General features: G+C 42.7%; 1 protein-coding gene across 2 annotated transcripts; it reads right to left on the bottom strand.

The window, feature by feature from the left end:
- Window positions 1–180117: 180117 nt before the first annotated feature.
- HIBADH (3-hydroxyisobutyrate dehydrogenase) lies at window positions 180118–287966 on the bottom strand. Of its 2 annotated transcripts, none has more exons than XM_066354111.1 (8): window positions 287771–287966; window positions 280543–280703; window positions 272423–272532; window positions 269853–269974; window positions 197053–197186; window positions 194929–195005; window positions 185910–186066; window positions 180118–181062 (listed from the first exon to the last, which is right to left on the bottom strand). In XM_066354111.1, the coding sequence occupies exons 1-8, from the start codon at window positions 287859–287861 to the stop codon at window positions 180904–180906; spliced, it is 1011 nt and encodes a 336-aa protein (XP_066210208.1). In that variant the 5' UTR covers window positions 287862–287966; the 3' UTR covers window positions 180118–180903. The 2 variants fall into 2 exon arrangements, with proteins under 2 accessions (XP_066210208.1, XP_066210209.1); XM_066354112.1 differs by lacking the exon at window positions 287771–287966 and adding an exon at window positions 287566–287741.
- Between the last annotated feature and the right edge of the window lie 392 nt (window positions 287967–288358).

Genomic DNA, 288358 nt, shown 5'->3' with positions numbered 1-288358 from the left:
TGTATATGCATATTGATATATATATATATATACATAATGGTATTTTTTAAATGGATTTCTATCCTCAGTGATCAATTATGGATCCCCTCATTTTTCTGCTCATCTGGGAAGTTAAGTCCCAGTGACATACTTGGTTTCGCCCTTTTCCTACAATGTAATTTTTGGACATTGTGCCTAAGAACTTGCTGTGACGCACATAGTGTGTGTTTAAATGCTTCATTGATGGACACTCTCGTTGGCTAAAGGAAGTTGCTTTGGTTATTGGCTAATATACAGGCTTTATAACAAGTTCTGTGATTTATTCCTTCCTCTCTTCAAAGTCAATCATTCCAATTTCAGAACAAAGCAACACATTCTTGGGAGAAGGGGTATGGGAAATAGCCTCATTCCTGGCTTGCTGTAGGCACTCTGCCTTTAATCCCATTTTCAGGCCCTGCCTCATTGCCCCTCCACTGAACCATGTGATACACAGTGTATGGCACAGGGACCTACCAACGCTCTACGGATGGGGTGAGGATAATTGATTTCCAAAACTGTGTTTGTTGATTACTTGGTATAGAACAGAAGGTCAGCGTATATGCTGATTTTGTGGAGGTGAAATATTAAGCTTCTTCAGTCTGGTTTATTTCAGAGATAAATGTTTACCTTAAAAGCTAAAAATGAGCCAAGATAAAATGAATATTCATGGTTTTTAAAGAATTAAATCTTAAAGAAATATCCTCTCATTGCGAAGATTTTATAAGCACTAGTTATAAATATATGAGGGGTTGCTATAAATTAATTTTATGAACTTGGTGGGGGCATGATAAAACTTTATGAAAAAGAATTGGGTGTTTTGAATCATACTCTGCTAATGATTTCTGTTACAATTTTGGAAAAATGTTTTATAGAAACAATTTTGATCTTAAACGTTGGAAATCCAGCTTTAGACTCCCAATGTTCATGTTAAGAGATATTCTCTATGTTCAGTTTCTGTGCATTTAATTCTCCTATCGTCTCTTCAAAGAAGATGGTCAAAGGACCAATCAGTTTATGTTTTCAATTCCCACTGGAAACTGCACTCACCAACGATCCCTATTCACTGTAAATCCAGTAGAAGCTGCAACACTGGCTTTTGCTGTTGCTTCAGAGAGTAATTTGAACTCTTCAGCTGGGAAAGCCGCATAAACACTTTGTCAAACAGCTCACATGAAAGTCGATTTAGATTCATAAGAAACGTAGTTGCTTACTCAATAACAAAAGAGGCAACCTGATGTAATGAAAAAGGCGCAGGCTTGCCTTTGAGGAAGAAAACCTACCTAGCTCCTATGTAAAGAGGAATGTAAAACTGATAGCAATTTCACAGACTTCCTGCCTCCCCTCAAAGATGCAGTAATTAGTGACACACCTCCTTCTCCCAATTCCGGTACCTGAAGATAAGGTAGGGAGCTTTGAAGTGCAGACCGTGTCTGACTGTGTCCCCAGGACTGGTCTTCCCTGGGGGTGGTGTATACTGAAGATCTTCTTGCAGTGAGGATTGCAAACAGTATCACTAAATAGGTAAGTTTAAAATCCTGTTTGGGCCATTTTGAATTTTGGAAATAGCAAGGCATGTGAGGCACAATGGCTGTGCAAAGACTTGAGAAGCCGTGGATGGTTCTGCATGGAGAGTTGTTTGGCAAAACAATATACAGAAAAGCCAACCCACTGGCAGTGGCCTTTTCTCAGAGATCCTGAGAGCTTTCAGGGAGTCGGTCTGGGGGTTTGGGCTGTGGAACAACTCCAGTCGCCCTCTGTTCCCTACCCTCTCCCAGGCTGATATCTAGTCCAAAGAGATCTTTCTTCCTCTCCCCTTCCCTCCCCACCCAACTAGGTCAGTGCTTTTCAAGTTCTTGAATGCTTCTCCCAATAAAAAAAGACATCTTATATCACAACCTAGTACACACACACACCCAGCTCCTGAAACAAAAGTTTGCTCAAGCAGTATTTATGAACTCTGATGGTTTCTTTCTTTTCCTTACCACATGCTGATGGTAACCCACTCAATTTCTTGACTCATTGAGGGTCTTGACCCACAGTTTGAAAAGCACTAGCCCGAGCTGCCCTGTCCTCAGTGGCACTGGCATGTTAGAGAAGTCTCAAGCCCTGGAGAGCAGCCCTGGGTTCGCTCTCCCTACCCTGCTGCCCCGCCCTAAGCCACATCTTGACCACAAAGACGGCCCTTGATTAGGCAGTTGAGGGCCACTCATATGCTTTCGACAGTTTTGGACAGACTGGATGTACAGCTCCATTCTAGGGTGCAGCTGGCATGGGTCATAAAGGGATGGACATATGGCTGGAAGGAACTTTCTTGAAGCCTGAATTTTTATAGAGGAGGAAACTGAGGCCAGACAGGGTAAGTTAAGTCAGAGGAGAGGAAAGAAAGCGTTGGCCATGTTCATATTAAAGTTCAGTGCTGGTTTTCCTATCCCTGCCTTAAGGCTTCCTAGCGAATCCTAACACTTACCTGTCTGGGCTGTCTCGGCTCCTTCAGGCGGTTAAATAACTGGCCTGGCTCAGGCTAGAAGGCCAGGCCTGCAGGTAGTATATTTTCTATTTGTTGATATATGTAATTTCATGTTTTGAAGCTTTCCTTTAATTTTTATTTCTTATTCTTCATCTTTAGTATTTTGTCCCTGGACTTATTGCTAGATTTTAAATACTCAACATATAGATTTTTTTTTTCTTAAATAACTATTATAGAACAGTGACTAGAATATGGATATCCTTAATAAATATTTGATGAATAGATGATAAAATGAACATAATAATTATAAAAATAATGATCTCATTTATTTTTTAAATGAGATATAAAAAAAAAAACACCTTTTCACTAGCAGGAAAAAAGCGAGATCTGGAGTCAAGAATTAGAAGGTAGAACTTCTTTCCACATTCTTCCGTTTACTTTTGCCCAAGTCCCGAGACTCAGCTTTTCTTCTTCTCTTTTGGGGATAAGCAGACCAGGGATAGTTGCCGCCACCTCCTAGCCTCCTGCTCTGAACTTCCGCCTGTTAGAGAATTTCCTTGCATTAGAGACATACCACACGTGGACAGAAACATTCTCCTTTTAAAACACAAATACGTCATGGTAGGGCCAACTCCACCTTTTAATCAAGAGAAATACCTTCCTACTCAGACTTGAACCAGATCTAATGCTGTGGGTTTCTGGAGACAGGTAGAGGGGTCTCTTTATCGGGCTGTGCTGTATTGACAGGTTAGGAGAGAGTAGAGATTCAGGCAGAGACCGCTGGGCAGAGCTGACTACACAAGCGTCTGCAGATAGCAACAGAACGGAGCTGTGGGGGGCGTGCTCAGGCCCTGTCAGGAGGAAGAGCAGGTCACCTACTGGTGGCGGCAATCTGGCCTTTAGAGGAGAAGGAAATCAGGGGTTCTTCTTGGCAAAAGAAAGGCTGAGGGGAGAAAGATCCCAGAAGAAAAAAGTTCAAGGAAGTAGTTTTCTTTGAAAATCCAACAGATGCCTGTGTGTGGTCTTATAGAGGATTCCCACCTGCCCCCCTTCACATAGTGAAAGGTGGGAGAGGGCAGAGATGACAAAGAATTTAGTGGCTTGCTGACATACTTGGAAATACGTTCCAGAGCAGAGCTTCTCAAATTTAAATGTGCTTGCAAACCTCTTGGGGAACTTGTTAAAATGCAGATTCTCAAGCTGACCACCAAATATTCTCATCAGGTGGAGCCTAGACATCTGATTTAAAACATTTTTTAACTGTGATTTAAAAAGTCTAATATAAAGCATACCCTCTTAACCATTTATGAGTGTACAGTTCAGTAGCGTTAACTATCTTTACATTGTTGTGTGACATGTCTAGAACATCTTGCAACACTGAAACTCTGTACCCCTGGAACAACTTCCCGTTTCTCCCTCCTCTCATGATTTTGACTGCTTTAGATATCTCATATACGTGGAATCACACAGTATTTGCCTTTTTGTATCAATTGATATGATCTTGCAGTTTTTCTTCTTTAGATAATATGCTTGATATTAGAAAATTTATCAGCCTTATGTTACTGGAACAAAATCCATTTAGTAATGTCATATTATTCTTTTTATTGATTTTATGGGGGAAGGAGAGCAAGAAGTATGAAGTCATAGTTGCTTTATTTTAGTTCATTGATTGCTTTTCATATGTTCCTTGACCAGGCAAGCCCAGGGTTTCGAACAAACAACCTCAGCATTCCAGGTCGACGCTTTATCCATTGTGCCACCACGGGTCAGTCAAGGGTCTTTGAGTACCAATAAAGAACCAGCTTTTGAATCAATTGGTTTTACCTACTTTTCTGATCTGAATTTTATTGTTCTTTGCTCTTACTTTTATTATTTTCTTTATTCAGCTTGCATTGGGTTTATTTTACTCTTCTTTCCCTATTGTCTTTATGTAGAATAGTTGATTGAAGACCTTCATTTTCTAATGTCAGCATTTAATGCTGTAATTTTTTTAAAGCACATTTTAGCTGAATTCCACAAATTTTGATTTGTTATATTTTCATTTAAAAATATTTCTTAATTTCTGCTGGGACTTCATTGACTCATAAACTATTTAGAAGTTTTGTGTTTTTTTAAAAATTTCTAAATGTTTTTTAGTTATTTTTATATTACTGATTTCTAGATTAATTCCATTTTGGTCAAGGAACATGCATTGTATGGTTTTAGTTCTTCTAAATTTGTTAAGATTTGTTTTTAAGACCCAAGATGTGGGTCTTAAGACTGTTCCATATTTGAAAAGGAGGTGTATTCTGCTGTTGTTGGGTGGAGTATTCCATAAATGTCAACTGTGTTTGATTGATTGATGATGTAGTTCATGTCTTCTCTATCTTTACAATTTTCTGTCTACTTATTCAATTGATTATTGAGAAAAGCGTGTTGAAGCTTCAACTATAATCGTGAATGTGCCTGTTTCTCTGTCAGTCTGTTTATTTTAGTTTCATATATTTTGAAGCTTTGTTAAGTGTATACACATTTAAAATTGTTAGGTTTTCTAGATGAATTGGCCCTTTTGTCATTGTATAATGTCCCCTTTTATCACTGGTGATTTTCTTTGCTCTGAAGTCTACTTTTTCTGATATAAATATTGCCACTCCTGCTGCATTTTGACTTGTGTTTGAATGTTTTTTATTTGTTTCTTTGTACTTTCAATTTACCTATATCTTTATTTTTAAAATGAGTTTCTTCTATATCGTGCATAGTTTGGTAATATTTTTTAAAAAACTACTTTGACACTCTTTTTAAATTGGTATGTTTAAGCCATTTACATTTAATATCATTATGGATATAATTGGATTTATGTCTATCATTTTAAGTACTTGTATATATATATTTTTTCCTCTTCACTCCTTGATTTCCCCTTTCATTCTTTTTGGTTATTTGGACATTTTTTAGTATTTAAGCTATTTCCCTCCTTTGCCACATGTAATCATGGAAATAATGCTGCCAATTTGGAATAAGATGTATGGCTAAATACTAAATAGCTGTATGGCTCTCATTGGTAAAACAGAGAAAATAGAACACCTGATTCTTTACTTCTCAAGTAAGAAGTGTTTGAACAGTTTATTTTGTTAGAAAAGCTAGAACTAATAATTTTGAATAAACAAATAGGTATGCTATTGGCTAGACTATGAAATTTACCTGATTTTAAAAGGAACCCATAAGAACACAAAAACTGCAAAGAAGTTTCATGGCATTGGTAGGCTATTTTGAACTATATCCTCAGATCTTCATGATCAAAGTGCAGCCTCCGCTGGGGACAGTAGTGAGGACCAAATGATCAATGAGATACTTTAAATATAATCGAAGACAGTATAGTTTTATAAAAGTCTGGACAAACAGGACTTCCCTTCATTTCAGTGTTTGCTTACTCATACTTTCTATGCCCATCCTTCACCCCAGCAGCTGATTTATAGACTGCCTTTTACCTGGACCAATCCTCACTCACATTGGCACTGTCATAGAGTGATGAATATTGTGGGTAAATTAGTGTTTTCATTTGCTTTGTTCTCAAAGACTGACCTGACCTTCTCCTTGTCTTTCTGACTGGTTATGACTCATAGCCTAGCTGAACCCCAAGCCCTTGGGATCCCAGAGAGGGTGTAGTTCTGTGTTCTTTCTCTGACCACACAGACTTGCCCAGTATTGACTGGTCAGAGCTGGCGTTGGGAGTGGGAGGACCAGACTCTGTTGCTATGGTTACCCTCTTCAAAGATACTGATTATCAGGGACCCTCCTTCTTCAAAAACTCAGTTCCCTCTTCCAGAAGTCATCCTGTACCGAATAAAAATGACTGTTGGACTCCTCACTTATTTTCTAGAAACTTCTTTTGAATCCACCCTGCCTGTATCAACAAATTCACTTGAAATAGTTCCAAATATCAAGTAGGAATTTTTACCTTTGAACCCAGTTCACATTTAGATTACAGATTGAGTCTGTTTGTTCTATGTTGTGCAGTGTGAATATTTATATACCTAAATTTTAAAAAATCACTAAAGTAATATAAACCCATCAAGGGAAACAATGAAAACTGGCAAAAAGGCTATTAATATTTTAGTGTACTCCTTTTCATATTAAAAAAAACATTTTTTTATCTATTAATCTTTTAAATTTTTCATCTTTTGGCATTCACATAATTTTATTTTAAGTGGAAGTTAATTTATAAGTGAGCTTCCAGGATCACCTGAACTCTCTGAAACTATAAGTAAAATTGTACATTTAGGCATAGAAACTTTTTTTTCTGGGGAGAGGGTATACTTTCCATCAGACACTCAAAAGAATTCATGACTCCAAATATCTTAAAACTTTAAGTTTGCAATATATATTTTGCACTACTCTAGACAAGCACTTGCCTTGGAGATACCGGTGGTGACAGTGTATCATGGATTGTGCCCTGGTTTAGCATTTTGATTTTTCTGCCTGCTTTGGATATGGCTGTCCTTGTAAAGGGTTAGGCTAGACTGTCTCCTATAGCATGTAGGCAATTGAAGGCTTGTGGACAACCACTCAACGTTTTTATTTCCATGATTCTGTTAGAGGGATGCAGTGGGAGGGGCCCGAGAGATCACTGGACAAGGTGACAACATGTAGAGCATGTAGACAGCCAGCATTTTCAGATCCCACAAGGGAAGGAGGTCTGATTAGTGCTGGGTTTAGAGTTTGTCCTCAATATCACTATTTAAGGCTGCTTTAATGTAGTTACAAAAATAAAAGACATTTACTGAGTATTTACCACAGGGCAGGTACTGTCCTAAATGGTTACATGCATTATTTCACTTAATCCTCCCTCCAGGTAATGAAATAAGAAAGGCTATTATCTCCATTTTACAGATGAGAATACTGCAGTTTGACGGGGAGTTGAAGTTAGAGGGGAGTCAGAATGGGACTTCGGGTCATTTGGTGCCAGGGCTGGAAGCCCTAGTCTCTGTCCTCTGTGGCCTCCCTTGGCCATCCTGGCACAAGCTAATCCAATCTAATGTGTGCATACTAATTTACCTGCTGCATGCTTGCAAGCATATTATTTCATCTGCTCTTTCACATAATGTCGCTGTTGTGGAGTCAGCAAATAGTTATTAAATATTTTTGATGAGAGATGGCCATAATTAGCATTTCTCTTTGATAAACTGGGAAAGTGCTGCTCAGAAGAATCCTTGTGGTTCTCTAAAGCGCCCAGGGGCAGAAAATGAAAAGCCTGGAATTTGCACTGAGATCGTGTGACTTCAATCCAGCAAGCTTGCCCGCAAATCAGAGCTTCTCATAGACCACCTTGGTCTTTATTTTGATGATTGGTTTCCAAATATTTGGAAAGGTTTTCAAGTGGCCAGTTGATTTCTGTAGACACTTGGTGGTGTCCAATGATAGCAGATAGCACTGGACTTGATTTGATTTGGCTCGATCATTATCTCCTTACTCATGAGAGCAAGAAGCCAGTGCACAAGTGAAAAAAATAAAAAAGGAAGAAAGTCAATTTACTTGTTTGGTATTTGTGATAGCATGAAAAGACCCTGAGAAACTAACAAGATGAAAGAACTTAATTTTCTAAAGATTTCTCTCTATTCTACACATTGTACTTATTATGTCATTATGGGACTCTTTTATTTCTGTGCTTAAAACATTACCTCTAGTATTAATGGCATTTGTCTCTCATTACTGAGGATAAATCTCCCATTGGAGAGAGACATGAGCAAGATCTGTGGAATCTAACAGACTTGCAAAAGAGAAACATGACAAATAACAGGGAGAGACTAAGAAATGAAGCTACTGAATATGTAGGTCAGGTGGCTATGTTAACAGACATTCACCCTTTCCAATAAAAATGTGCTTCTAACAGACCCAGTGAGGTTTCTGAATTATCCTTATTACTAAAAGATTTTATTTACGTCGATACAATTGATAATGAAACTGCTCAGCGACCAATTTCAAGATGTTCTGCTTTATACAGAGTACATCAAATTGATTTTTTCATTTCAAGATATTACGGTCTGAATGTTTCTCAAATGCTGTGCAAAATATTGAAGACTGCCAAAGACAGGGATTCCATCCAGTACGGTGTCTGTGCCCTACAATTGGCCTTCCGAGCGGGGCTGTACATTTCTGGGAGGACCAATTAGCACTGAGTAATTAGTTTGGAAGGTGCAGAGAGTACCCCAAAATGCCAAAGTAAAAACGCTTGACAATTAAGTGCACATTGTTTAACAATGATGCCGTGTAGTAATATGGTATTTTTGTAATCAACATTTTGATTTTTCATACCATTTGATATTTTGCATGTATAGTTTAATTTAATTTAATGTACAGTTTAATGTACAGCAGGGCAGTTTCGTGTTGATATGAATATGCACATACACACACATCTACACATGTCATTTATTACATTTTTAAAAAGCTAACTTCTATTTCAAATTAAAAAGTAGTATATGTTCATGGAAAAAAATTAAAACTATACAAGAGGCAGAAGTATACAGGGGAATAGAAAAGTCTACCTCTCTACACCTCAATCCTCAGTTCTGTGATTCAGAGGTAAACAAAGTTAAAATTTCCTGCCAGCAATATTCACTGTCAAATGTACATATCTCCTGAAAAACAAACAAAACCTCGACAAATGTGATTATAATACTATTCAGCAATTCCGTGATTTTCTTTCTTTAGTAAACAATAAGCTTCATCTTCTATATTCGTATGTATAAATCACTTTCATTCTTTTTGATGACTGCATTACGTACTTCTGTAAGAGCGTAGCCATATTTATGAACCAGTTTCCTACTGATGGACATTTTGGTAGTTTCTAGTTTTTTCTTTCCTTCCTATTGCAAACCCATGCATAAGAATACTCAATACGCCATTATCAAGCCACATATGTGCAGGTACAGTGTTGGATAGCTGAGTAACTTCTTAGAAATGGAACCCTCGGGTAAAAGGGTGTGTGCAGTTCCCCCAGTCAATGAAAGGGAAACTTGACTGAGGCCCCCGGGTCAGGCAGAAGGCTGCCCTGCTGGCCGAGGAGGTGATGGAGGGGTGCAGGTTGTTGGTGAAGCAGCACTGTTTGCATCCGTGGGTAGCCCAGGGGTGCAGGTGGGCGTAACCCTTGTAGTAGACCATCTTGTCACAGTTGTACTTCTGGTTAAGCTGGTGGAGGGAGGGCTCGATGATGCCACCCTGCAGACAAGCGCCAAGTGCAGGGTGGGCTCTTTCTGAATACTGTAATCTGAGAGAGTGTGGCCATCTTCCAGCTGTTTGCTCGCAAACATCAGACGCTGCTGGTCAGGTGGGATGCCCTTGTCTTGGATTTTTTTTTTTTTTTTTTTTTGTATTTTTCCGAAGCTGGAAACGGGGAGAGACAGTCAGACAGACTCCTGCATGCGCCCGACCGGGATCCACCCGGCATACCCACCAGGGACGATGCTCTGCCCACCAGGGGGCGATGCTCTGCCCCTCCGGGGCGTCGCTCTGCCGCGACCAGAGCCACTCTAGCGCCTGGGGCAGAGGCCAAGGAGCCATCCCCAGCGCCCGGGCCATCTTTGCTCCAATGGAGCCTTGGCTGCGGGAGGGGAAGAGAGAGACAGAGAGGAAGGAAGGGGTGAGGGTGGAGAAGCAAATGAGTGCTTCTCCTATGTGCCCTGGCCAGGAATCGAACCTGGGTCCCCCGCACGCCAGGCCGACACTCTACCGCTGAGCCAACTGGCCAGGGCCTTGTCTTGGATTTTAGCTTTGAGATTCTCAATGGTATCACCCTCAGCGGTGATGGTCTTGCCAGTCAGGGTCTTCAGAAAGACCTCAATCTCTGTGTCTGCTACTCCAGTGCCTCCTTGATGAGAAATTGCTGTGTGTGCATTTTTAATAAACTAATTTTGTACCTTTAAGAAAAGATGTGCTGCCCTGGCTGAGTAGCTCATTTGGTTAGAGTGTCATCCGGGGAAGGCCAAGTTGTGGGTTCGATCCCTGGTCAGGGCACATACAAGAATCAACCAATGAATTCATAAATAGTGGAAGAGTGGAACAACAAATCGATGTCTCTTTCTTTCTCTCTCACCCCTCCTTTCTTTTCTTTTCTTTTCTTTTCTTTTCTTTTCTTTTCTTTTCTTTTCTTTTCTTTTCTTTTCTTTTCTTTTCTTTTCTTTCTTTCTTTCTTTCCTTCTTTCTTTCTCTCTCTCTCTCTCTCTCTTTTTCTTTCTTTCTTTCTTTCTTTCTTTCTTTCTTTCTTTCTTTCTTTCTTTCTTTCTTTCAGATTCCATTTATTCACCTTAGAAAGAGGAGAGAGAGGGAGAGAAAGGGGTGGGGAGGAGCAGGAAGCATCAAGTCATAGTTGTTTCCTGCATGTCCCCTAACTGAGCAAGCCAGGGGCCTTGAACCAGCAAACTCAGCGTTCCAAGTCTAAGCTTCATTCACTGTGCCACCACAGGCCAGGATCTCTCTGTCTTTCAAATCAATAAATAAAAAATTTTAAAAATATGTGTTTAAGTTTAAAAAAAAATCTGTACAGAAAGTGAAAAACAAAATTTCCCCTCTCAGGCTCTGTGCCCCCTCACTATAACTATGGTTAGGAGTTTCTTAGTATCCTCTGATAACTTTAAAATAGTATGTACTTTATATGTGTGAAACACACAATACAGTATACATAATTTTATTAACTAATGTCACCCCAATAAGGTCAATAAAAATACAAGTGGGATGATTGAATATGGGATGATGGAGTATGTTCACTTTACATTTGCTAAATACTGTGAAATACTCCTCAGAAAGATGACCTCTGTTACATTCCCATCAAAAGTGCATGAGGGTACCTCCCCACCCTCATTGTCCTCGACAGCAACCCTGGATGTTTGCACACTTTATACATTTTGTCAATCTGATAAGCAAAAATGATATTAAAATTTCTAAATTTGCATTTCTTTATTTATGAATGAGGTGGAACCACGTTGGACTGACGTTCTTACCAGTTTCTGCCATTTCTTTTTTTTAAAAAAAATTTTTTTTTAAAGATTTTATTTATCCATTTTTATTGGAGAGAGAGAGGGAGGAAAGAGATAGAGAGAACAGGGGGAGGAGCAGGAAGCATCAATTCCCATATGTGCCTTGACCAGGCAAGCCCAGGGTTTTGAACCGGCAACCTCAGCATTCCAGGTTGACGCTTTATCCACTGCGCCACCACAGGTCAGGCACCATTTCTTGACACTCATAATCACACACAAATACCTCTGCTGTTACTTGAAACAAGATGTCTACTCTGTCCCCCCATAAGATGGTAAGTTTCCTCCAACTTCCTCCATCGTAAGGATGAGGCCGGGAGGATATTTGCACAGACTTCTTCATTTTCTTCCTCCTCCAGGTGAGATCTTTGAAATTTTTTGTGTTCCTTTCTTCCTCTCTTCTGCTCTCACCTCCTAGGTTGTTAGGTTGCGACCTTTGGGAATTGAGTTCTTCGGATGGGGTACTTGGGAGTTATAGTCTTTGAATATCTTCCTTCACCTCTACAGTGGATGATGTCTTGAAAGACTATATAGCTTTCTTATGTAGCGGTTCCTTTCCCCCAAACACCTGGCATGCTATTGGTGCTCTTCCAGCTTCCCATCTTGAGAATGAGAAATCCAGGGTCTGTCTGTCTTCTTTGTGAGTTACTCATTCTGCCCAGAGCTGTGGAGCTTTTTTTCCCCTTTATTATTATTATTATTATTATTATTATTATTATTATTTGTAATACTCAGAGTCCAGAAATTTTACGGTGCTATTCCTAGGGGTGTGTTCTCTGTCCCTGAACTTGTTAGTAACTTGGCAATGCCCTTTGAAGCTATAGCCTGAAGAACATTTCTTCCATTTGTTTAATCACTGCATCACCTCTCCCTCATCTCTTCTTTTTAGTCTCTTTAGAACTCTTCTATTTACATAGTAGGTACCCTCTAAGACTTTTAGCATTTTTCTTCATTACCTCTACCTCCTTGTATGTCTGTTCTGTTCCTTTAGGTGGTTCCTCTTTCTGGCTTCTAACTCCCACCTCCACAGTGACCAATTATCCTTTTCTTCGTTTCATCTGCTAATTTTTTAAATGAAAAATATCAGTTTTATTTACATAACGTCATTTTGTGCTATACTTAAATCTCCCTAAGTGCTCTTCTTAATTTTTTAGATAAAATTAAATAAGAGACCATCCAGATAGACTCTTCCTTTTGCTGAGTCCCAGAGGGAGTTCCTGGGTCTCCTCACAGTTGCAACAGAGATAAAATCTTGGCCACCTTATCTCTGACCCATATTCCCTCTTCTCTACTGGGCTATCCACAAGGAACAATTCTGCTGATGTCCAAGTAAATCCCTCTCTGAAGAAGATCAGAAGTTCAGGCATTTATGTGCTCGCGTTGCCAGCACGTTTACAGAAAGTGAGGCATTTGTTTCTGTTGATATTTCTAAAAACCTGTGAGATAATAGTTTTCGGTTCATGGACATGTAATGGAAATAGTCACGTGTACTGTGTAATAGTTTTCGGTTCATGGACATGTAATGGAAATAGTCACGTGTACTGTGAGAATAACTGGAAGGTCTACCACCGGGAAGTTTCTGGTATCTTTCAGATACTCTTTCCTAAATGTCACGAAGTTTTATTTTAATATGATTCATTTGTTGTGACTCAGAACTGTCTCTGTTCTTTCTCCCTGGTAATGATTTGAACCATATGACATAACAGTAAGATGAAAAAGATAAATGTTTATGGGGCAATTACTCTCAGTCTCCTTACTTTAAACTATTTTGTGCAGCTTTTCTGCCCGCCCACTGATAATAATTGTGTATGAAAGTTGTACAGGGTAGAGTCGATGTAGGGTGGGGTAAAGATTATTGAGTGACACAGAGGAAATAGTTTCTCCAGTGGAGAAGAATGAACATGCTTATTTTGGGTCCTTTTCCAAATACACATTTGTCCCCTGGATGACTATTAAACTATTTTCCTGTATATTCAAATTCTTTTATTTCTGTTATTTGATATTTGAGGTATCTCACTAAGGTGGAGAGGAAGATTTGAGATATTTCTCTTGTGGTTTAATAGCTAGGAAACTAAAGCATGAAAAAGGTACCATAGAGTGGCTGATGGAGCCAAGAAGGAAAAGCAAACCACTTGCTCTCAGGCCATTATGTCTTCTCTTGGGTCCTGCAGCTCTTTATGCAAGAGGGAGAACATGTACTTCTTATATAACCTCTAAACCAAGTCACCGTGGACACCTCCCTACTCAAATTCTCTAGTATTTTCAGCTCTGCCTTTCCTTTGCTATTCTTATGGCATCTGATGCTGATGAATCCTTTCCTCTCACTCCCAAAGCTCTCTTGTCCTACACAATACAGACTCCTTTGATTTTTCCCCCCTAATTCTCTTATCGTTATTTTTCTCTCTTTCACTGTTTCTTTGTCTAAGACCTAGTACTTGATCACATGTTCATTCATTCACCCTTTCATTCAGCAAATATTCATCGAGCATTTATGATATGCCAGGCACTGTGCTAAGAGGTGGTCACAAAAGGAATAAGAAGATGGTGCCCTGGCCGGTTGGTTCAGTGGTAGAGCGTCGGCCTGGCGTGCAGAAGTCCCGGGTTCGATTCCTGCCCAGGGCACACAGGAGAAGCGCCCATCTGCTTCTCCACCCCTCCCCCCTCCTTCCTCTCTGTCTCTCTCTTCCCCTCCCGCAGCGAGGCTCCATTGGAGCAAAGATGGCCCAGGCGCTGGGGATGGCTCCTTGGCCTCTGCCCCAGGCGCTAGAGTGGCTCTGGTCGCAACAGAGCGACGCCCCAGAGGGGCAGAGCATCGCCTCCTGGTGGGCAGAGCGTTGCCCCTGGTGGGCGTGCCGGGTGGATCCCGGTAGGGCGCATGTGGGAGTCTGTCTGACTGTCTCTCCCTGTTTCCAGCTTCAGAAAAATACAAAAGAAAAAAAAAAAAAGGAACAAGAAGATGGTATCCATGTTCACAGAGCTCACCTTCTTGAGGGGGAGACAGACAATAAGACAAGATGCAAAATAGTGACCAATAGTGATACATGAAGTTAAGGGGCGCAGTGAGTATAACTAAAGGAAAAACAAGGCTTGGTGATCAGTGGGGTTTGAGTCCATGAGACCTGCTTTAAATAGTGTAGTCTGAGAAGAGTTCTCTGATCAGGAGAGTCCTGCATAAGAAGGAGCTGCTAGGTGGGACATGGGAGGGGAACTCGTCCTCAGATCAGGTACAGGTATAGATTTCCTCTGGAAGAACTAATAAGAGGTCATTTTGGCCATGAAATAGCAAGTTAGGCAGAGAGATGCCGTGAAAAGTATGGTTAGAGGTATAGGTGGGGCCAAGATAATGCAGGCATTGTGTCCTAAGTAAGGAGTTCAGACATGATCTATGCACATACGAAATATTTAAATAATGTTAATTAACTAGGGGGAATAATGAAATCAGTGTTGCATTTTAAAAGAATGCTTCTGCTAATGTGTAGAGAATGGACCACAGGGGAACACATCTTAAAGCCATGGCAGACATTGTTGACGGCTATATAAAAGTTGTCCCTAGTCTCTGCTCCTCCCATCCTACTGCCTGGAAGCCTAGGCTTTCTCTCCCGATTCCCCTCGCAGCTAGAGGTGGCCATGTCCACCCAGACCTGAATGCTGTGCCATAAAAGTCAGCCTACTTGAAGGCTTCTGGAAAAGCATCGCGTTTTCAGATAAAAGGAACAGGTGTAAGGGTTGGCTGACGCAGCCTTCCCCCCTTGCCATGTGCTCTTGCTTTCTGCCTTTGATCTGATGATACCTGGAGTTGTGGCAGCCATTTTGTGACCATGAGGAAAAGGCCTCTTTCAGGATTCTTTGTCATTTCCTCATTGCTTTGCATATAGTTGGAATTGGATCATTATAGGTAATTTTTTATGATGATAATATTAATTGCTATTGGTTAATTGATCTCCGGTAATTCCATTTCTCTCTGACCTGCCACTCCAACCAGATTTCAGTCTTCTCAAGGGCATGAGCAAGCCACATAGCCTTCTTAATATTTTGGTATTGCTTTTAATGCTTAGCAAAATGCAGTAGATAGTTAATGGATGCCTACCTAATATTGTAAAGTGAGAGTTTTGCATTAACTCTATTTATCTGGCTCCAGATCATATTCCATACACTTTGTTTCATTCTTACTTACATTCACAAAGTCTAAGTGCTAATAAACACCATTTTCTTGTGTTTTTACCATAAAAGTTCCAATATGTTCCCTATTACGGTTAGTACCGTATTTGATAACCTTTCTAATTAGCATTACATTTTAAATGCCTTTAAAATGCCCCATTACATATTTGTCCAATAGTCCATGACAGTTCAGATATGTAATTGCTCTTATGGATTACCTGGTGACCATCATTAAATAATTAGAGAGACTTAAACATGTGTAATGCTAATTAGGAGAGTTATCAACTATGGGCAGTTAAAATAATAGGGAACATAATGGTTTTGTTTTGGAACTGCATTCAGAACATGGCTACAGGGATATGGATGAATCTTGTGTGAATTTAGTGCCAGAGTAAGCAAGCAAGAAGCCATTTTACAATGGAGAATTCAGCACAGCAGAAAGTGACTTTGTGAATTGTCCCCCTTTTCTGTCATTCTGTTAACAACTGACTGCGACTGCCAAAACATTTCTCCTGGACTGTACCATGGAGCACAAGGGGTCAAGCCCGGAGCAAAATAAAGCCAGAGGAGGCCCCATATCTCTTCCTTTGTAGCATCCTCCGAATCAATATCCTTATTTCTAGTTTCGCTACCATAGACCTACAACCTGTTAGGGTTCTACTCAACATGTTCTATTAAGTGGTGTTTTTCTTCCCTCCCTGAAGAAACAATGACTGCCTTATTAAGAAATCATCCAGGATTGCCCTCAGATTCTCAACAAAAGCCATTTGACCCTGGCGACTGTTTCAAGCTGTTCCTGGAATATTGGAGAATTGTTACAGCATAAAAGCAAGTAGCTTTTCTGAAACAACATGACATGGTTTGGGAACACTTAATTTTTGAACGAAATAATATTTCATTATTCCTTCTATTAGTAGAAGTAGGTTTGGTGGGAGTGGTAAGGGGATAAACAAGGTGTTGATGTCATTTTAGGAACATATGAAGCGACATGTAAAATTTCGCACGTATGTGCGCACTTTTCTTAGGGGAAGAGCTGGAGCCTTCATCAGACCCTGCCTCGAGCCAATAGGTAAACTGTGAGATGGATGCCAGGCAGCAAGGACAAATTCCCCGTAAAGACTTAGGATGCTCTATTGTTAATATTAGTTTTAAAAAATTGCTAAAATCCGAGGGTGAAGCAAACATTGTCGTATCACAGAGCTCTCTTTCATAATTCTGTGGCAAAGAGCTGTGGAGCTATCAGACTCAGCTCAAGGTCATTCTAGTTCATCTGGGGTCTGCTGGCTGCCTAGAGACCACTCTGAGGTCTTGGGAGAAGAGAAGAGAAGAGAGGGTGGAATTTTTACTCCTCAACCGCACAATGTTCCAGAATCTCTAGGGCACCTTGATCAGGCAGTCGTAACTCGCTTTACAGAGCCAACTTGTCGGTAGGTGTGAGGCACAGCCTGCTGGAAGCGGGGCAGCTCTGAAATGATTGGGAGGTCGAGGTCGCATCAGTAGCTCACATGGTCACATCGCTGTGCTTTCATCGCGCTTTTCTCTCCCCATCTAGGCATAATCGGGGACCCAAAGTCCCTGTTCAGACACTTGAGTTTGTCGTTTGATTTTATTATTAAATCTTGCCCATAATTGCAGGGGTATCAGGGTTTGGAAACTTTCTGACTTCTCCATGCATAGAATTCAGAATGAGCTAAGCAAAATAAGGATTACCAATTTGGCAGATGTTTTCTCTTCCAGATGAAATAAAAGCATCTTCATCTATTCTGCTCCTTCCCCAGTTTGAGTTTCTGTTCACGTGTGACGGGGCGGGTCTGCCCTCCTTCCCTCAAGCGGGAAGCTGTTTTCTGGTTCATTCTGTCATCTCCTTGACGTGGCAAACATCTGCGGCACGGCTCGGTGTGCCCGGGCTGGACTGCGTGCCGTGAAGGAAGGGCGGAAGGCTGGTGTCCTGCCCGTGCCTGGGCTGTGGGAGGGGGAGAGCTTATCATGGGACACTTCCTAGTGTCAGCACTGAAGGGTAGTGCAGGGCAGTGCTAAGGGAGGTCTCCCGGGCTGTCTAGGAGCCTGAGATTCCCCTGCAGGAGGTGGGATTTGAACTGAGTCTTGACTGATGGCGGAGGTGACAAGTAAAAGACCTCAAGTCCGGGAACTCGCCCAACAGAAGGGTTGGGGTTGAGGAACGCAGTGTGTATGTTAAAAGCAGAGGACAAAACTAGAAAGGCAGGCTAGGATCAAATCGTGAGAGACCTGGAATTTTAAGTGTACTTAAACCTTGATTTAGTAGATAATGGAAATTAGGGGAGAGGTGATTGAGGGGCTGAAAGAAGGAATCAGTAAAACATATTTGTAGAATGTCCATGATAACGTGACAGGGTCTGTACCTGTCCTTTACTTAGTAATTTAATTTCAAAATGACCTCTGCAGGAAGCATCCCTATTTTTCAGTTGGGAAGACCAATTTTAAAAAAAATAGTTTTGGGCCCTGGCCGGTTGGCTCAGTGGTAGAGCATCGGCCTGGCGTGCGGAAGTCCTGGGTTCGATTCCCAGCCAGGGCACACAGGAGAAGCGCCCATCTGCTTCTCCACCCCCCGCCCCCCTCCTTCCTCTCTGTCTCTCTCTTCCCCTCCCGCAGCCAAGGCTCCATTGGAGCAAAGATGGCCCAGGTGCTGGGGATGGCTCCTTGGCCTCTGCCCCAGGTGCTAGAGTGGCTCTGGTCGTGATGGAGCGACGCCCTGGAGGGGCAGAGCGTCGCCTCCTGGTGGGCGTGCCGGGTGGATCCCGGTCGGACGCATGCAGGAGTCTGTCTGACTGTCTCTCCCCATTTCTAGCTTCAGAAAAATACAAAAAAAACAAAAAACAAAAACAACAACAACAACAACAACAAAATAGTTTTATTAGGAACATTATATACCTCCTGATAAAAGTATGAAAATTACCTATGAAATATTCTTGCCCTTAAATGGAAGTTCTATGTGATCAAGTCTCTAGATACTGCTAATATTTTACAGGACAAAGAACAGAGGAGCATGTTAAAGGGTACCTGAGGATGCAAACAATCGACTCCAGGATGTGAGAAGTGGCAGAAAAAGTTTATTTTGAAAAATTGTCAAAAACGAAAAGGTAGAGAGGCCTGGCCTGTGGTGGCATAGTGGATTAAAGCACTGACCTGGAACTCTGTGGTCGCCGGTTTGAAACCCTGGGCTTGCCTGGTCATGGCACATATGGGAATTGATGCTTCCTGTTCCCCCACCTCCTCTCTCTCTCTCTCTCTCTCTCCCCTCTCTAAAATGAATTTTAAAAAAACCAAAAAAGTATGATGAGCCCACTCTGTATGTATCACTCAGCTTCAGCAATAACCAGTTACGGCCAATCTTGTCATTCTTTACCCCTCGCTTTTCACCCGCCACTAAGTCACCTTGAAGGAAATCCCAGCTGTATCACTTCCTAAATATTTTAGTGTGTGTCTTTAAAAGACAAGGACTCTTAAAAAAAACATAATCACAATACTATCACCATACCTAAATTAAGTCATAATTTTTAAAATATTGCCAAATAGTTATTGTTCACAGTTTCAGGATTGCCTCATAAATTAAAAACAAATACTTTCTTTTGCTTTAATTAGAAACCAAATAAAGTCTATGCATTGAAATTGGTTGCTATGTCTCTTAAGGCTCTTTTTATTAAAAGGCTACCCAGGCCCTGGCCGGTTGGCTCAGTGGTAGAGCGTCAGCCTGGCGTGCGGAAGTCCCGGTTCGATTCCCGGCCAGGGCACACAGGAGAAGCGCCCATCTGCTTCTCCACCCCTTCCCCTCTCCTTCCTCTCTGTCTCTCTCTTCCCCTCCCGCAGCGAGGCTCCATTGGAGCAGAGATGGCCCGGCCACTGGGGATGGCTCCTTGGCCTCTGCCCCAGGCACTGGAGTGGCTCTGGTCGCAACAGAGCGACACCCCGGAGGGGCAGAGCATCACCCCCTGGTGGGCAGTGTTGCCCCCTGGTGGGCATGCCTGGTGGATCCCGGTCAGGCGCATGCGGGAGTCTGTCTGACTGTCTCTCCCTGTTTCCAGCTTCAGAAAAATAAATTAAACAAACAAACAAAAAGCAAGTCTGAAAAAGGCTACCCATTCTTCTCTTCTTTTCTTAAAACCTTAGTCGTTGAAGAAACCAGATTTTGGTCCTTAGACTGTTCCACATTCCGAACGTTGCTGGTCTGTCCCCGTGTTCCATGTAACACGTTCCCATCCCTTCATTTCCTGTAAACCGGTTGTGATTGCTGGCTCAGATGACGGGTATGTTTTTTGGCAAGGATACTTACAGATGGTGGTGTGTATTTTCTGATTGAAGCAATTGTGTAGCCAGCAAGCGGAGAAGTCCTGGAGTTTTCACTGAAGTCTCCCTAATTCCAAACCTGTGCTCTGGCCATCTCTGCCCATCGCCCTCCTAAGATTCATCTGACAATGAAGAGTAGGAAGACTTGACAGAAATGGAGGCTGGGAACGGTGAGACTAATTCTTCAAAACATGCATGTGCTGGATAGCTCAGTGGGCAGGAAGACAGGAGGCCGCTGCTGTGATGACCCAGGGGTGCAGGGATGGAGCGAAGGCCGGCAGGTTCTCGTCTCTCTGGAAAGGAAGGTGCGTGCCACAGGCTCTTGTGGTGTGTGGTCCCTGCAGTGAAGTTCTAAGGAGCCCAAGCACCTGGTCAGACCAGAAACTTTGCAGCTTCTGTGGTTTCTTTAATGCTCTGCTGATCTCTTGGGGTTCATGGAGGGATCAGAATTACTCAGATGGTTAACAGACAAGTTTGATGATTCAAAAAATACTTTTATTTCTTTGTTCAGCCCCTTTTCCAAAAAGAATTGGAGATGGAAAATTTTTTCTTTTTAAATTACCTACTTACTATTTTTTTTTTCAGATAACAGCATTACACATTCATGAAAACACATACACATAACACATACAACTTCCACTCAGTTTAATGTAGAAACCCCACAGGATAGAGCTCTGGTAGAGGGAGGGGATTACCCAGAGCTGATGTTTAGTGTTAACTAGTTCTGCATTTCAATTTGTTTGGCATGTCTTCTATTTGTAATTTTAAAAAAACCAAACAAAATAATACAGACATTATTAAAAATAATTATTAATAAATGACATCATATTAGACACTCTTTTACAACTTCCTTTTGCATTTAATGATATATATATATTGGGGAATGAAATAATTATCATATGGGCATAGTTATGTAGTTATAAGAGAGTATTATAGAAGTGTTTTTTGTTTGTTTGTTTTTTACAGAGACAGAGAGAGAGTCAGAGAGAGGGATAGATAGGGACAGACAGACAGGAACGGAGAGATGAGAAGCATCATTCATCAGTTTTTTGTTGCAACACCTTAGTTATTCATTGATTGCTTTCTCATATGTTCCTTGACCGTGGGCCTTTAGCAGACCAAGTAACCCCTTGCTCAAGCCAGCAACCTTGGGTCCAAGCTGGCGAGCTTTGCTCAAACCAGATGAGCCCATGCTCAAGCTGGCAACCTCAGGGTCTCGAACCTGGGTCCTCTGCATCCCAGTCTGATGCTCTATCCACTGTGCCACTGCCTGGTCAGGCCTATAGAAGTGTTATAATACAAAAATTCTTATTTGTAATAATGCAATGTATTATAACATAAATTTATAAATTACATTGATAATTACCTAACAACATAATTACTATTTTTATATAATTTTACTCACTGTATATAGGGATTGCTTAGAAATTGTAACCCTGGAGGTAAAAAATACAAATCATGCCTTAATTAATCAAAGGAAGGTTTATATTATTCATTATACAGATAATTGGTACGCTGCTTTGTTCTGGAAACCCAAAGGAGCTGTCTTAATCCTACTATTAGTTTGTCCTGCCTCTGGCCTAGATTTGGCCCAACAGACAGCAGTCCCAGAAGCTCTGCACCACGTGGACCTTTTCAGGATGCTATTGCTCTGATGGCGGAGTGCTGGGCAGTGGTTCTTTCTCTCTCTCTCTCTCTCTCTCTCTCTCTCTTTTCCATCTTTTGCTACAATAGACTAGAAGACAGGGTCTTCTTCTTCCTCTTTTTCTTCTTCTTTTTAAAAAAATATTTATTTATTCATTTTAGAGACAAGAGAGAAAGGGAGGAGGAGCGGGAAGCATCAACTCATAGTAGCTGCATCTTGTATGTGCCTTGACCAGGCAAGCCCGGGGTTTCGAACTGGTGACCTCAGCATTCCAGGACAATGCTTTATCCGCAGTGCCACCACAGGTCAGGCTAGAAGACAGGATCTTCTTTGCAAATAACTAAAAAAACATTTCCCCTACAGCAGTGGTCCCCAACCTTTTTTGGGCCATGGACCATTTTAATGTCAGAAAATATTTTCACGGACTGGCCTTTAGGGTGGGATGGATAAATGCACAAAATAAAATTATGCGACTGGCATCAAAACTGTGGTATTTTTAAACATAATTGTCGAACTTACGAGACAAGCGTCAAGAGTGAGTCTTAGACGGATGTAACAGAGAGAATCTGGTCATTTTTTAAAAATAAAACATCGTTCAGACTTAAATATAAATAAAACAGAAATAATGTAAGTTATTTATTCTTTCTCTGCGGACCAGTACCAAATGGCCCATGGACCAGTACCGGTCTGTGGCCCAGGGGTTGGGGACCATTGCCCTACAGTATGTCGAGGAGAGATGTTGTAACAAATGTACTTGTTTATAAACCGAATTCCTAAGCGCCCAGGACTCGAAGTGAGTTTGAGCACTGAAGCAGAGTCCCCGCCCCAAAGTTCCAAAACCGTGTTTCCTTTATCAATTCAGTGCTGAAATGAAACTCACTTAACTTGGACAGTTTGATGATATTTCTGGTGACTGGGAGCCTGGGTCCCCTCTCTGAATTGCCAGCTCTGGGTTGGGTGTGGACGGAACACCGCAGCCAGAGACTGGTCATTGGGTTTCTGCATTATCTGTAGTTTTCTCAAATGTGGTGCGCAGGCCACACACAAATGGCCAAACTGCCAAGTTCAGTTTCTGAGTGTACATCACCCAAGGCCTGACCTGCATAGTAAAGACACCCACCAAACACACAGTTTCTGTGTATAATCTGTCTATCTCTCATGTGTGCTGATCCCAAGTATATCTTATTTTTTTTACAATATTCATTCCACTAGATTATGGAACTTAGAAATCTAATTATCAAACACCATACTAATAATTAGCAAAACAACAACCGGCCCGGAAACCGAGTTCATGCAAGCACGTTCCTGCCAGCTTGGATTTTACGTGAACACATCTGCACTAGTTTTCTCAAATAGAGTCCATTTACAGATATCTGCCAAGCTCCATCAAAACAAACAGGGCTCTCTAATAAGAGTGGGCATATAAAGTGCGGGTGGGTGGACAGAGCAACAATCTTTTCCCCAGGGCTCTGTTTTATCAGACGACCCCGCCCGAAAGAATAGAGGCCAGTGTTCTGTGTTTCAAGTGCACCATATGGCATGATATGAGCGCACTTTAATGACTCATTAGCATATTCCGCCAACGAGGCTTTCCTAGTTAAACCAGCTTGACAAAATCTGAATTTTAAAATATTTGCGTGAAACCTCTTGGAATAAACACGGCTCGGTGATTTGTTTGCTTTCGCTAGTAGATGAAAGAGAAGCTCATCGATGCCTCATGGCAGGGCTCCGGAGAAGCGTCAGATTGGCCGCCTCCTCTCTAGCCCTCAGGAGTAGAAGATTTTTGGAAAGTCTGCAGCGTTATTTAGACTTTTTTTTTTTCTTTTCTCCCTATGACATAAAGATCCCCCGCTCTGCCTAGATTCTGTGCTTTAAATAATGCTTCCTCTGTCTTCTCTGTCCTTGATCCTTCCTCTGTGGGGAATGAGAGGCTCTGGCTGAGGTCTGGTTGCCTGCCTGCCTGCCTGCCTCATTATAAAGCCTGTTAGCATTTGGGGAAGGACGAGGCACCAGGTCAGGACTTGGGGTTCTCATTGCGGCGTGCTTAGGGAGTGATGCGAACCTAAGGCAGAGAGTCCTGTCTGTTGTGACTGCTTGAATGGCCTCTAAACATGGGGTACATGAGGAGGAAGGTGAACGGAATGAGGCTGTCCACGCTACCTAGACAGAGGAAACTGGCTTCTCTGTATATTGCTGTACACGCTGCCTCGTTCGTTTTTTTCAGATTTGTCTGAGTGTAAATGTCTCCTTTTCTTTTTTTCCCGTTAGTTCTTGACACATTTTGTGGATCAGGATGCTGTTGGTGGAGGCTTCCGGTGACCACATATGATGAAGGGGACAATCTTTGCTGACCTCACAATAAAGCCTAACTTGTCATCTCTAGTACAACAATAACACGGGTGTGCAAATATTGATTGCACTCTAGGAAACCTTTCTACTTTCTGTATTGCTACAAACCCCTTTTCCTTAGTTATTTTCTAGTAAGACGTAGCCATGTGACACGCTAACAGCCAATGACATGGAAGTGAAAGTCTGTTGGATACAGATTCGGGGAAAGCTTTTGCTCTACTGGTAAAAAGTGACAAACCTAGCTGGCCTGTGCCTTGCCTTTACTTCTGCCTTCTTGTGTGGAATGTAGATGAAATGACTGGAGGTGCTGCAGCTGTCTTGCAACCATGAGATGACAAGCAAGGAAAGAAGCCACTAGATATAGGAAACAAATACATTGATTAGGAAACTGAATCCTGAGTGGCTCAGCAACTTGCTTAAGACCAAGCAAATAAGTCCTTTGACATCAAGGATTGTGTTCTTTCTTTATATTTTGTTAACAAGTCGAAAGATAATAATTCTTACTGTTGTTGTTTGTACTGTTACTAAATACCAGGTCCTAACAAATCTTTTAACGTGTATTACTTTATTTAACCTTTACAAAAACCTGGTGAAGTGCTATGGATGGAATTGTATCCCTCAAAATTTATATGTAACAGCCTTAACCCTCTGTGTGACTATATCTGGAGATGGGACTTTTAGAGGGCAATTAAGGTTAAACAAGGTCATAAAGGTGGGGCCCAAATCTGATAAGATTATGTCATTATGAGAAGGGGCACCAGAGAGCTCTCTCTCTCTCTCTCACACACACACACACACACGCACACATATTGTCTACCATGTGAGTACGCAGAGATTAAGAGGCCATCTACAAGCCAGGAAGAAAGTTCTCACCAGAAACCAAATTGGCCAACACCTTCATTTTGGATTTCCCACCTTCCAAAACTGTGAAAGATAAATCTCTGTTGTTTAAGCCATTCAGTCTGTGACTTTTTTCAATTTACTGATTTTTAATTTATTGACTGAGATACAGAGAGAGAGAAAGAGAGAGAGAGAGAGAAGCATTCATTCGTTGTTCCACTTATTTTTGCATTCACCCGTTGTTGCCCTAACAGGAAATTGAAGCCGCAACCTGTCGTTTGAGGATGACACTCTAACTGAGCTAACTGGCCAAGGCCTGTGTTATTTTTTAGTAGCTGGAGCAGACTAAGGCAAGTAGGTAATATTATGCCCATTTTGCAGATGAGAAAACTGAAGATCAGAAAGATGAACTGTCTTAAAGGTCACGAAACCAGTAAATGGCATTTTTCCTTTCTTCAAGAGATGGTGTCCCTGTGGCCAGTATGTGGTCTAGAATAAGCCATCCAGATTCAAAGTCATTCTTTTTAAGAATCAGGTGTATTTATCACTTTCAAGCCACTTTTTTTGTTTTTTTAAATTAATTTTAATGGGATGACATTGATAAATCAGGGTACATATGTTCAGAAAAAACATCTCTATGTTATTTTGACATTTGATTATGCTGCATTCCCATCACCCAAAGTCCAATTGTCTTCTGTCACCTTCTAACTGGTTTTCTTTGTGCCCCTCCCCTCCCCCAACCCCCTTCCTCTCCTCCCCCACCCCGTAACCCCCACACTCTTGTCCATGTCTCTGAGTTTCATTTTTATGTCCCACCTATGTATGGAATCATATAGTTCTTATTTTTTTTCTGATTTACTTATTTCACTCAGTATAATGTTATCAAGGTCCATCCATGTTGTTGTAAATGATCTGATGTCATCATTTCTTATGGCTGAGTAGTATTCCATAGTATATATATACCAAAGCTTTTTAATCCACTAGTCCACTGATGGACACTTGGGCTGTTTCCAGATGTCCTCTATTGTGAACAATGCTGCCATAAACATGGGGGTGCATTTCTTCTTTTGAAACAGTGCTATGGTGTTCTTGGGGTATATTCCTAAAAGTGGGATAGCTGGGTCAAAAGGCAGTTCGATTTTTAATTTTTTGAGGAATCTCCATACTGTTTTCCACAGTGGCTGCACCAGTCTGCATTCCCACCAGCAGTGCAGGAGGGTTCCCTTTTCTCTACATCCTCGCCAGCACTTATTCTGTGTTGTTTCGCTGATGAGCGCCATTCTGACTGGTGTGAGGTGATATCTCATTGTGGTTTTAATTTGCATTTCTCTAATGATTAGTGATGTTGAGCATTTTTTTATATGCCTTTTGGCCATCTGTATGTCCTCTTTGGAGAAGTGTCTATTCATTTCTTTCACCCACTTTTTGATTGGATTGTTTATCTTCCTGGTATTGAGTTTTACAAGTTCTTTATAAATTAAAGCCACTTGCCTTTAATTCCTACTTGCATCTTTTCTAACGATTGAGCTCGGTCAATGAGAGTGACGTGAGAACAAACCAGTGTCAGTTACGCTCTTTCATCTCCAAAGAGAACCGACTCCTTTCTGATATTCAGAGGATTTTCTCCCAGGCCATGTCCTCCTGTGCCTCTGTCTTCACGTTCTAGAGAAGATCAAGGCTCAGCTAGCATGCCAGGGTGAAGAGAGCCTGATCCCCAAACTCGGACCCAGACCAGCCACATCTCTAGACTGCATTTTTCTGGAAACCCCCTCTCCACGATCTCTCTATTCAGACCTCAATCTGCTACATGTCATCATCTCCTTAGCCTTGTTTTCTATGGTCACAAAGTCAAGGGACAGAAACGCCGGCAGATCTCTGAAGCTTTACGTGCCTAATTAACTCGCATATGCCACAGACAGGAGGCTGCGCTATTTACGGCACAGAGAAGTGAGAAAATGTCCCCTACCATGGGTATCAGGTAACTAACGCAGTCCTGCCAAAGTTTGGTTGTGAAACACGAAGCCTCTGAAACCCGTTGGTGTTAAGTGCACACCAAATATTCAATCCAGACATGTCGTGCTTGAACTATTCTGGGGCTCATAAACCTTTCATCAGAATCAGAGGTGAAATATTTGGCCTTATTTGTAAGTCCCATATTTCTAAAGACCTTGGGGGCTCATTTAGTATTCCCAGCAGAAAGGTCACAAGGTTGTTGGTTTTCAGGGGTCCTGGTTTAGTGGAACTGATGACTTCACGCAGGAGATACTTTCATGATTTTCCAAGAACCAGTGCCTGCCTCCTCCTGCACGTGGCCCACTCTGCCCCTTCTCTCTCTTTAACCACTCCTCACCCTGCCGAAAAAGAAAACCCTAAACAGAAACACTGTTGTATAGGGCCAGTCAGAGCCCTTACCTTTTCTGACCAAAACACTGGAAACTTTATTTAATATTAAGGAAGGAGCCTACTTTATTTTAGGCAACCTGTATTAGAAAAGGCTTTTGAAAATTGTGGTTTGAGCATCGGCCTGGTGTGTGGAAGTCCTGGGTTCGATTCCAGGACAGAGCAAACAGGAGAAGTGACTATCTGCTTCTCCACCCCTCCCCCTTCTGTCTCTTTCTCTCTTCCCCTCCTGCAGCCATTGCTCAAATGGCTCGAGCAAATTGGCCCCAGGCACTGAGGATGGCTCCATGGCCTCACCTCAGATGCTGAAATAGTTCAGTTGCCAAGCAACAAAACAAGGGCCTGAGATGGGCAGACCATTGCCCTGTAGGGGGCTTGCGGGTAGATCCCCATCAGGGTGCATGTGGGGGTCTGTCTTTCTGCCTCCCCGCCTCCCCGCCTCTCATTTAATAATAATAATTTTTAAAATTTTTAAAAAGAAAGTTGTGGTTTTATTAGCAGAAGGGCAGTTACCTAGTTTATTGGAAACCTGAAGCCCAGCAGGGGTCCCCAAACTTTTTACTCAGGGGGCCAGTTCACTGTCCCTCAGACCGTTGGAGGGCCGCCACATACAGTACTCCTTTCACTGACCACCAGTGAAAGAGGTGCCCCTTCCGGAAGTGTGGCGGGGGGCCGGATAAATGGCCTCAGGGGGCCGCATGCGGCCCGCGAGCCCTAGTTTGAGGACGCCTGTAGGGAGATCCTGTGAGATCATCCAGTCCATCTGTAGTTTTACAGGTGGATGGAGTGAGTTCCAGAGAGGAGAGGTGACCAGCCCAAGAGCTCACAACTGGGTTACGCATATTTGTGCTTTAGCGTACTAGTTCCTGGGCCTCAGGCAAGTGACCTAACCCCTCCTGACCTCAGTTTCCTCAGAGAGGTTCTGAGGATTGAGTGAGATAATTTGCCTGAGATAACTAGCACATTGCCTGGTAGAGAGTAAGTATGAATCACTCGCGCCACTGTGCCCGCTGTCATTTCCTAGACCCCACTTTTCCTAGCAGCTAGCTCTGTCCTGATGTGACCAGTGGCACACCCAAGCCTGGGCCTCAGGGCCTGTCTCATAATGGGACACTGCGATGTACTTCTTTTTTTTTTTAAACTAGAAAGTTGGTTTTTTTAATTTTTTTTAATTTTTATTCATTTTAGAGAGGAGAGAGAGAGAGAGACAGAGAGGAGAGAGAGACAGGGGGGAGGAGCTGGAAGCATCAACTCCCATATGTGCCTTGACCAGGCAAGCCCAGGGTTTCGAACCGGCGACCTCAGCATTTCCAGGTCGACGCTTTATCCACTGCGCCACCACAGGTCAGGCATGATGTACTTCTTGACACTGTAATTACCTTACTTTCTGAAATAGTCAAAGCCCCCAGAGGTATAAAAACTTCATGAGCAAAATATCACAATAGGCCCCTCCCGGATTCCTATCATCTCATAAGCTAAGAACTGGCTTTTTAAAACAGAGGCAAAAGTGTTTCTCTCATAAGCAAGCTGCATAGTTGAAGTCCCTGGAAAGCTGCTTCGATGCTCGCTTTCCCCAGGAGTGGTTTATTTCTTGCTTGATGATTTGTTTGGACAACCTGGGCCCGTTATCAGCAAGTATTAGCTTCTCACTTGCAACTTCACTGCCTGGAGTGTCCTTTCCTTAAACAGCCTTCCTGGAAGGTTGTGGCACTAAATCAGGCTTCTGGAGAGTCTGAGCTTTCTCTTGCAGAAGGTCACCTCCAGATGGACCTGCCCTCTGGGACATTTCTTAGAAACCGTGCTGTGGCTCTCTTCCCCAGGAAGGCGCTCATGGCTTGGCCCATGGCTGACAGACAACAGCTAACTCTTCCTGAGCACCTATTATGTGCCAGGCGTTGTTTTAAACACTTTACATTTATTTTCTCCTTGGGTCCACATAATAATCTTATGAATGAAATACTGTGACTAGTTTCATTTTGCCGATGGAGAAATTGAGGCGCCAGAGGCTACATAACTTTCCTGAAGTAACACAGTACCTGCAGAAGTGTCCAAGCAGATCATGACCCCCAGAGCTGTGCCCCACGGCACACTGTCTCATCCATTCTCATCTGCTTCTGGGCAGATCTACCAGGAGTTCATTCAGAATAGGGGTCAAAAGTATTATGTTCCGCCCTGGCTAGCTGGCTCAATGGTAGAGCGTTGGCCCGGCATGTGGAAGTCCTGGGTTTGATTCCCAGTCAGGGCACACAGGAGAAGTACCCATCTGCTTCACCATCCTTCCCCCTCTCCTTTCTCTCTATCTCTCTCTTTCCCTCCCACAGCCAAGGCTCCACTGGAGCAAAGTTGGCCCAGGCACTGAGGACAGCTCCATAGCCTCCACCTCAGGCGCTAGAATGTCTCCAGTTGCAATGGAGCAACACCCCAGATGGGCAGAGCATCGCCTCCTGGTGGGCATGCCAAGTGGGTCCCGGTCCGACCCATGCAGGAGTCTGTCTCTCTGCCTCCCCACCTCTCATTTCCAAAAAAAATAGAAGGTATGTTCCTTCCTGCCCAGCCTCACAGATCCTGGCTGAGATAGGATTATAGAGAATTTAGAGATATGGTTTAAACTCCCTACAATCCAAGTCCTCCCTGCTCCCCTCACGCCTTAGGTAACTACTATTATGGGAGGACTGGGATGTATTTACCCTTGATTGTTTCTGTGCTTGAACTACAAATGTGTGTATTTATATATAATACCTAGGACCACTTTGGGTGTGTATGTGTTTTATGGTATGTAAATGGTATACTCAATAGGTTGTTCTACAACTTAAAACATTTTACCTATGATTCTGAATTTTATTCACATTGATATATGTAAATCTAGTTTATTCATTTAACTGCTATGTAATATTCTACTGTATAAACTTCAGGTTGTTTTAAAATTTTTCCTATTGATAATACTGCTATGAACATTTGTTTGCATCTATTCGGATACATGAGGGATCATTTCTTTAGGTCTATGTCTCAGAGTAGAGTTGCTAGCTTGTAAGGTACATACTTATTAGCCCTACTAGATGATGTCTAATTACTCTTCAGAACGAGTGTGCCAGTTTACACGCCCAGGAGAAAAGAGTAAGAATTTGTATTTCCCACCTTTTGCCACCATGTGGTATTCTTAGATTTTAAAATTTTGTATTATACAATACATTGAGATTTTTTTCTCCATGCAATTTATAGCCATTTCTTTTGTTTATAATTCTTAAAATTATTTTTTATAAGTCATATAGTACATGACTTTAGAATTCAGAGCAGAAAAGCATATACAATGAAAAGTGAGTCCACTCTCCATTTCTGACTCTCTCTTTCTCAGTTTTCATTTGCACAGGGGAATGAAACTTAATATCTGCTATTGAGTTTTTACTATTGTTAGACCTTGCATTCAACATGAATTATAGGTTTTAATTCTCCCAGCATTTCTATGAGATGGATAGGATCATTATTCCCATCTCATTTTTTAAAGATTTTATTTATTGATTTTAGAGAGAAAGGAGAGAGAGAAATGGGTAGAGGCAAAGGAGGAGCAGGAAGCATCAATTCATAGCAGTCGCTTCTCGTATATGCCTTGACCAGGGAAGCCGCAGGCTTCGAACTGGCAACCTCAACATTGTAGGTCAACGCTTTATCCACTGCGCCTCCATGGGTCAGGCTCATTACTCTCATCTTATAACTATAGAAATTGGGGCTCAAGGTGTTTAAATAACTGGTCTAAGGTCTCAAACCTGGTCCCAAAGTTGAAGCTAAGACTCAAACCCAGGTTGAGGTGACAGACGCCAAAGCCTGTTTTCTAACGACTGGCATAATGCCTCCAGACACACAAATATAATTAGTTTATTTAGTGATTATAAGAGGATATATTTTACCCTGGGCTTGCCTGGTCAAGGCACATATGGGAGTTGATGCTTCCAGCTCCTCCTCCCTGTCTCTCTCTCCTCTCTCTCTGTCTCTCTCTCTCCCTCTCTCTCTCCTCTAAAAAAATGAATAAATAAAAAAAAAATTAAAAAAAAAATTAAAGCCAATTTAAAAAAAAGAGGATATATTTTAAGTGTCAGAAATGTATCAATTTACATGTTAATTTTTATAACCATACTAGTTACTAAATATTTTAATATCACTCTAGCTTCTAATTTTATTACTCACTGCTCCCCTAAACCTAACTGATATTCTAGTTAAATCGAACCAGTCACTCTTACCTAAATATACCTTGTGTTTTCCTGACTACTGGTATATATACTTTGGCTCTAGAAATGCTGAGGGAAGTCCTCACGTCAGCCAGTTCTGTTTTACAGCATTTCAGTCCCACGAACAGTTATAGAGCAGTGACTAGGTAGCAACTAAAGAGAGAGCAGTATCAGGGAGACAGAAATGGTGGGAAATTCTGGGACATGGCTGTGTGTGTCTCGAGTCTCCATTCATTGGCTGAGCCAACAGACCTGAAGGACTGACTCCCTTCTTCACTGCACCCTCTGTGGGACACCTCCTCGCCTCTTTCTCTTTGACAATGGAAGAAAACCACCTCCCTTCTCATTGTTTTTGTTTGTTCCCATCTTCCCTGTTTCTCCTCCACCTCCTTAACCCAAGGTATCATTCTCATTTTACAAGGTAATAGTCTCGTTTTGAAAGCTTCTCCATCCTGAACTAAGAAGGTGGTTGTTTCCGCAATCTTTGTGCAGATGCGCTTTGTAACGGGGTGGCTGGTGGGGGGGCGGGGAGTGGAGGAGTGAGAGACAGAACTAACTAACACTGCTCCGCATGGTAATAGGAAGTGTCGGCTCTGGTACTAAGTGGTCACCTTAAGAACATGGCATTCTGAACATTCTGAAGGGTCTGGAGTTCACTGCTAGAATCAGTGTTTGCTACAGGAATTTGTGTGAGTGTGTGATCCTGTAGCTTGCTGAACGATCTTAAGAAGATAGAAGCAGGACAGCTTACTTCTCTTAGAGCAGCAGTTCTCAACCTATGGGTCGCGACCCCAGCGGGGTCGCCTAAAGCCATCGGAAAATACATAATGCATATCAGGTATTTACATTCCAAATCATAACTGTAGCAAAATTACAGTTATGAAGTAGCCACCAAAATTATTTTTTGGTTTGGGGTCACCGCAACATGAGGAACTGTATTGCGGGGTCATGGCATTAGAAAGGTTGAGAACCACTGTCTTAGAGCCTCATTGACCTATTTGTCACTTGAAGGTACCTGGCCTTTTCAGGGCCTTTGCACTAGCTCAACATTTCTTAACAGTGGCACGATGACAGTTTGGGCTGGATGATTCTTTATTCTTTATTGTGAGGTGCTGTCCTGTTCATTGTGGCATGTTCAGCAGTATCCCCGGGCTCTGCCCGCTGGAGGCCAGGAGCACCTCACACCCAGTCATGGCGATCAAACATGTCTCTGGACGTTGACAACTGTCCCCTGAGAACCACTGCTATAGCTGTCCCGTCTGCCTGGCACACTCTTCCCACAAAGATCCGAATTTCTGTCTCCTCCCCTCCTTCAGATCTGACCGCATGGCGGCTATGCTAACCACCTTATTGAATAACGCAAACTGCCCCTCTCTTAACTCCCTGCTGTCTCTTACCTTTATCTACCTTTTATTTTTTATGACCACTTAATGTGCCATGCAATATACCTATTTTTATGTGTTTATATTTGTTTTCTCTCACAATGATGTAAGCTCCTTGAGGGAGCAGTTCTGTTCCTCGATACTGTCTAAGCATGACAGCATGACAGCAGTCCCTCACATATGGTCCAATGTAAACATATATATATATGATATATTATATATATGTATATATATATATATGGTCAAAGATACACAGGGAAACTGCCTCTCCCTCCTGTCCTCTATGCTCCCACTTTTCTATCCCAAAACTAAGTCACCAATGTTTTCTAGTTTAGCGTTACATCCTTTGGATTTCCTTTATGCAAAATCAAGCAAGTAGGAATATATATTTCTTACCCGAGCCTTCATCTTATATTTTATTTTTTACCAAAAGGTGGCACAGGTATTTACCTGTTCAGCATCTTTTTTTTTTTAATTTAACTTTTTTATGCATTTTGATAATGGTTTCTTTGTCTAGACATTTTTTTTTTTTTGTCTAAGATTTTTGCTTTCCTGTTTGAATGTTTCATCTCTGTTGTTGGAACTTGGGGATCCACCCCCTAGTAAATGCTGCCCTAACTTCCCTGTCTTTTAACAAAGGAAAACCCTGATTTGCCCTTTAAACTTGAATCGAGATTCAGCCGGACCCCAGGCGGGTCTCAGCCAATCAAAGGTCTGCCTGCTCGTTTCCTGCTGGCGAGCGATGCACTGACTCAAGTCCCTCTGTCATTTGATTACTTTGGATTATGTGACAAGCTTTTAAAAAAATTTTGATATAAATTAAATCGGTTCCCCGTAGGACAGGGTCAAGCATTGGTGCATCTTGGCAATCAGCCAGCCTGTGAGTGAAGACACACACAGTGTGAGCTGGACCTCTGGGCGGGAGTCCCCTGGGGCATTCCGAGGCGGCATTGCCTGCAGGGGCTGCACGAAGGGACCCGGGCAGAAGGACGTCCTCACACAGCTTGGACTGAATGGGGAGGTGACCTAGACGTTCATTTAGACCTGGCAGCTCCGGGTTTCCGTGCAGAAAGAGCGGGAGAAGGACTCCCTCTGCCCTCTTTATACACTTGAGGGGCCTCGGCAGCCCTGAGAGGCAGAAGCCGGGAGGCCCAGGGAGATAAGGCGTTGCCTTAGGAACCTCCTTGTTCAAAAAGCCCCGGGAGAGAAATCTGGCCTGGTGCCAGTGCTGTGCCTCTGGGAGGGACACGTCATCCTGTGGAAGCAAGTGAGTCAATGGTGCGTGTTCTGAAATCAAGCACTTAGTGATTATTACTTTTAGGGGTCTTAAAACATTTAGGTCTCAACTTATCAAGCCTCAGTGTATGACATTTCATGTTAGCCAAAACACTGCACTCTTTAAAGACCTAGAAGATAAAATCCGTACCAACCTTTGAAATTGTAAACAAAGAATTAGAATGACAGATCACTGGTTAAAAGAAGCTATTATCTCGGGTGTACACACAAAAGATTGTCTTCTCATTTGGGAGGGACACGCTCAGGTCACGATAATTAAATCTTGTTTTTCTCTCCTTAGTTCCAGAAAGGTTAGCAAGAAGTTGCAGCAGGCGAAACCAACAGCTGGATCATGCATCTTTCAAATGGGAAAAACCTGTGTCCTTAATCCTGGATGAACCCACGAGGAAATACTTTAGGAAAGACGGAACTCATCCATTGCTCTGTAGAAAATGCAATCTAATCAGCACTCCAAGTAAAGCCGAGGGGAAGGATTAGAAATAATAGTCTGTGTTTATTTTTGTCTGGGATCTATGGAAATGTAGGTTTATGATCTGACTTGCGCTCTCACAGTGAAAATTGATGGCCTATATATAAAAGCACTTGCTGCCAGGCCTAGGCCAGGCCTCAGTGGACTTCACAAGGTAAGCAGTGGGCCTGACCCTCACAGACGTCCCCAAATTACAGCCCGCGGGTTGCATGAGGCCCTCTGAGGCCATTTATCCGGCCCCCCGCCACACTTCTGGAAGGGGCACCTCTTTCATTGGTGGTCAGTGAGAGGAGCACTGTATGTGGCGGCCCTCCAATGGTCTGAGGGACAGTGAACTGGGCCCCTGTGTAAAAAGTTTGGGGACCCCTGCGAGCCCAGAGCCTTAGACTGTTGCCTTTCTCATTTTAAGATTAGAACCCCAGCTGCGGCTCTAGTCTCTGCTGTTTCCTACTGTCCACTGTCATGGACTTCCACCCTGGTTTTCTGAGAAGAGAGCTATCCATTTGTTTAGGTCTTCTTTACCTGTTTATTTTTTAATATTCATGCTAATACAGTTTATTTCGAGCTTGAAAACAATATTCTATTTTTTTTGCAATTTTATCTTAGATCTTCAATTTATAGTGTGCTTTGGGGGGAGAAATCTAGGTTCTCTTTTTTTTTTTAAACACCTTTATTGAGATATATAGCATGTAGTTCACCCATTTAAACTGCACAGAGAAGTGGTTTTTGGCATATTCACAGAATTGTGCAAGCATCACCAAAATGTGACTGTAGTACATGTTCATCGCTCCACAAAGAAATCCCACGCCTATTAACAGTTATTCCCCGCGCCCCTCACTCCCCTGGGGCTTGGCAACCACTGATCTACTTTGTGTCTCTGTAGCTTTGCCTATTCTGGCCATTTCATAGAGATGAAATAATTTAGTATGTGGTCTTTTGTGGCTGGCTTCTTTCACTTGGTGTAGTGTTTGCCAGGTTCATCTACGTGGTAGCAGGTATTTTATTACTAATAACCCATTGTACAGACTACGTTTTATGTATCCACTCATCAGTTGAAGGGCATTTAGTTGTTTCCACTTTCTGACTGTTGTGAATAACGCCCCAGTGATCAACCACGTGCAGGTTCCTGCGTGGATGCGTGTTTCATTTCTGTCGGGTATATACCTGGGAGTACAATTGCTGAGTCATATTTATATTTAACATTTTGAGGAACTGCCACACTGTTGTCTGCTTTTTTTTTTTTTTTTTTTTACAGAGTGTTGACTCTAGGGGACTCTGTCAGGATTTGGGTAAAGAGCACATTACAGATAGCGGGGGTCACAGTTGTATTTGCATATAACATAAAGAGCCCTTGCAGACAACTGAAAAATGTTCTTTTGCAATCTAAGGATTTCTTCCTTTGGCCCATTTTTTCCTTTCTTCTTCCCTACTTTCATTATCAATTGTTTTATTGACTCATCAATGTCTATCGAGCCGGGTTTCCAATACTGAAGGATTCCAACAAGAGGAAAACCAGATAAGTGGTGACAAGAGCGCCATCAGACACAGGATTGCGCACTGAGCCAGGTTGACCTATGCCTCGCCCTGAATTCTCCAGGTGGGCACTGGAAATATCAGGGGAACACCTTGTAAAGTATGTGATTGTCTCACCACTGTGCTGTGCACCTGAAACCAATACAAGAATAATACTGAATGTAAAACTGTAATTGGAATAACTTTACAAGTTTAAAAAAATAAAAAATACATTCTTAACTTTGTTTTGCTAGCAAAATCGAAAGAATAGCAATATTTTCCCCACCTCCTGAACAATGCAAGTAACTAGGCATACTTAAACTTCGTTCTTCATTTCCCTCTTCAAGTTTCTACGTTTTAATCAGTTATTTTATTTCTCACGTGTTACTATATTTTCTGAATTACTATTTATTTAGGTTTACTAGCAAATACAGTCAATATCTTTGTTCGCTATTGCTGCTGACTTTCTATTCCTTTATTTTGGATTCATTTCCTTTTTCCTAAATATATTTGCTGGTAATTCAGGAAGGATCTGGTCATATCTTACCTCTACTCTGGAACGATTGCTGAACTGTTATATTAGGCAGGATAAATCACACTCTTTAGTTGCTGCCTTAAGATCCAGATTAGTCTACAGTAATCAAGCATGCCTAGTGTCCCTGCCTTTTCCCTTCCACCACCTTTAGTGTTGAACCTCTGTGGCTTAACACAATTAAAACAAAATTCTAATTTATGCCTTGGTCTAATATGGGTCCTATGGCTCTTCTGGGTGGTTTCCTCCAACCAGTGAATCAGGGATCCTTGCTTCTTCTATTTCATAGTTCTGCTATGCTTGCGTCCTTTCCAGGGAGAGCATGGCTTTTTTGATTTTGTTCTTAATTTCTCCAGACAAACCTAGAAGTGCTGTAGATCACTTCCACTAGTCACATTGGCTAGAAATCCAACTGCACAGCACCAGGGGAAGTGGGAAATGTAGCCATTCTGTATACATGTAGCCATCTTTCATTCCCAGAGGGGAATAAAGAAGCTTCAATGAATCCACAGCATAGTCTCTGCCTCATCAGGACATAGAATTTTTGATTGGCAGTTATGTTTTTCCAGCTTTTTAAAGATTTGGTTCCATTTTCTTTTGGCACCTGTTATTAGTGAGGAATCCATGGTTAGTGGTGATTGTCTTTTTGTTGATAATCTGCCTTTTCTCTCTGGCATAATTTAAGATTTCTTCCTTTTGTCTTTGATGGTCTGCAGTTGTACTTGCATTGGTCTCTTTATAGATGTGTTTGTATTTAACTGGATCAGAAATCCTTGTGCTTTTTCAATCTGAGGGAACTTCAAAACTAACCTGGAAAATTCTGAGTCTGGCTGTCTTTGAATGTTGACTTTCTGCCATTCTCTGTTTTTTCTTTCTAGAAAATTTCAATCAATTTATCATGTCTCTTTTCTTTCATAGATTTCATAACTCTAGCTCTTAGTCACATATTCTGAGCGATTTACTCAATTTATCATTTAATTCTCTTTCTAGCTGTGATTAATCCAACTATTAAGGTTGTTTTTCATTTCAGTGATAATATTTATTTATGTGATATCTACTTGTTTGTCTGTTTTTCCAAATCATCCTGTTCTTGCATTCTTATTTTATAAACTATATTCCTTCATCTCCTCCATCCTTTTTAACACTTACTTTGAAAGGCCTTCAGATTAATTTTCAGATTAAAATTGCTCTACTATTTGTACTTTGTTGGGTATGAATTCTCGTATTTCTAGGTCTGTGGGCTAGCTTCCACGATCCTCTTTTTCCATGGGAGTCACGTGTATGCTCTTTCATATATTGTATATTTCTCTGCTCAGCCCCTATAGAATCTGCCAGTTCTGAACCGGTTTTTATGTTATTTTTTGGCTTGGGGTTTCTTTATGGCAAAGATGGTATACAGTTTGGCTCTCATTCCGAGAAAAGCTTGGAGTTCTAGTTTCTCGAGAATGACTTATTTATACTTTCTAATTAGGGAGAATTTAGTTAGTTAGCTAGAGGAAGTAGAACATGGCAGTTAAGAAATTTCTAGAGCCAGACTGCTTGAATTCAAGTTCTGACTTTACCAAATTGTAGCTATGTGATTTTACTGAAGTTTAGCTTCTCTGATCCTGTGTTTCCTGATTGTAATGTGGGGGTGACAGATGTTAACCATGGTTAGCTATGCTTTCTAGTTGGCAGATCAAGGACAAAGGAAGATTTCTTTGTACCAAGTATTCTGCCCAAGGAGGCCCTAAGGTCCTGCAGAAAGACCTATTGGATAAGTTGGTCAAGAGTAAATGTTGGAGAAATAAATGCCCTCTAGTTGTCAGTATCAGACAGATGTCAAGGGTGAAAAGTAGGAATACGTAAGACATGGCTGTCTCCCCAGCTGTGTTCCTGCAATTCCTTACCATCTTTCCCTGGCCCCTCTGTCACTAAGAACCATAATTGTCAATGGTAGGAATGCTTAGGGTATCCATCTTCACAATGTCCAGTGTAATCTGCCTAATGACAGAGAAAAGTCCAAAAAGACTTTTTTTTAAAGGTGCTAAATGAGGCCCTGGCCGGTTGGCTCAGTGGTAGAGCATCGGCCTGGCGTGTGGGGGACCCGGGTTCGATTCCCGGCCAGGGCACATAGGAGAAGCGCCCATTTGCTTCTCCACCCTCCCCCCCTCCTTCCTCTCTGTCTCTCTCTTCCCCTCCCGCAGCCAAGGCTCCATTGGAGCAAAGATGGCCCGGGCGCTGGGGATGGCTCCTTGGCCTCTGCCCCAGGCGCTAGAGTGGTTCTGGTCGCGGCAGAGCGATGCCCCGGAGGGGCAGAGCATCGCCCCCTGGTGGGCAGAGCGTTGCCCCTGGTGGGCGTGCCAGGTGGATCCCGGTCGGGCGCATGCGGGAAGTCTGTCTGACTGTCTCTCCCCATTTCCAGCTTCAGAAAAATACAAAAAAACAAACAAACAAACAAACAAAAGATGCTAAATGAATACTATTATTAATTAAGTATAACTATCAATGATTATTGCATTGAAAATATGAGGCAAAAATAAAGTTAATCAAATACTCATTATTTGTCTTAAAGTTTTTATTTAATTCGCTTTATTTCATTATTAATGCAGATCTTTAAGTGACTTCATTATTTGGGAATCTAAAGGTGGCTTCATTTCCCCCATTATTCTACTTTTCTCCTGTGTTTCCGCCTCTGTTTCAATGCAACTTCAAAGCATCTCTGTGTCATATTTGTCAATATTGAGGAAGTTTTAGGCAATTTGAAGAAGGAGAAGGAAAAGAAGAAGAAAAGAAAAAACACTCCTCTCCCAACAGTGGTTTTACATAAGTATTAACATGTTTCCCATGTTGATAAGATAGAGTATTGCATTGGTCTAGTCTTGGTCATCTGGCATTTGGTCTGTACCCTGTCTTCTTCTTGAATTCCAGTTTACTATGGCTGATGCTTCTAACCATAAGGCTAAAATCCAGACATGAGAAGCCTCACTCCTACTCAACCTGTCAAAGAAGAGTTCAGTTAAGGTCTCACCTTTCTGGGCTGGGATCAGGGAAATATCCAAGCACTTTATTTTCTTTTTTAAAATTTATTTATTGGTTTTAGAAAGAATGGAAGCGGAGGAGGGAGAGAGAGAGAGAGAGAGAGAGAGAGAGAGAGAGAGAGAGAAAGAAATATCTATCTATTTCTATATGTGCCCTGACCAAGAATCAAACCAGCAACCTTTGTGTATCCAGACAATGCTCTAACCAACCGAGCTATCTGGCCAAGGCAGGAAGCCCTTTCATTTAACACTATAAGCCAAGGACTCCCGAGCCATTGACCAGCGTCACTCCAACACTCCTCGCCACCCCACGGCACGAAGAAAACAAAGTTTTGACAAATTAAACCCCAACTTGCAAGGCTTTAAAAAGGTCTGTGCGAAGAATTTACATTCCTATTTTAATGCTTCATAACCCTGATTATAATAATAAATAACGCTTACTACATGTCTAATGGAGCTAACATCATGTATGATGGCTCTGTATCTGAGGAGACATAAAAATGGAGCAAGAAATCATTACCAAGAATGCAAAGCAAATCTGAATAATAAGCAAAGTTTAAAATGAAATGTTCCTAGTTGATTTCATGTGCTACTTGCCTAATGATACTGTAACATGGGATTATAACGAACTCTAAAGCTGTTGAGAAGCAACAGCAGTGGTGAGAGTCACCTTTTCCCCCTGGTAAGGGTGACTCCTGCGCCTGTACCTGGCCACGTGTGCAGTTCAGGAAGCTCTTGCTTCCCTGCAGGTCATGGGCACCTACTCCCTTTGTCTGCGTTCACTCCCCTTTTGTCTGGTCACCTGATCCTCTTCTGAGAGCGGGGATCCCACTCTGCTCTATGTGCACTGTTTTGAGGGGACTGCCCTGTCCTCCCCTGAGTACGCAATGATCAAACGGCCCACACCTGGCCAATCAGATGTTCTCTCTGAGGAATCTGATTCTTGGGTGGACCCTGGGAAACAAAGGGGGTGCTTACTGATTCCTCCTAAAGAGCGTCCCTGAGAAGACTATCCTTACAGCCAGGAGATACTCCGGTCCTCTTCTTGCAGCCTTTCCAGAGTTTTCCATTAAATCCCTTTGCCCTTTTGTTAACTTCTGCTGTTAATTCACTGCTGTTGCTTGCAAAAGAAACCCAATTTGGTCCATGGCTTCCCTGTCCCCGAGGCTCCCGGGGCGGCAGTGTGTGTTGAAGAGTATGAAACGTTTGTATAGATAATGATACACATCACTGTGTTGTTTTCCAAGCGAGTGGTACCATTATCCTGCAACCAACAATGTATGAGAGTACCAATTTCACCACACCTTTACCAGCATCGGATGTTATTATTTTATTTACAAATTGAATTATACCATAAATTCTGGGATTGTATTTAGTATAACTTAATTTTTTGATGTTCTGTAAAAACCTACAGAGCAACAGAGGAAAATACAAAATATCTCATTTATTATGCTGAGAATTCTAAAAAATGTGTTTGCTTACACAGAGTGAAAAATTGTGGAGAAGATTTGGGGAAACTTAGAATTCCCTGGTTGATTCCTGAGGAATACTATTGCCACTTAATAGGCCTCCCCACCCTCTCCTTTTCAAAGCCTCATGTCAAATCTATATTCTGTTTCATTCTAAGGCATTGTTCCAAAAGGAATTTGCAAGATGCAAATTTTGATGCACCTAAGGGATAGCTATGTGCTTAGACTAGCGATTGGCCCACCCCTGACATCAGGGGAAAATGAACATCTTTGCTAATTAGGTACCTTTGTAATGAGGAAACATAATGATTTCTACTATGCAATCAAGTATGAGCATTTCTTTCATTATAAACTGCAGTTCTTCTTTGTTATGTGAAAGCAAGGACTAATTTCATTTTCAGATCAATAGTCAGTGTGCTGAGTTAATAGATGTGACATGTGAATATAGTAGGAAATAGCAAACGAGGCCGCTTGAATTTGGGAACATCTTTCTCGGCAGACCACATGGCCGGTTTGCATCCATCACAGAGCCTGCTGCTCTGGAGTGTTCTGGACTGCAGAGATTTTCCTGGTTTGAGACGGGGTTCCCGAAAAACCACAATGGGACTCGGAATAAATGCTTTCATCTCTTAGGCCTGTCTCATAAAATTGGTGTGGTTCTGAAATGTGTTTTCTCAAGGGGTGTAATGCATATTTGCTTTTTGCTGGGCAGTCTGAGCCAATAATGATTGCAATCAATAAGAAATGCTTTCATCAGTAGAGTTTTATGATAGTGGCTTTAAGAGTCTCCTGACACGAGATGAACTCAGTTAAGTTTTATTGGTAATTTACCAGATATACTTCATGAAATATACTGAGAGGAGCTCAGAATTCATTTTCATCTGCAACCATTGTAAGCCTCCAAAGATTATAGGACGCGGAAGCCCATTTCCTACCTGGCCGACACCTGAAGGTGCTAGTCCACACAGCCGGCAACCAAATGTCTAACCCTCAGTGCTCACACGGACATGGGCGAAGATGTATGTTCAGTCTCAGCGTTATTCCTCTTCCTTACCTGTCTCTCCTCCAAAGTCTACACACACACACACACACACACACACACACAAGCACTCACACACACTCATGCACTCACACACACTCACGTACACTCATGCCTTATCTGGCTGCCCTGTGTAAGCAGGAGATACTCCCATTTTGAGTGTCTTAAGCTCTAGCCCTCTTCATGAAACTTTAAAAAAATTATAGAATATTCTTAAATTATTTTGGGGTTGTAGCAATGCTCTAGATCTATTATTTCACTTAAGCCTTACAATGATATATTTTGGAAAAAAAATATTTATTTTATAGAGGAAGAAATTGATGCTCAGCAGAATTAAGCAACTTGCTCAGGGTCACACAAGTATAACTTGTCCAATGAGGGGTATTGAACCCAGAGCTAACTTGGCTTCAAAGCCCATAATGTTTTTTTTTAATAAAATTTTTTTTTCATTGATTTGAGGGAGAGAGGAGGGGATGATGATGATGATGATGAGAGAGAGAGAGAGAGAGAGAGAGAGAGAGAGAAGGAGGAGGAGGAGGAGAAGGAGGAGGAGGAGAGAAGCATCAACAATTTTTCCACCTAGTTTTTCCATTTAGTTGTGTATTCATTGATTGCCTCTCTTACGTGCCCTGTCTGGGGGTTGAATCTGCAACCTCTGCGCGCACTGAGCCACCTGACCAGGGCAAAGCTCATAATCTTGCCAGGTGCCACTTCGGTTTCCAGGGAGAGCTAGGTAATTGGGCACTTGCTCTAATCTTGTCTGCACCCATGGAGTGCCAATCTGGGAAGTTCCTCGGGCAGTTTTCTCTGCTCTGGGACTCTGTCCTGGGTGTTCTAGCTGCCCGAGTTCCCAGCTCTCCCCGTGTAGGGAGACCTTGGCTTTTTCTGGGTTTCCCCGCCCTATACCAGAGTCTGGCAATTTCCGAGCTCATTTTGTGTGGTTCCCATCTTCTAGGGGTCACTGTTTTTTAACATCTTATGTCTAATGTATTAAAAACTATGTTTTGTGGGGGTTTTTTGTTTCAGGCAGAGGGTAAGTTACATCCCTGTTACTATATCATGGCCAGAGCATAAGTCTCAGTAAATTTGATAAATTTTCTTTAATGAATGAATAAACTCTGTCCTGTCCTATGATGGGATTTTATTAAAATTGTGGGGGTTTTGTTGTTGTTTCTTTGCTTTGTTTTGACTGAAAATTTTTTCTATTCTTTGAAAAGCTAGATCAGGGAATAACTATTTGATCACTTTGTTAGGAGACCTTGCTGTATCAGATGACCTCCATTGTATTTCTCTGTCCTGTGTCCCTCTAATAAAAATGGGAAACCCCCCTGACCGGGCGGTGGCGCAGTGGATAGAGCGTCAGACTGGGATGCGGAAGACCCAGGTTCGAGACCCCGAGGTCGCCTTGAATGAGGGCTCATCTGGTTTGAGCAAAAGCTCACCAGCTTGAGCCCAAGGTTGCTGGCTCGAGCAAGAGGTTACTCGGTCTGCTGAAGGCCCGCGGTCAAGGCACGTATGAGAAAGCAATCAATGAACAATTAAGGTGTCGCAATGCACAATGAAAAACTAATGATTGATGCTTCTCATCTCTCCGTTCCTATCTGTCTGCTCCTGTCTATCCCTCTCTCTGACTCTGTAAAAAAAAAAAAAAAAAAAAAAAAAAAAAGGAAACCCGAAGAGCCTGATTGGTCCAGCTTGGACCACATGCTATCCCTTTGACTCGAGTGTACTCTGTGTGTTGGTTGACAGTCCTGTCAAAGCTGCTTACTGTGACGGGAAGGTCAGGCTCCAAAAGGAAACAGGCATCTACCCAAACTAGGAGATAAATTCTGTGCAGCCAAAACAATAAATGTCTCTTTCTAGTAGTCACTGAGGAAGGTGTTTATTTGGATTGTTTTAGTACTGAAATCTTATTGGCTTGTGATATCATGAACCTGTAGGTAAATGACTATTGATCCTTTTCATTATCCTGTATTTTTAATGTTTGGGTTCTTAGATGACTGCTGATCCCTTCTATTATCAGGAGAATTTATGTATCTATATGCCCTGCTACACATACTTGGCTTCAGTTCTGAACTTAAAATAATTCCTATATGCCTAACATATTTTAGCACCGGGACAGCTACAAGAAAGGGCAAGCCTAGAGGCTTCCGGCCCGGGAAGCAGGCCAGGCTGGGTCATGCAGAGAGCATGACGTGAGGGCAAGAGGTTATGAGTGAGACAGTTCAGAAAAGATCATCGGAAAGGTGTGTGTGTGTGTGTGTGTGTGTGTGTGCGCGCGCGCGCATTGGAACCCAGAGAACGTGACTAAGATCTAGTCCTGGGGTGTCTATGGTACTCAGACAGGCAGACTGATGGAACACATGTGGGCAGAATCGGAGACTAGGTACACAGGTACAATGTAAATTGAGCTTAAAGGAATAAACAGGTAACTTACTCTCTAGGTCCTGTAAGGTGAGAGACGACAGCACAGTATCCAGTACCTCTGGGGAGAAACACACAGCACCCTAACCATTGTGACCTTTGAGGTTGAAACATTTCTTTCCTGCTGACTAGTGAGCAGAACCTTGGTGCGCCGTGGGGGCCTCACAGTTCTAGCGCCCATTTTTCCCAAGGGGCTTAGTGGATCCTCAAACTTGTTCTTTTGGTAGCACACCTGTCTCGGTGCTCTTTGTGAAATCTCATGAACTATTGATATGACAAAATACACATATATAATTTTGTGCTAAACCAGATGTCACTTTATTTAGATTCTTGTACAGACATCAAGTAGGATGTGTCAAAGATTTAAGAAGAATTTGAGATAAAAACTTAAAAATAAGAAAAACTTATGTATTAGCTTTGGTTTTTGTTCTGTGAAAATGCAAAAAATAATAATCTTTTCATTTTTCATTAGTGGAACATTTTGATGGGTTTAACTTGTATAAAACTGGAGTTCTGTGTGAGTAGATGTCAAGAACATTTAGAGAGGATGGAGCATTCTTTTTTCTGACAAATACTGTTAAATGAAATACAATACATTTCTATACCACATTAAATCGTTAGTCTATGTCCACAGTCCACCCCTTGCACTAGAAGGATCAATGTGCTGTTTAAACCCCGTTTAAGAAAGAACTCATTGCCCTGGCCGGTTGGCTCAGCGGTAGAGCGTCGGCCTGGAGTGCAGGGGACCCAGGTTTGATTCCTGGCCAGGGCACATAGGAGAAGCGCCCATTTGCTTCTCCACCCCCCCTCCTTCCTCTCTGTCTCTCTCTTCCCCTCCCGCAGCCAAGGCTCCATTGGAGCAAAGATGGCCCGGGTGCTGGGGATGGCTCCTTGGCCTCTGCCCCAGGCGCTAAAGTGGCTCTGGTCACCGCAGAGCGACGCCCCAGAAGGGCAGAGCATCGCCCCCTGGTGGGCAGAGCATCGCCCCTGGTGAGCGTGCCGGGTGGATCCTGGTCAGGCGCATGCGGGAGTCTGTCTGACTGTCTCTCCCCGTTTCCAGCTTCAGAAAAATACCAAAAAAAAAAAAAAAAAAAAAAAAAGAACTCATTGCCCAGTGGCAAGGAGTGTGGTTCGCTGACCGCCTCTCACTGTTCATTGCTGCAGGTCCGCATTTGAGCTGAGAGGGTCACGCTCTTCCCAAGCTGACCCCTGGCAATGACCGGACAGGGTCCGCTTGTTCCTTCCTCCCACAGAATTCTTCCAATGAGCAGCCTTGGCTGTGGGTTCCTGATCAGCCGATGGTTGATGGCCCCTTCTGCCCCGTCCTGCCCCCCCCCCTTTTCCTTTCACAAATGTTACTTTTGCACTGTCTCTCCATCTCAGCACCTGCTTCTGACCCAATTGATGGATAAGTGCACGTGTCACAGGTGTACAGCTTGATGGGTTTGTGCACACTGCGCACCATCACGTACCCAGCACATTAAGAAGATTATAAGCAGCAACCGAGAAGTTTCTTCGTGCAACCTGTTTTCAGTCCTCACCTCTCATCTCAGGGTAACCGCTGTCCTACCACTTAACACCCCCGATTCGTGTGTCCTGTTGGGCACTTTATACAAATGAAACTTTAGGGTATCTTTTGTATTTGACTTATTTGCTCAAGTGGGTGCCTTTTAAAAAATTATTTTGAGTTTATAATAGTTGAAGTGTAAGTGTTCAAATAAATGTTTATACTTTTTTTATCTTTCCACTCTGGTCACTCTCTCTGTCCCTTTGTCTCTCTCCCTGTCAATCTCTCTCTCTCTCTCTCTCTCTCTCTCTCTCTCTCACACACACACACATACACACACATACACAAACACAGAAAACATAATGCATCTATTTTAGTTCAATTTCTGATCTAATGTAAGATATAGATGTAACAATAGTAAAATTGCATAGGACGTTCGGTATATAAACCAGCACAATGACCACGTGCTGAGATCGCCACTGCCTCTGTTCATCTCACGCTTACGGAGTTCCTCTTGCTTAGCGTCCACTGGATCTGAGTCATCGGGGACAGATCGCCCTTTAATATTATTACGGAGGACAGTGATTGGTTTCAAACGACCACCGATGGGCCATCGATAGCTACATCTATGTTAAGCAGATCTTTCCTGAGTTTTAGTTTAATCAATTCCCCTATTCTGCCCTAGAGAAATTGGGATCTTGTTACACAATCCCTTTTTTTTTTTTTTTTTTGCTCGATTCCAAAGACATTTCTACACTGATTAACTGCCTCAGGGTTCAATAGCTGCTAGAAAAACTCCTATTTCTTAAGCTACTTGATATTCAACATTTCACCTATTAAGTATACATGCTAAAGAATTTCCACTTTGTGATTCTAACTCCCTATCCAGATTAGGAACATTCTTGAAAATAATAAAGGGAAATGTGGAGGCATTTCTCGTACCTGCGTACGTGCACTTACGCATTTTATAAAGAGCCCTCTGGCGAGAGGGCATTTTCCAAGGTCTTTTTATTTATAGCTCTATTGTTGGTGAGATGATTTGCAAACCATTTCAGAAGGGGAATTCTCCATTCCTCCCTGGAGCAGGGACCATCTTGCTACAGATAGCTATGTCTTTGCATATGATTTTGTTATGAATTCTTGAAATCAAAATGCCTGTTTAGTATAATTAGCCTTCTCTTTCTATCCTTGAAAACATTCACAAATATTCATTTTAGAAAGACAAATGAAACCAGGGTTCTCATACTCTAGAAAATTATTTTTTTCTTAATGCAGGGACCTGTCGGTATCACTGAGCAGATATCTAAACTCATTGGCTTTCTTGGGAAATCAAACACGGTAGTGTTCGCAGAGTAAATTTTAATAGGAGAAATGAATAAATTGAGAGCCTTTTATGTTTATGTTTTTAAATCTAAATAATGATAAAACAAGAGCGGTAAATGATGTGTATTCACTCAAAGATATAAAAATGTTTGTTTTTATCACTCGCGAGTTGAGTTTGGTATGAAACATATTATGTGTTAATCTAGGTAATTTTTTTTGATATCTGATCTGAGAACAACAATGTAGTTTCATAACTTTTAGTGGAATCATTTAATTAAGTATACTTAGAATATAGAATCTTACTATTTTAGAACTAAAAAGAACCTTAGAAAGAATGTGAGGCCACCACCCCTCCCCCTGGACACCTTCACAGATAGGGAAGCTGACACAGAGAACTGAGAAAGGACTTTCCTTGTCACCCAGCTGATAGATCTGGGGCTTTTCACACTGTCCCTACTTTAGGGACTCTAGTCCCACTTTCTGGACCATTGTCCTCTCATTTACCTGTCTTCCGTAAAAAAACACAACTGTCATCAGAGGGTCATCTCATTCACCTCAACATCTGAGGTGATTCTAACCTATTGCAACAAGTTTCTCTTTCAATGTACGTTTAAAAATTCATCTGATCAAAATGTACCAGCTGAACCAGATGTAGGCCCTGCCTGCAGGGAGTGCAGAGTCAAGAGGAGGAGACAAGAATTATAACAATGTGGGAAGTGATAACAGAGGAAATGACAGAGGGACCCTTACCCCAAACGTGAGAGGGGGGTGAAGGAAGCCGGGAGAGAAGAGCACTTCGAGGAAGGGAGAGCCCGCCACGCCCAAGAGACACACCTGGAAGTCTACAGGGAAGAACGTCTTGAGATTTAGCATGGAGAAAACCAAAAAGGAGAACAACAGAAATTCTGGTATGATCTATAATATTTTGCTTTGAAGAGAGAAATCGAACCTAATGTGAAGAAAACCAACAAGCTCTGATGGGAAGAACACATACAGTCAGTTACCAGCACAGCCAAGAGGACAACCTGGTATGACCTAGGCACGTCACTAACCTCTCTTGACCCTGAGTTCTTCACCTGGAAAATAAGAAGTGGGGATGACATCCTTAGACTCTATCTAGCATCCGAGGATTCTACAAGTCTAGGTAGCTTGATGCGTCGACGTCTACTACACAAGGAATTGTAATAGATGAAATTCTGAATTCTGTCCCAACCCGATCAGAATTAGATGACAAGTTAATAAAACTGATTTAGAGAGGCATCGGCAATGCAGACTTCCCAGTGACTTTCTTTCCTTTTCTAAGAGAGAAGAGAATAAATACTTATAGTCTATTGTGTTTCATGCATTTTATTTTAGCCATTAAAATAATACTGCAGAGTAAGTATTATTATTTTCATTTTACAGAAGAGGAAACTGGAGTTTCCAAAGGTCACCTCTTAAGTCAGCTACTCACACTTTAATTCTTGACTCAGTCCCTGTTTCTGAGAAAAGCCAAACCAAGACCCTCCTCTTTGAGGGTGAGGGTTATACACCAGTTAACATCTAATAGGTCCTGAGAAATATTGATGATCTATTCTAAGGTACAGGAGCTAGAGAAAATGACATTTATTTCAAACTAATTGAATTTCCTAAAGTTTATTGATAGTGAAAGGGGTAGCTCAAGTATTCCTGATTCAAGGCGTCCTTCATTGAAAGCAATTTGACATGCATGAGGATACTTGGATCTTAGATGTCTGGCCATTTTTTTTCCTTTACATCTTTGATACTCTCTCCCTGAAATATGGTTTACATTGTATTCCCTTATATTACTACATCTCACAAAGAAGATATAGTAGAGCATTTTTCTTAGCATGACTATAAATCTTGGTTGTGTTTTTAAGCCTGGCTCACTTTAGGTGACATTTTGGGGACTCTATGAGTTACTACAAACATCTTTGTGATGTTAACAGATGATGCAGTTTGTTCTGTCAGCATAAGAATTTTCTACATTATAAGATTTAGAATCACAGTGGTTTCCTAAAATTATTATAGTACCCAAAGCTGTTAACTAATAGATTTCTATCCATTCCGTAATTTTGATGTCCAAATTTTAAATTACATGTAATTATTAAAATACTAAGATGATTTTAAATTAGGTCCTTCAAGTGTTTGCAGATCTAGATAGAAGGAGATTCTCATTTGGGAAAATAAATTATATTTTTAAGAAAGCTGGGGCACGCCTGACTAGGTGGTGGTGCAGTGGATAGAGCGTCAGACTAGGATGCAGAGGACCCAGGTTCAAGACCTCGAGGTCACCAGCTTGAGTGCGGGCTCATCAGGTTTGAGCAAGGCTCACCAGCTTGAGCCCAAGGTCACTGGCTTGAGCAAGGGGCCACTCGGTTGGCTGTAGCCCCCCGGTCAAGGCACATATGAGAAATCAATCAATGAACAACTAAGGAACCTCAACAAAGAATTAATGTTTCTCATCTCTCTTTTTCCTATCTGTTCCTATCTGTCCCTCTCTCTGACAAAAACAAACAAACAAAAAAGCAACAAAAAAGAAAGCTGGAGCACATCACAAATATAATATCCTATATTGTTAAGATAGTATAAGACATATTCAACTGGTTATTGTATAATTTTAAATGCCATTGAATTGAGAAATGTATGCAACCTGTACACATTTAGTTAGGAGATGATTGACTGCACATAAGGAAAACTTTTACTCAACTGTCCTCAACAATAAGGTCATTTCATTTTCTTATGAAACAAAAAGCCCTGAGCCATAGTGGCCCCAAGGTTAGTGAAGCCATCAACTCATTTTCAAGGACCCAACTTCCTGCCACCCCTTTGCCATTCTCAGTTTGTTGGCTTTTTCCTTCGGCTAGCTCACCCCATGGTCATGTGACAAGCTATTGATTAAAAGAAGGAGAGTATTGTTACTGTGCTTCTCTTCTTAAAAATCAAGGAAACTTTCCTAAGAGGGTAGCTGGTAAACTTTCCCTTGAGTTGCTTTGGCCAGAATTGTGTCACATGCCCTTTCTGAAACCAGTCACTAGAAGACGTTATTGCCTTGACTGGCCTGGTCTAATTGGGCTTTATTTGTGAACTTCATAGGGGAAGGATGGTCTCTATACAAAATCAGGGCTCTCTGAGCAAGAAAAGACAGGAGGGATAACTGTTGGGTGGACAACCAGTCAGGTCTGTAACTGGCTCTCATACTGTTTGTCTTGGGATAATCAGAGTAACCAAACAGCAATTTTTTAAAGTTGATTTTCAATATATATATATATATATGTGTGTGTGTGTGTGTGTGTGTGTGTGTGTGTATATATATATATATATATATATATATATATAGAGAGAGAGAGAGAGAGAGAGAGAGAGAGAGAGAGAGAGAGGTGGGAACAGCGATTTGTTCCTGTATGTGCCCTGACACTGTGGATGAAACTGGCAACCTCTGTGCTTCAGGAAGACACTCTAACCAGCCGACCTATCTAGCCAGGGCCAGGCAGCAATTCTTAAAGCCATTTCTCTTGTGGTGTTTTTTGGGGGTGAGAAACAAAACCCATAAAAGGGTTAGCAGTGATGAACCATCATGCTGAGATTTAAAGACAGCTACGGAGCATCACATGGTGTTCAAACTTTTTAACATAAGTTTGGGAAGATAGGACGAGGAGTGGATTTGGAGGCAAATCTAAATTTGTTCCCTGGTTTCAAGAATTCTCACTTTGACTCAGCTTTTCGGAGGAGCCTTAGTTTCACCATCTCTAAAATAGAGACATCTACCTCACAGTACTTTCAAGTCCCCTGTGAGAATTAAATAAAAATTGATGCAAGGGAAAGTGCTCTGTAAACTATTATGTGATCCATGCATGAGAGATATTTTAAAAAGAGAAACAATAATGTGCCATTTATTCAAGTGAAAAATAACCATACCAATCTTGGCAGTAGGCGCAAGGAGGCCGGCTCAAGGGGAAACATCTGGAAAGATTACAGTGAATGAAAAACATTTTTAACGAAACAAAGCTGATTTATTAACAACCCAAACAAATTTAGTCTCTTCAAACTTTTTCTTTTTTTAATTTAGTCAGTTTAGGAGCTGTTTTTTTTTAGCTGTACAAATGTATCACCTGTCCTTCCAACTCCTGAGCTTAAACAGGGGTTTACTGGTTCAAGACTAATTAAGAAGCGCGTTGACTCGTACTTAGCCCAGTAAAGGCTGAGAACCAAGGCTTTTCTCAAAGCAGCAGGCTTGCTGCCTTCACTCTGGCAAGGTTCACACGAGGTTCTCTTACCTCCTGCGAAAGCTTGGTCACCCATCGAAGTCTAACTAGCTCAAGCTTGCACACATTTCCAAACGACCTACCTACTAGAAGAAGATTTCTTCTCCACACTAATAAGTCACTGTGATCTCAGTTTCTCTCCCCGCTGCCAGAGTCATTCTGCTCTGGCCTCAGAGCTGGACTCCAGCTGCTCCTATAGAAGGAGGCCCCTGTTGACCCTGCGCTTGAGAACTTGTATGTGTTATAATACGGATGTCATTAAAATATAGCATTTACCCGCTGAGAACAACATTATACTATTTATGAAACCATATTATTTCAATAAGTAAACTCAGCAAGATTTTAGTGCTCTCTCCACCTGTAATCACAGAAGTGCTGACTCATCATTCTCGGTGCTGTGCTGACCGAGTCACAGCTTCGCTGCCATCCGTTGCGAGCCTTGGTTTTTTCCTCATCATTTTTGTGTAACCTTTTTTTTTCTTCATAGTTAAACAACCCCCTTCTAAAAGGTTATAATTAATTAAAGGCTCTGTTGAACACCAGGAAAACTTTCGTGTCACAAAATTTCCAGTGCCTCCATGGTTAGAAAGGACTATATTTTTAATACCATGATGATAAATTAAAATTCATGAACATCTTTAAAATTTTTATAGGTATTTTAACAGTCAGTTTCACTTTCTCTGAAGACCTACTAAAAGAAGACTACTTTGATGTACTGAAGTGATTTTTTCCTTATTTTCTTATCCCCTACTCTGGCTTATTTATTTTACTTTATATTACACGCACACACACACACACATACACACAATTTTGTTCTAAATAGCAGTCTGTCTTTACTGGAATGTGTAAGTGATTTGGTATTTCTCTTAAGGGTCTTTAGATATAGTGAAGTGATCATTTATATTGCATTACATCTTGACCCCCCCTGCCCCAAAAAAGGGAGAGAGACTAATGACTTGCCACAGAGAAGTGGACAACTAGTTCACCCAATCCCTTCTTCATCTTGAACCGCCGCTGACATCAATACGGTTAAGGTGAGAGACGTATGAGAACAGCAGGAAGAGTTAATTGTCTGTGCACCTGACACCACCGTATTTGTCTCACCAACTTACTGTTTGTTAGTAAGTTGAGGGCGTGTGAACTGTCTTCCTGGCTTCGACTGTGGTATGAATGTATGCATAGAAACGTGGGGAGGAATCGTTAACAGATGCTTCCTCACGCCATTCTGATCTGTAGAAGTTTTACATCGTTTAAAAATTTGTACTGAACCGTTCGCCTCCATCACGCCCCGAAGCGGCCACTTCCACAAGTTAATGATGGGTTATATAAAGAACGACTTCCTTTTCATCCTTGGCGAACTTGCCTTTTAATTTCATTTAGCAACCGTTTTTGTCTTCCATGATAGAAGGGTGTAGATTTAAATGGACTCTCTAAAGATTGATAAAAATCGATGTCTGTTCGCCATGCTTTGAACTATCCTTCAACCTTTATAAATGGAATTTACTGTTTTCTTTTAAAAGGGAGGATCATAGAGAATATTTGATCATTTTGGTAAAGACAAGCTTTCCTTAATAAAAGAGATGGTACGTTAGGGAATGATGTTTATAACCTAATGTATTTAGATAAAAGGGGGGGGGTGCAGCAGGATGGCACTCAGGGAAGCAAATCTGGAAAATAAGGAGACCTGGTGGAACCTGAGGCGACCATGACATCTTGTTCCTGGGACCCTGTCATTACCTGCTGGGGGAACCCTGGCAAATCTGTTCAAACAGAGACTGGCAACTGGATTAATTAATCATTTCAGGAAAAATGAAAAACACCTCCCAGGACAACACCCTCTCCTTAGCCTCACAGAATCTTTTTAGGGTTGACTGTTAATAAGATTAAATAAGAGATGCGCAGTAAAGATATTGGACCAGAGTTTATGATGAGAAGAAGTACACATTAAGAGTCAGGCTCCCCCACCACTTAGTCCAGCACTCTGTACACAGTCTTCCATTCAGATTTCTTTTATTGCTGTTTGCTTAAAGGGAAAAGAAAAGCCCCCGGTGAAAGAATGTGGGCAAGCCTACATTCGTTGCTCCCAACTTTGTAGTTCTCTGCCGATTGGCGGTGTCGGCCGCTACTGGCCAAAACCCAACCTTCCCCTTTACAAATAAAAGAGTCATCTGCCAGCATTGCATTTGGTGGGCCTCTTCTGAGCCAATCGGGACTGCTCTTGATGGAGGGGATGAGGAGAAGTTTATAATAGGATCAGTTTTGTTTGCAATTTGTTTCTAATAGATGCCAATAAGCCAGTTAACTAGGCTCCAGTTAATGGACATTTTATTGTTCCTCTCCCCGCCATGCACATGACCTTCCCTTAGAAGTATTTGCAGTGCCCCAAAACATCTATCTGCTGCCTGGTAGCCGGAGGGCTCTCTCTGCTCTAGAAAACTTGCTTGCCAACCCCAGGCTGCAGACCAGACCAAAATACTTTGATCATCCTGTCAGTGGGAGAATTTACAGCAACATTCGGGCTTTTGTTCCATGTGTATTTCTCCAAATATAATATCTCCCTCAAGAAATCAATGATAAGCTGTTAAACTAAAGAGCATGGTAACATCCACAGAGCAGTAAATTAATGGTCTTTTGTGGATAGATGGTTACAGATTTCATCATAAAAAATGGATAAAAGATTACATATCACACAGAGCGAAACTTTTAATAACTCAACATGACTTTTCTTAATGGGTTTTATTCATTTTCATCATTATAGTGTCAATGATGATTATAGCCTTATTAGATTGCTGTGATTGAGGGGCCTGTTTATGAGATATTGAAGATCTCAGGCTGCTCAGAATAGCCCAGCGGCCTGTGTGGGTTTGATATGTAACTTTATCCGGAGGAGTAGGGCTTGTCAGGAGAGTTTCAATTAATACTTTTACTAAATTGCTCCTGTCTTTAGTGACCTAGGTCACAGATGACTTAAGGATTCCACAACATCAGCTTTTCAAAACAGTTGAGCTGCAGCATTGTAAATCAAAGGAGGCTGTGAGCGTGTGTGTGTTTAAAGAAGGTAGGGCCAGGAAAGGTCTCAGGCAGGAGTGGCTTAATCCTTCCAGCTCATTTTGCAGCCAATAAGGTTCTCTTTCTGCCTTCGTGGTGCCTCCCCAGAAAGGAGTTCTTTTAATAACAGAATATAAACTTGGCCACAAGAATCTGGAAAGTGAAATTCTCAGTTTTTCCTTCAAAGTCAGGACGCATGGTTAAAATGAAAGCCAGGACTCTATTAGTGATTCATAAGGTGCTAGTCCACAGAAATGCCTCAAGACACCACATCCTCAGAAAAATTACTGTAACAAAGGCGCCAATGCTGTTCCTAACAAACCAACCAACAAAACCTTACAAATACATACCTTCAGTGGAACCAGGATCCTGACACCACCCGGCTGATGCCCTCCTGATTTAGTATTGATCCTTCAGAATGTCTATTTCCATTACAAACAATTCTGTCACCTAAAAATTACTCCACATGGTTCACGATAATGAAAGTCATATATAACAGGCCTAGGAAAAGCAAAGCGTCATCGTGTCGGAGCAGGAGACCTGGGTTTGCCTTTGGGCTGACTCCTTCAGCCGTATCGTTCTTGAAACCAGTGACTTAAACCGTCTGTCTTAGCTTCCATTTCTTCATCAATAGAAATAGAAATAATAATAATACTTGTTTTATGAAAAAGCAATCAATGAACAGCTAAGGTGCTGCAACAAAGAACTCATGCTTCTCATCTCTCCCTGTCTGTCTGTCCCTGTCTGTCCCTCTTTCTGTCTCGCTCTATCTCTGTCTCTTTTGCTAAAAAAATAATAGTAATACTTGTTTTGCTTACCTACTTCTCAGGACTATTGAGAAAATCAAATAAGCCCACGTTTGTGCTTAAGAAGCTCTACTTTTGGCCCTGGCCGGTTGGCTCAGCGGTAGAGCGTTGGCCTGGTGTGCGGGGGACCCGGGTTTGATTCCCGGCCAGGGCACATAGGAGAAGTGCCCATTTGCTTCTCCACCCCCCTCCCTCCTTCCTCTCTGTCTCTCTCTTCCCCTCCCGCAGCCGGGGCTCCATTGGAGCAAAAATGGCCCGGGTGCTGGGGATGGCTCCTTGGCCTCTGCCCCAGGCACTAGAGTGGCTCTGGTCGCGGCAGAGCGACCCCCCGGAGGGGCAGAGCATCACTCCCTGGTGGGCAGAGCATCACCCCTGGTGGGCGTGCCAGGTGGATCCCAGTCAGGCGCATGCGGGAGTCTGTCTGACTGTCTCTCCCCGTTTCCAGCTTCAGAAAAATACAAAAAAAAAAAAAAAAAAAGCTCTACTTTCAACTTAATTTTTTTTTTTATTTCCGGTTAAGATCAAGGGTCCAGGTAACCTGGCTTCTATACAGGATTCGGTATTTAGGTAGAAAATGTCAAGTGATTTGATGAAGATCTCAAAAAGTCAAATTCAAATTGAGTGTAAATGATATAGCCCCAAACATTTGAAAAAAAAAAAAACACACAACAATAAAAGTCAAGAGGAATTGAGAAGAGGTTCTCATTATTTTTCTGGAGGAGGAGAGGCAGATATTTGAATTAAAATGTATAAACTTAAAAAAATCACTAAAAGGATAGACAAGCCAGGAGAAACGCCTTAAGAAACACAAGAGTGTATGAGTAGGGTGTCTCCACCTGCCAGATGGGCAGAGCTGAGAACCCGTCTGTCTAGACTGGAGCTAAGGAGGAAGATACCAAGGATAGGGACAGGTGGGCAGTGGACAGCAGCAACTGGGTGAGGACTGTTGAATGTTCCGGTGAAAAGAGGACACACAGCCACACAGCAAGGAGCGAGATGGTCTAGTGCAGGGAGGAGCATGGGACTTGGGGTCAGGCAGTCCTGGTCCAATCCTTCCCCCCCATCGTCAGGTTGCCCCCTGCTGCCAGTCCTGGTTAATGCCCACTCACCCACCCAGGGGCTCATGTGGATCCAATCATGTTTATATCTGCTGGGGGAGATATAGTGGTTGGGGACATTCAAATGGCCTAAAATTTTATTCCCTTTGTTCATAGACTTCTATTCTTGATCTACATACTCTCTCTGAGAAATTCCATTCAAGCCTATGGCCTCCCTATGTACTAGTCACTCTCAGCTTTCTGTCTCTAGCTCCAACTTTCTCCTGGGGTCCAGACATAACTTTCTAACTTTGTCTTGCTAGTCATCTTTGCTTACACATATCCTAAATCCTCCTCCTTAGCATCAAACTTCTTCTTCCTCCTGAGTTCCATATTTGGCCGGTAGCATTCCCACTGACCCCGGTGTTACGGTCTGAATGTTCCTATCCCTCCAGATGCATATGCTGAAATCTTAACCGGAATGTGATGACTTTAGGAGACAAGGTCTTTGGGGAAGTGATTAGGTCATGAGGCTGTAACCCTCCTGAATGGTATTGGTGCCCTTGTAAATGAGACTCCAGAGAACTTTGTCATCTGTCCTGCGTGTGAAGACTCAGCGAGAAGATGGCCATCTGTGGCCCAGGAGGCGGGCCCTTGCCAGACACGGAACCAGTCAGCACCTTTATCTGCCCAGCTTCCCAGACTCCGGACCTGTGAGAAATAAATGCTTGTTGGTTAGAGCAGGGGTCCCCAAACTACGGCCCGCGGGCCACATGCGGCCCCCTGAGGCCATTTATCCGGCCCCCACCACACTTCCGGAAGGGGTACCTCTTTCATTGGTGGTCAGTGAGAGGAGCACATTGACCATCTCATTAGCCAAAAGCAGGCCCATAGTTCCCATTGAAATACTGGTTAGTTTGTTGATTTAAATTTACTTGTTCTTGCCTGACCAGGTGGTGGCACAGTAGATAGAGCGTTGGACTGGGATGCGGAAGGATCCAGGTTCGAACCCCAAGGTCGCCAGCTTGAGTGCAGGCTCATCTGGTTTGAGCAAAAAGCTCACCAGCTTGAACCCAAGGTCGCTGGCTCCAGCAAGGGGTTACTTGGTCTGCTGAAGGCCCACGGTCAAGGCACATACGAGAAAGCAATCAATGAACAACTAAGAAGTTGCAACGCGCAACGAGAAACTGATGATTGATGCTTCTCATCTCTCTCCGTTCCTGTCTGTCTGTCCCTGTCTATCTCTGCCTCTGTAAAAAAAAAAAAAAAATTTACTTGCTCTTTATTTTAAATATTGTATTTGTTCCCATTTTGTTTTTTTACTTTAAAATAAGATATGTGCAGTGTGCATAGGGATTTGTTCATAGTTTTTTTATAGTCCGGCCCTCCAATGGTCTGAGGGACAGTGAACTGGCCCCCTGTGTAAAAAGTTTGAGGACCCCTGGGTTAGAGCCTCCCAGTCTACAGCACTTTTGTTAGGGCATCCTGAACGTACTGAGACACCAGGTGATTAATGTGGGAGTCCTCTTCCATTCCACATCCCTCACTCCCAACATCCAATCACGAAGCCCTGTCCATTCTAATCTCTTGCTGTGGTAATTTAAAATATATTCACAAATTTTTTGACGTTCCTCCCATTGAAGGTGGGTCTATGTCTCTTCCTCTCGAAACTAGATTTCTCTGGCTGCCTTGGCCAATAGAGTGGTGAAAGGGACACCACGTGACTTGCAAAGCTGACCCACAAAAGGTGATTCAGCTTCCACCTTGCTCCTTGGATCTCATCGGCAAAAGGCCTTCATGCTGTGGGGAAGCCCAAACTATCACATGTGGATGAACCACATGGAGAGGCTCCCAATACCCTTCCCCCCACCCCCACCCCTCCCCCCACTTTTCAGGCCCCAGCCATCATCTGACTACAACTCTGATAGACAGGCATGAATAGACTGCCTGGATGAGCCCTTCTCAACTTTCAACCAACAGAAACCATAAGAGAAGCTTAAACTATCGTTTTTGTTTTAAGCCACGGAACTCTGGGGTAAACTGTAACACAGCAATAGAAACGGGAATACTGGCCCTGGCCGGTTGGCTCAGCGGTAGAGCGTCGGCCTGGTGCGCGGGGGACCCGGGTTCGATTCCCAGCCAGGGCACATAGGAGAAGCGCCCATTTGCTTCTCCACCCCCCCCCCTCTCCTTCCTCTCTGTCTCTCTCTTCCCCTCCCGCAGCCAAGGCTCCATTAGAGCAAAGATGGCCCGGGTGCTGGGGATGGCTCCTTGGCCTCCGCCCCAGGCGCTAGAGTGGCTCTGGTCTCGCAGAGCGATGCCCTGGAGGGGCAGAGCATCGCCTCCTGGTGGGCAGAGCATTGCCCCTGGTGGGCGTGCCGGGTGGATCCCGGTCGGGCGCATGCGGGAGTCTGTCTGACTGTCTCTCCCCGTTTCCAGCTTCAAAAAATACAAAAAAAAAAAAAAAAAAAAGAAACGGGAATACTTACCATCCCTCCCTCTCACCTTCCCCATTACCGCCACCTTAGGCCAGGTCCTCACCACCTTGCCCGGCCCGGTGCCTGGCACATAGGAGGCCCCATTATTGTAGTTGACTGAATGAAAGCCAGCTTCATGAGAATAGGCTCTGTGGTCAGGTTTAGGATCTCAAATCTAGTTAGGCCAGAATTTTGTGACAATAGATTTCTCCCTGCATTATAAAAATGTTGCTCTCGGACCCAGATGAATCCAAGAACCAGGGTGAGACACACGCCTCCCTCTGAACTGAAACAATGAAAAGAAAGAGAAAGGGTGTTTTAAAAATATGAACATTATCAAGTCCCTGAGAGTGATTTGCCTTCGAATCAGTCTAGATGTTTTTGTACGTGAGTTTACTCTTTTTTGTCGTCAGTTGAAATCAGGCCAGTTATTTCGGTCTTTTTTTTCTAAAAGGACAAAATAAAGATTGCCTAACGTTGTTCTTTTCACGCCAGCCGGTGAACCCCACTTTCCACCAGGGACATTTCAGCTTTAACGTCTGTTAATCCTTAGACGGCACTAAAGGCATCCTGAGAGCTGCTGATTTGCACATCCAGCGAGAAATAGCCTTCTGATTTCTACTGCCTTTTACATGTTCCATTTTTCAATTTTATCTACGGGAATGTAAAAATTTCAGTCCTTTTATAAGTTGCCTGTTAATATTTAATTTCTTATATCATTGTATTGTTAGTGGATAACCATCATCACTACACAGAACAGTAACAGAAGATGCATTAACTCTCAATGGATGAGGACACAAATAGATAGCAAAAGTAATATTCATGAAAAATAGTCTGTCAAGTGGCGTCGGCCTCAATGAGTGTGAATTTACAGTTGTGTACAGTAGCTGCAGTGGTTCTCATTGTTGATTCATGCTCTGATTACTCTGTTTGCACGGTAGACAAAATGGTCTAAATGAAGACCAAGATAATAAGTGAACTATCTATCATTTATTTTTTATTCCAAGCTAGGAGAATTGGCAGAAAGAGAACAGTTGAATGGAGATTCCTGCTGGTTTTTGTGTCATAAGACTCTTTTAAAACACAGGAGGCGCTGTGAATTATTTAAGACAGAGAATGGAAAGTAGGACCTTGCAATTTTACTGAAGCTTTCTGTCAAGTTCCTTACCCACATTCCAACCGCAGTAATCTCAGGCTTTGGGTTTGCTTTCAGTAAAAGATCGAATGGTCATGTCAGGAATTAATGAAAGGGTCAAGAGTGGAAACAAACATTACAAGTGCAGGTTGAGAACTCAGAGGACTATTTTCAGTTAATCAGAGAATCTCTGATTTTAGACCGTAAAGAAGTAATTCTGTCTGCTTGACATCTCTACTCAGAGGTCCCACAGGCATCTTAAATTCACCATATTTAAGGTAAGACTTACGATTATATTCTTCCTTTCCCATTCCATAACGCAACAAAACTAACCCTGTTCCTTTTCATCTTGATGGTCTTTCTTGCTTTAATTGCACCATAATTTTTCCCCTTGCTAGTGCTCATAATCTTACTCCCTGTTTCTTTGTCCACTTACTATATCCAGTCATTGCTGAAAGAGACACATGTACCGAGAAGCAGATGAAGTATAAGTTCAAGTCCCCCATGTATAGGTCTCTCTTCCTGGGCTCTGGCCAGGGTCTCAGTAATGTGTTTTTTTTAGAGGCTGTATGAGTTTTGTAAAACTTGGACACAGTAAAATGTTTCAGAAGTCTCTTGCCACTTGCCTTTGGGGATACAATTATTTGGGCTTAATGGAATGTATGTATGTGTTTTGGTGGCACTTCTGCTTATATTTAGTTATTGCTAGATGTCTCAATATAAGGGACAGCACTTTGCCATCTGCTTTGAACATGTGGCCTCCCTCTTCTTTAAAATGCTTGGAGTCTCTCACTCCTTCCAGAAAGAAAGCTTACCTTTAGCCTTCCACACTCGGATACTGGCCTTTCCTTCCAGGCAAATGTGTCACCTGGCCCATGTATATGCCCCACAATGTAACCAAATTGAATCCTCAATGGTCCTCAAATATGGAACATCTTTTCCTTGGCGCTGAAATTTCCCCACCACAGTGATCTCTTCTCAGCTTTCTGGAAACCCGTGAATGCCAATTTCACATGCCCTCTCAGGTCTCCCAAATGGATGTGTAGCTCCTTCTCTTCAGGTCCCGAAGCACGTTGGTTTGGCTCTAAGAGATTACAGCACTGAGTGTACTTCCTTTTATTTAAGATGATGGGCACTCACCTGTACATTGTTGCAATCATCTCATTTTAGAGCTGCCTATTTCATTTAGCACCATAGACCTTTTCCATATTTCTGCATAGTCTTAATAATTTCCCTGTTGAATGGCTATATGTTTCATTTTTTTTTACATAGATGATTTAAGTATTTCTCTATATTTCAACATTTTTGTGGGGTTTTTTTGTTGTTGTTTTTTTAGAATGACTATTCTTCTTTTTTTTAATTTATTTATTTTTTACAGAGACAGAGAGTGAGTCAGAGAGAGGGATAGACAGGGACAGACAGACAGGAACGGAGAGAGATGAGAAGCATCAATCATCAGTTTTTCATTGCACATTGCAACACCTTAGCTGTTCATTGATTGCTTTCTCACATGTGCCTTGACCGCGGGCCTTCAGCAGACCGAGTAACCCCTTGCTGGAGTCAGCAACCTTGGGTTCAAACTGATGAGCTTTACTCAAACCAGATGAGCCGCGCTCAAGCTGGCGACCTTGGGGTCTCGAACCTGGGTCCTCTGCATCCCAGTTCGATGCTCTATCCACTGCGCCACCACCTGGTCAGGCTGTTTCAGTTTTTATTTGTGGTTTGTTGTTGTGAAAGTCAGCATTGGAAAGAATATCTTTGAGATGTAGACTTTTTTCCTCTATGGAATTATTTCATCAGGATGAAACTTGGAAGTGGTATTACAAGATCAAAGTGCATGGGTATTTATGACACCTGTGGCCCTGTTGCTTTTTAAAGATTTGCATAATTTACATTGTGATTAATAGTACAGGATTACACTGATTTCAACTTGCAGCTGTGAATGGTATTAGTTAATTTTCTTTTCTTTTCTTTTTTTTGCTGCTACTAGTAGGTTGTTCTCCCTATCTATCTATCTATCTATCTATCTATCTATCTATCTATCTATCTTTTGGAGCCTGAGGGAAAAAGAGAAACCAGATGAATTATGTGAATAACATTGCTCTACATTTTTAAAAATTTCTAAATGAATGGCAGAGGCAGGATATATCAGGAGAAAAGTTTGAGTAATTTGATACACAGATGTATCAAACTCGTCAAATACATACAACTATTACCTGACAACCAGGCTCAGTTGGCTGACTGGCTGAAGATGTACCATGCAAATATTCCTGCTGTGTCAGATGTGTGATTGGATAGCCACTGACAATTAAATAAGGCAGCAAATTGAAGGGGTCCAGGAGATAATTGATTCTTCAAATTAGTAACTCATTGGTCAAAATTACAACACCTGTTGAAGTTCCCTTAAATTATGCTCTAATAGTAATTAGAGGCTTTGCCTCGTGTTCTATGAAATATTTCCCTTTGCCGATGAAGTACTAAGGGACCGGTAATTTAGGCAAATAAATGATGATTGCCTGATCAAGTTGTTAAATTAATATAAAATGCAATGGTAGTAAATTCTCTGATAAAAGAAAATGGTTTAATATCTCAGGAGGAAGGTAGCCAAAAATATATTCTGCAAATATTTGGATACATTTTTCATAAGGTCCAGCAGCCCGTTCCGTTTTGCAGGTTTGCTTGATAGGTTCATAGACCCATCTTTTTTCTTTTACTACAGCAATAAGTAATTGTGTCTATTCTATGCCTCTATCATACCTAATAGCCACTTTATTGTTCCTGAAGGGCAATTCGACTAAGACTTTTAAAAAGCTGAATTTAAAATGACTTAAAAGGATTCAAAGAAGGAACCCTGAGACTGCAGAGGCATCACAGCCTGATGCTATTTCCTACAGTTATAATTCAAGGTGCATTACCAATAACCGCGTGTTGTTGAGAGTGAGCAGCTGTGCTTTCTCAAGGTCTACACTTTAAGAACCACACATTCACTCTTGTTTGTGACATAGCGTGATCTGATTCTCCAGGACACCTTTTCCCATCCAGCCCTGTCATTTATTGGAAAAATAAAATTATCCTGATGTTGAGTAGGATCCACAAAGGAAAACGAGTCTGAAATATATAGAAGCAGTTGCTTCTCCACATATTGGGAATTCCACTTAATACGCAGCGTTGAGAGTGTGATAGGATTTCTGACATCTTCTTAACTGTGATTCCTAGTTATTTTATAGGAAAGAAGATGATGACCCTGTCTGGGCACCCTAGAACAGAAGTTTCACTAAAAAGCAAAATTGTAAGTAGCTACTAAATTGCAAGACCGGGTCCTGCAGCAAGGATGCTTTTGCGTAAATGAATCATTTGGCTGCCTTGAACACAAGTTATAGTTGAAATTACTCCCAGAACTCTTCAGTACGTACACAGTATCTAAAGGTATAATGCCCCCCTGCTGCCGCAAAAGCAATGTAAAAACTGAACATGATTTTTGGAATGCTTTTTGACAAAGTAAGTTTCTCCAGGATCCTGGGTAAGAGCACCTAGGACGGAGGCTGCCTTCTCTGTGCTTAGAACTTACTTCTAAGTTAGCTTCTCTAAACTTGAATCATCGCAGTTCCAGTTGATCTGCCCCAAGTACAACACAAACTTGTATTTTTAAGGGGTGAGTAGATGCTTTAAAAGTGTTTTCAGAACAAACGTTCTGGATGTCAGTTAGGTTTCTGGGTTAAATTGCCTCTAAATTACCCAGTTCTGAAATCGCATTTCAAAGCTTCGGGAAGCCCTGTCTGGGGCCTGCCTAGACCTCAGCGTTGGCCTGGTTTGTTTTAAGGTTTTAACAAAGCTCCAGCCGGCTTGGTTCGCCTGATGCCAGAGAGATACTTGTGTGAGACACGGTGCAGATATTCAAGGTACTGTTGTGGTTTTGACTTTTTATTTTTCATTCTGCCCTGTGCGGAAAAGTCATTTAAAATATGATATCATGGTATAGTTCTGCAATTGCGTCATCCCTTCTCTTTGGGTCTTCCTAACTGGAGAAAGGCAAAGTTGGTGTGTGTTTTTTTTTTTGGGGGGGGGGGGAATCACAACCAGCAAAGAGGCACCAGGGACTGACTCCCGGGACACCATTGCTGACCCGCTAGCTAGAGGACTTCAGGAAAGGCACTTGGCCTCTCTGGGCTTCGCTTCTGAAATGAGGGCATTTGGAAAATAAACTCTCTATAGAGTCTTTTTTGGTTCTCCGCTTCTATGATATTACAAAAAAGTGCTGACGGGTTTTCTAAATTTTACTGTATGTTTTATGTTTTTTACTGGAAAACAAACCGACAATTCAGCACTAATTACATGCCAGGCAAATCTAAAACTTCCAACGGGCTTAGCAGCTGGACAGTCATGAGTTCGTAAACAAAGGTTCATGGAAACCCAGAAGCTCGTGTAACTAGGGCACCAAGCCGGTTGGGGTCAGGCATCTGTCACAGCTAGCAAGACGAAAGAGTCAGACTGAATATACACATATAAAACATGCACACACTTTGGCTATTTCTTAAAAAAAAAAAAAAAAAGAAAGTTGGAGGGAGAACTAGAAACATTGATCAAATCAATTAGCTCATACCTGAGCAGGTCTGCTTTGCACGCATTTGACAGGTTGGAACATTCACAAGTGGGTGTATGTAAGCCCCCGTCAGGGCTGGATTGTGTAAGAGTCTGGCATGTGTGACTTGTACATTTCTTTAATTACTGCTTCATGGGGCACCTGCATCGCCAGTGGAGCACTGTGGGATAGGGAGCCAACCTCACACTGAGGGGGTGGGAGGGTGTCACTAATATCTGTCGCGGGAGCCTTTTAACTAGGACAAAGCAAGGGGGTCAGGGACCGGGGGGCTGGAGCACTGGGCACCATGCTGAGCCCTGTTGGTCCAGCCAAAGCCATTCCCACATGAGCTTCGAGCAGGGAGGCTCCTAGCACGCCACAGGTGTACTTACTACTTCTGGCATCTCCGCCCTGACTTATGTGATTCTTGCCGTGTGAGAAAACAGCCTCATCTTAAGAGAGATGTATTTAGTCTTTCCCTAGGGAAGATAAGATGAAGTCTTGTTAGGTAACTGAGAAAAAACAATCTTTTGTCTCAATGGCCATTGGAAAAACTCCTAGACTAATTGTTAAACTCTCTTCTTACAGATGCTCTTGGCGTTGTAAGTTTTTTCTCGAACCATACCCCTGAAACTGTGTCTTATAAAAGAATTGCCTGTAGAATGAAAAAGCGATTAACGTCTGTGAGAACAGTGATTTGCTTTTTTAAAGAAATTGAGGTGCCATTGGTATAACATACAACTTACCATTTTAAAGAGTACAATTCAGGGCCATTTGGTGCATTTACAAAGACGTACAATCATAGTTTCTCTCTAGTTTCAAAACTTTTCATCACCCCAAAAGAACACTTCATACCCATTAAGTAATAACTCTTCACTGTCCCCCTCCCCTGTCTCCTGGCTCCCCTAGTCTACTTCCTGTGTTGGTGAATTTGCCAATTCTGAGTGAGTTTTAAGATTTGAGGAGCTGGCCCTGGCCAGTTGGCTCAGTGGTAAAGCATCAGCCCAGTGTGTAGATGTTCCGGGTTTGATTCCCTGTCAGGGCACACAGGAGAAGTGACCATCTGCTTCTCCACCCTCCCCTTCTCCCTTCTCTCTTTCTGTCTATCTCTTCCCTTCCTACAGCCATGGCTTGGTTGGAGCAAGTTGGCCCTGGGCACTGAGTATGGCTCCATGGCCTTGCTTCAGGTGCTAAAATAGCTCAGTTGCCAAGCAATGGAGCAACAGCTGGAGATAGGCAGAGCGTCGCCCGGTAGGGGGCTTGCTGGGTGGATCCCGTTTGGGGCACATGCGGGAGTTGTCTTTCTGCCTCCCTGCTTCTCACTTAATATAGAAAGAAAGATTTGAGGAGCTAGTTTTAGTCCAAAGCACTCAGCTCCTAAAGGATATAAAGGAAAAGAACATGGATCTGCAGAGTGTTTCTGTGATTATTAAATATTTACATGTCAGGGCCTCCAGCTTCCTTCCCCTGAATTACAACCACCTTCAGAGCACAACAGGCTGCTGACCAGTGAGGAGGGAAGAATGATGTCCATTTAGAGTTCCAGGAAAGGCCTACAGAGGGCTAAATAAATGATTTTAGTTGGAATTTAGCCACATTCAAGGGCAAATTAATGGGGATTATGACCAAAGTGAGGAATGTGCTCCTGGCTGCCACCAAGTTATCAATGCTCGTGAGTTTGCTAACCTCTGTAGAAGGACACCCTTGTGCTCTGGCCAACACACTGAATCAGTTCGGTGCCCAGGAAAACGGGACTGTCGGAAATAGATGTGTATAGGCTTTTATTCACTCTGAGAAGTTGGTGCTTAAATCTGTGGGAACCTGGACACTCGGCTCTTTGATCTTAAAGTTCGGCGGGAAGTGGCTTGGTTAGCAGGCTCTGTTCAGGCGCCAACCGGCACTTTCAAAAAGCCAAAGAAGAAATCATCTACCTTTCCCCGCACCCCTACAGTTGAAATGAAAATACTTCTGTACAGGTGCAAAGTGAGAGACAGAGTCATGAACCAACAAGAGCAGCTCTGTGGCCTGGTTTCTTTAGTAAGTAAGTATTTTACAAACTTGGGAACTCCAGGACTGCTCAGGCTGGGAATAGAGGGAGAAAATAGCAGAAAGGGGAAAAGAGGTCCCTTTTTTTTTCCCCCTCTCAGGCATTATTCTTCAGTGAGTGAAAAAATTTCCAAATACCTGCCTGTATTCCAGGATCATGTAAGCAACCTGATAAACTCACTCTGTTTCCTCGGTCTAGCCATTTTCCCCTGCAGGGTGAAGTACCAAGTTGCGTTGCATATAGAAATGCATGGGTTTCATCCAAAACCTGCGATTTTTCTTTGGGGAGCTCTTTCTAAAAGACATTATTTTATTTTTAAATTATTTTTTTTATTTATTCATTTTAGAGAAGAGAGAGAGAGAGAAGGGGGAGGAGCAGGAAGCATCAACTCTCACACGTGCCTTGACCAGGCAAGCCCAGGGTTTTGAACCGGCAACCTCAGTGTTCGAGGTAGACACTTGATCCACTGCGCCACCACAGGTCAGGCTGGGGAGCTCTTTCTTTATTTACATAAAGTAGCATTGTATCCAAAGACTTAACATTTTCCAGCCCATCATTTTTTTTTAAAGTAACTTGCTTTCCCGGAAGTTTCTGCCGGGGTGAGATAGTGAATGAAAACTGTATTCTTTGCCATCTAGGTTTTAAAATTCAGCCACAGCGAGGGGTGTACAGAAGTCTGCTCTGTGGCACGGGCGTGCACACTGCTTTAAGAGAAAAGGGAAAGGCATAAGTGAATGGGACTGTGGTTTGTGTTCTTGCTTTTGAATCGGAGGAGGAGTTATTTTGCATTTTCTCAAAGTCAAGAAATAAGTGGGCAGGTTGGGATGGGGATGTCCAAGGCAAAAGGATGAGGAAGAAGAGGAGGAAGGCTGTCCGCGGGGATTTCTCTAGGGCCAGGACAGCGCAGGGGAGGAGCAGCTGAAGAGAAGAGCTTGTCGGAAGCTGGTGATTAGCTCCGCCCCTGGAAATCCCAGAGAGCCCCCAGGTAGGGATTTGGTGGAAGGCAGGATGGCTTCACAGGTGTGTGACCCAGGCAGTGTCACAGAGCCCCACACTTAAGGCCCTGCTGTCACCATCTTGACATTCTTAATAATTCTCTCTCTTGTTTTAATTTAGAAATTAAATTTAATGGGGTGACATTGATCAATAAGAGCACATAGATTTCAGGAGAACATCTCTATAGCATTTGAACTATTGATTGCGTTGTGTGGCCATCACCCAAAGTCAAGTCATTTTTCATCACCGTATATTTGTTTCTCTGTACTCCCCTATCCCTGGCAACTAGTTCACTAATTCTCTTTTGCAACTTGTGTTTTGTGTATAAAGTCGGATGGGTCGTGGAGTGTGGGTGGAGCACTCACACTCATTGTGTCTTACACCCCTTCGCATGTAGGGCTCCTGATGCCTCGTGAGCACAAAATTCTGGTGGACCACGCCGGGAAGCAGATAGCGCCAAGGCGGCAGGCTTTCCATTCGAAAACGTGCTACGCAGAAGTTGCTTCCAATGCAGAAGGAGGTGGAGCTCCGGGAAACACTTACAGCAGTGAGCTCGCTCGTCTTCTCTCACCTGCATGACTCTCCTGTAGGAGTCACCACTCACATGGACAATGATGACATAGAAGGAGAGGGGAAGACAGGACAAACCAGAGCTCCTTTTCCTTCAGTCCCTTCTTCCTCCGCCATCAGCCAAACCCAAAGGCAGAGTGTTGCTAGCATATGCCCTTAGCCACACGTGAAAGAAAGCGTTCTGTGCGGCGGCGTCACTCTTCTGGTATGAAGAATACACATATGCATGTGTGAAGTGCAAAACAAGAATTGTGTGATTTCAGTGATTTTGCATTTCAGTTTAAAGCACTTATGTTTTCATTTAAAACAGGCATTGCACAACACAAAGATGAACAGTAGAAGTCATGCTAATAATTTTAAAAACTAAATTTTTTTTCTTTATTTAGTGCAGCATGTGGTGAATAAGAACACGCCATGATAAGTTGAGACACAAAAAGAAAAGGAAAAAGCTTTATAACTCAGAACCTTTAGTTCTCCTGCTTTTTGTACAAGGGGCCACCCATTTTTATTTTGCAGTGGGCCCCACAAATTCTGCAGCTGGCCGAGCGGAAGGGGTGCAGGCTGGAACCTGCAGCTGCCATTGAAACTGGACAGCTGCGATGTATCGTAGCTAACTGTATTCTTAAAAAATGTCTTTAGCCTGACCTGTGGTGGCGCAGTGGCTAAAGCGTCGACCTGGAATGCTGGGGTCGCCGGTTCAAATCCCTGGGCCTGCCCCGTCAAGGCACATACAGGAAGCAACTACTATGAGTATATGCTTCTCCCTTCTCCTCCTTCTTTCTCATTTTCCTTCTCTTTCTCTCTCTCTCTTTCCAGAAATCAATCAATAAAAAGAATTTTAAAAAATGACTTTAACTTTCTTGATAAGACAACTCCTTCTTTTTTCTTAATAATTTTTCTTAATACCAAATACCATGTTACTCCTCCGAAGCACCTTGTCCTGCTGTAGTTCCATGAGACAGACCCATTTTTCACATCAGAACAGTAAGCTCCTAGGAGTGCTAGTCCTTGGTGTCTCCTCCCTGGGCTGGTGCAAGGCCGGAGAGCGCACGCTTCTCTGTTCTTTGCAGGGAGCTTGGCTGGTTCTTATGAATCTCATGTTCAAGTTTGTCGTTTTATGGTCCATTAAAAAGCTTCTCATAAAAATCTTTTAAGGAACATTCATTCACAATGTAAATTTTTAGAAAGTAAGGTAAAAAGGTTTTAAAATTTTATTTTGGTGACATTTTTTTTTTTTTTTGCCCAAAGGCCTAAAAACCACAATTCGATACTGTTATAATTTGGGGTGTCATTTGTCACGCCTTGCATTTGTTTTTCGTGTCTGTAACTGGGGTTTACTAATCTCAGAGCTATAATACTTCTTATCACTGTGAGTGGAAGCTGTTCTCGGGTTTGCTTTGTTTATCTTCTCTTCTGCCATTCATTTCTCGGTTTGTTCTACGTATTGCACGAAACCTAACCCTTGAAAAACAAGCCTTGGTAATTTAGTTCCACGTACACTTTAAAACTTAAGGAATGGCTGGATGTGTTTCATTTGTATTCTTTTTTTTTTTTTTTTTTTTTTTTTTTTTTTTTATTTTTCTGAAGCTGTAAACGGGGAGAGACAGTCAGACAGACTTCCCGCATGTGCCTGACCAGGATCCACCCGGCACGCCCACCAGGGGGCGACGCTCTGCCCCTCCCGGGCGTCGCTGTGTTGCGACCAGAGCCACTCTAGCGCCTGGGGCAGAGGCCAAGGAGCCATCCCCAGCGCCAGGGCCATCTTTGCTCCAATGGAGCCTCAGCTGCGGGAGGGGAAGAGAGAGACAGAGAGGAAGGAGAGGGGGAGGGGTGGAGAAGCCTCTCCTGTGTGCCCTGGCCAGGAATCAAACCTGGGACTTCCGCACGCCAGGCCGACGCTCTACCACTGAGCCAACCAGCCAGGGCCTCATTTATATTCTTTAGTGTTCATTTGACTTACAAAGTCCACAGGCATGGAAATTGCCTGTCAGTTTTACTACTGAAAGCTCCCGCTACTCTTACTTAAGATTAAAGTCATTCTTTTTATAATCACTCACTTTCCTCCATGAAATTCTCTGCGTGGAGGGAAATTGTCAGTGGGGAGGGATTCTAGGTGGACTTCCAGCCCTTTATCCTAGATTATAGTAGGATGTTAAGTCAGGAAATGACATATCAGGCAGGATTCAGTGGTGCTCCCTCCCAAGTCTATTTTAAAGCACTTTCCATTTTAAATATAGCAATAAAATATCAGCCTCAAAACGTCTGATAAGGATAAAAGCAATAGATCCAAATCCAATCTAAATCTGACACCGCCAGGAACAAGAATTCACATTGGTAAGTCAGGACTCATTTATGGGGCCATAAATGGGTGGGCCAGCTATAATTTGGGTATTAAACTTGTAAAATATATTGATGGCATGTAAGAGCTAAATAAATAATTTACTGCAGGAAAATTGGAAATCTTTACATGGTACTTAATTGACCAGTTGGTCTCCCGGATTCTCGATGGTCCCTTGTTCTGCATTTGTAGGTTTTTCTCCCAGGCTAGATTTTTCTTTTCCTCACTTCACTTTAATTTCCCTCTGCAGTGAATGATCGCAAGTTAGTGCATTTCTGAAAACACACAGTTCCCATTTAAAATTCTGCCGATCCGTTAAATGCCTTTGACAATTTCATTTACTTTGAGGAGGATAAATGTACCGCATGCTCTGTTCTGGGAGTAGACGAATTTCTTTCTAGCCCCCAAAAAAGCCTCTTCAGTACGACATCTCAATTCCTGTTCTGAGCACAGAACAGGAGGGGTTTCAGCGAGATGCTCTAAAGGAGTCACTGTATCCTTTTGTTTGGTATTTTGGGAATCTGCTGAAGAGGGAGAGAAATGACGTCGGTAAAGCTCTGTCACTGCTTCCCGTGCGCCCAGGAGAAGCTGAGCTGAGTACCGTTGAGATGGCAAATGAGGAAGAAAACAGGGAAACTCAGACTAAGCCATTGTTATTTATGTACACGTATCCGGAAAAACAAGTAGGTTTCTTGGGCACATTACAAACTTATTTAGCCTAAGAGTAACCGTATCTCACATGTATGTAACCATGACATGCTTCAAAGGGCTTTTGTATCCTTAGTCTCTTCAACCCTAGTGACGCTCCCCCATAGTAAAGAGGACAGGTGTTCTGATGTCTAGTTTTACCGAATGAGAAAGAAGCCTGGGCTTTGGGGAAGTTGGGATTTGCACAAAGTACTCTGACAAGGCTGGATGGAGCCCAGAGCCCGGTTGTTCCAGATCCCAGACTGGGTCCAGTGGGAGGGGTCATTGTTTTGCTTTTAGCTCCAAGCAGTAAAGAGAAAGGCCAGCTCAAAAGTGCTTATGCAGTGAAGAGTACATCGGCTCATATAATGGAAAGGCCAGAATGGGTGGGCTTCAGGCGTGGTTCCATCCAAGCTTTGGCTCTCTTGCAGTTCTTTCTCCTCTGTGCTCTCAACCTTGGCTGCTGACTGGCTCTTCTCATGGCTTAAAATGGCGGTCAGTCCCAACCAGGGCAGGCAAGGAGGACTCATCCCCCCATTGTGATTTCTTAAATGTAATAACCGACTTTCCTGGAAACCTCCAGAAACATTTTTTTTCTTCTCCAGATGACGGAGCGAGGGCCATGGACTATGATTGGCTTAGTTAGTCTAACCAAAGTCAGTCCCGAGCCACCGGTATATTCAGGGGAAAGGAATGCGCCTGAACAAAATCCGAGTGTTCACAGGAAGGAAGAAGCGGGAATGGATAACGACTAGACAGTGAACAGAGTCCTGTGACTTTGGTAACCAGCACATTTGAGAAGTCTGTGTGTTTGCCATGGAATAAGGCTGCCGAAAGCCTATTTTGGGCAATGACCAAAAACTGAATTTCATTGTTGTATTTGTCCCTTATAAATTTCCTAATTCTCTTTCCCCGGTGACATCTCTGTCATCCCACACAGCTTCTGCTCGCCCGTGTCAAGGCCTGGGACTTCTCACAGGCACAGTGACTGCGCGTCACTCTTAGGAAATCTAGTGGTTTGGCAGAAGCGTCTGATGGTCCAGAAGTCCTGGCATAATTCTACCCTAGATCCCATGTTAGAAGGAAAAACACACAGAGAAATTAGTAATCTGGAATCCTATGTAATTCCAAGAGGCAAAGCAGGTGAGAGTTTATAGTTTTCCCTGAAGCAAGGCCTGGCTGTCCAAAATATCCACACATCCTGAGAGAGTTTATCGGCCATGTGCTTTTGTTACCCCACATTACTGTCCAAGCTACTACCCCATTCAGAAGAGCAGGGCCATCTAGCTAACACAGTCCTGTCTCTCCTCTCTGACAATGATCTGATTGGACAGTACATGTGATGGAGCTTTAAGTTTTCTGTCTAGAAGAATCCCTGGTCTTGCTCCGGGGGATCACTTTGTAAGTTACATAAATGTCTAACCACTTATACACTTCGCTGAAACTAATACAATACTGAATGCCAACTGTTATTGAAATTTTAATTATTTTTTTTAAAACAGTCTAAAATTTTTTTTTAAATAGAAATAAAAAATAAAACAATGGAGAGGGGGGAAGAATCCCTGGTGTTCTAAATATGCAAAGCCTTCTTCGCAGCCTCTCAGCCTGAAGGCCGGCCACACTGAATAGCTGTAAACCAGGCTGTGTCATACACATCTGGTTGATGTACCGGACCCTGCAGTAGCGAGAACACAGTGTTTAAAAAAGCACTCACTAGATATGACAAGGACGAGAAAGCCAGGGAGGCTTTGACAACGTCTAGTGTTTTCCAGTGGAGGATTCACTGAAGAAAGGGAAAGTGCTTTCTCTTTATCTATCGGGGCCCAGGTAGATAGCATAAAGCCCTGGCCAGATAGCATGGTTGGTTGGAGCGTCATCCTGGAGCATGGAGGTCGTTCCGGAGCATGGAGGTTGCTGGTTCAATTCCCTGGTCAGGTCACATACAGGAGCAGCTCAATGTTCTTTTGTCTTTCTTGCTCTGCCCTTATTTAAAAAAGAAAAGAAAAGAAAAGAAAATAAGGCAAAGAACACAACTCTAAACACCAAACTGTCTTTTTAAAAGAGTATTGAGGCTGCCTGACCAGATGATGGCGCAGTGGATAGAGCGTCAGACTGGGACGTGGAGGATCCAGGTTCCAGATCCCGAGGTCGCCAGCTTGAGCGCGGGCTCATCTGGTTTGAGCAAAACTCACCAACTTGGACCCAAGGTCTCTGGCTTGAGCAAGGGGTTACTCGGTCTGCTGAAGCCCCACAGTCAAGGCACATATGAGAAAGCAATCAATGAACAACTAAGTGTTGCAACGAAAAACTGATGATTGATGCTTCTCATCTCCCTGTTCCTGTCTGTCTGTCCCTATCTATCTATCTTTCTCTCTGACTCTCTCTCTGTCTCTGTAATAAGAAAAAGTAAAAGAGTATTGAGGCTTAGTTATTCACGTGTGACTCTCAGGACTGCTGACATAATTTGCAGGGCCCAGCGCAAAATGAGAATGTGGGCTCTTTGTTGAAAACAACTAGTAAGAATTATAAGACAGTGACTGCAGAGACTGAATCAAGCATGAACCCTTTGGAGCATGGGACCCGTATGTATCTACATAGGTCTCGGGCTCAGAAAGCTGACCCTGGTGACTATACTCTTTAAAGTGACAGAACAAATCTTCTATCTCCATATACTAAATATATTTCTTCAATTTAAATAGTGTTTTTCTTCCAAAGGCTTACACCATGGAAAACTAAATTGTTCGGTTATTAAAAATTGTTTTAATTGGAGAGGCAGAGCCTAGAAAAAGATTTAAGAGAAGCCAAGAACGCATAAGTAAAACTGTTGACTTCTCAGTTTTCTTGAGTCCAATTTCGTTTGGTTCCGTTGTAATTCCTGAATGACCTCAGGCGAAGCACTTTGATCTCAAAGTCTTCGTTTCATTTTCTGTAAAATGAAGTGAATTCTAGTATCTACCTTATTGGGCCGCTGTAGGGATTGAATACAATATTGAATGTAAAAGGCTTAGTTAGCATAATAACTGGCTCATAGCAATTTCTCAATAAATATAGGCAGATGCAGTTGCCATAGTAATTATTCCCAGTTCCCAGGGAAAAGGGAGGATTGAGCACTGGGAATCCTCCTGGCTATTCTAGGGTTAGCAGGCTCAAACTGTGTTATCTTCTCCTGAGTGGGTCTACTTACCACTAAAATTTTTTAGTTTTTTTTTTTTTTTTTTCTGGTAATGTGCTCTTATTTGTAGAATATGTCAGAAAAAAAAATTTTAAATGATATTTAATCCTGGATTAACCGTTCAGAGGTAACTGTGAGTACTTAATATATTTTTCTCAAAAATTTGTATTGGGCCCTGGCCGGTTGGCTCAGTGGTAGAGCGTCGGCCTGGCGTGCGGGGGACCCGGGTTCGATTCCCGGCCAGGGCACATAGGAGAAGCGCCCATTTGCTTCTCCACCCCCACCCCCTCCTTCCTCTCTGTCTCTCTCTTCCCCTCCAGCAGCCAAGGCTCCATTGGAGCAAAGATGGCCCTGGCGCTGGGGATGGCTCCTTGGCCTCTGCCCCAGGCGCTAGGGTGGCTCTGGTCGCGGCAGAGCGATGCCCTGGAGGGGCAGAGCGTCGCCCCCTGGTGGGCAGAGCGTCGTGCCGGGTGGATCCCGGTCGGGCGCATGCGGGAGTCTGTCTGACTATCTCTCCCCGTTTCCAGCTTCAGAAAAAAAAAAAATTTGTATTGCATATATGAATAAAAATTGGGTCATAGTACATCTACAGTTTTATATTCTGCTTTTGGCCTCTGCTTACTGTGAATATCACCTCTTGACGTTGTAAGTATTACCTCATTTCATTACATGGTTTTCTAAAAAATGTTTATGACAGCTTAATTCTATATTGGGCAAGTTTTCCACCATTTATTTGTTTCCTGTCTCTTAGACTTTTAAGTTGCTTCCTGTTTTTCACTATTACAAATGACACTAGGAGTGACCATTGTCACATATCCCTGACCAGCTCCCTGGTATTCTTCCCTAGAGAATAATTCTCTCTTAGAAAAGGGGGAGGAGCAGGAACCTCGGGGTATATAGTTCCAAAAAGACTGTGCCAGTTTCTCTCCCGTCGGGGATGGACGGAGGGGTTCTTTTTCCTGAAACCCTCCTCAGCATCAAGTATTATCATATTTGCAAACCTTTGACCATTTTATAGGCAAAAAGTTGATTGTCATGTTTGTAATAATTTGATTGCTTTGATCAATAGTGAGGTTGGACATGTGTTCATGTTTATGGAGTATCTATATTACTTTTAGTGAATTGTTAAGTTCATGGCTTTGCCAATTTTTCTACTGAGGAGTTTGATTTTTGCTCTCTTATTTTTAATAGTATAACCCCAATTCTTGCATCTTCCCCTAATAATTCATCTAGAGTACATCAGGTAGTTTTCCACAGTAATGTATTTTTACTTCTACAAACATGGAGGACCAGAGTAGGGTATGAAGCAGTGATAAGATAGGAAGATAATTGAAAAATATAGCTACAGACAGCTCCTCTCATCATCGTAGTCATGTTAAATGAAACTTGTCTTTTACAAAAATTACAACAATACTAACAGAGAGCAATTCTTCCATATTTTGCATGATTTTGAGAAGCCAACAGATTATCATCAAAATGTTAATAATGGCCCTGGCTTGGTAGCTAAGTTGGTTAATGCATTGACCCAATACGCCAAGGTTGCAAGTTCAATCCCCAGTCAGGGCACATACAAGAATTAACCAATGAATGCACAAATAAGTGGAACAACAAATTGACATTTCTTTCTCTCTCTCTCCTTTCCTCTTTTTCTAAAGTCAAAAGATAAATTTAAAAAATTTAAAAGACATTAATAGCAATATTTTTTTCTGTGTGATGAGACAGTGTTTATTTTGTTTTGTTTGTTTATTCCTTATACTTTCCAAAATTTCTATCCTGAACACATATTATTTTTATTACCTTTTATAGTAAAAGTAAACAATAAAAACAAAATGTCCAAAGACATAGTGATAATTAGAATAAGCTTATACTATTTTTGCTCCATATGAGTTAGCAGCAATAAAAACAAAATGTCCAAAGACATAGTGATAATTAGAATAAGCTTATAATATTTTTTGCTCCATATGAGTTAGAACTAAAATTTTAAAAATTATTTATTGACTTGAGAGAGAGAGAAAGAGAAACATCAATTTGTTGTTGTTCACTTATTTATGCATTCATTGGTTGATTTTTTTATCTTCCCTGACTGGGATCATACTGCAACCTTGGCCCATCTGGACGACACTATAACCAACTGAGCTATCTGGCCAAGGCCAGAACTGAAATTTTATGTCAGCTAATTATTTGATAAATTACAAATGAACTACTTAGGCCTATTACCTTCTAAGTCTTTATGTAATCAGGTCTTGGAATTGCTTGCTAGCAAAGCACTCCCATGGCGGGGATGTGGTACCACCACAGGCTTCTGTCAACTAGATCCGAGGTCAAATCCACATGGTTTCATGTTGGTTGTATGACTCTGGCCGTTAACTTTTTTGTCTCTGAATTTTGTATCTTAATGTGGGGACAATATCTTGCAAGTAAGGCTGTTGTGAGAAGTAAATGAGATCGTCTGCGGGATGCCGAGCCTACTTGAATGAATAGATTGGATTCAGCTCCAGCACCGAAAGCCAAGTCTGCAGAGGCCTTATTTTAGGCCTCGTATGTCTTTCACCCTGAGCGAGTAATGTCAGGGGACAAAGTCCACCCCGATTACACCTCCCTGTCTCACAGAGAACTGGGATGGGACAGACCACTCTTCTCCCAGGACAGATCTGTGGCTGTGTGCCTGTCTCTACATCTCTCCCTATCCCTACCTCTCTCCCTGGCTCACCCTCTCTGTCTGTCTCTCTCACACAACATGCACTCACACACCCTCTAATCTCGGCAAGTTGTTGTACACCATGGAGGTGTATACATTAGTTTATTACTTTCAACCTATTTTCACTTTACAACACATGGTTGTTGCCACAAGCATAGTTAAAACAACTAATTGGAAGAAGATTGGTGGCAATCAATGAAAGTTTAAATTAAAGAATGTGTTCCCTTTAAGTGCAAATATATTACTTTTAAGCATATTTTATGACTGGAATTATAAAGCAGAGTTCCTGCTGGGCCAGCTTGAATCAACAGACAGACTCACTGTGATTAAAGCAGAAGCCCATGGCTGCAGCCAGAAGGCGGAAATCCTTAAAGCAGTTCTTCCTTCTAAGTAGATGGGCAGGTCCTATCAATCTTTAACTAAATGTTGCGTATCGAATTGCCAAGACTTACAATGACTGTAATGCTGGGAAGGGGAAACAGGCGCTCTCATGTTCTACCTGTGCAGGTAGAACATAAATTGAGATTGTCCTCTGAAGGGGATCAAACCCAGTGTGTATCATCAGTGAAGATATAGATGCAAGTAGTAGAACACCTGGACAAAAATGACTTAAATAAGAAGAGAATTCATTATTTCACATAACAAGGTATCAGAGGAGAGAGAGCTCCAGGGCTGGCTAATTGAATGGTTCAATGGTCATCAGGGTCCAATGTCTTTCTGCTTTTCTGCTATGCAATCCCCGACATTTTAGTTTGTCTCTATGATTAATTCCTCATGGTTGCAGAATGGCTGCAGCTGCTCCAAATATCACAGACTCATTCAACAATGTACATAAGGCTGGAAGAAAAAATGTCCCTTTTTTATGTCTCTGCTTAATTGGAAGAAAACTTTCCAGAAACCCCTCTTTTTTGCCTTATTTAAGAATTTTGTATTATGTAACTAATTGGCTAGAATCATATCACCTGCCTATCCTAAACCCTATCATTGGCAAGGAGAATGAAATTATATAATTGGCTTGGGACTGGGGAGAGTTGGCATCCTCTGGAGCCCAGACTCTCTCAGTATCTGAATCAGAAGTGAGGTCATTTCACAAGGAAGATGTTAGTGAATTCTTGCTGTCTAGGTACCAGCAGGGTTTGCCGTCTTCTCTAAGGCAATGCTTTCTAGTGATTTTGACAACATACCACATACAGAAAACCCTGATACATGTGTAACAGACTGGAGTAAACTGCAGGGGGTAGGAGAACACTCATGGGGCTCAGTGAGAAGCATCACTGCTTTTTCTTTATGTTATATAATTATGATAGGAAAAATGCAGTACTCCAGCCTGCTGGGAATTATCAGTGTCATATGGAAGAAACCTACTCAAGGCACAAACTGATGTCAAGAGGAAGAGGGGGAGGTCTGCCAAGGGAGGCAAAGAAGACCTCCTGAATCTCCTTCTTCCTCAGCGTTTATTGATCAGAAGCAGAACAGAGGTAACAGGATTACAAGGGAGGGAGGCCAGGTGATAGGGGGAAAGAACGACTAATGGCCATTTTGCTGACACGGAGAAAGGGCTAATTTGGGTCAGTAGATTTCTTTTTCTTTTGCTAATTAACAAGCACAAAGGAAGGGGCAATCTAGAACCTCTAGGCTAATTTTCTAAAGCCCGTCCATATGCATTCCTTTGTGTCTGCACAAAGGTCACTCACTCACACAGCTTCTTGGTGTTTGTATCCAAGAGACATTCACTCAGGGCCTTTAAAGTTCCCCAATCCAAATCATAGAGGGTTCAAGGTTAAATGGGTGATTCTCTAGAGGAAAATAAAATAAGAAAGATATTAACGTTAAATTTGTATAAAACTCCCATATAAAACCTTTTCAAGTTTTAAGATAAGAAACTTGAGCTTGCTTCTATAGATGTATAGTTTTCTACTTCAGGTTTTATGTTTGAAAAGGCTACATTCAAATCCTAATCAAGATTTTTAATCCTAATCAAGATTTTTAGCAATGATTTCTTTAAACCCTTTTGGTCATCAGAGAAAAACTGTATTCTCAGTGTAGGTGATAAAAAAATATTTAAAACCATTTTTACAACCATTCAGAAATTTTCTACAGTTGCAAATCTACTAAAAATTTAACAGGTCTTCCTTTTCTTTCACTGATAAATATAAAGTTGAAATAGTCTTTATTTATCTAATCGACACTGTATTGTGCGTTCATGACCCCAAGTCAAGTCTTTGTCTATCACCATTTATCCTATTCCCTCCCCTATCTACTTGAATTTTAAATTCACTTGAACATTTTCATAGCAAGTCTTTCAAAATAACAACAAGGTTCCCATATGCACGTGCAATGTTAGAACAGACCACAGTACCTAGCCTGGAAGCTGCTAAAAGGGCACCTCAGTGGCAAACAGACAGAGGCGTATGGTGTATGTGAAGAAAACGATTCCCATTTGTACACCGTCGGTGAGAATGTAAATTGGTGCAGCCATTATGGAAAACAGTATGGATTTGATTTGTGGTTATTAAAAACAAAATTCAACTGAATAAATTTTAAAGATCTTATTGGATTTATTCAATGATTCATGAATAGGGCAGCATCCAATCTAGCAGATAGAAGGGAGCTTCAAAGAGTTATATACACCAAGAGATTTTATAGGCAGAAACCAGGAAGTTGTACTAGGCAAAAATGTGGGATGGTCATTACAAGGTTATATTCCCTATAGCAGGGGTCCCCAAACTACGGCCCGCGGGCCGCATGCGACCCCCTAAGGCCATTTATCCGGCCCCCGCCACACTTCTGTAAGGGGCACCTCTTTCATTGGTGGTCAGTGAGAGGAGCACATTGACCATCTCATTAGCCAAAAGCAGGCCCATAGTTCCCATTGAAATACTGGTCAGTTTGTTGATTTAAATTAACTTGTTCTTTATTTTAAATATTGTATTTGTTCCCATTTTGCTTTTTTACTTTAAAATAAGATATGTGCTGTGTGCATAGGGATTTGTTCATAGTTTTCTTTATAGTCCGGCCCTCCAACAGTCTGAGGGACAGTGAACTGGCCCCCTGTGTAAAAAGTTTGGGGACCCCTGCCCTATAGGGATGGCAGGAGTCTATCAGGCAAATTACCTAATGAATACTGATCACGTGATTCCTGACTAATTGATTTAAAATTTCCTTTCTGAGAAAGCTAAAACTATAACTCAGTCTTGGTTGGGTGATGTGGGGCTTAGCACAAGCAACTCCATTTTGGGTGTATTGTCTTGTATTTAACATGTTGAAGCTGAGACTTGAACCAAGTATTTTGTCTCTAATTTCAATCCTCTTTTTGCCCCTCCAAACAAGTCCTTTTTTTCATTTCATGTTACTCAACCTACTACAGGTTAGGGTCAGTCTCATTCCTACTGACTAACGATAGACATTTCTGAGGCTTGCTGAAAAAAACTATTGTCATGTTGACAAACTTTCTTGCTCTTGAGAAAACCCATCTTATTTGGACTAACATTCTTCCTTTGCAGTTAAGCTCATTTTTTTTCTCATTCTTTCTGGTAAAACGTGTGTGTGGGAGTAATAATAAGAATAACTAAATTTATTGAACATTATTATGTTTCAGGCACATATCAGTGATTATTTAACCCTTACCCCAATTTCATAAGGTAAGTACTCCTAAAGCCTCATTTCATAGATAAGGAAAATTGAGGCACAAGATCTTAAGTAAGTAATCCAAGATAAAATGACTAAGTAGTTAAGTAGGAATTTCAGCCCAGGTGTTTTGACTCTAGAATCTACGTGCATAATTTCAATACATGTTGACTTAAAATAAGGAAAAAGATCCCTGATAACATACTTTCTTTAATATTTGGTATAATTCCTTCATTTTGTCTCTCCAAATGAATTCAGCTGCTTTTGTAGCTTTTCTCAGATCTTATTGTTCAGTTCATCTCTCTCTCTCTCTCTCTCTCTCTCTCTCTCTCTCTCTCTCCCTCTCCCTCTCTTTCTCTCTCTCTTTCTCTTTTCTCCATGAGTTGTACTCCAGCAGTAAACATGTTTGAGAGCCTGTTTTTAAGTTGTTTGACTCCTGGGTTATTACCTCTGTGGGGTGGTCAGCAATGGGGGACGGTCACGTGAGAAACCCAGACCCGGGAACTTTGGCTGAAATCACCCACATTTCTGCATGCCAAAAGAAACTTCCCAGGAGTCCTTGGGAAAAAAGCGACTGTCCATCAGCCAGTGAGATTTCACCACGTCATATCAACTCGCCTCAGCCCTAGAGACCCTTTAAATATCTCCCACACGGGTTACCCTATGCGACTTCCTTAGCCTCTGTCCCCGGGGCTAGGAAACAGGATGCCTCTGTACTTAATAAAGCCTTTTATTATTCCACACTTTATAGCTCCGGCCCCTTCCTTCTTCCTCGGAGGGGAAAAATACCTTACAACTTCCACTGTGCAAAAGTGTTATACCTATTATGGGGGTAGACCTTCTTCTGGTAGTTTTTCAAGGTCCAACCTCTTCATGACCAGCAGGAATTCCCTCCTATCCTCTGCTTCTATTCCATCCAGACAATACACTTCTACTCACAAGTTTACATTGCGTAAAGACTCAGCCACCTGACCTGTGGTGGTGCAGTGGATAAAGTGTTGACCTGGAACACTGAGGTGGCCGGTTCGAAACCCTGGGCTTGCCTGGTCAAGGCACATATGGGAGTTGATGCTTTTTCTGCTCCTCCCCACCTTCTTTCTCTCTCTCTCTCCCAGCCTTCTCTAAAAATGAATAAAAATAAATCTTAAAAAAAAAAAAAAGACTCAGCTTACCATTATTCTTGAGGCAGCTATAACTTTCTGAATATAATGAGTAAAAAGATTTTCTGTTATTTTGAGTGATTTTCAGGTTTATTTATATGGACTAATAAATACAGAATAACATCAAGCTAAAGTCAAAACAGTCCATTGGTCTTATCTCAAAAGTTTGGCATTCAGGGACATGGAGAGGAACGGGGTTAAGTCCTGGCTACACATCCAAGAAAAGAGGCTTTCATCATTATTCCTAAAATCCCAGAGCAACTCTGGACACAAGATTGAGAAACACACAGGGATTGCCCCATCCAACAGGACACCTGCTGTTCCTTCGGTCTGAAACTTCTCCCTAATTTGTTGTGACCATCCCTGGCTATTATCATCATCTGATGTCCCCTTAGACATCTCCTCTCTAGGGAGTGTTCCCTGTTGCTCCCAAATTGGGTTAGGTGTCCACCTCATGCCTCTTCCAGCATCTTTTACTTTCCCATTCTACTGAATGGCATGGCTTCACTGTCTTCTAGGTTGCAGGTTCTTGCGGGCAACGACCTTGCCTTGCCCTTCAATGGATCCTAGTCCTACCTAATTAAGGGATTCATTCAGAGATGCTCAATACATATTTAGTAAATGAATGAGTGAGACCCTTTTGGTTGTTTGTTTCATTTCTATGAAAAGACTACCCTATTTCCAATGTTGGTGAACATAATGAAAGTGTTTTCTTCCACTGACTTCTCTCCTTTAATTACATGGATCGTGGAAAAACCACAAAAATACTATTAAAGATGAACTAACTGGTTCAGAGCATCCCTCCCAATTATTAGCAGCTCCCAAGGATTCTACAAAGCATTTCTGTGGTGCTCTCCTTTCCTCATTGATGTCTCTGTAGAGCCTGAGCCCAGTAAGAAAAGGGGAAAAGTCTAGTGTGCTATGGGGCTGCTTTTTCAACCCAGGTTCCCAGCTAGGCCGTTTTCTTCTACTCTTTCCCAGAGATCAAGCTGGCAACTGCTTCCTGCCCCCTGCTAAGAGGGGACCGTGGTGGGGGTGGGGTGGGGGAGTTGATGGTTTTACTGTTCTTCAGTAATCATGCAAATTAACAGCTGCCCAGTCGGTTGGTAGCTTGGGGCCTCCCTTAAATTGAGAGCCACACATTCCACAAGCGGTTGGAAACATCTCTGCCCTGGGTTCCTTATTATGAGAATGTGGCTGTGGCTCTGGGCTAGACCAGGAATAAAGCCATGGTTTTGATGTCTTTTGTTTCACGCAGCCCATAAAAAAAAGCAGCCTTGCCTCCCTGTCCGCACTTGCTCTGGGCAGATAGACCCTTCACCATGACAGCACTTAACTTTCCCTGTCGCCTGCCCTCATCATTGCCTGCAATGGGATATCTTGCATATCCTGTTGCATTTTACGGGGGGCACATAGCACCCTCTTGATGTCCACCCCCACCCACTCGCTTTGAGACCCTGAGTCAGGAAGCTAAAGCGTGTTGTCTCCATTTGGTGCCTAGTCTGCCAGCCTTCCCACCATTAAGTAGCTGCCCCAAATTTTGCGATATCCCTTTCTGCCTCTGAGGTGAGCTTAGAGAATGTGTGGATATCTAAAGCTCCTGCTGTTCCACAGGCAAGACCTGAGTACCAGAGGCCCTGCCATTAACGGGGTAGTTGATTAGTTTTTGTTCTGATTAAGCCCCGGAGACTCATTGTCCAAACCTGAAGGACAAATGGATTTTAAATTAGTTCTTAGGGTCCAAAAACTCTGGCTACGAGTACAAAGAGGTTAATGGCTGTGAGGTCAGTGGTGGGCAATGGGGGAAGGTCACATGAGGAACCAGACCCGGGAACTTTGGCTGGAACCGCCCACACCCATGTCCGCCAAAAGAAACTTCCCAGGAGTCCTTTGGAAAAGAGCGACTGTCTGCCAGCCAATGAAATGTTGCCACGTCATATTAGCTCGATCGCCCTAATGACCCTTTAAATTTCCCCCAGGCGGTTTCCTCCATGTGACTTCTCTGGCCCCTGTCTCCCGGACCAGAGAACCTCCTCTGGTGGGAGGTGCTGTACTAAATAAAGCTTTTGCTCATTCACACTTCGTGGCTATGCCCTTCCTTCTTCCTCGGTGGGGAAAATACTTTACAATGGTCAGGAAGATATTTTCACTTGCATCTCAGTTTGACACTTTTGCACCCTTATGTGAGCCTACCTGGGCTTCTCTTGGTTCAGAGATGCTAGAGAATTAAACCCAGGAGTAATAGAAACAGTTGAAAGAAATACTGGTGACCTGGAGAAACACTAAAAGACTTTTTTGACTTTTCTCAGTCATTGCAAGCCTGCCCTGGTTATGGTGGAGATGTATTTGAAATCCGCTGTCTCAGTCTAGAGCTGTCTGGGGCCAGCATAGAATTAAGGGCAGGGTGACAAAACCCTTTTGGGAGTTCAGATGAAACCACCCAAAGATATGGCTCTGTGGTATGCAGATTGTTTTGAGCTCAATGCAATTTTAGCTTCCAACTCAAGAGAAACTTGTGCCCCTCCGTTTAACTGCCTAGAACTTGAATTTAGGAACCTTTCCCATAATAAGAGATTATTAGCCACAGTCTCTATTTGACCCACCTGTATGGCAGGGCAAATTCTTATTAACTAAACATCTACTTTTCTTATCATCCTGCAATGACCCTTTGGGGCCCCCAAGGTGCCTTACCTCAGCCCTAGCTCAGGATGTCTTATATACCTCAGTCCCCCTTTCTATCTCTGAACCTCTCCTGCTCTGACTCTCTCATGTATGTGGGGTTCCCGTACATACCCATGTATTAAATTTGGTTATTTTCTCTTGCTAATCCGTCTCCTATTTGATTTTTAGACCAGCTGGAAGAATCTTGAGGGTAGAGGAAATTTTGTTCCTCCCTGTATGGCCAGCAGTTGCCGCCATACGGCCATGCACATGCAGGTTCTCATTGGACTCGGGCAGACGGTAAAGAAACAGTGGAGGCAAAAAATGGTGGGCCATTCCTTTATTAAAGTGTCACACCGGCCGACAAGCAAACACACAGGGAAACACTTCCCTTTCACTCAAGGAAACGCTCCCAAAGCCCTGACATATTCTCCAGTTCCACAACTGGGAGAATCTTCTCCAGTTCTTCTTAGAATCAAAGACCCCACCAGTCTCAGTGGAGCTCGCAAAGCCCCTCAGCTCTGGTTCCCCATCTGCACACCTCCTCTTTCTCTGCATATGGCTGCTCTTTCTGCACTCTGCATTCTCTCGGCTCTCTCAATCTGCAAATATGGCTTCCTTCTCTTCTCTTTTCAAACCTTTCTGGCACAAAAACCTCTCCTCCAGCAAACATTAGCAAGACAATGGTGCTTCCCAAGCAGGAAGGTGATTTGCAATTTCTCAGATCACATATACCTGGCACTGCCCAGCCCCCATAGGGAGCAAACATAACAATCATACTTTACAAACTTATCTGACCAACACTCCCCCACACCTTCCTCCCCATTCTGATGTATTCACCCAGGTAGAATATCTCTGTTGCTTTTTTTTCCCCCTTTCTTTTTCAAAAATTTTAGAAACAGTAGACATTTGTTAAGTGAAGGGAAAGTCCTTTTGCAGATCTTTGGACAGCATGAAATCATTCATTCAATATCAAAAATGGTGGAAAGTCAGATACAAACCAGCGTATAGGAACAGAGAAGCATAAGAGATGGATGGTTTCCTCAATGAGTACCACACAAAGTGATAAGGCAACAGGTATTTGATTAAGAGAAATTCAAATGAAGACGATCAATAACCATAGCCAAAGCTGTAATGGTCATTTGCTCTTCCTATCCTCTTTAATCGTTCAGCTCAACTGAAGTTGGAACATTTCAAGGACAGCGACCAGAAGAATTGTCTGATTTTCAAGTGCCAGGACGAAATGTCCTGCAGTGATATAAAGTGCAACGGCTCCATTTACTCTGCAGAGATTATCGCAGGCCTGCTGCTGTTTTCATGGCTGTGTTTTAATGACAGTGTGTTTTATTTCTTTAATAGAAAGAAAGGTTGTGCTCCAAGAGCCTAAAATAGCCCCGCGGAGCCCATCTCTCACCTCCGGGGCACTTGGGGATTTCTGCGGGAAGAGTTCGGTTGCTTGGGTCGAAAGAGACTTGATTTGGAAAGCCGGGGTGGGGGCATTGATGGAGGTGGAAGGTGCTTCCGTTCAACTAAGGATGCAGGTAGCGGTTGCCCCTCTGCCCCCTTCCTCTGGGTCATGGAGGCTCAAGGTGCAGTGGGCAGAAGGTTATTGCTTTAAATATTATACAAAGAAAAAAATAAAGTCTATGAAGTCGAAGACTGAGTGCTAAGTGGAAAACTTTTGCTGCCAAGCAGGGAATCTGCATCTAGGCTCTGAAGGATGAGGAGGGAGGGACAGGGAGAAACAGGATCTGTAATACGGCCTTCAAAGCAAAACCCCAGTCTCAGCAAGATCGTGGCCAAGTCAGGTCTTATCAGTGGCTGAAGTGGTGGGAGAGGAAGGCAGGACCCTTCTCACACGTCCCTTTTGGTGATGATGCTCCTTTGGCCATTTCTACATTTAATCACATAGGAACCAGGAAGAACTGTTTGATCCGGCCATTAGGTTAGCCTCTGCGAGCCTCAGTTTGCTCACTGTTGATGACCCTCTCCTCTCCCCACCCCCACCTCCCAACCTGCAACCTCAGAGTGTGATTTCTTATTCTTGAATCTCTTCCCAAGTACTACTAACTCCTCCAAACCTGAATTCTTCATTAAACCAAACATAGGTGTCTAGTTTAAAAGATGAACCGTTGGAAAGTATAGGTGTGAATTAGAGAGCCAGGGCCACCTACCAGCCCCCAGAGTTGTTTGTGTCTTCACATCGGAAAACAAGCCATTTGATCCCTGTTTCCAGAAGAAAAAAATGCATTACATTCTGTTGCCGAGGACATTTATGAGCCATCTGACCCCAAACCGCAAAACCCATTGAAAACGACATTTAATTCTCAGCACCCTGAGATTCAGCCATCACCAGTGGGGACGAGAGCTAAGAGTTTCTGTTCCGTCTTTGACCTGAGCTTTTATTTTTCTTTAAAATATGGTCTTGATGAATGATTTCTCAAGTACCTTCTTCCTTTCTCTGTTGCCTGTAACCTTGAAACAAGATGTGCAATACTGATTTGCATCTTGTCTAGGTGGGTGGGGAGGAGGGACCTACAGCCTCAGAGGACACCTGCTTGCCCACCACAGGGGCCAGAGCGAGGGGCGCTCTGAGTGGGCTTTGCTGGTTGCTACTGGAGGTAAGGGTGTTGTGAGTGCTATTCCCAGTCCCTACCTGGGTGAATTACTCCAGTGTACTGTATGCGGTACATTTCTGATATAAAAAAGCGGTGTCTGCCCTCAGAGTTGCAGTGTTCACATTTGGGCTCTGCGGCAGCTGCGATGAATCATTGGGTGAGGACGCTGGGTGGAGTGGCCACCACTGCTCCCAGGCACAGCGCAAGCCGATGTTCACATTGATGGTAAACTAGTAGAAATGCCTTTAATGGAACATGTAAGGGAATTACCAACTTTTTCATGAAGGATTGCTTTTTGCCCTAATGCTAAAAACATGTTGTATTTTTTCTGTTCATCTTTATGTTTCCATAATAACTATCATCTCCTTTCTCCATCATTTCTTTTTTCTTGTATTCTTGCCTCCAATCCTTCCATCTGGGCAGCCTTAGACAACAGCGTGGGGTGGGCACAGCTTGCCTGGGCCAGCTGCAATGCCCGTTTGCACTGCTCCGACCCCACTGCCCGGGAAACACCGCAGTGACTTGCTCTCCAGTGGGTGGCAGACCACAAGCCCGGAGTAAACCATCAACTCTCACTCTGACTTCTGTCATTTTCTACAAAGTGACCAAAAAACCCGCCCTGTGCCTCAGATTCCCCATACACGTAAAGATATAACAATCCTCACTCTATCAGTAAGATATTTTCAGCAATGAATGACAAAAAATCCAAGTCAAATTGTTCCAAACAATCAGTGTATTTTCTGGCTCCCAGACAGGGAGCCTCATGGAGGAAGGAGTTAGCCCGGTGGCTCCAGTCTCCTGTCCTAGCATCTCCTACCTCCTTCTCATGTCACCATCTCCTTGGGCCACCAGCAAACCAGGGGCATCAATTCCCTACCTGCCACAGGGTGACAGAGCACCCAAAGGAGAGGGACAGATTTATTTCTGGAAGCTTTCCCGGTAGAGTAAAGTAAACAAGAAATTGCCCAGCGGCCCCGGGTGCTCAGTTCTTGAATCTCAGCAGCCTGAAGTGAATCACACGCCTGTTCTGAGCCCTTCACCGCAAGCGCCCTGTCATCTTCCTGAGATCAACTGGGCTCAGCTCTGCAGGTGAGGCCCGGAGGCTTCCTGAGGGCGCAGGAGCTTTAAGAGGAAAGGGAGGTGATGGAACAAAACACTGACTTCCCATTAAGAAGGGAAAAGGGATAAGGAACACCAGAGCAGCATCTGACATTGTCCACTACACATGCGTATCATCTGAGACCCAAAGTCAAAAGGAGAAAAGGGAGGAAAACAGTTTGCAGCCTGAAAACATTAAGTTAATGTAAGGGGCAGCTAAAAAGCTAATCCTGCCAAGCTCTAGATGATTTCATTTAAAGGGAACATCAATCCTAATGGGAGATTTTGACCTACGAAGGTTCCGGTCTTTAACGGTGAGATTTAGTGTCCTACAGTCAGTCACTGGCAAATACTTGGGGTGGGAGATGGACTTGCAACGTCTGGCACTCACGGCTTGCGTTAGAACATAGGGTTGGCCCTGCTTGCCTGGGCATCCTGGAGTGTGTCCACGCGACAGCACAGGCACTGGACTGGCCATGCCTTCTGCGGGGTCACCAGTGCCACCAGATGATGCTCCACACAGGGGAGGCAGGGGCTGATGTGCTCAGTTAACATCCAGAGCGGGAGAGGCACATTGAGGCTGAAATTTAAAAGCTTGTCCAGAGATGACAGGCTGTGTCACATTGGTTTCCATTGTAGGAAAGAATGCACACCTCTCCGTGGGTGGTCTTCTTCTAGAAGCCACACATTGGCGAGCCACACCCCAGACATTTCTGAACCTGGGAGGTCTGGGGTTATTTACATCTTGAACGAGTTTCCAGGTGATGTGGAGGCTCCTGGTCCGGGCACCACACGTTGAGAACCGCTGACCTAGGTGACGGATGATGCAATGCGTTTTGCAGCAATGAGAAACGAGCGGCTGCCCAAACTCAGCTGGCTTCCTCCCTACCCAAGCTTACGTTTTTACATTTATTCTCAATATGCTCCCTCACTCATTGAAGTGTCCTGGGTCATTCATCCATGGGGGAAGCTGTTTTTACTCTATAGGATGGAGCTCTTTGTGGGAGAGCAGTAGGGTTTGTAGTTTGTTAACTATGAGGAGGAGCTCAGGGTTTTGCCCTGTGGCTGTTTGTAATGTACAGGAGAGGAACAGAGTGCCCAGAGGCGCTGCCCTCTCTCCGCTGGGTATGCGACACTGGGAAGCACCAGGAAGTTCCAGACAGAAACCCTGCACAGTAGCTCTGGAGGACGTGCAACTAATGGGCACTTGTAAATCTAACAGGATTTCCTACCAGTGTGAATGCCTTGGGTAAAATGCTCATTAAACTGTCAGCTAGCAGAGAGTGGTGCTCCTGGGAAGAGGGTCACAGGTCCTGGGGTGGAAAGAAGCCTCTCCAAACCACCGGGGTCCTCCCCTCCCCCACTCACTCACCTCCCACCCCAGACTCAAGCCTTATTTCAAAGCTTTGCAGAGGCCTCTACAACTCTCCTCCAACTCTATCAGGAAATTATTCATTTCCCCCAACCCCAAATATATTATACCTTCCTTTTAAGCCTACTATTCCCTCTTATTGGAGAAGGTCCCTCTCTTCTGTGGAAACTGGGAATGGCTAGTCACTCACGGTCCATGGTAGATGAGTTCTTTATCAGTATTTTCTAGACGCTATATTTTTTTATTTCCTCTTTGGACCAAGAGTTAAGATAGAACTTCTCAATTTCCAGATGGTTAAGATATTTTGTCTTTGATTAAAAAATTAATTTTCAGTTTAATTGCAGTGAGATCAGAAGGTTGTGATATATAATGTTTCTATTTTTAAATTATATTGAGCTCTTTTTTCTTTCTGGTTCAACTTTTACAAATATGGTTCTTTTGTCACTATTTCAAGAACAATTTAATAATAGTCCTAGTCTCTGCATTCATGGCTTAGAGGTATTAATATATAGATACAGATATAGAAATATATGCACACACACATAAGCACCACCATATTAACTATGGTATTCAGATTTTCAATAATCTTACTTTTCTTTTTGTCAACACTTGATCTGACATGAGCTGAAGAAAGTTATTTAAATTTTCCCACTACAATTGCCTTTTTCTCTATTTTCTCTTTGTGTCTACAGCAGTTTTTCTTTTACGCACTTTGAAGCAATGCTATTTGCTGAATAAAAATTCACTAAATTTTATGTTTATCACTACAAAGTGTCCATCTTTGTTTTGCATAGTATTGTCTTGAATTTAATTCAACTGATTATCATGATCCTTGCTATATTTTGCTACTACTTAATTTCCATGTCTTTGTTTACCCTTTTACTTTCAATCTTTCCAAGTGATTTCATTATAGATGTATTTCTTTTTTTAAAAAGTAGACTTATTTTATTTTTAAAAAAATGATTACTGATTTTTGAGAGAGGGGAAGAGAGAGAGAGAGAGAGAGAGAGAGAGAGAAACATTTGTGCCCTGACCAGGGATCAAACTGGCAATCTCTGCGTTTCAGGAAGAGGCTCCAACCTCTGTGTTTCACCAAGAGAGAGCCATCAGCCAGGGCTAGAATGGGTTATATGACTAAGTTATATTTTTTAATCAAGTTTGAGTCTTTTTCTTTAAAAAAAAGATACGTTTTCTCATTTACATTTACTGATAAATGTCAGCTCTGTCATCTTCTTTTAGAATTTATTATTTTACTCTTCCTTTTTGTCTTCTCCTATACGGCCTTGGTTTCCTTGCTTTACGACCTATGTTGAGTGGATGTACTTACCTCCTAGTCATTTTGAGTTTTTGTCACTCGAATGATACCCCAGTAATGATTAATAATATATTGAACACTCTTCTTGATTTTTTTTCTTTCTTTTTGGCACTCTGCTGTGAAAATGAGGACGTGAGCAAGCCTGCTTCGTGCCCTCAAATCTTCCTGCCTTGAGTATTTGCTCTCCTCACCCATTATATCTGCTCTATCACTATCGCAGTTTAGTTCTTGTTGGCAGTTATTACAATGTGTGATTATTCTACTTGTTTGTTTGTCCCTCAACTCCCCCAGTGGACTCTAAAATACTTGAGACCAAGGGCTTTGTATGCTTTTAAGGGATCCAGAAGAGGGGACACAAAAAGTGTGAGCAATAAAAGGACAAATAAAAGACTGAGCAGGCATGAAAAAGGACTTTTGAGATCACCTCACCCAACTCTCCCGCTTGATAAATGAAGAAAAGAAGCCTCAGGGGGTGGAGCCACTGGCCCTACATCACAGAGCTGGTGAGTGGCAGGAGCCAGGCTAGAACTCAGATCTGCTCACTCACGATTGTTCCCAAACTCCGGGCTCCCTCAAAATGCACAGAATATATGGTTTATATCCTAACACCAAGGGGAGGTCCACACACAGAACCAATGTAGACACTATTTTTTCATTATTTCTATTACCATCACTCAACATCTTCTAAAGTACGTATTTGAAAACAGCTCCATTACAACATACGATGTTAAAGGACTTTCATGTCATACGCCCACGATAACCTCATAACTCTTTACAGATAAATACTGAACCTCCTGACATTTCTTGATTGAGGAAGCCCGAGAGAGGGAATACCCCGCTGTAAGCTAGAAACCAAGATTCTAATAAGTGACACACTCAAAGACACTTATTGTAGAATGGCAATCATTGATTCCAGACAAGAATCTGTTTCCTGGCAACCAGCTCAGTACTCCCTGAAGGGCACTTTGAAAGAAAGTTCAATCAATGGACAGGTCAAATGTTTTCTTTTTCAAATGTCCATTTTGCATGTAATGGCTGCTCTCTGCAGACTGTACAGGGTGTTCTTCTCTTGTTGATGAGATCTAGCGTCCTTCTGCACAAATGCCTGTGCTGTGGGTAAGAAATTACTTTATCTGAGTTTATTGACATTTCCTAGAGCATATGAGTTCAAAGAAAATTATTACAGGTAAGAGCTCTGTCCGTTAATACACCACTGTATAGATCACATAGTGATCTATATGGTTAGAGAACCGTCCAAGGAAAGCTCAGTACAGATCTTGCCAATTCCAAAGATCAACCTTTACGGCAGGCCAATAAGTCTTTCTCTCTATCCCAAAGTCACCTGCTTGGCCCTGACCATTTAATTTTTTTTCAGTCTGACTAAATTCTAGCTAGTGGGAATGAATGGGGTATATGGAGAGTACTATACCCAGGCAGCCCTTGGTTTGAACCTGGGCTTCTGCATGGCTTAACTTTGCTAAACCTTGATTTCTTTAGCTGTGGACAGAATGGAATCATATGTTTTAGAGGATTGATGTGATATTTCAGTAGGGTTTTCTGCAGGAATTTGCCACATAATGTGTACTTCACTTGATCACATTTGACAAGTTGTCAAAGATTGGCATGGAGGTCTGGACCAAATGGAAAACAGAGAACTAACTAACTAACACTGTAGTATTGTTTGTGCTCAATTAGAAATGTGTCAGTTTTTCTATCAGCTCTCAGAACTCTCTATTAAGTATGTATAATAAAACCTTACAACTTGGAAACATGGATTTCCATTTACAGAAGGAGAAGTGGAATCATCAAGAAATGAGGTCAGGCCCTGGCCAGTTGGCTCAGTGGTAGAGCGTCGACCTGGTGTGCAGGAGTCCCGGGTTTGATTTCCGGCCAGGGCACATAGGAGAAGCGTCCATCTGCTTCTCCCCCCCTCCTCCTCTCCTTCCTCTCTCTCTCTTCCCTTTCCGCAGCCGAGGCTCCACTGGAGCAAAGATGGCCCGGGCGCTGAGGATGGCTCTGTGGCCTCTGCCTCAGGTGCTAGAATGGCTCTGGATTCAACAGAGCGATGCCCCAGAGGGGCAGAGCATCGCCCCATGGTGGGCATGCCGGGTGGATCCCAGTCGGGCGCATGCAGGAGTCTGTCTGACTGCCTCCCCGTTTCCAGCTTCGGAAAAATGGGGAAAAAAATTAAATAAATAAATAAATAAAAAAGAAAGAAATGAGGTCATAAACTTCATGCTGCAGGTGTCCCTGGTCAGCTCTGTGGATGAGCAGCCCTCACAAGAGGCACCGTGGTATGTCAGGGCCGCCTCTATGAGTGTGGAAGGGTGCCATGGATCCATCCCTGGAGCCTTGGTGCTCTGGGGAGCTCTATATGATGCATTTCCTTAAATTCCCAGTAGTCACACAGCAGACATTTACTCACCTACTCATAACCATTATTATTTATATTTTGTATGCTAGAAACAATGAGTTAGAGGAAATAGGATAGCTTGGGGAATAAGCTCAGATGGCAACAGTGAATTGCCATTTCTAACTCACTGAACTAATGTATGGAGCACTCATGGGATGCTAGCCTCTGTGAGTGCTAGATGGGAGGGACAGCATAGGTGACTCAGACCCTGTTCAGAGTCGAGTTGCAAATAACTAGGAAAGACTGTGCTGTGTTTACCCTGCCAAGTTAACTTGGACCTGAGTTTCCTAAAGTATATATATAAAAAAAGGTCTGAGCCTGGGCTGGGTTGCTGAGTGGATAGAGCCTTGTCCTGGTGCACCACGGTTGTGGGTTCCATCCCCAGTTAGAGCACTTATAGGAAACAGCCAATGAATGTGTTGGGCAACTAAGTTTGTAAAATGTGATTTTATGTTTGCTCACTTTGTTAAAAATGGCGCTGCCCACGTGAATGGCACTGACCAGGTGAAACTGCTAATTACCTTCCTGCTTGGGAAGGGGCTTTGTTATGCTAATGTTGATAGAGGAGGGGTTTTTACACCAAAAGGTTTTAAAAAGAACAGAGAAGAAGAAGGAGGAAGGAGGAAGCCATTTTTACAGAGTAAGAAGCCAAGATGGCAGGGTGCTGAAGGAGAAGCCAGTTTATGCGGAGAGGAGAAGGGAGAAGGTGTGCAGATGGGGAATCAGAGGTGACTAAGACTGGTGGGGGCTTTTGATTCTAGGAAAAACCAGAGAAGATTCTCCTGGTTGTGGAACCGGAGAATGTGTCAGGGCTTTGGGAGCTCTGAATGAATGAAAAGGGAAGTGTTTTCCCTGTGTGTTTGCAGGTTGGCCGGTATGAGTCTTGAATAAAGGGACGGCCCACCAGGTTTTGGCTCCACTGTTTCTTTACCATCTGTCCGAATCTAATGGGAACCTACCTGCATGTGAACGGCCTTTCAGAGTGTACAACCAAGTAGAACAACTAAGTGGAACAATGAGTTGATGCGCTCTCTCTCTCTCTCTCTCTTTCAAATCAATGGGAAAAGTATTTTAAATAAAAAGATAAATATAAAAGAAATCTAGATCACGTGATTCCCCAAGACCCATTTTACTTCTCTGATTCATATTTATAAGTGTTTACCTAAAGTTCCGTTTTTTTTAAAAAAAAAGTGTTGAAAGACAGAGGGATGTAACAAGAAACATAAACATTTTAAACAATTTTACAGCATCTTAATTGCCTCTCTAAAAAGATTTAGACTGGACTAACAATGATGGCTTCATCCAAGAGGCCAGTGTTCGCTCAACATTTAGGAGTCGCTGTGGGAGAGACACAAAAGCCCCAACTGTTCTTTCCCTTTTCTCCCCTTTCTGTCCCTTCTGGTCTGCTGCTGCTCAGCGTTTTCCATGTAGATCTTCTTCCTCCTCTGGCTGGCTGCCTGCTGCTTCTTCCATATTGTTTACTGCCTGTGTTAATTCACTTTTATTTGACCCCTAGCAGCATCCATCAAATTCTCCCGTGGTCATTAGCATATCATTGTTTTAGCAGGGGGCTCAGCAGCCTCCATCGATCTCTGACCAAAACTCCTGTAACTCTTGCGGCCCTTTCTTCCTCCTTCCTCATCTGGCTTGGACGCTTCACGCTTTACGGGGCGAAATGAACATTTGCAGATCTTCCCCCACCCACCCGTGCTTCCACCCCAGCCACCTCCCCTCCATCCCAGCTTTCACAACTGAACAAAGTGACAATGCAGTGAACATCATCGTGCTAAGAAAACGGGAGTTTTGCTTATGAAAGATGTAGGTTTTCAAATCATAATGGATTTGAATTTGGGGAGGGAAACCATTACATTCAATTAAGTTGTATTATCAGCTAAGCTCACAACCTATGGTTTATTTTGTTCTAATTAGCAGATGAAATAAAGATTGTAAAATACACTGAAGAGGGAAATGCAACTGGAGAATATGTTAGAAGTGATCATTCAAGGTATTTTTTTTTTCATTAGCTTCTTTGTAGTGAAAACACAAGCTACCTGAAACCAAAGAATAGGATAAAGGATGGATATTCTGAAAAACCCAGATTTTTGTAATGATCAGACATTCTCAGGTTTGCACAAGGTCATCCCTATGGACACTGGACACATCCATCCCTATGGACACTGGACGCATCCATCCGGACGGGCTTGTGACAGATACAACAAGTTGGATGTTGTCCCTTCTATAAAACTTTCATTTCTATAGGTGGAGATAAAAAACAAAAAAAACAAAAAAAAAAAGAAAAACAAAAAACAAATCAACCAATAATGAACAGAACACTTTCAAAATGAAGTTCTATGAAAAACGAGGGACAGGGAAGGTGGTGAGGAACGTCTGGGGAGCCCAGAGGGGACTGAGTTCTGAGGAGGTGCCGCTGAAGGTGACATCTGAACAGGTAGCGATCCGGCATTTGAACAGAGTGTTCTGAGGTTAAAATACACCGCTCACAAAAATTAGGGGATATTTTATCGCTTCATATTCAGTTTTTAAATATCCCCTAATTTTTGTGAGCAGTATATTAATCTTCTTTAATAGGAAAGAAGCATTTGGAAACACGCTCTCTGAAAGAACCTTAAGAAGGTGTGGAGAGAAATGACCAGGCAGGGGAGAGTTCATAAACCGGACTCCAGCTGGCGGAACAGAAGTCCTCACGGGACAGCTTCTAAAGCTGGAGGGGATCAAAGGCATCCTCCCACACACCCTCTCCAATCCCCTCTCCGCCTCGCCTTCCCTACTCGGCGGCACTGACCCCTCGCTCTCCCTGCCCGCTCCCACCGCAGGCACCATGCCCGCTGTTCCTGTCTGTGTGCTCCCCCCCCCCCCCGCTGTTCCTGTCCGGGTGCCCCCCCCCGCCGCTGTTCCTGTCTGCGCCCCCCCCCCCCGCTGTTCCTGTCCGGGGGCCCCCCCCCGCCGCTGTTCCTGTCTGCGCCCCCCCCCCCCGCTGTTCCTGTCCGCGTGCTCCCCCCCCCCCCACCGCGGGCACAATGCCCGCTGTTCCTGTCTGTGTGCTCCCCCCCCCCCGCTGTTCCTGTCCGGGTGCCCCCCCCGCCGCTGTTCCTGTCTGAGCCCCCCCCCCGCTGTTCCTGTCCGCGTGCTCCCCCCCCCCACCGCGGGCACCATGCCCACTGTTCCTGTCCGCGTGCCCCCCCCCCACCGCGGGCACCATGCCCACTGTTCCTGTCCGCGTGCCCCCCCCCCCAGTCACATGGCTTCCGCTCTCACTCCCTTTGGGGCTTTAATCATTTTTACTGGGCCTTCTCTGGACTTGCTGCTTAAATGGAAATGCTCCACCCATTCCCACTCTGGCTTTATTTATTTATTCCCTCTCCCCTCCAAAATAAGCATCTTACATCATATATATATATATATATATATTTGATTATTTTGTGTATTTGCCAGCCTTCCCTCCACTAGAATGTAAGCTCCACCAGGGTAAGAAATTTTGTCTGTTTTGTTCCCAGCTGTATCCCCAGGGCCTAGAATAATGTCTGGTGTGTAGCAGGTGTTCTATCTGTCTATTTGTTAAGTAAATGAAAGAATAAATGAATAGTCATATCAAAATAGCAAAACTAATCCTAAGTATAAGAGAAAAATGATTATACTCCAGGCTAAATCTATGAATAGAATACATGTGTTTATCTCCACCCCCTTCAGAAACCCCTCTAAAAGAATATGAAAGGCGTGAACTCATACGGACGAAGAACAAGAGACAGCAGTGTAAAAGAGACTTCAACACAACTGTGATGGCTGACAGTCTTAGCTCTTTTACCAGACTGGGAAGGGCTAAAACCTACACCTGCAGGAGAGAAAACGATTAGAAACAAACTCTGTGCCACGGACCTTTACAAAGACTCGGGATCTGGGGGCATCTTGTACCTGCCATGCACTTTTCTCAGAAAGCTACTAGAGGGTGTACTCAATAAAGAAGAAGACTGAGGACCGATGAAACAGCACTTCAACACAGGAAGGAGGAAAAAGGAGGTCCCAGCCTGACAGATGATTAGCAGTCCTAGGGAGCAACCTGTCCAGATTGTAGCATAAGGACAAAAGACTCTGTGGGTCAGATAAGTTTGCAAATATGATGTATATGTTTGCTCGCTTATAGTTAGCATTGGGTATAGAGCAGTGGTCCCCAACCCCCGGACCATTTGGTACCGGTCTGCAGAGAAAGAAAAAATAACTTACATTATTTCCATTTTATTTATATTTAAGTCTGAACGATGTTTTATTTTTTTAAAATGACCAGATTCCCTCTGTTACATCCATCTAAGACTTACTCTTGATGCTTGTCTTGTAAGTTTGACAATTATATTTAAAAATACCACAGTTTTTACGCCGGTTGCATAATTTTATTTTGTGTATTTATCCGTCCCACCCTAAAGGCCGGTCTGTGAAAATATTTTCTGACATTAAACCTGTCCGTGGCCCAAAAAAGGTTGGGGACCACTGGTGTAGAGGACAGGCTGTAAGCAGGCAAGGTCCTTATAGCCTAAGGCTTAGTTTTAAGACTAAGCCTTTTTCACCGTTTTAATACTAAGATCTTCTCAACACTAAGCTTTTCCCCACACCCTTGACTGTTGCATAATGTGGGGTGGTGCACTCTTATGAGGAATCCCATTTATGCCTCAGATAAGTGGTTTTGTATCAGAGACTTCCTTATTTGTATACTGGCTTAAAGGTTTTAATTTCTACACTATAAAATAAAGGAGACCAGGGGCTCTCTCTCCTCAGTTCCTGAAATTAGCATTGCAGAGGAGAAGCAGCCAAGATGGCAGAGTGCTGAAGGAGAAGCCAGGTTGTGCAGAGTTTGTGCAGAGAGGAGATGGGGAACAGAGGTGAATAAGGCTGGGGTACAAACCTTTGATTCCAGGGAACTCAGATGCGTCAGTGGCTTTGGGAGGCCTGAATGGAAAGGGAAGTGTTTTCCCACTGTGTGTATTTCTTGCCCACCAGGTCCGAGCTAGGATAAAGGTAATGGCCCCCACCAGTTCTTGGCTCTGTTCTTTCATTACCATCTGTCCAAATCAAATGCAAACCTGCATGGGCCAGGCAGCTGTGATGGTGGCCATGGCTACTGGCTTTATGAACTCCAAGGTTGATGTTTTAGGAAAAAAAAAAAAAAAAGAAACAGACAGCCTGGTTTATTTGAACATCCAGAAAGGAGATTTGACAGTTTTGTCAGAGGATTTGGAGTTCAATTAGCTATAGACAAATGGAAGACTAAAAAAGAAAAACAATTAGAAACTTCCTGGAAAAACAAAAGGTTGTACAAAAGAGAAATGGAACTGTCCATGACCGTGTTTCAACTTCAAATAATAGTTACTTATTCATTACAATACTACATAAAGGAGGGTGAGTATTTGATGTGTGAGGAGGTGACAGCTTTATAAGAAGAAATAAAACCAAAATCTTCCACAGTTGGGAATCTGTGAGAGATTACCTCAAACAGAAAAATCACAAACTAGCAGGAGAAGCATATTATTTAAAACTATGGAGGTAAAAACACTAAGAAATGGTTCAAACCAATTAAAAATGATAAGCTCTGGAAAGCAGGATTAAGGGTAAGGAGGGGTGGTAGGTCACGAACTCATAAGCCTTGAGTTTCTAAGCTTGTGTATATATTATATTTTGATATAAATAAAAATTAACCCATCAGCATAATCGACTGTCTAAATGATGTGGAGATGTTTTCTCTAAATCTTATGTACTCTGATTGACCAATATCACCCTGTTAAATTTAATTGTCTAAATTAATTAATTAAAAATAAAATAAAAAAAACTAACAAGAAGAACTTAGGATTTCATGACTAATCTCAAGGGAAGGGTTCTGAAGTAAGATGTGTTTGTCTTGGAATAGCCATACATAAAAGATATTTGTTCGATAATGAATGAATGAGGAGAGTTGTCGTGAGCTTCTTTCGAGTTCAAAACATATCTCAGGTGAAATGGTGAGAGGTCCTGCATCGGGGGACAATTTAAGGAAGCCTGGAAAACATATGCAATTGTGTACCCCACCACATTGGAGCCCTGGGGTTTCTGCTCAGTTTAACCTATTACACAGTGTAAGGCTGGCAAAGTGCTCATTTCCATAGAGCTGACTCTGCAGATTCGAAGAGTCCTGAATGGGAAATAATAAATATGCTGCTTTTAATAAATGTCTAGTTAAGGTATAGTTAATATAGTTAAATGTGAAAATGTATAAATGATACATTTTAATAGCATTCAGAGCACATTTCAGCCCTGAGATAAATGCAAACTTGAAAAAAAAAAATTCTAACATCCTCCAAACACACTGCCTGATCATAGCAAATGATAAATTACTAAGGAAAAATGTTCTTCTGCAATGTTTTGAAGATTAAGTAGAGTATGAGCGAAATTAACATTGTGTGTAAGCAAAGCTGTGACTATATCATGTCAGGGTGGTGATAAAATTGCGAAGGGGAGAGAATTAGAGTTTTATGCCACAGAAATGGAAGTAGTTTTCATTTTAATTGTTTTTCTTTAAATGGATTGTTTCCGTAATATACTATATTCCTTTCAGTTCACAGATGTTCAGGAGGGATAAAAGAGTTATAAAATATTCTAATGAGAGCTTTTAAAATAGCTTTTTTGGAACAGAAAAAGAATAGCTTAAAGAATTCAGAATTTTTTAAAGTACAATAAAGCATTCATATTGCAAATGCAGTGATTCACATTTTGGGATATGGAAAAACAAATGGCCTTTTAACATTTATGCCAGGACTGGCCTTTTAGTCAGATAAATGAGGTGTACTTAGGAGATATATATATATTTAAAGTCAGTATCTCTACAATTCAATTTCTTTCTTTCTTTCTTGTCTCATCTCCTGCTGGTAAGCCTTTATTCCTAGCATTAGAAAGGCCCCCTTTTCTCCGTCATATAAATGCGACTCCAGGCTTCACCTGAGCTAACCCAGATCCATGAATTGGTTGTGCCGATGGATGGCGGATGGCCGATGGCCTAGGCTCTCTGCTGTCCCTCTGCCACCATCAGAGTCCCCTTTCTTGCACTCACCCTGCAGCCCGTTTTATCTCTCTTTTTCCCGGCCTTCATCCTTCTTTTGAGAAAGCCACTACTTTTCTACGATTCTCTCTAAAGCTACTGGTCTCCTTTGTGCCGCATACAAAGGCTTCCATCTCTCCTGTCGACCCTGATTTCCTCCTGTCACAGTTATTTTTTCCTTCCTGGGCGCATGTGGCAAACTGGAAACCACTGTTCTGTTGCTAGAAAGAAAAGAAAAAGTCCAACAACAACAACAACAACAAAAAGGAGTGAGGAGACAGGAGGAAAAGAGTTTTTGGAGGAGTTAATGCCAAGAAGTGCTCGAGCTACAATCTCCATAGCAACAGCAACGCTTCCTGTGATCCCTGCCCAAGGGTTTACGCTGTGCGGGAGGGCTGCCCCCCCCCCTCCCCCGCAGATGTTTGTGCAGATGTTCGACCTTCCACAGACTGTCCGTGTCATCTCGCAGTGGCGGGGCGGTGGGTCCATGCGATTCCTCATCAGTGAAGAGGTCTGGTTTTTAGAAGCGCCCGCTCTCCCTCTGTTGTACCAACCTCCTTGTCATCTATTCTCAACATTTTTCCAAGTGCCCCATTTTCTCTCCACTTATTCCATTCCCACCTTTATATGTGTATGATATGATGTGTTTACACCTTATGCTACTGTTGAACACACAGTTATCTTTTCTTTGCCAGCATGCTCATCTTTTCTGCAGTTATTCAAGGGGCTACTAGCCAGTTGCAGTGGCCCTCGTAAGGATTTTAAATGTCCCCTTGTCACAGTTTACAACCTTCAGAAAATACTGGCATAGAGTCTCACAACACTGCAGTATAAAATAAATTCTTGGAAAGTTAAATGAGGCTTAGATTTCCAAACCATTCTGCTGACATTTACGCCAGATGGCCCTGTAACATTCTATATTGCACTCTTTTTTGCATATTTCTACTGTTTCATGAATAAAACCCTTTGGAAGGAGCATCATCTGTTTTCTAAGTGGAATAGAAGGGTCAATATGGTCACATCTTGTGAAGTAGTTTTGTCTTACAGAGGCAAGTAGCTGGAGCGACACCATGTTCAGTTGCTTTATTGAAGTTTAGATGTACAAAAGCAAACCATGGACACGCCACCTCCACCACCTGGAATGTGTGAAAATCCAGGCTTTCCAAACAAGCAAATTCAATTCATGGCAGATCCTCTACTACAGGATTTTCTCTAACGGGTGGTTTCCTAGAATGCGTTCACAAAAAGGCAGCTTTTCAGAAGTTAATCTGCATGTTATGCAGCATGCCTGCCTCTCATTTTGCATGGAACAGTCTAATTTATAATCATGGAGTTGGAATTTACATGTTTTCTAAGGAGAAAAAAAGCCTCACGTTTTTACATCTGTCATCAGAGGATAGAACAAGATCAAAAGCCATCTTTGAAACCAAGAAAATCTGGTCCTGGAGAGCAGACAAAAGCTCACAAGGATGGCCAGCGTTCTCGCAGTCCTTGGCTGAGCTGCAAAGCCAGGTGGCTATGGGCAGGGGCCAGCTTGAGCACGCAGGTTCCACTGTTGCTGGGACTGCCTGTAGGATGACAAGGGGGCAGCTGGCTGTGGCCCGTGATCATGTCCACTGTGCGGGCAATAACTCTCTGCACACTAGAATTTTTCCCAGACCTGGTGGACTCATCCAACCAGCCCTAACTGGGTGACTGACAAAGCCTTGCTGGACTAGAGGCGTCTTGGGGAATTATGTAGTCCAACCCTCTCATTTATTACAGCTGAAAAGGCAAATAACTCACCCAGGTTCATAACACAAAGGCTGGAGTAGAGACGATATAGTTTAATGCTCTTGACTTCCAGTCCAAGACTCTTTCCCTACCTGTTACCATAACTCTTCATCTCTTTAGCTCCAGAATGGGATACATCAGGGAGTTAACCTGCCAAGGAACCTGTTCATGAATAAAGAGTGACCGTGGAATAGTCTGGGTCCTGAGCTCCCACAGCCATAGTTTGGGTTCATCAGCAGGTCAATGTAACAAACCCCCGGCTTCTACGTAGTCACCTGCTTCTGAGCCAGCTCCCTGTGCTCATAGCAGCAGGTCTCAGTCCTCTCTGATCGTCCCCAGTGGAAGCCTGAGGACCTCACGCGTCCAGCTCCTACATGCACAACCACAGCCGGGTGTCAATGCTGCCTTGATTTTCCCCAGGAACAAGCAGCAGCTCCTGGAGCGATTTCCGGCGTCTCCGCATGGCTCCAAATCACAGCCTGTGGCCAGGAGAGCAGCCAGCTCCCTCAACAAAATTGGGAACTTTGTGGACCCCACGAGAGGCCTTATTTATTGCATCTCCCAGAGAAAGCAGACTGGGGCAATAATCGTCAAAGTAATATTTACTCCTTAATAACTGCCTATTTTTATACCGGTGTTAGAGGTTAATAGCAGTGTTATTTACTCCTCTGCCAAAAAGAACTGAAGGATGTGAAATGTAGCAGTCAATAAAGCTGAACAGTCAGATAAATAACATTCATATTATTTCCTGACAAATTCTTCTGCAACCCAGAGATATAAATAACCCTAAGCAAGCACTTCCTGCATTACAAGTTTACTGATGTGTAAAATGTAATTTTAAAAAGAGCTTCAAACCCTAGAAGCATCGGGTTCTATAACTATATACACCAGCAGACAGCCCCACGCTGTGTGTGCACATGTGAGTCCTCTGGGACACAAGTGCATCTCAGACACACATAGTATCACGTGTCCATGACAATGTGGTGTCAATGTGGGAAGTTCCTGTCTCTCATTTCCCCTCCAAGTCTCTGCTTAGTCTCATCCTCCCACGTCCTTACACGGGAGCACGTGAAGGCTCTGTCCTAGTCCCAGGCTTTCACTCTAGCGTCTTTCCTAGGCGATCCCGTGCTTCCTTTGCCACGGCGGCCTCCCATTTGTGTATATCGGGTCATCAGTCTCCGAGCTCTGACCCCGACATTAACAGGCTCTGAATTCCACCCCCAACATGCTCCCCACTCCTCCAACCCCTCCTGTCTTCCCCGAACCAGCAAATGACACCACATTGTTCAGTTCAATACCTGGTACCCTTTTAATCCCTGATAGTCACCTGCCCCTCACCTGGTATCTGATCCATAAGCAAGTTCTATAAACTTCAAAATACGCCTGGCATCCACCCATCCACCTCCTCTCACCTGTCTCTCCGCTCTCCTCCAGGCCACGTGACCGGTTCCAGCTTCCGCTCCAGCCCGCCCCCTCTCCTTCCATCAGAGTAAGGTTTTAATACGCGAACCGGAACGTGATCCTAGGGCCTGCAGACCCTCTGTGACCCGGCCCTGTTTCTCCCTGACCTCCTCTCCTGCGCTCACCGTCCTCTTTGATCCTCAAGCAGACCAAGCATGGTCCCCCTGCCCACGTGCTCTGGAGATGGTGTTCCCACGCTGGCTGCTCCTTGTCATCCCCTGAGCAGGCCCTCCCTGGCTGGCCAGCCATCGAGTCTAAATAGATGCACCACCACCTCATGTTACCCGCTGCACATCACAACTGTGATCGTCTTCCACATTAATCACCTCCACTAAAATGAGGCCTCCATCAAAGCCGGGCCCTGGTCTGTCATCTTCAACACTGTATGCCCAGTGCCTAGGAAACACCGAGGCACACAGTAGGCATCTGTGTTAGTTTCCTAGGTCTGCCAGAATCCACAGATCTGGTGACTGAATCATGTTGTCTCTTCTTAAAGGGCACTCATCCCATCATTAAGGCCCCACTCTTATGACCTCAGCTAAACCAAATTACCTCCCAAAAGCCCTATCTCCAAATACCATCACACTGGGGTTTTAACATTTGAATTTAGGGGGTGGGATGTAAACATTCAGGCCATGACAGTATCACGTTGTTTTTGTTTTTATTTATGAATTTTGTATGTGTTTATTTGCCAATTGTATTTATTTTTTCATTTCCTGCTTGGTTAACTTTCCTGTTTTCCTACCCTACTGGTTACTAAGAACTTTTAAATTTTGAAGAAATTAGCCCTTTGTCATATATATTCCAAATATTTTTCTAAATCAGTTGTCTTCTGATTGAGTTTCTATGGATTTTTGTGCATAAATTTTAAATTTTTATGTAATCATATTTATTCCTTCTTTTTCTTTGACTTCTTGTCTTGCTTAAAAAGGTCTTTCCTTTTTCAAGAGTTATACATTCAGGGGTAGGTTTTTCTCTCTAATCATGAAGCATGAACTGTTACTTAAACAGGTTATAAGAGTAATTCTTTTCAGGAAACTTAACTAATGTTTTTCTTTACCTATACCACCAGGAACTTTGGACATTGAATATTACAGTGGTGGAGACTTGAAAATTTGTTATTTCCAAAGCTTCCCCAGAATTTCCCCTCACAAACCTCTCTCCTTGTGTTATGTTAGACATTTCATCATTATTGTGACATGAATATTCTTCAAATCAAGAATTCCCAAATCTTTTCCAGATGGCAGCTATTTTTGTTTTTTTCTGAAGACCTCAGAGAAGGCAGGCAAGCAAAGGCAGGTGTGTGTGTGTGTGTGTGTGTGTGTGTGTGTGTGTGTGTGTGTGTGTGTTAGACAGACAGGAGTTGGGGCGGGTTGGTGAAATCTGATTACTATTCCCTTCATCCACGTGGAGTCCCTAAAAATCATGGCAGGAAGAGTGACTGAGTAGGTTAAAGAAAGAGGAGGAGAAAAACACGAGGATGCTACAAAAAAATGGACATGAACAGCTGACCCGGAAGTAAAGGCTCTGCTGACTGAGCACTAAGGCTCGTAACTCTATTAGTTATAAATAATATAGTCTTTAAAAAACAAATACCACTGAAGGATTCTTAGGATGATCTGTCCCATTCTGGACCTTTCGGGCACTACAATCTGGCATCATCATCGTGTAGTACATCATCACTGTCTGTTCTGCTCATTTTGGAGAACAAAAAGAATTGGCAAAAACCAACGTCTCCATCCGTTTGTAATCAGTGAATACAGTAAGTGCGGGGGGTTGATGACGGTTTGCAGAGTACGTTATTTTATATATCTTGTGGGAGAGGTTGAGAGGATCCTGTTTAACAAAGCGGCCCTAATAAACGATTTACCAGGGCAGCCAGAGATCAAAGAAATTGCTCAGGAATTGCATCTCAGGGCACCTAAAATTGTGAGTTTATGGAAGTCCCCAGAACCCCAAACCTTTTATGACTTTTATATTAGCTAACCACTAAATTTTCAAAGCAGTGTGACTGCTGTGGGTTTTAATAAGTGCTGCACACTCAACCTCTCCTCCCTTTAATAAATGCACGGGTGATGCGGTCGAGGGACATTTTGAAAATACGGCAAATGTCATGGACGATATACCATAGAGCAAGGCTCAGCCTAGATGGTAGAAATCTAAAATTCTGATGGGGGGGGGGGGAATGGACCCAAAACAAATCCTATATACCTTGTAACAAAATGACAGGAATTCGGCCTGGGACGTCCTCTTACCTAGAGTCTTCATGTAGGAGCACTATGGAGGCTAAGTACTTCTGGAGATTGGAAACTATTGAGTGATGTCAAGCAGGCTGGCTACTGAGCATTCCTGCTCACTGTTTGAATTAGACAGCAATTAGAAAAGTTCGCCAGCACCCTCAGGACTTTAGAGAGTTTCCCTGGAGATAACTGATGTCCTTCCTCCCAGACAAGCCACGGTCCGGTCTGAAAATGGAGAACCGAAGCTAGGTAAGGTACTGGTTCTCAAAGTGCATTCTGGGAAGCCTTTGGGAGTGGTCCTTGAGATATTTCCAGATGGTATATAAGGGCAAAATTATTTTCCTAATTTATCTTTTTTCTCAGTCTCAGATAAATGACCATCAACAGGACTGAGGGAAGAACCACTCTGCTGAATACCACTCAGACTGTAGAACCCCGAGCGAATAAAATGGTGGTTGTTTTTAAGTCACTGAGTTATGGGCGTGGCTTGTTTTGCAGCCATAGATAATTGGAGTAGGCATGTCAGGGGACACACATTGGTGCTGGTAGTATTGGTGATCTTGATTATCACCCTAATTTTTTTTTTCAACTGTCTGGGGACTGAGTCTGTGTGTCACTAGAGAGAACAGGGAAAGGGGATACTCCCAGGGACAGAAATCAGAACAAGCAACTTCCCCACATGTTGATAGCTCGAATCCGAAAGTGAGGCTATAAACTCAGCCATGGTTCCCCATCGTGGTCCTCGTGGACAGAGCTCAAGGTGGGTACTGACACTCGAAAGAGATTTCTTCTGACAGATAACTGAGCAAATTCTTAGTGATGCTGATGACAGTGGTGATATGAGGAGGAGGAGGATGGCGACAACGATGAGGATGATGGTGATGATGACTGTAGTGAGGATGGAACTTGGTCCAGGGACACCAGAATCCTGAACCAAGAGAAATGACTACCGGAAATAACACATTATAATGGGGAGAGCGAGGGCTTTGACGACAGAAAACACAGTCCGAGTCCAGGCTTCATAATCTTGGACAAGCCATGCCTGCCATCTGACGTTCAGTTGCGAACTGCTGAACCGTACTCCCTGCCCTTCCTCCCAACAGAGTTTTCATGCAGGTCAAGTGAGAGTATGTGAAAGTGCTCTGTAAGCTGTAAAGTGCCACGCAAAAGGGAAGAATATTAAGATAAGAGATATGAGATCGCTGCTAAAAGGAGTCTTCCCTCTACTTAAGCGGACCTGAGAAAACACACAGCAGATGATTAAAGGCCTTTCGGCAAGAAGTTTTGAGTTTGCCTGTGGGAGTTCACCAGCTGCCCCGGACTGTTGCGGGCCAGGGAAAGGCGATATGGCTCAGCAAACAGATTCAGGCTCCTTGTTTCCTGATGGCTGGACAGGGTGGCATTTTCTGTTCTGTTCACCAGCATCATACACGAACCAATCTTTCCTAGATATTCAGCACTGGGCTAGAAATTGAGGATGAGGACTGAAGAAGAAAACGAGTCATCTTCCTTTCTAGCTTGTCTGTGGTAGGCAGAATAATGGCCCCCTAAGGATGTCCCATCCTACTGCTTGGCTGTGAATATGCTGGCTTGCATAGCAAAAGGAAGGGAGGTTGCAGATGGAATTCTGGTTGCCGATCAGCTGACCTGGAGATGGGAGATTATCTTGGGTTATATGGGTGGGCCCTGTGTAATCACAAAGTTCTTAAAAGTAAAAGAGAGAGGAGAAAAGAGGCGGCAGTGGGAGAAAGACTCAGCCCGATGTTGCAGGGTTTGAAGATGGAGGAAGGGGCCACGGAGCAAGGAGTGCGAGCAGCCCCCGGAAGCTGGACAAGGCGAGAAAATGCACTCTCCCTGGGAGCTTCCGGAAGAAACACACGTACCAGCGCTTTGAGTGTAACCCCGTCAGACCCATTTCATATTTCTGACCTCCAGAACTGTAAGATGAAAATGTTGTGTTGTTTAAGCCACTACCTTTGTGGTTCTTTGTTATAGCAGCTTTGGAAAGCTAACATATTGCCAAGAGCGTCCTAGGCAAGCTACCTTTGTGGGAGAACTTGGCAAAAGAATGAGAGGTGTGACTCAATGCCACATAAGTTAGATGTTAATGGAATTTTAGTTCCATTTGTCACGATAAGCTCAAAGACCCAAACCAGCAGGCAATAAGTAAGATCTGCAAACTTTCCCATTTGTGAAGTTACAGTTGCATGCACAGAAACCACTATTGGCAACAGTGCTCAAGTGGTAAACAATTTATCATCTGACACGGATGTATTGACTTATCTGGTCTGTCTTTCCCTCACTGGAATATAAGCAGTGTCTGGCTCACTGTTAGAATTTCACTGCTTAAAATAATGTCTGGTAAGTGCTCAATAAATTTTTCTTAAATTCATTTGTTCAACAGGTGTTTGTTAAGACTATGCATCAAGACTAGGAATTAAGCCCTGGCCGGTTGGCTCAGCGGTAGAGCGTCGGCCTAGCGTGCGGAGGACCCAGGTTCGATTCCCGGCCAGGGCACACAGGAGAAGCGCCCATTTGCTTCTCCACCCCTCCGCCGCGCCTTCCTCTCTGTCTCTCTCTTCCCCTCCCGCAGCCAAGGCTCCACTGGAGCAAAGATGGCCCGGGCGCTGAGGATGGCTCCTTTGCCTCTGCCCCAGGCGCTAGAGTGGCTCTGGTCGCAACATGGCGACGCCCAGGATGGGCAGAGCATCGCCCCCTGGTGGGCAGAGCGTCGCCCCTGGTGGGCGTGCCGGGTGGATCCCGGTCAGGCGCATGCAGGAGTCTGTCTGACTGTCTCTCCCTGTTTCCAGCTTCAGAAAAATGCAAAAAAAAAAAAAAGACTAGGAATTAAGTTAATTGTAGGCAGAGATATTTATCTGTTTTATTAGCTGCTGTAGTTCTATGCATAGGACAATACTTGGCATTCAATATGCCTTTAATAAATGAACAAATGAATGATTTAAGTGAAGGAATGACTTAAAGAATGAAACATAAAAGCCCTTTGGTCTTGAAGAGTCTGTAGTCTAATGGACTTTGGTTCAAATTTGTCAATATAGCCATTTATGCCAAAATTGAATTTGCTTTTTTCCTCAAAATTTTCAGTAATTGGCAATGGAGTGTTAAGTCAATGTGTTGTGGGGGAGGAAAAGTAAAGGCATGGAGAGAGGATGGGAATAAAATCAAGTCTTAAGTCAACATTGTTTTCTTGTCAGGTAATATGAGGACTTGTCTAGATGAATAGAGTATTTTCTGAAACAGTTAATTCTTGTTTTTATTATTTTTATAAAGGTAAAGCCCAGGACTGAAGCCCAGTCAATGATCTCATGGCTATCCTTGAACTCACCTATATCTCCTTCTAGCCCTGTACTGACAATATTTAAAGGCTAGGTTTATACTATAATTATAAATATTTATGTATCCACCTAAACTTTAGAAACCTCTAGCTCTGAGATTCCCTTTTATCATGGAGGTGGAAGAAAAGTAGCATTTTTCTGCCATTCTTGGTGCTGTTATAACAAACCAGAGAAAGTTTGTGAAAGTGTTTCAAAAACTCTAAAGCACCAAAATAACATCTGTTTGAATTTTTTTTGTTGCTGGTTTGTCGTCCAGGTAGAAATCTCTGCCCATAAAAACCTTCCACAGTAACAGGACACTGATACAAACACATGGTTCTGCTCTGTGACCTCATCACCTATGTGATTTTTTAGACAGCTCACCAGTGAATTCTTTTCTTTTCCTTTCCTGTACTTACTTGAGTCCCTCCCCTGACGACTTATCTTTGTACCAAGCTTTAGTCCTCCTTCCCAAGTCATATGAAGGGACTTTGAGAGAGATCATTTTAATGGATGGGAAAATAACCACATGGTAAAAATGAAGTTTCTTTTCTATTCCTCTTAATTTTGGCAACACTACTCAGATTGTTACTCAGAGGATTACTGAACTTGAGGTTCTACGTCAGGGACCAGATTTTTGTCTCCCAGTATGTATATATTTTCTCCTCTTCTATAATCACAGAGCTTTTAGCCCGGCACATAGCTGTTGAATGAAAGACCACATTTCCCAGCCTCTCTTAGGTGTGGCCATGTGACTAAGTTCTAGCCAATGGGAGGTGAGAAGTGATGTGTGCAAATTTGGGGACAGTTGCATAAAAAGAAGGAACACACACTCCCCTTTCCTTTTCCCCTTCCTGCTGGTTGGAATGCTGATGTGAGGTGGTTGCTGGAACAGTTATCTCAGATCCCAGTATGGAAGCCATGTGTTAAGGGTGGCAAACAAGACTTCGGAAGCAGCCTGGGACACCGTCCAGCTAAGCCCTCCTACCTTCGACATGCAACAGAGAAATAAACTTCTCTCTGGCTCGAGTCACTGTATTTGTGGGTCTCTTGTGATGGTAACCCCACATACATCATAATAGAGGTTATAAGAGGCATACTTCGCAGTCTGTAGCTTCATATTTTCTGAGCTTAGGAAATCCCATCTCTGCTCTAAGTCTCGCTCTAAAATAAGAAAAACTCAGATACTCCCCTATGACTTCCTCCTTCTCAGGTCACTACTATTATTAACACTGTTATTGTTGTTGCTACCATTAACATTACTTTAAATAAGCCAGAAGCAATAATAACAGCAACAGCAAAAAAAAAAAAAATTAAATAAAAAGATAAATAGGACTTTATCAAAATTTAAAACTCGCCTGACCAGGCGGTGGCGCAGTGGATAGAGCATCGGACTGGGATGTGGAGGACCCAGGTTTGAGACCCCGAGGTTGCCAGCTTGAGCGCGGGCTCATCTGGTTTGAGCAAAAGCCCACCAGCTTGAACCCAAGGTTGCTGGCTCCAGCAAGGGGTTACTCGGTCTGCTGAAGGCCCATGGTCAAGGCACATATGGGAAAGCAATTAATGAACAACTAAGGTATTGCAACGCACAATGAAAAACTAATGATTGATGCTTCTCATCTCTCTCCGTTCCTGTCTGTCTGTCCCTGTCTATCCCTCTCTCTGACTCTCTCTCTGTCTCTGTAAAAAAAATAAAAAAAATAAAAAAAAAAAAATTTTAAAAAATTTAAAACTCTTGTGCATCAAAAACATTATCATTAAAGTGAAAAGACAACCTAAAGAAAGGGAGAAAATATTAGTGAATCATATGTCTCATAAGAGTCTAGTATCCAGATTATACAGAGAATTCTTTAAACCCAACAACAAAAAGATAAACAACCCAATTAAAAAGCGGGCAAAGAACTTGAATAGACATTCACAACAAGCATGTGAACAGGTGTTCTCCATCATTAGTCACTAGGGAAACACAGACCGAAACCACAGTGCGGGCCGCTTCGCACCCACTACAATGGCTATAACTTCTTTAAAAAGGAAAATAAGAAGTATTGGCTAGGATGTGGAGAAATTACAATCCTTGTAGGTTAATGGTGGAAATGGAAATGATCGGGCCGCTATGGGAAACAGTTTGTGGTTCCTCAACAAGGTGAGCAGAATTACTGCAGGGCCCAGTGACCCCCCCCCCCCAAAGCATATATATCCCCACAGGAACTGACAACAAGCACTCGGACAAATGCATGCACACGCACGTTCATAGCAGCACCGTTCACAACAGCCAAAAGGTGAAAATATTCAAACGTCCATCAATAGATAAATGGATATTCATCACACGTGGTGGCAGACATATACAATAAAATTTTATCTGGCCATAATAAGGAATGAAGTACTGATACAAGCTGGGGAAAAAAAACAAAACTTCACAAACATGCCAAATGAATGAAGTCAAACACAAAAATGTCACAAATTGTATGATTCTATTTTTAGGACGTATCTTGAGTGTGGTAAATTCATAGAGTCAGAAAGTAGATCGGCGGTTGCCAGGGGCTGGCGGGCAGAGGGAAGGAACGGGAGGGGACTGCTTGCTGGGGTTTCCTTTTAGGGGGATGAAATGTTTTGGAACTAGATAGACGTCATGGCTGCACATTTTTAAAGTGCTAAGTCCCACTGCATGGTTCACTTTCAAATTAAAATGGGTAACTTTAGGTTATACGGATCTCACCTCAGTTTAAAAATACAACCACCACCATGGGACACCAAAGCAATACTGTAGTCGGGTTGTTTGTTTCCAGAAAGGTACCCGGCAGTGCAGGTTCTGCGGGAAAGGGAACCTGAATCATCTGAGCGAGGAGACCACCAATGAGCGCCTCTCTACCCCGGAAGCAAACGCTCCTCTCCCAGCCATTCATCGGGCTCCAATGGGCTACGTGTCAGGTAGCGTCAGAGGCGCAGGTGTCCAGGGGACTGGAGCGGCCTTGTTCTTCCTGATTCCGTATTCATTATGTTCATGAAAACATGACCACAGCTCTGAGGCTGAAGCTCCAGGATGGGTATTTGGGCTGTATTTAGGGGCAGGTGGTCTGCACAGGTTGCGGGAGGGATTCCCACCAACCGGTCAGGTTTCAAACCCAACGTTGTCACACACTTGCTCTATGTTCTTGAGAAAGCCAGTTACTCTGAGACTGTTTTCACACCTTAAAATGGGATTAAATAACATTTTGCTTAATTAATTCCAATATCCAGAAACCGATTGCTTCTCAACACCTCCCTTACTATCTCACCCTGGTTCAAGCCACTGCCATCTTTCCCTAGATAAAGACAATTATCTCCTAACTGGTCCCCCTCCCCCCCCCCGCCTTGACCCCATCCCCCACCTTTGGTTACCCTGCCCTAAGACTGGCCCTTCTAACCTGAAGTCAGGCCATGTCATTCCTGCTCACAGCCCTCCAGAGCTCTCATCTCACTTGGGGTAAAAGCCAAGTCTTCACATTGACCTTCAAGGTCCTACATGATGGGACTCTTGCTTCCACTCTGATCTTATTTCCTTTCCGCCAGCCCCCTTGCTCACTTTACGCTACACCCATTGGTCTCTTTCTCTCCCTGCCTCAGAGCCTTTGCACTTGCTGTTCTCTCTCCACGGAAGTTTGCTTCTGCCCTCCCGTCTTCCAGTCTTCTGCTCCAATGTCATCTTATCAGTGAGGGCTTCCTGCCCAAGCATTCTCTATCCCCCGTCCCTGCTTAGCTTTGGTTTTATATTATAATATACTTAGCACCATTCAACATTTGCCTTCGAACAAACATATTTTGTTTACTCATTTGTTTTTATTCCCCTCTCTCTCTAAAATGTAAGTTCATTGCTGTCCCCAGAGTGCCTAGAACAGTGGTTGGAATGCTGTAAGTGGTCTGCACATATTTAATGAATGAACGAATAAGTTCTTTTCAAGATTGAAGAAGATAATGAACATGAACGCACTATACAGACATATAGCAATTTATTATTGATATCGAAATGAAATTTATTTCAGCCAGCCTACAACAAAGGGGTTTGTGATATTTGGAGAAAACAGATAACAAACATTTAAATTTTTACTATTTAGAAAATTTCATGAACCCCAAATGATATTATGGAATCCGAAAGACCCTCTGCTCTTAGGCCCTCATCATTAGTCATCTTCCTGGGACTCAGTTGATCAACCTTCACAAACAGGCTTAGGATGAACAGATTCCCAATCCATGTGCTTCAAAGAAGCCTGGGTGCTTCACAGCCTGTGTGGGATTTCACAGACATATCAGATTGATGTTTCTTTTGCTATCAAAAAAATTAAATTAGGAATGAAATTAATTTGGTTCCAAAAAACACAAAAAAAATCTAACCTCAAAGAAGAGGGGGAAAGAAAGGTCAAATTACACCGGGGTCAGCAGCTAGCAGGTAGGTTCCTTCTTCAAGTCTTATAAATGGAAGGTAATCTCTAAAATGTCAAGGGTTTCTCGGCTCAATTAAAATTATTTGTAGCACCAATGGCTGAGGCCAGGGAGCACTTTAAGCCAGGGAAATGCAGTAACAAGAATAATAAGCAACTGGGTTATTGTTGTTCGGGAGAAGTTTTATTTAAATGCTGAAGAATTTCAATCACATCAGATGCCAGGCAGGGCCAGTTATACAGGGAAGAGGATGTGTTTACTCTCAGATTTCTTTCCTCCAGCTTCCACTTAGAAATAGGAAACAGCCAACAGCCATTTCACAATCGAAACAACTTCATTCCCATGTCCATTTGGAAGAAAGAGCCATAACTCAACTAACATGCCTTGAGGACAGTTTGGGGACCGGCTGTGATGCCGCAGCCCTGAGCTAAGAACATATAACTCCTTTCCAAATGTGTTTTGGGCTCTGAGGCTGTCATCTACTAAAGGATGAATTTTGCAAATATTATGAACTGATTCATTTGGGAAGCAAAAACAAATATCAGTTAGATCCAGCTTTTGTCATAGATAAACAGTTCTTTACATAGCAAGCCCAGGAGTGTTCAGGGCAACCTTGCAACGTCCAATGAAGTGTCAGTTTAAGCCAAAGGCATTATCATTTATTGTCAACACAAACTGTCACCACTCACGGCCATGATCGGAAAAATTACTGATGATGGATGCTGACGGCAATGATGATTACTCTTGCAATAAACTTAATTAAAGTAATGAAGTGCTGTTGCATGCAACTTAGTTGTGGCCCGGGCAGGATAATGTATACGTGCCACAAGGAAGTCACCAGCCCGTACGGCGTGCATATTTCAAGCCTGACACAACCGGGGAGCCCCGGAGGCGTTGTGTGTGAGGCCCACGGTGCCCATCCCTCTTGCACACATAATTGCCCGAATAAGTGCAATGTCAAGGAGGTCTGTTGGTTATTCGGTTGAGCTACATACAAATCCAGCCCTGCAGATGGCTGGGTTGTCTCTTTCTGGCTGGCCTTCCAGTGGAGCTGCTTACCCAAACTCCGTGGGGATGACACCGTGAGCGACGTGCGACCCCAGTCACTGGCGACCTCCCCAACCGAAGGTGAGGGGAGCCCACGGAGAGAAAGGCTCTGGCCTCCCCGAAGCCCGGCTCTGAAAGCTGACCCTCGGCTAGCCTAGACCATCGGTTCATTTTCCTTCCTGGAGCTCCTAGCTGCTTTCTGTCCCTCTGTTCCTTCAGCACCCTGGATGTGGGGGAGCAGGAGGAGAAGGAATGAAAACCATTGCAGGGCTTCTGAGCCACCCAGAAGGCCGGCCTCAGGCCCCAGCCTGCGTCCATTTCGCATAATTGGTGAGGGCCTTAAAAACACAGACAGCTCTCATCCACAGCAGGGAAGATCAAAGGGACCTTACCCACTCACTTGACTTAGAAAAAATAAAACACCCAGCACAAATTGTGGGCTTTTAACTATCTTGTGGGACCAAAAGCCTAATCAGAGTGCAGGGGACTATAAACATGTAGGAAGGGAAGCAGACAGTCATTAAAATCTGATTAGGAGCTCGTGCTGATAGGGCCTGATGGCCACCTCCCTGCAGAGGGACCGGGAGAGAGAGGAGAGGAGCAGGATCAGCCTGGAACATCTTTCCTTCACGTGCAAAAGAATTTGGAACCATCTGGGCTACTACAACCTGCCTCCTTTCAAGGGAGTAATTGGCCTCAGCGGTTGCGGAAATGTTTTCCTTTCTGCTTCCTGATGAAGCGTTCATCGTGTACCAATCACAGGAAAATGCAGACTCTCACCTAGCGGCGTCATAGCAACCTTCTCTGGCTGCTGGACACCGGGACTTGTTTCACTCATTCAACAAATACTTATTGAGCACCCGCTACATGCCAGACGCTGTTCTGGGTGCTGAGGGCGCGGCACTAGACAGATGTGAGCTGATACAGCCTCCGTCCCAGCAGAGACCGTGCTAAACACATGATTAGCAAAAGATGATTGTGTCGGAGGGAGAAACATAGCGTGGAGAAAGAGGATGGGAAGTTGGTGTGGGGGTGGGCCTCCGTTTTAGCTAGGACAGCCAGAAAAGATCACACTGAGAGGGGAACACTCAAATAGACATCGGAGGAAGACACATCAGGACAAGTTATTAGGAAAAGGAAAAAGGAACAGGAGTAGCGTTTATGGAATGCCACCCTGGGACAGGCACAACGTACGTTTCCTCTGTTGTCTCTTTAACAGTGCCTTCTGCTGGCATTCAACTAATTGCAACAGGTTAAGTGATCAAGGTCAAATGTACTTAGGCCAGTGCCTCAGGGTGTCTGTCACCCTAACTCTGAGGTGCTCTTGTCTAAATGCCTCAGGAGTCAATCTTGGATTAAGGTTTTGCCTTCAACAGAGCAAAAACACACATTCCCCGGACCCACTACTTAGAGTCTTTTTTTTTTTTTTAATTATTATATTACCCTGGGTACTATTGACAGTTGGATTGGATAAGTCTTTGTAGGGGGTGGAGGCTGTCCTGTGCATTGTAAGCTGTTTAGCAGCACCCCTAGCCTCCACATCAAAAATATCTCCAAAGTTTGCCCTGAGGGGAGAGGAGAGTGAAATCACCCAGTTGAGAACCAGTAACCTAACGTGACTGAATTCACTTTGAAAATACCTGCATTTAAGAGAAACTCAAGAACCCTCAGCATGATTCCGCAGCATCACCCAGCCACTCTCTGGCGAACCAGTCCTTGTGATCCAGGTGCAGTTCGATGAAACTCGACCTGGGCTCACACGCATCCTCTGCTCCCTGTCCATACATACTTGTCCTATATTTTGGCTTCCCTGTCACCTGTCTGCTCCCTGCCACACTCTGTTCTCCTCCACACAGTTTCTATAAAGAGATCCGATGTTATCACTCCTCTCTTTAAAAGCCTTAACAATCTTACAGAATAAAATGCTCATCGCAATATCCCAGACCCTTAACAGCTGGCCTCATTTTACCTGTCTAGTCTCATCTGCACAGTGCACTGCCTCAACCCAATGCTCCAACCTCCTCTTTTGGTCTGTGTGGCCCAAACAACCACACTCTCCCCTCAGCCTCAGCTCTAGCTTGTCACTTTTAAGTAGCAAAGACTTACTTATCCTTTAGGGCCCAGCTCCAATTTCATTTCGTCAGCTAAGCCATTCCCAACATTCTTTTCAATCCTTTCAAAACAAATGGCTCCGGAACTACATTCCCATAGTACCTTGATCACATGCTTCTATTGTACTATTGCATTGTATCTTAGCTCATCTGTCTGTCAATCCATCCATCCATTCATCTATCCATCCACACAGCCAACATGTGTTTTTTGAGCACCCACTGTGTCCCAGCCACTTTTCTAGATCCTGGGGATTGAGATGAAAACAAACCTGGCAAAAAGCTATGCCTTCCCTGAGTTTATGTTCTACATAGGGAGCTAGAAAAGAAAATACGTAATTAAATATATGATCATGGGGCCAGGAGCTGCACTAGGTTCTAGGGATAGAATGAGCTAAGCCCACTCCCGCTTTCAAGTAACTGATGGATGGGAGTGGAAAGTGGGGGTGGGAAGGGTAAGAGGTGGGAGAGTAACATTGAGGGGGGGGGTTAGAGGAAAAGGAGAAAAGAACGCTTAAATATTATGCCCACCTGTGGGGCATCCTCATGACCACAAATCAAGTGAGACACACTTGAAACCTTGGGGAAGGCTGCAGTTTTGCAGCTTCAGATCTAAGCCTCCAGAGAACCTTCTGAGAGGGTTAGGGATGTGGGGTGGAATGCATCTCAGGGAGGCCCAGCCTCACAGGTAAAAATAAAAAAAGTTTCTAGAAATGGTTTGATAGAATCCTCAGCCGTATTTACCTCAGATCAAAATTGTTCTGTTTGCTTCAAGGCCAGGGGACAAATATTGGGGAAGACAGGACTGAAAGCCAGAAGGCTATACTACAAATTCCCTCTCGCTCCTGAAACCCTGCAACTTCCTGAATTCCTGTGCTTTTCAGGCGGGACTTCCTGTTGGAAATGGAGCTAAAGGAACTGGAAACACCTCCATCCTTCCTAGGGGAGACCTCACAAGCAAGAGGTTCAGACAAATGTCCATAATGCCACCATTGGAGGAATATCCAGAAGTAATTAAGGCTGTCCCCCATGCCTCTCCCCAAAGTGAGAGGCAAGCCAGAATACATCAAATAAAAAAGCCAAAAGTCATTCCAAGAAGTCGACATTCACTTGATAAAAGGACCCTGTGGGTTTTCCTTGCCCTGTTTTACGCGGCTGGCCTGAATTTTCTCCCCACCCTGCCAAGGTGTCAGGGATATGTTGACTTTCATTTCCTTGAAATAGTTCATCTTCGTGATCAAGGTTCCAAATGGGAAGTTTAAACTGGGGACCAGCTCACTCTGTGCATAGGTCGTTTGAGAACTCAGTCTCATCTTTGAAATATAGATTAGCCAGGAGTGTATGAGGTCAGCATTTCTATGTAATGTTGTTTCATTGATTCCGTGGGCCAACTGGACATGGCTTCAGACGGATACCTAAAAATTAGGTTTAAAACTTTCCCATCTTTTAATATTTTATAACCTGTCAGAAAATCAATTATGGACTCTGCCCCCTTTCAACGTTTGGTTCCATGGGAGCCGATGTTTAACCAAAGCAAGGTTCTTTCCTCTCATTTATACAAAAAGCAACGGACAAGTTCAGAGTGAACGATGACTTCAGGGAAATTCTTGGATTTGTAAAGATTTAGAGGTGAATTGAATAGCTTTGACCTGCCAAGTCCAGACCTTGGGTTTCTCTCTCTTTCCCGTCCAATAGTCAGAGACTGACTCCCCCAAACCCTGGGAAAGATCAGGGATCCAGAGGTTAGTGCTATGGGGACCCAGCCATAATTTGAACTTGTCAACTAGCATGATATATTTCTGCAAGTCCAGTGAATCACAGAGGGCTTTCTCTAAACCACCCTTGTTATGCACATGCACACTCGGGGTGCACAGACTGTCACGTTTACGCATAACTGTCCGCTGTTTAGTGGTAGGAGAGAATTTACAGGAAAGAAACACGTGAACAGAAATATACTGAAGTGATTTTAATTTTATTTTTTGTCTTTTTTAGTATCCTATAAAGTTTATAATATAAAAATGTATTCATTTTAGAAGAAAAAAAGAAAGTTTTTTTTTTTAAATAAAAACTCATATTAAAGTCATACCAACATACACCAAAAACATGTGCTGAAAGAAAGTGGAATTTTGGCATCAGGTTAACAATAAAAATTCCACTTCCATCACATGGGAGTTATTAAAAGAAACATGTATGCACTAGTCACTACTGAATGGTCATATTCGTCTGCAATGATCTGTAGTTTGCCCTATGAAAATAGGTATCTTTAGCATTCACATCCAAGGAATGGGGTGAAGAAGGAGAAGAGGTGGGAGGAAAAGAGGGAGAAGAAAAGAATAAAGTCCTAGGCTAGGAAGAAAGGGAATATGAAGAAGAGGAGATGAAAAGTGGGAAAAAGAAAGTGGATTGAGTCAGACGGCTGTGGAAGGGCGAAACGCTGGGTCAGCATAGGGAAATCACAGTCTCCCTCACAGCCAGCATGCAGAGCAGCAAGACAAACCCCTCACCCCTGCTGGTATCTACTGCTCGGCTGAATGTTATTCTATAAATGGAAGTAAAACGTCTGCGAGCGTTCTTATGCTGACATTTTAATAACCAGAAGACGTCTGGGAGAAAGACATCCACAAGTAGCTGACTTTGGAATGTTGGCTGAAGCTTCCAGAATAGGGGTGTCAATCACCTGCCTCTCTTTCTGCTTTCTAACAAACTGTAGAATGAAAACCAACAACCGTTAAGTCTAGCCACCAACCGTGTCTCTCCGATCTCCCAGGGGCGGGAAAGCCTGAGCAGTCTGCGGAAGAAGGGGGCGTGGCCAGCCGGGGTTCAGAGAGAGGGAAGTGGTTGTTGGTCGACGCAAAGGGGTACGACTGGTGACGTGGACATGCTGAATCACAGTGCACTTGAGTTTACCCAGCAGATTAACAAAGAACAGGTCCAGTTTCTGCTTTCTGCTTACCTGTCTAGTTGGTTCTGAGAATACATGTTATTTCTTGCTTATTGCATTTGCCAAATTTTCCAAGTCCCCAAAATTTGTTATCAAGAAATTTAACCCAGTTTGTTGTTTTTCCCTAAATGGAAAGAACGATATTATTTTCTTATTTCCATTTGGCAATGATGTTTTACTTTGGATGGGAAAGATGTCTAAACATCCTCCTACTGATTAGCTGTAGAAGCGCCCGAGCGTAGACCTCACTCTCAAATCCACCTCTCAGTCCTAGTGGGACCTCGAGCAAGTTAATCTACCTCTTACTCCCTGCGTTCCCTCACCGCTAAAATGCAGAAGATAATACTGCATCCCTCATGAGTGGCTGTAAGGATTACCCACGTTAGTGAACACAAGGCATTTGGAAAAGTTTACGCGTGACGTTAGTGCTCTGTGTCCATTATTATTATTATTATTATTATTATTATTATTATTATTTCAATCATCAGCACATACAGTAGTCCTCCCTTATCTGAGGGGGACACGTCCCAAGACCCCCAGTGGATGCCTGAAATCTCAGTTAGTATATATATTATGTCTTTCCCTATACTTACATACCTATAATAAAGTTTAATTTATACTTTAGGCACAGTAAGAGGTTAATAACAATAACTAATAAAAGAGAACAATTACAACAATGTACTGTAATAAAAATGACGGGAATGTGGTCTCTTTCTCTCAAAATATCTTATTTTACAGACCGCATACATACACTGGACAAAGAGGTGATTTACATCCGGGTAGGACAGAGTGGGAGAGTACGGCACTTCATCACACTACTCACAACGGCATGAAATTTAAAACTTATGAGTTGTTTATTTCTGGCATTTTCCATTTAATATTTTGGACTGAAACCGGAGATAGCAAAACCACGGGCAAAGGAGGACTACTGTATTTTTAGTATGTACTGTGTGCCAGGTGCCATGCTGAACACCAGGAATAGTTTATATTCTAGTGTCGTGATAATCAAATCATACCAGAAATAGCAATAACACGGCAGCTAATTCTTATTGGGAGTATAACATCCATAATCTAATTTGATTTTCATACTAACCTTAAGAAATAGATACTATTACTTATGAGAGGAATCTTACCAAGGTTGAGGACTTTGATCAAATCACACAGTTGGGGTGACAGAACCAGGGCCGGAACCACCCACTGGCTCCCGAGTGCTAAGTCTTAGTCACGTCTTCTATCATTTTAGCGGAATGTAGACTACATTCAAATAACAATCATGGTTCTGAGAAACAACCCCCCATCCCTCCACATTAGAGAATCAGCGTTCAGGCTCCCATTTCTTTTATGCTAGGCACGGAGTTGTTGGTAGCCCCTCACTTAACGTATTAAAATCAATGACCCAAGGTAGAGCATTTTCCCTGCTGGTCAGAGGAACAACTCAGCATCTGAAAGAACATTTGACACTGTTCAGCTTGGTCTTCATGCTGAGAGACAAGCGCACATCTCAAGGCCTACCCCGAGCCAATCACTGGAGAATGGTTTAATTGGTTAATCATATAAATTACAATCACTTAATCATTTTAATCACCATCAGCCAATTAGCTTAGAGTTATGGGCTCTGAGGTAACAGTTATGCAAATGTTTGTTCCGAGGTAGGCTATTAACAGCCATATTTTCTCCATCAAGGTGACAGAGACTGATGGGTGGAGGAAGGAGAGGAAAGCGAGCATTTGTTTAGTGTACACTTATTTCCTGTTGAGTTATAATGAAGCATCCAGTGGGCGGAAGCTTCCAGCACGGTGATTTCTTTATCTTTCTCAGTGTAAGTGTGCCTGCGCGGATGAGAAGGAGGCCCCCTGAGGATAGTGCAGGTCGGCTAAAAAATGGTTGAGTCAAGCCCTGGCCGGTTGGCTCAGCGGTAGAGCGTCGGCCTAGCGTGCGGAGGACCCGGGTTCGATTCCCGGCCAGGGCACATAGGAGAAGCGCCCATTTGCTTCTCCACCCCTCCGCCGCGCTTTCCTCTCTGTCTCTCTCTTCCCCTCCCGCAGCTAAGGCTCCATTGGAGCAAAGATGGCCCGGGCGCTGGGGATGGCTCTGTGGCCTCTGCCTCAGGCGCTAGAGTGGCTCTGGTCGCAACATGGCGACGCCCAGGATGGGCAGAGCATCGCCCCCTGGTGGGCAGAGCATCACCCCATGGTGGGCGTGCCGGGTGGATCCCGGTCGGGCGCATGCGGGAGTCTGTCTGACTGTCTCTCCCCATTTCCAGCTTCAGAAAAAAAAAAATGAAAAAAAAAAAAAAAAATGGTTGAGTCAAGACTAAGATAAGAGTTTAGTAAGCAACTGCTGGTGGCTTCACTGTTTGCCCAGAGTACCGTCATGTGACAGCTAAGGAAACTGAGGACCCAAGTGAGGACATGCCTTTTACTGCTGCCTTTCCTGCACTGGGCTACAGGGAGTGCCCACTAGTAATGCAGGAGGATTAGATCAAGTTCAAAAGGAACATGCATCCGTACTTACTTGTTATCATCTATAATAATAATTACGACACAATAACAAAGAAGACTATGTAACCGCTCTGGAAAAGTGAGTCACCATCCATGGACCAGAAATTTTGAAAAATACCCAAAACATTGGTGATGTGGAGTGAATGAGCTTGATATGGCTGGTGCCTGGTTCACTGCCTGGCACATGATAGCCGCCCAGTAAAAACACTTGTGCATGAATGGGTTATTAGTGGCCAAATGTGAGCCTAGGAGCCAGGGAAATAAAGGAGTTCTAATCTGTTTAATGAGCTAGAGCTCTGCAAACATGCATGTGTTAGCGTGCATGGGACAGTTGGCCCCTGTAGTGCAGTTCTTGCTTGCTTTTATCTCCCATGGGACCTGGTGAAACCGAGCTTTCTGTCAGGTGGTCAAAAGAATAGACCAGCTCATTCGCGAGCCTTCAGCTGTAATATTTTCAACTGGTATGACAGCGAGGAGCAATCAGAATTTCAGAAATAGAATCAGTTTTGTTAGGAATGTGCAGCAAGTGACATGGTTGTGTTCTCCCTAAAAAGCACACTGTGACTCTGACAAGCTAATCTTTTTTCAAGGAATACCTGAACTGCTGCTGAGACGAGACTTCGCCTGCCTTCGCTGGTTAGTTGAGCATCAGGTTGGCGTTGTACCCTTCTTCTCATACAGTGTTTGTTACAAAATTTTATGCAATTCATTTCATAATACATATTGACCTTCTTCTGTGCTAGAGATCATGAAAGGGCCAAGGCAAACAGCACTGAACAGCAAAACACTTGTGATATGACGACGAAGTGTTTTTGGATGCAGAGTGGAGAGGCCAGTTCTTGAAGGCTGACATAGTCTGGAAGAACTTCCTGAAAGAGGTGAGGTTTGAGCTGGGGAGAATGTGGATAGATGAAGAGATGAATGTAGGGAACTCAAGGAGAAAAATAAACTTGGCACCACAATGTATAGCACCCGAATGTATGAGTAATACCCAGTTCATTGGTGAAATAACAGTTGTTGTTTTTTAAGGCTTTCTACTTTCCAGTTTAGTAGTTTTTAATTGCCTGAAGAAGTAACTGGACTTGTTTGAACTTGTTTACACAGAATCCAGAGTTGCCTTACCCACAGGCTGGTGGGCCGGTCACCATTTCTCGTCACTTCCTGGTTGACCCAGGCCAGTGACAGCTCTTCTTTCCCTCATCTGACTTTCTCTTCCTCACACAGAGAAAATGATATTGACCTAACGTACCGCTGTTGTGGGAAAAAAAATTGATCAAAAATAAATAAATAAAAAGATAGCAACACACTTCAGAGAGTGAGGAACGGCTGTAAAAATGCCTAACAACGAGTGTGCTCCGCTTAGTGTGACACAGAAAACAATGAGTTAGAAATGGAAAATTGGACAAAAGTCATATAAAAAGGTTTTAAAGATTTTCTTCCTGCTGCATTTACAACACTCTTTTATTGACTTTAGATATTTTCTTGCACTTAATTAGTCAGAATCTAGGCGAACACTCGCTACAATCCTTTTCCGCGTCAGCCGCCTGCCAGAGTTCATATTCCTAAGGACAGAGCCGTCGGACCACTCCTGCCTTTGGTTACTCTTTGCCCACTTCTCACACATACTCGGCTTGCCCTATATTTATTTGCCCTTGTAAGTATGAAGTCATTTTGTTCGTTTCTGGAGATATCCCCACCTTCCTCCCAAAATAGTATAACATAGGTTTCTTATTTTGGGGCGGGGGGGTGGGGGGGTGGGGAGAAGCTTGCTTAACAAGGACGCAGGGGCAAGACAACTCTTTTAAAAGATCTTATAAAATGAAAACAGCAGGTTCAAAAATGATTCTGACTCCAGCACCTACGAGATGTGGTCAGGACACATGCCTGTTCGGTTCAAATTTCTCTTATTTTTCATCACTCAGGACAAAGCTGAAACTGACCCTGGACATTCCCTGGGCTCTACGTCTGCTTGATTAATATAATAGAAGATATTTCGTGTCTTCGTTTGAGCTTCCCCAGAGGTGGACCCACAGACAAGGATTCAAATGCAAGAACGTTTCTTTGGGAAGGGGAGGGAACACTCGCAGAGGAAAAGGGAAGTAAGACAAGGAAGGTGGCCAATAATGGGTGACCAACTCAGACAAGCGTCGCAGTGAGTGACTGGAGCCGAATCTGGGAAACCGTAGGACTAGCCCACCAGGTGGCGGGTGAACCGGGGTATTTAGACAGCAACTTCAGTCAGCCATTGGTCAAAGGCTGCTGGGGGAAGGGTTGTTCATTCCTGATAGACAGCTTCGCTGGGTTCCAGAAAGAGCCCTCGGGCTTGCAGATGCAGGCCCTGGCTGGAGGGAGTCATCCTTGTCCTTGGGAGCCCAGCCAGGGAAACGGTGGGCCGGAGGGATGTGGACGGCGCAGGGAGAGCAGCTGCTTCAGTTTGAAGCCTAACCTTTGCTTTTTCTTGCCCAAGGGAGCAAGTTGGAAGATGTTTCAGGGGCAGAGTGGCGGGCTCTGACCAGGAGACTGCCTCCTTCCTCTAGCGGCTGTAAGCCAGGCAGGTCATTTGCGCTCGCTGTTGGCAATGTGCCTTGAGGAACCCTGCAGTCAGGGCTCAAGCATCTGAAAGGACCTGACGTGCAGACTTACTATGACATTTACAAGCTTATTACAGCATGATCACAAATACACACCGGGATCCAGAGGCTGGTATGAAACAGCCCTTTATTTTCCCTTTGGATAATCTATTAGAGGAGATAGGACCCACCACAGATCCCGGGAGGGGAGTTGTGTTTGGTGACTTCAGTCCTCTTGCCAGGGGCTGGCACAGACATGGCCTGGTGTCCCAGTCCTGGCCTATAAAAGCAGAAGGGAAGTTAGGATTGTGATTGTGGGGAATATAGAAAAGGTTTCCTGACTCATAAAAGAAATGCTTGGATAAGAACATCCTCTTTTCTGCCCGATGTCTGAGAGTCAGCTTCTGATGCACGCGGCTGCTACCCCCACTGTAATCATTGACATGATGAGGCAGTATGGTGGACGGATGGAAAGCCGTTGGGTCCCTGGGCCTCTGAGTTACCAACCCAGGACACACCTACATTCAGATGTCTTGTTCTTCCAGTTTAAGACACTTTCTGTTACTTATCACTGATTGAATCCAAAGTGATACAATGTCACTTAAGCCAGCTAGTCAATGAAGAGAACTTCTACTTTACAAAGCAACTGACTGTATGGAGAGGCTGCCTCAGGCTGGAAGGCTGTTCCGTGATGACTTCCTAAAACCTTGTGTTTAACGATCGTAGCTTGGGCTGCTGTAATAGTAAACCACAGACTGAGAGGCTGAAACGACAGAAATATATTTTCTCACAGTTCTAGAGGCTGGAAGTCTAAGAACAAGGTGCCGGCAGGGCTGGTGTCTCGTGAGAGCTTTCTTCTTGGCACGCAGACAACTGTTTCCTCACCATGTCCCCAAATGGCTTTTCTTCGGTGAATGTGCACTCCTGCTGTCTCTTACTCTTCCTTTAAGGGCAACAACCCTGTTGGATTAGGGCCCCACCCTTATGACATCGTGTAATCTTAATGAACTTTCTAAAGAACCAGTTTCCAAATATAGTCATATCAAGGACTAAGGCTTCAATGTATGAATTTTGGGGGCCAAACTCATTCTATAACATGAAGCATTTATTTATATGTGGGGGTAGGGAAAAAACATTCTTCTCAGGTGTTCTTAGCTTACGTGTGTCCATCCTGCATTTATAAGCTAATAATAGTTATTATTTGTTAAGTCCTCACAAGTAAGTGTTAAGCACTTTATGTGGTTCATCACTCCTGAGTGTCCCCAAGACCCTTTCGGGGGATCTGAAAGGTCAAAATTCTTTTCACAGTAATGGTAAGAGCTTATTTGCCTTTTGCAATGTGTTGACATTTGCACTAATGGTGCAAAAGCAGTAATAAGTATTCTGTATCTGGTACCAAATTATGTGAATAGTCATTATACTTTTTACCACCCTGCACTTGCAGGAAAAAAAAGCCAGTTTTCCTTAAGAATGCCCTTGATGATGTTGTAAAAGTTCTGTTTTATTAAATCCAACTCTTGAGTCCACATCCTTTAACGTTGTGTGTGATGAAAGAAAGCACTTTGGTGTATTGTAGCAAAGTCTGACAGAGGAAAGGCACCCGTGCAATCGACTTGTATGTCGAACTCGCTGCCTTTCTCTTGGAATAAAGAACGGCTTAAAAGAAGTCGACTGAAAACAAGTCAGGCTTGGGAGTTTTGCAAACTTCTTCTTGCAAGTGAACAAAGTGAGACTGTTACCTCAAGGAAAACAAGTGACAGTATTTGTTGCCAATGATAAAATTTGATCTTTTGGGTGAAAATGAGAATTTTAGCAAACTTTTATTGGTTTCTGGGAGCTCGACACCCTCCATGTATTTCAACAGTTTCCTGATGAGATTAGAGATCATAGTAATGGATATGATTTTTTTACTATCATATAATAAAATGTTAAATGCACATTTTCCAAATGACCAATGTGTGATGTTTCAAAACCACGCATGGGTGAAAGACCCAGTTAAACTGAAAGAGATATCAATTAATTGTAAGGTAATATTGCATGAAAAGTTCATTGACAATAGGTTTAGATTCCACATTGCAAATAACAGTTAAGAAACACCAGGTTTTGGTGTAGTAGCGAAGAAGAATGTCCACAATTATCTGAAAGGCTATTAACATCTGTGAAAAGACAATTTTTTAATATACTTCAACCAAAAAATTTCCTGGAGCAGTCTAAATGTAGGTGATATAACAATTAAGCTGACTTCTATTTATTCAGATATCAAAGAGATTTGCTTAAATTAAAAAAGTTCTTCTTACTAATATGGTTTCAGAAATTGTGGTTATTTTTCACAAAAATATATTGTTTATGTTGATATAAACTGAGTTTATTATTTTTACTGTAAATTAATTGACATTAAATTGTTAAAGATACAATACAGTGAATATTAATAAATATAACCTACATAAAAATAGATTCTTTGGCATGCTCAATGATATTTAAGCAAGAAAGGGAACCCTGAAACAAAAAGGTCTGAGAATTACTAAAATAAAATAATCAAAGCCACCCGAATAGACAGCTCTGTGAGTATTCTCAGTTGCGGACAACAGAAACCCCTCTCGCTAGTCAATTTAAGAAGAAAAGGGATTTACTTCAGCATATTGAATAGCCTCCCCAAACCTAGATGTTTCCTCTACCACATTTGTGAAAAGATAGACTCTGTGTCTTCTTGCCATGAAAAAAGTGGCATGCTTTCAACACTAAAATTGTGTTCAGTCCAGGCGTCACGTTTCAGGGTCCCAAGATCCGGAAGGTAATGAGAAAAAAAAGGAAAGGACATTTTTTTTTTTTTTTTTGTATTTTTCTGAAGCTGGAAACGGGGAGAGACAGTCAGACTCCCGCATGCGCCCGATCGGGATCCACCCGGCACGCCCACCGGGGCGACGCTCTGCCCACCAGGGGGCGATGCTCTGCCCCTCCGGGGTGTCGCTCTGCCGCGACCAGAGCCACTCTACTCTAGTGCCCGGGGCAGAGGCCAAGGAGCCATCCCCAGCGCCCGGGCCACCCTCGCTCCAATGGAGCCCTGGCTGCGGGAGGGGAAGAGAGAGACAGAGAGGAAGGAGGGGGGGTGGAGAAGCAAATGGGCGCTTCTCCTATGTGCCCTGGCCGGGAATCGAACCCAGGTCCCCCGCACGCCAGGCCGACGCTCCACCGCTGAGCCAGCCGGTCAGGGCCAAAAGGAAAGGACATTTTAAAGTCAATTTCTCCTTTCTTGTGATCGTCAGACAGGTATCTGCCCCGGAAGGACTCTCCTGAGACGGCACAGCTGACAGTCAGCGCTGACAGACTGCAAGGTGCAGAACCGGGGCCTGCGGTGAACCTGACACAGAGCCGCGGAGCTGAGAAACTTGAAAAGTATCAAGGAGCTATTATAAACTCCTATTTAGACTTTTCATACAACTAAAAAGTGCTATGCTGCCAATAACAATAATGACTAAGAGTCGTGCCATTTTAGTGGAAAGAGGGAAAAAAAATGAGGAGTGACAGATGCAAGATAATGTGAACTGTCTTGATTTTCAGCAAAGCGCAGCTGAGGTCCCAGTATCCAATAACTCAAAGGGTCTATTCCCCCTGCCTTCACAGAGAAACTCTCACTGCCCGTTTGTAAGCCCTCTGAGGACAGGCACTGGAGTGGCTCGCTCATCACTGTACCCAAGTGCCTAGAATAATACTCGGCACGCGGTAGGTACTTGAGAAATACAAGTTGAGGAAGCGCACTGAAGAGACTTCCTTGCTTTTCTCTTATTCTACAGCCACTCTGCAGTCTTCAAAAGCCTCAGTCCTTTCATCAATGTGTGCCTTCGCATGTAAACCCCTCTGTTCAAGACAGCAAGTCACTGGGCTTCCACTAACCGTACTGAGCATGGACGAAGGGGACAGAATCTGCCCTTCGAGAACTCTGGACTGATCAGTGTATTATGCCAGTGCTTCTCCGACTTTTCCTGCGCATCTGAACCTGTGGGATCTTGTTAAAATGCAGGTTGTGCTTCAGTCGGTCTGGAGCAGGGCCCGAGGTTCTGCCGTTCTAACACACTGCCCGCTGACGCTGACGCTGTTGGGCTGCAGCACTCTGAGAATCAGGCCTCGTGGCACGTGTGATGGTATCATAGCAACTGGGAAGATGGCTGGGCCCACAAACCCAGTCAGAGCTTGACTCCCTCCCATGTAGAGACTCAGCCCTGATCTCACTATTCCCGGAGGTGTGTGAGTCCCAGAGGGGACGCCTCCCCGCACAGGTGACCTGAGAGACGAAGGAGCTTCGAGAGGGAGAATACTGTCTGGGTGCAGAAGGAAGGTAAGGCATTTACACACATTGTGCCGGCAGTGGCATCAGGGTATCGGAGTGTATCATTTTTCTTTTCCACCCCTGGGGACAGCCGAGCACTTGCTCATTGTCACATCTACTCGAGACGTTTCATAAATCTGCAGGGTAATCACTCAGAATGTTAAGTTTGTTCCCGCTAAGAAGTGCTCGTGGAGGGTGTGAAACTTAGCAAATGCAAAGGGTTCTTTCTCCCACATCACAAATGTGCTTCCTCAGCAAGTAGAACTTACAAACGAACTGTCACACTTTGCATAATTAAGTCGCGGTCCCAATGGCAGCGAATCACTGCAGGAAGAGTTAGCACTAATGGAACATAGAGTACGGAGGGGAAGAATTGCCCGATTAGTAAATTTCTCTTTCCTCAGGTAGTAATTCCTCCACACCAGCAAATGGAAGTCAAAGAAAATAAATTCTCCATTTAGATCCACCAAGAGAATATTCCTAGAGCACCAATGGGGTGATCCCTGCCCTCAAGGAGCCTGCAGTCAGAGGAAAAACAAAAGGCAATGACGTAATAGAGTTCACCCATGGTGCCAGGAGCACCGTCCGGATAACGATATGATAATTACAGGTTGGCCATTTGACAGAGTCATTTTAAATGAAAAATTTTTATGTCCACTTTCTTAACACTCACGTTGACCACCCCACCAGGACTTCTGCATGCCTTGACCTCAGACTCGGTTCCCCATCGGGTCGTTATTACTACTTTTTCTGTACCCCACTCTCAGTAAGCATCACCAGGACTTGCTTGCTATCTTTTCAGACAAGCGTGGTGATTCTGATCACCCAGGAACATAGGCTCCGGAGCCTGACTTTCTGGGTTCCTGTGACCTTGGGTAAGTCACCTAATTGCAGTGTGCCTCAGCCTTCTCGTCTGAGAAATAAGGATGGTGGCAGTACTGTTTCGGAAGGCTGATGTGAGGAGTCGGTGAACGCGGCAATGCAGGTCAAGCACTGGAACAGGAGCTGGCTCCTCTCCGTAGGACTGTGCAGGTGTCCGCGCTCCTTACGATCATCGCTCCTTATTCTCGTCGTCTGTCTCCCGCTGTGTGGCTACCCTTGTCTCCTGACCGATGACAGTGAGCCCGCCATGCTTGCCTTCACAGTGGGCAGCCCTGGGGACCCCTGAAGTGGGTCTTCTCCACTCCCACGGCTAAGATGTCACGTGAAGTGAGAGAAAGATAAAGTCATGAGCACGCCCGCCCCCCGTGCATGGTGTGTCCATCAGGATCACTATGACCTCCGTTCTTTGGAACTGTCCCTAGTACACAGAGATGGGCTGCCATCCCTTGTTCCCTGGCTATAGCTGACTCGTCTAGGAATAGACCACTGGCACTTGCTGGGCCCATCATTCTCTCTCCCAGGATGCTGAAATTGGAATGGAGGTCTTGGTTTGAGCCCTGTTAACAGCAGAACTTTACAGAGAGTGTCCCTGCGCTCCATGCTCCAGCCCCCAGCAGTGCCCTGGCTCTCTCGCTGCTCTTGGTTTCTATTGGGGTACCCTGCGTCTCTAACAAAGTCTTCCTCTCTCCTGTGCTGGCCGGAGTGCGTGTCCACCCTCCACAAACCAGAGGAACCACAGGAAACGGTTACTAAGAAGCCTTCTACCGAGTCGTGCTTCTTCACCTCAGACGGCCCGTCGCCACCGCTCCTCTGCTGGCTCCTGGGGCAGTTCCTTCCCCACAGCAGCGGCGGACGGACATGTCCTCCACTCAGGACCCACCCAGCCCTCCCCTACTCCTAGCGCAGTGCTCTCCACTCCGGCTGCACAGTGGACTCGCTCGGGGAACCTAAACACATGCCGATGCCTGGGTCCCACACTCCGCGATTTTGATGTAATGGGTTGCACCGCAGCCTGGGTTGCTCTGAGCGGTATCCAGGGCCGAGCGCCACCCCGAGGCAGACTCAGGCCAGTGCACACAAGCTCCTGCAGTTGACTTGGCTTACTCCAACAACTTTCACTTCCTCTAGTCCTTTTTCTCGTCCTTATGGGCTTAGAGGATGGCAACCACCTGCCTAAGCTGAGGCCCCCGCTGGTTAAGAAGATTCCTCCAGTCACGCTCCTCAGAGGAGCAGTCTCCAGCCTAAAGCCTCCATTACGAGCTCACCCAAATTAGGAAGACCAAAGACGATATGCATCCTCCTGGGCATCGCATGTCTTAATTATTGCAATTAAGAGTTTTTAATGAGTGGAAAAGGGATGATAATAATTATAAGCGAACACATAAGAGAGCACTTACTACAGTAATACCAGGCGCTGTACTGGGCGCTTTCCATACGCCCATTCTCACAAGCCCCCTGTGAGAGGAGCCACAGGGCAGAGGAGGAAACTGAGGGCTCAGGAAGTTCCTCAAGGACATCCGGCCGGGACACAGTGCAGCTGGACTGCCAGGAGATGAATAATAAACGCTTAGTAACATTTTCATTTAAGAAGCATATACACGCGTGTTTTGTTCTGACTTAAATGGTTCTGCACATATGGTTAACTCCATGTCTGATTTCTTAAATGGCAGCCTGACCGGAATTTTAAAATTCAGACAAAAATTAAACAGCTGCTGGCCCTTTGCCTGCAATCACATATTTCTGTAGTAATAGCCTCTCTTCCTCCTCCTCCTCCTCCTCCTCCTCCTCCTCCTCCTCCTCCTCCTTCTTCTTCTTCTTCTTCTTCTTCTTCTTCTTCTTCTTTTCTTCTTCTTCTTTTTAATGAGAAAGAGAATGTGGGAGGGTAATTGACAGCATTTGATAGTCTGTGAAGGCCAACAACTGTCTAATGTAACCGTGTCATATGCTAATGTTGATTTAATTTAATGCGGAGATTTTTCAGCAAATGAAAAAGAAAAACTTCAATCTATTGGTATCAATGGCCTAGGAGGAGCCATTGATGGAACTCGTGCTGTTTGTAATCGATCGCTGTTAGAGCCGACGCTGTGTAATGCAGTTACGCTCAGGGAGCATTTTTGCCTTCCTTAAAAAATTACAAGTTACTCTGCCGAGCCAGCCCGGTGCCAGCCGACTGCAGAATCACCCCAAGCCTCGTAAGGCCACCCCCGCTCCCATCATCATAACTAGCTCACCCCAGCGATAAACAAGCCCACCCTGGCTACAGAAAGCAATTGATGGCTGCTCAATTAAACAGAAATGAGACTGCCACTCACTGAGGTGGAGACGTGAGAATTGCCTTATCTGGTTCTCAATAGCAATTTGGGTTTTTGGAAGTTATTTTACAGTTGTAATTACAAAGGGAAATGAAGTCTGCTTTGTGATGTTACCAGGTGCTCTTCCTTCCATTAAAACCTTGATGAATAGCCCCCTAGAGCAAACTCACTGGCTGGTCTGCTAACTGGTTTCATTACACAAATATAGGATTTAAAAAAAACCACCATTCAGTTGAGACAGCATCTTCAGACTTAGGGAGGTGGCGGGCTGTCCTCATTCAAACCTTTAGGTGAATGACAAAAACTACCTTTAAAGTCAACAAAATCCTTTCAGACTAAGAAAACCACATTCTTTCTATTCTGGACTTTTTATTTAAAAATTAGAGTTCATGAAATAGGACCAGTGTATTTTTTGCCAAAAGCTGAACTTTTCTATGAACTTGTTTCTCACCCCAGGTTGTCGCTGGAGACAAAGGCAGTCCCATGACAAGCGCCATGACCCCAGCTGGCATCAGGGAGAGCAGGACTTCTCTCTCTATAGCTCTGCTTCTAGTTTTCATGAGCAGACCTCAGGGTAAGTCCCTTCACTTAATGGACTTCTCTAAAATGGAATCACTTCTAAGGAGGGCTATAGAGAAAAATACTATAGAAACAGACCAGAGTAGGGTCATGGGTTCTTAGAATATTCGAAGGGACTTGGGCAGCCTCAGTCCCCTGATTGACAGTGGAAAGGACCAAGGGCCTGGGAGGTAGAGTGACTGCCCCAGACCATTTGGTCAGTTTGTTGCATGGCCAGAGAGAAAAGCAAGTCTCTGAGTCGCAGCCCAAAGAACTGGGCTGGAAAGCCTTAAGTGGTGTGTGGAATCCAATGTAAGAATCACAACTTACTCCTTCAGCCTGACACACAGTGGATTGCACAGCATTTACTGTCTGTTTCTCAGACAGAACCTTAGCTAATGGTCAAATGGTCAGGCCATCCCCTCTTGTACTATATGTCATTGTCATGTATATATTAAAAAGGGCACCAATAATATGACATTTATTAAGCATATGCCATCTGTCTAGTGCTGCCCTGATCAGTAAGCTTTCTGATGAGATTCTTGTCCCCCACCCCCACCCCAAATAAATGAGGAGTGGGAGCCTTTCATGCCGTTCTGCCTAAAAAAGTTCCCTCTAAATCTCAGACACAACAATGGAACTAGCCAATGAATCTTCGTCTCCCAAGTATTTCAGAAACTCTACACCTCTGGTGGCCTGAGCAAGAGACCACTTGCAAAGAATTGGGTTGGTGTGCTAAGAGCTAACCTTCTGACCCTTGCAATAAACAAATAGTAAAATTGTCTTTTGCTAGTCAGTACAAAACTCCCTCTTGTTGCTCTAAAAACCATTTGGAATTAGTCCAGCTTACATATCTGTTGGATGTTTAAGAAATAGATTAAGGGGTCAGCGGGGAAAAGGAGACATCTCCAGATGTTTAAATGGAAAATGGCAAGAAGAAAGGAGTAGGGGGGTAGGGCGGGGGGTGGTCACGGGGAAACAAGAAGGGGCTAATCAAGGCCACAGGACTAGAGAAGCCTGGAGTCACCAGAGGAGGGAGCCTGTGACAGTTAAGATTTGTTCAGTTGTGAGGTGCAGAGAACTCAAGTCAGTGGGATTAAACTATCTTGGACTCTACTTCTTACACTTCCAAGTGCACAGTACGTATCTGGGGGTCTTATCAAAGGGCAGATTCTGACTCCGTGAGTCTAGGGTGAGGTCTGAGAGTCTGCACGACTAGCAGGCTCCCCGGTAATGCCGATGCTGCTGGTCTTTGGACTCCATTTATGAGAATACTTAATAGGCCGTGTTCCTCACAAGGCAACTGCAGGGACAAGCTTTGGGATTCGTTATCCAGAGGCTCCACCTTGTCCTCAAGGACCCAGTCTCTCTCCCCTTCTTTGCACTCTACAGCTTTGGTTGAAGTCAAAAGATGCTTCATCCAGCATTGATGTAATAGCTTCCAGTGCTGACCTCCTCATTCCCATCCAGTAAGTGAGAGGTTGCCCAGAAAAGCTTGCAAAATCTGCTCAGCTGGACCAGCTCAGGTCACATGTCCACCCATGAGCCAATGGGATATGTGAAATTTGCTTAAGCCCATCAGGTACCACTTCTCAAGTTGGACCAGGTAGGAGGTTCTCCTGAAGCACAAGGATTCCATGGGCAAAAGTGGCTAACACAGAAAACTGAGGGACAGGGGGAGGCGTGAAAGAACGGACACGTGGAAGCCAATCAACAGAGCCTTTGGTTACAAGCGTTAATGAAGGTGAGGCTGGTTCTGCATTCTTTGCCAATCTTGGGTCCTTTGATACCCTGAAGCTTTTCCTCTGTGTCTGCAAGGTCACAGAAAGAACCTCACACCCACAAAGGGTTCTGCCAATGTCCCCTCCACACACTCATATTTACTCAGTAAAGGAAGTAAGACAAAAATGGGGCATTCGTGTTCCATGAGTGAAGCATGTTGTCCAGTCTCCCTCTTCTACACTATAGACACTCTTCCTTGCCCCTATCCTCTGTACTACACTGCTTCAAGATCCAAATGTTCTGGGGGGGGGGCTCAGCAAATGTACCTACCCTGTATTTCATTTTCCAAAATGATAACTAGCTGACCTGATAAAACTACTTGATACCATGTGCGCCCAACAATGAAATATGCTCCCCCCCACCCCCAGAGGGACCATGCTTACATTTTTAACTGGTGTCCTCTGGAGTCTCAAGATCTTGAGTTAAAAGGACTGAGCCCACTAATGGGACTTCAGGCATCATGACAGGCCCCTGGAAGATGATATTTTGGGGCAAAGGGGCTGTTTATCGCAAGGATCAGAAGCTTTTCAGAGCCCCTTCAGCCATAGCTTGCTAGTAGCCATGTATTCTAACCTGGGTGAATGCTAGCTCAAGACCAATGGAAAAATGAACTTCCGGGTTAAATACTATTTCCCACAAGGGAGAGTTCTCTAATCGTAACGTGCACCACCACCACCACCACCATCGCAAAATAAAGAAGCATGATGCTTACACATCTATTGCAACTGCTGCCATTATGTTTCTCTCAGCCATATTGTACGTTCCTGATAGGCCGAATCTTCGTGGTACAAGCATGGCGCCTGGTACAGCTGCTACCTGGTACAGATGCAGATATTAAATATATATGTGTAGCAAGTGGAGTTGAAGCAGTGAAGGCAGTCACAAACACACACTAAGATTCTTGCAAAGACTATGTTCTTCTTAATAGAGATGCTCTACATTAAGCATAACTACGAAACCACCAATGATTCATTTCAATTGTTTTTGAAATTGAAAGATACTATTAGAAAGAATGATCCTTTCCAGCTATCAAGAATTATACTCCCAAAGTGGGAAGCAATAGTAGAATCATGGGTTGAAAACTAATCAAATCTAAATATAGATTTTCCCCATATTTGTAACACTTCTACCCCAAAAAAGGAATGAGGGAAAGAAGGAAGGGGAAGAGGGAAAGAGAAAGAAAAGGAGAGAAAAAGAGAAGGAGGGAGAGAGAGGAGGTCAGGAGGGAGGAGGCAAGAAATTGCTAGGCAGGACGAATACTTTGGCTGCTGAGCAACAGGACTAAATACTAAGTTATTTTCTTCTTCAGCACAGGTCCTCATAAGATAAAGTCAAAATCAAAAATTGAGTCTTTTGAGGATTACACAGTATTGTTTGTGTATTCTGTTAAACCTCCATTTGGGAAATAGCCAAGGTGACTAGTCACATTAGGAGTGGGACAATGTCAGGCCTCCTTACAGAGGCCAGAAGTGCCATCACCTGTGTAGTCACTGTCATCAACTCTGACACAGGATCACTTGGTCTCGTGCCCAGAGGAGCCTTGTACCAAGGGGGAGTTAGAATGATCTTTGCTTCCGTAGAATTCTTGCCTACTGTTCCTTTTCCCCCAGACCTGGCAGGAAAATTATTTAGGTTTCCATTTTAAAGTGTGTTAAGTTTGGTTTAACACTGGTTTAAATGATTGGATATTGGGCCAATAAGAGAATAGTTTTAGGTGTAAGCTGAGATTGTGCAATGTTTTTGGAATGTGCTTCCACAGTAAGTTGGAAAAGCTGCTGTTTCACGGAGTGAACCTCTGGTGATCATTTTCAGGTCCTTAGATCTGTCTGGGGAAGTAAACAGAGTGGGAAATGGGATAATTTTTGTTTTCTTTCCTCAAAACGGCCAGTATTATTTTAGGAATAACACATAGGAGATCAGACGATATTGCGCTGCTCCATTGTGAGGGTAAGTTCTCAGTTTTTTAGCTTCTGCCCTATTGGCTAAAGGTTGAGCTGGGGCTGAGGGTTGGAACACCCACACATGACTTCTCCACAGGGCCTGGTTGTTCTCAAAACATGGTAGGTTAAGTGTCCTGACAAGGAGCGAGGTAGAAGCTATATCCTTACTATGACTTTGCCTTGGAAGTCTTCCACCATACTCCACTGGTGGAAGCTGTCACATCAAGACTCTAGAGGAGGAAACACAGGCCTCCACCTCATGGTGGAAGAGCACCAGGCACATTGTTAAAAACAAACAAACAAACAAACAAAAACATGTGGGATGGGATAAATGTGTAGACATGGCCATCTCTGGGAAACACAGCCTGCCATACTGTCCAAAGGGGGAAGAGGTTACTGCTAGTAATAACATTAATGTTTGGAAGGTCTATTAGATATGGTTATTGGCATATGTCTTTTGTCAAATCCAGGACTAGCCCTATACAAAATCACTGAAATAAGTGAGTTTTATCGTAATGAGCAAGAGAAACTATCATAAATAGTACATACCATTTAATTCCACCTGCATGAATTTCAAAAACTGGTAAAACTCACTTATTGTCTTAAATGTCAATATTTCCCTTTAAATTATCGAGAAATAACTGGGAGAATGCATATAGGGACTTCTGGGGTCCTGGAAACATTCTATTCTCCAACAGAACGCTGGCTACACAGGTGAGCTCACTTTGTGGAAATCCATTAAGTTGTCCATTTGAGGTGTGTGCACTTTTCTGAATGTTATACTTGAATAAACTCTTAAAAAGAAGGAAAATTGTGTTCTTGAGGAAATGTGTTAATTATCGAATACTTGGTATTTACTAGCATGCGCTCTTAATGTGATCAGTTTCTCACTCTATTAAGGTTTTTATTTCTTTGCACTGAAGATTTTCCTTGTGTATACTTTCTTTACATTGTAAGACTAAAATTTCATCTAATAGTAGTTCCATAGCAGAATTTAACTTTGTTCTTTGTTTTGGACTATAGACACCTTGGCAGATAACACAATCTGAATTCCCAAGGGCCACAAGATTTCAGAATCTAGCCCTTCTCCCTCAATCCCATAATGCTGAACATAGTAATGAAGAAATGCCTCAGCTAACATCGCTATATCTGCCCCCTTAGGAATTCATTGTAAAAGGGTTTCACTGTACTTTGTAAAGCAATTTGGAGTTCTTCATGATGGAAGGTTCTATATAAAGAAGGTAATATAATGGACTTGGCTTTCAACTTCTTTCATTTAACAGACGCATGAATCTACTATATTAGCATCATAAACCAATAGGTGCTATATAAATGCTGAATAGAACTAGTCCGGTGAAGAAAATTGCAAATATAGCCATGTATTAGCTAAGTGCTTTACCCGATATTATGAAAATGAGGATTAATAAGGCAATTACACTTAATTATAATAATAATAATGCCACATATCTTCTACATTCTTCCAAGTCTCTTGGCACCCATTGACTTAGCTATTTGGTGTGCGTCTGCCACCTAAATCCCAAGCCTATTAAATGCAAACTTACATGAGATGACTCTTTGGAAGGAAACAGTCCTCCTCTGAAATGGTACCCCCAAAAAGCTTCCAGAAAGTTAGAGGGATGGGGGCAAAGGAAGCCCCTCTCACACACAAGATTCACTAGATGCTTTGAAAGAGTCTATGACACTACTTTCATGCCCTAGAAAATGTGTAGCCCTTCCCACAGTTCACGTGATGCCTCTCAGCATTTTTTGAGATGAGATTCTTTAGCATTTTGCAACATGATAACCATCATTTAAGAGTTGCTGGTCATCATGATAGTGATGGCCAGAAACACCCAATGCTCTCCCTCCATGAAGTCTACAAAATTAGTAGAAGACTTTTGATGAAAGGTATCTAACACGAATCATTAGCATCTTGTTGTTCTTTCTTTATTACATTTTTGGGGGCTGAGAGGTGATTCCTACTTCCATAGGAGCTGCAGTCCAGAAAAAAAAATTGTGGGTCTTCAAGTCCAGATTTGCAAGAAATGTATTTATGGAGGAATGCATTATATCTACAACAATTAGTTTTGCATGCGTGACAGCGGAACTCCTCGACTGTATGGGTGAAAAGTGGAATTCTATTTTAACCTCTTATTTGGGGGCTTTACTGTGATGGGATAGACCACAGTAAGGTTCTTACCAGAAGCCAGTTTTCTTGCAGTCCCAGTCCTCTGTACCAAATTATTTAAACCACCCATCTTTTTTGAAGAAAGTTCCAAATGTCCCTTTGGATAGACGCAACTTTGAAGGCGGAGTTGGGGAGAGATCACACAGACTGGAGAGGATGGGACAGGTGGGCTGGTGGGTGCTGCTCCGTCCCACTAAAGACGGGGCCAGGAGCTACTAGGTGGGCAGGGTGGGTTTGTATGTCTCCAGAAGGAGCCCACGTGAAACGTGCAAGTCCTCCACCTCAAGGAAAGCATAGAATGAACACCATTCTGGTCTCTATTCCTTTGGTTACAACATCACAGAGCTTTTATAAGAAATAGCATATTCCGCCTGATTAGGAGGTGGTGCAGTGGATAGAGCGTCAGACTAGGATGTGGAGGACCCAGGTTTGAAACCCTGAGGTCGCTGGCTTGAGCACAAGTTTATCTGGCTTGAGCATAGCTCACCAGCTTGAGCACAAGGTCACTGGCTTAAGCAAGGGGTCATTCACTCTGCTGTAGCCCCCTGGTCCAGGCGCATATGAGAAAGCAATCAATGAACAACTAAGGAAACTATTGAGCCACAACAAAGAATTGATGCTTCTCATCTCTCTCCCTTCCTGTCTGTCTGTCCCTATTTGTCCCTCTCTCTGTCTCTGTCACAAAACAAAAAGAAGAGAAGAAAAGAGAAGAAATAGCATATTCCATGCAAGAAGATCCTTGTCTTATGGATGGATCACAAGAATTCTGTTTTCCTATTACACAATATTTTACAAATATCGTACTTTAAAAAGATATTAGCTTGTAAGAACATGTAATAAATAACTTCAAAATGCAATGGGTATTTAATTTTAAAGCGTGCCTTTAACATTTATGTAAAGTATTTTTTGTACTCATTCAATAGAAACTTATCTGGCTACTGGGTAAAGCTAGCAATAAAACTGCTGGTCTGCAATGTGTTAAGAGTAGTCTGGTGGGTTCCAAAGCTCTTTTTGATATGGAACACTTTGTTCAAGGAAATCTTAGCTTGAAACCCCAACTAGAAAACCAGTAAAAGTCATCGGAGGGGACCCTCAGCAGTCTGTTCTTACAGCACTAATCTAGCGGCATCCTTGAGGTGAGCAATGAATAGAAAATGCAGTATTTCAGAGGAGGTTTGAATTGAGAGATGCTAACAGCAGAAATATCCATGAAATGGGAGGAGGCGACAAAGCTCACGTGTCAGAACTAGAAGGACCTTAGAAGTCATCCTTGTCCTTCTTCCTCACTTAACAGAGAGGGCAGTTGAGGCCATGTTTCACTCTTCTTTGTCCCAAACTCTCTTGTCCTCATTCTCTGTCTTGTTTTAATCTGTCCTAAACCTTGTGTACAATGCATGTTAAGACTCACATCTAGAGAGCAACTAATAGAAAATACGACTTAAAGAACAAGGTCAACAAAAATCCTTTTTTACAATTCAATTCACCTGGCTTGTATTGAGAGGCTCTCTGGGGCTAATACAGTGTTAGTGGGGGAGGGGCTGTAAAAAAAAATCAGCTACAGACCCTACCATCAAAGCACCTGCTGTCTACAAAGATGAGAATAAACCTTTCAGTCGTGTGGAGGCTCCCGCTTGTCTTTTATGTAGGAATGGCCCCGGATCCCAGACAATTTCTTCCATAATTCCTTCACCTCTTGGGTCCTGGTTGTGAAAAGGCAGGACAGTGAGAAAGAATGGGATATGGTTTTATATTTTTCAGTACAGGAACATTTATGACTTGATCTCTAATAGCGTTCTTGTCTAGACATCCTCATTGTTTTATTTTTTTTATAGAGCAATAGGCGGTCATCCCCTTGTGGTTTGTAGCTACAGTTCATTACCATGGGACTGCTTGGCTTTTAAATGGTGTTAACACTGAAATCCTCCTGTCTTGTCTCTAGTTCAGGTTTCCTCATCCTGACCCTCCCTCTCCACATATTGATCACACATTGCATGTTTCAAAGTGTTCAGTTAACCATTCCACTTTCTCCAAGAGAGTAGCTAACTCTTACCATGCTGCAGGTTTCCTATTACACTTCTTTTGAAGACCTTAAAAAAATATCTCAAAAAGAGTAAATCTGCCAATAAATAAACTATCCAGACCAAAAAGCCATTCCACAGATTCTCCAAAGCCATTCATTCCACAGATTCTCCCAAACGGAGCTGGATTACAAGCAGAGAAAATGTAGCAATAACAGTCACACGCTGTCTCAGGGCTGTGGACCCAGAGATCGACTGGTCCAATTCCAGTGAGATTGCAGTCTCCGGCTGTCGCGCTCTGGATACCTGACCCACACCTTCTGAGATCTCAGCTGGATGCATTTGCAGCTGTTTGGGATTATAAATTCCAAACATGGTTTAAGAGCTGGTCATTTTGCCCTGTTGTTCGTGTATTCTTCCTGTTTGATAATTTGTAGCTTTTAATTTGTCTGGTCAGAGGAATAGCTCTTAGCAGATGGTTGTAATCAGTCCCCAGGGGTGAGCCTTGGAGGGAAGTTGGATGAGAGACTCCAGCGAGGATCAAGGATTCTGTGACTCACTCGGCAGGACCCCAGGTCAGGAGTGAGGGTGCTGATTGCTTCCAACCTGTTCTTCAGCAAGTCATAAATGTCATTGTCTTCACATGGTAGGGATGCTATCACGTGAAAAGTAATATGTGCTAAAAATGTACTTGCAGGATCCAAACTCATGCGTGCTTAGAATTACGTTGTTGAGTCCAATCCATTTGTCATTCTTTTCATGTTCAAGTTTTAGTAACAGGATGTTTTCAAATAGTTTACATTTCTCTTGGGACATCTTCCCTAAGCAAATGTCATATCAGTGTTAGCTGGGAGTTATTTGGATTTGCTCAATTCTTGTTGTTTCCAGCCCCAAGATTTAGGCCATTTCTGCAAGCAGAAGATTGCATTGAAAATAACAGGCTTTTCTTGCCTGTCCTGAAGGAGAAAAAAAATGATTATATCAGTGAGAATTTTGCAGAGTACATTATTAAATCCTTGGACGTTAAAAGCTTTAGCCACTTGGCATCCATACAGGATAGAAGTAAATTGCAGCTGTCATTCAAAACATAGTTGATTAAAATGTCAACGCTGATACAGAGGTTCCTTGACGTACGATGGGGTAGCATCCAGGTCCGCCCACCAGGAGTTGAAAACAGCGTTAAGTTGAAATGCACTTAATACACCTAACCTACTGAACATCATAGGTTAGCTTAACCAACCTTAAATGGGCTTATATTAGTCTGCACATGGGCAAAGTCATTTTGCTGCCCCTGCTCAGCATCATAAGAGAGTCCGGGAGCATATTGATAGTCCGGGAAGAGATCAAAATTCAAAATCTGAAGCGTGGCTTCTACTGTATGCACATTGCTTTCGCACCATCGTAAAACTGAAAAATCAGATCACAGCAAGTCAGGGACCAACCGCATTTGTTTTTATTAACGTTATTTTATGCAATGTTATTTCCTAAAGAAATTATATTAGGCCTTCGTCTTTTCCTCTGAAATCTTTAAGCGTACTCCAAGATCTCTTTCTTTCCTTTTCTGTTTACAAAGCCAATCTTTATTGTGGAATGTTTGGGAAACACGGAAAAGTATAAAGGAAATTTAAAAGTACCTATGACTTTTCAATTCTGGGGTTTTCACTGTTTCAAAGAGAGTCAGTGGTGAAAATTCTTTGAAATCTTACAAAACTTAATTTTTTTTTTTTTTATGAATTAAGTGCTTTCCGGTCTAAACCCTGATTCATTCTCCCAACAGAAGTCTTGCCCGAGCAGCAGGGTTGATGCCAAATCAAATGTCTAGAATGGCTCCTCGTTCTTTTCTTTATTATTATGTTTTCCATTTTTAAATCATTTTTTAGTTTTCAATTACAGTTGGCATACTTTATCATATTAGTGTCAGATGTGCAGCCCAGTGATTAGACATTATATAACTTACTAAGGGGTCATCCTGAGAAATCTCCCACCCACCTGACACTATACCTAGTTATTAGAATATTATTGACCATACTCCCTATGCTGTGCTTTACGTCCCCTTTACAACTGTTCTGTAGCAACTAATTTGTATTTCTTAATCCCTTCCGCTTTCTCACCCACCCCAACCCCCTCCCATCGGGCACCCGTCAACGTGTTCTCTGTATCTATGAGTCTGTTTCCCTTCTGCTTGTTCAGAATGACTCTTAGTTCTAGAATGACCCCTCTCTAGGTAAGTGGCTTAGCATAGTGGTTTAGTATGGTTTACCTCATTGGGGCCTTGGTTAAACCCCTATTTCTGTTTTAATATACTGTATATTTCACTCCATAAGACGTACTTTTCCCCCAAAAAAGTGGAGAGGAAAATGCCTGTGTGTCTTATGGAGCAAAAAATATGGTATTTTATTAAATATTTTAACACAGCATTTAGTTCAGAATTTTTTTTTTTTTCTTATTTTTCTCCTCAAAATCCTAGGTGTGTCTTATGGTCAGGTGTGTCTTATGGAGCGAAAAATATGGTAATAGTCTGTGAATAAAATCTAAAATCATGCATGTGATTGAGGGTATCTTTCAATATAAGACATATATTCAACAAGTATCAGTCCTGGCTACAAGGGAATCTTGAGAAGTGAATATTTGGAGTTGGACGTTATTACTGCTCAGAGCTGAATGGTGTTTCCAAAGTCAGGCAAGAAGAGCGTAAACATTTATTAGGCATCTAACCATGTCTGCCGAGGAGATGTTACTCACAGAGCAGGTGGGTTGGGGCAGATAGGGAACACTGACAGAGGGACCCTAACCCCGGAGCCCACGAGCTTTGAGCTAAGTGGACTTATTATGCTCACTTTTCTATATAAACCCTAAAGCCAATCAACAAAACAGTTATGTTTTAGAATTGTTCAACACAAGTAGTAAAAGATAAAGTAATATTCTTTGCACAGGGCACATGGAGTTTTCACTGAACCACATCACAGAGATGTATTTATGATTGAATTCACATCTTATCTCCAGCAGACGTTTTAAAGCCAGGTCTCTGGAAGTAAATTCTTTCCAGGTTCATGTCAGGAAATGTTTATTCTAGAACCAGCAAGTTCTCACACAAGCAATTTTTAAACTGAAAAATAAACTCTGGCTAATAAACATTAGACAGGAAAAAAATATTTAATTCAACAGATTTTTATATTGGTACAATTCTGTAAGTTTGTGTGTATATATATGACTTTAATTTTGTAGGACTTCATTCATTTTATGTGCTTCAAATACATTTTGATTCTAAATTTCTCTCTAAAGCTACATTTCTATGACTTTTTCTAGGTTTCCACCTTCCTGGCTCAATTAGAAAGTAAACGCATTCTTCAGCTAATACCTGCCACCTTGAACCCACTGGAAGCCGAGAATTGCTAATTATCCATCAACTTCCCCATTCTTCACCTTGTCTCTCCTCCTGTTTATCACTTCTATTTACTCACTCTAACTTCAGGATTGAGAGAGGTGTCTAGAAGCATAAAGGAGATTTTATTTGGAACAGCATCTGTCACAACAAGGTTTTGTTTTCCTGAAGCCTTGCCCTTTCTTGCGCTTATCTGCAAAGGAGTGGCTAATTGCCCGGAATTTCTAAGATTTGGGACTTAGAACGCCACCACCGGCTCTAGGCCATACCTGTTATGGATGTGATAACTACACTTGGCAGAGGTGCGAGTAGCCGTTGGGATGGCAGAGGACACTAATTTGCAATCGCTGCTGCACAGGAGGAAGGCAATGCAACCGCTGTCCTCCTGGGAGAAGCCACTTAGACAAGAAAATAAATAAGAGGATTTTGATTATATTAGGAACTCTTAGGCTTGTGCCCAGGGACACTCCATCTTTAAACTCTTGTCGTTTTATGTTTACATAAAAATTATAATGGAAAAGAAAAAAAGGTCCATAGTTCTCTCTACAAGCATTTCACATTTAAAAATGTTTCCATGGTCCACAGGGGTAATGCAAGCATTCTTTCATCTCATTAAATGAGAAAACTAATGTAAAGGGCCCAGCACAGTCCCTAGCACATAGTGGGCCATCTAGAAATGTTCTTTTCCTTTCCCTCTCCCTCTTTTGCTTATATCTTGTTGCCCTTGCTTCTTGTCAGAAGTCACAATGGAAGAGAAACCAGAACTCCTGAATGTCTGCGCTAGTTGATCAGAACCAGTGAGCATCATGCTCTACTGCTGGGCGCCACACCCTCCTGTTTTCTGTGTGTGACGGCTCCTCATTGCTGGGTGCGAGGAAGCCATGTTCATGCAGTTTGCTCCTCCCCCACCGACTACCATCAATTCAACAAACAGATTGTTGGTCTGTTAGAGGGAGAGATAATGCACATAAGTAACTTTAATAATAATACTGTGCGCCAGGTACTAGATGATAATATTATGGTAATAATAACCATTATTAGTATAGTTAGTCATTATTGAGCACTTATTATATGCCAAACACTGTGCTAATTGTTTTTACATACTCCACATACTTATTTATTGAACGGGCACAAAGGGTTAGGCTTTAATCTAGAAATCGCTTTATCTCCTTCAAACACAGTCTGTCAGAAATGGGACAATATCAGACACCTCTCTCTTCTGGTTCCTTTCAGTTATTTCAGCTATGACAAAGTCTAGTCCAGACTACGACAGAACTCTAGACTCAGATCAGGTTTAAATCTGCCTGGATCCTTAGTGGCTTCCCAGCTGCCATCTGCAATCCCCGTGAAGACCAGCTGTGTCTGACTTCGCGGGCTGCCCCTGTGATTGCTCAATATCCTCCTCTCTTTATTGGAGCAAGCTGGCAGCCTGACAACCACCCTTCCCCGACTAGAAGAAGATGGGCAATAAATCCTCAGCAGAGCTTTTGAGAAACAAGACACTTTGGCTGCAGCGACCTCGTTGGCCACCACCCAACGGCTCTGGCAGGAACTGGCTGCCTCTCTCTCCCTCGGAGAGCTCTCGTGTGTTGTGGTGTCGTGATTTTTTAAATTAATATCTTTGTGTGAAGGGATGTTGAGGCTGAAGTTTCAACTAGGCACCAAGAGTAGGGGGTAGGGGTTTCTTTGGGGAGGGTGTTTGTCGGGAAAGTCTCACCCGTGACTGTGAGAGGCTCTGCCCTCTCATCCCCGGTGGGGCAGGACTTCTGGGAGAATTATAATGCAAGTCCTGTGACGTTCAGTGACTCTATTCTCCTCTTTCAGCCTGTTGGGGCCACGACCGCTGGATCTCCTACGTTCCCTCTGTAAATCCTGGGGGATGAAAGTTCCACTCTTTCAAATGCAGGGCTCCTTGTCACCTAATGTCTCCACCTTGGAGATTCAGTTAAAAGCTGAGACAACGGGGTAAGTCCTTTTGCACATTCTGGGGCACAAACATTATCTAACTTAATCCTGAAAACAGCCCTCTGAGGGAGACAGTAAGCTTCCTGCAGGCTACAAATGAGGAGTTAGTTGTAAGGAGATTCAATATCTTACCCAAGCTCACATACTGCGTAATGCTCTTATAGGATTAAAGCCCAGGGCAGTCTGATTCCGAAGCCCATTCTTCCCACTTCACCCTGGCGGAGAAAGAGGGAAACAACCGTAGCTCCAGCAGGGTGGTGAGGGGGCAGCCCGCTGTGTCCCAGCCTCTGATGGCAGTGCTCCCACGGAGCCGCAGAGGTAGAAGCCCTCGGGAGAGGGTAGGAGACGGGTCTGCAGCGGTAGGCTGAGGCCAGGTTATGGAGGACCTCAAGTGTGTGATGAGCATTTAAAAATGGCATGGAAGTCCCTGGCCAGTTAACTCAGTGGCAGAGCATCGGCCCAGGGTGTGGAAGTCCCGGGTTCAATTCTTGATCAGGGCACACAGAAGAAGTGCCTGTCTGCTTCTCCACCCTTCCTCCTCTCCTTCCTCTCTATCTCTCTCTTCCCCTCCCATAGCCAAACTCCATTGGAGCAAAGTTGGCCCGGGTGCTGAAGATGGCTCCATGGCCTCTGCCTCAGGCGCTAGAATGGCTCCAGCCACAGTGGAGCAATGCCCCAGATGGGCAGAGCATCGCCCCCTGGTGGGCATGCCGGGTGAATCCCAGTCGGGCTCATGTGGGAGTCTGTCTGACTGCCTCCCCGCTTCTAACCTTGGAAAAATACAAAAAAAAAAAAAAATTTTTTTTAATTAAAATAAATATAAAAGTGGCGAAGAGTCATCAGATGAGTGGATAAGAAAGCTGTGGTACATATATACAGTGGAACATTATTCGGCCATTAAAAGGAGGAAATCTGACTATTTGCAACAGCAGAGATAGACCTAAAAGGTGTTATGCTCAGTGAAACAAGGCAGTCGGATAAAGACAAATACCGTATGATTTCATTCATATTTGTAATCAAAAGAACAAAATAAATGAACCAACAAAACGGAAGCAGACACATAAACAGGGAAAGGACTGGTTGTTGCCGGAGGGGAGGGGGCTTGGGGGTCTGGGTGATAAAGGTGAAGGGCTTAGGAAGTATAAGCTGAACAGTCAATGGGGATGTAAAGTACAGCACAGGGAGTAGAGTCAATAATATTGTGATAGCTATGGGTGGTGCCAGGTGGGCACTGGAAATACTGGGGGAGACACTCTGTAAAGTGTATGACTGTCTAACCACTATGCTGCACTCCTGAATCCACTACAGAATAATATTGAAGGTAAACTGTAAGTGAAAAGTTAAAAGCAAAACAAATCAACAACAACAAAAAGAAACTACCACAAAAAAAAATGGCGGTGAAGTTAGGGCTCTGCCAGCGATAATCAGAGTCATTAAGGAGCAGATAAGTGACTCCCTCATCTCTCTGCTTCGCAGACTGTCCAGGTGGCGGGAGTGCAGAACAGGTGGAGGGAGCCGGGCTGCAGGCAGAAGCATATGGCCACCGTCTGAGCGGGAGGGAGGAGCCCACGAGGCCGCGGCAGGCGGGCTGGAGGAGGAAAGACGTGTGGGAGAAAGAGCGGCGACCAGCCGTGCCCACCGGTTGTCCACAGACAGAGAGAATGGAGGCACGATGGGGGTACAGTGTGGGTGCCCCTCAAGTTGCCCTGGGAAAAAGCAGAGCTGCAGGCTTACCCCGCGAGCCCAGCCCAGCTGGCACAGGCGACCAGAGGTGCTGAGCTCTGCAAAGGGCAGGCGAGGGCTCAGCAAAATGCACTCCCGCCGCATTAGACAGGGAGGCCCAGACATGTGTTTGCAATGCGGTCCCGGGCTGCCAACAGTTAACACAGCTAGTGACCTGCGGAGACTTCGGATCCGAGGACAAGGGCTGACTGCAAATCTTAGTTATTTCTTCTGAAGTATGTAAAGGGAGCCTGGGTTGGCTCACTTTTCTTCTTCAAATGAACATGCTGGAGTCTTAAGGGCGTGTGTGTACGCACGCACGTGTGTGCGGTCTAAACCGCCCTCTCTCCCAGCCTGAGTCGGGTCATCTTGCTAGGACAAGGAAACTCCATGTTGAGCATGAAGCTTCTCATTCTAAACCAATTCTTGCTTCTGTTTAGAAGCTCTGCAAGACAGCAGCCATTGAGCACCATCTTGTTCAGCCAGGGGTCCCCGTAGGCTGGGACAGGTTGGTGTGTTAGTGTCCGACCTGGGCTTCCTGATCAAGTCCACATTCCCCCTCCCCTCCCCTCCCCCCTTTCATGACGGGCTCCCTTCTTGCCCTCCCAGCCTCACCCCTTCTCACTCAAGGGCTCCCTTTCCCCTGCCGGCCTGCTTCTCCACACCCGGGGACGGGGCAGGCTTCATTCTTCCTGCTGAGAACGTCCTTCAGCCGCCACCACCACGTGCTCCCCTCCCGCACCCCGTCCTAACCCATCTTGAAAACTTGGCGGGGGTGATGCCTCCTCCTAGAACCTCTTTCTCATCCACTGCGCTGACTTCTCTTCTATGCCACACAAATTGGTCACAGCACTCTCGCACCATATTTTAAAATATTTTTTCACCACGTTATAAAAGTTACTCATGCTTCCTGGAGGATATTTGGACAATACAAAAAAAAAAAAAAAAGCTTAAAGGAGAAAACAAAATTACCCAGAAGCCCACAACTTGGGGTTATGAGCACTGTTCACATTTTGATGAATTTTTCTAGGCATATATTTATACATGTTTACATACTCGGGAGGGATCAAATGCTGCCAAAAAAGACAAGGAGAATACTGAACGAAAACAGTTCAATATGTGCAGTGCTTCCGGGTGACTGATAACTTGAATATGTCGGTCAGAACGTTTAACTATCAGATTGCAAGGGATTTTTTTTTAAAGCACCAGTTTAATAAAAATATGAGCTGGAAAATAAGTACTTAAACCTGCTTATATAGTCTGGATTCTCTCTCTTTTTTTTTTTTGGCATTCTGTCTTAAAACTTCTTTGAAAATGCATTTTTAGACTGTAATCTTCTGTTTGATGATTCTCACTGCATTACACTGCTTATTTTGGGGGATCCCCCTCCCCCAGACTACAAGCTTGCTTAATACGGGGCCTGTGAATTTTATCATTTTATATCCAGCACCTCACACAGTCTGACTGTTTGGTTGGCAGATAATAAAATGAATGAATGAATGAAAGGTTACCTCATTCTTCCTGAAGCTTTTACCCAGTCAGCCAACCTCTATTTTCTACTGCTAAGGTGTCCAAGTCTGAGCAGGAGTCCACAGGTCTGGCGGGTGTCAAAGGCACCGGAAGCCACATGCCCCTTCAGGGACAAAGGCCTGACTCTCTCCTAGCTGCCGGGAAAGCTGCTCGCAGAGAGATTAGCTCCCTAAAGGGAGCTGCTTTGTCCAGCGCCATCCCCTTCCCTGTGACGGCCTGCATCCAAGGACGGTCATGGAGGTGTAAAGCCCGGGCCCCGGTTCCCCAACCTGTGACAACGCTGAGCGTTGTCTCAGCTTCAGAACTCCCCTTAGCGTCTGCTGAGGACACAAAGACCATGCCACAATTCAGCTTCTCCCTTCGTCCAGTCCTTCTTCCTTCTTTCCTCTCTTCAGGTGTTGACCCCAAGAGCACCCCCCAGTGAACTTCCTGCACATGGATCTCCACCTCAGAGTTTCCTTCCTGGAGAGCCCCACCTCCAATGTGTCTGATAGGGGTCCACAGGCACATACACGCACCCTAACTCGAGCCTTATGCACTTCCAGATTATAGATTGTAAACTCCTTGAACAGAGACCATGTATTATATACCTTTCACAGCACGGGGCCTCACCTCAGTTTCTAGTACATAGAACACTCTCAAATACGCTCGCCCGAAAGGATAGTAATGAATGGGGAGGGAATGTGAACATGCGGGATTCTCAGGGGGCATCAGCTCAGTCTTCATGGCTAGTGGGATTCAAGACAAGAATCCAATACACACACACACAAAGAAAGTAAGAAAGAACAACAACAAGTAAACAAACAAAAACTATAGTTTCCAACAGAGAAGAGAAAAAAAGGAATCCCAAGGATGATAAGGGGGAGGAATTTGAGAGAGCTGAGTTCTGATCTTCCATAGCAGGATCTTAATGGATCATATATCCATAACTGAAAAAAAATAACAGTGTAATATTTATTGTTATTTAGAAATACGATGATAAATAATGGAGAAACAGCTAAAGACATGAAAGGCATTTCCTGGAATCGCGTGGAAGCAGGAATTGGGGGAGGGAAAATCAGTAGGGGGAAAATTGCTGTTGTTCTTGATGTCTTATAGTAGTATCTGACTTTTAAACTAAGCACGTTTATTACCTTCATACAAATTAAACTTAAATGGCGCAAGGTCCATTAATATGCCAGAAATAATTTGTAAACTGTGTGTAAAAATAGCCCCTTCACCCACACTCTTAAAAGTAGTATTTCAGGGGAGAAAGCAAACCCCTCTGGTTTGTCTTTCTTCCTCTGCAAAAGGGTTTTTTGAGCAAATTCCTGAGAGCCCATCAATCTGCCAATTAGGAGAAAATGCAAGATTAACAGCAGGAATCATGACTGCAAGGAAACAGTTACCATCCCATAAAATTATTGCCTTTACCAAATTAGAATAAACCTGTCAAGACAATGTTTAACTGTCTTTATGTAAAAATCAAAACGGTCTGACTCCAACTGTCAAACAGACTCTTCCAACTTGTCTGCAACAAAGTGCTTCCTTAGTAAGTCGTATACTTCAAGTTGCATTTGCAGCTGGGGGATATGGAACTGGCGGCCATGAACCTAGAGAGCTGCCTTTTCTATGGCTGCCTCCGTGCTATAGAGTCACCGGCCCCTTTAGTTGTCCTTGGCAGTTGTAGCTGGCTGGGTGGACGTCACTCCTGCAGAAAAACTATGAAGCAAAATAACCCTGCACCCTCACGGATCAATAAGACAAAATAAAAAATCTAGCTCCTCCATTTGGATGAGAGGCAATTTTCTGCAGCTCCTCACATTTGCTAGAACTTTACAAATCTGTATCCCCCCCCCCCCCAAACCACCAGATGAGACAAATCGGTACAATACTAGTTATTTTTATGTGCTGCCTCATCCTTTAGACAAAGTATCTCAGATCACTTTAAAGGGAGAGGGCAGAGTGGGGAGTATGATTGGTCAAGCCTGAGGGACCAGGGCTCATGCTGCGGAAGTAGGAAATGGCTCACTAAGGATCCTGGGGAAGGAAGGAAGGCTAAGTGATTTGGACCCAAATCACACTGGCAGCCCCTTGCAGGGACAGGCAGAGAACTGTAACAGGAGCCACCACTTCAGTCTTGGACTGGAGGAGCTCACCATGAAGGGATGATCAGAACTAGAAGACAGATGGACACTAATGAGAGTTGACATGCTTATAAATCTCCCTTGTTAATAATTTTTATAAAAAGATTTGAGATATAATTCACATGCCATACAATTCACCCACTTAAAGTGCAAAATTCAATGGTTTTTAGTATATTTATAGGATTGTGCACATATTAAGTTTTGAACATTATCATCACCTCCCAATAAAACAGTGCCCTTGGCAATCACCCCTTCCCTACCTGATGCCCAGTCTGAGGCAATCACTATTCTCCTTCCTGTCTCTATAGACTTGCCTTTTCATATATACAAAATCATACAGCCTGACCAGGCAGTGGTGCAGTGGATAGAGTGTCAGACTGGGATGTGGAGGACCCAGGTTCGAGACCCCGAGGTTGCCAGGTTGAGCGCGGGCTCATCTGGCTTGAGCAAAAACAACTCGCCAGCTTGGACCCAAGGTCACTGGCTTGAGCAAGGGGTTACTCGGTCTGCCGAAGGCCCACGGTCAAGACACATATGAGAAAGCAATCACTGAACAACTAAGGTGTTGCAGCGAAAAACTGATGATTGATGCTTCTCATCTCTCTCCGTTCCTGTCTGTCTGTCCCTGTCTATCCCTCTTTCTGACTCTCTCTCTCTGTCCTTGTAAAAAAAAAGAATCATACAGTATCTGGTCCTCTGTGACTGGCTTCTTTCATGTAGCCTAATGCTTTCAAAGTTCATCATGTTGTACCATGTATCGGTATTTTATTCCTTTTTATGAGAGAATAATATTCCCTTATATGTATAGACCACACTGCTTATCCATTCATCGGTCCAAGCATCAGTCAATGGACATTTGGATCGTTTCCACTTTGGGCTATTATCATTAATACTGTATACAAGCTTGTATCAGGATGTATAAGCTTGATGTGAACATATGTTTTCAATTCTCTTGGCTACATATCTAGGAGAGGAATTTCTGGGTCACACAATAACTATGTTAAACATTTGGAGGAACTGCCAAACTGTTTTCAAAAGCACCATTTTACATTTCCATCGGCAGTGTTTGAAGGTTTCAATTTTTCACATCTTTGCCAATACTTGTGATTACCTGCCTTTTATTATAGTCACCCTCAGGGGTATGACGGGTTATCTCAAGGTCCCATAATTTCTCATTTTTAACTTTGTTCCTACCCTCTCATGATATGCAGGCCTTATTGGCCAGCAGCTATTTTACTAAAGTTCCAAAATGGAAAGAAAAGAATCAACAAAGAACTCTTGAATTTTGGTGCACCCTTTAAGATGGTCCACAGATTCCAATGCTTGGAAGAAAAATTACCCCATGCTTGAAAAGGGTAAACACAGATACTGAATAAACCATACATTATGACTATTCATCACATATTATTACCTATTCAGGATACACACACCAGTGAAAGGCTATGGCAAGTGCCTTGGGGGGATTAAAGACACACAGGCGGCCCTGACCGGTTGGCTCAGCGGTAGAGCGTCGGCCTGGCGTGCGGGGGGACCCGGGTTCGATTCCCGGCCAGGGCACATAGGAGAAGCGCCCATTTGCTTCTCCACCCCCCCCCCTTCCTCTCTGTCTCTCTCTTCCCCTCCCACAGCCAAGGCATCGCCCCCTGGTGGGCAGAGCGTCGCCCCTGGTGGGCGTGCCGAGTGGATCCCAGTCGGGCGCATGCGGGAGTCTGTCTGACTGTCTCTCCCCGTTTCCAGCTTCAAGAAAAAAAAAAAAAACAAACAAAAACACACAGGCTTCTTACCGCCAAGGACTTCACAGTTCTGGAACTCGTAATGACAGCAATAATACTATTTGCTCATACCGTTACAGATTATAAAGGGATTTGGAATTTAATTCTCATTTATTTTTCTTTCTTTCTTCCTTTCCTTTTTCTTTTTTTTCCCCAGAAGCTGAGAGTTACAGCAGCAAGGGCTCTGTGATCTTTCTACCCTCACAAGGGGCTCACCAGGAGGTGGGTGTGCCACGGGGCAGCATGACAGAGGGGACATCTCTGACGGGACACACTTGGGGAGCCCCACACAGTGGGGAGCATGAAGAGTCCAGAAGGACTGGTAGCCTGAGAAGGAAGTCCAACCTCATCATGATGCCACAGGCTGGAGAAGCAGCTGGGTACAGAGACACGCTCTGGGGGGCTGGGTGCCCACACAGACCACAGCGGACTGGGAATCACAAGCGACAGTGCCCGGGCACATACCCAGAGTTGCCCCATGGCTGCCACTGGCATTCCAGGGCCACCTACACTTCTCTAGCTGCCCATTCTTCCCTCTGTGTGCTTTTTTTTATAGGTTCTTTTCTGAAACACCCTCCTCCAGCTCCCACACCACACTGCCAAGAGCATTCTCATTCAAGATAGTGTCCCTTGCTTATTAGAAACTTTGCCCTTTCATCATGGCTTATAAGCAGAAAGCCAAAATGCAGCATTCAATGCTGCTCCCAATCTGACTCAACCCAGCCCACCTTTCCCAGCTCCCCTGCACCCCTTCCCCTGGCATTCTCCATTCTCCGCACACATTCTGCAAAGCCTTCCCTGACTCTACGGGGCAGAACTGACTGCCCTTTTGCCTGTGTTTCCTCGCCCCTTGCTTTATAGCTTCACTGTCTTCATCATTTAGCATGTTATACGCAAAGGTGTTACATTTCCATTCCTCAAATTGTAAGGTCTCTGCAGATAGGAGTTCTGTCTCATTCATCTTTGCATCAACAGTGCCAACATGGGTCATCCAAGTAGCAATGTACAAAGGTAATGTATGAATGAATGGGTAGATGAATCAATGAATAAGCAAATTTACACAAAACGCCAGACCAATTTCCAGACTACAGCCATTGCCAATTTCCAGCCATGTCAGTGAGCCAGTTTATAAGTTCCATATCAGGGAAGCCCCCCAGCTGGGTGACTGCAGCCGCATTCAACACCACATGGAGCAGAAGAACCATCCAGCTGAGCCCAGGCAACCCACAGAATTATGAAATACAATCAGTGGTCATTATTTTAAGTCAGCAGGTTTCGGTGTGGTTTGTTAAGCAGCATAAATAACCAGCACACCCCTGATTTGGAAACAGGCAGGTTGTATTTTCTGGAAAGTGAAGCCAATTTAAAATTTTGTTCATCTTTAGGAATACCAAAGTGGGACAGAAATAAGACTTTCTGCCTCCCAGGCAATTCCCATGAGAAACAGCTGAGCTGGCTGTGGAAGAATTAATTAGAACAATGCAGTAAAGTGAGATGCACTGTGCTACATCAGCAGTGTCACTGGCAAAGTGTGCAAAAACGCTGGTGCCATTAAAGCAAGCAATCTAATTACTACAATATGTACAAAGTGAAATAATCAACTTGCAGTTTGATGAGAAGAGTATATAAAGTCAGTAGCTATAAAAAAACATGGTGGAATCAATAAAGTTTATGAAAACGGAATTGGTTGTGTGTGAATGTGAGTACCAAACGCACAGCCTATTCCATACTCAGGAAAAGAGGAGGCCTGACCTGTGGTGGCGCAGTGGATAAAGCGTCGACCTGGAAATGCTGAGGTTGCCGGTTCGAAACCCTGGGCTTGCCTGGTCAAGGCACATATGGGAGTTGATGCTTCCAGCTCCTCCCCCCCTTCTCTCTCTCTGTCTCTCCTCTCTCTCTGTCTGTCTCTCCCTCTCCTCTCTAAAAAAAAAAAAAAAATGAATAAATTAAAAAAAAAAAAAAAGGAAAAGAGGAGGAAGGCTCTCTGTGGTCTCAGGCCACACTCAGAGCAAAGGGTTAATAAATCCTTATCTATTGCTGGACTTGTTTTCAGTACATCCAGGACTGTTGGGTTTATTTTAATTTTTAGGTTTAATTTTTAGGCTTTGGCTCAGGCATCTGTTACTTGCCCATTTGCCTCCAACCCAGTGGATGCCTTCTTATCAATGTGCAGTTAACACCACCTCCATGAAGCCTTCCTTTATTTCTCTAGCAATAATTAATCATTTCCCTCACTGTGTCCCAATGACACTTTTTGTTAAAATAGCACTATCACCTTGTTTCAATTTCTGTTCACATGAGCTCACTGAGTGAGGGACTAAGCCTTATTCAGTTTGGTGTGCCCTCTAATGGGTAAGACATGATCCCAGGAATGCAGAAAGACTAGTCAGTGGGTGTTCAGTATTCAAATGGATACCTGGATGGGAAGATAGAAGAAAAAAAGTTAAATAGATGGGTGTGTGGACTCCCTTCACATTGTGACTTAACAGAAAATCCCAAGAGTTGGAAAGATAAGAAAGGAAAAATTAAGTAATAGCTTGAGAATTTCTCTATAGGAAGGGCTTCCATGTGGGAATATGGTTGGAGAGCCTTGTTTATAGCACATACTCTTTTAATTTAGACTTTGCATTTGTGTGGGGTGGGTTTGGGGGCACTCTTCAAGTCTACAAAATGGCTAAGGCCACCGTTGGCATAGCCACTGGAAAAGTCACTTGCAAAAATGAGTTTGGTTGGTTCTCATAAGATTAGGGGTTGGTGGCAATATCTGATGTGCCCAAAGAGGTAAACTGGAGCTGAGGACAAAATTAGCTGCTCGGAGTTTGAAACTCTACCACCGGGGCAACAGCGGAGAACAGCATGACTTCACAGCGCTGGGTATGGACACCTTCCCAGAACAGTGCTCTCTACCTTGCCTGGGCTTTGGTTTGATTGATTTGAGGACAGACTCCTCAGTATTTTAAAAATCTTTGGTCTTTCTATTGGGAAGTCAGCATTAGAAATCACCCCTTGTTCTAGAAGCTTACGTTGGGATCCAGATATGATGACAAGGACCAGTGTGCACAAGACACTCTGGCAACAGAATAAAAACACTGTCTGCATCTGAAGAGAGCCACATTGCACATACATTCACTCAGCTGACATTTATTGAGCGTCTATGATGTGCCAGGCCCCGTGCCAGGGCCTGGGATACAGTGATGTCCAGCATTCAAAGTGTTTATATAAGTCTAGTTAGAGTATTAGATGTTAAATAATAAACACATATAATTACAGATTGTGATAAGTGCTGTGGAGGAAAGACCAAGATGCTCGGACACAGAATAATGGGGATGGAGTCAGGCAGAGAGGAAACCAGGGAGCAGGCAAGCCCCGCAGAGGCGGAAACCTAGACCGCAACTCAGTGGGGCGGGTGTTGTAGGAGTTGGAGGTGAGCCTTCAGTTGAACCACATGAAATTGCTAGAGATTTAACCATTGGTGGCCTTCCAAAGTGGCAATTTCGTACAGTTCAACCCAACCTAGTCACGTAATCTGAGAGGCAACCAGGGAGAGAAGGCACGGGGTGTTCTGCTTGCATCGGGGCGGGGGTGGATGACAAAGACGAGAGACAACGGCGGCACAGGGAAGAAAACATGCAACCTCACGTTGTAAAATAGCATTGGAGTCCGAGCAGTGCAGTTCATGTGTACAAGTACCCTTTTGATTTTACCGACCCCTGTTTGGAAAGTGAAGGCCTTGATTGGAGAGCAGGAGAGGTTTGTGAGGGACCTTCAAAATCCTGATTTACCTCCCCCCCACATTCTGAAGGAGAAGGTGGTCCACACTGAAACAACTCCTCCTGCACTGCAGGGGGCGCTGTGAGCTCCACTACCTAGTTGCTCCCCAGTGCAATTTAAGCTTAACCTGGGCTCCAGGAACCAAGTGGAGGTGGCCAGCCTTCCCGTGAGCCTCCAGGACCTCCAGGACCACTCTGCATCCTTAGGGACAGTCCATTTGCAATTGACCAGGGTCCTTGTTGACTCCCTTGATGAAGCCACAGCCGAGGTCACCCTTCCAAGTTCTCCTGCTCTGATAGACTGAGCTAGTACCCATGCTGGACGCTGGTCACCTAGAGGACAGTGATTAGACCCCGAGTCAGACAAAGTTAAAGCTTCTGCCTCCAAATCCCAGTGTGCAGCGCTGGGTGGGGTCGAGCACTCCTTTGGCCGAAATCCTGTGGATCAGTAAATGTATCCCCTCCTGGGGCCTACATAATTGTTTGCAAGCTTCCCACACGGGCTAAGTCACCACAAGAGTACACACGTTTGAGCCAGAGAAAATCGGGAAATAAAGACCAGAACCGGAGCAGCAGTGTACCACACAGTTTATAAAATCCAGTTCCTTGGGTTTCTCTGGGGCTGGTTCCATCTGACTGGCACTCCTCTAGCCTGGGCATCGTTATAGACGATTGGACGCCTGTCTCACCTCGGGATCCAGCTTCATCCCTGGTTCAGACACGGCACATTTGCCCAGAAGAAATGCATCTGCCTTACATAAAGATTTCTTTTAAATTTTTTAATTCATTTTTAGAGAGAGGGTAAGGGGGGGAGAGAAAGAGAGAGAGAGAGAGAGAGAAACTTTGACTTGTTCCACTTATTCATGCCACCATTGGTTGTTCCTTGCATGTGCCCTGACTGGGGATCGAACCCGCAACCTTAGCGTGTTGGGACAACACTCTAACCAACTGAGCGACCCAGCCAAGGCCAAGATTTTCTTTTAAAGAAAGATTTTTTTCTTCTTACTGGGAAGCTTGTGATTTTCACTTGACCCCTGACTTCAGTGGAGGTCCCAACCCAGGTAGTACCTTCCCCTGGACCCTGGAGGTGAAGGAGACCTCACCAGCCCGCACTTCCTGTGTGACAGGGCTGTGCGGGGTGGGGGGTGGGGGGGGGTGGGGGTGGGGTAAGGGCATCGTCCCACCCGATCCTCACAACATCCTCCAAGGGCTGTTCTATTCTTAGCCCCCTTCTACAGAAAGAAGACTGGTTTCAGAGGAAAAGCAAGTCACCTAAAGTTACTTAAACAACAAAAATGCAAAAGTTAAAAATGCAAGATTCCACACACCCCTACACACACACACACACACACACACACACACACACACACACACACACACACACATCCTGCTTTTGAATTTAGTGAAGTGGCCCCACAGGCCTAGCCAGCACAGGGTGGAGATCAAAATCCTCAGGCTGTGTGTGGTCCCTGGGCGCACAGGGAGGGAGGGCCCGGCCATCACCGTGCCCACGACAGCCCCTTTTTCTAACCCTTCCTCCAGCTAAGGAGATGGTGACCACAGCACAGACAGGCGACCTACCCGAGGGAGAACAGCTCCTTCCAGGCCAACTGTGACTGGGTGTTCAGGCACCTGTGGGTTAGAACGGGGCCTGCTCCTGAAAGTGGGAGTCTGCCCTGGTCACCTGGGGCCTGCTCTGGCTCAGACACCCCGCTCCTCCCTGTCCCCTGGTCCCCAGGGCAGCGTCTCCTCCCAGGGCGGGTCCTGCATAGACCCTTCTCAGACTTCATCGCACCTCTTCCAGCAGGGAGACCGCGGAGCTCATCAGTTTCTAATGAGGCCCCTCCCTGCTTTAACAAGGGCCTGTGCTGTCCGGGGTCTTCCCGGAGTCTTGATAAATCTTTGCTTTGAAATCCCTGGAGAGAAAGAAAGGTGCCCTTAACTTCTTTCCTCCTCACCTTTAAAGGAATCCCCCCAGCATCCTCTCCGGTCACCCACTTTCCAAAACAGAAGACAAGACGTTCTTTGCAATCCTTCTAATTAACAGTTTGTTTTTATTTTTCAATATTTGGTGGTCGATTTAGTTTAAGGTCCTGGGGGAATTTCAACTTCGCGGATTAAATAAGAGCAGCTGGGAAGTGCAGAACGTTTCCGCAGTTTCTTTTCTCTCTCTAATTGGTAGCGACACAGTCTGTAACAAGGTGAGTCTAATTCTGTTCTGCTGAGAGAGGAAGAAAGTTTCATTTTTATTATTCTTCCAAGAATATCTAGCAAATTGGCAGGGTCGGGTGTTTTTTTTTCTTCTTCTTCTTTCTTTTTTCTTAATATAATGAAAGGAGAAAAGGCCTCAATTTCTTTCCATTTCTGAGACATCATCAAATGTAGGGGACAAATGAAGACAGACATGTCCCTTTCATCAAACCTTGGCCTTGCTCCAGAGCCCAGATGCTGGGACCCATTTTAACCTGTCCAGCGTGGGGTGACTGCCCCATCCCCTGTCAGCCTAACGCTGGCCTGATTCTGCTTTACTGGGCAGCAAACAGCACCAATCTCCTCTGACCACTCTAAGACACCCCCTTGCTTGGTTCGGCCATTTGACTGTCTACTTCATACCATCTGTTGCCTTGACCTCTGGACCAGCCAATTACCTGCTCTCAAGGCCTCTATGAACTTTTCCAGATTAACACAAATGCATAAGGCTACGCCCCTTCTGTGAATTCCACACACTCCTGCACTGTGGGCCATTCCTATACCAGAGTGACCACAGCTGCATGGACAGCAAGCTTCAAGCTTCATAGACACACACTGTGCGCACTGTTAAAACTACTATTATATATTCTCAATACGTACTCTCATACCCGGTCAATTAAAAAGCAGCTAGATACAGCCTCAACGAAAGGCGATTTGGTATTATGAATCAAAAAACTTAATATTTTGTAGACCCTTTGACCCACTAATTATATCTCTCATGATGTATCCTGAGGAAAAAAATCATGTATAGAGGAATGCTCATTAGAAGTATTCATTGCTTCTAAAAGTTGGAAATAATCCAAATGTCCAACGATAAGAAAATGGCTGAATAAATTATAGAGCAGCTATGCAATGGACTATTCTATAGCCATTAAAAATATTATATAATAACATTTAATGACAGGGAGAGCTATTCAGATTATATTGTTAAGTTTTCAAAAAATAGCTTCAAATTAATGGCAACTTTAGCTTTTAATCATCTAGCTCTAGCTCAGAAGAGCTAAAAAAGGAAACTGATAAATCATAGAATCTGAAGGCAGAGTTCCCTGGTTGGGCAGTGGTCTTTTCTTGACATGTTAGATGAAAACAAAACCTTTAAATACAGATAAACAAAGAAAAAATCAACCAGACTGCTTCCTCCCACATATCAACACAATTAGCATTTTGACGAAAACTTCCTATCTTTTTTCTGAGTGTGCGTGTGTGCAAGGGGGTGACTGCATGCATCATGTGTGTTAGCAGTGAATTTCTGTCAATATTCTGAAGATATTTTCAACAGTTTTATTCTGATGTGCCTACGTTTGGCTTTTCTTTTAATAGTCCTACTTGGAGTTTATACTGACTCTTAATGTGTGGCTTGATGCCTCTCGTTGATTTATTTTAAATTCCCAGCTACTGTCTCTTAAAATATTGCTTCTGCCCAACTTATCTTCTCTATTTTGGGGAACCTAATTACACATTATATTAGACCTTCTACAGACTCTCCATGTCTTTTATTCTTTCTCCTGTGGTCTTTTTAAAAATCATTCCAAATATTTTTCATGACTTTTCAGTTAATTTTGTGTTCAATGGTGTTTCATCTTCTATTAAAACCTAATGAGCCCTGGCAGTTGGCTCAGTGGTAGAGCATCGGCCTGGCATGCAGGAGTCCCAGGTTCGATTCCCAGCCAGGACACACAGGAGAAGCGCCCATCTGCTTCTCCACTCCTCTCCCTCTCCTTCCTCTCTGTCTCTCTCTTCCCCTCCCGCAGCCAAGGCTCCATTGGAGCAAAGTTGGCCCGGGTGCTGAGGATGGCTCTGTGGCCTCTGCCTCAGGCGCTAGAATGGCTCTGGTTGCAACAGAGCGATGCCCCAGATGGGCAGAGCATCGCCCCCTGGTGGGCATGCTGGGTGGATCCCGGTTGGGCGCATGCGGGAGTCTGTCTGACTGCCTCCCCGCTTCTAACTTCAGGAAAAAACAAAAACAAAAACAAAAAAAACTCTAATGAGTTCTTAATTTCAATTACTGAAATGTTCAGTTCTACGGTTTCCATTTGATATTTTTTCTGCCAAAAATCTCAACTTTACTTTTTATATCTTTGAAAATATCAAATATGATTATTTTTAAATTTTATTAATACCTTCATTGTCTGGATTCCCTGTGGGTTTGTTGTTTCACTTGATTTTTATTTGCCTGTGTCTGCTTCCCCCTGTGTGCCTGGTCTTTGGTTGTGTGCCTGAAATTAGATATTAAAAAAAAAAATCACAGAAAAAACTCAAAGTTCAGGATGATGCTATCACTCCTTCCTTCAGAAAGGATTTATCTTTGTTTATGGACGCTAACAAGGACATTAACAATCTTGGATCCCCTTAATCCAAATTCAGAGATGCGAGGATTGGAAGCTAGGTTGCAGACTCCTTGAGAGTTAGTTTACTTCTGACCACCATTGCCTCCGGGCTATAGAATCTAGATAGTAAGGGGTAGCAATCCAGTTACAGAAGGCTTATCAAGATCCCACTTTGGGAAGCTTTGGACTCCAATTTTTATCTCGCCATTTCCTACAAGGCTATCAGAGCTCTGTTTATCTCTTTAAAACTCTCAATTACCTTTTCTGTAACTGGCAGAAGTGACCCTAAGTGCCACAGAGTTTCTACTCCCGAATATTAACCTGGTAATCCTTCTCTGCCTTCTTAGCTCTGTAAAGCCTTGAAGCAGGTTTTACGAAACAATTCTGTCTGCTTTTCTAGTTGTCCTTAACAAGCAGGTTGACCGATCTGTCCCAGTCTGCCGCTGAGGAAAGCAGAAGTCTGTCTGTCGCCTGTCGTTTAATTCAGTTCTTAAAGGGCTCTATAACTACTTTTTTTACCCTTGTTATCGAATAATTGGCCACAGTCTGTTTCTTCGTCATTACTATTGAATTGGTTATTCTGTGTTGTGTTCCTTTGAATCTCAGAATATTTACCAATAAAAACTGCAGAGAAATACTCCGCCTGGGATGAGTTTAGTGGTAGATAATGACTTAAGGATCTTTTTTCCTGTGGTTCATCTACTTTTTCCACTTTACTGGTCAGAAACTGGTCCGTGATATTGTCTAGCAAGTCAAGGCTCAAGAAGAGACTGAGTTCAGGTGTCGCCCTGGGTACAGACCTCACTGCCACTTCTGCCCGGAGGTCTAATTCTGGTCCAGGGACGAACACCTGTCATGAGCCAGATCAGCGGTCCCGATTCTAATGCCCTGATGTATGGGATAGAAGAAACAGATAGCCTGCAATCCCACGCACCAAATCCCTGCGAATCAAAGCTGAAGCAGCAACTAGACAATGTTGTAATTTGCCTTCACCCACCTCTCACTGGGCCTGGTGAGAGTTACAGCTATGGGCCCCTCTTCCGTCAGCGACTCACACAATTTTGTTGCTAGTTCTGAATTTCCCAGCTACCAGAAAGAGGATCTAATGTTTCTTTCTCAAAGGTCAAGTCTATCACAGTTATTATTTTCCAGCTTGAGCTGATTTTAAGAGCAGCCTTTGCGAGGAGAGGGGACGAGGTGGCATTCTAAACGGTGCTTCCCTCTCCGGGGCTCCTGACGAACAGAAGCAGGTGCGGAGAGGAGGCGAGTGCAGTGGAGTCAAGGACCACAGCGTCCTGCTCCTTGGGGGACAGAGCTCACGGGCCCTGGCTTCTCAGGGAAGCATGAGAAGCATGTGATTGCAGTGCCCCACAAAGCCTACAGGAGTCAGTGATTGGCTAATGAGAACCACAGAACTCTTAAAGAGCTGGGGGTTTCTCAGTCTGGGAGGAGAACTCTGTCTCAGCCCCCCTCCATCTTTCCGGGAGAGGAAGCTCCCCGGACTCCAAGCGCTCCTGAATGCACCTCGCCCCTCAAGGCTCACGCAGGATTTTACCAACACGCTGCGCCCTCGGCCGTGGGAGATCCCCCAGGGTGTCTCAGTCCCTCTTGCTACACCCTCACCCAGCTTCCGGACCCAGGACAGCTCAGGGTAAGGGCTGTGGGGGACCAAAACATCAGCGACTCAATTCTATACAAATCTCTTTTGCTGAATTAGTCTTTCATACAATAACCTCAACATGTCTATCATATTCTTGTTTGGGGAAAAATAATCGATCTATATGGTAATGTTGTTATTTAAGAGAAATAAACAACATATTTACGTACAAGTGAATGATAGTATACAGATACATTTTTTTTAATCTAAAAGGACATACAGCATGCTGTTAATATAACTAGGGAGGAGTTGGATTTTTACTTTATACGTTTTGTTTTCAATTGTTTTTATAAGCAATTTTTCTCAGCTATGTTATTGGGCTCTTTGGAGTGACGTCAGGGGCGCTTTGTCCTCTGAATGAATAAACCACCAGCAGATCTCAGCCAATGGACCGTTTCTCAGCAGGCTCCCCCGTCCAGGGTGCAAAAGTAGGTTTATAGTTGTTTGTATGTAAAATAATAGAAAAAAACAGTAAATAATAATAGGAGAATAAACTCTGCCTCGTGTACTCACAACTGTAACCCGACTTTTGCCCCACCCTGTACATAGCTTTGTATCTTATCACGATAAAGCTCTAAAGTTAACTGGCCCACAGAATTACTTTAAATCAACATTCAGTTCTCAATTTTCCCTCTTTCCTGCCCTAGACTGGGTCTGGCAATAAATGAATTTCGCAATGTTTTCTATTTCCTTGACTCAAATTGCCACTTGGTCTGGGAAGCAGGAAAGTGCTTTTTCCCAAGGTGCATCCAGAATTTCACGCTGTGGTCCTTATGAGCCGTGATGAGATTTATCGGTGGTCAGGAGAGCCACCTCTCAGGCCTCTCTCCCGACCTGCCAGTCAAGGGGCAGTCTTTATGCAGCCCACCTGCACACCCTCACCCCACTGATCCGAGTCTGGTCCATAGGCTGGGAGCAAAATGCTGAATTGGGCCAATCAGATTCTAGCTCTTGAAAAAGGTGACTTGACAAACTGTGGAAGTCAGGCCCCAATGTGAGCTGAAGCTGAAAAGATGTGATGGCGTGCAGGATTAGGGGTCCACGAGGGGCCATGTGAGAGCCAAAGTCACGGGCAGCAGAAGCAGAGGGTAGCCTATCTCTAGAGCTGCCTCAGATATTGCCTTTCAGATTCCAGCTCAAATCCATGTATACTCTATCAGTAAAACTTCTACTTCTTGAAGTGCTCTGAGTCTGCTTTTTGCTCCCAAAGAACATTCCTTCAAGCTAAGGACCTGCCAGTGACCTCCTATCACATGATCCCCTAACACAGCATGGGCGGAGCCATACTCAGCTATCAGCTCTTCTGAGACCTGAACCGGGAAAGGAATCAGGGATCCCGTTATACTGCAGATTCGCCTCAGCGGGTCTGGGCTCAGCTGAGGGTCTGTATCTCTGTCCTGTTCTCAGCTGATGCCACCCCTGCTGGTCCCCTGTCCACAAGAGCAAGAGGGTAGGTGACTGCTCTTATTTACCTGGAAGGAAAGAAAGCCTAAACCAAACAAAGCCAACAAAAACTAGGTTTCTTTTTCTGAATTAATGGGGGTTCCATTGGTTAACAAAATCACATAGATTGCAAGTGTACAATTCTATTTTTTTATTTATTCATTTTAGAGAGGAGAGAGAGAGAGAGAGAGAGAGGAGAGACAGAGAGAGAGAAGGGAGGAGGAGCTGGAAGCATCAACTCCCATATGTGCCTTGACCAGGCAAGCCCAGGGTTTCGAACCGGCAACCTCAGCATTTCCAGGTCGACGCTTTATCCACTGCGCCACCACAGGTCTGGCCAAGTGTACAAGTCTATAACACGTCACCTGTATATTGTGTGTCCACCACCCAAAGCCGAGTCTCCCTCCCTCACCACTTACCCTCCTTTACCCTCTTCTCCTTCCCCAACCCCTTCCCCTCTGGTAACCACCATATTGTTGTCTGTGTCTATGAGGCATTTTGTTGTTGTTGTTGTTGCTGCTGCTGTTTTCTGGGTAAAATAGATAAAGGGATTAAGAAAAAAACCACCTAGGTTTCCGACCTGTCCAAAAGGTAGGCAGTAAAGAGGCAAAGTCAGGGCAAGTTTCCAGCTCTTCTCTTCCTGTGGCACTTAGAAAGAAAGTAGAAGGAGGTACTCAAAACGGGCCTGACCAAGGGCCTCTGAAGGTTCGGGATATGGTAATATCTTGAGGCAATCTTTTTTCTTTAACTTTTTTAAAAGAGCATAACTCCGGGGCTTTTAAATAAAATCTGATCTCCGTCATCAGTCAGTTCACTCATTTTGCTAAATGGGTCAGTTCTGAATAATTTCTATGACTCTAACGAGAGATTGTTAGATTTCACTAGAAGGTAGTACGATGGAACGTGGGCATCATTCTAAACTCAGCTGGTATGTTTCCTACCGTGCAGTTCCCAGCAATGCTGCTTGCCATCGCTGCTGAAGGCTGTTGATGTCTTGGATGCATATTTTGCTATTGGAATCAGAAGGCTAACCCTTGATTGAATGCAAATACTAAATATCCTTCTCCTTGCGTGTATTTTCCTGTCCTAGTCCACACCAGCAGAGCCCCACTGGGAGAGAGGTCACAGTGAGATGGGAAATGAAGGGAAGACAGGGGGTGCATTACTGCAAATGTGAAAGCCAACCTTGGATCTGGTTTTATGAAATCAAAAAGCACAATATAAAACTGTCAGCTCTAAAAACATCCAGCAGATGGGACGTTAAGGGGAAAAGAAAAGGCTTTGGCTCAGAGGTATTATCATCTGAGTACAAAATCTTGGGCAATGGCTCTTCCAGTCCATTAGAATTTGTGAACATTTACTGCTGTGATAAACTGGGAGCGTCTCCATGAGCTTTTAGTGCTTTGAGTAGGGTGATCACAGCTTTCCAAACTGTAAATTACTTTAGCAACCGCTCTGGACAGAAGGAAGTGAAACAGAAGGCCCAAGCTTAGAGGACCGTTTCTCAGTCCCCCGCTACCCTGGTGCTTATCTGCACGGGGCACTCGGGTAAAAGCAGGCCTATACCACCCCCATCCTGTGCCTGACTAGCCTTTTTAGCTGTATTCTGAGTGAACTCCAAAGCCCTCTGTCAGTCTGCAACAGACATGAACACAACTCACCATGATGACAAACACAAGTGCGTAGTGGAGGGCTAATCACCACATTTCATGTAACCACATTTTAATCTACTTCTTCATTATTCAACCAACTTCTTCTTGAATTAATCAACAAGACTCTTTAATTGAAAAGGTGGTTATGAGGGTAAAACCTTTAAAACTATGCAAACTATACAAACCAGACCACTCATGTCGGAGACATAACATAATTTTAAAGATGTCACATTGGTCATGCCCTCTGCGTCTGAAATCAACACACATTGTGCAGCACACAGGTTTTTTTTGAGGCAACAACCAAGCAAAATATTTGAAAATGGAGCTCAGTCTTACTGAGTATCTCGCATGGGTCAGAGGCTTTATATATAAACCTCTTTCATCTCAATCAATTCTCCCTGTAGCTCTACAAATTGCTCTCCATTTTACAGATTAAGAAAACTGAGCCTCACAACTACTACGAGTTGATGCATCCCACTCCTCCCCTCCTTTCTCTTTCTTTCTCTTTAAAATCAATAAATGAAATCTTCAAATAAAAAGTTTAAAAATTAAATAATGAAAACTAAGCTTCAGAAATGTTAGTGAGCTAATTATTGGCAATGCTGGCATTCTAATGTAAGTCTCTCATACTTCAAAGCCGTTATTCTTTTCCCTGTCCCCTGGACACTATGCCGGAGAACACCCCTCCCCCACTCCCTACGCTGTGTTCCCCTGGCTGCACAGAGTAGCTCTATTTCACTTGTCATGGCTCTGTTATTCTAGGATTGTATTTGGCTGCTTATGTACAAGCATCTGTAGCCCCTCTCTAATAACTAGGAGGCCCAGCGTGGCTAGAAGCGAGGATGGGTAGACAGTTTGCACTGGCCGGGCCATGGCTCCACGGACAGTTTAACAGATGCGGGACGCACTCTGGGGTTCCTGAAGTTCAGTGACTCTTCTCAGGCTGGAAAGAGCCCGAGAAGGAATTCGAGGCACAGCAGTGAGCCCACGGAACCACCTGTCCGTACAGACTGCCCCCAGGTCACAGGCGAGGTAGGTTCCGGAGGTCTGTTCTTAAGTTGAATTTGCGTGTAAGTTGGAACAGGTACCTTTACCTGTTAAATGCAATTTAGACAGATGTTTGGCTTAACAGAGTATGTATTTTTACCTTTCTGTGCATACGCACCCTTAAACATTTTCAAACCTATGGAACCCACCTCGGTTGTAACCCAGGCACTCACTGCCCATACTATAAAACAAGCTAAGCTGTTGAGTACATTCGTAAATATATCTCTGTGCATTGTTATATATATAGTACTAGTATTTCTTTAAGATATATTTCAGGGATAAACTGACTCAAAGAGTTTACTACGCGGCAGACACTGTGCCACGCACAGCACACACGTCTTTTTAAGGTCTTTCGGTGCCCCCACCAGTTGGGAACTGTGACCATCCCTATAATAAGATGAGAAAACGGGGGCTGAGAGAGACGGGCTCTACCAAGGCCACATGCACTAGGACACGGGAAAGGGGCTGGAACCCAGGCCTGACGTCCTCATGGCCCGCTGTCCTGCCTCAGTGTGGCCCTGTTAAAGCTGCGGGGGTGAGTGGGGCAGTGAAGAACACTTTTCAACATGATTTTCACAAGTTTCTTTTACAAATTTGCAAAATAAAGCCGGTTTTTAAAGCCCACCTCCTTCATCTACATTAGCCTGGGAAAACACAATGAAGCCGAGCTCTGGCGTCCTGCTGCAGTGGGCGTCCGTGTTCTGTAAGCTTGGATGGCACAGGCAGCATTTCCACGTGGCAGGCTTGTGACTCCAGTCGAAGATCCCACCGGCCCGCACGCAGAAACACCGAGACAGGACAGGGACGGGGACTGACACCTACTACAGCTTGGAGCCGGGGCTGGTAGCTTTACACGTAAAACTGGCTGTTTAGAGGGACTTTTCCCGATGCCCTGAATCTGGCCCCGGGCCCAGAACAAGAGGGGCTGAGTGTTCTGTGTTTCTAACTCAGGAAGGCCTCCCGTTACTGGAGCTGAGCGCCATCCACACAGCGCCACCCCAGGCTCGCTAAGCACGGCCAACCTGCCCTGCCACTCAAGCCCCTTCCCTCCGCTCTCCCCGGTTCTGGAGGCTACGGAAGCGGAGCCCATGGGAGTTTGGCTTCGGCTCTGCCTCTGTGCCCAGAGAGCCAAAGAAGGGGACATGTCAAGAGTATTACTAATAAGAATTGGGCCTGACCAGGTGGTGGTGCAGCGGATAGAGCGTCAGACTGGGACGCGGAGGACCCAGGTTCGAAACCTCAAGGTCGCCAGCTTGAGCACGGGCTCATCCGGCTTGAGCGCAGGGTCACTGGCTCATAGACATGATCCACGGTCAATGGCTTGAGCCCAAAGGTCACTGGCTTGAAGCCCAAAGTTGCTAGCCTGAGCCCAAGGTGGCTGGCTTGACAAGGGGTCACTCGCTCTGCTGTAGCCCCCCCCCCCCCAGTCAAGGCACATAAGAGAAAGAAATCAATGAACCACTAAGAAGACTAGGGAGCTGCAACAAAGAATTGATGCTGTCATCTCTCTCCCTTCCTGTCTCTCCCTTTCTCTCTCTTTCTATCTCTGTCACACACACACACACAAAAAAGACTGGAGATGTTTATAAAAGAAAAGTGGTATCTCATTCATTCATTCATTCATGTATTCATTCGTTCTCCCAACAAACAGAATTCAGTGAGTCCTCACTGTGCCAGGTGCTTGGGACACATTAGGGACAAACGGCCCTCGCCCACATGGAGTTCGCATTTAAGCCTCTGCTCAGGCCGTGGTTTTGCTGGCCTGCCTCACGGTGGACCGGCTGGAAGGAAGTGAACCAGAGAGAGACATGTACAGCGAGGGGGAGGAGGGGTTCCCACTGTTGTGCATCGAAGATGCAGGTGTTGTCATGTGTTGAGAAGACTTCTGAGAGGCAGGGTGCAGCCTACTTGTCACTGCCCATCAAGAAGGCTCCTCCCAGGTAAGCGTATCTGCCCGGAAGAGGTTGTCAGGTGCACTCCCAGATGGAAGCTGAGAGAGAGCTCCCCTAGGACACAGTGGGAGGGGGTTCTGGTGTGTGGGGGGATTGCAGGACCCTCCAAGGCCTCACACATGCACCCTGGAGAGATACAGAAGTCACGGGACCCAGCTTTCCTAAGGAGTACTGGTGTCTTCCTTGGCCTCAAGTGGATTTTCCTGGGAACCTCTCCCTAGCAATCTTCTCAAACTGACCACCGAACAAGGCCTCTTCCTCCTCAGCCTAATCAAATCCGTTTGGAGACACAGAGGCCATGGCCTCCCTCTACACCCCCCATCCATCTGAATTACCTGGACAGGCTCTGGAGTCCTGCCCAAGTCACCATGAAACTGTCCCAGCTTCTCTCCAAACACTCATCAGAGCGGGACCGTTTGTTGTTTCTTTTTTTGAGGGGCGGGAGTGGGTGGAATATAACCAAGATGACATTTATAGGAGTGTGCCGATTTGACCTCACTTCTAGGAAGCAGGATAAGACTGAGGACTTCGGCCTTGACAAGACAGGACACAAAGGCTGAAGGTTCTTATTTGAACCCAAGTTCCCTATAAAGCAAGTTAGTGTCACCAATGTTGATAGTCCTTAAAAACATCTCTCGTAGGCATAGCAATGCTGCTTTAAGTCAAACAAAGAAACAGACCAGGCCCTGGCCGGTTGGCTCAGCGGTAGAGTGTCGGCCTGGCGTGCAGGGGACCCGGGTTCGATTCCCGGCCAGGGCACATAGGAGAAGCGCCCATTTGCTTCTCCACCCCCACCCCCTCCTTCCTCTCTGTCTCTCTCTTCCCCTCCCACAGCCAAGGCTCCATTGGAGCAAAGATGGCCCGGGCGCTGGGGATGGCTCCTTGGCCTCTGCCCCAGGCGCTAGAGTGGCTCTGGTCGTGACAGAGTGAGGCCCCGGAGGGGCAGAGCATCGCCCCCTGGTGGGTAGAGCGTCGCCCCTGGTGGGCGTGCTGGGTGGATCCCGGTGGGGTGCATGCGGGAGTCTGTCTGACTGTCTCTCCCCGTTTCCAGCTTCAGAAAAATACAAAAAAAAAAAAAAGAAAAAAAGAAAAGAAACAGACCAGTGTCCACCACCAACCCACTGCACCTTTGCAAGGTGAGGGCTGGAAACTTCTGATTATCACTTCGTGTCATTCAGGAACCGTGTATTTTCAAAGTTCCCCTGCGTCTTGACTGAGCTGCTCCGTTCGTTACCTAGTAAGCGATCAGACCAAGCAAAGGTTTCCTTTTGTCCTTTCTTCCTTCCAAAATGTAAGGAGAAGAGACAGTCTTGATTACTGACAGTGAGGAGATTACTGATTATTCTGAAAATGAAAACTAAAAGCGCAGTTAGACCGATCCGAGCGCCTTCTTCTCTTAGGAAACACTGGTCTTGTCATCCTCAAGCAAAGGGTAGCAAACTAGTAATTTCAGAACCTGTCCTGGAACCAGTCCAATTCCCTTCCTCCACTGCTCCCATTTCTCCATAATGGAAGGCTCTAGAAGGCTGGTTCCCGAAGGGCAGGGCTTTTGTCTGCCGCGAGCACCATGGGATGCTCACCCTAGAACACACACAGCCTGGCTCCACGGAGGTCCTCCGCAGGCATCTGTAGATCAATATTTGAGCTCCTTGTTACCTTTCTTATTATAATTAGAAATAATTCTCCTTTATCCCTCAAATAACAAAAGAAGGGGAAAAAACCTTTTTTTAATGTTCTTTTAACCCATAACCTATTTCCTTCATTACATCCTTCACCATTGAGAGCAAGCAAAACAAGTCTCTGGTCATCATTTTCCCATTAGCGGAGGACAGCCGGGGTTCACTTTGTATGAATATTCTTTCTCTTCCCCACAAAGTAATTACCTAAGATTTCTAGCTAAGAAAAAAAAAAAAAAATGGAGTAATTTCCAACCTGGAAACGGCATTGCTCATTAAGGTTGAAAAAGTGACTGGGGCTCTCTGAATCCTATGCAAATCAGTCCTGATGAGCCCTTAACTAATCTGTTTACAAACCAGACCTGCTAGACAGGCCTCAGTGATTTTCTATCAAAGCAAAGCACTGCCTTTTAATGGGCATCTGGCTGTCCCTGAACGGGTAGTTTAAGCATAGACCCTTTCCTTCAAAGTAAGATCAAAGGCTTTATTAGTCCTAAATGAGTGCATTATTTCCACTTACTACCTTCTTGCTTGCAATTTGTGTTTATTAACAGCACTGTCTCAGGTTTACTTTGTGAATTACTAGTTTTTGAAAACAGTATGGCAGTTTTATGGACCCCAGCATACATTTGCAGAGATTATGTAGCATATAATACCTAGAGTAGCCCATCAGATAGGACATTAGGCAAGGAAAATCCTCTGCAAAGATGACAATACCTGACCATGCAGAATTCATTTATAATTTGGGGGTTTGTTTTTTACAGAGGAAACCATCTGTGGCCTCACAAAGCTCACACAAGAAAAGATGCCCCCCCCACACACACACACTCTGAAGAGCCAGAGATTAGATAACTCAGACCAGAGGAGAAGTCTCTTTGAAGTTTTCATTTTATTTCTTCCCAAGAGAACAAGGATGCAAGCTGTCGCGTGGACGAGGGATGCCATCAGCATTGGTCCAGGAGACGCACAGCTAGGTATTTTCATAAGAGAACCAGCAGATTGTTTTTAAAAAAAGAAACAAACAAACAAAACCAGAAATTCCAGCATGCGACTGACTAATACCAATAACTGGCTTCTCTGAGAGCGCTCCAGCCCGCAGTCCCCCTGGGGCCGTGGGGGAGGGGGGATTAGAGGCATCTGCTCTCTCTGGTCCTCATAGGAGATTAGAACCCTGTCCTTCACTCCCACCTTCCAATTCATTTCAGCAGGATGAAGCTGCCAAGAAAATTGCATCTTTTAAGATTTGTGGTGACACAGGGATACAGGCTCGAGGGTGTCAGTAACCTATAAAAGGAGCCAGACTAAACCACCACAAGTACAGTGCAGGGCGGGGAACATCCCACCTCGGAAGGGGCAGCTTTTCATGTCCCTGGTTGGGCCAGCCAGAAATTAAATGGGATCAAGCCACTGTTCAAAGTGCTATCAGTTTTTTAATAGTGGTGGTGGTGGCGGGGGGGTGGGGGGGGGTGGGGGAGAGTTCTGACACTGAAACACGCATAAATTCACAAGACTAAAAACCCATTTGTCAGAACCCCGTGGTCAGACCCCTACCAATGCCCACATGGATTGGGCTGAAAGTGATGAGCCAGACGGCAGAGAAACTGAACCTATCGTAATTCTTCCCCGAGTCTCTCCCTGCTTATCACTGTCTAAGCGTCCTTGGCGGCCCAGTCCTGCCATGGCCCCTTTGGGGGAAAAAAAAAAAATCAGATAATATGTATTAAACACCAAGTCTAAAAAGTATCCCTGCCCACATAAACGGTATCAGAAGTTACGTTAGAGAGGCTGGAGAAATAAGACATTTAGGCCACAAATTCCAAGCACAAAACATTTTAACTGGGAGATACCACGAGTCCTGAAACTCAGAGGAAAACGGTTCTGAGCATGAGGCTTGGAACTACATAATCAAATATGTTCTCTTCTCAATGAATATTCATACTGGAGCCACAGTGTGGCCGTGGAGCTCCGAATGTCTGGATGCTCCCTCCCTCCCCAGCAGTTCGCTGTAGTTCTCATCTAGGGTGCTATGTCTCCTGCCCCGGCTTGTTCACGTTAACTGTTTGTACCTCCTTTGTCTAAAATATGAAATTTTCATCTCTGGGACAAAGGGTCATGCCAGGCAAAAGGGAAAGCCGAGTGAATGAGTTAGGAGCTAACTAGCAGAGCATGCTACATTAGCACAAATACGCTGGCGGGTCCCCTTGGTCCTCTTGGCTCATTAAAGAGACAAAACTCCACCAAGCAGGGAAAATGAATCATGTTTGGTACTTGGAGAGAGCAGGCCTGGGGTCAGGGTGAAGGTCAGTAAGAGGCACAGAGACAGGGATTAGAGCTCCATTTGCTCTGAGGGTCTCTGAGATTGGAACTGTAAGGTGAAATTTCTGGAAAAGGCCACAAATAGTCTAAAAGTAGCATAGAGTACTTCAAATTCTATCCATGAGTGGAATGGAAATTCAGTTCAATAGGCACACAACAAACGTACAATAGTGAACTTGATGTCCCGTGAACTCAGAGGGGCCGAGAAAGATCCATCTGGAGGCAGATCAACTCTTTCAGGGCACAAGGCTATCTCTGAACGGTGTCACGAGGAGTAATTCACTTCCAAACAGCCCAGACCATTCACTTTCATAAGGGGAACTGGTAACAATTATGCCCAGTCTCCTACGACTTAAAGGGGAAATAATGAAAGGTTTTTTTTTTTCTTCTGAATTGACAACATCAATGAGAAGTTTTCTATTCTAAGATACTGTGTGGCGCTGAAACAATATTTGTTCTAACCTACTATAATCCCAACTCGAAAGCATTCTGGGCATTTATCATTTTTAATGACTATGGCAAATGCCAGATTTTGTCCTTTTGAAGATAAAATGCTACACTCAAAAAGTCATGGGATTTGCATATCCAGCCAAGGCAGAGGGGCACACCCCAAACCTGCCCTTTGATTTTATGAGCCTGGCTGTGAGGAAGGTTTCCACAGCCGCTGCCTCTGCCAATGTCATGAATTCGCAGGCGGCCTGCCAAAGTGCAGCTCGTAGCTAAGCCTGTGTGTCAGGCTTAGTCAAGTGGCTCATTCTAGATGAGCTATCTTGCCATCTCTTTACCCGGCATGACGGACTATCATTAATAAAAATGTATCGATCTCTGCATCTATTCCCGGCTATAAAAAAAAAAACCACCCTAATAAATGAGATGGCTAGATGAGCAATAAATAATCCCTAACCAGAGAGAGTCCAAAAACTGTCAGAGCACAGGCTTCCCATTTTCTGACGCCCTTAACTAAGAGAAATCAGAATGTTAGCGCTGAAACCAACCCTGGAGATCAGGGCGAAGCCCTCGTTTTTGAGAGACGGAACGTGAGCCATGATTCTGCACAGGGTAGTGCTGACCAGGAGCTAGAACACAGGTCTCCCGTGTCCCAGTCAGGAACAGAGCTGGTAACCAAGACATCCGAGAGCCCTTCCTGCAGGCTGGCTGCAAAGTGCTTCTGCTTTACTGTATTTTCCTACTAATGTTCCGAAAGAGGCAAATTCTAGCCTGAACAAGGAGGTCTGCATCCCTCTTAGGTGTTCTTGCATTATTAAGTGATGAAGACAATTAAGTAGTAAAAAAAGGTCATCTTCAATCTCTGCCACTAGTGAGCGACGATTCCATGGGCACATTGCCGCAATGGACATGCTAGTTTATGGGTCTGACACCTCGCATGGAACGTTACAAATCCCTATGATGTCCTTAAGCTCCTTCTTCAATGGAACTGAAAGATGGCTAAGGACCCCACTCAGGCAGACGACTCCCCATTGGCTGGCCATTTGAGAATGCTCAAGGGCACAGTTACTGCAGCGGAGGCTGGCAGTAATGTGGGCTGTTTTCCTGAACGGCAGCAGCAGGCTTCTGACAGCAGCCTGGGTGGAGTTTATGTGCACGGATCACGCTGCCCCATTCTCTACTCAGACCTGCCTTGGACGTCCCGTTGGAAGCGGACAGATCACACACATTTCCCATTGCTTAGCATAAGAAGTCGAGATCAAAATCCGTGCAATGAGAAAAATGGGCAAGGAGCAGGCCCCGTCCAAGGTGGGGTTCACTGAAATTTGGACTCATCTGTGGCTGGGCATAAGCTCCGTTATCATGATGTCAGATCAACAGGATAGCAAAAGAGTCTCTCGAACACCTCACTCTTCAGAGCAGTCTTTAAATAAATCAAGCCTGTGTTGTTATTATAAAAGCCTGCATTTGAAACCGCCATGCTCCATAAAGACAAATTTGTGCCTGCTTATCTGCATACAAGTTGATGTTTAAAGTACGTACACAAAAAAAATGAGACAAAAACTTGCTACCAAAAATGACTATTTTCTCCTGTAAGTTTCTTCAGTCAAACAGCATTAAGCCAACCATTTGACTAAAAAAACTTTGTAAAAGATCAATATTCTGTCAGACTTCTTGGGCAGCTTTGGGTAACACAAGGCATCATTTACAACTCAGAGTAAAATAAACTTGACCAGCTGAGGAAGAATCTTTAAGAAACAAGTTCGCGCAGTTAGCAGTTTCCCGAACATGAATCCTATGTCCTAGCGTCCAGTCACTCAGTCATTCACACATTGACTGAACGCTGACTCAATGTCAGGTGCTGTCAAGAACTCACAGCCCGGTGTAGAAGACAGATGGACCAACTAGCAAATACAATGTCACAGGGTAAGTCTGACAAGAGAAGAGGCCACAAAGAACTATGGAAACTGGAGTAATGACTCAGGTGGAGGTGGCTGAGGAAGGCCTTATGGAAGACACGGTGTCTGAGCTGTTCAGCTAGGAGAGGAGAAGGGCATTTCAGCATGTGCAAAGGCACTGAGGTGTGAGAAGCAGGGCGTGCTTGGAAAATGACAAATGCTGATAGAGGAGAAGCCAGTGCACAAAGGACCTGAACACCATGCTGAGGGGTTCAGGCGGCATTCGGGGCTATGATTTTATGCAGGGGAACCACTGGGTTGGATTTCAGTCTTAGAAAGGCCTCTCACATTGGTGGGAAGGATGAATTGGGGAAGGACCCAACTGATGACTTAGAAGTGGCTGTGAATCTATGGAGACAAGGATGAAAGGGTGCCCAGCGCTGCAGGTTGGAGGAGGGAGAGAACAGACTGGGAGTGGGCACAAGGGAAGCACCTTCCTTCCCCAACATATGGAAATGCTCTAAAATTGGATTGTGGTGATGACTGTACCACTCTGTAAATTTACCGAGTCACTGAATTGTACACGTAACCCGAGCGAATTTTACGGTATGTCCATTATACCTTAAGTAAGCACTTAGCAGAAAGGAGAAGCAACCGCAGAGACTGAAGAATCCTAACAAGAAGGGATGAGGGCCTGAAGTAGGTGCCAGAGATTTAGAACTCTCTATGGAGAACGGGTGGAGGGAGGAAGGGGTCAGGGATGGTTCCTGGGATGCTGGATGGGACAGGCACCAGGAGGAGCAGGTCTGCAGGGGAGGATGGACAGCTCAGGTGTCGGTGTGCCAAGCTGGAGGTCCCTGTGGATCCTACCCCTGAGCAGGTTTCTCAAACTCTGCATTACGGGCACTGGGGGCAGACAATTCTCCTGTGGGCTCTCCTGTGCACGGTAGGATGCTTAGCAGCACCGTGGCCTCTGCCCACTCCGTGCCAATAGCACCTCCCACCCCCAGTGTAACAACCACCAAAAATGTCTCCAGACACTGTCATACGTCCCCTGGGGGCCAAGCTGTCTAGTTGAGAACCACCCATCAAGAGAGAAAGATCTTATCCCGTTACTTTTTCCCTTATATTTCAGAGATATAATTCTCCATAAAATCACCACCTGTAAGTGTACAATTCAGTGGTCTTTAACACATTCTCAAAGTTGTGCAACCACTATCACTATCAAATTCCAGAACATTTTCATCATCCCCAAAACAAACTCTGTACCTATGAGCACTCACTCCCTGCTCCCCTCCCGACCCTGGTCCCTGGAAACTACTCATCGGCTTTGCCTCTGGGTTTGCCCATTCCTGACACTTCATACGGAATCATATAGGTCGTATGTGGCCTTTTGTGCCTGGCTTCTTTCTCTTGGCACAATGTTTTCAGGGCTCATCCACGTGGTAGTATGTATCGGTATTTCAGTCCCTTCACGGCCAGCCTTCCATTGCACAGATAGATATACCAGGTGATGTCATCGTTAGCTGAGGAACATTTGGATTGTCTCCACCTTTTGCTTATTACAAATAATGCTGCCATGAGCGCTCATGTACAAGTTTCTGTGCAGACATATGGTTTCGTTTTTCTTGAGCATACACCCAGAAGTGCAATTGCGGGGTCGTGTGTACCCTTTCGAGGGACTGCCAAACAATTTTCCAAAGTGGCAGCGCTGTTTTATATTCCCCGGCAGCACTGTACGAGGGTTTTCACTTCTCCACGTGCTCAACAACACTTTGATTGCCCTCCGCTCATATTACTTTGTTTCAAGTTTCCAAGTAAGCATTTAATAATATTAGGCTACATTGTTTCTGACAACTTCATAGATGAGACAACGAATGTCAGAGGAGGGGGACTTAGACAGGTCCTGCTTAGGGTCGTGTCAGGTCCTTCCCAGCGTTACTGTTTATTATTCCATGCTGAAAAACTGTGCAGTCAGTTCCACCACCACGACCAGCGGTCTGACACGTGACGTCTATTGCTGGCTTTTCGTTTTCAGAGACTCATCCACACCTGCTCTTCCCCTCTCAACCATTCAAAGGTATCAATCACTTAGCAAGTGTCCTTTCTCGTTTATGCATCATTATTTTTCCCTCTTTCCTTGATCGGTGCACCTCCATCAGCATAACCCCTAAGATCCCCATCTGACATACAGAAACACAACTTCCCTTGACCCCACGGTCCCCGCCAGCCTCCACCCCATTTGTGAGTTTTCTTTTACAGCAAAACTCCTTGAGTTGTCTCTACTCACCACCTCCAATATCTCTCTCCCCATTTCCTCATTCTCAATCTCATTTCCAACACTCCATCCAAATACTTGTCAGGGTCACCAATGACTTTTATGTTGCCAAATCCAAATGATTCGTTCTCAGACCTTCCGATACGCAATTTATCAGTAGCTTTTGATACAAATACTCATTCCCTCCTTAAAACACTGTCTTCGTTGGGCTTCTGGATGCCACTCCCATTTGTTCCTACCTTACTGGTCACTTCTCCTCAGTGTCCTTTGCTGCTTCTGCCTCATTTTCTCAACCACTAAAAGTTACAGTAACACAGGGCTTGGACTTGGGCCTCTGTTTTTCCCTGCTTAGGTGGTTACTGAGCATCTCAAATAAACTCCTGATTTTTTTTCTCTGAAATATCTCAGAATCTTGTATGAGATATTATGGTATCTCATACAAGAGATATTATTATTATAATAATAATTATGTATTATGGTAACTTTCTTCTACGTTCTCCACCAATCTTGACATCATCTGTGACTCCTGCCTCTCTCATCAGTTAGTGGCTCTTTTATGTTCAGTAACTGACCACTTCTTGCCTCCTCCATCGCTGACATTCTGGTTACAGCCACCCGCAGTTTCTAACTGGATTATCACCATCACTTCCTAACTGGTCTCCCTGCTTCCACCCTGCCCCTCCAGTCTACTGTCCACAGCGATCCCTTTAAAAAGTAAGTCAGAGCACATCAGGCCTCTGAAAAAAACCCTTCCTGGGCTGGCTGTGCCAGGGTGTTTGCAAAGCAGCCACCCCAATGCCCCTCTCTGTCTACATCCTGGGCTCGGTGGGTGACTCGCCTTGGCCAGTGGGATGGGACTGCCCTGAGGCAGGCAGAGCTGGAGAGGTGCTGCTCACTGGGACTTGTCGTGGGTTGATGCTGGCAGCACCGCCGTGCGAACAGTCAGGTGCACCTCCTGGATGAGTGCCTGTGTGGAGAAGCCCTGACTGCGTGAGACCAAATCAGACCCTCCAGGCCCAGAGGAGCGGGCCCAGTCCAGAAGAAAGAGACAGCCAACCTAGAGAATCTTGAAAAATAATACATTTGTTATTTTAAGCCAATCAATGTGGGGGTGGCAGTGTATCAGCTAGCCTTTTGCTTTTGCTGACACACTGCCTGCTTCACTCAGAGTAAAAGCCAATGTCCTAACACAGCCTACAAGAGCCTACAAGATGTGCAGCCATCACCTCCTGACGCGTCACATGTAGTGTTACCTGCCTCAGGGCCTTTGCACTTTCTGTTCCCTGTGCTTACAATGTTCTTTCCTCACATATCTGCCTGGTTTGTTCCCTCATTGCCTTCTCTGCTCAAATGTCACCTTATCAAAGAAAATGTCCCTTACCACCCTAATAGAATACGCCTGACAGTCCCCAACCATTCTCCTTACCCTGCTTTATTTCTCCCTTTAGTTCTTACTGTTGCCTGTCATACCCCCTCACACACACACACGAGACACCAGAGTGTATGATCTACAGAGGTGGGATTTTGTAGTTTTGTTCATCACCACAGCCACAGCACGTGTTACGGTGCTTATTATAGTGCCCGAATTCTTTATCACCTGGAAAATGATGGAAGTTGTACTTCTGCCAGATTTGGTGTCTAGGTTTATCACCTGGGATACTTCTGGGAGCTGAGGTGGGGACAGTGGCAACTATGTTCCATATTAGAACATGTTACATTTAAGGCAGATGAGTCTCTACAGCACCCACAACCTAGAAAACATTCAGACGAGTGTGATTATGGATTCAGTAGAGCAGCAGGTGCAGGCTCGTGGCTGGCCAATTCCCCTCCTTTTCTTCCCGTCCTTTCCCCACTGGTCTCTCATACCAGTTTTTCAGATCATTTGATTGTTCACTGAATGGCTGGGAAGACACAAAAACCCCAAGTATTATCAGCATAAAAATTTATTTGAATTCAAAATAATATAGTTCTATTTAGGTTACTGTAATAATTATCTAAAGCAAACATCATCATTGGCTCTGAAACAGGTCTAAAGATGTCATTCTTTTGAAGTCAAAAATAGGTAGTAAGAATGTACAAGGAAGGAAAATATACAAGTTTGCTGAGTACCGGAAACTGTTACAAGAGGGACACACTCAGACATTATAATGGAGTCCAAATTATAAAGCACACACAGAGGGGTTCTCTTGCTGTGTCAGTTCCCTGGAAAGTCAGTCAGTGACCTCAGTAACGCAAGAATACCATGACTGGGCTCACGGGGCAGGTCCTGGTCCTGAAGGACGCAGGAAGTAACTCACCACACTTCCCCTCTCTCTAACGCCTTTCCTCACACCGGTTTCTTTCTCCCTTTAGGATCGGTTTCACCGTGCTGAAAAATGCTTGGTTTTATTTGTAAAGTGGAGTGATATCCTGATTGAAGTAATCAACACGTCAGCTAAAGATGCTCAAGGGTCAAACTTCTGAAAAAGGTCAATCAGCTAGTTAACAGAGACCATTGGGGGCTTGCAGAAAAAACATCGGATAATGTACGTTTGCTAAATAGATAAAAAGAATAAGCAGTAAAAAATGGGTGAAAACCCATTTAACTGTGACCCAGCCAATCAAAAGCACACGGCGACCTTTGATTAAACCCATTTACTTGAGGAGTGAGCTGTGCGGAGGCTCGGAGACAGAGCCTAGTTTCCCACAGTGTCTGCGGCCGAAGTGCTGGCTCAGAAGGTCTCCTCCTCTCGCAGAAACTGGAACACGGACGAGAAGTCCTTCTTCGCGTAGCCCTTCGCACACATCACCCTGTAGATCTGGTGCGCCTGGCTGCCCAGGAAGATCGGGCTCTTCGTGCTGGTCGCGGAGTCTTGTGCTAATCCCAGGTCCTGAATCAAACAAGGGCAGGAGCACAGTGAGACGGCGGGCAAGGCTCACTTTGGAACCGTGCGTCCTAATGCTTTGGGTTCGAAGAATAAAAAAATGAAGCCTGAAAAAATGATACTTACAAACACTATGGTAAATTCTATGTATTTTATAAGTTCTTTCATATAGCTGCAAAACTTCTCCAGAGAGAAGAGTGTCCTCTCCACTCCTCCACCTTCCACTGGACCTGTCTGTTGCATTTAGACTTTGCACAAGGATTACTATGCAGGTGAGATCACACAGGCAAATGTTTTTTCAAATCTGCAGAAGCCTGTAAGCCTAAGCCACACCGCATCATGGAATTACTGCCTGGAATTATCCATGAATCTTAGTCAGCAAACACGCAGTAACTGCTGTGTGCTGGGCACTGTGGTAAGCGCTGTGATACCAAGTCATTGTTCTCGGGAAGCCTGCTGTGCAGCGGGGAAGACAGACAACAAAACAAACGCTCAAATCCCGGACAATGACAAAACAAAGCAGGAAGAGGTTAGAAGTGAGGGAGAGGGGGGGGGGGGGGGGGGGCGTGTTCTGAGAGATGAAATGTTCAAGGAAGAACTCCCTGAGGCGAAGACACTGGACCTAAGGTCTGAATGTTAGGGGGATAGTGAGTTCCTTTGAGAGCGCAGGGAAGAGAGTTTCAGGCAGATGGAACAGCAAGGTATAGGGCCCGCGGTGGGACGTGGCATGGAGAGTCCAATAGAACAAGAAAGCCAGTGAGGCCGAATGAGAGAGAGCAAAGGGGCGGGGCAGAAAAGGCGCGGCACAGGCAGAGGTGGGCGTGGAAGCTTCGACGTCTGGGTTTCAGTGCAGTGGGGCGACCACCTCCCCAACCACCCTTTCTCATCTCAGAGACCTAGTGCTTCAGTCTGGGAGATCCTTCAGTGCAGGGGGGCGACCACCTCCCCAACCACCCTTTCTCATCTCAGAGACCTAGTGCTTCAGTCTGGGAGATCCTTCAGTGCAGGGGGGCGACCACCCCCCACCACCCTTTCTCATCTCAGAGACCTAGTGCTTCAGTCTGGGAGATCCTTCAGTGCAGGGGGGCGACCACCCCCCACCACCCTTTCTCATCCCAGAGACCTAGTGCTTCAGTCTGGGAGATCCTTCAGTGCAGGGGGGCGACCACCCCCCACCACCCTTTCTCATCTCAGAGACCTAGTGCTTCAGTCTGGGAGATCCTTCAGTGCAGGGGGGCGACCACCCCCCACCACCCTTTCTCATCTCAGAGACCTAGTGCTTCAGTCTGGGAGATCCTTCAGTGCAGGGGGGCGACCACCCCCCACCACCCTTTCTCATCCCAGAGACCTAGTGCTTCAGTCTGGGAGATCCTTCAGTGCAGTGGGGCGACCACCTCCCCACCACCCTTTCTCATCCCAGAGACCTAGTGCTTCAGTCTGGGAGATCCTTCAGTGCAGGGGGGCGACCACCCCCCACCACCCTTTCTCATCTCAGAGACCTAGTGCTTCAGTCTGGGAGATCCTTCAGTGCAGGGGGGCGACCACCTCCCCACCACCCTTTCTCATCCCAGAGACCTAGTGCTTCAGTCTGGGAGATCCTTCAGTGCAGGGGGGCGACCACCTCCCCACCACCCTTTCTCATCCCAGAGACCTAGTGCTTCAGTCTGGGAGATCCTTCAGTGCAGGGGGGCGACCACCCCCCACCACCCTTTCTCATCCCAGAGACCTAGTGCTTCAGTCTGGGAGATCCTTCAGTGCAGGGGGGCGACCACCTCCCCAACCACCCTTTCTCATCCCAGAGACCTAGTGCTTCAGTCTGGGAGATCCTTCAGTGCAGGGGGGCGACCACCTCCCCAACCACCCTTTCTCATCTCAGAGACCTAGTGCTTCAGTCTGGGAGATCCAGAAAGCCAACAGCTGTTTGAAAATAGACAGAGTTAACATTATAAATCTTTTATGAACTGTAGCTCATGGATGTCTACTACCATAAAAAGGGAATCTTGTCCAAACTTGAGCTACCTGGATGCATGAAAGCTACCTGGAGCTATCTTGCGCTAGCGGGGGGCATGGAAAACAGTGAAGGTACAGACATGGAAACTACACTCCCCTCATTTCAGGTACTTGTGATTTTATAAGAGCTGCAAACCAAGTGGCAAAGACAATTCGATTTTCTTCTTAGCATCACCGTGCGCACTGCCCCCACCAAGGGCAAGGGCGACGAGCACTGAAAGGGGGAGACAAGAAGCAAGATGAGAACTATTTCCACTCTTTGAAGGATGTCTGTGGCAGCAGAGCAGTTTTGGTACCAACCACTCAAGAGAGAATATGATCCAAAGGGAAAATAGACAAAAGTTAAAGCAGGGGTCAGGAACCTATGGCTCGTGAGCCAGATGTGGCTCTTTTGATGGTTGCATCTGGCTTGCAGACAGATCTTTAATAAAAAAAATAATAACGTTAAAAATATAAAACAATTGCTCAAAGGCTTCAATGACTGAATGGAGTACCAAGGTGTTATGCTTTACAGGGAAACAGATACACTGCAGGCACCGAGTCATCCCAATTTCCCGTAAGTCGTTTCTCAGTGCCCATCAGAAGCAGACTTCTAGGTTGGGGAGTTCAGAAGGATGCTCTAGTTTTTGTGTTGATCATGGTCTGAGTCTATACGTACAGTACCTTAGAATTTCATGACGTTAAAACGTAGAAATGTATGTACGAGCCTCTGCTTCCATGACATGCTGGCATCATACCCCCTGGCACAGTGAGAGTTAAGGGCAGTTAAGCCAAACATGTCTTAGTGTGTAAAGCCTTGATCTGCCCAAGAAGGTACACTTGCTTTAATCACTGTTGCATCGATGCGGATTTCTTTAATCTCCATCAGTTTGTCTGGACAAATCTAACTGGTGGCTATCGTGTGTTTTTGCTAACAGCTCCCTGAAGCGGTGAAAGGTTTTTAGAGGTTCCTTTCTAACTACTCTCATTCTAGGCAAAGCGAAGAAGCGTCCCTCTGTATGAGGCAATGAGACGGCGCGGAGAGGGGCATGGCCAGGACAGAGAGCGGCCCCCGTACAGCTGACGACCGCACTGCCTGACGCTGCTCGTTAGAAGGGCTATCTTTTATTACCAAGGAAGTAACTTCCAAGGAAGGACCTTTAAAATTAAACCGCAGGTTCCTCCTGGGCAGGGACCCTGGAAAAAATGACTCAAGTAAAGGTGCCAGCAGAGCGAGGACAGCAGAGGAGAGTCCCCAAAGCCGGCCCTGCGGGAGGTCGGGAGGCCGCACGTCCCTGGCAGACGTCTCCCACCTCTTCTTCCCCTTGCTTGTCAGCCGTTCCCTCTGTTGGAGCCCTTAGCAGCACTTTAGGGACCAAATAGTTCAACGGGTCAGAACCACTTCACACAGACACGGAAAGGAAACCGGGCAGAGACGTGCCCCTCGCGTTCCTCCGTTCGCCCCAGTAAGTCCCCCTGCAGTGCGTAGGGAAGAGCCCACGGGAGGGGCCACCTTCTGTTCCCAACAGCAGCCACGTAGCACAATTACACAGGCCCACAAGCAAGATGGGCACACTCCGTACGAGGGCCAGACTGGCATAACAGGGAGTATTCTCTTAGATGAGACATGAGAAGAAACGGCTCTATAAGAAACACAGAAACAATGTAAGAATCATCAAACACTGCCTCATTTGATAAACATTTACAGTGTGCTGGCGCAGTGCCAGGTACCATGCCGGGAGCTGGAGCAGAGAGCCAGGAAGGGCGAGTGGGCAGAGGGAACAGCACATGCGGGGGTCACGCGCGAGCCGGGGCGGGAGGCAGGGGCAGGGAGTGGAGTGGGGGGCCGAGCTGAGCTGGTGAGCCAGCAGAGGCCGAACCCCGGAGGGCCTCGCGAGACAACTTGCAGAGATGGACTTGAATCTACAAGTAACTGGAAATCACGAAAGCAATTAAATAGGAGAAATGGCATAATCAGGTTTTTACATTTTAGGAAGCTCACTCTTCCATGGGGTGGAAAATGAGGAAGATGAGGATGAAAGGCAAGGAGACCGGGTGCGGGCTGATGTGCCATCACCTCCGTGAGGCTTGGCCAAGGTCCTGGAGGGGCAGACGCGATGGACGAGCTCAAGGCCTCGGCCCCCACAGAATGGACGAGTGTCGCAGGAATGACGGAGAGAAAGCCGAGGACAGTACCCAGGGTACGCACTATTCCTTCTGTAATCGGGAAATCAGATGTCAACTGGGGGAGAGGGGTGTAAGCTCTACACAGAAATCTGAAATTCTCCCAGAAATCTGAAGACTCTCTTCAAGCTGAGATCACAAATGAGAGGCCAACAGTTTGCTTTTCAAGTGACTTTATTCATAAATATATATCTGTATTCTTAAGACGGGATGATGTATTTAGAAATCCAGTGTCAGGAGAAAGAGCCTGTCTTCTTTTGTGGTGTGTATGTTCAGTGTCAATGTATTACCCATCATCAGAAGATTCTTACTGCTTTCCTTCTAAGGACTTCTTCAATTGACGTAAATGTATGATGGATGAAGAAGAAAATTTTACCAGCTCAGATTATAAACAAAAGAAAACCCCAGCCCATTCTTCTCATTTGAAAGGCCAGAAATTAAAATGAACAAGATAAGGATTTTTATCTAAGTTTTAACTCATTTCCAGTGAGTAAGTGAATAATTATTGTAGCGATTTTGCCTTCTAAGACAGACACATGTTTTGTTAAAAGGGGAGGGACTGAGGAGGGAAGAGAAGAGGGAGGGAAGGAGGGAAGGAGGGAAGGAGGGAAGGAGGGCAGGAGAGTTAGACCATTAAACAGCCCCCCCCCCATCCTGGGCAGCCTCTGCATCCGCCATACCTTAGCCATGAGCGCCGTTCCAAATCCACCCTGGTAGTTATTAGCCGAGGGAACTCCATCCATCACCCCAGGGACAGGATTGTAAGTGTCACTTGACCAACACCGGCCTGAGCTCATATTTAGAATTTTAGCCAATAGTTTTGGGTCAAGCCCTAACCTGTCAAAGGTCAAAGAAAAGAAGTGTTAAATGTCAAAATGTACAACTCATGCGTAACTTATTTATGTGTGAGGATGCTCCATCTTCTCTCTCCATTTATTATATGTCTTCAAAAATCAAAGCAGATTGATGAGAGTGAAGAATCCAATCTTAAATTACAAGGTATTAAAAGCGAGTGATTAGACCATTCTGAGCCAGACATTGTGCAATGAGAGAAAACCTTCTGCACTACACTACTTTTAAGAAATAACACAATTGCACAAAAGTGTTGTTGGTTTATCACACATGTGGGTTTTCTATAGAAAAAGAAATGTCTTTCTTGTTCGGACGTTATTCATTTATGTGTCACGTAAGAACCTTAAACCAATAGGATCAACTAAATTCTACATCCTTTATTCACAAATGATATATTTCAGAGAGAAATATCGACAGATAAACTGTATACATCATGGTGTTCATGCAAACGCATTTTCATGTCTGCTTATTCTTTTAGCTTTTCTGAGGACAAATGCAAGAGATGAGCCATGAGCCAAATACAATGAGCTTAAAGGAAGTTATCATTATAAAAAAGACATTTCTTGCTGCAAACTTTTCCTTATTTATTAAATCTTCATCAAACAATCTTGCTTATGAAGCAAGTCTGCACAGAGTTGTGACATATGCTATCTATTCAGAGACATGCATTATAGTTCTGGGTCAACTGCTGATAAGGTTACTGATCCTGATAAAACAAAGCTTGCCCAAGCGGAAACATCATTTGTTCTATCACTGAGCTGATGGCATAAACGACTGTTCAATGTGGACCCAGAAAAAAAAAGAAAGAATCAAAATGCTATATTATTTTGATCCTAAGTCTCTTTACGCAGTTTGGGAAGCAGAGTTTTGCTAAGTATCACTAAATTAAATTTCAAATAAAACTTGCAGCTTTTTCTTAAAACCAGTCTCTCCCAGAATAAAAGAAAGATTGAAAAGAGACACATATAAATGTTAAATTGTGCATTTTGGCATGTTTAAGTTCTTTTTTACTTTGTGTGTTCAAAATATATGTCTGCTTACTTCCAAACCTGAATATCATGACCAGTAAACATTTTTCCAATGTTAGGACAGGGGGCGCGGGCTAATAGTCATGATGTGTATGGACTTGTCATGTTATGTAATACTTCACGGCATACCATGAACATAAATCCATATGGTGCGTTCTGTTATAAGGAGGGGCTTTTCTTAAGGGTGATAAGAGAGATAAAGGATCCAATCTAATTTGGCTATCGCACATTCTGATCAACCAGAGACTGCTGGGAGACACCCGGAAGCTTCACTCCCTCTTTCATAAAGATCCAAGTTTGTTACATGTACAGTCTGCTCCTGACGCTTTCTTTCCCCTTTTAAACATAATCAGGCTATCAGTATGCTGTTGAAGCAGAGGACACAGGAAAAGAAAAAAATCAGTGTGCTCAGGGAAGAATTATGAAAAGAAAAATCACAAATTAACAATTTGCTGTAACTGCAAATATGTTCTCTAAGCACAAATGTTCAAGAATGTCTATGTCTAATGTGTTCTATGAGCAGGGAATATTTTTAAAGACCCCCAAACATCGCTTTTCCCTTCCGTTTGAAATGTAACTTAGGGACTTCCTAATTTAGATCCTTTCAAAATAGTTTATTACAGTTAAAGCAGCAGAGTTACTGCCCTCTTTATAACCCACTAGCTTATACTTAACAGTACCTCATGACAGCCTTTATTGCTAAAGAAATGCATACCCTGTCTGAATTCATACCCAAAATGGTGAGCAGAGCTTATGATCTTTTGTAAACCCCTATATCTTGAGAAAAAAATACCAGCACTAATGTATGGAATCCTTTCTGGTGAACACACAGCTATTGAGAAGCATCATGAGGGGCACACAACAGAACGTGCTCACCTCTCCATCTGATCCCCCCGCCACGCCGACTCCCTTTAGGGGCCGGCGACCCTCCCCCTCCACCCTGCAGCAAAGTGTATCATTAAAAAGAGCAAGTTGGAAGTGTTTTGCATTTCATCTTTCTGAGGTTTCTTTCACTGGCACATATATAACTGACAGTTAAAATTAGAGACATGATATTAAAATCAGTTACTGAAGTCCTCTGTCTTCGACTGTGCCCAAGGCTTGTAACAGGCTGAAACCAGCTAGAATACACAGTAATTGTCATTCAGAGAGTCTATCCTAGAACGTCATGCTTCACTGGAGAAGACTGAGTTTCCATCTGAAATCAACAAATTAATCCAAGACAGGTATCTGAAAGGGCAAGTTTAATAGGAAGCAGCTACTGGGCTCTCAACCATGATAAAATGTTATTGCTGTTTCCCTGTAAATTGGCTGGGAACATATGATACTTTCTGCATAAGAGCCCCACCGCTGTTCAGGAGATATACAGCTCAAGCCATCAAAAGGATGACAGTCTGTCAGTCCCCATAATAACTTGCCACTGGATGTGGTTCGAGAGTGCATGCGTGCATGCATGTGGCTTTACAATTGCTGGAATGTTCTCTGATATAAACAGAATGAATTCACTGCTCTGATCGCATATATAATGCAACTCAAATAAACATCACTGTGTCAAATCTATTCACCTTTAAAACATAAGAATCTTAAATAAACTATTGGGAGAAGTAAAAATGCAGAAACTGTAAAAAAAAAAAAAAAAGAAGAGAATCCAAACGTTTGCTTTCGCTGTAACCAAGGCTTTAAGGGCCAGCTCAGTTGGTTCACTTTATATTCTCTTACAGTATTTGTCTATACTGTCTGGTTCTAAGTAACAGCAAAGCAAATATTCCACTAAACTGAGATGCTCGTATCACCGGAACAGCACTGAAAATGAACCGTCTAGGACCACGTCCATTTGAGTCGATCATTCGCCTAAGGCTCACGCAGAGCGGCCGTGCAGGCCTGTGCCTGGAGCCGAGGGGCCCTCCTTAAGCAGCTGTGCTGCCCTCCAGGAGTGGCCCAGGTCAGACACGGGCAGACACCTTTCCCCCGAGGCAGAAGTGCCTCCCTCCTCCCTCCCTGCCCCCTCTCTCCTCTCCTCATCCACGGGACAAATCTTCTCTCAGTGCCTACTATGTGCTGAGTGTGTTCTTGAGCTATGGCAAGAGCAGACAGCCCGCCCCCGTCCTGGCGCTTGCATTCCAGTTGGGAAATGTAATAAACAAACAAACAAGTATATAACGCCAGCTAGTAAGAAGTGTTATGAGGAAACCATTCAAGTGTAATTCAAATCAAATACTAACCATCACTCCCATCACATCAATCACCACCATATACTGAGCACCTGCCAGGATCTGTTTTAAAAGATTTACATGGATTAACTCATTTAATCTTCATAACAACCCTATGGATAGACACTGTTATTTTTGTCATTTTACAGATGAGAAAAGCTTAAGTCTATGGCAAAGCAGGAATGCAGACATCAATAGACACCCAAACTCTCACCATCCTGAGTCTCATTGGCTCATGTGGGTAGTGAACTGGATAGTCAACCAGCCAACCTGATGGCATTTGATCATCTTATTAAGAAATTGGGTCAAACTTTTATTACAAACCTTTTTCTATGTGTTAAATCTACTAACACTTAACACTATACACTTATGGCTTCAGTAATCACCTAAAAAAAAAGGCAACATCTTTCAAGGGCAGGAGCCAAGAAACTAAAATTACGTTTGTGGGAAAGTTTGCATTTTGAACAGCCTTCCAGAAGTTCAACTGTTAAGCTTTTGGTGGAAGAAGACAATCTGGTTGTTGCTGGAGGAGCCTGGCCCCTGGTTTGGTAATGCAACCAATTTCTTCTACCACCTCTACTGAAAAAAATAGAAACAAACAGAAAACAATTCCCGGTGGAGCAAAAATTAGAAGAAAAGCAACAGAACTCACATTGTGCATGCTGCTCCTATGTGATGCCCTGGAGCAGTAGCTCTCTGATACACACAGGGCACTGTAGCACCCGACACCTAGCCTGAACCCTACCTGGAGCAGAAGCTCTCTGATACACACAGGGCACTGTAGCACCCGACACCTAGCCTGAACCCTACCTGGAGCAGAAGCTCTCTGACACACACAGGGCACTGTAGCACCCGACACCTAGCCTGAACCCTACCTGGAGCAGTGGCTCTCTGACACACACAGGGCGCTGTGAGCACCCGACACCTAGCCTGAACCCTACCTGGAGCAGAAGCTCTCTGATACACACAGGGCACTGTAGCACCCGACACCTAGCCTGAACCCTACCTGGAGCAGAAGCTCTCTGACACACACAGGGCACTGTAGCACCCGACACCTAGCCTGAACCCTACCTGGAGAGTAGCTCTCTGACACACACAGGGCGCTGTGAGCACCCGACACCTAGCCTGAACCCTACCTGGAGCAGAAGCTCTCTGACACACACAGGGCGCTGTGAGCACCCGACACCTAGCCTGAACCCTACCTGGAGCAGTAGCTCTCTGACACACACAGGGCACTGTAGCACCCGACACCTAGCCTGAACCCTACCTGGAGCAGAAGCTCTCTGACACACACAGGGCACTGTAGCACCCGACACCTAGCCTGAACCCTACCTGGAGCAGAAGCTCTCTGACACACACAGGGCACTGTAGCACCCGACACCTAGCCTGGACCCTACCTGGAGCAGAAGCTCTCTGACACACACAGGGCACTGTGAGCACCCGAAACCTAGCCTGAACCCTACCTGGAGCAGAAGCTCTCTGACACACACAGGGCACTGAGCACCCGACACCTAGCCTGAACCCTACCTGGAGCAGTAGCTCTCTGATACACACAGGGCACTGTGAGCACCCGACACCTAGCCTGAACCCTACCTGGAGCAGAAGCTCTCTGACACACACAGGGCACTGTAGCACCCGACACCTAGCCTGAACCCTACCTGGAGCAGTAGCTCTCTGACACACACAGGGCGCTGTGAGCACCCGACACCTAGCCTGAACCCTACCTGGAACAGTAGCTCTCTGACACACACAGGGCGCTGTGAGCACCCGACACCTAGCCTGAACCCTACCTGGAGCAGAAGCTCTCTGACACACACAGGGCACTGTGAGCACCCGACACCTAGCCTGAACCCTACCTGGAGCAGTAGCTCTCTGACACACACAGGGCACTGTAGCACCCGACACCTAGCCTGAACCCTACCTGGAGCAGAAGCTCTCTGACACACACAGGGCACTGTAGCACCCGACACCTAGCCTGAACCCTACCTGGAGCAGAAGCTCTCTGACACACACAGGGCACTGTAGCACCCGACACCTAGCCTGGACCCTACCTGGAGCAGAAGCTCTCTGACACACACAGGGCACTGTGAGCACCCGAAACCTAGCCTGAACCCTACCTGGAGCAGAAGCTCTCTGACACACACAGGGCACTGAGCACCCAACACCTAGCCTGAACCCTACCTGGAGCAGTAGCTCTCTGATACACACAGGGCACTGTGAGCACCCGACACCTAGCCTGAACCCTACCTGGAGCAGAAGCTCTCTGACACACACAGGGCACTGTAGCACCCGACACCTAGCCTGAACCCTACCTGGAGCAGTAGCTCTCTGACACACACAGGGCGCTGTGAGCACCCGACACCTAGCCTGAACCCTACCTGGAACAGTAGCTCTCTGACACACACAGGGCGCTGTGAGCACCCGACACCTAGCCTGGACCCTACCTGGAGCAGAAGCTCTCTGACACACACAGGGCGCTGTGAGCACCCGACACCTAGCCTGAACCCTACCTGGAGCAGTAGCTCTCTGACACACACAGGGCGCTGTGAGCACCCGACACCTAGCCTGAACCCTACGCTCCCATCCCAGCTAGAACCCCAGCAGAAGGTAGAAAGGCCTCACAAAAAAGAATCCCCAAATATGTTGTATGACATTTTCCTATGGCTTACGTTTTTATAGCATTTTAAACTTTCACTCACATTCATAAAGACTGTTAAAAATCATAAAGTCAGTAAGAGTTTTAAACTGTAAGATTTTGTTCTATTTAAAAAAAGCGGGAATATCAGTGTTCTAGAAAAACACTTACTTAAGCAGATGAAATTAATCAGAAATGATCACTTCATAGAAATAGGTGACTCAATTTGTAAATGTTGACAGTAATGCTCTAAAAAATTTTTTTACTCCGGAGTGAACAGAATATAAATGTGGCTGAACCACTTTGATGCTGTGCTACTTTGTGGGAATTTACTACTTGGGAATTTATGCTTGCTGATACCAATTTTCCCTTTCACCTTGCAAAGCTCAATAAATTGTGGCCGTTTTCTATACTCTATTAGAGAACAATCCTGTCATTTTGAACTAGGTCTGTAAACCATGGAGAAAAGACAACAGCAGAAGCAATCATTTTGGGGACTTTCAAACCACTGAGAATCTTTGTAAGATAAACTGATAAAATCCAATGCTATGAAAATAAGCAATTCATTAATACAATCTGATGGTATCAGGAACATATAGATCTTTGCAACAATTAAGTAAAACTAGTGAGCTCCTGTTTTGCGTTCAAATATGATTTTACATACATATATTACATACATAAATATATTAGAAATAGTAATATACAGGGAGTTTTGGGATAAAATGTTTAAAAGTTTCATCTTTCTAAATATTGTTTTTATCATAGTGGATCAAGGCCAACGAATAGAGAAAATCTACTTATTGTTTCTGCTTTTAACATTTTTATTTGGAGTTTTATCACTTTTCATTCTTTCTTTGATAAATCACTCTAGTAGCTAGTGTATACATTTCATTCAATTCATTTGATTCAACCAATTTTCATACTGTTCTTTATTAACAGGTATTTGGAGTTGGACTTCCACAAGCACTTACCATACAAAATCTCCATTTTAGAATGGCAAATGATCATCTAATAAGAGTTCTGCTAGGAAAGTTATTTGAGGAATCATCAGAGGATACATCACTATGGCGAGAGCATCCTGACCAGTGATGTAAGAAGCAGAATGAAACCTGACCAGGTGGCACAGTGGATAGAACGTTGACCTGGGATGCCGAGGACCCAGGGCTGAAACCCCCAGGTTGCAGGTTTGAGTGCGGGCTTGCTAGCTTGAGCACGGATTCTCACATGATCCCAGGGTCGCTGACTTGAGCAAGGGGCCACTGGCTCAGCTGGAGCCCCCAAACAAAACATGTATGAGAAGCAATCAATGAACAACTAAAGTGATGCAACTATGAGTTGATGCTTCTCATTTCTCTCCTTACCCTCTCTCTCTCCCTTTCTCTCTCTCTCTAAAAAAAAAAAAAAAGCAGAATGTAAAATAAACAGACACAGATAAAGAGGGAAATTTCAGTACAGTATAACCTAAGTTCTTCTAGGCTTTTACTTTTTTACTATATTTTAATTTATATCCAGAACAATAAACATAAACGTCTAAAGATGCACATGCACACTAATGCTCCAATCCTATTGTCAACACCAATTAATTCTGCATGCAATTTTGGTTCCAGAAATTTATATTTCTTCTTCCATGAAATTAGTCTAGAGGGTGGACATGTAAACAAGTTACTAGTAACCAATTTTTAATTATGATAAGCGACCCATAGCCTAAAACTGGCTACAATATAGAAATAACAGCAACTAGTTTCGGTATATATTATGTTTACTACCAGTTTTATTAAAGCTTTGTACAGAAACGCTAAGCTTACCATCTTACATTCAATTTTAAAATGTAAATGGTACAGGATATTGATAAACCAATTAGCACTGATGCAAAGCACAGTCCTCTTTCATCTCAATTACAACCTGACAACTTAATAGGTCAAGACAGTTTAACATCTGAGACAAGGGCAATTCAATAAAACAACAGCATCTTGATATGGTAATTAAGAGGAAATGTGAATCCGTTACTGTGTTTTAAAAAATATCTCAAGTACTTTGGCTCTTTTTATTGCTTTTATCATAAACTGTGATATGAAACACCACTTTAATTTGTGGTATACTTGGTACGTAGTTTGGGGAAGTGTGTAAAAAACAACTGAATAAAGCATCTTGCTCTTTAAGATTTTCTAAAGTAAGAAATACATATTTATTATATTCATGAAATCAAAACATTAAAAAATTAATTAGGTGATTAATCATATAGAGCATTCCTAACCCCCCCAAATTATAGGCTAACATTAAGACATTAACCTTAAGCATTCTCAGAGATGATCATTGCAGGAAAAACAGCATTCCTGAATCACTTTAAGCAAAGTATGAATGCCACTTTATATTAATGTAAAGCTACATCCTCAGTGCGAAGTGGGAACACCCCAGGCAGGTTGAAATGAAAGGGGCACACATGAACTGCGTGAGCTGCAGAGCTCTATGAATGCTGTCCATTTTACCCAGGAAATACACAACCAAGGGCCCTGCTAGCCTAGATTTGGGGGACTGTATTTAAAACAGATACATAAAACCAGTCACGTGGTAGCATCACACTTGAATTCACTATCCACTAGAACCATGTTTTATACAAATTTGTTCTGTACTGCCAAAGTATGTTTAAATTTTATAGTAAAAGTGTTTCTTGCATTTCAACGTAATAGTAGAAATGGAACTTCCACATAAAAAGAATAATGTATTGAATAACTTCGAATATACAGCGCAATACATTTTACAGCTATGGCAAAGACTATTCACGCACTCCAGGGTCCTACTGGTCGTCAAATAAGCAAAGTCTATTAAATATTAAAGTTCAATAATGAAGTACCTTCAAAATGTTCCTGGATAAACTCAGGTATCTCTCATGAACATTTTTTTTCAACATCAGAAAAATTAAAAAAGGAAAGCTCCTAAAAATTGTGAGTACATGAAAGTGTACTGTTCAACAAACCTGATTCCAAGATTCATAGCTTCGGCGGTTCCAATCATACTAATAGCCAACAGCATGTTGTTGCAGACCTTTACAGCCTGCAAATAAATTGAGTACACGTTAAGTATCTTTATGTTCAAGTTATAATTCACAGGAACTTTTTCTTCCCCCAATTCCATATGCTTCTTTCTAAAAGTAGGAGCATTCAAGAGCCGATTCCCTCTGATGGGGAAAGGGACCCGGCGCTGCGAGCTTCCCTCTGGGACTAGCATGCTCTGTGGGGCCAGGGCACGGGGGCCGGCGGTACCTCCTCCCCTGGGCAGAGCCCCACAGAGCTCCTCCTGTGGGCTCAGCAGGATGGGGAATACTGATCTGTGTGGCGTGGCCACTCTTCACGGGAGGAGGCTGACATTCTCATTGGGGAAACGGGAAGAACACACTGGATGAGAAGGCAATGAACAAACAGACGGAAACAGTGCGTGTAGACTGGATGAGAGAGGGATAAGACAGACAGCAGCAGGTCAAAGGAACAAGTTCTCTGAGGGCAGAAGCAGACAGTGAGACCTGAAACTGACTCTCAGAAGGCCGGGCAGGATTTAGTTAGGCAAAGAGAGAAAGGAGAAGAGAAAAGGTAATGATATAAGACAGATTGGAGACAGAAGAACACGCATGTTCCTGAGAACAGGAAGAAAAGTGACTCGTGTGTGTATGTTTGAAGGAATGGTGAGAAATTGAATAGTGAGGTTGGGGCGGGAGCTAGGAGAGCCAGGGAGAGGGTTCAAGTCTGCCCTGATAGGAAAGGGATCTCTGCAGCTTCAGGGTGGGGAGGAGCTAGGAGAGCCAGGGAGAGGGTTCAAGTCTGTCCTGATAGGAAAGGGGTCTCTGCAGCTTCAGGGTGGGGAAGAACTGTGACGACACAGCACGCTGATGGGGTTGGTTTGGCTCACAGTGTTGGGCAGAGGGGTGAGGCCAGGATGCAGAGATCCACCAGGCCCCTGAGCATAAACGAGGTGTGAGACGAGGAGAGAAAGACTGGGCCCGGTCAGGTCTGGTCCGGAATGGACAGACTGTCCGCGTGAGAGCCGCTGCGGCAAAGATCAATCCAACCAGAAACACCGACCAGACAAGGGAGTGGAGGCAACAGACACACCTGAGGTAAGAGTCGGAGTCAGAGGGCACCAGAGGCAGGCAGAGCGCTAAGAGGAGTGGGAGTGAGTGTGAGTGTGTGAGCGGGAGTGGAGGCAACAGACACACCTGAGGTAAGAGTCTGGGGTCAGAGGGCACCAGAGGCAGGACAGAGTGCTAAGAGGAGTGGGAGTGAGTGTGAGTGTGTGAGCGGGAGTGGAGGCAACAGACACACCTGAGGTAAGAGTCGGAGTCAGAGGGCACCAGAGGCAGGCAGAGCGCTAAGAGGAGTGGGAGTGAGTGTGAGTGTGTGAGCGGGAGTGGAGGCAACAGACACATCTGAGGTAGGAGTCTGGAGTCAGAGGGCACCAGAGGCAGGACAGAGTGCTAAGAGGAGTGGGAGTGAGTGTGAGTGTGTGAGCGGGAGTGGAGGCAACAGACACACCTGAGGTAGGAGTCTGGAGTCAGAGGGCACCAGAGGCAGGCAGAGCGCTAAGAGGAGTGTGAGTGAGTGTGAGTGTGTGAGCGGGAGTGGGAACGTCTTAGGTGAGAGGGACAACCAGATGGATTTCAGAGTTCTGAATTTTCATTCACCTCTATCTGACTAGAAGTTGATGTAACTTATTTCTAAATGAAAACTATTTGATACTCAAGAAAAAGATCAAAGTGCACACATCTACCTGACTATACTACAAACAGAGCTGTAGCAAGTCATTAGAAAATGAGAAGGAAGATCATAGCAACCCAGGCAACAGGAGCACTACAAACAGCAACGGTTTTAAAGTTGATTTCAGGGGTCACTGGGATGATAGGTCAAAATCTGAGTGATGGAACTTGATATTCTTTTTGTAAGTTAATTGATTGACGTCTGCTTAATTCCAACAGGAATGAGGGAAAATCTAAGCAAACAAAAAGTGCACAGATTGAACACAGTAAGGAGGAATAAGACGATGGTGAGGAATAAGAAATACCACGCGCTGATTTCACATCGCGAGTCAGGGTTACTAACGTGACGCGTACCTGCCCGGTCCCGACGCCGCCGCAGTACACCACGTTGGAGCCCATGCAGCCCAGCAGCTCCTGGGCAGCAGCAAACTCCTCTTCCGCTCCTCCCACCATAAACGTGAGGTTCCCGGACCGAGCAGCGCCCACACCTGAATGGTTTAGGATAAAGGGACAGTAAAATCAGAGACAATCCCCAAACCAAGTGAAAACATCTTGCTTCCAAGTTATACTTGTCGGGCATGTGCAAAGTTTCTCCTGGGATGTTTTAATAATCAAGCATCACATAGGGTGATCATAAACCAAAAGGGACTGACAGATTTAATCAAACTCTCAATGCATCTTAAATATTTTGGCACAATCACGGCACAAAAAATATGGGGATTTGAAATGTGAATTTTATCATTCCCATGCTCCTTTGTTCTCCTAAGAAACCTGTTCACAGTAACAGAGGTTTACGGAAAAGGTCACGGTGCCAGGGCCTGCATGGGAGCCGGCAGGAGCTTACTGCCCGAGTCTGACGTGGGTCTCGGCCACTGGCTTGCTCTCCACACCATCTACAGATGAGATCTGCAAAGACAGAGACCCGGCTCTTTCTCCCATAAACAAGCAGGCATTTCAGTAAGAAAACGGCTGCTTATACACACTGATTAATTACTCTGATGTGCACTTTCCAATATTATTTGATTTTTCTTTTCCCTCCTGCTATCTACCTTTGGGCAATTCATTCCTAGTGCAATGAACAAAAAGAAGAGATAAATTTTAACATTGGTTTGGCTACTCCTTAGCATCTTTTTATAAGAGTCTAATGGCATGTTCATTAATTTTTTTTTAAGATTTTATTTACTGATTTTAGAGAGAGGAGAAGGAGATGGGGATAGAAGTAGGAAGCATCAATTTGTAGTAGTTGCTTTTCATATGTGCCTTAACCAGGCAAGCCCACGGCCTTGAACCAGCAACCTGAGCATTCCAGGTCAACACTCCATCCACTGCGCCACCACAGGTCAGGCAGCATGTTCATTAATTGAAATGACTGAAGAAACAACTTCTAATTTAGCACGGAAAATATGGCCTGGACTTATTCTAAAGGGGGGGCGCTTTAGTATCTATATTTTTATTAACTATAAAATAAAACCAAGAGTGTTACTGTGTTTTGTATTAGAGACATCTTAATTTATAATTTTCAAGTTACGTTTGTTCACAACTAGGAAAGTATGTGAAAGAGCTGTATTAGTACAATTTGTGCCTTTCGACTTATTTTATAGTACAGCTAGGAACAAAGAAACCCTAATTGTCTGCACTATGTATCAAATCTGGCCATTAGAATGGACAGCTGCAAGTAATGGCCTACTTTTGAATTTAATTTATTCAATGAAATACACAGTTTTCATACATAAAAAGTCCAACTGAGGAGGAGAGCTCTATTTCATTCAAATTGTGAATATTTTGCAATTGCCAAATCAAATAGCCTTTCTATTTTACAGGTCATGCTATTTTTAACTAATTATTAAAACCAAAAGAAGTCAGTATTACACGTTAGCCAAACAATTTTGGGAGAGGGAATACCCACGTTATGAAAGCTCAAGATGCTCATACATACGGCTAAATTACATTATTTCATAATATTTTCAGACATACTTTGGAACTGATTATGTACAAAACCCCAATTTTAACAAAGGCTTTTAATTAGCCAATCTGTGTCACCTGAACATTCTGGTAATGTTGACATTTAAGTCATCGTTTCTAATTTACTTCACCAAGATGGTAGATCATTCATGTTTTACAATTATTTTTCTCAATTTCTACAGCCTTTTTTATGCAAACCACATAAGCACCCTTACTTCTAATCCTGTTGATGTGACCTAGAGAAATTAGGTAGACAATTGAAGTCAAAGTTTACAAACAAATCCAGCACTATCTATCACAGATCAACGGCTTTGCATCTAGATTACAGACCGCTAAATAGCTTCAGAGTCATTCATTAAAGGAAAAATTAATGCTGACAATGGTTCTTAGCTGGTTAATCTTTTGACAGGTGTATTTCCTCACTTGTTCAAACACATATTTCAAAAAGAAGAAATAAGTTACTTAAGCAAGAGAAGACCATAAAAGAAAGAATAATTCATCTTTTAATTCACAGGTCTATGGCGTTTCCACTCTCTTTTACTCTCAATGTGGTGGTATAATTATTTTTGACTATCATAACCTACATTCCCACATATGGGTCTGACTATACTGGGTAATTCTAGAGTTCTGGCATCCCTTGGGACCAAATGCTACCTTTGCATACATATTCCTCTAACCAGACAACAATACTAAGCCTGGTCCCACTGCAAAGGCCAAATTAAGACCTAAATTATCCTAAAAAAAAAAAAGTAACCATTTTGAGCTTAGAAAATAACATCTAGAAAGCTGGAACTCTAAAGCTGTATAATACACCTTATAGATTACAGAAGACATTGTATACATTTTAATGTTATCAATAATAAACAATAACTAATGAATGTATTACATTGCCATGTGATTTTAAAGAATTCAAGCCCACTTGCCAAAACAGAAAAACATGGAACACACACACAGGCAGCTGTTAGGATATTGGGAGAAGTATTTATTTTACCTTATATTTTAGTAATTGTATAGACAAACTCAAAATACACTCCAGTGCTTAATTCTATTACAACATTTACTGCACCTTATTACAATCTTTGATTTTCTTCCCTGACTCTTCCATTACACTGTAAGCTCTCACAGGTCAGCACAGGGTCTTGTTTGTGTCAGCATTCCCATCAGCTATCACGGGGCAAGATGCAGGCAACAGCTGGGTGTTCGGTCAATGAAGTTCGGAGCACGGTTGAGGAGTCAAGGATCCAGAGTGGAATGCCTGGTTTGGGATATGCCACTTGCTGGCTGTTATTATAAACAATTCACTTAACTGCTCTGAGTCTCAGGTTATAAAATGGGAAACACATTAAATAGCTTCTTCACAGAGTGGCTGTGACTACATGAACATACACCGTAAAATGTAAAACGCTATTTGAATGTAAGGTCTCACTACATACTTTATAACCTGAGCTGGCAAGGTGGGACTTTTATCTTTACCTATATAATGCCTCGAGTCCTTTCAAATTTGGTGATCTAAACTGCTGTCCTCTCTAGGACAATTTTAGCCTTCTGGCTAAATATCAGCTGGCCTGAGCTGACCCTGTTGACAAGGAAGCAGGCTGGCGCAGGTTAGGGAACACTAAAGTAATCCACAGCCAGGGACGTTAAGAGTACAGGGAAGAGACTCATGGACGCAGATAAAAGTGAAGTGGTTACCTGGGGAGGACAGTAAAAAGACACAGATATACGGTGACGGAAAATGATTCGACTCTGGGTGATGGGCACACAACACAATTAATAGTTCAGATGCTATAGAGATGTTCACCTGAAACCTGTACTCTATTGATCAATGTCACCCCATTAAATTTAATTTCTAAAAAAAAAATTACAGTGAAGATCTCTTGTGAAACCTTTCAATGGCGGCATAGTACATGGGAAAGTGACAAGAAGGCTGCACTTGTTTGGTTTTTATTACGCAACAAAATGAAGCTACTAAGAATCAAGCCCTGTGGGTTACGGGTGAACACCCTATGTCCCTGCTGCTGAGAAGGTACACACCTGGGATCCAACCACTTCTCTCCTCACCCAGCACTACCACCCCGGACTGAGCCATCACCGGCTCTCGCCTGGATTACTGCAACTGCCTCCTTCTTGGTCTCCCCTCAGCTCTTGTCTACAGTCTATTCTCCATGCAGCAGCCAGAGGAGTCCTCTCAGCACATAATCTAGTCTAGTTCATGTTTCTTCCCTACTCTTGAGCCTACAAGAGCGCTGCACCCTCTCAGTATAAAATCCAAAGTCCTGGCTCTGGCTGGTTGGCTCAGCGGTAGTGTTGGTCAGGCGTGTGGATGTCCTGGGTTCGATTCCCAGTCAGGGCACACTGCTTCTCTACCCTTTCCCCTCCCCCCTCCTCTTTCTCTTCCTCCCTCAGCCATGGCTTGTTTCTAGCACACTGACCCCAGGCACTGAGGATGGCTCCATGGGGCCTCTGCCTCAGGTGCTAAAAATGCTCAGTTGTAGGAATGGCCCCAGACGGAGGTTGCCGGGTGGACCCCAGTCAGGGCACATGTGGAAGTCAATCTCTCTATCTCCCCTCCTCTCACTTGGAAAAGAAGAAATAAAAAAATCCAGAGTCCTCCACAACCCCACCTCTCCGGTCCACCTCGTTTCATACTGTTCTCTTTCCACACTCACAGCTTCCCCGCCGCCCTGGCCTCCCTGCTGCTCCTGAAACAGCTCAGGGACAGTCCCACCTCGGAGCCAGGCACTTGCTGTTCCTCTGCCTGTTAGATTCTGTCCCTAGATATTCGTGACTTGTTTCCTTCACTTCATTCAGGTTTCTTCCCAAAATTCACCTCTTCAGAGAGGCCTTGACTGACCAATCAAATAATCTACAAAAACACTCCATCACTATCCCCCTTTCCTGCTTCAGTTTTGCTCACAGCATTTATTACCTACCTCCTGCTTATTTAAATGTATCTCCTTATCTGTTTCCAGTCTGTATTCCCCAAGTGAACCAGCTCGGTGAGAGCAGTGAGTCTGCTGGTCCATCCGCCCCACTTTCATTCACAGGGTCTGGTACATAGGAGACGCTCAGTAAATACTGTGTTTGTTCAGAGAGAGAGAGAGAGAGGCAGCAGTGACGGAGGGACAGGCCCGGAAACGGATGACTGCAGTGCTGGGTGGTGACTGCTCTCGCGGAGACACACGCAGGCGCCGAGGACTAGACACAGAGCACTGTCACGCTGGCAAGCGATTAGCTGCTCCTTGACCTAAGTTTTTCCATCTACAATGTGAGGCAACTAAACAAGATTATCACTCAGTTACTTTTAAGGTTTTGAAATTCTGTAATTTGGGATTTTCAAGTTTATATACATCCACTTCCCTACATTTATCACAGTAATACAAAAAACCAAGACATATTTCATTTTATACAAATAATATACAAATACTTCCAAATTAGGGAAAAGAATCAGAAAATGAATCCCCCCCCCCCCCCATGTAACTACATGAATTAAATCTAACAAGACTATAAATGCTTGTGGTTGCCTTTAATGTTTTATTAACCCTTTCCTGGGATGATGTCTCCAGTGTTTCTCTCATGACCCTAGAATCAGGACCATTAAACTCATAGGTACGAACAAATGAAAAGGCCAGTCCAAACCATTCAAAATGGGTGGCTGACCACCCTTCCTCCTTTTAAAGTGATAGACAGCTATCACTTCTCTTAGTAGTCTGTTTTGATTTCAATCAACCTTCTAGTGGAGAAGTACTTTCAATCTAATTTAAGCCTCTAAGCCAGTTTCCCTCCCCAACCCCTCTTCCAAAAAGGTACCATAGGTTGACCCTGCTATGGAAACGTTCTTCCTTCTTTCTTTCCTTCGACTCCTACTTGGACTTGACAAAAAATCTGACCATTTAAAATCCATTCTTCAATGATTCTCAACCCTGAGAATGAGGAAGAAACAATCCTCGCCCTCAAAAGTTTGAAAACTAGTGTCTGTGACAGCAGTGCGGTGTGTGTGTATTTATGTGTATACACAGAGATGGAAGAAGAGACAATTACACACACAATTATAAAAATAAAAGAGAATCATGCTACAGGAGAGGTATAAATATAGTTGTACAAAGGTTCAAAAAAAAAAACAAGAATCTACTCAGTGCCTTTAACAATTTGTTAGATCTTTGTGTTAGGTGCAAAGATTCAAGGAGTAGGCATATTTTCTGAATCAAAAATTAGGCATCAGGAGAATATCTGAAATACAACTATTCCAGAAAGTCCAAATGTAAGGTCATGGTAGGTATAAAACAGTCTTTGCCCTCTAAAGGTCTAAAGTATAATTAGGGGAAAGAGCCATTTCCTCAGAAGAAAATGCACAAAGGTAACATCATACACCACGTGTCGGGGGCATGAGGACAATCTCCCCCAAATCCCGATCCCCCTTCCTTCCATGTTCAACCTCCATCATTACAAGAATAACGAATTCTCAGAAAGATAAAGGGTGAAAAAGGAAACAAAAAATTTTCTTCAGAGAATAACAGTCTTGCTGTCAACTGTGGGTAGGCTTGTGAAAACTTTGATAAGACTATTGGTATTCTGAATCCATCTGCAAACTGTGTTCATAGCAGTTTAAAATAACATGACCCGAGCAGATAATTTTGTATGTATTAGAAGCAGAACTAAGTTCTGTCTGTTTCCTACCTCTCTTCACAACAGATCTGAGCTTGTTTATTAGAAAATAATCAGAAAACTGAAAATCAAAAAGAATAAAAATGAAACCACAAAATTTGACACTAAATTTCAAATGCGGATCTAAGTAACTTAGAAGCCTTGGCAAACGTTATTTGGGAGAGGAATCAAGCAGCCTCAAGAAAAACATAACTGTTCCTTGAACTGAGTTACATGTTTCAAAATATTCTCCTTTGGAACTTAATGCAGGAGACAGTAAATGAAATCATAGACAGTGTGCTTTATATTTTTACATCAAAAGAAGTTACTTTTTTTTTTAAACATAAACTGAGTTAAAACTCAGTTCCTGCTTTTATATCCTCTTCTGGCTAATCTTAGCCTTGTACCTATAATACAGGTCAAGATTAGCCCTAATCACCTCATTCTCATGTTTATGCTTATGGGTCTCCCAATCTGGGCAGTTTTATTCGATATAAGAACCAAAACAGTCTGAAGTCTCAGATTATGCATCAACACACACACACACACACACCAGCAGCTGAAGACATTAATTCACTATTACCCACCATTTCTATATGGTCTCACAGTTCCTATTTTTTCCATTAAGTACAAGTCTTTCTGAAGTACTTGCCTGTTTGTTCCTTTTTGCTACATAACTCACTGTATCTTTCCTTCTGTTTTAAGTCATAAGAAGCAATAACTTTTCCTTCTATCTCTTCAAATGATTTCTGATTCATTTTTATTTTTCTTGTTGATGAACTCGAACCACTTCCCTGGTTTCCACATTTACCCCTGCGACAAAAACTACGATGCTGGGAAGACAAGATGGCACTGGAGTAGGCGGACGTACCAACATCCACCTCCCAGAACCAAAGTGGATTACAAACTAATTTTAAGAACTATCATCTGGAAAAACCAACTTTGGACTAAACTAAGAGGACTCTTCAACCAAGGAACACTGAAGAAGCCACACCGAGACTGGTAGGAAAAGTGGAAATGCGGAGAGGGTTGCCCAGCTCCCTGGAACGAACAGCAGCCAGGAGAGACTCGCGTGGTGGGAAGTGAGTTTAGCAGAGAGGGAAGGGTCCTAAGCCCCAGGAACAAAGCCCCAGCCTGCAGCCCCAGAGCCCAGAAGAGGCGTAAGGACAGTATTTAGCTGGAAACAAGTCAGGATACTGTTTGTGAGAAAGAGTCTGATTTCTCAGACCCAGGATTCTTCTTAAAGGGACTGCGCAGAACACCTCTCTCACAACCAATCACCCGGGGCTCCGGGGGACGGGGAGAGAGGAGAGTGCCGGAGTAGCAGGAAGAGAGTGTAATCTAGGAGGCACAGGGAGAAACATTTTGGGAGACAGCCACCCTAACCCCTGGGACGAGTCACTCCCCAAATCTGAAGTGAATATTTCCCCTGGAAACAGCAATACCAGCAAAGGAAGCAGGACACCAGCCAAACAAACTCTCCCGCAGCACTCAGAGCAGATTCGCTTAGAAGGAGGGAGCTTTCGGGACTACAGTAGTGAGTGTTAGGGTCTAAGCTGCAGCGCCTGCACCCCACACAGCTGAGGGCTCGCCGGAGGGCAGGCAGTGGCGGGACGCGGAAGTGCAGTTCTGTTGGAAAGGGCGGAAGCCTGCTGGCCGCCACTGAGGCCCAGGTGTGAGTTTGGTCTTGCCCAGCTGGGGAGGAGTAGGCATGCAAAAGCCTGTAATCCAGCCTGTGGAAGAAGGGCGGGAACCGCGGAAGGGGTGGAGACCAGCCCTTGAGCAAGGGCGCAGGAGCTCAGCCTTGCCCCACCCGTGGAACTGAGGCTTGTGGCCTGACTTGGGAGCTGGCTCCTCCTGCGGGGGTGGAGCCAAAAGCCCAGAACAGGCGGAATTCCACTACTGAGCTGAATGTGGGCATGCAGTCCTGCCCGGCTGGTAGAGCCAAGGCTAGCAGCCGTTCCACCAGTGGGCTCCTCCTGCAAGGGCGGGGCAAAAGCCCGGAAACAGGCAGAGACCTGCAGCTGAGCAAAGGTGCTTGCCTCAGGGCCGAGCATAACGCCACCCACAGGGGCAGGGCAAAGGCCAAGGCCACCAAGGTTTGTGCACCTGAGCACGTGATCACAGCCACTCCCATGAAGGAGAGGTGGAAACCACAGCAACAGCCCCAGTGGGCAGGCACCAGCAACGCCCAAACCCAAAAACCCTAGGCAGCAACAGAAGAGGGGGTGGCGGGCCTGCAGACAGACCATACCTAGGGAACAGAGGCCATACCCAGTGGACTCCAGTGGCCAAAACCTTCCTTTACACAGAGAAAATGCGAAGGCAGAGAAATGCAACACAAATGAACCAAGAGAAATCCCCAGAAAAGGACCTAAATGAATCAGCTATAACCAAATTACCAGATGCAGAGATTAAATTAACAATTGTAAGGATGCTCAAAGATATTAGAACACCAATAGATGGTCATTACAGACACCTAAATAAAGAGATAGCAAATATAAAAAAGGACATTGAAATAATAAAAAAGAATCAGTCAGAAATGACAAATACAATATCTGAAATAAAGAACACAATGGAAGGAATAAAAAGCAGGATGGATGAAGCAGAGAATCGAATCAGCAAGTTAGAGGACATGGTAAATAAAGGCACAGAAGCAGAGCAGAAAAAAGAAAAGAAACTCAAAAAGTCTGAGGAAACTCTAAGAGAGCTCTGTGACAACATGAAGAGAAATAATATCCGCATCATAGGGGTTCCTGAAGAAGAAGAGAAAGAACAAGGGATAGAGACTTTGTTCAAGCATATCATAGCTGAAAACTTCCCTCAATTAAAGCAGGAAAACATCTCATATGTTCAGGAAGCACAGAGAACTCCATTAAGGAGAAACCCAAAGAAATCAACACTAAGACACATCATAATTAAAATACCAAAGCTAAGTGATAAAGAGAAAATATTAAAAGCTGCTAGGGAAAAAAAGACTATCACCTACAAAGGAGCCCCCATAAAGATGACTTCTGACTTCTCAACAGAAACACTTGAGGCCAGAAGGGAATGGCAAGAAATATTCAAAGTAATGCAGAACAAGAGCCTACAACTAAGAATACTTTATCCAGTAAGGCTATCATTTAAAATTGAAGGAGAAATAAAAAGCTTTACAGACAAAAAAAAAACAAAACAACTCAAGGAATTCACTACAACCAAACCAAGGCTGCAAGAAATGCTAAGGAACCTGTTGTAAACAGATCAAAGGAGAAAAAGAATATAGCAAAAGAGGAATACAGTTTTAAAGAATAAAATGGCAATAAACAATTACATATCAATAATAACCTTTAATGGATTAAATGATCCAATCAAAAGACATAGGGTAGCTGCGTGGATAAGAAAACAGGACTCATACATATGCTGTCTACAACAGACACACCTTAAATCAAAAGATGCACATAGACTGAAGATAAAAGGATGGAAAAAAATATTTCATGCAAATGGAAATAAAAAAAAGCTGGGGTAGCAATACTTATATCAGACAAAATGGACTTTAAAACAAAGACTATAGTTAGAGATAAAGAAGGTCACTACATAATGATAAAGGGAGCAATCCAACAGGAAGATATAACTGTTAAAAATAGCTACGCACCTAATATAGGAGCACCTAAATATATAAAGCAGACTTTGATGGATTTAAAGGGTGAGATCAACAGCAATATTATAATAGTAGGGGATTTCAATACCCCATTGACATCATTAGATAGATCCTCAAGAAAGAAAATTAGCAAAGAAACAGCAGATTTAAAGGACATATTAAATCAACCTGATTTAATAGATATCTTCAGAACCTTTCACCCTAAAACAGCAGAATATACATTCTTTTCAAGCACTCATGGTACGTTCTCTAGAATAGACCACATGTTAGGGCACAAAAGTGGTCTCAACAAATTTAAGAAGATTGAAATCGTATCAAGCACTTTCTCTGATCACAATGGCATTAAACTAGAAATCAACCACAACAGAAAAACTGAAAAATACTCAAACACTTGGAAACTAAATAGCATGTTATTAAATAACGAATGGGTAAACAATGAGATCAAAGAAGAAATTTAAAAATTCCTAGAAACAAACGATAATGAGCATACATCAACTCAAAATTTATGGGACACGGCAAAAGCAGTCCTGAGAGGGAAGTTCATAGCATTACAAGCATACCTCAAGAAGCTAGAAAAAGCTCAAATAAACAACTTGACCCTACATCTAAAAGAACTAGAAAAAGAACAGCAAGTAAAGCCCAGAGCTAGTAGAAGGAAGAAAATAATAAAGATCAGAGCAGAAATAAATGACATAGAGACTAAAAAAACAATACAGAGGATCAATGAAACCAGGAGCTGGTTCTTCGAAAAGGTTAACAAGATTGATGTTAACCAGACTCACCAAGAAAAAAAGAGAGAGGACTCAAATAAATAAAATTAGAAACGAGAGTGGAGAAATAACAACTGACACAGCAGAAATACAAAATATTCTAAGAAAATACTATGAAGAACTGTACGCCAAAAAACTAGACAACCTAAGCCCTGGCCGGTTGGCTCAGCGGTAGAGCGTCGGCCTAGCGTGCGGAGGACCCGGGTTCGATTCCCGGCCAGGGCACACAGGAGAAGCGCCCATTTGCTTCTCCACCCCTCCGCCGCACTTTCCTCTCTGTCTCTCTCTTCCCCTCCCGCAGCCAAGGCTCCATTGGAGCAAAGATGGCCCGGGCGCTGGGGATGGCTCTGTGGCCTCTGCCCCAGGCGCTAGAGTGGCTCTGGTCGCAATATGGCGACGCCCAGGATGGGCAGAGCATTGCCCCCTGGTGGGCAGAGCGTCGCCCCATGGTGGGCGTGCCGGGTGGATCCCGGTCGGGCGCATGCGGGAGTCTGTCTGACTGTCTCTCCCCGTTTCCAGCTTCAGAAAAATGAAAAAAAAAAAACAAAAAAACTAGACAACCTAGATGAAATGGACAAATTCCTTGAAACATATAACCTTCCAAAAATTAATCTGGAAGAATCAGAAAACCTAAACAGACCAATTACAACAAATGAGATTGAAACAGTTATCAAAAAACTCCCCCTCAAAAAAGTCCTGGGTCTGATGGCTTCACAAGTAAATTCTACCAAATATTCAAAGAAGAACTAACTCCTATCCTTCTCAAGCTATTTCAAAGAATTCAAGAGGAAGGAAGACTTCCAAGCTCATTTTATGAGGCGAGCATAATTCTGATTCCAAAACCAGGCAAAGACAACACAAAGAAATAAAATTATAGGCCAATATCCCTGATGGATTTAGATGCAAAAATCCTCAACAAAATATTAGCAAACTGGATCCAGCAATATAGGAAAAAAATCATACACCATGATCAAGTAGGATTTATTCTTGGAAGGCAAGGCTGGTACACTATTCACAAATCAATCAATGTGATTCATCACATAAACAAAAGGAAGAAGCCTGACCAGGCGGTGGCGCAGTGGATAGAGCATCAAACTGGGATGCCAAGGACCCAGGTTCGAGACCCCGAGGTCACCAGCTTGAGCATGGGCTCATCTGGTTTGAGCAAAAAGCTCACCAGCTTGGACCCAAGGTCGCTGGCTCGAGCAGGGGGTTACTCGGTCTGCTGAAGGCATGCGGTCAAGGCACATATGAGAAAGCAATCAATGAACAACTAATGTGTCGCAACGAAAAACTGATGATTGATGCTTCTCATCTCTCTGTTCCTGTCTGTCTGTCCCTATCTATCCCTCTCTCTGACTCTCTCTCTCTCTCTGTCTCTGTAAAAAAAAAAAAAAAAAGGAAGGAGAAAAAAAACCACATGATAATTTCAATAGATGCAGAAAAAGCATTGATAAAATCCAGCACACATTCATGATCAAAACTCACAGCCAATATCATACTCAATGGGCAAAAATTAAAAGCGATCCTCTTAAGATCAGGAACAAGGCAGGGGTGCCCCCTTTCACCACTCTTATTCAACATAGTTCTGGAAGTCCTAGCCACAGCAATCAGACAAGAAAAAGAAATAAAAGGCCTGCAAGTTGGAAAAGAAGAAGTAAAACTATCATTATTTGCAGATGATATGATATTGTATATAGAAAACCCTAAAGTCGCAGTCAAAAAACTACTGGACCTGATAAATGAATTCAGCAAGGTGGCAGGATATAAAATCCTCAGAAATCAGAGGCATTTTTACACACTAACAATGAACTGTCGGAAAGAGAAATTAAGGAAGCAATCCCCTTTACCATTGCAACCAAAAAAATAAAGTACCTAGGAATAAATTTAACCAGGGAGATTAAAGACTTGTACTCGTAAAATTATAAAACATTGATAAAGGAAATCAGGGAAGATACAAACAAGTGGAGGCATATGCCGTGCTCATGGTTAGGAAGAATAAACATCATTAAGATGTCTATATTACCCAAAGCAATTTATAAATTCAATGCAATACCGATTAAAATACCAATGATTTATTTCAAAGATATAGAACACATATTCCAAAAATTTATATGGAACCAAAAAAAAACACGAATAGCCTCAGCAATCTTGAAAAGGAAGAATAAAGTGGGAGGTATCACACTTCCGGATATCAAGTTATATTATAAGGCCACTGTATTCAAAACAGCCTAGTACTGGCATAAGAACAGGCATATAGATCAATGGAACAGAACTGAGAACCCAGAAATAAACCCACAGCTCTATGGACAACTGATATTTGACAAAGGAGGTAAGAGCATACACTGGAGTAAAGACAGCCTCTTTAACAAATGGTGTTGGGAAAATTGGACAGCTACCTGCAAAAAAATGAAACTAGACCACCAACTTATACCATTCACAAAAATAAACTCAAAATGGATAAAAGACTTAAATGTAAACCGTAAAATCATAAGCATCTTAGAAGAAAACATAGGCAGTAAGCTCTCTGACATCTCTCGCAGCAATATATTTGCCGATTTGTCTGCACAGGCAAGTGAAATAAAAAACAGGATAAACAAATGGGACTTTATCAAAATAAAAAGCTTCTGCACAGCTACAGACAATAAGAACAGAATAAAAAGACAAACTACACAATGGGAGAATATATTTGACAATGCGTCTGATAAGGGGTTAATAACCAAAATTTATAAAGAACTTGTAAAACTTAATACCAGGAAGACAAACAATCCAATCCAAAAATGGGCAAAAGAAATGAATAGACCAGGGGTCTCAAACTCAACTCAGCATGTGGGCCGCAGAGCAAGATCACAGCCGTTCAGCGGGCCACACTAGGTCTACAAAAGGCAACTGTTACGCAACACTTTTCTCACTGCAGTTGAAAACAAAAAAAAAATCAGTACAAAAAGCACAATCGTACATGCAGTTTACTCAGTGTCACAAAACGACCAGAAACTGTAGTTCGCATCACAACTGCTATTAACTAAGCTAATATCTAGCTAGGATGCTAGAGAAATGAAAAATACAAGTAGGCCCCTAGGCTTACTTAATTTTATCCAAAATATTTTGAACTTCGTGGATTAGTCTGCGGACCGCACAAAATTGTTCGGCGGGCCGCGAGTTTGAGACCCCTGGAATAGACACTCTCCAAAGAGGACATACAGATGGCCAAAAGGCATATGAAAAAATGCTCAACATCACTAATTATTAGAGAAATGCAAATTAAAACCACAATGAGCTATCACCTCACACCTGTCAGAATGGCACTCATCAACAAAACAACACACAATAAGTGCTGGCAAGGATGTGGAGAAAAGGGAACCCTCCTGCACTGCTGGTGGGAATGCAGACTGGTGCAGCCACTGTGGAAAACAGTGTAGAGATTCCTCAAGAAATTAAAAATCGAACTGCCTTTGACCCAGCTATACCACTGTTAAGAATATACCCCAAGAGCACCATAGCACTGTTTGAAAAGAAGAAATGCACCCCCATGTTTATGGCAGCATTGTTCACAATAGCAAAGATCTGGAAACAGCCCAAGTGTCCATCAGAGGAAGAGTGGATTAAAAAGCTTTGGTATATATATACTCAGCCATAAGAAATGATGACATCATATCATTTACAATAACATGGATGGACCTTGATAACATTATACTGAGAGAAATAAGAAAATCAGAAAAAACTAAGAACTATATGATTCCATACATAGGTGGGACATAAAAATGAGACTCAGAGACATGGACAACAGTGTTGGGGTTACAGGGTGGGGGGGGGGAGAAGGAGAGGGTGGGGGGAGGGGAGGGGCACAAAGAAAACCAGTTAGAAGGTGACGGAAGACATTTTATCAATGCCACTCCATTAAAATTAATAATAAAAAAACAAAAAAACTATGATGCTATACTGAGAACACGTTGCAGTGGCTGGCATGAGCAATAACCCCACCTCTGTGCATCTCCAGGGCTGTTCCCTCGGATGAAGTCTCCTTCCCTTCCCTCTTTGCTTGGCTAATTAACTCCTCTTTATCCTTCAAGACTCAACTCATGTCAGCTCTGAGAAGCAGTCCATGATCATGACTCCCTTCCTCTATTCTTATTCCTAGTGATATCTCTAATTAAGCACTTAAACCAAGCAATGATTTTTCTGGTGTGCCTTATTAAGATCCTTCTGGGCATAAACTGTTTGAATCCTCACATCCAGAATACAGCATATCTCTGAAAAATGGTCATTGTCTTTTGTGGAGGGAGGTAGAGAAGAAGTCAGTGATTAATAAATATTTGTTAGTAAATTAATAAATATTTGACCCCAAATACTAATTAAGACAAAGTAAGACAACATTTTCTGGCCCATCACAAAAGCTCAATTCAGGGTGGCATGATTCTCCACATGGAGTGATGGCACTTGCACTTACGGCTGCGTGAGCACACACAGGCGAAAGTGCACATGGATGAAGCCATTACGTGAAGACTTACAGACGAAGAACATCTGATCCTAGTTAAGAGGCCTGGACTGAAGGTCACCACTTGGACAAGTTATAATACCTCTCGATCTTAATTCCTCCATCCAAACATGGCCGTAAAAACACTTGCCACTCTTACTTTGAGGCTCAAATGAAAGAATGCATTGAAAAGTTTTGCACAATTATCACACAAATATAAAAAATTTAAACAGAACAACAAGTAAATATACTTGGCTTGGGCATATCACAGTCTGTGGCCTAATAGTAGCAAAGAACTGAAATTTAAAACTCAGTCTGAAAAGTTGAACTAAGAGTTGTGACAGAAATACTATTAGGCAGAGTGGATAACTTAGAGTAACCAGTTAAGAGTCACAAATCAGAAGATCATTTTCAATTCTATGACTACTGGAAAGAAGTCTTCAAATCCAAAGAGGGAAAATGTGGAAATCTAAAAGGTACATCCAATTAGATATGTCTTTAATACTGCAAAAGTCTTGCCACCAAAGCCCCCTCATTGATATATAGTGAAACGTAGTAAATCACTTAATTTACTCAAAGGAACTTAAATGTTTTAACCAGTGTGCCATCAAAAGAGATCAGGACAGGACCAATGGGACCTGGGCTGCAATGTGAGCCGTCTTTAAAATGCAATTGTTCTAATCATTTTCTACAGATGCAGCCTCACAAGGGGCTGCTGTCACAGGGACCATTTACGACTTGTTATGGTGTCTCTATTGTTTACCAGCGACATTCGCTGAAAAAGGCGACAGCTGGGACAGAAAGCTGCTACTCAACGAACAATATAATCCCGTGAAAGTAATCAACAAATTTAAGGGTGTTAATTAACTTTACACTTTATCATGTTCAATTAGTTGTCCTTTCTAGAAAAGATTGCCGTGCACAATCAGCTTAGAGCGTGCCATGTTTGATTTGTAAGTGATCACGGTTTCTGTTCCCGAGTCCATGTCAGATGTTCTCTTGGGTTTTGGTGACACAGATGAATGGCTCTGCACATGTTAGGGGGTGATCTGGTTTAACATAAGCCAGCATAACATAACTCCTTGTTAACACTATTTCTGGTATTATCCAAGCTGGAAATAGAAGAGCAAAATCCCTCACCATACTATTTGGGAGTCAGATAAACAAAGTTTAGTTAGTTTTTTCTGAAATAAACATAGATACAAATACAGGGAAAAATAAGCAATTTTTCATCATTATTTTTCAAAATAAGACCTGTCTCTGAGGGGCACGTTTGGGATCATTTCCTCCCAGCAAGATCCCGAAGCTCTGCTCTATTATGCAGAGAGCACCACTGCACCCTCAGACTTTACATAATGCAGATAGCCTTTCCGCGTGGCAGTGAACAAATGCTGGACGTGTGGGGAAGAGCTGGCTGGTGTTAAATTCTAGAATAGAATGTGACTTTTAAATCCAGAAGCTGTATTTTATAAGTGTGGAAAACCTGCAGGGGAGTATATTAATCTATGAATGCAATGTGCCTTTTCTCTTACCTTTAATGCACCTGCTCTACTTGCTAATAAGACAAGGAAAAAGCTCATGATGGAGTGACAATATATTCAGTACTGCATTTTAATGAAAGTCACCACAGTTACTCTGAATCGATAAAACTTTGCATCAAAATATTTCACAAAGCACTGATGAGGTGAACAAAACCTCAAACTAAGGTTTGGCAGGAGGTGTCTATCTTTAAGAAAACAAAAGCAAGGGACATGCATCTACATTTTTAAAAACACACACACATACACCTATCTACACAGGATCTTCACAGAGCTATACCTTGTTCTTCTAAACTAGCTGTTCCCTGCATAAAACAAATTAAACACATATAAATAACTACAGTGGGTTAGCTAGTTATAGCAGACACGAGGACAAAGCTGAGCCTCTTCAAAATAGAAAAGTTGTTAACTCTGAAAGCTAATAATGTTCTAAGTTAAATATTAAAGAAGGAAATTATAGGCTGTATCTGAAACAGCTGAAACCACAATATACAGCAGCAGAAAACATTAGTTTTCTGCAGAAGATCTGCAGGGAGAAGGGAAGCGGTCGATAGATCCTTAAATTGGAAGCAATCGCCGTTCTTCTATCCCAGGTTGGCAGCTGCTCCATTTGCAGACCTGGTTCATTATTTACCCATAATGACCATCAAGCTGCAGTCAAAGTCAGATCACAACAACTGTCAGCAGCTCTTTTAATTAGCCTTGTTTGAATTCAGATAAATATCACAATAGACCTGCTTATGCTGAAAGCGCAACAGAACGTTCCGGCTGGCGCAGGGCTGGCTTGAGCAGGACCAGCGCTGCACGGAAGCCCTCAGACAGACATGCAGAGCGTGAAAGGGCGGTGGGGTAAATCAGAGCAGGAAATGGCTTGCTTTCATTTTGAAAATCACTTGAAAAACGAATTCTCTGGCATTCAACCCAGATCAAGATGGTGCCTGACACTGGGCTGCAATGAAGCACGAGGTTCCTGAAAGCTAAGTGTCCACAGCCCAAGGGGGAAGTTAACTTAACATCTCTGGAGAATGTGATTTTCAAAACTCCACCTTGTAGGTAACACGTCTTTCAGCTTTTACAAAAATCATTATTAAAAGCCAAATAAGAAATCTTGCATTCAACACCTTGCGACCTTAATGTCCTTCTACTTTACTTTCTTTAGAAGTTGCATACTTTCCAACCTTTTTCTGTGACAGGAATCAGATACTTTCCTATACATTTTCTATACATTCCTTGCATTCAGAATTAACGATCACAAAGTAAAACAAGGCTAATAATCCAATTCTGAGCAATCCAATCGCTGCAGTATTCCACCCCACTCGGCGTTTCCCCCCATCCAGTTTACTTGAGAACAAAAACAAGTGTAATTATCACCCGCCTTCTACCTTACAGAGAATTATTGTACACAAGTATTCTGTTATAACTTCGGTGGGAGAAAAAAGGAAAGGTAGCGAGTAAGGAGCAATAAGAAAAGGCAAGATAACAACCTGGTAGCCAATCACAAGGATAGCAAGAAACTAAAGAGTAAGAGAAGGCTGTGCTAATTATTTACAGCTGACCAAGGAATTACCGTATTTCCCCATGTAGAAGATGTTCCCATGTACAAGACGCACCTTAATTTTGGGGCCCAAAATTTGAAAATAATGTATTACATAAAGTTGTTGAACTTGTTTTATTCACCATAAAATTCAAATAACTCCTCATCAAGCATGAAAAAGCGGAAAATGCAAGTAAAAAAATCTACAACCACTGTATAAGACGCACCCAATTTTTAGACCCCAAATTTTTCGAAAAAGGTGCGTCTTATACATTGGGAAAATATGGTATCACCTCTGGAGAACACTTGGGAATCCTTGTCAATCTGGACTCTTGGATTTTGGGATGGGAGTAGTTGAAAAGGTGGCTCTTCCCAATGAAAGCAGGACTTCACCCATTCTGGCATTCTTTCTAGGCCCTCAGTTATTACTTATCCTTTGGTAACCATTTCTGATGCTACACGATATAACATCAGGCCAGTAACCAGATCTGCATGAACACCAAGGACACATTACTATTTATATAGGGTTTGGATCCCACTTACTATTTTTGTATTGAGTAGAAAAACACTTATATGATATATAGGAAGTAACAAAAAGTTATATTTGTGGTCAACTTCAAGTACTAAAAGCTGTGGAATAAAACTTTTACAAAGAGCTATGAGACCAAATACGTAATAAAAATAACCACTGAACGTTGATGACATAAGTGGGGATAACTCCATCTGGTTTCATTAGAATGAATCACAGTAGAAAGGAATGTTTCTTGCCCTATTTTGGGGGGAGGAACGTAAAGAATAAGCCATATGCATCATCCTGAGACAGCCTTCTACCATCTCACCCCTCAATACAACCTACTCTCCTAACAACATGCTCAGCCAACAGCTACAACTTGTTCAGTACGCTGAGTACAGAGACAATAGTCAACTTGTCATTCCAACTCTAGACTCTAGCTCAATATATATGAATCAGACTCTATTCTGTAAGAATACCAAAGAAAACCTCACACCCATTAGGATGGCTGCTAGAAAACAAAACAGAGTATATAACAAGTGTAGGCAAGAATGTGAGAATCTCTGTGCATTGGCGGTGGCATGTAAACCGTTGAAGCCTCGATGGAAAACATTATGGCAATTCCTCAAACACTTAAAAAAGGAATTCTCACAAGATCTAGCAAATCCACTTCTTCTGGGTACACACCCAAAAGAACTCAAAGCAGGGTCTTGAAAAGATATTTGTACACAGATATTTGTACATAGTGGTCAACTTCAAGTACTAAAAGCTGTGGAATAAAACTTTTACAAAGAGCTATGAGACCAAATACGTAATAAAAGTGAAAGCAATCCAAATGTTTTAATGGTATTTTTGTTATTGATATCTAAGTAAATAGCACTGTTGTTAGAGAATACAATCTGTAAGATATAGATTCTTTGGTTTTGGAGACTTGCTTTATGGCTCACTTGTGTAGTCCATTTTTAATAATTTTTCCATAAGTCATGAAAAACACATTTTTTCTTCAATTGCTGGATATGAGGTTCTTCTGTACATATCCTCCTGATCAAGTTTATTAATTGTGTTATTCAAATCTATCTCCTTATCATTCTTATCATTGCTTGACCATTGATGGCTTAAGAAAGGTATACTGTAGCCCTGGCCGGTTGGCTCAGCGGTAGAGCGTCGGCCTAGCGTGCGGAGGACCCGGGTTCGATTCCCGGCCAGGGCACACAGGAGAAGCGCCCATTTGCTTCTCCACCCCTCCGCCACGCTTTCCTCTCTGTCTCTCTCTTCCCCTCCCGCAGCCAAGGCTCCATTGGAGCAAAGATGGCCCGGGCGCTGGGGATGGCTCTGTGGCCTCTGCCTCAGGCGCTAGAGTGGCTCTGGTCGCAATATGGCGATGCCCAGGATGGGCAGAGCATCGCCCCCCTGGTGGGCAGAGCATCGCCCCTGGTGGGCGTGCCGGGTGGAACCCGGTCGGGCGCATGTGGGAGTCTGTCTGACTGTCTCTCCCTGTTTCCAGCTTCAGAAAAATGGAAAAAAAAAAGGTATACTGTAATATCCCACTACGATGGTGGACCTTCTATTAATTTCACCTGTGATTCTACACTTATTTTATTCATTTTTGTTGTTGTTATTTTTATTAGGTGCTGTACACGGTGTTTTTAGAGAAAATCTTCTGACAGTGTTTCTATTTTACCTTCACTCATGAAGGATATTTTGCCACAGATAGAATTCTGGTTTCAACACTCAGAAAACGTTGTCCCAGTGCCTGGGGCCTCATGGCTTCTCTGGAATCATTCAAGTCACTGTTCCCCTGGAATGCATCATTTTTCACTGGCTGCTTTCAAGATTTCTTTCTTTTCCTCTGTTTTCGGTAGTTTGATCACGATGTATCTGGGTATGGATTTCTTTGAGTTTATCTTGTTTCGGGTTCATTGAGCTTGTTAGATTTATAAATTTGAATTCTGTCAAAACAGGAGTGCTTCCAGTCATTTTTATCCTTCAAATATTTTTTCTGCACCACACTCATCTCCTTTTGGAACTCTAATGGCACAAATGTTAGACTTTTTGATATTATCTCACAGGACCTGGAGCTCTGTTCTTTTTTTTTTAAGTGTTTGTTCTCAAAATTAATAATAATTTCTATTCATGTCATTTCTATCTTCATATTCACTCTTTCTTTTGTCATATCCTCTCTGCTTTGGAACAAATTCAGTGATTTTCTTCAAATTTCTGGTTATTAAATCTCAATTTGGTTCTTTTTTATAACTATTCCTTAACTTCTTGGAACATGGTTATAATAGCTGTTTTGAAAGTCACTGTCTGATGTGAAACATCTGCATAATCTCAGGGTTGGCATTTTGACTGTCTTTTCACTTGAGAATTTATCAGAGTTTCCTGGATCTTTCTATGTCAAGTAATTTTTCATCATATCATAGACATCTGGAATACTGCATGCTACGAGACTCTGGGTCTTGTTCAAATTCTATGAAGAATATTATGTTTTTGTCTTTGTCTGTTTCACCAGGCAATCAACCAGGTTATGTGCAAAGCTGCAAACCGCAGCCTGCCTTCTGTGGGCTGTGGTTCCAATGTCAGTTCAGTTTCCACAGTACTTAACCCTGTCCTACATGTGCATCAGCCAGGGGCCAGTCTGACAGTTGGGAGGCTGTTTACCCCATAGTTAAATTCTTAAGTCTTTTGGGAGGATGCTGTATGGCTCTGGGGTGAACCCAATGGTGCACATATTATGGGTTCCCTTCCTTGAGTTCTAGCTGTGAAACCCCAACACTCTAGTATCTCCACCTGCTATCCTCCCCTCCTGATCCTCTAGCTATAAAATCAGAATAATAATAATAATAATAATAAAAAGCAACAGAGATCCTTCCACACTCTTTGGACCACAGTTCTTTTGGTCAGAGAGAAGGATTCCCTTCTTTAGATTCTTAAGTGTCTGCACAGCTGCCACCTGCACCACAAAATCACAGTTAAGGGAAGAAGCCTTGCCTTGTGGCACAGCTGGGAGGAAAAAAGAGAATTTATCTTCTACTCTGTCTCACAGGCCTCTTCTCTCTGCTCCTTGGACTAGAAAGTTCCCTTTTCTTGGAACTCACTTTTGTTTTTTTGCACTCATGCCCAGTTCCAGGGCTCATGCTGCCTTCGAATCCGAGCTGGGAGATACAAAAGTGCGGGAAGGGATTCCAGGAAATCATTGGCAGAGTACACTACAGGTTCTGTGTTCCTCCTCCGATCAACCTATCGTTTACAAATTTTCAGAGTCCTTAAATAGCTGCTCTATTCGTTCTGTCCAAGGTTTTCTGTTACATTCAGTAGAAGAGAAAGGGCAGTGTTTTTACTCCATCTTAACCAGAACTAGAATCTACCAGTCATTTTTGAAGAAAAAATGACAAGTTGGCAAGTTATTATTTGTCAGTAGTTTGATATTATTCCATTGTCTTCTGGCTTTCATTGTTGCTCTTAAGAAGTCTGCAATTCACGCAAAAGACTATATATTGTATGAATCCTACAAGCATATTTACATCATATTGTTACATGATAGTCTAGAGTAGATAAAACTATAATAACAGAAAATCAGTGATTACCTAGAGCTAGGGGAAGGAAATGACCGCAAAAGGGCATGAGGGAATTTTCTGGGGTGATAAAAATATTTCATATTTAATTGTGATCATGGTTATGACTATATATAATTGTCCAAACTCATCTCTAAAGTTATAATGAGTGAATTTTATTGTATATACCTCAACAACACTGGAGGGGGCAGTCTGGTTGGTATCTGTTGTTCTTTTGTAGGTAATCTGTTTTTCTTTTTACCTGTTTTAAATATTTTTCTCCTTATTGTTGGTATTTTGCAGTTTTACCAACATATGTTTAGTAAGATTTTTTTTCTTTTTTAAATTTCTATTTGGTATACCTTGTACTTCTTGTTTCTGTGGATTTATGTCTATTCAGGAAAATTCTCAGCCATTATCACGTTGACCATTTCCCCCAATTCCAGCTGGAATGTCAATCAGATGCAAGTTGGACTTTTTCTTTCTAACCATGTGTCCATGTTACTCAGCCTTTCTTTCCTATTTTCCATGGCCATGACTTTCTGTACTACAGAGGGCGATTTCCTTAGCTCTATCTCCCCTCCTATTACTAAGTCCCTTATCAGCTCCCATATACCATTCAACTCATCTGCTGACTTTTAAATGTCAACGATCCCCCCCCCCCCAGTTTGATATTCTCTTATTCCTTGTTTATTTATATTCAATTTAACCCTTTATTTTTCTAAATGTTTTACATATAGTCATTTTATATTCTGTTTTGGAAATTTCAGTATCTATAGTTCTTAGGAATTAAATTTGTTCCTGTGACTTATCTTCATATGTGTCTGGATTTTTTAAAATTTTTTTGAAAGCTCACATTTTCTGTGCTTAATATTTATGAATTCTGAGAGTCCTAGATTGAGGATGATTTTCTTCAGAGAGAATTTTTATTCATTCTATGGGTGACAGGCCCAACCAACTCAGAAGCCCTTGAATTTTTCCAATTGGGTGAGTTGTTTAAATTTGAACTCTGTACCAGTGAGATCAGACCCACTGTTTCAAAGATTCAGGGTAGCTGTGTTATTTACCAACCTATAACCAGCACAGACAGACAGATTTCCTAATTAGTTTCCTTTAATAGCAAGCAGATTATCCACAGGCTACCCTTGTCCCTGAGGGCATGGTCTTCAGGTATTTTGGCTTTTGGCAGGAGAGCAATGGGAGGCAGAGGTCATATTTCTCACTTCATGTGAGCACAAAGGCCTAGTTTTCCATTACCCCCATGAGCCTTCACCTATAAATATTAATCCCCAAAACCCCTGGTTCCTGAAATTAACATGTGCCCCCAGGGTAGCCAGAGTTCCTGGGTTTATCACTCTAATTTCAGGTTACTAGTCAATTCTTTGGTCACTGAGAATTTCCCTTATTTTTGAGGAATCTAACATGCATTTAACAGTAAGTATTTTTGTAATTTATCCAACACCTGGGTGGCACAGCACAGCATAAGATTTTAACATATCTAATGCACCATACTGCCAGAAACAGTAGATGCCTATGTAAAGAAAAAAAGTGGGTTCTTAAATGTCAAAGGATAGATTGATTTCCACCTTATTTTTACACCAGGATATCCTTAACTCTTTTCTGATGATAAAACAGGTTTCTTCTTTTCCATCAGCACCTGTCTTACACTAAAAATTTACAACAAAATGTTGCTTTTATGGCATCTAATTATACAAGTGAAAAATCAAAAAATTTCACCCAACTAGATATAGCAGTCAATCAAGTTTATGAATATTTTCCATGAAAGTAATTTAAAAAGAAAGCATTAGGGACTTGAAATCTCTCGATCACTTTAATTTTGTGCTTTTCTTTCTGGTTTATACATCTCATTAAAAATGCTTACTATATACAAGCCACGTATTTACTGAATACCTTCTATATACAAGGTAGCCACTCTTGTCTCTTCAGGATAGAACAATTAAGATCCAGTTCTTGTTCAAAATAAGTTTTGTGATTGGACAAGAGTTACTGCACTATAAAATTAATTTTAATACAAAGAAAATTCATTGCCATTAAAGAGTTAAAATATTCAGAAATCACATTCCTTTGTGGAATGAAACTAGGAGAGCCTTCACTAAAAAGATCAATATGGGGGATCCAAGAAGAAGAACAGGTATTATAGAAAATATGAGCCTGACTTCAAAAATTAGTTTAAGGGATCCAGTAGATAAGAATGCAGGTCTAGAAAGCGGAGAAGTCTATGATGGGAATGCAGAATTAGGAAAACTTCACAGAGATGAGATGGTTGGAATTTTGGAAAAGTAGGAGAATCTCCACCAGAAAATTTACAGAGTTGTACAATCATCACCAGTAACCCCTTGCTCAAGCCAGTGACCTTGGGTTTCAAGTCAGCAACCTTTGGGCTCAAGCCCAGCGACCATGGGATCATGTCAATGACCCACTCTCAAGCTGGCGAGCATGCATTCAAGCTGGATGAGCCCGTGTTGAAGCCAACAACCTGGGGGTTTTGAACCCAGGACCTCAGTATCCCGGGCTGATGCTCTATCCACTGTGCCACTATCGGTCAGATCAGATCCCATTCTTTTATACTTTTACGTATTTGCTTTTACAATTCACTTCACCTGGAATTTCTCTGTCCCAAATCATTCTCCACTAGCATATCATAATCTTAATCTTTCTTTAGAATCCACAGCTAAAAAGGAAGAAAAAGAGGCAGTAGGCCTGGCATTCTGGCGGGCAGCCCAAGCTGGAGCTCTGAAATAATTTCCCACAGAAACATGATACTAATAGTATTATAATTTAGGGATATTCTGGGTTGAATATATTTGAGGTTGAAGATAGGTACCTAATTATATTAGAAAATGTGGTTTCTAAGGAGAAGTACACTCCAAATTCTAACAGGTAACTCTCTACATGTTTGATTTATAAACAAACAAAACCTGGCAATTTAGTTTCTATTTTTTTTTTTTTTTTTTTTTTTTTGCATTTTTCTGAAGCTAGAAACAGGGAGAGACAGTCAGACAGACTCCCGCATGCGCCCGACTGGGATCCACCCGGCACGCCCACCATGGGGCGACGCTCTGCCCACCAGGGGGCGATGCTCTGCCCATCCTGGGCGTCGCCATGTTGCGACCAGAGCCACTCTAGCGCCTGAGGCAGAGGCCACAGAGCCATCCCCAGCGCCCGGGCCATCTTTGCTCCAATGGAGCCTTGGCTGCGGGAGGGGAAGAGAGAAACAGAGAGGAAGGCGCGGCGGAGGGGTGGAGAAGCAAATGGGCGCTTCTCCTGTGTGCCCTGGCCGGGAATCAAACCCGGGTCCTCCGCACGCTAGCCCGACGCTCTACCGCTGAGCCAACCGGCCAGGGCCTAGTTTCTATTTTAATAAAGTGTATACATAGGATTAAACTTTTTCGTCACTGCTTCTCAGGAGAGAGAAAAGAACTGGCTGTGCACACTTCTCCCTCCAGTAACATGGAATTTATATATTGCATTTAGCCACTGAAAATAATAATTTAAAAAAGAGGTGAAAAACATAGTTCAAAGTTTAAAATCCACATATCTTCCATATTTCTTTTTAATTGTATAAAAACAAAAAAAAATTGCAGCCATTATAAGCAAAGGTTATTTTTAACTAAACTCTTAATTCAAAGGAGAGCTAGGTAACTATGAGAAGCATCATTTCCAAGTATAAAGCAGTCTCCTCTCACTTAGGAGGGTTCATATAGAACTGCTTGTATTCCCGGTGATACTGCAAAGCAGGTCATCAAGGAGGGGAGTTTGACTATGACTTCTTATATTCAGATGGAACTCACTTTGATAGACAAAGGCCTATGTTTTATGAAAAAGGATTCCAGCAAAGGATATCCCACCACTTTCCCTAACATCACAAACATTAGCATTATAAAATTATTTTAATTTTCCAGGAATAAGATTATAAAGCTAGACACCCTGCCAAATAGGTGGTTGTTGTTGTTGGGCATTTTCGTACTTCTAATTCATTTGCCAAGCCCTGGACTCAACAGATTTGCAATGCAGTTGAGGAGAGACAGGTACACAAGCCTTTACAATGTGAGGTGGGAAGGGTCACCTGTACTTAAAGAGGATGTTCCAGGAGGTAGCATCTGTGTTGGGCTGGGAGTCTGACAGATAAAAAATGAGCAAGGGATTAAAATTCCAGTAAAAGGAACGCATTAACAAGAACCACAGACCTGAGTAAACGAGGGACAGCATTCGGCCAGAAAGTAAGGCACACAGAAATGAGTACCAAGAAACAAGAGTAAAAGAGCGAGGGCCTCGAGGGGCCGGCTGGGCCGGCTGGTCTCCCGGGTGAACAGTATCCCCCGTGCGCCTGGACCAGTGGGGAGCCCACCTGAGCACGGCAAGCGCACGTGAGCACGCGGCAGCGCCTGGCAGCAGGGGCAGTACAGGCAACAAGAGGCAGAGGAAGTCTGAGCAGCCACGTGCTGATACACCTGCTTTCTGAGCAGAATGCGCAGGACTGTCTGCAAGGAAAGGAACCCATGCACGTGTTCAGCTTTAACCTAGGATTTGGAACCTAGCCTCCCTTGGGCACCTGGCCTAGCCTTTAAGGAAAACAAATTTTTATCACACGAGTAGGGAAATGTGCCTTTTCCTGAATGGACGCAGGGCTGGGCATTCTGAGGAGAGCCATCTGCTCGCAGCAGCCGCGGCGTCATCTGAAGCACACTGCATGCGTGTGTGCGAGCTTCCCTTTGCTGGTTGGCTCAGCCAGGAGTCCTTTAAGATATGCCTGAGTCACATTCTACTGCTCCCTGAATCAAGCCTGGAAAGCTTGAGAAAACCATATTCATTCTCGGAGGAAATAAAGCAGCTGATTCACACTGAAGTGGAAGAGGAACCCAAGGAGGGAGGAAAGAAAGCAGGCAGACAGAACAGAGAGCAGGGAGGGGACCAAGAGAAGCCAAAAATGAAGTAAACAGACTTCAGACCGAAGAATAGATCAGAACCACTAGCCCTGCGATCACTTGAATGGAACTTTCATTGACAGTGAAACTATATTTTCAAAAGAACTTTTAGTTGATGAAAGGAGTGGAGGTGGTAACAAAGTTAATTACATCTCATAATTAGTAATTAAGACTAGATAACAAAGCCTTTGGCAACGTACTACTCTAATGATGGAGGACCAGCATCTGAGAAATAGTATATTAGCATAACCGCATATGCAAAGTACACAGAACCACTGCCACAGTTAACTTGTCACTGAATGATTAAATATGAATTCATAATTAGAAAAATCCACACTGTAATTTATTGGCTTTTCTGACTGTTCTGGTTCATTAAAAGTTAATTACTAAACAGTGACCTCTAGTGGTCCATAATTTTCTAATGCTATTTTTTTCTCTCTCTCTTAAAAGTCTGCTTAGATTTTCAAGAGTCTATTTACCCTAAATAAGGCTATTACCTTGAAGATGTTAATAATTACCTTTTTCCTACACAGGTAAATACTTGTTTTTTTAACCTAGCCTTCCTTCCTTAAAATACATTCTGTGTGACAAATACAAAGTGCTGAAAAGTTCTCCTGCTTCTTCTGCCCAAGTGACACACATTTATTAACAAATCGTGACTTAGTACCTATCTGTAAGGCCCCAAGCTAGGTATTTTATCAATACTTGGAAACTGACTTCATTCATTCTGTACTATCCAATCAGAAAGTAAATCAACATTAATACAGAAGTCATGCTACTATCTGTTCACTGCCTATACACACAAAATATGCTGAAAACATTTTAATTTAAAATTCAAAGATACTAGTAGTTTCAGATTCACGATATACCCAACAACTGAGGTTTATCCTAAAAGGCAATTGATTAGCAATTGCAAAACATATCTAGCTCATTTCTTAAATTTTTCTTAGCGATATTTATAACAATGGCACTTCTCAAAAAAATCTAGTTCTATAGCACATAAAGAACTTTCCTAGCATCATCTTTCCCTTAAAATGAATGCATATGTTTTTGAATACATATTTTTTAAAGTATCCCATATGCCCACAATAGTAATTTAAGTTAAAAATTAAACCCAACTTACAAATCTGTAAACATATTTGCTTTTATTACTTGCTACTCAACTATACTCACTATAAAAACAAGGTTCTGGAATGGCTCACGATATGAGGAAGAGACTTTGGTTATGTTACTAAAAGAATTATACATCCCCTCATCCCCTGAAATCAGTCAAGGTATTGATCCTGGTTCTCTAAAGTAGTGGCAAAGATGCAGCTTCCTTCCACAATGCGACCGAGACTCCAATAAATCTAAGATGTAAACAAAAGAAACATATATACCTCCTCATGTGCTGTTTCTACAGAACACATGGGTGTGGGGTGTGAGTTGTTTTCTTTGATGATTTAATATAGTAGCTGGATAATGAGTTATGTCTTCTGCAAGAACCGAATCGCCATTTAATGCTATTATCAACAGTTCATGACCCACCACCATGAAATGTCAACCTGATTAATATAAACACTGCTGACCTAAAAAAAAAAAAAGAAAACTTACTTCTATTATTAACACCTACTGTTCTTTAGTATGAAAATATAAAAACCAAACCTTTAAATAAAAACAGTATTTTTAGAGAATTTGGTATGCAAATTTAGCTGAGGGACAAAGAGTTGATAGAGTTCTGAGAAGACAGAGCTGAAGATAATGCTTAAATAGAAACACTTGTTAAAACTACAAAATACATTTTTTGGAGATACATGATTTTAGAAGTTCAATATGTCATTTAAAATATTTGCATTATTTTCTCAAACAGACAGCCTACTAGGGTTAGAATAAAATACCATTTTGATTACAAAATTCACCGTTAAATTCTTACTTCTTATACGTAAGTCTCAAAAATAACCTCAGATAAGATCAGAAGACAAAATACACTGGTTTTGGAATATCACGCTTCTTTTCATGAGCATAGGTGTACGAGTGCTGGCATGAAATACTTCATCTTCTCAGTGTGACTGTCGGATAGCCACTATCACTATAGCCTGTTTCTGTTTTACACAATGGGCCATTTTGACTGGATATAAACCTGGAGGCCTGGCATTTGTGAAGAGAATATTTAATGCTACCACTTCAAGACTCCTGTGAGGTAACTGAAAAGTACACATCCTATCGCCAGGTTTCAGGAGGGCTCATTAGATCACAAATTGGACAGCTGATTTTTACTGAAAACAGAACCAAATTGCTGTTACTACAATAAGCTAGGTTTCCAGTATCTACAAAACGAGAATTCAACTCCTGCTCCTTTGAACCTGGTTTAGAGGCTGGGACAATAAGAAAAGCATCTGAAAATAGGCAGAACAAGTCAAGAGTCTCTGCAACTGAGTGCAAACCTTTCCTTTTTAAAACAAACATACCAAAAAACAGGAACTGTATGGTAAGCAAAAAGATTAACCTGCAACCAATATTAAGGAGACAATCAGACAAATCCAGAATGAGAAAAATTTCCTAAGACAACTAATATGGACTCCCAAACTGTAAGCATCATGAAAGATTTTTTTTTAAGAGAAAGTATGGGAACTGCTCTAGATTAAAGAAGGCTTAAGAAACATGACAATCAAATGTAATACATGGAGCCTTTATTAGACCCAGCACAGAGAGAAGAAAAAAGCCCAGGTATCTGGGGGAATCAATGAGAAAACTTGAATATGGGCTATTTATTAGACAACACTGAATCAATGTCAAATCTCTTGGGTGTGACAGTATAGTCTTGGAGTTGTATAGGAGCATGCCCCTGTTCTCAGGAGACTTGTGCTAAAAGTCTGTGGGTACTGGGTGAATGGTTCAGCCAAAGGGAAAAAGGATTGGGAGGGGAGAGCCTATCAACTGAGATCAGAAATACAACAAGTAATTAGACAGCAGAGCACAATCCATATAATGGAACCTTTATGTACTTTTTACTTAGAAATATTTCATGAGTTCTATTCTTAGTGTGTCTTTTATTTTTTTTATTTATTTATTTTTTTTGTGTTTTTCTGAAGCTGGAAACGGGGAGAGACAGTCAGACAGACTTCCGCATGCGCCCGACCAGGATCCACCTGGCACGCCCACCAGGGGCGACGCTCTGCCCACCAGGGGGCGATGCTCTGCCCCTCCAGGGCAGTCGCTCTGCTGCGACCAGAGCCACTCTAGCGCCTGGGGCAGAGGCCAAGGAGCCATCCCCAGCGCCCGGGCCATCTTTGCTCCAATGGAGCCTTGGCTGCGGGAGGGGAAGAGAGAGACAGAGAGGAAGGAGGGGGGGGGGGAGTAGAGAAGCAAATGGGCGCTTCTCCTTTGTGCCCTGGCCGGGAATCGAACCCGGGTCCCCCGCACGCCAGGCCCACGCTCTACCGCTGAGCCAACCGGCCAGGGCCTAGTGTATCTTTTAGAAAGGCAAGAGGTAAGGGAGGAAATATTCTGACCCAAAGACCAAAACTTGCATCTAGATTTACAAAAGCTACTTTCTAAAGCATGAGTCAAATTTCTATAAACTGAGTAGCCCTTCATTAATGTACATTATTATATGGCTGTATCTCCATCTTTACACTCAGGTTTGCATATGTACTTTCTTTTCTTAGTACCTCTGAGTAGGCTCCAGTAATAGCTTCCCAAGTAAATGACTAACCACACTAATGGTGTTTGTTGTAGGGTATCTATCTACCAGGGGATTACACATCGAAATCACCTAGCTGGGTTCCATTTTAGGGCTGTTTTACAAATAAAAACGCAACTGCCAAAAAAAGAAGCTAGGTGTCTTCTTTTTCAATATACATCCTAATGTTATTTGACTCACATTAGTAAGAAAACCCGAAACAGCCTGCAGGGCTCACAGACTGTTTCTGTAACACACTGTCACGCTATTGAGTTACAGCCCAGGAAAACCCATAATACTAAAACCACACTGCAGTACATTTTCAAAATACACAGGAGTCTGTTTGAATAGCCACATTTCTATAAATTAGGATTTGGGGAAAAGAGATAGAACCAAATTTAAATGTATCTGGCTGTTTTTCCTATGACTTTTCATGAAATGGTGTCTCTTCCTCTGATTTTAATGAAAGAAATGCAGTCAATGATGGTAAGGCCATAACAAACATTACTCAATGTAAGACTCACCATCCTCTGCCTGCTCAACTATGAGAAAAAGTGATGGTGCGGGCACTGAACTCAGGTCTTGAGAACAACAGTGTTAAATTAAAAAAAAAAAAATTGGGTTTCTAAAGATCCACTCGTTTGTGAATCTGCCATCGATAATATCCCTCTGAAGAGAAAGCTGGAGAACCTAGAAATCAGAAAATTCCTAGCTCTTAGTAACCACAAAATACCCAGGTAACTAGGATAACCTGCATGAAAATCCTAAAAAAAAAATTTCAGGTGAGCATACTTGTAGGAATTCAGTAGAAAACTCTACTTAAACCAATTTTTGATGAAAAAATTTTAGCTTCTAATTTGACTATAAAACAAACAATAATCAGGTATGTTTTGTGCTGTTCAGAGTTTATACTGTAAGTTTTTCACTCTCTTCCTAGAAAGACCCGTTAATCCAGTCACTCACCTATCCATTCGACACAAGCCTGGGTGCCTACTGTGTGTTGGGTACTGATGTAGACACTGAGAATACAGCAGTGAACCAAACAGAACAAATCTCTGCTCTCATGGAGCCTATATTCTAGTTGAGCGGTTCTTAAACCCCAACTGCATATTAGGAACAACTCTTAGAGATTCGGACTTAAATGGGGAGAAAGCAAGAGAGGCAGAAATCAGAGAAGCAGGTTAGCTGTAGACAGACCCCTGGCGATGCATCCCCTGTGATGGGATAACGGGGATATGAATATAAACGCATGCAGGTTAGTTAGCAGACATGGTGGTAAGATCATGTAGTTCTTCCAGGACTGGATTTTCTCTGTGAAAGTAAGAAGGTCATCAGCTGACTTTGGGGAAGGGTGGTAGAGGTCTGAAGAGAGGAGGTATGAAGTAATTGTTTAGGTGATGGAAAAGGTGAATGAACTCGGAAATGAAGAACTGCCAAGCAGCTTTAAGGGCCCACGTACGATTACTGATCATTAATTTGAAAGTGAAACCAGGCCAACATGGTCATCCACTTACTCCAACCACATTCAGCTACTCCAGAGAAGGTGCAGGGGAAATGAACAGCTGCCTTTGACCAGGGATGGGGGTCAAATTCATCAGAGGGGAAGAATAAGGGAGCTGATTATGCATGATCACGTACCATGGAATACACAACAGGCGGGAAAGGAAGAGAGGACATAGGAGAACAGGAAGAAGAGGCCATTTGTCATTCTCCATTCTGGCTCCATCAGCATTGCCATTAACCATATTGCTTATCTCCCTAATACTTGAAATTCCCTTCTTTTAGAATTACTCAATTCTTTTTCTTGTCTAAAAGGTAGACTTCTTGATTAATCTTGTTAGGGAATGACCAAACATAGCCTACAATCTTAGTCTCTTTTACAGGTCAGGAGAGTTTGGTATTTGCAGGGACTTCGGCATTTAAAGACTAAGACACAGAATATCATTTTCCATTTTCACTAAAAAGAAAGGAAACTCTATTATAAGACATCTAGTGAGGCCAATTCAAACAGATTTGGCCTTTTGTGACTTCTTTAATAAAGACAGATCTCTAGAAGAAATATGATACTTGATTTTGCCTCCAACTTTATTTAAAGTGATGCAAATTTGTTTGAGAGAAGACAGAAAAGATGATTGTTTTCTCTCCTTGGATATAAGTAGTATTTAAGATTAGAAGCCAAAAAGATTTACTGCTTTGACTTAGGATTTGGTCTCTTTTGAACAGAACTATCACCTGCCCATCTATCTGTTCCTCAGTTGGTAAGGTAACTAACCATGCTTCCTTATTCTCATTAAAACATCACTGTGGGCTTTGTGAGCCCATAAAGCCTTTCCTACAACTCTGATACAAAAACCTTATCTAAAAGCAAAAGACTTTTTTCTTCACTCATTTGACAATAAAACCTTTACCTAAACTGATGTGAGGTTATTTACAGTCTTCATTTATTCTGCTTAATATGAACATAGATTATTTCACTGCAGAGGTAATTAATATGCTTGAGTATTAGCCAGCGCTACCCTGGACCCTGCTATGGGAATTACATACTATATGGCAAGTATATGGTATTATCTTCCTAAAATTTGAAAACAAAACCCACATGGTTCCAAGAGTTTCAAGTAAGGGATTATAGTTTGTTTGTTTTGATTTTCTTTTCCTATTTTATGAACAGGAACCCAGACTTCCAGCTTGATCATAGAATTATAATTTACTTCCTCTTACTGAATGACTATGACATACCAGGCACTGTGTTTTATATGTTACTTTTACTTAATTGAACACTGGGGAGTGAGTCTTTAAATCCCAGAAATATTGAAGTTTATGAACCTTAATCCAGGCTTCTTCCTGCCTCAGAATCATCCACCTGGTCTTCCCGAGTGAGGAGCTAAACTAGCTTTTCCTTGTGTTCATCGGGCGGCTTTCATCGCTCTTGAACCAGAAGTAGCACATTCCACGGGGAAAAAGCACAAACCATCGAATCAGGTAAATTTGGGTTTCAATTCACTCCACCTCCTCCAATGACAAGGCCATGTTCCTAAACCTCTTCGGTGACCACTTCTATCTACGCCAGTAACTACTTACCTCACAGGGTAGTTGTGAAGCAAAATAACTGCTTTGTGGTAGTCTACCGTCATCTATACGATTGCTTGATGGCTGTAAGGAAACCTCAAAATATGTTTCCAATATATTTATTGAAAAAGATATCTATATAAGTGGAGCTGTGCAGTTCAAACCCATACTGTTCAAGGGTCAAGTGTACACTGAACAACTATTGTATGCAGGTATATTACCTCACTTAAGTCTTTCAACAAGCCTCAGAGGTAGCTCCTGTCCTGATTTATTAAATGCAAAAAAAAAAAAAATCAGATTAGGTAACTTGGCCAATCACAAAACTAGAAAAGAGAAAGATGTCTTCATCAAGAATCTGGAGGAAACAGTATCTATGATGCAGCTTAATACTCTCAACATCAACTTTGTTTTCTTTTTTCCTTACAACATTTTAAAAACTTTTTACCTTCTTCACTCAGAGAAAACTGCTGAATAACTTAGCATTACAGAAAGCAATTGTAATAAACTTTGTATGTATTTATAATAAGTTTTATAAAAGTGGAACCATACTTTTACTGTTTTATAACCTGATTTTCCTACCTAACAAAATACTGTAAAATATTTTCACATCAAATATATATCATTTTGATTCATTTTATATAATTTAAGTCCTAATTATTAATTCCCCCCTACTAGACATTGAATTATTTCTAAGTCATAATTACTTTAAATCAGAGGTTCTTAAATATTTTAGTATTAAACATTTATAGTCATTAAATTGTAATAACTATGTGTGGTGTCAGATGAGTATTACTTATCAGGGTAATCACTGTGTGAGGTATAAAAATGACCAATCACTATGTTGCACACCTGAAATTAATACAATATCTCAACTGTGACTGAAAATAAATTTAAATATGTATTATAAATATATGAATACCCCAAAGTTTCTGTGTATGTGGATTATGTCTATCAGTATTTACCATATTATAACTTAAAACAACTTTAAAATATTTAATTCACTTAATAATAAACCCACTACATGTTAACATATTTTTATAAAAAGTAATAAGACTTTACAAAGCAAAAAAATATATAAAATTTAGCCAGACCAGGCGGTGGCACAGTGGATAGAGTGTCGGACTGGGATGCTGAGGACCTAGGTTCGAGACCCTGATGTCGCCAGCTTGAGCACGGGCTCATCTGGTTTGAGCAAAAGCTCACCAGCTTGGACCCAAGGTTGCTGGCTCAAGCAAGGGGTTACTTGGTCTGCTGAAAGCCCGTGGTCAAGGCACATATGAGAAAGCAATCAATGAGCAACTAAGGTGTCGCAATGCGCAACGAAAAACTAATGATTGATGCTTCTCATCTCTCTCCGTTCCTGTCTGTCTTTCCCTATCTATCCCTCCCTCTGACTCTCAGTCTCTGTCTCTGTAAAAAAAAAAAAAATTTTTTTTAAAAACTTAAAAAAATATATAAAATTTAGTGAGAAGAATAGCACTGTTTCACAGTTTTGCAAATTTCTTAGCAGAAGGAAGTTGGACTGTCTCACCAGATTGAATGCAAAAGCAGATATACACATGTTGTTTTGGTTGAAGTATATAAAGAAAAGCTGGCCATATACAGATACACAGTGAATGCAAAAGCAGATATACACACGTTGTTTTGGTTGAAGTATATAAAGAAAAGCTGGCCATATACAGATACACAGTTGGAAAAGGGAGTAGTATTGCAGTAACTTTTTCAAATAATTGTGAATTTCCTTTTTTGATATTAAACCAAAACTTGACAATGATTTATTAAAGGCTAGTTGCAGTGTGAAATCTAAAATTATTAGTGAACATTTTTTAGTCTGTTACATTAAAAATCCATTTATTGGATTTTATTTATTTTTAGAGAGAGAGAAGGGGAGGAGCACAATGCATCAACTCCCATATGTGCCTTGCCCAAGCATGCATGGGGTTTCAAACTGGAGACCTCAGCTTTTCAGGTCAACACTTTACCCACTGCACCACCACAGGTCAGGCTACTCTGCACTTTGAATACATCTTTTACCCTGGCATAATTCTGTAATACCAAACCCAGATCTTCCAAATTCCCAATATACAATATTAAAAATTCACGTTATTTAATAGAACCGCGAATCTCATCATAAAAGTCTTCAGTATTATGAAGTTGTCAGGCTCATAAAATTACATACAAGGTTTCAAAAAAGTCTAATTTGTGCTTGAAATATCCAGTTTTATCACTGGCAACAAATTCTATCAGTTGCTTTCCTCAAAGTAACAGACCCACTGTGTTCTTTTTCTATAAAACATCTTGTCATTCCTCTGAATAAAAATGGTATTCCATGAGAAGCGGAGCTCGGCCAGCAACTGCGCCATCAGAGCAGTCTCCGCGGGACCCCCGGTGCTTGCGGCGAGCGGGGGTGTTTCATGCCGCACGGAATATTAAAAAACACACATGCAAACGTAAAGCTTTCATAAAATTAACCATTTTTACTGCTCCATCGCGACCATCTTAAGTGAAACCACGTGCCTGGGGCAGTGAAGAACACAAGGCCACTGTCCTGGTTCACGCTAAGGGCCAGGAGTTGTGCCCACCAATCCTCTCGTACTGTGAGTATTACTACTATTAGGGAAACGATTTTTACCTCATGGCCCCCCTGGCGGTGCATGGGTGGCACAATGAGAACCATTGTTCTCAACAATGCTAAAAGTACATTCTTATAGCTACATACGTCTTGACATATACTCTTAATTTGGAGGGACAAATTCTTAGAAGTAGAATTACTACGTAAATTCTTTACCTATACATATTTTTTAAGCTGTTGATGCATCAGTCGAACTGCTCCCTGAATTGGTTGAACTAATTTACATACCCAATAGCAGTCCATGATGCTCTATACTACTTCCCCTCTCTTTGTTCAGAATACACTTTGAATCTTTGCCAATTTGAAGGTTAAAAACCTCACTCTCTGGACTGTTCTTACTGGCACCAAGTCTAAGCTGCTCCAGAATGAATTGTTCGGTTTCACTAGAATTTGCTTGTACTATAAGCAAGTGAGCTTGAAGCTTCTGACAACCCGTTTCTCATTTTACTGGAAAATACTTCTAAGTAAGGGTTTTCCTGCCCTTAAAAAAAGTTGTATTGTCTAGTTATAGTTATTTTAGGGTGGAAATGTTATAAGATGGCAACATTCTCCATTTAAAAACACAGATGTAAACTTTATTAATAGAAAGCACAAAGCTGGCCTTCTCCCACATTTACCCTAATCTGGGGAGACGGGTGGCTGTATATAATTCCACCACAGAAATGCCGTCCACCTGGGCATGGGGGGGCAGAGGGGGCCTGAATGAACTGACCTCATACCAGTTCATTTTCACTCATTTTCTCTGCAGTTTATTCTTTAAACATGTTGTTTTTAAGTGTGAGCAATAAATCCAAGACAAATTATTAAATTATCACCGACTTCCCAGAAAACAAACATGCCCTTGTTGCAAATATGCAGACAGAGGGAAAACATGAAAAGCAATATTCTCTTTCCATTTCAACTGACAGTCAACATTGGCTCTCAGGAAAGTGGCCAACTTGGTTTCAAGGTTTTAAGAATACAACATAATCCATAATGACTGTCATCTGGAGCAAATGTGTAAAAAAAAAAAAAAGGCAAGAAAAGGCTCGTCCCCGCTGCAGAGGAGGGAAACCACTCTGGAAGGAGGCAAGGAAAGGCTCGTCCCCGCTGCAGAGGAGGGAAACCACTCTGGAAGGAGGCAAGGAAAGGCTCGTCCCCGCTGCAGAGGAGGGAAACCACTCTGGAAGGAGGCAAGGAAAGGCCCGTCCCCGCTGCAGAGGAGGGGAACCACTCTGGAAGGAGGCAAGGAAAGGCTGGTTCCCGCTGCAGAGGAGGGGAACCACTCTGGAAGGAGGCAAGGAAAGGCTCGTCCCGCTGCAGAGGAGGGGAACCACTCTGGAAGGTGTTTCAGCTTTGTGGCTGCAACAGTGACCACATCTACTTTCCTGGGACAGATTTCTCCAGCTTAACAACCCTCAGTGGTGACTTGTGACATTCTCCTGCCAGTCCCTGCAGGTCCAGTACCCTGACAGGCCATTATGAAAAGACTCTCTTTCAGGGCCACTGGCTGTCAGAAGCCACCAGCTGGCCTGCCACAGCCCTGCAGTCGCCAGGGTCCAGCTGCCAGTCTGGGCGGTGCTGTCCATGCTGAGCAACGTGCCGCCCAGCTGCTGCGTGGTCACGTCCATCTGGAGCTCCCTAGCTAGACAAATCTCTATGCCTGTCAGCGCTCTTCAGCGAGCCTTGTTATGCAAATTCAATTACTCAAGTGTGCCCTATTACCGCAGGCTAACTGCTCCTAGAACCGGTCTCACACTGACAGTCGGTTCACATTTCCTGCTCACCAAAAAGTACCTCATTTATTCTTGCTATGCTACTCCCTTGTATCATTAAAGCTGAACAGCCAAAGTCCCCGGTATTCTAACCTCTCTGCAGTGGGCTACTGTTCTCCACAAAGAGCTCAGAGGAAAATTAATTACAAAAGAAAACCTTCTAATCAGACATGAAGTGGTGTTAAAGCGGCAGCCTCCCCTGACAGAGGTGGTTTTACTACCTGAAATACAGAATTTAAAGCTTAATGACTGAAAGAAAAATCTGGTCTAACAAGTTATACTGGACCAAAAAAAAAAAAAAAAATTATTATTACAGAAAATGCCATGGTACTACTTTAACTAATACCCACTTTTAAATAAAGAGAAGTGTCAAGAAATTTCATCAAGAAAAAGTTTATGTTGCTGGCGCACAGCCTTGCCTACACTGCACGGCCCCGCACCCCTCCCCCACCCGCACCCCTCCCCCAGCCAGGCACCCCCACATTGGTCTCCCTCCTCGCAGGCACCTCCTCACCTCCTCACCTCCACCCCCATCGAGTTTCTTTCTCTTTTAGTAACTCCTTTTAACCAACCGATCATCTAAAGATGGGTTTGGGATATGACTATTCAAAAGCATTTAACTATTTCTAACCCTTTCAAAAGGCAACTTTGAAAAGATGCCACCAGGTTAAAGCTGTGATTCAGATCCGCACTCAACTGATGTCATTATAAAAAGTAGATACTTTAAATAATTGAGAAAGTAAGAGAAGATGGGTATGTCATTAGTTACACTTCCAAACTAGCAGTTACTGTGATCTGAGCGTAGGAGTTTAGGAGGGAAAGGGCCTAAGTAAATGTTTGTTTATGAATCATTTAATGACACAAATACCAATACAAATTTAGCTAAAACAGGTCCTACAGAGTGACAGAATGATATTTGTACCTCAATCCCCAAGGAATGTTTAGAATCTTTACTTTGCAAATAACAATTCACTGTCGACTGCAAAACTAAAAGAATAAAGACAGCTGGCCAGGTCCAAGCCAGATTTAAAACATATGTATTTTAGGTTTAAAGCCTATAAGACCGGGGGGGGGGGGGGGGGGGGGGGAGGACAGGACACCTTACTGATTTGTTTGGTTCGCTTCATTTTCTGAGCCTGGAAATAAGAAAGGAAAGGAGGTCCAGGATAAACACAAGGCAAGAAATTTTGTTAAGTCAAAATATAGAGAATGTTTTTAATATCAGTATATACAGTATTTTTATATCTGTGTATATTAGTCTTTTAAATATATGTAATAAAATATACAGTCTTTTCAAATATACCACAAAAGCATCTTGTTACCTGATAAGATGATTTGGTAATTCATAAGTCTATAATTTTGCTTCTAAAAATTACTTAACATTTCCTCAATTATATCTGTGAAATCAACACTCTAAGCATAAGATGTTATATACTCTCATTGTTTTTACTGTTTCACCCATTCTTAAAAAAATGGGAAAAGGCATAGTGACTATGTGCTTTAGACCCTGATATGCTTCTGAAACCCTTAAAATGAAATTAAGAAATGTTTCTCAAATGCTTCATTTCCAATGATTTTGAAAAGCAAATATCTTTTAACTTTTGAGGGACCAAAATTTGTTTTAATCACACAAATTAAAACTAAAACAGTAAGCAAATTATTTCACTCAAGTATGTAAAAGTATAAATATATTTACAAATTAGAAACCATCTGTTTTGTAAGAACATATAGTTATCCCACAGTAAGGACATTTTTTAAATGAGCAAATGGCAATATTAGGAAATGAGGTAATACTGAACGTTTATTTTTATCTAATAAAATGTTTTATCCATACGTTACACTTCCACCTATAAACTGAAAATAACAAAAAGGGTAAGTAAAGTATACTTCTAATACATTTAGAAATTATTTAAATGTTTATGCTTTAAGAGAAACCGAAGATTTATTTTCATTGTTTTAAATTTTATGGTGGTGACAGGGTTCAGAACATGCTATTCCGAAATATAATGCCTGAATGTAACAACTCTTTCCAGCTGAAGGCAGTGAGAGGCCGAGCAGGAAGGACTCCCCGACCTCCGCCGTCCCCCACGCGGGTCACAGACGCCCACGGGAGCGGTGCCCGCCCTGCGCCCGCCCTGCACCCGGAGGAGAGGGGCAGCCTTAGCTCCAGAGACGAGGCACCCGGAGCAGAATCCAAACGGACAGGACTGGCCCCCTTTCCGGTTTACTGCCCTGTGCCCCCCCCACTTCCCTCCCACTTTCCCCTCTTCCAAACTCTGTATAAAAACATGCAGGTTTAACCATTTCTTCTGATTTTCATTTCTTTATAAAGACTCTCTATTATGTAAAATCAGTATTAAATAAATTTGCATGTTTCTTCTCTTGTTGGTCTACCTTTTGCTAGTCTCATTTACAAGGCCCCAGCCAGAGAACTTAGGAGGATAGAAGGAAAAAGGTATTTTTTCTCCCCTACAGTGGATAACACTGTTTCCTCCAAATCTTTAGATACAAAGTAGAAAATGAGTAACTAGAATTCATCCTTAAAGTACTCCTCTAGGTTCTGAAGTTCTTATCAGCTAAACGAGAACTTCACTTTTTCCTCCTTAATAATTCCAACAGTGATCCTAATAATAGGAATAACTAACAGTATTGAGAACATTACCATGAATCAATCAAGACCTCTAAAGGCTATCGATGAGGTATTATTTATAATGTTCATTTTTCAGATGAGAAAACTGAGGTACAGAGATGTTAAATAACTTGCTCAAATTCAAAGAAATGGCCAGTGTGCAGCAGGGATACCAACTCGGAACTCCAGTGCCTCCAAGTTATGGAAACTCAGGGAAAGCTAGAAGTCAACCACTTGGTGGAAAATAATCTTTTACATTTACAGTCTGGGAAATACTCCTCTAAATATAAATTAAACTGAAGATAGTTATGTTCTCTGAGTGGCTTTCTATATGGCAGGCACTCTGTGGTTGTCACTCTGGAAATGAGTGAACTTGCCCGTCTATAAAACTAATAAGTGCCCTAATCTTGAGTCCTGAACCCAAATTCCACAATCTTTCCATCCCACCATGCTGCCTCTTCTCCGACCTCCAGAAATCTTGCTTTGTGAAGCAGTCTGACTTGAGTCACAACATTCCCACTCTGATTACGTTAAAGCATTCTGGTCAAGTCAGCCCTTAATTTGGGGTTTGGGTGATAAAGAAAAGATAGCCATCTCATTATTAAATTTTCACAAAAAGCAAAGGCCTTAAAATTGCTTTACAGAAAGTAATATGCTTACTCGGAAAGATTCAATTATTATATTTTTAAAGACCAATAAGTTTTCATCTTATACATTATTTAAGCCGTGAAATAATTAACAGAGATAGACTCAGTATTCATTCTCTTACCACTTTTATTTATACCCAGAAAAGCAGAAGCTCAGAGAAGTCCATTAATTTACCCAAAGCCACATGGGTAGCAGGAACAGGGGAATCTGTCTTCAGATTCCTAGTATAGAAGCACTCTTTAGTTCACCCACCGTGCTTGCAGACTGTAACTACTCATTCCACTGGCTAATGGGGAATTCCTTCCTGTGCAAAGCTGCCTACTTGACAAAGCAAAAATACTGCCCCCCAAATTTCTATCATCTGAATTACTTCTTCTTGATTCTTTCAGAAGCATAAAGCACAAATATAAACGTCTCCCATTGAATGAAGTCAGCCAAAAGCATGCACTGTACTTGACAGACCTCTGGTTCACAGACTTTAAAAGGAACATCTGCTGTTACTTAACAACTGCCCATCTGGTCCCCTTAGAGCTTTCCCTCCATCTACACCTCAGCTGTATAGCACTCGGAAGGTATCTGCTAATTCCTTCATCGTCCAAGATAAAGATCTCGCTCACTTCTGTAACCCTAAAATAGCACTTTCTTCAAAGTCTGGTCATAATATTAGCACCTGCAATCAGAAAATCACTTTGAGATTTTTTTTCTTGTTTCTTGTGATAAGCTTCAAAAAATTATGAATAGGGTTACCATATGACCCAGCAATCCTTCTTCTGGGAAACTACCCGAAAAATTTGAAAACATTGATTCACAAAGATATGTATTTCACCCCTGCTGTCACTGTAGCATTATTCACTGTGTTACCAAGACATGGAGACAACCAGTGTCCTTTGATAGATGGTTGGATAAAGAAGATGTGGTACATATATACAATGGAATAATACTCAGCCATAAGAAATGATGCAATACCGCCATTTGCGACAACATGGATGGACCTTAAGAATATTATGCTAAGCAAAATAAGTCAGTCAGAAAAAACTAAAAACCATATGCTTTCACTCACATGTGGGATATAAACCGGAAACTCAGACACAGACAACAGTGTGGTGGTTATTAGTGGGAAGGGGGCCAAATATATAGTGATGGAAGATGATCTGAATCTGGGGGGCTGGCACATAATGCAGTATCCTGATCATGTGTCATAGAAACATACACTTGAAATCTCTATAATCTTATTAACCAATGTCACCCCAATAAATTTAAAATTTTGCAAAAGAAAAAAGGGATAGAAAATAAAGGAGCTTAGGTAGATTAAAAACAACCCAAAAGTATTTTCTTATCATATTTAAAAGATACTGCTGTGAATGGTTAAGTGAAATTACATCTCCAGCCTCTCAGAGAGGCTCTCAACAGGTTCAGTCCTTGACTACCTCCCTCAAGGAACAGAGAAACGGTTAGAGAGAAGACAACAGCTCAGGAAAAATGCTAAGTATGCACCACAACCACCTTATTTTTTCTTTTTTAAAGGACTTGAATGATAACACCATTATATTTTGGTATTAAATGGTTTCACTTGAGTCTTTAAGTTTTTTTCACTTTAGGTTTAGCTATTAATTGAGTACAATCAAAATTATATTAAAATTCTCCACAAATCTCATCTCTCCAGGGAAGTAAACTATAAGTTTGGCGAGGACCCGAGCCCACTTACAGATCACTGAGCCCACTGCAAGTCTGACCGCCTCCGGGGAAGGGCAGGGCCATTTTCACTACGTAGTTTTTTTATCTGCAAGCATTCACACATGACATAATGTAAGGCATTTACAAAGATGGAATTTTCTTAGAAGTACAACTGAATCTGCCTTCTTGAAATTTCATCTAACAGCTTACTCATTAGCCTAGGCGAAAAAATGTTTTTTAATGGAACCAGGGGCTTCTAAAAACTAAATATATTGTTATCTTAATTTCTCACGCTGTCCTGTTCTACCAACCCCACTCCACAGTAATGCCCTCCTAAATACAGTGATTCTGGAAAAACTCCATGGCGTCTTGCCAGGCTGGCCCAGCTCATCTCTTGCCACGCCCCCTCCATTTTCAACCAGAAACATCAAACTGCCAGATCTCAGCGAAAACATTGTGCTATTTCATGTTTCTGTGTCCCTGCACATGCTAGATTCCCTTTGCCTGAATATAGGCCTCCCCATCTCTCCTTGGCAAATTTCTATTTATCATTTAAATTGTAAATTGGACCTTACCTGTTCCAAAGAGCCAACCACGAGATACCCCCAAATAGATCAATAACTTCACTGCGTGTTTTGTATGTTACACTCAGTACAATGTTTTGTTTTATGAACATACATCTGCCTCATCTAATATATTTTGATGACCTTGAGGGTCTACTCATCTCCCCAGCACCCAGCAGAGGACGCGTCACATAGCAGTTGCTCAATAAATGCTGGCTGAATGAAAGGACGCTGAAGAATAAACAAGAGAAAGCTGATGAAAACAGATTGGATTTTCAGGTCAGGAAACAAAAAGACAGAGGATGAGAAACAAAGGACAAGGACAAAAGCAACAAAACAAACTCCTGGGATCCACCTGGACATTTTCTTTCTGTAAAAAGCTGCACCTCTGTCTGGCTCCATCCATGAGTTATTTCTGATGACTTTTATAGGCTGACTCCTTGTAATGCCTAAATCTCAGGTACTTTTAGGAAAACCACCAAATACACAATCATGTCACCACTTTTCTCAAACTCCACAAGCACAACTCACCCTCAGGCTGGCATCCTCATGTGCCTGGCCTACGGCACCAGCCTCCCAGTGAGGCCCCCAGCTTTTAGCTTCAACCTGCCTCGAAAACGATTTCCACATAGAGATACTGCAACCTTTTAGAAACCCAAATCTGACCACGTTGCCCCTACTTAAAACTTTCAATGACTTCCCTCTGCTCTCAGCACAAAGAACAGAACGAATAGTAGGACTCACTCTGCTCTCAGCACAAAGAACAGAACGAATAGTAGGACTCAAAGGGTCTTCTGGACAGCCCTGCCTAACCTTCCTCTTCATCCTCATCCAACACCACATTTCTCTTCGAATGTCCCACCCTCTGCCTGGAATGTTCTTCCCCTGTGCCAAACTAATTCGTTCCTTTCTTGAAAGTCACAAATCAATAGTTACTTTTTCCAATAACACTTCCCTAACCTACAAGAAAACCTCCCTGTTTACAGAAAATACACCATAGTGATTAAAATATTGTACTGCTTTTCATGATCATAAGATTAATATCTGTCTGCTCTCAACTAGTTTATAAATTCAGTTAGGACAGGGCCTGCGTCTATTCCCACTGTGCAATTTCCAGTGCCAATGTAGTAGGAGCATAATAAATATGTGTTGAGGAAATAATGAAAACACACATTAAAGTACGAATAATGGGCTACTTCCTCAACATAATTTTTTAAACGTCTCCCTCAAACTAAAAACTACCATTGTGTTCAAGATCAAATCCATAAGAGTGTTTTCATTGATGTTAGGAACGTGACAAGGGTACCAGTTATCACTGTTATTCAAAATTGTTCTCGAGGTATTAACCAATATAATTAGTTAAGAAAGAGAGAGAGATCTAAAAACTTAGAAGAGGCAAAATTATTATTTTTAGAACCAGAAAACCCAAGAGAACTACTGAAAACCTACTAGAAACAATTAGAGAATTCAAAAACGAAGCAGAGTTCAAATTTATATATAGGAATCAATACTTATATTTATAAATAAAAAAATCTAGATCTCTACTCTCACGGCCTCCAACATAATAACAAATGAGTCAAAGATTTAAATTTTTAAAAATGAAATCATAAACCTAAAAGAAAAATATTTTTCAATTTACAGTCTTGGAGAGTGTACAGCCTCTCTGAATAAGACATAAAACTCAGAAGCTATAAAAAGTAGGTCTGACAAATTTAACTACATAAAAATTCAAACTTCTGTGTTTCAAAAAGTACTATAAACAAAATAAATAAAGAAAGAACAAACTGGAAGAAAGTATTTGCAGTAATTATATTTACCCACATATATTCACACTCATTAAAACACAACCTCCCTAAGTTCAGGAATACGTGTGTGGCATGTTTTCTCTTTGATGTATTCCCAGGCCTAGACTTGTACTTAGGATATGGTAGATAGTCAATACATTTTTGTTGAATCAATGAAGGAGCATTTAACACTCATACATATCAATTAGAAAAGATCAATGCCTAGCACAGTGCCCTACATACTCTAAGTACTCAACAAATAGCTGCTGAATGAACGAATCCAATAAAAACATGCCCAAAGGACAGGAAGAAGCAATCACCGAAAAGAAAAAAAAAAAGAAATACAAATAAATGGCCAATAAACATTCTTAAAATGCTCAACGAACTCATAATTTGAAAAAGAAAGAAAACCAAAACCACACTGCCATTTTTAAACAATCAGGCTAAAACAGTACTATAAAGATAGTGTTTGGCAAGAGTATTTAGAAATAGTTTCCTATACTATTGATGGAACTACAAACTTTAATGAAAAATTAGCAACATCTACCAAAACTTAAAATACAAAGTGTTTTTAAATACACAAATTTTAACCCCGCAATTCCATTTCTTAGACTTTCTCACTGACAAATTTGCAAATACATGGAAAGATCGATAATAAAAATACTCAGGTTGGTCAGAGCATCATCCCCATACGCAAAGGTTGCCAGTTTGATCCCAGGTCAGGGCACATACAGGAACAGATCAATGTTTCTCTCTCTCTCTCTCTCTCTCTCTCTCTCTCTCTCTCTCCCTCTTTCCCCCCACAATCCTCTCTCTCAGAGTAGCCTTTTTACAACTGAAGTCCACAAAATAGTTTTTGTAGTCTTTCTACACACTCTGTAGAAATTTAAAACTATAAAATAAATTTATTATACATTAAAAGACATTATATTACATTAAATGAAAAAAATAAGTTGCAATAAAGAATCCCATTTTGTTTGTATATATGCATGTACATGTATTTTAATATTTTTAAAAATACTAAGACAACATGCAAAAGCTTTAAGAATAGGGTGTCTTAATTTCATTAAAATATTGAAGAAAATATAAGCAAAAACATAAAAATAAAGGCAGAAATAAAAGTACACAGAGATGAAAAGATTTAAGAGAGAGAGAGGAGGAGTAAGAAAACCTAATGGGCCTCTAGGTCCGTATTTATGACTGATCCCCCTACTTCCAAATAGAACTCTTGAGACAGTTTAGGCGCTGACACAGACACATGGACTACAAGCACTGAGAGCAGGGAAAGCCGGTCCCCGGGGTTCCACACTGCTGTCCCAGTGCCTGGCAGACAGGAAGGACTGAATATATATGAGTCAAGCTAAAGCTCCAAGTGAGAATGGAAACCATATAGAAAAAAGAGGAGACTCTTCCCAGCATTATTACTGGGTGCCAAAATCAAGCTCTGAGTTTCCTAGCAGCCACAGGAAAAAGAAAAGCATGCTGCTGCGAGCCAGCAATCCTCCAGCGGGTACACAGGCGATAGCGCCCTGCGAGGTGCTCCTAGACTCCTCCCAGCCAGACTCCTCCGCATGTGGCACAGCGCATGCTCTAGCCAATCAAAGATCTAAGTTAACTCGGGACACCACCGAGACCACCAGGTATTCCAGTAAGGGTTCACCACCTTCCCAAGGCTGTGGGCACTCCTATTACCCTTCACTATGTTGCTCCTAACTATTAAAGCTAGGAATACATACAAGCTAAAATATAAAAGATAAAGGAGCTGGAAGAGAGAGTTTCAGGTCCAAAAACAAGCCACTCTTCAACTACCTGTATTCATGTAGGAAGTATGAATGCAGATAAGTGAAATGTGAAGGTATCAGAAATTTCCAAGTCATGCCACAAATTCTGTTCAGACTACTTAACTCCTAGTTGTGTCCAGCTGATCTCGATTGGGAGTCACTCAAGAAAAAACTCTGTCTTTGAATGACAGGTAATTTGGGTAGAACCTCCTATCTGTTTTTAGTAACAAGTTTATTTGTCAGGAGGATTCAATCAATCAAATGTTGATTTTAATACAGTAGCTAAGTGGTGGCTAATATCTTTCAATTTCAATGTACGTAAACCACAGACTGGCACAAAAGCTATTAGAATATATAATTACCTAAAAATACTAGACTAATTAAAATTAAAGAAAAGAGTGAACAAAAAGGGAAATGCCTCTTAGAATATTAGAAATATGCCCAAAGAAGTCTTTTTAGCAATAAAATTAAAGAGAGATATGCTAAATAAGACTCCAACACTGTGTCCCTTGAATAAGCTTCCTGTGAGCACAGAACTGCATAATTTCTTTGCTTTCATTCTTTTATAAAATAGGAACGATTCTTCATTGTGTAAACATCTGTCCCTATATATGTCCCATTTATATTATTTCAGACAAAACTGATCACCATTTCTGGTTTTTATCCCTAAACCTTCTTTAAAAAAGAAAAAAGAATCAAAAGCATCAATGAAAAGTATACACTCTTACTGCTGATCTGGGGATGGGCCTGTTCGCCCAGTAGTTTAAATGCTATGATTCCATTTTCTTCAGGAACCTGAAAGAAAATAGTAATCTTCCCAGATCAAACCTCCATCAAGCAGCTTTAGTACAGCATTTATCATACCTAGCAAAACCACCAGAGGACAACTCCATCTGCTACAACAAAACAGAGAAAGATAAAGGTCTCCAAACACTTAATAGCACTTTCCAAAAAAAGGGCCATAAACCTAACACGGCTGAAAGAGAAATGCAATCTGCACTCTGCAGACCTAGACAGGAACTGCTTCAATACTATCTTCTTCCCTCTTCCTCGCCATAAAAACTACCCAGCCCTACTTGTGATGGACTGATCTACATCCCAAGACTCTTAGGAGATTAGGAACCCACAAGTACCAACAAAGACAGGAAACAAGGACTTCTTTCCCACGAAAGCTTTATCGCCAATCCATATCAATAATAATGTGCTGAGGGAACACTGAAAAGCACAAAGTACGCCCACTCAGAAGCATGACCAAGACAAAAAGGGCACAACTCAAACTGGACACGTAAGAATCCGATCACCACTTCGAACAAAGGTCAGATGCAGAACATCATAAGAGAATATAAGAAAGTTCCCATCCCTCCACGGGAACAACCAAGGAGCCCTTCAGAAAGCCAACGCCAAGAGCAGTCCATCCAATCTGTGGTTTGGGTTCCAGGAGGAAAAACAATTTACCAAATGCCTTCCTTCGGTCCATTTTAAAAAGGGTTTAAAAGAGGAATTTTGTTCAAGGAATTTCAGTAAAAAAAAAAAAAAAATGCAGAAACAGACGCAATTGATAAATTTTTAGCCTAAACTTTATTTTAAATCCTTTACATTTTTATTAGTTTTTTTAAAATTAAGCATGAGAAAAAAAAGTAATGCAAATTAAGTTAAACAGCAATTTCTCAAAAGATTAGGGGCTACATTTTTTTAGGAAAGGTTTTCTTTCTCCCCTCCCCCAAAGCGCTATACATGACAAACTGTAAGTCCCCTCATGTTGGTCCCCTCTTGGTAACTGTGTACATGGTGGTATCAACATATAACAAATTAAAAAACGTTTAAAAATCAGGCGTAAGTATAAGGAAAGAAATCGCCTTCATTTTTATTGCCAATGGGAAAAAATGCAGAGAGTTTAAGTTACTATGGGATGTGGAGGAAATAACGGAGAAAAGTAACCTCCATTCCTTAGACTTAGAGGCTAAACTTGCGTTTCAACGGGAGAGAGGAACCAGGTGGAGACGCACATCTCACACCCCACAGATGCTCGTCTACTGTGTCAGTGGGAAGCAGAAACGGTGAGCGCCTTAAACCACACACAGCTCACTTCCACAGCCCCTTTTCCCAAAACACACTCCCCAAGCGTGACCCCCACATTCATGACACATACTACAAATCAAAAGTCAATGACTCTTTATGTTTTAGAATTTATTTATCTGAAGTTTATTCTGGCGTTCAACTGTACTGCAAAAGTATTTAATAAGGGGTGCTCAGCATGGACATCAAAATTACCATGCTGAAGCTGTCTTTGTATTCTTATTCATTTATTTTTATTCATTGGTTTTAGAGAGGGGGGAGAGACAGAGAGGGAGAGAGAAACATCTATTTTTTGTTCCACTTATTTATGCATTCACTGGCTGAGTCTTATATGCTGCAACAGAACCTTGGCTTATCAGGACAACTCTGTAACCAACTGAGCTACCCAGTCAGAGTAAGCTTTTTTTCCCTATTTTTTTAAAATTTACATCCATAGATAGTTGATAATACATACAAATCCCCTAGTTCTCTCCCTTAAACAGAACAGAATGCGTATTCTTCCCGTTCCTGATTTTTCTTCGCCTCCTTACTAGTTTTCCCATATCACCTCTTCTTCCTGAAAAGTCGTGTTTGCATTAGTGTAGTTCCCGAAATGTCGCAGTTCACCCTTTTAAAGTCACAACTTCAATCTGCAAAAAAACACATCACCTCTTAAACCTGATATAGAGATAAAGATCAAAAATTGCTCATTTTTTGTGTTTTGACAAAGAATCTCATTATTATTGGAAAAGTTAGCATCACTGAAGTTAGGCAATGCTAAACTTAACCTTCATCCGGTCATAATCAGGTCCCTTCTACTACGACCAACAACAGGAAAAGAGAGAACAAAACCATACAAACTCAAGATCCGGCTAAACTCCGGCTTTATCACTGTCAACAGGACAATTTCTGACCAGCCATAACCATCATTCACTTGTAACTCTGCCCCAGTAAGAGTTGGGGTAGAATATCTTTTCTTTTTTAAATTTTTTTTCCCAGAAATTTCTCGCTGATGTTTTCTACCTTTTCTGCCTTTTTTCTACCCTTTCCTTTCACAACAACCCATCTAGTGAGTACTTTCCGGAAGCAATTTGGTACCTGACAAGTGGAAAGCTGTAGAATAACAAACACAAGCAAGTGAAAGAAGCTTCACATCTGACTTCCAAAAGGCCCTGGGAACTGGTACAAGGCCCTACTTAGTGCTCTGAGCTGCAGCAACGGCAGCATCGGCTTTTTCCCTCTTGGAGATACCAATATGGGGGGGGGGGTCTCCTCGTCACTTTTGCTAAACTGATGCCAATCATGTCTGCTGCTAGAAATCAATGGGGATGAAATCGGGCATCAGACTATTTAAAGTCTTGATTTCTCACTCTTAGAATATAAACAGCAGGAGGTGGGTGGGGTTGTTTGTTTTCCATGTATACACCGGCATTTCCTACTTCAGCATACTTGATCTTTATAAAATTCAGAGACAACTCGGCAAAGCAAAATGTCATTAACATATTTTCTTCTAGCCTTCAATGCACCCATGTTTTACAGTTATGTTATAACAAGTAGGGGTTGTTGGTTCATTTTTTTAAAATCATTATCTGAATTAGGTATAGAAAGAATCTTTCAGAGTTATCAGTTATCTTTAGATTAAACTATTAAAACACACACATACCTCATTCCTCTTAAAGACCTGTTAAAACTACTTGGACAGATTTCTTTTAATATGAAAGGGGCTAAAAATATTGACAAGATGAAAATCATCAATTCCCAATATATTATAATTCTTTCAGTAAAATACAAAATGAAAGTTATAATGTTAAGTTAGACCAAATACTGTGCTTTAGTACTATTAAGCAATAAGTCTGATACACTGTTAGTGGTAAGTTTTAATGCCCAGTACTATAAACATACTTTAAAAAGTATACATGCACACTGAGACTCTCACTGATACTTTGTAAAGGCCAATTTTTGTATTTAAAAAGTTGTTAGAGTATATTTAACTAAATAACTTACTTTGGGAAATAAAAATTTTAAAACACAAGTTAAAAGAGAAAACATATGTGAAACTGTCCTGTGTACAAAAGCTGACTTGTATAGCTAAGTAAGATTCCCTTTGGCTCTTTTTAATACCCAAACTTCTAAGAGGCCTTCCAAGGAAGTTATTTTAGAATGTTTGAAACTTGTGGTTTTCACTTCTGTTTCCACATTTTCTTGTCCCTTTTATTCCTGTAGTTGACTAAATTCAAGCATATAAAACCAAAAACAAAATTGCTTTAAATTTCTAAGTGGACTCGTTTAGTTAGTCAGCTAATAATTTTTTCTATATGTTGTTATGGCAGAGCAGGGGTGTCAATGAACGGTGGTATCAATGGAGCATAAAAAATTCTGTTGATTTAGTTTTTAAATAAAACAATCTTTTCTGTTAAACTATCACCAAAAGATCCCAAACTTGAAAGAACTAGTCCTATCATGAACTCTTCTACCTAAACCATCTTTGCTCCATCAGGCTAATTCTTATAATAATTGCCTGTTGTCCTCTCGTCCCTTGCTAAGTGAGCTTCAACTTCCTCACTGAAAAAAATAATGATACTCTGCATTTCATGAGGTTGCTATAAAGATTTAATAGTTTAAGATACAAAAACCACCCATTATGGTAGTCTGAAATAGCAAACGCACATCTTAGTTGCCTTCTTCTAGAAAATTCTCTTATGAAACTTTTTAAAGGCGATTAAAGTAAAAATACTTTAAGCCCACTTATTGATAAGGCTGTGCTTTTTTTATGCTTTCCACTCCATTAAGATTGTCAGATTTCCTCCAAGGGAGGGGAGGCGTGGAGGACAAGCAGCAGACAAAAACCGAAACAGAAAACCAACACAGATGTTGTCCTTACTTTCATTCTCTTACGCATTTTTTTTCCATAAACTTGACTTTTTATCCTTCTTATTATCCCTTTTCTAAAAAGTACAAATTTTTCTTAGTCTTCTCGTTCTTTAGAAGTTTCAAATGAAGCAGATATCGGATGCCAGAAATATACCTAAAAAGTGATACGGTTTCCTGGTTGCTGGACAATTTCAGTAGAAGGCCTCACTCTTGAAAAATAAAAAGACCCTGAACAACGATTCCTGCCGACTAAGCATTCTCTCAGTTATGAATTATTTCACACCACTGGAAGGTTTCACTTGGTTAATTTTATATGCAAACACTTTCTCATTCTTTATCCTCAACACTGCTGTTTTTCATGCCTCAGAATCCACTGACGACTAAACTCTTTGGATCCCAGCTCACGTCTCAACACCCCAGTATTCACGCCCCCGCAAAGAGATGCAGCCCCGTTTGTATGGAGCTGGGAACGGCAGACTCCCACTGCTGGTGAACGCGCAGCAGCCACAGCCAGGCCTGGGGGGCAGTGAGCAGCCGCCCCCCCCTACTTTCTTCTCCTACTCCTCCCCTCCCTCTTTTTTAATTTAAATAAATTACTCTTTTTAATTTAAAAACTTCCAGATGTTTTATTACCTTGGCAGCTTTACCTTTTCTCTGGATTGGCTAAAAGGGTAAATTTAAACAGTTTTTGTCAGGTTAATGTTTTTTTCATTTTTTACATATGTATCTGATAACCAGTGTCCATTGCATTAAAACTGCGATAATGATGTTGCATTTTACCTGGCTAACTTACATTTGGCACAATTTCATTGTTGTTTGTAATCTATGTATATAAAAAACAAAACTGTTACTTTACATAAACTGCTCGTTCTTGAATCATTTTTAGCAGCTACACACACACTCCTAAAAGACATACAAGGATCTGATGCTTGCTTTTGAGCTTTTCATTGCTGTTTTTTTAAGAAAACCATCCAATATTATACATGCAGATAAAGTCATTGTTTCCTTATCTAATATTTACATAAAAGTACAAAAATTATTTAAATTTTAAAATCTAATATTAAAAATATTATAAAGCCAGAGTGCCAGTTTTTCTTTGAAAGCCACATTAACTGTCTCCTAGTCAGCAAGGTTATATTTTTTTTTAATTTTTCAGTTATAAGAAAAAGAATTAAGTATGATAACTATCGTTAATAAAATTTGTAATTGAAGCCACCTGAAGAGACCAAAATCCTAACTTTCCAACCAACAAATTTCACTGAATTATTTTACATAAAATCAAATAAGTATGTTCTACCAACGTAGTTTAAGGTATGCAAAAACTCCCCAACATATGTAAATGATATAAATCATTAAGAACCACATTTCAAATTTAAAAACAAAAACAAAAAACACTTCCACCCACGAGCCTCCAGAAGTCTGAGTATTGGTGTTGACTTTTCACATTTACTTCCTCTACTGCCTTCCCTTCCCTTCTCATCCTCGCTCCCCGCCCCCAACACATACATAAAATACATCGTGGAGGCCCGTGGTATTTCAGTACACAGCCCCTCCTCCTCCACGTAGACAGTCTTGCCTTTTATATGTATGTGGAGGTTCCCATGGCAACACTCACTCACACCACTAATATTTCCAACTGAAATGAGAGAAGCCAAAATTGAAATGCTTCATTACTAAATTACATACACCCACACGACTAAGGACTTTTCCCCCTCTTATTTTTTTAATGAAAAAGTAAATTTCTGGAATTGCAGCAAAAAAGTCATTTAATATTATAGAAATAACTAGAAAAATAGAATCATTGTAAGCAATTTTGTATATGCATATTATTCCATGAGATTTGCATGTCTTTACTCTTACTGAGCTAGGAGGCTTAATTATAATTATGAAAAGTCGGTGTAATTTTCATTAATCCTATTGTATCCCATTCTATTTTTTATTTTTTTCAGTGCTGACTACAAAAACCCTGGTGAGAAACTCTAACGAAACAAGCCAAGAAGCAATTCATTGGCCGGCAGGAGGCAATTCCAGAACACAGGCACAATCTACAAAGAGAAACCAATACAGCTTTTTGATGTGAAAGAAGTAGAAATAGCAGCACACAACAAAGCTAAGGAGCAGACTGTTGTATCAAGTTTAAAACCAGAATATTCAGAGTCAAATGTCATGAGTACCTTTGTCTAGACACTTTCAAATGTGAGATTTTTATAAGTTTTAAAACAAAGTTCTCTCTTTGTAATACTGACGGTTGTATATATTTAGTTTTAGTACAACACACATTCCAATCAAGTTATTCAAAATATAGGAGAGAGGTGTGTGTGTGTGTGTGTGTGTGTGTGTGTGTGTGTGTGTGTGTGTGTGTGTGTATTTAAAAGCAGGAACATCAAGGTGGGAGGTCAAACATTTACTTTGAAAACATATACATTTCTTAAACAGGTTGTGCACACTAAGAAACCTCAGAAAAGAGGCTAGAGTATAAAATGAGTAACATTTCATAAAGCGTTTTTGATAAATGATCAAAGCTAAGCATTAAACATCTTTCTGCATGGAGAATACATTTCTTTAAAAGGAAAAAAATCAATAGACTGTACTGAACCTCATTTATTCTGACACTATATCGTAGCATCTGGATAGTTGTATTAAATAATTTAATTGTTTCTAAACAGTTTATTAACACATATGGGTTTATGAAATATCAATACATATTTTAATGAAAAAAATCTTACTTTTATAAAATGTATAAAGAGATTTTTTTTGCTTTTGCATATCACTTTCTTAAAATGAGTTGATTCAAAAGACTGAAGAGACTCCCTCAAAACCAGTACAGGAAACCACAAAAATTGACTTTCCCAACAGCTTTTAAGACACAAACATGAACCGCCTAATGAATAATAGTTAGGCTTGTGAAAGGGACCAACCTGCACCTTTCAGAGGTTTTTAGAAATGCCCATACAATGAAACCTGCTGACATTTTTTTAAGGGCTGGGTGGGTGAGAGAGAGAGAGAGAGAGAGAGTGTGTGTGTGTGTGTGTGTGTGTGTGTGTGTGTGTGTGTTGGGGGGCAGACGGGATTTTTGCAACATTTGTAAGGGTTTTCATAGGCAGGATCCTCTCTGGACTGTTTAAACAAATAAAACAAAACAAAATAACAAACAGTTAAATGTTCATTTACTTAAAAAAAAAAACCAACTAACTTCTGCAAATGTTTCAACATTTTAATTTACTTTCACTTCAGTATTAACCACCTAAAAGGAAATATTTGCAGAATTCAGAAATCATTTCAGTTCTTTGGAGTCATTTAATCAACCTTGATGTAGATGTATTTTTAAGCGAACTTCAAAAGCAAAATCTAGAGAAAGTATTATGACCTCTCACAAACAACAAGGAATGTGTTTTAAAGTCCTGTCTTTATCACAAGCAGGTTTGGATGCAATGCCATCTGGTGGCACAGAAAAACTCTTAACTAGGCTTCGGTTTGGGGAAACTCGGCTGTTCTGTGAAACTCCAACCATCCCATCTGAATACCCTCCTCGCAAACAAGTTATTCGTCCCAGAGTTGAACAATAAATGATCATTTTGATTTTAAAACTTAAAAACTTTTACATGATTTACTGCAGGTAATAACTCCTCAGTATTTAAATATCAAAAAAGAAGCAAAATACATATATTTTTTCAAAAACCTGTATTGTCTCAAAGCTTTCATTTTTAAAAGACGCAATGTTTAAGAATGGGGGGTGGGAAGGGGGAAAGGTAGGGATGGAGTAACCGAGCTGCTTTGTAAAATTACACTGTATAATTAATTCCATGGTAAGAATGTTTTTATGGTGTGTTTTGGTGACCTTTTATTACCATCAAGTTCACAATGCTGGTGGGCTGCCTTTTAATCCCCCCGCAGACAAAGGCCCTAAATAAACACAGATCCCTTCCTGGGAAAAAGTCCACTCTGGTTAAATGGTAAGGAAATGAGTAAATCATTAGTAATCTTTAAAGCCAAAGCTATAAACTCAAGTTACCTTAAGTTGAAATGAAAGTGTCCTGCAAGAGTTTCAAAGTTCTGTCACAGATAGAAATCTCCAGCTCTTGACTCCAGACTAGGCGCCGGCTGATAAACAAACAATTTAAGTCAAGAGCTGGAGAATTCCCAGCTTTTTCATTTAATGGCTTTGGCCAAGAGTATTTATTGCCTCCAGTTTTATTCTCACTTAGCTCTAAGAGGAAATTTAAACTCATCATTATCTTGAAGCCCCATATGGGTAGCAGTCAGCTCACCTGATAGACTTCCTCTAATTCGGTACCAGTTTGAGTCTCTGCTAGAAGTGATGGAATAACGTAAGCTAATTAACCATAGTTTTAGGTTGACTTTTTAACAGGCTAAATAAATTTTGTTCAATATAGTTTATATTCCCACTTGGGGTAGTAACGATTCCAAAAAGTTTAACTTTACAGTCTTACACCAAACTACTAGCTAAAATGGAAAAGGACAATGTAATCTCTCTTATTCCTCTACGTGTTCCTGCCTGCCTCCCTCTCTCCCCTGGTCCACCAGGCCTTAAACGTTAGAGTAACTTTTCTGTATAAAATGTACTCTATTCCTGTTAACTTCAAAATAACCAGTTTTGTTTGGGTCTATTTCCTCACAGAACAGTGTGCAAGATTTAAGATGTAAATGCCCGATCATGAGAAGCTGTTGATTTTATACGAGTACAAGTAAGGATATAAAAAGTGCAGCCCAATCACAGTCCATGAGGTACCATCAAGTAATGCTAAGTGCCATTTTTAAAAGTTTGCTATTAAAGATTACAGATCTCAGGGCTGTATAAAACTGGGCTGTTGTTGTTATTCCTTTCTCCAAATTATCAGTGACTTTTAGAAGGAAAATAAGTCTCGTCTCTACTCAAGATTTTAAGTCAAAATAATTCTTTTAAGTATCTGAATGTTTGTAGATGTTTGACAATTATGGTAAATCAACTACTCTTCTTCCTCTAGCTGCTTATCCAATAAAAAATATGCTGCAGGAAATTTTTATAGCCTAAGGTAAAGGGTTAATAAAATATGACATTAATCCAAAAAAAATTCTTTCCCTCCCACTACTTAAATTTCAGAATGTTTTAAAACCTATCCTTGGCTGGAAAAGCCAACTATTTCAGTGTCTGCCAAGATTATTTTTCTACTCTTTTAATATATGTACATAGTACATTAAAAATGTTGGCCACTTGAGAATAGGTACTACCCACACATAAGAATTAGGAGAAATGAAATGCAATTAATGATAAAATTATTTGTAAGCCTCATATTGTTTCATTTAAAAATAAAAACAACACAAAACTCTCCCTAAGAACAATGCTGTCTTAGAGACTGCAATGGAAAAAAAGAATGACTCCACTTAGAAGTCAACAACTCGGTAAAAAAAAAGATGTCAGGTAGAAATCTTAAAATTCCTAATACGCTTTGAAAAGAGTCCACACCTCTCATCTCGCTGGAGGTAGTTTAGGCTAAATACCAAATAGCAACAACACCGCTCTACCTTAGGTCAAGTCACAATCACTCCAAGCAGAAGGGAGAAGGCAGGCCACTGGCCACACCCTGACTGGCCATGACGGGAGAATGAGAGGATGACCACTAGGAAACATGGATGTCAATTTAAAATCCTCACAACCAAAACACCCAAAGTAATGCAAAGCAAAATAGAATCACATGGCAAATATATGCAGAGGATTTAAACTCAACATGTTTTCCATCTGCTAACATTATCAAACCGTCTGTAAGAAAATTAGATGCCTAGAAAACTGTAAAATAAGTCTGATAATGGTTGGATCACGATGACAAGGCCCTTGTCAAATTCTTAACTGCATTTTCTCTACCTCTCAACCCCCCTCCAGTCTACCGAGGGACCACAACACAACAAAACGGACACACAGCACACATATAAGGTACTCCAGAGCTAATCTGACACTGCTTAGGAATCAAGAGATGTTAATGAAAACGAAGTTATCTATGAAGAATAACTTCAGAAGATTTCTTTACTGAACTTACTTCACTTTTATATAAACACCACTAGGCAGTCATGAACTATGTCACCAGACCCAGTTGTGTCTGGTCTGACTTACATCCTGACTGGCAATTAAATAAAGGACATTAAAAATACCCTGGGATTACTTCAGGCAGGACCCCTGCCTTATCCATGCACTTTCCAACATAACATGTGACAAGAACATTGTCCCTCCCCACAGGACAGGGCTTGGCAAGAGCGACCCTGGTAATGGTTACTTGACTGGAAATTGCAATGCAATTAAAATCTCACCTGCAGATTTGGAGATGAGGGAATTTAATGCAAACTGCAAAGAAAATAAGTTCTTAGAAATAAACTAGTTGATTGTTAGTCATACTACTACTCACAATACTACTAGTAATAAATGATAGCAATAATACAAACTCGGGATGAAGTGATCATCTTGCCTTCTCGAACCCATTCTTCTATTTTCTTAGGAGACAAATTATTCAAGCTGCCTCAGCCATGTTATCTTGGGCAGTGAGTCAGCAGTCCTCCCTGCACGTGTTAGGAACTCATTAACACATTATATGGGGACTCTTGTCCGTGACACTGTTGTAAGGGAGTCAGGCATGCCAAAGAATGCAAAAGAGGTTTTTATGGGCAAGTCTTCTCCACAACTAATTTCAAAGAAATCTTTGTAATTTATTTACCAAACATTTCTGAACTACTTGGGCAAACTGAAGAAAATCCTAGGCAAAAGGTATGCTCCAGAGACGAAAAGGATACCTAATGGGTACAGAATAGTAGGTGCAGGCGTGCTTCTCTTTATTGTGCTCCACAGATGTTTCGTTGTTTTTTTACAAATTGAAGGCAAGCCCTTCCACCAGCAAAAGGATTGTGACTCGCTCTACTGTGGTGGTCTGAGCTGAACCTCCAATATCTCCAGGGTATGCCTGTGAAGTTATGGGGAAATGTAAATGGCATTTAACCCATTTCTGGTATATCAGTAATGATGAGCCTTATGTCATTTTTAAAGAAATGGACTTGTCCATCAAACAAAGTTAAAGAAAATTTTAATTACTTCAGTTACCAAAGCTTTATTTTTTATTATTTTAAGTGTGTGTATACACACACACACACACACACTTAGAATTATATGTATATATTTATATATAGCGAGAGACAGACAGGAAGGGAGAGAGATGAGAAGCATCAACTCGTAGTTGCAGCACTTTAGTTGTTCACTGATTGCTTCTCATACGTGCCTTGATGGGGGGGGGGGGGGTTGAGGGGGGCTCAGGCTGAGCCAGTGACCCTGGGCTCAAGCCAGAGACCTTCCGGGCTCAAGTCAGCAACCCAGCACTCAAGCTCATGATCCTGAGCTCAAGGCAGATGAGCCCAAGCTGAAACCACAGACCTTAGGGTTTTGAACCTGGGACCTTGGTGTCCCAGTTTGACACTATCCACTGCACCACCACCAGTCAGGCAGTTTTTACATTTGATTTTTCAATTAGAGTTTACATTCCATATTATTTTGTATTAGTTTCACATGTGTAATATAGTAGTCGGACAATTATAAACTTTACCTGGTGTTGCCTCCTCCCCAATATTTTGAGCATCCACCTGGTGCTACATACAGTTATTACAATGTTACTATGTTCCCTGTGCTGTACTGTACATCCCCATGACTGTTCTGTAGCTATCAATTTGTACTTAATCTCTGCACCTTGTTTCATCCAGTCCCCCAACCCCCCCCCCCCCCATCAATCTGGTCCCTGCATCTGTGCATCTCTTTCTGCTCTGTTTGCTCATTTATATTGTTCTTTAGACTCCACTTTATGTAAGTGAAATTATATGATATTTGTCTTTCACTAAAGCTTTTAAATACCACCAAATCAGACCATGGAGAAGCTGATTTTATTCAATATTTTTCGAGATTAATTCAAGTCTCTCATACAAAAATCAATGCCATAAAGTACATTTAAATTTCATAATAAATAACAAAAGTTGATAACTTAAAAAGAACTAAAAAATCAACATAGTCATATAGTTCTTTAAGGGGAAGAACCTATGACAATGAATTATATTAATCATGTTAAACCAACTTATTTCAAAATATTAAAAAAAGAAAAACAGACTGAGGAAAGAAAAGAACAAACACGACAAACAATCCTACTTTGTAATCAAAGAGCTTCAAAGACCTATTGTGACAACCCCTCCCCCTCCACACATTAGAAACCACAGCACATTCGGTTATGAAATTTGGGAAAAGAATTTGCTTTTGGACAGAAATAGCAATGTTTCAGCCCAAAGCCAAGTGAAAGTGCCAAGTTATAAACCTCCCTAAGAAAATGTTTTAATGGAAATGCCAACAGACCCTTAACTATAATGGTGTTAGGTGCCAAAATAGAAATAATTTTTGTTTTTGTGGTCCCTTTACCATAAATTAGATACAGATCTAGTGGAAAAACAGTAGGTATCCCGTTCTATGAGCAGTAAAGGCCAAAACTGCATACTTGATTTTAAAAACAATAATGGGCATCTATGTGAGGATTTCATTAAAAGAATTTAGCAAGCAAGTCTAGTGCTCTAAGAGAAACTTAATAGGTTTTGTGCTTACTACTCCATATTCTAAGAATACCTCAAACAAATTACTAAAATGCAACCCAGCCAAGTAGAGTATAAAATTTTGTTTCCTGGTAGGGAACTGTTATACAAACACATACACACAAGTTCAATTATTTAATTTTGACATTAAACCCTAACTGGAGCAATACAGTTTAGCAAATCAATGAGGCTTGCCAGCACAGAAAGCCTTTGGTTAACTGTTACAAGTGCCACTTCACAGAGTCACTTCAGCTCAAGATCTCTGTGCAAATCCACAGACACACTGGGCAATCAGCGAGTTTATTCTTCAATTATTCAAGCACAGTTAAGTGCTGTAATTAGGCCCCGAGAGCAGGCTGAACAGTAGTGGTCATTAGTCACAAACAATAGTTTTTAATTTGCTTTATGTCTAGCATTCATTATAGAGAGAGCTCATCAAACTGAAACTAGCCCAAAATGGTACGGCTGAACATTTGACATTAATGTGTGATTACAATTTTTATAAAGATGTGATTTACACAAGACACAGATAAATTAGGGCCTCATAGTTACAAGGCCAGTGTCATGGGCTAACTTACAAAAAGCCCAGTTAGCTTTACTTTGATAACCACAGACTGCTAAACAAAGGCATAATTTTAAATGTCTGGGGTGCCATTTATAGGTGATTAAAATAGCAAACTCTGAGTGAAACTACCTGCTATGTCCCAGTGATACAAAGATAAATGTTCCGCCTGACCTGTGGTGGCGCAATGGGTAAAGGCGTTGACCTGGAATGCTGAGGTGACCAGTTCAAAACCGTGGGCTTATGAAAGTTGATGCTTCCTGCTCCTTCCTCACCCTTCTCTCTCTCATTCTCTCTCTTCTCTAAAATAAATAAATTATATATATATATATACATTTTTTTTTTTTTACAGAGACAGAGTCAGAGAGAGGGGGATAGATACAGACAGACAGACAGGAACAGAGAGAGATGAGAAGCATCAATCATCAGTTTCTCGTTGTGGCACTTTAGTTGTTCATTGATTGCTTTCTCTTATGTGCCTTGACTGTGGGGCTACAGCAGACCGAGTAACCCCTTGCTCAAGCCAGCGACCTTGAGTCCAAGCTGGTGAGCTTTGCTCAAACCAGATGAGCTCACGCTCAAGCTGGTGACCTCGGAGTCTCGAACCTGGGTCCTCCACATCCCAGTCCGATGCTCTATCCACTGCACCACCACCTGGTCAGGCAAATATATATATATATTTTTTTTTTTTTTTTAAATTAATGTTCGACAAACTCACTGGGCTGTCCAGTGTCGCAGGGCCCCTGCAGAGCAGCTTCCTCCACTGAAGCGCTCTTCCCTGGCCTGTGCGTTCACACCTCTGCTCAAATGTCACCTCTCCAGAGAAGACATCCTGTCCACTCTCTGCATAAGGGGCTCCCCTTAGTCTCTGTCTCCTTCATGGTTTATTCTGCCTATTTTTTCTTCATAGCACTTATCATTGAAATTATTTTTGTTTTTTTATTTTTCCATTGATTTGAAAGAGACGGAGGAAAAGTGAGGGGGGAGGGAGAAGCAGGAGGGAGAGGGAGAGAAGCCTGGTTCCACTGAATGTTGACTCAATGGTTGCTTGGGGGGGAGGGAGAAGCAGGAGGGAGAGAAAGAAGCCTGGTCTCACTGAGTGTTGCCCCAGTGGTTGCTCCTCCTATGTGCCCTGACCAGGGAGAGGGAAAGAAGCCTGGTCCCACTGAGTGTTGACCCAGTGGTTGCTCCTCCTATGTGCCCTGACCAGGGAGAGGGAAAGAAGCCTGGTCCCACTGAGTGTTGCCCCAGTGGTTGCTCCTCCTATGTGCCCTGACCAGGGAGAGGGAAAGAAGCCTGGTTCCACTGAGTGTTGCCCCAGTGGTTGCTCCTCCTATGTGCCTTGACCAGGGAGAGGGAGAGAAGCCTGGTCCCACTGAGTGTTGCCCCAGTGGTTGCTCCTCCTATGTGCCTTGACCAGGGAGAGGGAGAGAAGCCTGGTCCCACTGAGTGTTGCCCCAGTGGTTGCTCCTCCTATGTGCCCTGACCAGGGAGAGGGAGAGAAGCCTGGTCCCACTGAGTGTTGCCCCAGTGGTTGCTCCTCCTATGTGCCCTGACCAGGGAGAGGGAGAGAAGCCTGGTTCCACTGAGTGTTGCCCCAGTGGTTGCTCCTCCTATGTGCCTTGACCAGGGAGAGGGAAAGAAGCCTGGTCCCACTGAGTGTTGCCCCAGTGGTTGCTCCTCCTATGTGCCTTGACCAGGGAGAGGGAGAGAAGCCTGGTTCCACTGAGTGTTGCCCCAGTGGTTGCTCCTCCTATGTGCCCTGACCAGGGAGAGGGAGAGAAGCCTGGTCCCACTGAGTGTTGCCCCAGTGGTTGCTCCTCCTATGTGCCCTGACCAGGGAGAGGGAGAGAAGCCTGGTCCCACTGAGTGTTGCCCCAGTGGTTGCTCCTCCTATGTGCCCTGACCAGGGAGAGGGAGAGAAGCCTGGTCCCACTGAGTGTTGACCCAGTGGTTGCTCCTCCTATGTGCCCTGACCAGGGAGAGGGAGAGAAGCCTGGTCCCACTGAGTGTTGACCCAATGGTTGCTCCTCCTATGTGCCCTGACCAAGGATCAGACCCCAACTCCAGTGTGCCAGGACAACTCTATCCACTGAGCCAATGGCCACACCCAATGTCTATTTGTTTATTCTATTTCTACTAAATTGTGAGCTGTGCGAGGTAAGACTCTGGATATCCTTAAAGCGTAAGTTTAGTACCTAGAACATATCCAGCACATGCAAAGTATTCAATATATGTTCACTGCATGAAACGAAGACTGAACCATGCCCCACAACAAGGTGCTGTCAAGCAGAAAGAGCTAAGCCTATAACAGAAAATAGTAAATAACCTTGCAAGAACTATATTAATATAATTTTTAGTACAAGACATTTCAGTGATGAAAAAATGAAAACCTTCATTTTTAGTTCCTTTCTCTAAAATTTCCAGGCCTTCCCTAACATCCAGGTAAATTTCTTTTAATTTATTAACAGAAGAACACAAAAATGAAACTAAATATGGTAAGAGAAGTATATGAACTAACCAACTGCCTTTCTTCCTTACTTAAAGAATATTTAGGTCCTGGCCGGTTGGCTCAGTGGTAGAGTGTCGGCCTGGCGTGCAGGAGTTCCGGGTTCGATTCCCGGCCAGGGCACACAGGAGAAGCGTCCATCTGCTTCTCCACCCCTCCCCCTCTCCTTCCTCTCTGTCTCTCTCTTCCTCTCCCGCAGCCAAGGCTCCATTGGAGCAAAGTTGGCCCGGGCACTGAGGATGGCTCTGTGGCCTCTGCCTCAGGCGCTAGAGTGGCTCTGGTTGCAACAAAGCGAAGCCCCAGATGGGCAGAGCATCACCCCCTGGTGGGCATGCCCGGTGGATCCCAGTCCGGCGCATGCAGGAGTCTAACTGCCTCGCCACTTCCAACTTCAGAAAAATACAAAAAAAAAAAAAAAAAAGAATATTTACACCTGACCAGACGGTGGCGCAGTGGATAGAGCGTCGAACTGGGATGCTGAGAACCCAGGTTCGAGACCCGGAAGTCGCCAGCTTGAGCGCAGGCTCATCTGGTTTGAACAAAGCTCACCAGTTTGGACCCAAGGTTGCTGGCTTGAGCAAAGGGTTACTCGGTCTGCTGTAGCCCCACGGTCAAGACACATGTGAGAAAGCAATCAATTAACAACTAAGGTGTCACAACGAAAAACTGATTGATGCTTCTCATCTCTCTCCGTTCCTGTCTGTCTGTCCCTATCTATCCCTCTCTGACTCTCTCTGTAAAAAAATATATATATATTTACTAAAGGACTGCCAAATCTAACTCCAATTCCATTGGTTCCCCATGGATACATATCACCTCTGAGATTTCTAGGTGATCTTAACATAAACATTTGATTTCCAGAACTAAAAGTCCTTCTGTTGCCCTGGAATCAGGTGTATAAATCAAATCTGGTGTTACCCCCTCACTCTGAAAATCCATAAAGGTAACTATAAGACAAAAGTCAAAATAAGTAGTAATAGCCCCCCAAGATACAGCACAGAGACAGTACCTGTGCTGCCTAGCATGTTGCTGTGGCCAAACCGTTAAAGAGCGCTCCCTTTCTGGTTGTTAAGTAACAGGAACACTGCTGTACTGTGTTATTTTGCATTTTGTAAATATTCAAAAAACATTTTAATAGTATGTTTCCTTAATTCTAAACTTCCAATGTAAGGACTTCCTCTTTAAGTTGTTCTGAATACTTATTATTCTATTTGTTTTATCCTAACCTCACCACTTTGATCATAATCACACTTCCCCACGGCATCCAATAATAAAATATAGTATGTTGGACACAGTAAATACGTATTATCTGACTGATGTTAGAAGTAGAGACAGAGGGCCCTGGCCGGTTGGCTCAGCGGTAGAGCGTCGGCCTAGCGTGCGGAGGACCCGGGTTCGATTCCCGGCCAGGGCACACAGGAGAAGCGCCCATTTGCTTCTCCACCCCTCCGCCGCGCTTTCCCTCTCTGTCTCTCTCTTCCCCTCCCGCAGCCAAGGCTCCATTGGAGCAAAGATGGCCCGGGCGCGGGGGATGGCTCTGTGGCCTTTGCCCCAGGCGCTAGAGTGGCTCTGGTCGCAACATGGCGACACCCAGGATGGGCAGAGCATCGCCCCCTGGTGGGCGTGCCGGGTGGATCCCGGTCGGGCGCATGCGGGAGTCTGTCTGACTGTCTCTCCCTGTTTCTAGCTTCAGAAAAATGAAAAAAAAAACAAAACAAAAAAACAAACAAACAAACAAACAAAAAAAAGAAGTAGAGACAGTTCCTTAGTTTAAGTTGAGAGAGAAGTCAATAGTCTGAACATAAATAACCTGGAGAACAGCCTGAGAGGAGAAAGAACTGCAGGAAGGCTCAAAATAGTTAACATTAATCTTGAATATAAAAAATAGAAGAGTCTTGATTCAATCAACCATACTTTATTCAATTCCCACTGGAAGATATATGCTGGAGATGGAAATGAGTTAGACATGGTATCTGCCCTCCTCAGAATCTAGTGGAAGAGACAGGCATCAACATAAGCGTCACGCAGTGGCCCTTGCAATGGCGTGGATACCACACTGTGGGACCACAGAAGCGCATGGAAAACAGCCTCCGTCTTGCTACATAAAACAATCCTTGCACCCATCTTCTCTCCAGTATAATCCTGCTCCACTCCAAGTCCAGCTTAGAAGCCACCTCTGAGGGTTGCAAACGAAGGCAACTGCTCCCCTCACCCCCCCACAGGTTTCACTCCACGGCAGTGCCTGTCAGCAGCGAGAGAGAAACAGAAGCAGCCACTGGGGGAGGCGAAATGGTCAGAAATAAGGTCAACAGTAGGTAACTGCCGTGCAAAAGAGAGAAGGCCACCACAGGATGGGACTGAAGGGAGGCGCGGGCCAAGGTGGAAGGGCCTTATATGGAGTTGGGAGAGTAGAATTCTAGCAAGCCGGGGGGGGGGGGGTCGCACAAGTCACTTAACCTCTGTGGACCCCAACCCCAATTTGTCATCTACAAAATAACAGACTCAAATTAAATTATTGCTAAGGTCCCAATTCTAAGAGCACAAAAATCAAAAGCTAGACATACTATTTAACCCCAGCAGTCCACAAGAATACCAAAATGACATTTATTAAAATTTTACCATGGTACCCAGATTTAGTAATATCTAGAAAAGTATATCCTATCAGCTCACCAGGGTAGCTATACAGGTATCCTTAATCAAATATTCTCCTTGGTAGTCAGAAACAGAGACATTAAGTCAATTATCTATTTATAGCAGATATAAATCTTTTCTGAACTGGCTTAATAATAAAATATTTGAGCAACTTAGCTTTGGCATTAAAGTTGTCCTTTACACTAACTGCATTACAGTAATTCTCCTTCCAAAGGGTTTATAGCATTGGTACTAAATAAGCACAGCTAGCACACTAATTAATAAAATAAGTGACAAACACTTCCACATAATTATGGAAATAACTATATTGGTTCCATTGGTTTTCTACTGCTACATACATATATAACACTTGCCCCAAAATTCAGTGGCTTTATCTGCTCACAATTCTGTGGGTGAGCAATTTAGACTATCACAGCTGGACAGTTCACTGCTCGTCAGCCTGAGGTCACTAATGCAGCTGTAGGCATCTGGGAACTTGACTCGGCTGGATGGTCAAGATGGCCTCCCTCCCATGCGTGCTGTTAGCCTCGTCTCCAGCAGGCTAGTCTGGGCTGCGCTACGCAGCAGTGGAGGGGTTCCCAGCAGCACAGAGGGCACTCAATGTACACAGTGCTTCTGAAGTCTATCCTCTGTAACATTTGCTAAGACACCACCAGCCAAAGCGAGTCAGATGACTAAACCCAGAGTCAATGCAAGGAGTGGATAAACTGTGCATTCAGAGATGTGAGAAATTAAGGGCCATTCGTGTTAATAACGTCCCACATTAACTGTTAGCTTGTTTTAGCCAAGTAATAAAAATGATTTTATAATTTAAAGAACAGCCTTCCATTTAGCAATTCTTATTTTCCTCTTAGAATAAATTAGAACTTCTTAGAAAATACTAACTCCTAATGCAATATGAAACAAGTCCAGTCTTAGGCTTGAGCTAATGACTGGTTTCTTCAGTCCAGCCTTTCTAATCTTCAACTAGAAGCCAGTCTTGAACTCTGCCACTGACCAAACAGTTACTTAATCTCTCTGGGCATTACTCCTGCCGCTGGTAAAATGGGAACTTGACCACTCGTCCGGTATGCCGCATATAGCTGTCTTCCCAGTTGAACTCAACCTAAACTTTTCAACATATATTGAAGACCAACTATGTTTCAGGCATTTGCTGGGAAACAGGAACTAAAAAGATATTTCCACACAATGTATAACAATGTGATGAATACTTTAAACACTGAAAGAATCCAAATGTACATAAAGGATATATTTATATAGAGGAATAACACAGAGAAGTTAAAATTAATTAACTACATGTGACAACCACGTAATGATAATGCATTGTGGGCACCGTGCACAGACATCGGCCCCGTGGGCAGCAGGGGCTGACGTCCCATCCACACTGGGTTTGCCAAACCACAAACCTTGACGCCAGTTTCATCTACCCAGAGAAAGGAGTTCTTTTCCCTTCTCACCAGGGGCCTCCTGCTTAGCTGAGGCTGTGTCAGTACAGAGGAAGGCCCCCGGCTAGTTCTCACGAAGGCACAGAGCAGGCCAGGGCCATGCCAACACCACGGACGAAACACGGGTATGTGAGGTGGAAGAGCGAGTCACGGAACATGCTCATTAATGACTCCATCTCTACCCTGCTCCAAACCACAGAAAATAAAATACTGGTCAAAGATGAAAACATCGGGGTTAAACTATAAAGAAAAGCATGGGAATGAGTCAAATTTCAGGTTACCAGTTCCCACTAATCAGGGAGAGAAAAAAAAAAGGACAGAGAGAAGCACACAAGAATTTCAAAGCTCTAGTTCTTAAAACTGGGAGAGGGGTATATATGGGCTCATCACCTTTGGATACTTTATGAATGTTTTGTATCTATATTCAACGTTTATTTTATTTATTTATTATTTATTTATTTTGACAGAGAGTGAGTCAGAGAGAGGGATAGATAGGGACAGACAGGAACAGAGAGAGATGAGAAGCATCAATCATTAGTTTTTCATTGCAACACCTTAGTTGTTCATTGATTGCTTTCTCATATGTGCCTTGACCGTGGGCCTTCAGCAGACCGAGTAACCCCTTGCTCACACCAGCGACCTTGGGTCCAAGCTGATGAGCTTTGCTCAAACCAGTTGAGCCCGCGCTCAAGCTGGTGACCTCAGGGTCTCTAACCTGGGTCCTCTGCATCCCAGTCCAACGCCACCTCCTGGTCAGGCTATATTCAACGTTTAATCAAAACAATTGGGGGAGGGGAGACTTGCTCCTTGTACTCAAAGAGCTGAAACTCGACAAGAGGAAGAGGATCAATGGCTATGAATGGAACAGAACATGAGCTTTGGTAAGGCTGTCCAGTTTGACAGCTTCAGAAGGAAGCAGGTGAGGCATGCCGGAGTGCTTGATGAAGTACTATCTACCCTACACGTTGATAACCACACAGGTTCAGAACATCTAGTTACACAATAATTTCAGGTTTCAGGATGATAATTGTAATCGTTTAAGCAACACTTGCCTTTTGATTTTTTTAAAAAAAGTCATTTAGAACTTAAATAAAATGGTATTATTTGTAATAAGAATGATGTACAGAGAGCCGCTACACTACAGGATGGGTCTACTAAATATTAACGTAAAACCTGGGAAAAACCATTCAACTACTATTCTGTAGGCTGGTAAAATAATACAATAAAGATTCCTTTCATTGACTCCTAGAATAATAGTTACCAGGCAGTAGAGAAAAGGTTGAACTAAAGACACCAATCACTTGCTCAAGAATCTATATAATTTATCTTTACAACCTATACTGGGTTTAAAAGCAAAAACAAAACCTTTAAATGCAAACCACGGAATAAGAAGTTCCCATTTATATTTTTAGAATACTACTGCATTTGCAATATCTCTACATAAATACATGTAAACTTATTTTTTTTAAGTCTAAGATAAGAAACAGATGAGGGATAAAGGGAAAGGGATAAATTGGAGGAACATCTTATTGTTTATTCAGATGACCTCAAATATCCCATGTTTCAAGACTGATGAATATGGAGCTTCTATAAAACTGTGGGCCTATCATGGCTGTCTAAGCCATGCTTTACCCAGGTCCCTTTTCCTTACTTGTATTTAGTTAAAATGTAATGACTTTTAAACCAGCCCATTAAACTTACAGAAAACTTCCTCTATTTTACTTTAACAGAGAAGTGAAGCCATTCATAACCTATCATATTAAAATATAAAAATAACTATGAGAAGACAAGTATAAGCTTCTATTACATACCTTTAGTATAAATTACATAATGATAATGTGTCAAGCAGTAAGTTATCACAAAACATCTCTATACAAAGCTTTCAATCTATAATATAGTTCAGATCCAAGTGTAGTCACCATAATAAATCAGCGGTTTTTGCACCTTAAAACCACAAATAGGGCCTGACCTCTGGTGGCGCAGTGGATAAAGCGTCGACCTGGGAACACTGAGGTTGCCAGTTCAAAACCCTGCACTTGTCTGGTCAAGGCATATATGGGAGTTGATGCTTCCTGCTCCTACCCCCTTTCTTTCTCTCTCTCTCTCTCTCTCCCTCCCTCCCTCCCTCCTCTCTAAAATGAATAAATAAAAAATAAAAATAAATTCTTTAAGAGTTCTGACTAAAAGGAATTGTTTAGTTATAGTAATAAAAATAAATAAATAAATAAAAACTACAAATAGGGTTTTACAGGAACAAAAGTGTCATTTCAAAGTTTTATCACAAAGAGGATTTTTTTAAAAGTTAGAATAACATTTAAAAATAAAATTGATATTTTTAATTATCAAATAATAATTATAGACTATACTCTCAAAACAAAAGAAGATCAACAAGATCATATGTATAATTTTTTTATTCTTTTTTTTTAGAGCGAGGAGAGAGAAAGAGAGAAAAGGGAGGGGGAAGCAGGAAGCATCAACTCATAGTAGCTGTTTCTCATATGTGCCATGACCAGGCAAGCCTAGGGTTTTGAACTGGTGACTCTGGCATTCCAGATCGACACCCTATCCACTGCACCACCACAGGTCAGGCACATATCAATTCTGATATTCAATTACAGAACCACTCAAAGAAGAATTTATCAGTTTAGTTCCATTCTATAAAAAAACCACACCAACATCAAGCTTAAAACTGCTTATTAGTATTTTCTGATCAAAATGCCTATACCACTATTACCTATACCACTATTAACCAATGTCAACCAAATAAATTTAAAAAAATAAAATTAAACTAAAAAAAATTTTTAAATCACACAAAAAAAATGCCTATATCACACTGTAAATCTTTACACCTAAATCCTACTTAACCAAATTCCATATAACAATTAGAGGGGCTAACAATTTTTTATACATACACCTATATTCAAAAAGTGGTTCGTCATCTGACCAATGGTGACACAATAGATAAGAGTGTCAACCTGGCACGCTGAGGTCCCAGGTTTGAAATCCTAGGGTCAACGGCTTGAGCACAGGCTCACCAGCTTGAGCGTGGGATCATCAACATGATCTCATAGTCTCTGGCTTTAGATCAAACATTGCTGGCTTGAAGCCCAAGGTCGCTGGCTTGGCTGAAACCGTCCCCTGCCACTGCCCTGTCAAGGCACATATGAAAAGCAGTCAATGAACAACTAAAAGTGCCGCAACTATGAGTTGATGCTCCTCATCTCTCGCCCTTCCTTTCTCTGTCCCTATCACTAATACACATATACACATACATATGTGTGTGTATACATACATACATATGGTTTCATATATAAAATACCTTTACAAGGCCATTAAGTTCTTTATGAAAAAACAGAAGCTGATTTGAATTAATATATTTTCCTATTTCTTAATTTCAAAGCCAATAATCAAGTTTAATATAACTGGAATAAAAATGCAATTTCACTGTCTACTGCTATACTGTTATAATTATATGTGTGTGTGTGTGTGTGTATGCATGTGTGTGTATGTACATATGATATTTGATTACACAATTTTGGGAAAATTAAAAAATTATGAAAAACCATAATACCTACAACCCCACCATTCCAAAATATCCAGATTCCTACCATTAATATTTGATATAACAATAAGCTTTGAGAATTTTATTAGTGGGTCTCCTTGTATCCCGATTGAGATGATCATAATTTTTAAATATGTTAATGTGATGCAATATATTTATAGATTGTCTAATATTATGCCACCTGTGCGTGCAAGAGATAAACCACACTTGCAGTTTTTGATCTCTCTGGATTGAGTTTGCTGGTGTACTTTTTCAAGTTTTTTTCCTATCTTCATGACTGATATAAACCTATCATTTTTCTCTGTCATAATGTTTCTGTCTTCTTTAAATACGAGAGTTATGTAGGTCTTGCAGAATGAGTTGAAAAGCACGTCCTCTTTTTTCCTACTGTCTGGAAAAAGTTGTAAAAAACTGAGATTTATCTGCTCCTTGAAATTTTGGTAACATTCATCTGTAAAATCATCTGGACCTAACGTTTCCCTTATGAAATGAATTTTTCTTTTTTTCTTTTTCTTCAATTTCTTAAGAGTTGTAAGATTATGGGGTTTGGGTGAAAAAAGGTGAAGTGATTAAGCAAAGAAAAAAATCTACAGACACAGACCACAGTGTGGGGACTGCAGGAGGGAAAGGGGGTGGGGGAAGGTGGAGGAGGGCAGAGGAAAGACTGAGGGTGATGAATGAAGACCTGACTTCTTGTCGTGGACACATAACACAATCTACAAATGATGTACTATAGAACTATGCACCTAAAACCTGTATAATTTTATTAACCAATGTCACTCCAATAAATTCAATATAAAAAGAGTCATAAGATTATTCAAACTAATTATTTCTTGAATCTGTTTTGAAAGGCTAAATTTTCTAGGAATTGATCTATCTTTGCCCACAGCAATTCGGACCAAAAATTTACAGCTTTTCAGAATTGTGATGTCCTTTTATCTGAATTTAGAATAAGCAATGTATTTTGACAGCACTAAATAACTTAAGTCATTTTGTTTTTATTTTTAATGAGGGGGTTGAGAATCCCTATAACAGGTCTAAAACCAGCTGGATATACCCTGGGTACCACAAAACCTTCATCACTATTTCTGACAAACAGAAATTGGCGTGCGTGTATCTTAGTCACACCACTTACCACCAGAAACGGGGGCATCCATGAAAACTGCTCCCATTTTCTCAACTTCTTTGGCCAATTCTTTTGAAACCGCAGGATCAATAGTACTGGAATCTATTAATAGTGAGCCTTTCTTCACTTTTCTAAGTAAATAAATAAATATATGGTTGTTGTTTTTTAAAGTATACTTTTTAAAAAATTTTTAAAACTATAGTTTATAATGCTGAATAAGCATTTCATGTAATTACCTAGAGAATCAGAATCTGCTAAAAGCTGCCAGGTATCAAGGTCATCTTTGGTTTAGTATTAAAAGCATTATCAGAAGTTGCTCAAAATCTCAAATTCATTTGCAGGTCAATTATAGCTCAAAATACAGCGAAACTCTTTCAAACAAACCAAAATAATCTAGTAAACTCCATGGTATGATTTTTAGATGAAATACACACTAACCATAATAATACAGGTAAGCTAAGATTTAAGCAATTTAAAATACCTATTTACTTTAAAAAGAGGTATTTGGTAGGATTTAAATGTGTGTTTGTAAAGTAGCTAGGTCTCTTTTAAAAGTAAATGATTTGTCTTCAAAAAGCCATATTGTGAGTTTCACATATCTACATTATTTCCACTAGGTAGAATAAATATAAGCAATTGGAATTTAGCCATTTGCTTCAGGATGGTGTCTTCTTTAACAACCATAACTTTTTAAAGACAAAATAAAATATCAACCAGGCAGAAAGAAAAATACCAGAATGGACCTGGAAATCTCACAAAGTCTTTTTGTTCTTTATAGTAAATTTATATACATACTTTGGCAAAAAGAGGAAGCAGCTTTTTCATATAACATATTTTACATCAATATTTAAATGGAATTCTTAAAGTATTTTTGTTTGTACTGTAAGTACAGATTATATGCCTAAATAGTTCCCTTATAATCTATAATCCAACTGGTTAGGAAACTCTGATCTAAATTATAATTTATTTAAAGGACTATGGTTAACCTTTAATTCATGATTTTCCACAGTCCTTGCTACAGATAAACTAACACTGGAGATATTTAATTAGAATCACAACTGGAAAATTGGAATTGAATAAATATAAATATTAAAGGAGTAAATAGATAACCACTGCTTAAATAAAGAAAAAACCTTTCTATAGCAACAAATAGCACACAAAATGCTTATAACAATTTTAGACATATGAATGGAATTGGCCCAAATGCAATGATTGTGTGTATTCCACAAAACAACAAAACAACACATTCTAACATAGATCATCTCAATATGTAGTTTAACTATATATATGCAAACTAAAAAATAGGAATTACGTTTGCCAGTCTTCTGTGCTATTAATATTTTTAAGGTCTTAAAACTTTAAGAAATGGGAAATCATCTCAGGAGTACACACGCACTAGGGGGGAGAAATGATCCTGGCCCAGAAGGAAAAAAAGAACCACCCACGAGTAGCAAATTACAGTTCAATGTAAAGCCAAACTCTTTCATAGCACTGCTGGACAAGACGGCTCTGGGAGTTGGCCACCCTCTTTCTTAATAAAGGACAGAGGATTTGTGTCCACACAAGTTTTAGTGACGTTTTCTGAAGAGGTGAAGCAGGACCATAATTGGAACAGACTGGGTAACAAAGAGAGCGAGGTCACCTTTGGACCACACAGCCTATGGGCCTGACAGCGCCGTCCAAAATGAGTGTCTTTCAACCTTCCCTGAAATCTAAACATTTACCTTATCAGTTTTCTACTATCCAAGTTATCTTTTGCTTCCAAGTTTGTCAGTTTTCCAAAGCAATTCAATTTCCAAAAACCTCAAACTTCATGTTAGTACAGCTTTATAAAACTAAACCCTTTCTTTTTAAGGCCTTCATGTGTCCTCAGGGCCAGTTTGTTTTGCCTCCTTGCTGAAAATCGGCAACAAAACAAGTCAGGAACAGGACCCAGTAAGACCAGAAAACTAAGTTGGGAATCCAACCGCTGGCATCCAAACATAACCACAAGGGTTTGGCAATAGGCGCAATTAACCAAAAGGTCCTCAAAGCCAGGGAAGCTAGGCACTGGCTAGGAAACTCTGACCTAAATTATATTTTATTTAAAGAGCAACTGCTAACCTTTAATTCCAACTCCTCAAAGTTCTTACTGCAGATGTACTAACCCAGAGGACATACAATAACTTTTTATTATATAATAAAATGTTAAATAATGGTGTTCTTTCCAATGTTTGGTTTTATTTTTCATAGAAACCTTTTCCTGAATTTCTGTAAACCATATTAGGCTTGTAACATTTCATGCAAGCTTTAAAAGTCTCTTAAACATGTTACCAATGAAAGCATAAGTTTAATGCAAGAGTTAAAGGAAAGAAACAGAAGCAAAAAAAAAAAAAAAAGCATTCCCAAAAGTCACATACTTGACTTCAGTGAAAAAACAAACCCCTTACAATAAGAAACCACACCATTCGCTTTTAAGAAATTAGAAAACAGTATGGAAAGCTTTTATAAACATAACTGTAATTTCTTAATAGTTCTAACAAATGTGAAACTCATGAACTATCAATATGAGAAAATATCCACAGTTGAGAAATACATACTTTAGAATTCCATTTGCTCCAGAATAAACTTCAACTGCATTCATACTGGTGGGTAACATTGTAATAATTCTGTCAGCTTTTTCAGCTACATCTGCTGGGGAAGACACTACCTTTAAGAAAAATTAAAAAGGCACATTTAAATTAAAATGTAAGCAATATCTACAGCACAAGTAGGATCTACTTTTTTATGCATAGAACAAATGCCGGTAACAGTGACAGTGAATAAAAACTCATCCTGTTTCCAAATGACCAAATAAAAAGTTTACTGCCTAAAATAGAGTCCGTTTCTTACACATATACAGATGCAGTTGCTGTGGAATCAAATCTACTGTTTATTTTTAAAAGTGTGAAGTGAATGGAGGGGGAAAGGGCAAAACCCAACAGTCCTGGGAACAGACTCACTTCTCATGGATTCCTCGCACTTGGGATTCTTCAACAGCATACTTTTTGGTAGATGCTTCCACTAAGAAAAACATTACACATTCTAGTACAACAGGGGCTGGTAACCAAAGGATTCACCAGTGATTTCAATGGGCAGCATGATCCCCCAGTAAAATGATCAGGCCCCAATCTTCCAAGCTCCCTTTGGAAAAAAAACAAAAAAACAGAAAACCCCCGCCTGTTTCAGAAAATTAAAGGTCAGGGCAAGGGCAGGAGCACTCCCTGCACTGATTCTGAGAATGCCAGCTGCCAGGACCCATGTGGAAACTATGGGTGAAAGAGAGACAGACAAACAGGGATCAAGGTATGCTCTCCTTTCAACCCTCATTTCTGCTTCCATGATGGCCATGCACACGCTGGAAAGGTGCTCTGTCTTCTGTGTGTGTGTGCGCGTGCCCACGTGGGTGTGCGTGCCCGCGTGGGTGTGCGTGCCCGCGTGGGTGTGCGTGCCCGCGTGGGTGTGCGTGCCCGCGTGGGTATGCACACTCTCACTCTCATCCCCGACGCCCCGCTCTCTCCCTCATCCACACCTCCACTCACCTGGCCGGCAAGGCAGCCAAAGAGGTCGGGAGAGACCGGAGCTTACTCTTTGACTCAAACTCTCCTTTACCAGAAAGAATCCATCACCCCACCTGTCACAAAACTCCTCTAAAGCCTATTTCTCTTTAGAGAAAGACAAAAGATTATCAAGAGGATAATCGAAGATTTCTCCATGGCATGCTTGACACGCGTGTTATAAACTGACAGGTTTCTACTAGGAAGCATGGAGCGACTCGACATGCGTGTTATAAACTGACAGGTTTCTACTAGGAAGCATGGAGCGACTCGACATGCGTGTTATAAACTGACAGGTTTCTACTAGGAAGCATGGAGCGACTCGACATGCGTGTTATAAACTGACAGGTTTCTACTAGGAAGCATGGAGCGACTCGACATGCGTGTTATAAACTGACAGGTTTCTACTAGGAAGCATGGAGCGACTCGACATGCGTGTTATAAACTGACAGGTTTCTACTAGGAAGCATGGAGCGACTCGACATGCGTGTTATAAACTGACAGGTTTCTACTAGGAAGCATGGAGCGACAGGGACGCACCTTAGGAATGGGAGGCCTCTGCCTCTCGTGTGGTGAAAATACACATGACATTCTCTCGTCTGGATGCACAGTTGATGAAAAGTGAAAGAATGGGAAGCCAAGCACAGTGTCCACCTAAATATTCTGAGCTAGAAGTAATTACCTTTCAGTTTTCCATAACAGATTATCACCTTCTAAATCAAATTCTAGATAAATATGGTTCTACCATTGTTTTCATAAGTCATACTTTAAAATTTCAGATACTCATGTATCCCAGCACTTTGTGCATTAACGTTCAATAATAATCAGACCCTAAAACAATAAAAACAAAAGATTCTCTCTTTCAATATTTCATTCTAAAGGCAATACAGAATTTTAGAGTCTACCATGTGGCACATTCAACATGTATATTTTTACATATCATGTGGATTTGCCACAAATAATTCTGGAAAAGATCATTTTTTCCGTCAATTATAAATAAATACTTCAGTTAAATGAAAACCTTTCCTACACCCAAATAAATACTGAGATTCAGAAAGAGGCAACTATTTCCCCACAAACAGCTCAAATTCTCTCAAGAAAATCACAGCTCAGTAAGATGAAGAAATTAGAAAAAGAAAAGGTGTAGGAGTCACTGTTTGATGAAGAAATTAGAAAAAGTGGAGTCATTGTTCTCTACTCCTGGACTGTCTCAAGAACATGGGTCACACGGGGACCTCACCTGCTCATCCCAATGAACAGACACAATGCAAAACGGTGGCATACCTTTCAGTGGCCTTCCCTTCTACGGCACATCTCCCAGGGACTGTGCTAAGCCCTGAGGTCTCATAATCAACCTCAGACTTTCTCTCCGGAATCGAGGGAGGCTCTTCCATCGAAGGAAGTTGAATTCCATCTAGATAACTCCTTCAGAGGTGCCCTCAGGGGCACCAACAATTACCTCACAGACCTAAGGGCACCCCACACCTCCAAGGTTCTCATGCCAATGAATTGGCAGTGCCAACTCATGCAACTGCCAAGCACATGGGTGGCCAATCAGCCCCCTGCATCCCTAGCATCTGCTTCTTGGGATGCTCGGGTTGCCAGAGGACCGCTAACCCCTCAATTATACAGGGAAGTAGTGTCAAAGCTCACAGGTCTGGAAAAAACACACAATGATAGTGAGAGCTGGGATGGCTCCAGTGGACTGGCCACAACTGCTCCAAAGCCAATAACTCATATTTGGTATATAAGAAGTCTCTAAATTGTACTGTAGAAGGCATGTTTACTAGACAGACAGACAGACAAATGTGTGTCCAGCTATTCAAATCATCTGGCCTTCCATGTAATGACTTTAAGAGTCTGAAATAAATGACTGACAAAATTTGGCCACGACTCAAAAGCAAGGTGAAAAAAACAAACCTTGCTACCCATCTGACACTAATCACAGAAGCCTTTAGGAGCCAAACTAATTAGAATCCCTTCAATTACATTTGCTAATTGAATAGATAAGCAAAGACAGCATGCATCAGTGAAGGGAACACTAATTTGGGAAGCCAGAGACTCAAGTTTAGTTACAGCTCAGCCACCAAGTCATGTGTGACTTTGTGCAAATCACTGAACCTGTCTGGCTTCAGTTTCTGGATCTATAAAATAAGAAGAGTGATTTGGGTTAGCTTTAAGGGTTTCTACCTCCAAAGCAGAAAGGAAACTTAGGCAAAGAAACTTTTCATATTTAGTAACCTTACGCTGTAGAAAGATACAATCTCTGTTAAAAGAAGGGCGGGGGGGGGGGGGCTGATGGGACAGGAAGCATCTACAATTCCTCAGAACAAATGTATAGCATTAGCAGGATTCGAATACACTTCCACATCCGTAGACAGTCACTGGCCTGGCTGACTCTGAGCCATGGCTGTGCTCTAATTGTCACAGCCATCCCAGAATAATCCCTTGCTAATTCCAATGGCCTCATTCTTATACTATTATGAATTAGGATGACTCTACCTTCCATTATCTCAATTTTGACTACAGGAGATTGGTTCCCTTGTGAATCATAATATCTACCATCTTTACAGATTTTTGCAGCCAATTTCTCTGGATTTAAATTTATTTATATGCTAGTACACATAACTGTCAGGTGTACAATACAAAGATTAGCAGACTAGGTAAATTAAAGACATACCTGCTTTGCTGGGTGAGGAGAAAGAGGAGAGGCCTCAGGGCCCAGAGTAATCAAGAGAAACGCATCTCCTTGACGCATATCCCCTGGAAGGAGACAACTGCTGACTAGCTGCTTTATGTAAAGAGAAAAATCTCACTGTCTCTTCCAGACAAAACAGTCACCTAAGTCAGCTCAGCACTGCTTTCGAGTAAGTAAGAAAAAACGTGCAAAGAAAAAAGATAAACATGACCTTGGTTAACCTTGCCACTCAGTGTTTTTTATCTTTCCATGTAGAAGAGCATACTGTTAGTTGAAAATGACATGACACTTAAAAAACTGGCAAGAACGGTTTGTGCCTACATCTTGAAGCATTTGGTCAACAATGATGGAGCCCACTCAGCAAGAGGCTTTTAAAGTTCTCGTTTAACAAGACCTGAGTGGATGCCAGATTAGATCCCCAGAGAATTACTTAACCAGACACGTTCAGCCTTACAACCCACGAACAACAGGATGCTTTCCAAGTTTTCAGACAGAAGACAAAAAAGCATCTCATTAAGCCTGGTTCAACCAGAAAACTCATGCAGAAATAGTGCGAGACTTTTGGCACAGATAGTGGCATCCCCAAGGAAATTCCTAGACGATGAAAATAAACACGAAGCACAAGTCACATGCCCTCGGTGCCAGCGCTTATAGAGAACACCCAGCATCTTCTGCAAAATTAAAGCGGCACAGAAGGAATGGTGCAGAATACATTCTCAAACTGTCCAATCACCATCTCCTACTTCGCTTTTACTTTCTATCATCAATCATCATTTAAAAGTGTGTCTGCACTTCCCTTCCAAAGCAGTCTGGATGCAATGACTCAGTCAAGACAGTGGGGGGCTTCTCTGTGTGGGGTCGGGGAGTGAGGATTTGGGAGAAATATGGTATAGCTACAACATCTGATTTGTAACAACAGTAGTAGCACCCCACACTCTATGTGCCAGGTCCTCCAGGACTAAGAGGGAGGTCCTTTGCCAACCTCACTTATAAGATGAGAAAATGTAAGTAGAGTGAGGTTAAATAATATGGCTGAAGTCACACAGCCTGCACATGGTAGGGCTGAGATCTGAGCCCAGGCAATCTGGTTCCAGGGCCTATTGTTTTTTAACTACTACATTCCCAATTTATTGATTCATGACTTCTAATATACAAAGGCCTAATATGTACCGTGGAATATAGTCTCAGAGAAGATGCTAAAAGATGGAAATGACCACAAATAACATTTAACCAATTACAAATGCCCTATTAGAACAGGTTAACATTGAAGGGTATAAAGAAGTTGGTTAGTTGGTTAAATACAGCGATGTAAAATATATTTACATGTCAAAGTTTTTATTCCCTTGAGAACCCATGTTGTATTTTTTTACTACTACGTAGAGCTTGAGGAGAAAGCTCCAGGGCTGGATCATTCCGAAGCACTTCTGCACCTGGATCTGCAGGTGCCCATCTTACCCCTTGAGGAGGGGGCAGATCCTGACTGCAGAAAGCATAGCCAAGAGGCAGAAAGAAAGAAACCCGACTACATCCATGCCCCAAATTCAGCTGTGCAGAGGGTCAAACCACTCCCCAACTCTCATGAGATAATAAATCCCATTTGGCTTTAAAAAAAAAAAAAAGCCTGACCAGTGGTGGCATAGTGCAGTGGTCCCCAACCTTTTTTGGGCCACAGACCAGTTTAATGTCAGAAAATATTTTCATGGACCAGCCTTTAGGGTGGGACAGATAAATGTATCACGTGACCAAGACAAGCGTCAAGAGTGAGTCTTAGACGGATGTAACAGAGGAAATCTGGTCATTTTTTAAAAATAAAACATTGTTCAGACTTAAATATAAATAAAACGAAAATAATGTAAGTTATTTATTCTTTCTCTGCGGACCGGTACCAAATGGCCCACGGACCAGTACTGGTCCACAGACCAGGGGTTGGGGACCACTGGCATAGTGGATAGAGCATCAACCTGAGACACTAAGGTCCCAGGTTCAAAACCCCAAGGTCGTGGGTTTGAGTTCGAGCTCATCCAGCTTGAGCACAGGCTCACCAGCTTGAGCATGGGATCATTGAAACAATCCCAGGGTCGCTGGCTTGAGCCCAAAGATTGCTGGCTTGAGCCCAAAGATTGCTGGCTTGAAGCCCAAGATCGCTGATTTGAGCCCAAGGTAGCTGGCTTGAGCAAGGGGTCACTGGCCTGGCTGGAGGCACATATGAGAAGCAATCAACGAACAACTAAAGTGATGCAACTATGAGTTAATGCTTCTCATCCCTCTCCCTTCCTGTCTGTCTCTGTCTCTCTTCCAAAAAAAGAAATGAAAAAAAAAAAAAAAGGAATGAAGGAAGGGAAGGAAAAATTTTCTTCACGATAACCAAAAATCTTTAGAACCAGTTGACTGCTTTTGACCCAGATTTGCCTATTTTGGTCTTTTCTCTCTGCGTTTCCCACTAAAAACTACTACAGATATCAGAAATCAACTAGCCAGCAACTCTGCAATCTTTGGGGTGGGGGCTGTTTCCTTGGGCTGCCACTTCATCAGCTTCACTGGACACAGTAACACTATGGGAAGAAGGGGACATCTGTCCTTACTATGTAAGCAGCAACTCAAATATATTCTGAATTTTTAAACCCTTACTCCCTTCATTGCATGATTATGCACAAGGGCAAAGAGTTTTCAAGATTTTCCCCTACATTTTCCACCCCACCCCCAGTCTTGACTTTGCCTTGTAGTAGAATGAAACTCATTTTTTCTTCTATGCAAAAAATTTTAAAACTAAGTAACTATAAAATAATACTGACATTTTAATATATCAGGACTTATTCATCCAAATTAACGTTTCCTTTTAAAGTAGCACTCTAAGGAGATCTCACTTGTTCCAATGACATTGTCACTGTTCAGAATGTTTTTTAAGCTGTCAGCATAAATCATGGACCAACAAATGCTTTCATTTTATTATAGCACGATACTTCCCCTCAGGCCCAAAGCTTTTCTATCTTTTATCTCTCTCCTTCCATTCATCTGCATTTCACATCCTCCTGCCCTCCACTGCTGCTATTATAATCAATGCTCAGATGGGACGTGGGAAAGAAACTTCTGTCTTCTAGGCTTGTAGCTTCAGTGTGAACCACACACAGAACCTTTCCCATCATGTTGGGGGCGGGGGTGGGGACAGCAGGCAAGAGACCAAAACAAGTCTTCACTCTTCACTGCTCCGGAAGGGGCAGCCACCCAGAGCCCGGCTTTCTTTCCTCCTCGCCCCCACCTACGTATCTCAAGGAAGAGGACAACCAGGAAAACCTAACCACTGAGTCTGTCCCAGCGCCTTCCAATTTACTTTCAGGCATCTGCGAGCTCTTGTCTCCATGACTGTCATTTCAGACTACCTCATTTCTGTTTGAAGATGATCGAAGATTATACACAATATTAGCACAGTGTCTTATCAGAAATGAAATGACTCAGCAGTTAATTACTTTTTCCTCCTCAAAACTGTTTCAGCACTTTATTATAGTCAAAATACAATTTTAGTAGAAGCTTCCTTGTCATGTTATTTAGTCCTGCGACCTAGACACATCTAATACTTGCCACATTCAACTCAACCAGTTTTATTCTCCACAGCACTAGGTGGACTGCTAGACATATGGCAAGTACTCAACCTGTACCTGTTCATCGAAGTAGGAATCTTGAGAAACCTGGAGACTGGCGCTTCCACTTTGGAAGAAAATTGCTTCTTTATGCCCATTCTTCTTCTGGATGAATCCTACTTATTCTGCTATCTGGCTAAATGCCTAGTCTTCCGAGAGAACTTCCCTAACTGCCTTCTCACCCAATGTAACACACATTTCACTAAAAACTAATGAGACTCTTTTTCTTTTGACTTACCACAATCTGTAAGTGCTGCTGAACTGGGGCTCCAGAGTCAGGACCCAGAGACTGCACGGGCGTGAGCAGTCACAACCCAGCCCTGGGGAGTTCCGAGGCGATTCCCACACGGCCCTGCTGCTAACCCCAATGGCTCCCACGCCACGGAGAGGCTGGAGGAGACCAGTTCTGCAGATGGCCTCTGAGTTGCCTACACCTGCTCTTTACGTAGACATTGCATTTCTCAGTATTTATTCCAAGTCTATTATTCATAGCTTGACCATTTATTTCTTCTCTCAGAACTTTTTTAGCGTTCTCCCTGTCCTGGGGTTACAACCAGCCCTCAGTTCCACTCTACAACTTGTACAAGAAGAATTCCTTCATATTTCAAAATAACAAAATTCTAAATTCAGTTACTAATACATGGTTTCCTGTGAATATATAGATATATTACAGACAGATAAAAATAAAATTAACAATCTGGTTTACAACTCCGCTGGGTATACGAGGAAGCTGTCACTTATTTGAATGTATGTTCATTTTTAAACATCAGCATCTTAAGGAAAGACCTTACCTGTTCTCCTGCATCTTGAAACTCCTTGCATGCATCAGGGAACACATCATAAATAATGAGTGGATAGCCATGTTTCATGAGATTTTTTGCCATTGGATTCCCCATGTTGCCTAATCCAATAAATCCAACTGGAGTCTTAGAGGCCATTGACCTAGAACACACTGATTTCAATGTATTAGTTTTAATAGGAGCAGGTAGTATTTTTTATTGTAAACATTTATTCAACATTAGTAAGTCAAATGTTATTCTTTTTCACCCATCTTCCCATCCCTCCTCCCTTTGGCAACCACCAGCTTGTTCTCCGTACCTATGGGTCAGATCGGTCAATTGTTATTTATTTATTTATTTATTTATTATTATTATTTTTTTGTATTTTTCTGAAGCTGGAAACGGGGAGAGACAGTCAGACAGACTCCCGCATGCGCCCGACCGGGATCCACCAGGCATGCCCACCAGGGGGCGATGCTCTGCCCCTCCGAGGCGTCGCTCTGCCGCGACCAGAGCCACTCTAGTGCCTGGGGCAGAGGCCAAGGAGCCATCCCAGCGCCCGGGCCATCTTTGCTCCAATGGAGCCTTGGCTGCAGGAGGGGAAGAGAGAGACAGAGAGGAAAGCGCAGCGGAGGGGTGGAGAAGCAAATGGGCGCTTCTCCTATGTGCCCTGGCCAGGAATCAAACCCGGGTCCCCCGCACGCCAGGCTGACGCTCTACCGCTGAGCCAACCGGCCAGGCCTCAATTGTTTAGATGTTTTCTATTTTAAAAACTAATAAGCTAATGAAATTTAAAGATATTGACAATGTGCAGACAGACTAAGTTCTAATTATTTAGTTCTCCAAGAAGCAATTAAATTTTAAGCAATCTCTTCTGTTTTCTACCTCTAGAACATTCCTTTACCATTTATAACAATAAACTTTAAAATGTTGTCATTTATACCTTGGCTGGGTAGCTCAACTGGTTAGAGTGTCGTCCCAATATGCCAAGGCTGCAGGTTCAATCCCCAATAAGCCATACAAGAATCAATCAATGAATGAATGCATAAATAAGTGGAACAACAAATCAATGTTTCTCTCTCTCTCTAAATCAATAATTAAAATATTAAAAAGTTACTTATAAAATACTATATACTTTAATACATGAAGGAGTCTAGGTTCCTCATATCTACATTATCTCCTTTAATAAGATATATTTAAAAACTTTAAATTTTCAATAAAACCTATAACTTGAACAAGATCTAAGAACAGGGAAAATGTTAGCTTGCCACTCCCATACCTATAGAAACCATCAACTCCAACCTTATAAAAAGCAATCTGAATACAATGTTAACACAGGAGAATTTCAACCAAAAGTCACCAGTTCACAAAAAGGGTTCGAGGAAGAGGGGTGGACACTTCCAAGGGCCTTAAATGGCAAAAGTAACAGTCTCAGCACATTGGGCTAACAACTCCATGCACTTCCAAAGGGGCACTTCCATTTATAGGGGAAAAGTCATTAAAGAAAACTGTATGCTGGTTTTGTTTTACTTTCTTCTTTTTCACAAAAGGCTTTCTGACATCACTCTGTGGCAAGACAGAACAGAGGCTCTGCATTATCATGAAAATAACATTAAATGTTATTACTGTTTCTAGATTTAAAACTCCACTCAACAAATATTTATTGCTGAGTAGTATTCCATAGTATATATGTACCACATCTTCTTTATCCATTCATCTACTGAAGGGCTTTTTGGTTACTACTCAGCCAAAAGAAATGATGACATCGGATCATTTACAACAAAATGGATAGATCTTGATAACATTATACGGAGTGAAATAAGTAAATCAGAAAAAACTAAGAACTGCATGATTCCATATACAAGTGGGACATAAAAACGAGACTAAGAGACATGGATAAAAGTGTGGTCGTTATGGGGGGGGGGCACAAAGAAAACCAGATAAAAGGTGACAGAGGACAATTTGACTTTGGGTGATGGGTATGCAACATAATTGAATTACAAGATAACCTGGAGATGTTTTCTTTGAACATATGTACCTTGATTTATTAATGTCACCCCATTAAAATTAATAAAAATTTATTTTAAAAAATATTTATTGCATAAAGTTCTATGACAGAGCTCAGAGACAGACACAAGCAAGTTATGGGCCTCGCCCTCAAAAAGTTCAGTCCAGTGAGAAAAGAAAGAGAAATAACTACTTGTCTCTTCCCCTATCATTTCCCACCTTCTTTTTCTTTTTCTTTCAAGGGCTCTGGTTTTAAAGCTGTGTGTAGTGCATCAACTAACCGTAGTCACCCTTTTAAGTTTCAAGTCTCTCAACTTCTGAATCTCTGCTCTTCTTGAACTTTATCTACATATGAGATTTCTTAAAAGCAAATTATGCGAAGTCCTAATGCTTAGGAAATAGAGGTCTTCTTGAGTTAAAAGCATCTATAATTCCTTTTAGCTTGATGATCATCTCTAACACTTCCATTAAATATGGGTGTCATTCTTCTGTACTATCCCATTCCCAGTGCTCAGTTCATCACACTGCATATGAGTCCTGTGTTAGATTTTCTGGTCCACAAGAGGTTCAATGAGGATGATAAACAGCATATTTATTAGTAGAACAAGATCAGAGAAGGGGGCTATATCAACCAGAAGGCTAGTTCAGCTTTTGAAATTTTGACATTATAGCAATTCCCAGTGATGGGATCTTAGAAGAGCTGAAGCAGAGAGCTGATGTTAATTGTAGAAGCTGAGGTCAAAAATAATGAGACCCAGATTCTAGATAGACCAACATGAAAATCACTGAAGACGAAGTCTTGCATGAGGAGCTCAGTTCTCTTCATATCATCTTTGCTGTGGCAAAGTTAGAGAAAGAGTAGTATAATTATTTAATTATACTACATCAAGTCATTGACTTGATGTCAAAAGAGGTTATTTACAGATGGTGATATTTAAGAACTTCTTTCAGTTTAGAACACCTAGATTCTTATCCGCACAAGATTAATTCTTGAATGCATGCCCTTGAACTAACAAGGTACTTAACTTCTCTAGACAGTTATATCAGCAAGAATAGCTTGTTCAGAAGGTTACTGTGAAGACTACTTGAGATAATACATGTAAAGCATTAAACAGTGCCTGGAACAGGACGGTCAACGAGTATTTGCTAGTTTCGCTATCAGTGGTAAAGAAGTAGCATAAGGGTCCAAGTCCTATATCAAATGCCCCTTTTTTGCCTAGCAGGTTAGAAGAACCAGAGTGCTAGAAGAATGAATGGAGACTACTTTAGGAGAATGTCCTGTGTCTAAGGAAACAGTTTTGATTTAAGGTGATACATGAGTAGGCGTGCTTGGACAATAGAAAATAGGCTCCTAAAGGAGCAGAAATTCAAAGGAATATAACAAAATCATACTAAAAACTTTCAAACTTAATACATGTCACTTTAAATAAGTCACACACATTAATGTGTGGAAATACAGTGTGTCCGTAAAGTCATGGTGCACTTTTGACCAGTCACAGGAAAGCAACAAAAGACGATAGAAATGTGAAATCTGCACCAAATAAAAGGAAAACTCTCCCAGTTTCATACCTATTCAGTGCAGTTCGATGTGGGCTCACGCACAGATTTTTTAGGGCTCCTTAGGTAGCTATCCCGTATAGCCTCTATAGACTCGTCACTGACTGATGGCCTACCAGATGGGGGTTTCTCCACCAAACTGCCAGTTTCCTTCAACTGCTTATCCCACTGAGTAATGTTATTCCTATGTGGTGGCGCTTCATTATAAACGCGCCAATATTCATGTTGCACTTTGGTCACAGATTCGAATTTAGCGAGCCACAGAACACACTGAACTTTCCTCTGTACCGTCCACTATATCTCGACTGGCATGGCCGTGGGCTGCTCCGCGGTTTCCATGGTGTTATGTCATCATCTGCGCAGGCCAACATGCTGCCACATCATCCTACAGAAACTGGAAGGGTTTTCCTTTTATTTGGTGCAGATTTCACATTTCTATCGTCTTTTGTTGCTTTCCTGTGACCGGTCAAATGTGCACCATGACTTTACGGACACACTGTAGTAGAGTTAGACCGTAAGTAAAATCAAGCTGGCAGAGAATCAGTCAACACAATACAAAGGTGACACTGATGAGTAAAAAAACTACTTGGAAAGTTTTGCAGCTCCTCAATGTAATATATATAGATTTACAGATTATGTCTTCTTTCTCCAATGGGATATGGGCAAACTTATCACCCTCTTGGTAACATTAAGAGCTACCAAAAATCAGGCTTTTCTAAGTTTCGAAATGTAAAAGTTCTAACAGATTAATTCTTTGACATTTCCAAAGATGTTTTTCCCTAATCAAAGTAATGCATTTCATTGTAGATAACAGGAAAATACAAAAAGGTATAAACTCATAAGGGAAAAAGTTAATCTCACTACACAGAAATAATCACTCTTTTGCATGTGTTTTCATTATGAGATTATGTTGTGTGTACACTCTGTGTTCTACTTTATTATATAATATTGTAAAAGCATTCTACTTGCTTAATATTAAGAGTTACTGAACTAAGCATGGTGACTTACTCTATAAAGGCCTTTATTGTTTGACTCAAGTTATTTCAGAAATCATATTCTCCCTATGTAATTTCACAAGTTTAAGATCAACTTTTGGCCCCAGGGCCAGGTGCAGCTTTTTGGAGCTACACGTGCAATCACCAGAAGCTAACGTTAAGGGAGAAAAATGCCATTATAGGTTCTGTTTATGCTATGTGTTGATTTTTTTTAAATTTTATTTATTTGAGAGAGGGAGAGAAACATCGATTTGTTGTTCCACTTATTTACGCACTGATTGGTTGATTCTTTTATGTGCCTTCACCAGGTATCAAACCTACAACCTTGGCATATGGGGACTATAACCAACTGAGCTACCTGGCCAGGGCACTATGCATTGTTTTGAAAATATATTTCTTACATACAAACGGGCCAATAAAAAAACAAAAACAATTATGCTCATTTCTGAACATGATGCTGATTAATTTTCCCATTCTACCTCTGCCCAGGTGGTCACTTGAAGACGATCTGACACAAATTATTTTTCCATGTACATGCTGATAAGTCACAATGATTGTACAGGGCCTATGTGTGTAGATTTTTCTAAATCTGTATAAAGAAGTGTGATACTAGATTTAATTACCTTCTAATAAATACAAAACTTCATGAAATGGTAATCAAACAGTAATACATTTGGTTTAATATTGCTCATTTTTTTATTTCCTTTTTGATACATTAAATATTTTAGAAGATGCGCTATTAACAGGCAACTTTCAGGTCTCATTATTTTGAAATAGTAAATAACTGTATGGATCTTTATAATATTACCATCCATATGATATAAACATCTTAAACATACTACGGAGACAACCCACAGAATTCGAAACACTAAATAACGTTACTATATGAACATGGTTTCTTTTCCTTACTGTCCCTAGACTCCAAACTTACAGTAGGATTTTTTTCAAACTCCAATGTTAAAAAAGATAACACTTGTAGTAAAGGAGCAGTAACAGAAACATTTAAAACAGTTACAGTTTAAAAACAACTGCTGAAGAGTTTTAAACAATCATCACAAAAAGAACTATTTAAAATGTATCATAAATCTATATTCATACAGCATCTTTGGGTCAAGGGACCACAGGAACAAGATCACATGCCCAAGTAATCTAATCAGCATTGTAGCACAGCATTCCAGTTTACAGCGATTATTATTACAGCCTTGGGCCACAGGCTCTTCTATCGTGAATTGTAAGAACTCTCATAACTCTAAAAGGTGCATGAAGAGTTCATTAAAATATCATTTGAACACCTTGGAAGACCATGAAACAGCACATATGTCTTTCTTGGCTAGTCACAACTGAAAAAAATTGCACATTCATGTGAAAACTGGTGCAACTTTTACTACTGTAGAAAAGTGGCTGATTTTTTTTTTAACATCTCCAAAGGGGGGAACATTTTTTTGTAGCTCATTACAGTAGCTCAGGTAGTGATTACACTCAAGTTTGGCCGATTCTGTGAGTCTGTATCTTGTTACTGTGATTCTGCATCAGACATCTGTTCTCTTGCCTCACAAGGAGCCTGCCCTTCTCAAGCAGGGGAGAAATGCACTTCTCTGCTTAACTTTTACTAAGGAGGAAGGGGAGCTATTAAGAACTCAATTCCCAGCCTGCTTGTTTTTTAATCAAAGATTTTAAAAAAACACAAACTAATACCAGGGCATTTAAAGAAATCCTGAGTATAATTTTGCTGAACAGTGCAATGTTACAATTCTCACACTTTTACAGGAAAACAATGGCAGCGACCCACAAAAACACCCATTTTTCAGTTGGAATGCTGATGGGGTAGGAAACGCAAGAATGAGGAAGAATCAAAGACTAACTTTCTAAATCCTGCTGGGATAGATACCCTAATTCACTTGCCAAGGGCCCTCAGGCACTTCACCTGAAAAATGAAAAAGATGATTCCTCTGGATGAAAAAACTGCCTCTTCTTAAGTCACTGGTTAGCTTCCATGACTTGTAATGGTATAGGGAGAGGAAGGAGGATAGGTTCAGGCCACACTTTTGGGGACGTGAAAAGTATCTGGGTTAATAATTTGACAGAAGTGTCTGTCATCTTCGGTTAGCACAGCTCCAAAGGGGCAATGGCAAGCTCGTCTTGCGGGTCAAGGGCGAGTTAAAACTTTGCTAGAATGACTTACCACCTGGTTTGCATTGACACCCTGTGTAAAAACCATCCTGCACGATTAAGGTGGTTAAACAAAAATCAGGCCCTGCTGCCCGAGGGGGCGTCCACGCAGGGTGCACCCCAGGGGAGGTGAAAAGCCAACCGGCGCTGCGAGGCCAGGGGTCGCCCAAGGCTGGGCCCTCCACTTGTCCTCTGAGCCCTAACTAACTCCAAAAAAGCACGCCTCGGACCCAAAATACTCTTCTCTTTACCCCAAGGTCTTCCAACCCCTACCTACGTTCCGACAAGGGCGCTGAACGCCATTCACCTGGATTCCGGGCGAGGGTTTTGGGAAGGAAGCACAAGCAGCGCAAGCGACAGCCGCAAAAGACGCCAGGCCTTGGGACCAGCCAAAATGTTGGGTTTTAAGCCCCGATCCAACTGCAGCGTCTCCGTGAAAAGACCCCTTGAGCCGTCAGCGCGATAAGCGGGCGGCCGGAGGAGGGACGGGGAAGGAGGCGCGAGGTCCTTACCCGCTGCAAGGCTGGCCACTGCCGGCCGCTGCCGGCGGCTCCAGTACCGGAGGCCGGAGGCGGCTCCACGGAGCCACAAGGAGGCTGCCATGCTGCCCCTGCCCCGCCTCCCCGCGGTGACCTCCGCGGCTCCGGCTCGCCCACTGACTGCGAGTGTACGCGACGGGGCGGGCGGACACAGCGCCCGGTGAGGGACCGCGCGCGCACGCGCTCTGTCGCTCGGGGCGGGCACCCACCCGCGAGGGGAGGAGCGCAGCACCGAGAGGCGCGGCCCGGCAAGGACAGGGGCTGTCAATCCAGAGAGTGAGCCAATCAACATTATGTAGGGCCTCCGCAATTCACGATCCACCAATAGGAGGCCTTTCGAATAACCCGCATCAAGCGCCCTGGCCCCGCCCCGAAACCCCTCCCCCGTTTGCAGACTGCGGGTGGGAGTATCCTTGTTTACCAAAAAGCAGAGGGTTTGTGGAAGGCGGTGGCTGTCACTCACTACCGCCGCCACCGAACACCTGACTACTCAGAACCTCCCCTTCAGAAGGTTGTAACTGCGCGTGTTGCCTCTTTGCGGGCAAGTAGAGAATTTTGGCC

Source organism: Saccopteryx leptura, chromosome 12 (genome assembly GCF_036850995.1).
Source record: "Saccopteryx leptura isolate mSacLep1 chromosome 12, mSacLep1_pri_phased_curated, whole genome shotgun sequence".
NCBI lineage: Eukaryota > Metazoa > Chordata > Mammalia > Chiroptera > Emballonuridae > Saccopteryx > Saccopteryx leptura.
The sequence above is the reverse complement of the archived record's forward strand: the minus strand, read 5'-3'. Positions and strand labels throughout refer to the sequence as shown.

Coding starts and splice junctions, on each gene's coding strand:
- HIBADH (XM_066354111.1), bottom strand. CDS start 287,861: ATGGCAGCCTCCTTGTGGCTCCGTGGAGCCGCCTCCGGCCTCCGGTAC. Junction 272,533..280,542: donor TTCAAGATGCAGGAGAACAG/GTAAGGTCTTTC, acceptor TTTTTCTTAAAG/GTAGTGTCTTCCCCAGCAGA. Junction 197,187..269,852: donor GGATGCCCCCGTTTCTGGTG/GTAAGTGGTGTG, acceptor TAAACCATTCAG/GTGTGGGCGCTGCTCGGTCC.